The 288,358-nt window shown below is 28.6% G+C and overlaps 5 protein-coding genes and 1 long non-coding RNA gene across 9 annotated transcripts; 1 reads left to right on the forward strand and 5 right to left on the reverse strand.

The window, feature by feature from the left end:
* Window positions 1–8,366: 8,366 nt before the first annotated feature.
* VhaAC45RP (VhaAC45-related protein) lies at window positions 8,367–11,363 on the reverse strand. Its single transcript, XM_088199681.1, has 6 exons — window positions 10,890–11,363; window positions 9,746–9,983; window positions 9,504–9,676; window positions 9,238–9,444; window positions 9,099–9,175; window positions 8,367–9,040 (listed from the first exon to the last, which is right to left on the reverse strand). The coding sequence occupies exons 1-6, from the start codon at window positions 11,217–11,219 to the stop codon at window positions 8,908–8,910; spliced, it is 1,158 nt and encodes a 385-aa protein (XP_088055807.1). The 5' UTR covers window positions 11,220–11,363; the 3' UTR covers window positions 8,367–8,907.
* Window positions 11,364–16,151: 4,788 nt separating this feature from the next.
* On the reverse strand, window positions 16,152–206,163 carry Oamb (Octopamine receptor in mushroom bodies). 2 transcript variants are annotated; one of them, XM_088199107.1, is made up of 7 exons: window positions 205,834–206,163; window positions 129,238–129,431; window positions 122,726–123,169; window positions 80,992–81,228; window positions 65,361–65,586; window positions 24,795–24,966; window positions 16,152–17,441 (listed from the first exon to the last, which is right to left on the reverse strand). In XM_088199107.1, the coding sequence occupies exons 3-7, from the start codon at window positions 122,987–122,989 to the stop codon at window positions 16,673–16,675; spliced, it is 1,668 nt and encodes a 555-aa protein (XP_088055233.1). In that variant the 5' UTR covers window positions 122,990–123,169; window positions 129,238–129,431; window positions 205,834–206,163; the 3' UTR covers window positions 16,152–16,672. The 2 variants fall into 2 exon arrangements, with proteins under 2 accessions (XP_088055233.1, XP_088055234.1); XM_088199108.1 differs by lacking the exon at window positions 205,834–206,163 and adding an exon at window positions 172,713–172,850.
* On the forward strand, window positions 126,484–128,485 carry LOC148228117 (uncharacterized). The gene is made up of 2 exons (XR_015811689.1): window positions 126,484–126,607; window positions 126,688–128,485. It is a non-coding gene; the product is annotated as an uncharacterized LOC148228117 (long non-coding RNA).
* A 29,892-nt stretch (window positions 206,164–236,055) lies between the features above and the next one.
* LOC148228118 (facilitated trehalose transporter Tret1-like) lies at window positions 236,056–254,073 on the reverse strand. The gene is made up of 6 exons (XM_088200000.1): window positions 253,867–254,073; window positions 251,894–252,076; window positions 251,742–251,830; window positions 251,508–251,668; window positions 241,650–241,825; window positions 236,056–237,185 (listed from the first exon to the last, which is right to left on the reverse strand). The coding sequence occupies exons 2-6, from the start codon at window positions 252,033–252,035 to the stop codon at window positions 236,254–236,256; spliced, it is 1,500 nt and encodes a 499-aa protein (XP_088056126.1). The 5' UTR covers window positions 252,036–252,076; window positions 253,867–254,073; the 3' UTR covers window positions 236,056–236,253.
* Window positions 254,074–259,756: 5,683 nt separating this feature from the next.
* On the reverse strand, window positions 259,757–276,026 carry LOC148228119 (uncharacterized). 3 transcript variants are annotated; one of them, XM_088200634.1, is made up of 5 exons: window positions 275,907–276,026; window positions 275,711–275,832; window positions 271,659–271,800; window positions 263,448–263,934; window positions 259,757–260,032 (listed from the first exon to the last, which is right to left on the reverse strand). In XM_088200634.1, exons 2-5 carry the CDS (start codon window positions 275,830–275,832, stop codon window positions 259,929–259,931), a joined length of 855 nt encoding a protein of 284 aa, XP_088056760.1. In that variant the 5' UTR covers window positions 275,907–276,026; the 3' UTR covers window positions 259,757–259,928. The 3 variants fall into 3 exon arrangements, with proteins under 3 accessions (XP_088056760.1, XP_088056762.1, XP_088056761.1); XM_088200636.1 differs by lacking the exons at window positions 271,659–271,800; window positions 275,711–275,832; window positions 275,907–276,026 and adding exons at window positions 263,996–264,112; window positions 264,204–264,482; XM_088200635.1 differs by lacking the exons at window positions 271,659–271,800; window positions 275,711–275,832; window positions 275,907–276,026 and adding exons at window positions 263,996–264,070; window positions 264,169–264,482.
* A 2,704-nt stretch (window positions 276,027–278,730) lies between these two features.
* Window positions 278,731–280,830, reverse strand: LOC148228120 (uncharacterized). The gene is made up of 2 exons (XM_088200633.1): window positions 280,753–280,830; window positions 278,731–279,759 (listed from the first exon to the last, which is right to left on the reverse strand). Exons 1-2 carry the CDS (start codon window positions 280,762–280,764, stop codon window positions 278,836–278,838), a joined length of 936 nt encoding a protein of 311 aa, XP_088056759.1. The 5' UTR covers window positions 280,765–280,830; the 3' UTR covers window positions 278,731–278,835.
* Window positions 280,831–288,358: the final 7,528 nt, after the last annotated feature.

The following is a 288,358-nucleotide window of genomic DNA, read 5'->3' on the forward strand; positions in this document are numbered from 1 at the left end:
ACTGTTTGTACTGGCAAATAAAAATCTCTTCCTATACATTAAAACGAGCATACATGTATGTGTATATATTAAATTAAACATGTGTAAATTTTATTGGTCATTTACATTTAACACATTGTACATATGTATATGGTGTCTGTTACTGTTAGACCTGAGGGTCATAGGTTTCCGACCCCTGCTCTAGAGAGTCACATTTTTTTTAGAAACGTAAGACATAAGAGGATATTTAGTGAGACTTTGGCATATTTATATATATAAATTAAAGACAATTTAATATACTTTTAAATGTATAGTAATAATTTAGATATTCGATTCTGTATTTCTTTCACCTAGCTTTAATTTTAATTTTCTTTGATTTCTTTGATCAGAATGTTTACTTTGGTTTACTTAGTAGAGAATAATAATTGTAAATTACAATTGATATGATAAAAATTGGTAGCTTGCTAGTTGAATGATTATGTAGAGTCATGGATCTGAGTTCACCTTTATCTGACCTCATTCAAATTTCTTTATTTTTTATTGAAGCAAAAGATCGGCAAATATCACAAGCTATTTTTATAATGCACTGTTGAGATCATCCGAAAACTTGGTGAAAGAGTCTGATAAAAGTAACTGATATATTTATATTCGTCGAAATACGTTATAGTTATTCTACTTACAAAATCCAATTTAATCTAAGGTATGATGTAACTGTGAAATCAGTTTCTATCGTATTGCTAAATTATATTAAATTGCTGTAGATACTTGGCAAAATATAGTCAACATATATAAAAATAATAATAATATGTTATATGTAAACCTGTTCATTCCTTTAAATTTTGCATAAAAATATGGCCAACAATTTTAATCACAATATATACCTGCCGAGTATATATAAGCAATTTTCAATAAAAGTGGAAGCTTTGGAACTTATATTATAAAATCATGATTTTATTGCTTTTAATTTGAATTTTTTAAACGCTTTTGAACGTTCGGTAACGAGTGTTTTCACAGCGGAAGAAATAAAATAGCGAAATAAAATAAAATGCACTATTCTTTAATGACAAGTTTTTTTTTAAAAAACATACATTTTGCGCATTTTTTAAAATACGTTAAATTTGTGATTTTATATCTCTGAATGGAGATAAAAATGTAAAAATAGTAAAATACTTGTTTTTATTTTCATTTCGCCAGCCATCCTTATCATAAAAAAGGGTGCGGTAATTTCTCTGTTACGTAACATAATTACTGGGCACTGCACACGTCACTCATATACAAAAATATCAAACACGTTAAATAAAATTGTAAAAATGCGACCAAAAATTGACTGGTGGCATTTTTCGCATTTCTAAAGTGGGTCGATATTTCGACCCTCTTGGATTAGAAGAAAAAATGATATTCTACCCTAGTAAAACTACTTACTTTTATTCAACGCTTTTGCTTTCAAGCAATACGGGTATCGTAGTTTTGGCTTTGAAAAAATATTTTCAAATAAATAAGATGTACAGATTTAAAAAAAATATTTTCGATAATATCAGTATTTAATTTTGTAATACTTGTAGTACCGAAAATCAATAAAGATCGGATCCGTATCGGCGTTTACTTTGCGCGGATATGCATATAAATTAAATAACAATAAATCAATTAACCGCAATGGAATTATTTATTAAAATAAAATATTTTCATCTTAAAATAAAAAATAATAGAAATAACTTGTAATCAAAAACATTTGCGACGCACACCTGTTTTTGAGATAAGCGGTAAAAGATAGTAAATGCTGACCTTTTCAACATTTTTTTTAACGAATCAATTCTGCGAATTCGGTCATAGTTAACACCGCCACAAACATTCTATTCACAAATGTTTTTCAAAAACTTGCTTTTATTAAGAAAGAATGTCTCATTGTCCCGCATTTCAAAATATAATAAAGACGCATGAATGATCATGGATTTTAGAGCGGCACTAGTCACTCAGGTATATTGAGAGAAAAACGATTGCTCAAGTATACAAATTGTTTCATTCTAAAATTTTTTCAAATTTCATTTGGGATAGTATAAACGAATATTCAAATACTCGTATAGTATTTCAGTCCGGAAAATAATTTTAATAATCAAATATTCGATTGAGAACCCTAGTTGTTATGTTTGCCCATACAAATACATTTCCATCATAAATAAGTATAGTTGATGTATTTTTCTTCGGGTCAAATAAAAAGTGAACGCATCAGGAGCGTTCCAATTCTTTTCGTTTTTCGGCCGGAATGCGAATTTCACCTTCTCGATGATGGATGCGGACTATGTGGCCCATGAGCGATACTTGCACAAAAGCTCCGCGAATCAAGCCGCGGGGTCTGTGCCACCTAGATTTGAACCGCCCGACAAAAGCACATGGCACCACTGGCTATCACACATGTCACATGCCGACAAATCCTGCGTGCAACACTTCAAAACAGAACCAGATTACACGTGATTACGATTGGTATCTATTTGTATTGTAATTAGCTTAAACCGCGACTACTTAACAAAACAAATATTCATCAAATGAGATTGACTGATTGGAAAATGTGTATGTATTTTTTTGTTTTCAAAATAGGTATTTTATGTTGTTTAAAAACATTTTGTTGAACACAATTTTTTTCTTGAAAAAATATATAGCGTGAAAAACATGCATTGAGGATGTAATCGAAACATCCATCCGAATGTAAGCAAACTATTAGATATTATTAGACACTAAAATGTGAATCTAAATGGTTTATAATAAAACGGCTTCGTGTGATAAAATTAACATCCAAACAATGTGGCTAAATTTTTATGAAGCACAAATTATTTCATACCATTTAATAAAACATTCACTTCGTACGCTTTAGCGTTGAGATCGATAGTCGAGTTGTCGTTGAATTGTTGTTAAATCTATCGATACTTTCAAACCTGTTGCGTGATATTTTATTGCTTTCTATAGTAATAAATCTATCAGGTTCGTCATTTGAACCACTCTTCTATCCACAATTAAAGGGAGTAACTTATTACATTTAATCATAATAAAACGTCTAAAAAAAATGAGTTCTTTGTTAAATTGGGACTCCACAGTGAGAAAACTTTTAACTGCGTAAGTCACGAAGCACTCGGTATAAATCGGAAAAGATTAAATATTCGTCGTCTTGAGCGAGTTTACACCCAAAACAACCGTTCGTAATATTTTTATAGGTTAACTGCCACTTCCCACTGAAAAGGAGCAGACAACAAATCTCCTATGTAGGGGGAAAATACAGGAATATGGGCAACCAATTATTAGGTACTTTCCCTCATACTACCAGCATTTACACTTAAACATCCACTTTAGAGCTCTACTACCAGAATTTACACTTAAACATCCACTTTGGAGCTCAAGGCATCGAATCTTTAAGAACTTGACTTCAACCAATAAGTCGTTCACATCTCTCTTCGCATCCATTGGTCCAGCTCAACTACCGAAATACAAAGCAAACCCACTTAGGAGACGCTTGGAACCTATAGATGCGCCCATGGACAACACTTCAATTTAATATTTATAATATATATAAAAAATAAACCTTCAGACATGAAAACTTTAGTTACTAGTCTGAGACGTTACGGACTACGCTATTCCGTCCTTAAAAACTTCCAGAATATATATTCACATTCTCTGAAGTAAGCTCAGTTATATAATATTATCATTATTTTAGACTTAGTAATAAACTTATCTATAGGGAGCGGAGTTTTGATATTGCTAATCCGCGTTTGAGTGTCACTTGAAGTAAAGAGTACCGAAGAATCAGCTTTGCCAAATGGTGAACAATTTTATTTTGGCAAATTACGTTGAAAGGAAAATTTACGCCTGTTGACAGGAAAACGAAATTGAAAAAAATCTTTGGTATATTCTCAAATATTTCAATAGGCACAATAATATTATTTAGACGCGACAATAGCAAAAGAGTTTTAACCACGAAAATTAGGTTAAGTGTTAGATAGTCCTGCTTTTGCGCAATTGTTTAGGTTTTCGAAAATCTGTGGCGATTCATAATTCTGGGTACATTTCGCTTTTTTGTTAAGTACTACAATATTTTACTTAAGTATTAATGTTTGCATGTTCTATTAGAGCAATATTTATTATTCTATTCTAAACCTTGTAATTTCCCAATTAGAGAAATATTTATTGCTTTTTTTGTAATAGTCATCTCTTATACAGAATAATTAAGAATCAAAATAACTAAGGCAATTTAAATGGAAAGTTTCCTCAGCTTTACTGACATATTTAATTGAACCTCATTTTTTATCAAATAAAATAACAGCGTGAGAGTGAAATATTGTATATAAATAAAAAATATCAATATATTAAAAATATTGCACTGCGCAAAAATAATTAAAAAAATTATTTTGTAAATATTTGTTTGTTGTTTTTATTAAATTATTATTATTAAATATACTGATCTTTTTATGGTGACAGTGTTTATTATAAACAAAAGTTGACGTTGCGGCTCGCCTGCGGGCTGGAACGGAATGCTGAATAGGGTTCTTTGATCTATGTCGCTACATAATCTGTTTTAATTTTTGCTATTTAAATTGTGTGTAGGATGTGTATCCAATAATCGTTCGGGAATAGAGGCAAACTGTATCTGTATTACATTTAAATCCTCGAAATAAAACTGTTTTATTATAAAACAAAAGACAAATATTTAATTTGTCTTTTGTTTTATAATAAAACAGTTTCATTTCGAGGGAAATTGTTTAAATGGTGTCAGAACAATTTTTTCCGCAGTTTATTTACTTAGAATCATCCTGTAACTATAAAACTCATTTAGTCTTCTTAAAATATTATACGCGTGTTTAGATATAATTTTATATTAAACCAAAATAAAATAAAGATAAATAAGGTTAATTTTGTACATTTTTTTCGAAAAATCGCTTCAAGAATATTGAAGTTATGCTATAAAAATATTTTATTATAATATACAGAAGAAAAGTTGGACAAATAGATTTATTCAAATTTTAATCCAAGGTCTTGTCATTAGCATAATACTCTCGCTGGAAACGTTAAACTTTCCGAAAGAACTAAAGCTTTTCTTATCGCTAATAAATTACAATAGCAAGAGGTTAAGTTTTCTCGTCTGATTTATAACATTTTTATATACAGCAGGTGGAATAATATTTTATAAATTTATATTTTTATTACAGACATAAAATACGACTTGAATATTAATTTTATTTATTGAAAAGCTTCGATTTCCAATGCCAAACTCTCTTGGAAAGCGATGTTGTCAGTTATATTGTACATTTTATCACACACACAAACACACAAATTCATCTCGTTCATTACCGATTACGACGTGTCCGTCGATCATATTTTTATGGCAAATAAAACGAACATACCTGACGGTCAGATATATAGATATATAATATATGTAAATGGTGGCAAAGAAGAAATCGAATCAAAGCAAAACACATTTTTAATACCCGCGTCGAATTTTCGCCTTTGATCGTTTCCTTCCGCAGCTGTAGCCAAAATATCACTTTCGAGCGTAAATCGGTTTCTAATTGCCAGTATTATGTATGTATGTTTACGTTGAAAGCACACGAGGCGATTATAAACATATACATATGCATGATGTGTACGTTTATAAATGCATTATGATGGTTTTATGACTGCTCGTGTACATGAAACCGATTGCAAAAGCTTCCGACGTTACACTCGGATGTGTACGATATTCTTGTGTATTATACACATTAGGCGATTGAATGTATTATAATAAATAATAATTAATGGTTGTGAAATGCCTTAAATGGTTTTATGAATAAAAATATCGTTTTAGTAATTATTGTTTAGCGTAAGGCAAAACTAGCTGTCTGTATACATATAATTGGGAGGAAATATCGTTAAAATTTATTCCATAACATTTTAATGCATTCAATAATAAAATATATATTTTAACAAAAAAGTTTATTTAGTAGTGAAAGGGCGTGAAATTAGCAAGACAAACCACATGCTTAGAGACAACATTTCGTTTCAGCCCGCGGGCGAGTGACATCAGCTCTTATGATTATGTTGCTAATTAATTTGGAGCCATCTGTGCGATAGTACCCTTATTGGTACGATAGCTGGATAAAGTATAAATACTGTCACTATAGGAGAAACAAAGTCTCAGTGGATTCATCGTTGGAATTGTTTTAAAATATATCTTCATATTAAAGAAAAAAATAATTTATACACCTAATATATCATATATTATACCACGTGGTTTGAAACGTTGACTTTCATTTAAAATGCCGCTTCGTGCATGTTTAAAAATAATGTATGCACAAAACTCGACTTGAGATTTGAGAACGAGAAGATAGATGCCCCGGGGGGTTTGTAAACGATGCGCATTCGTTCGAAATTGAGAATGAGCGGAATTTAGATCAGTTTCACTGAATACCGATCGTCTCTTGATAGTCAGCTAAACAATGATATTAATATTGAAGAGGCAGTAGGAAAAAAATAGATGTTAATTGATTTTTTTACGCGTCCAGACCGCGGATTTGGTACAGAGCTGCGGGCATTAGAAAGCCATCATCTTTAAATGTGAGCAATTAATATCCACATACAATACAGTAGAACTCAGTTAAATCAAATATATACATTTTCAATTTTATGTTGATTAGGTACGTAAAGGATTGAGGTTATTTTTCTGTGACTCCGCAATCAAATTGGTCTTCATCTAGAAAATTTAGTTATTTGATTATTAAACTTAAACCTTTAGAAATATGCATATACACATTTTTAAATGAAGAATAAAAAAAATGGCGCACTTAGTGAGAGGGACGTACTCGAGCACTAACATCCTAGCCGCAGCAACAAGAATAAGGGATATAATCGTGACTTTCTTTCACTGAGCATTGACTCAACAACTTCATTAGGTGCATGATAGAATTCATCTAAGAATAAAATTAATCATTTTAAAACAAATATATGCTAGAATACAAATCTTACTCCGTCAATATCTGAGGAGTCTACTCTAACAATAAAGAGTTCCTTGCCTTAGTGGTATTTCATACTATGGAGTCATGTGAAGGAAAAGCCAAACACCCTGAAATCTCTATTACAGCGAATCCAAATTTGTGCAAATACTCTAAAACATTTGTTATCATATAACAAATATTCAAAATTAATGGTGGGTTTATTTGATAGAAGCAGACCAGTGTTTTACTTTTGTTAAATACTACAAATTTAAGGGGGGGGGGGTAAAAGCCTCCACCTAACCCCCCCCCAATGATTTCTCTGGGTCAGTCATCCAAATCTAGCAAGTTTTGGTTCTGAAAAACACTTTACTTCCACTAGATGTCATGTAGAGCGAGCTACGCCAAGGCAGTGATATGTGAGGAAAGATGCACCGTGCGCTACAGAGAAGGCTTTGGTGCTGGTGCTTTAACTCTTGGCCCCCTTCACAGAAAGCTTTAATCCCGCAGACTGCATGTATACTGTATAATTTTAAAGAATATTTTAAAACAAGAATTTATTTAATTTATTACTATAATATTTAAAATATGAGTATTTAATTACCAGAATACATATAAAATATTGTTAAAAATAGATTATAAATAATATATATGTATATGACAACCATTTAACTTTTTATTAGAAAGGAGCACTGACGATCTATATTTATATTAATTGTCCAAAATGCTTAAGATTAAATCCCATATAATTTATAGTTAAAACCCGTTATTATTAAGATTATTTTGATTAGAGCACTTTTTATAGCCACTTGAACATACGTCGATGAAAATAGTAAGCCACTTAAGTACTTTCTCTAATTATACATATGTTGGCAAAAACATCCTCACAGCGAAATATAACAGGTTTTTTGCATGCGAAAATGAATCATGATATTTTTATGAGAGCAGTTCGAGACTGGTCCAGACTGTTAATTAACTCTGTAGTGTATTGTGATGGGGAAGTACAAATAATAAAAATATGCATAATCATCACATGTATATATTTTTTGTTCACACTATACAAATTGCGATGATCAATATTCATATTACAATAGTAAAACACGCTAATTCAACAATATATTTTGATATCTGATAAATATTTATGTACATTTCTAATGTTGATATTTTTTTGGTTCAGTCGGAAGTTTTGTCACATAAATGGCCATATGATTTAACAACGATAAAATACAAGTGATGCTTTTGATGGAAGCATATATGAAAGTTACACTTTTTTACATAACAAACTCAAAGAGAATAAATATACCGAACAGATATTATTGTATATATTAAATAAAATATAGTTTGGTTTCTTAGGAGGAATATAAATATTAAAACTAATATAATTTACATCTTTGGTTGTGTTAATTATGATACAAATTAATATATTTAAATAATATTCTATTTTTATTTTTAATTTTACATATAAACAACATTTATAAGTAAATCATGTAGTTAAATTAAACATATTTAAAAGTAAGCGTTCATTTACATTATGATACATCAAAGATAGAATGCCAAGCATATTTACAAATTATTGTTGCTCATCCGTTCATATGCATAACATATGCAATTCGAGTCTTTGAGAAAGCTCGTACTTTATGGGCATACAACAATATTGTAACTATTTTTTGATGACATTTACAAACAACCTTAACAAGATCATGAAAACACCTTTTTATTTTTCTTAAAACGATTGATTTGAAACAACTTAGATACTATAAAACTAAATATGTATCGCCATTTCAAATAACATTGCACAATATTTTAACAATTTCCTAATCTTAAAAATCATAGTGGGATTATGTTTATTTTGCAAATATTCATAATCCATTTTTCGCTAAAAAATAATTACACGAATCTTTTTGTATGGATTCAAAAACGAAATGTTGATCATTGATTATTATTAAACAAATAATTTGATATATTTATAATGAACATTTTTTTAATCTATAACTGTGAAAGACAATGTTTTTCCTTTAATATTTTCAAATCGATCCATAGTTTTGATTTCGGACATCATATAAAGACCGATTGTAATTCCAGTTAAGAGTATAAAACTGACCAACAATCCAGACCTAAAATAAATTATTATTAGTATATTAATATTAAAATATCAATTTATTTGAGACTAACCATATTGGAATAGTTGTAAATCCAACGCAGTTATAAGCAGAGCCGAACTTGGTCTTTCCGTTAAGCAGCGGTTGAACCTAAAATTGAGTAAAAATTATTTATAAGATTATGTATATTGCATATTGTAAAAGGAACATACTTGAATTTCTTGGAAGGTGAGAGTGACTGAACCGTTTCTAAAAACCATCGGTTCGGCACACGCAAAAGAGAATCCCTTAGGCGCTCCTAAAAAGTCCTCCGTAGTCGGAGGATTTAATATCCACTCCCTTCCGTGATGGCTAACTTCAACCGGACCGATGCTCCAATATCCAGATTTATTTTCAGGGAATCTAAATCGCAGTATGATCTAAAATATAATGTAATTATAAATGTATTTCATAAAATCAACATAAATTAAATGCATACCTTTTCTTTCTCGCTTCCAGTAGTGAAAGATACTATCAATCGACTATATTGATCTCGTTGATCGACAGACACCGAGAGAAGATTCCTCAATTTATAATCTACATTAACAGAATTATTTTCGTTTGATGTGAATCGGAGAACCGGAAAGTCCGCCGAGTATAATAGAGCTTTGCCTATAAAAATATATAAATATTTATATTGTATTAAATAAATAAGCATAATAAGATGAATGATTCGAAAACCTTGGGCGTTATATACTACTTCTTCGGCAGCTTCTTTAGGTTCGGGCGTTGCTTCTCTACGTTCTCTCACATAATTCTTATCGGACGAGTCGAGATCTTCGTCTATTGGTTCCTCTTCAGGGCTCGAGCTCCCGAGTATTGCTAATACCTTACCGTCACCGTAAATGTCTTCTAGTCTATCAAATTTTTCAGTGATTTCGGCGTCTTGTTCCGAGCTTGGTCCTTGTACTGTAATAACCTAAAAAATAATTTAATATAAATTGTACATTTTCAAATTGTTTTAATGACCGGAATTTTAAAAGGCAAAATTGGTGATTAAACTAGATTGACATGGAAATGGAAGAGGTTTGACGACAGTTTCCAATTATTTTAATCTTACAATCAAGATACAACAATGAAAACCATTGAGAAATCACTTATGATTTAGATAGAAGATAACATCTATTGTTAATCAGAAAAGTTAATTTTTAAGAAGCATGAATTTTAAAATGAAATATTATTTATATGATATTAAAACAAAAGGAGAATTGGAGCAATCGACGCTGCTAAAGATTTTTAATCAAAAATTGGTGAAATAATCATTCACAGAAATATGAATAACTTAAAAAAAAACCACAAATCACTAATAAGCTGTCGATGTAAGGAGAGATTGAAAAGACTAATGTCATTCAAACTAAAAAAGTACTAATTTTAGTCAACAGGTGTTTCTTTAATCTGCATAGATACTTTAAAAGCAGCTGTAGTCCTGGCATATGGGACATTGAGCGAAAGATTTCGAGGAAGATTTTCAGTACTTGGCATTGTCGATACTACAAAGAATGAGTTGCAACATAATCAGGTATATTAAAGCACAATGTTTCAGGTGAACTGGAAAACCAATTAAAATTCAACGAAGTTGAAGGTAAGAGAAGCGTATGCAACTTAAATAAACAGTATTTTCGATCATCTCTTTCTTTCGTTTTAAACATTTTAGTCCAAACAATAGGAATTTGTTCTTGAAGTTGATTTTGAAATGACTTACCAATAGTATAAATTGTACAGACCGAGTGATTTTAAAATGTATAGGTGGAGTGAAATGTGTGATATATTTACAATAGAGATACATTGGTCATGGGAGGAATCCGGTTACGTTATTGTTACATACTTGCGTTTCATTATTAACATATTCTGGATGAACGTCTAGGAAATCTTGCGGTAGTAATAGTACGGTTTTGCTCTCTAACAGCTTCCTAAGTCTCGGATAGTTCTCCCTGTTCAAGAAGAATGCTGAATCTTGAATGTTGAACACAACTATTGCTGCTTGATTGTTGTATATGTCGATGAGGTCATCTTGTTCCAGGCTGTTGAGTGCTGGTTTTTTATAGCCTAAAAGTTCTTTGGGTCCCCAAAACACAAACGGTCCTTCTAAGTTGGCGTAAGCGAGAATTGCGAAACATTGAAGTATTATTATGTGTTTTATATTGACGAAACTCATTTTATAACGGTGTATTTATGAATAATTTGATTGTAAAACGGAACACCATATGAGAGTCGAAAGCGGAACTTGAACAAGAAATCAATATCTCGCGCGCGTGCGTCAAACAAAACTTCTTAAATCTGGCGTTGGCCATAACACTGCAGTTTTCGACTATCCCTAAGCTGTCAAATGCACCATTTATTTTGTATTTTTATTTACAAAATAAATAAAAATTCAAAGACATATATTTGTATTAAAAATAAATAAACATAAATACATTAACCGAATCTAAATTAATTGTTTCATAATAATTAATTTTAATTAGTGGGGTATTACCGAACAAAAAATAAAAATATAGTGAATTAATTTTTACATATATATCCATAATTATCTATCTTGTAAATAATTTATTATTGTTCAGTATTGCATTTATAAACAATTTAAAAAAAAACAGTGATTTTCAACGTTTTATTGCTTTGATTAATCTTACTACTTTTTTGTATTAGTATGTTTTTATGTATGTTTATTTTATATATTATTTGACTTTTTTAATTTTTTTATATCAATGCAGAGGCTGTCGATATTTCTTATAAAATTATTATATAATGCTCATTTATTTCGTACTCTTTAATTTATTGTTATTATTTTCTATATAAATTATTAACACTAAATCAAATTAAAAAATATTATTTAAATTTTATATTTCTTATTTATTATTTCTTTAGTTATATATGTAAATATATAACTATCTGAGATACTTAAGAGGACATTTTTTCTGTAACTGCCAACTATTGTGCTACATCATTACGTACTAACGGTTTCTTTGAATGAAAGTGTATCGCGAAAACTGGCAGAGACGTATTTAAGAGATGACAGGGAGCAGATGGAGGTATTTACCCCCCAAATTTAGGCAATAAAATGTCATTTAATGAAATCAAAATATTGAAAAAGGACCACTTATCGAAATATTATACATTTTCACCGGTATATATATTTTTACCAGTGAAAATATAATATTACAGGTGCTAAGTAAATTATATAATTTCAATTTCTTCATACGCAGTAATATGCATATACATTTACATACTTATTTATCTATTTACATGCATGTATAAATGTTACAGTGAATGTGTATTTTCCAGTAAATTTATATTTCCACTAGTAAAGACAAAATACATTTTCACCAGTAGATATATATTTTTACTGCTCTAAAATGTCTATGAATCTCAATTTAACAGTTGCAAAATGTCTATTTGCTGTTTAAATTCAAACCCAACCTACATTAATTAACCAAATCTAACTCAACCTAATGAAAGTTCTAAAACTAATTCAACTCCCAGAGGAAAATAAGCGGAAGAAGATGTACTGACAGACGTCGAATCTCGCATGTTGTTCCATAGTTTATCTGCACTTTAATATTACATTATTATAAAAATATAATAGCTATCTTAACTGATATTACTACAGACTTTTGATAAAAGAGTGTTAGTCAAAGTATATTCAAATCGAATTTTGGTCAATAAGAGGGCGCAAAAATAATTATCATTTCTTAAAAGTAAAATAGTTTTTTTTATACAAATAAAAATTGAACATTGGTTATTATTAGTTTTAAATAATTCTAGTTTTTACATTTATATAAATATAAACGTATATAAGCAAAATGTGTTTTTTTCACACAAGTTGATTAATTTTTTCACACAAGTATACATTGTAATTACAGAGCAAAACTCACATCTATATTGAAAATATTTTTAACAAATAAATTTATTTGTATAATTTTACGTTTCACGTATACACTTTGTTTTTTTTATTAATATATACGAATTCATTTTCATTAAATTGTCTAGATGTTTCATCTCAAATTTATTACGTGCTTTAGATTTGATAACATTCATCAAGCTAAATCCACGTTCACATTCAGCATTAAAAGCTTGAATTATTTCACAAATATCACATACAACTTATACTTCCTTATACTCTTCATCTTAAAGTGTAAGTATGGCAATAAATGTTTCTATACGAATAATAAATCTCTAAAAACTTAAAATCTGTATATCGATCCAATATTATGATTGAACAGTTTTCAGTTATTTTTAATTAGATACTCATATTTAACATACAGTTTTTTTACCTATATTTTAATTCTGACCATTTATTATTTTTATTCTAACAATTTGATATTTATTCTGACCCTGAATAATATAAATATGACTATTCATTATTTTAATTTTACTCGTCCTATATTTTGATTGTATGCTATCTTTTTGCTAACCATTTGATATTTATTCTAACCCTGAATGACCACGGTGTTAAAAAAATTCTGACCGAGGTTTGATTTTTTTATGATCTAAATGATTTAAATCTAACCATTTAATTTGTTGCTACATAAAAAAGTTTGATATTACCCCATAACCTATAATAAAATATACATTTTAAACATTGTATATGAATCGGAAATTTCGAAAAAAACTCATTTCGGCGTTTTATCAAAGTGGAGTTATTCGCTGCTTTTTCATGTACACATATATACTGATGTTCCATGAGCAAAAAGGTCTCCTATCTGGTTTTCATAGTGGAAAAAAACATATTGAAGTAAATTTCGAAAAGGTGTCATCTCACCGAGATGACCCCTTTTTGACTAGCACCTATGATCAGACCAACCACTCAGATTGATAACGGTCAATGAGTAAAGGTTTTTTGGATAATGCGCAGTCGCACTACGGGTGTATGAATTTTGTAAGTATAATATAGAAACTGGGAAAGCAATTTTAAACTCCTACCACGAGGGTCAAGCACTGAATGGGACCCTTCAGCGAAATGTTATCATTTTTAAATTACTATATTTTTGTAATTTTTTTCAAAGATGCTATGAGAAACAAGTTAAAAAAAAGATAAGATTCCCTTCAAGTGTCAACTTTTTTTAGTTCATTTTTAACTCTGAAAAGACGGGTGAAGTCGTATGCCATCCTCTTCATTGGCAACGAAATGAACAACGAAACTTTTGTCCTGTCGTAAACGAAAGGTTGTTGTGTAAATATTTCTACTCTTAAAGCGTTTCCATACTACTCCTCAAAATTTCCAAGCGAATCCTTTAAAACGAAGAACATACAAAAGCTGAAACAATACATTCCGGCGAATTTAGAATTTTTTTACGAAGGTATTTTGCAGTGGTCGACAGGTGCAGCATCACAGCATCACAGACGTCAAAGAACATTTTTAATTAAAATAAACATTTGGGATGTATTTTTTATTTGTAGCATAACAGTAATGTAAAATGTAAATGAAATGTTCTTTTTTATAATAAACATTCTTTAATATTGCCGTTTTATTACTAAAACCATCCAAGTCCTTCGATAAATTTTAAAAAGGACCCATCTCGGAAAACTGTAACAGCCATTTTCCAGGGACACCATTTAAGCTTTTTCCAAGGAAGACAACAGTTGGCCAGTCAGTCGGCATTTTATTATTATTTATATTTCAATTGAGGTTCATAGTATTTCATTTGCTCCCACCTGCCATTTATTTAGTAGAATTCACGGCAAAAGCAATAAAATAATGCCGTCGCAGTGAAAACGCTCGAAAGACTTTTTATAACAATATATAGTAATATCAGTTAGGATAGCTATCATATTTTTAAAACCGTGTAATATCAAACTGCAGTCAAATTATGGAATAATATAGGAGATGCAACGTCTGTCTGTACTTATTCTTCCGTAAATTTTTCCTGAGAAATAAGTTGCTTTAGACTTGAACTACTGATAGTTCTAAAACTATAATTAGTTTTAGAACTTTCACTAGGTTAGGTTTGGGTTTGAACAGAAAATAGACGTTTCGCAACTATCAAATTGAGTTTAATTTCAATAGCGCCTATCATTTGAATTATATTTTCGCATGTAGAAATATATATCTACTGGTGAAAATGTATTTGGACTCCAGCTAGTAAAAATATAACTTTACTGAAAAATACACATTAATTGTAATATTTCTGAATCACATGTAAACAAATATTAGTAAGTGTGCAAATGTATATATTACTAAATATGGAAAAGTGTAAATCATATAATTGTATCAGCACCTGCCAAATAAATTATATTTTCACTGGTAAAAACATGTTTCTAGGGGTGAAAATGTATTTCGATATAATTACACTGAAATGACATATTTTAAAAATTATTTTCAGGTTAAATGTTAGACTGTTTTTTAGATTATTTTCAAGAGGTTCTGGTTTATTTCGATTTCATTGAGATTCATAGTATTTTTCAGGTCAAATTTAAGTGGGGGCAAATGCCCCCCACCTGCTTCTCCCCAAATGACGTCCTTGCAATCGAGCAGTATTCCAACTTTATTTTTAGAATTTTGTTAAGAGTCACTAAAGAGCAATCTAGGCGACACTTCGACGCAAAAGTACGATACAAGTAGTATTGTTTTACATAATAAATTGTATAAGTAACATAAATGAAACTTATTTTTATTTTATTTGGTATTTGTCGTTTTCTGTTTATTAAGATTAATATGAATGAACTATAAAATATTGCAATTTTTATCCAACAACTTTTTAAATGTTTTTTTAATGGCTTTTTCAGTTATAAAAAAGGAGAAATATTAGAAAAAAGGGGGGTGGAAATATTATAAAATCAGTTTAGAACACGTATTTTCAGTTTTATTTTAGCCATTTGTATAATATATACACAATGTATTAAACACGAAAATATTTTTTTATTTACAACACGTCGATATATTTAGTTTACATACATTCTTATTTGTACACATAAATAATTATATACAATTTTCGCTATATTATTATATTATAATAAATTATTTTTTATCTCTGGGAATTGGACATTTTTATACGTGGTGTAATTACTGGTAAATAGTTATTCGAACATTGAAAAAATATACAGATTGGATGAAAGTAAAAAAATTGTACGTGCACGGAATTATGTTATTATATTTTTATTATTTCTGTTGAAATTAAAAACATTTTTAGGCACTCATAAAAATTAAGTTGTTGTTTCAGGGATGTATTCCAATTTGTTGTCGTTTACCGCAGAGTCTTTCAATTTTGACTTCTTGTACTGCAAGCGATTGATTCTCCTTCTGAGTAGATTCATTTTTTTATCGTTGCAGTCGTTCAGCTGGTCTTCGTCTTCCAATTGTAAATTTTCTAATTCTAGCGAGAGTCTTTTGAGAATCCTATTGCACAGCCGTTTGTGAGTTTTAAGTTCGTCGGGAGACAGGAATTGAGCTGTGAACAAGAGGTCCTCCTCTTCTTTATCGTCGTCCCCCTTGCGCAATTGCTCCAGCTCATTCAAGAGATTGTTGTATCTGTGAACGGCTTGGTTGTATTGCTGCTTCTTATCTTTCAAGCATTGACCCGCTCCTTTGTCGCTATCTAGACTGGTGTTCCACTTGAACGACCCGTTGGCAATTCTGCCATTCGACTTTTCACCACGAAGCGACGTCGCCCTGCGTCACCTGGAATCTGATCCTTCGACGGCTGGATCCGAGTCCTCTCCCAAAGAATTGGCATGCGCTTGACGGTTATACGAAGGACTTCGACAAGCTCGCATCTGAGATCCATCCGAACCTCTTCTGGAATGTCCGGCCGTGGCCATTCTATTGCACAAACATCTACAAATGATCTTCTTAAACGCGAATCTAAAGTCCTTCGAAAACAGGGCATAAATCAAAGGATTTATAGCCGAATTGCAGTAGCCTAACCAAAACAAGATTGAAAACACTATAGGGTGGATACAGTCTTCGCAAAACGCTCTTACTAAATACATGGTGAAGAATGGAAGCCAACAGAATATAAAACCTCCGACGATTATCCCTAAAGTCTTCGCCGCTTTGGTTTCCATTCTGAATCGTTTAACTTGTGCTTTTATGTTGCGTTTGCCCATTTTCCTTTGAGCTTTGGGCTTATTGTTCGGCTCTTCGTAAAGGGCCGAGGAGGGAGAAGGACTCAAGTCCCTCTCGGCCGTCACCGAGCTGGAATCGCAACTGGAAGACCTTCTGGAGTGACGCGAGCCTGAAAGTCGCTGTCCGGTTACTCTCAAGTGGTTGTCTCTACTCCTGTATATGGCCGAAGATGTCAACTCTTGCCCACTTGGTGAACAATAATGGACGGCATACAATGCCGGCGGACTTCCTGGACTGCCGCCTGAACAAATTTGCTCCGTTGAAGGATACGAGACGGAGATTTTGATCTTTTCGTGACTTCGGCGCTGATTCGAGTACCTGAAACAACACAAAAACATATTTTTTATAAAGTAAAACATACATTTGACATACATAATCGAATGATGATAATAATAAAAGTCTGCAAATTTTAATATAATATGATTTTTATTTACTTACTTCGGTATAAGATACCTTAAATCGTATCAGCGATAAGAGTTTGTGAGATATAAGCATTTTTTTAAATGTATTTTCAAGGTCTAGTAAGTCACAAGAAAGGGGCAATTCAATCATAATATACTCATACTATTTAATCATTCCAAATTTTAATCATACTTTTCAAATCGTCGTCAATATGTTTAATATGAATATAGGAAAGCTTGTCATCCGCAATTCACATCCAGCAATTAATCGCTAGCAGTTGAACACAGCGTGAATTGATCGTATAAACAATTTAGAGCCTAAATATGATCGATAGAATATTTTCCCGTCCAGATCAATGAAATTTATTGGTTGATTGACGGTGTGGCAAGTCTTAAAAATTGTTTTTAAAAGCAAGACGTATTTTAAGATAAAACTCAATTTGACAGTTGCAAAACGTCTATTTGCTATTCAAACCAAAACCTAACCTGAACGAATAAATTTAAAACTTAGTTATAAATATTTTAGGTTAGGTTTGGCTTTGGTCAGCCAATGAACGTTTTACAGTTGTTGCAGTGAAGGTATATTTTCAATAGTATAAATATAACTTTAGTAATTATGCCAGTAAAAATGTATCCAACGATTGATTTATAATTCCACTGGTCAGTATCAATAAAACTGTATTTATTTGCTGCGCAGATGGTAAAAGTAACAACTCTTTTTAATTTAGAATGACCAATAAATGTATATGAATTATATTTATTTCATGGCGATAAAATATGCGAGCGATTATTTGTAAACTATAAATTGTTTATGCGGTCAATTGACCCGGCAGGACTGCTAGCGATTAATTGCTGGCGGTGAATTGCGTGGGATAATTTTTTAGACCCAGTTCAATATGGGTAACGAAAATTGTCTAAATAAATTGCCACCTCAGGATTACCCAAAGGTTTATTATTCATTATTGATACAGTTATTTGTAATTTCAAATTATTTCTTCTTGACGATGATTTTAAAGCATTGCTTTAAAGAAATTCTATTGTGAACTATACAAATCTTTATTTTGACATTTAATACCTGTACATGTATTTAATTAAATAAATAAGCAAATGATTATTACAGTGAAATCTCTTTGTAACGAATGCCAAATACCGCTATGAATAGTTTGTCAACACTAATGTTTAAAATTTAGATAAATGAAATAAGCAAAACTATTTAAAATCAAATTCGAGTATCTTAAAAGTTTTTTGTCTAAGCAAAAGGGTTGGGAACTGTTAAAAATATAATACATATTTGCTTTCATCTTTAATTTTAATTTATATTTGTACGTATATAAAGTATAAATGTATTTTTTTTTGGATTTCAAGCTTTGAATTATTGAAAATGTAGAGATAAAATAGGATGATCTCACCGTTATATCAATGTTAAACTTATATATGATACCTTAATGGTTATATCTCGCGATATAAAAGATCTTTCTCGTTATTTTTCTTTGAAACCTTTTGAGTCGGAAATGCGCATTATATATTTTGCAATTTAGCTCCTGTTGTAATATAATGTACACACATATACTTGGTAATAAATATTATATTTTAGAAGTAAAATGCTACATTCAATCTCGTGGTGCAAATATTTATGTCCTGTAAATAAAGCTATTTCAAAATGCAAACACAAAAAAGTTTCAGGGAATGATTTGTATACTTAATAAACAAGATAAGAAAACTTGGTCTATTTCTCATCAGCGTTTGCGGAAGTCTTTCGTTGAACTTTTTTGCGATTTGTCGCCGTATTGTCAAATTAAAATATAGATCAATAAAGAGTTTTATCTACACATACCAATGCATGATACATGTAGCTGGAGTAATTAGCTACATGTACAAAGTGTGAAAATTATACAGGGACGCGGAAGGAAAGGGTTAAGCTAAAGCTTTATGAAACCACAAAACGCTGCCCAAAATTAATGGTATAGGCAACTCGTTTACTATAGTTTTGCGACTGTAAATATCATTGTACAGCATATTTAACTTTTTTGCCACAAATATATAACAGCTTGATAAGATATTAAGTAACCACTGAAAATAAATTAGTAATTGGCTTGCATTTTTTACTGATTTTGTTCTCGAAAAATATTTATAAAATACATTTACTCTGATGAAATATGATCTATATTTGCGATAACACAGTCAGTTCGAGAGCTATCAATTTCATCATTATTCATAATTGAGAAAGAGAAGGCAAGTTTAGGTTTACGCCCTAACTTTTAACTCAAAAGCACACGATAGGTATATAAGTTCGATATACTTATTGGTACACCGATTGATTGATAAATATAAAATAATATAGTAACGATTTTTTTTCTATAATTATTTTCAAAATATAAACAGGAGTAATGATTAATAAATTCAACGTATATTCGTATCGTATGGTTTAAAGCTAGTAGGGGCGTAGACCCAAGTTTGCCAACTCTTTCTCAATTACGAATAAAGATGAAATGAATAGCTCTCGAACTGAATTTGTTAACGCAAATAGGGTATAGGATATTAATTATAATGTTTTTAACATGTAGCTGCAATTTGGCATACTTTTGCCATTGGCCAGCTGACCTACTGCGGCTTTATTTAGCTCAGTTAGGAGTCTGCACATTTCGTACTCTCGAGAGTGACAAACACCAGAACAGCTCCTATATGGCGCGTCGCCGAAGGTCTGTGCCGCCATATAATATGCACCATAAGCCATGTCACCAGTAGCATGTTTTATTAGTGTTTCTTATATATAAATAAAGCGTCCAAATAATTTAAAATAGGTTAAATTGCGTCTGCTTCGACAAGCTCAAGATCCTCACAAGTGAACCACTTCTCTTTAGTTTCTAATATATGCAATTAAATCCGTTCTATTTTTTTTATACTTTTAGCCACTTACGGCGAATAGTGGAAAATAAATGCACGTTTCCTCCCACCACCCCACAATTGTGCCTTACACCGAATGCACTTCAAAATAATTTTATGCGCAGTGAATTGAAGCACTCAAGTGTCCAATTAGTTATAACAGGGTATGGAAATATATTCATTGACGCATTAAAAACCACTATTAGAAATATAAGATAAAATGCTAATATTTAATACTGATTTATATGCTATTTTAACACATTGAAATATTAAGCACACAGAATAAATCATTTGAATTCATAGATCAGAGAAAAACATGTTTTCTTAGAAGAGTTCAATAAGGTTATATACTATCAGGGTTGCTCTTAAAATATATAGATAAAAAATGATAAGGAAAACTCCAGAGCATTATACTGATAGTAGCCACAAAATATGTAACGCAAAATTTTTCGTGTCAAGGAAAGAGCTAGCAGAATTATTATAATATGAGGACTTTTGATAAAGCAGGTAGATGACCATTGACAAACTTACTTTGTGAATTTAGATTATCTAGGTTATTTAATATGCTTTCGGGATCGTATCTATCCGATTCCAAAAACCGATGTTATATCCTTTGGTGGACGTGAGATGTGAGTAGGATTTAAATAGCCTTCGTTGTAAGGATGCCATAATAGTTAGGTGTAAGAATATATGTATCTCATGAAAAATTAAAAAAGAAATCGTTCAAACTGGCGTTTGAACGATTTTCTTCATGGAGCAGTAATCTAAATTTTGAGAGCTAAAATGGAAAGTAGGCAGCAGAAAAGACAAATTGGTATATTCTGTAAATGGTTCATATTTAAGAGCTCTATTCTATACTATCTTTAAAACCCATAAAATAACAGCGTTAACTATTTGGAAAATCGCATAAAGCAAAAATACTATTATTTTTATATTTTATTTCGATGCAGATTTATCTTCTAAACATTTTTTGTAAAAAAACACTTTTTTGTAGGATTTCATCTGACAAAGTTATAATACTAAGTTTTTAAATTTGCCGCCATTTTGCAAAAAAATCATATTTTTTTTTCTTACCAAATTTTATGGGGGTGCTAAAGAATCCTATATAATAACAAAAATTCAGTTCTTAGTCATTTAAACAAATAAAATGAGAGAGTTGACTCATAATAGCTTGTATGGGGTCCGATAAAACTAACATATAGCTTGTTTTGAAGCAAAAAACTATTTTTTATATTTTATTTCGATGCAAGTTTAGCTTGTAAACGTTTTTTATTTAAAAAACTTTTATGTAGGATTTTATCCAACGGAGCTGTGAGTGCTTAAGTTTTTAAAATTGACACCATTTTGCAGAAAAGTGTCATATTTCATTTTGCTAGCAAACATAAAGGGGTGCTTAAGAATTCCACATTGTTACAAAAATTCAATTATAAGTCGTTTAAAAGAAGCTTATATTGGCCTTACTATATTGCAAGTCTTATATACGTTTGTATGGATGGCCGATCGACTTATTACTAAACTTGTTTCGAAGCAAAAAACTATCTTTATAAGATATATTATTTTTTTAGTAAATATGTCAAAAAAATGAAATGAAGTGACCAAGTCAATTTAATAGCTTTAATATATAGCAATTTTTTTAATAATCGTATTTATTCATCCTAAGCCAAAATATATGACTTGCTCTTAATTCTTCAACATTAAATTTTCGTTTCAAGTTCGTTTTATTATTTTTATAATGATTATTTTTTATTTATAAATAGAAATGAATGGATTTTATTTAAATAAAAAAAATCATAATTTAAATAAACAGATTAGTTCATTAACGTTTTATTACCCGAAATTGGCTGCTTGGACGACAGAGACAGAGGGTAAGCGGGAATTAATTCTTTTCACAACAGCCAAGAAAGTCTGAGGTTTAATAAACGTATATTTTATTAAAATATATTTTTGTTATATTGTTTAAAATATGCTCATTATATTTTTATTATCAATTTATTTCACTATAAGTAAGCTTAAACGACTAAAAGGTGTCGTATTGTGTAATATGTTAAGCTCTTCAAGCGATAAGAATCCCGAGTGCCATCTGATAGTGAAAAGTTCAAAGACGTTTGATATATGATAGTTTTTCGTAGCTAATCTAAAATTATCTCATTACGCTTTTATTGGTCTTGTGTATTTTTATTTTCAATGGCACAGTACTTTGCGATTTATCGCATTCTAGAGAGGAAATTGGAAACCCATAGATTTCCGGGGTCAAAAAAATATAAGTGAAATGTATGTATTAAATTAAAGTAAAATAAATAAATTCAATTAAAATTAAAATATTATCTTGATTGAAATTCTTCCCTTTATATGAGATCTGTGTATGGACTGAGAGGCATAATAAAAGTAAAGGATCGAGTTTTGGGTAACGAAGCAAATTGGTACATTTTGCGGTTTCCGGATGAATAATTATTGCGGGGTCGAAACTCCGTGGATTTAAATTCAAAAACAAACTCGAATACATTAGAATACTTGAAGGAGTATTGCGAGTTGTGATTGATATCAAGTTTAAAGTTTTAATTCTGCACTGGGCCTTGATCTTTAGATATAAAAAATGATTTTTAAAAATCTGGAGTTTATCATTTTTCTTTAATACCATTATTTCAATATCAAGTTCCGATTTTTTTTATATGTAGTGTCACTTTTGAGATATAATATTATATATAGTATTGGAAAAAATACTTAAAACGATGGATTTATAACATTCAAGTCATAATAGAGATTTATTTAAATTTAATGATATTATATTTTTTTATTGCTTTAACAAAAGTTAACAGAAATATTTGTTTTTGTAAAGCTATAAGATTGTTGTTAATCGTCAACAATTGCCAATGTAAATTTATGATACTTTTGATTTTACTTGAAACATATGTTTTTTTTGTATACATATATATATATAGTGTTTTTTTTGGTTAATATAAAAGAGAAAGCAAATAAACATCAATTATAAACTCAAGTGCTTTGAGCTTTTTTATAAACCTATATATTTAATATGAACCACGCGTGTGTATTCAATTAATGAGGTGTATTCAATAGACGTAATATATCAATAGAGTGATGCTAATATCATATACAATATAACTTTGAAAGCGTAAACATCTGGTTTATTTATTAGGTAATGATATACTAAGATATTTAAATATGAATAGAAATAATATGCGTGTGTACGTTTTATTATTATATTTCGTATATTGTATGTATTGTACATAGCTCTACAGAGATTATCTAGTTTTATAGAGAATCCTCGCCGATTTATATCTAGCGATTTTAAGCTGAGGGATTTATAATTACATTATTTCAGTCAAAAGCATATTTTATCAGTCAAGTGGAGTTTGAGAAACAAATTAATTTATAATTAAATACAAGTATTTATTAATTTTTATAGTTTAATTGATTTATTTTCAGATACAAAAATATTTATACATGCAAATTATTTATAATTTTAAACTTTATTTTTTAATTTTCATACACAGGCACAATCGTAAAAATATAAATTAAACCGATAGAGGTTGTTTAAAGTGTTTATTTTAAACTCATTTTTAATATTTAGTAGGCCCACCCTTTTTGTAATAATGTCAATTATTGATATTTTTTTCTATTTCATTTGCATTTTTTCTCGCAGTGCAATTTTGGATTTGCAATTGTGTTGAGATTAACGAGCAAGTCTCTTAACATTTAACAAATCCTGAAGTTAATAGTAAGCAGAAGAAATTTATGCTTTATGAAGGTGGATGGATTTGAATTAGACTGCAAGAAAAACAGTTCAGAATATTCCGTAAAAGCTCAGAAAATATAATATAAACTGAAAATATAATTTTTACTCATTGCTCGCCAAGGAAAAAAAATTGGTAGGAAATATGTCGAAAAGATTAGATAAAGTCGTAAAGTTACCAACAATAGGAATGAATTTTATTGCTCCAATATAATCGTATATTTATGTTATGTTAAGAATGTAAAACATACTTTTTAATTTTCATCAGATAAATACTTTATTGGTTTATAAGTTTTAAAACCACTTGAATAACACTACATCAGATACGCATATATAAAATATTTCTGGGATAATAATTTGTAAATATAATATAATTTAATTATTGCAATATCGATATCACAGCACTGAAAAATTTGCTGAAATTTAGCTATTAATTGTATGGATATTGAAAGCTTTAATTACGATCCTCAGTAATGAGGAAATCGACTAATAAGAAACCTTAATGATAAATTATGACCCTTAACCGCACTTCCCCAGTTGTCGCAATCCTCGACTAATTCAAACCCTCACCGCACTTCCTCGACTTCCAGAGTTTCTCCATCATCGCCCCCCGTTTAATATGCAGTGGATACAAACCTGTGAATTCTTTCCGGCGACGCGCTTCCCAAGGATGTGGTGGTGCTCTGCGCCGATCCAGTGCTGAGAGGGGATCCCTGTGGACCTCTGCGAGTTGTCCCACCGCCACCCCTGCCACGATGTATCCGCAAAGTTAACCGGTTATCGTCGAACCGATTACCGACACCTTTGCCTGGAATTATCACAAGAGAACGTGAATAACGCTGAGCGTGATTTACGGACGGTCGAGTCGAATAAATATACTACTTTTTTCACACCTTTAACTCAACTAAACTTAGGGTTGAAATGTTCATACAGGTATAGCATAAGTGATTTATAAAAAAAATATTTTAATACTAGTGTATTCATTTAGTATCGTATACAATAGAATTTCTGATTTTTAAATAAAATTTCACCACATAATATACACAGTAATATAAATAATTTATTAATAAAAAAACAGTTAAATTATTTAATTATTAAAAAATAGAAACATCACCGCAGGAAGCATTTAATTATATAACAAGTCAGAAGTCATAAATCAGAAGGGATTAAAAATCCGTCCGCCTTAAGAAAAGATAGCGCGTGCATTCGGGTTTGCCCTCAAAACGGCCATTTCTAATCTACTCTAGCAGCTAACCACAATTTATTTAAAAAAACTCACCATCCATTTGTAATTTGATGTTCCAGCGAAAAAGGACGTACAAAAATACGAGAAGACGCGCAACCAAAAATAACCTCCTTTTCGACATTTAGTCTGAGAACTCCTCTGAGACTTTCTCAGAGACTTATTCTACTGACATTTACACTTGAATATTCACTTGAATACGAACATAACTTGATTTTTTAACCGATGAAAAGCTGACTCAAAGCATCACAGAAGAAAAAATTAGTGTAACAATAAAATTTACTTGAATATTTGTAGCAAAATTTTTATATATATTTTTTTCGTGCTATAACGTACTTGCCCTCTACGATAACTATCTTCCTGTTATAAATAAGGGTAATTTTTTAATATCATATGTACATTAATCAAAAGTATTGCTAAAAAATAAATATACTCGATCATATATTAAAAAGGGTTAAAAACACAATAAAAGTTAAATAAAAATATATAATAAAGGCGAACGACTATTAACATCGCTTAATCGATACAATGGAAGACGTCGACGACAAATACAAACTTTTAACTAGGTTAAATGGATTCGTAGAACGAAATTCGAACTTGCTTTACATTCTAACTGCGTAGCATTTCAAAGGATTTTTAATTCATTGCTATCTTATTAGACTGTGTTGCTATTAGAAAACAAAATTACTTCGATAATTAAAATCAATTTAATTAATGTATTGTACTTGTTACTTTTATGAATGTATCGATTGAGAACATATAACCAAAATAGAATAGGTAACTTCAATCGCGTGCGTAAAAAATTCATCTCGTGTAACTAAACTTTTGATATTTAATTTCCTGTGTGAAGCTCAACATTCGATATTTAATTTCTTGTTAGTAGGTTATTATAAATAATATGTGCAATGAGATATATAAAAAGTTTTGTAAACCAAAAATGGAGTAAAATCTTTTTTTAAATTTAAATTACATATTAATATTATTTTTGCTTCGTTTTGATTTTTTAAAATATATTTTAAAATTTTATGGTTTGAATTACACATTATTATTTAGAATTTTCAATGATAGTCAAAATGGTTCAATATATAAAAAACTACTTAACATTTTCAATTCATTTAAAATAGGTTTACAAAATATTTCCAGAAGAAAACATTTTATATTATTTAACGTTAGATTTGAAACTTTGATATTTAATGATAAATATAAATATTGTATATCATTTATAAATAGGTTTAAAACTTAGCTAGATAATATCTAATAAATTAAACATTGTACAATAAAATTTAAATAAAGCGAAGCTTATATTGAATGTAACGAAGATGATATATTTTTATTTTATTTTTAATTACCATATTACTACAGCGTCAAAATAACCTCTTATAAGGTTGACAGATTGTTTTTTGTCCATTTTCAAGGATACTGTATGAAACACAATAAAATTTGTGAATAAATGTTTTATAAAAAACGTTTGAGGGTCAGCGAAACACACGTAATGTCTAGCTTTTGAACACATCTAGCACAAGCCAAGTCAAGGACGAACTAACTATGTTACGTCATAAATTCGGATCAAAATATTTCGTTATACTGAGATCAGTCTTCGATACAGTGAAAACATTTTGTATGAAAATTTTTCAGGGATAAATTGAAGATTCGTTATACTGGGAATTTCGTTATTTCGGTATTCGTTACAAAGTGATTTCACTGTATACATTTTTTAAATAGGTTTGTAACTTAACTAAATATTAATAAAACAAAAAAATATCAAAATGTTTTCAATATAAAAAATAATATTAAAACGTAACGTTAAAATGAATAATAAAGTAAATATATTTAAAATCTATAATAAATTAGGAATATAGTTTTAATTTATTTTGCTGTTCACGTTTAAAACGTACCTACATAGTTCAGTTAAATCTAACGTATATGTGCATTAAATCGGAAGCAATGATAATGTTTATGTATTATAAAACGAAAAACTCACTTTTCGGCCATGGAGCCCGTCGACGGGAATTCAAAATTTGAAGATTTATTTATGATTGTTTATCTAGTTTAATCAAAGTATTCTTCTAATCCTCAACACATTATGTATATATTTAATTTTCATAGTTATAACACACCTAGTTAATTTGCAATCCGATTATTTATATTCAGTCAAATGACGAATTAATGAAAATTATTGTCGCGTAGCAAAATTTTATTTATAAATAATAATTATTTAAAACTGTTGTCATGGTACTGTCGGCCATTTTGTTTTATATTTGAATGCTTATTTTTCATTGGTCGAAACAACAGAATGCATTACCAGCTTAGAATAATTATATATAAGATAATTATAAAGGTACATATTATGAGCTTTATGAGTTTTATTAATATTTACATAAAATTAAAATTCTGAAGTAAATAAACAATTGTGTTTTAAAAAACGAAGAATACTTTTTCGCTTAGATTTCAAAACGAATTCAGTATAAATAGAGCGACAGTTTTATTGATATCGTCCTTTCTCACACTGTATATTTCAACGTTAAAATCGTATTCTGAAACGGAAGTAAAAGAGAATGAATGAAAAAAAGTATTTTTCCGTTTCATCGAATCTCAGTTTTCAAAGTCGATGAAAACAACCATAAATTCACAAACGAAGTGAAAAACAGTATATAAAATAGGGCGCTAGCGGAAAATTTTAATAAATTAGCGTGTCACGCCTTTGAAATTTTGCCAGAATTTTTTTACAAACTAATATTTGAAAGCCCTTACATGTCTCAGCAATGAACGTTGCTACTACGTATATTATTTACATACCTATATGTATATGCACATAATACAAATCTACTCGGATTACTCATTATACATAATAAATACTCATATTGCTCTGTGGAGGTTTAAGTGCTCTTGTCGCTTCTAAAAGGTATGAATTAAATATGCTGTTTTATTGCCGAAATTTAGCGATCGGAATAGATGTGATGTTTTTCGTAGCTTACGTAGAAAATAAAACCTGAAATTATTAAACTAAAATATTTTTTTGAATGAAAACATAGTTTTTAACTCCATTAGATATTTTTCTAAAAAAAGCACTATGGTGATATTAGAGTAAACTATTAATATATAATATTAATTAAAATAAAGCAATGTAGAAGTTTGCCGATCACTGTCTTAAATTTTATTGTGTAAACAAAATTTGCAAAATATTCTCACAAACTAAATCACAAAGTATTTATTTTAATAAATGACAATTTATATTTTTAAATTTAAATAATCAATAAATATCAGTTAATAAAGAAAATCGAGTTCTTTCGACCAAAAATCTAAAGTAAATATATATATGTGGGGTATCCACCTAGTCATTTAAACGACAATCTCGTACTTAATAAAAGGATATAACAACTCGTTTCGACAAAAGGTCTTACTATACCAATAATACCCAATACGACAATTCCAACAATGGTGCTAAGGGATACCATAATTATCGGTACCAGATATCATAATTATAGATACCATAACGCCCTTAAACCGCTCGTAATGACTAGAAAAACTAACCTATATGGACGTAAATAATGTAACAGACGATACGTTTCAAAGTTTACAAAATTCTATGTGATTAAATATTGTTAAAATATTTAATTCGTGAAATTAAGTAAGAAAAACAGATCTTCAGAATACTATTTATTTTAAAATATCGTTTTTCTGCCGCATTATATACCTATATCCAAATATGCAAAACAAAATCACAAAGGATCAAATCTCATCTCCAACAATTGACTCTTATTATGCTCCAGCTCGTGTGTCCCAGGATAATTCCATGGCAACGATTAATGGCACTCGGAGCCATTAGGGCGAAAACAATACGCCAATTAGCGGGCGCCCAAGCTATACCTATCCAAGGGCAACAACAATGACGTTACGTCCATAAGGTTCGGTAAAGAAAAAGGAGCGGCTCATCGAGTTAGGCTCCTCGCGCACACAGCTATTAGATTTTAAATTGTCCCTTCGTGAAATGCGATTAAGGGTCCTAATGGATCACCGGTCAATCGGAAAATGGGGATCAGTCGCGGGACAGGGTCAGGTCTCGCGTCTCGCAAAGTCCTCAAATTGGATTTAACGTTTCCGAGACGTTTTTACAACTCGGCAAAACTGAATTGATTATCTTGTATATAGTATATGTATGACGTGATGCCGCATTTGTGCTGACTGCTGACAACCCTCTCGGTCGGGAGACAATAAGTCCTTTGCCGGGAAATGTGACGACAATACGATCTCAGCGATATTTTTTTACTTATTAATGTGACAATACAGTGTTATATAATAATAAGCTACCTAATCCTTTACTCGTATACCCAGGGAGGTGACTCAAATATCTAGGTAAATGAGTTATGTAGGTGTAGTGATTTCATTCTATTTTTGTTATTACTTTTTATTATTTACAGACTTCATGAAAAGATGACAAATATATTTATAAATATTTATTTATCATGATAGTGAAAGATAATAATTTTAGCTTAATTCATAAAATGCAAAATATCTATATGTATATTTCAATTTTTAATTTTCATCGTTTCGATTTGATTATTCTTTTAGGAGAATTCTAAAATAACTTTTTAATTTAAGTTTGCATTTCAAAAATGCATTTTTAAAATTCGATGAAGTTTATTCAGATAATAAAATGCAATTATGCACACGTGAATGCAACCCTTGCCGCTCTCTATGAGAAATCTACGGTGTGTTCAACCATTTTTTACATAGAAAACAATGCCGCGTGGGCGGTATAGTTTTCTCTATGAATATCTCTACATACATACATACACAAAAATATACAAATATTTACACTTTAATATACATGTTCTTAATAAGCATATCATATTTAACAACCTGCTGCGATAGCTCCATGTAATTATCTCTGAAAACATCGTTGAGAAACTGTATGGTTTGTGTGAATAACATCCTGGCTACTACAATTGTGATTGTATAAGACACTACAGCATCGTTGCTTTGTCAACACCATCCTTTAGAAACTTCAAATAGTGCTTAATTGAATCCATGCAAAAGACATTAGGATACAAATATCAACACGATTAGTGCTCACTATTTTAAAGATATGTAAGAAACTCTCCAACAACAAATAATGTTTTGTTTTACCGTGATTAAGCAATAAAGTCTGGATGCTTAAAATTAATAATTTTGAATCGAAAATAAATTGTAATAGTGATGTGCATACCAAATCTTCATTCCTGCTCGAAAGTATTTCTATTTTAAAACACTTATAAAGGAGTTATTCTTGGCAAAAATATCTGGAAAATGTGAGAATGTAAGCCTTGGTAATGCAAAAAAGTAACCGGTTGTCGATCGACCACCTCGAATTTAGGCAAATACTCTTGTTAAGTATTTTTAAGATGAATGTCGGGACCAATGGTGACCGTTACAAAAAGTGGTACTGCAAAAAGTTAATCAAAAAAATCGCTTTATTTATGTTTGTTTAGTTTAAGTTCACCTTCTAAGTTTTTAAGTTTTTCATACACGATTCCAAGATTTACGAGATTACGATTACAAGATTTTTTCTTCCCAGAAATGCAAGAATTTGAAGCATAGAACAACAGGTAATGGTTTCAACAAGATGGCGCTACATGTCACATGTCTAACGAATCTTTGGCTGTCGTGAATGAAATGTTTGTAGGAAAACTCATTTTGCGTCGAGAAAATATTCCATTGCCTCCCAAGAGACCTGATGTTTTTCTCTTGGGAAACTTAAAGAGTCACGTTTACAACAACAACACAGCTACGACAGTCCAATTGAAAGCGAATATTTGGGAATAAATGGCTGCTATTCCACGAGCAATGTGCCAGCGACTTTTTACAAATTTGAGTAATGTGGACCTCAAATTTATTCAATATATATATTTATTGCCATACTAAAAATATATGTATATAAATATTAATTTTATTCATAATAAATAAGAAACACGCTTATTTAAATCCATTATAGGTAACTGACCAGAATTAATGATGTTCAGCAATTACTAGAATAGCTTAGGTTATTATTGGGCACATTACGATATTATGAATGAATCCCTAGTTTATTTTTAAGTAGCCACACAAACTTTTATGTATCACTGTGCATGATAATATTTAATATAATAATCACCCTTGGAAAGTTTTAATATATATTTTTATGCTTAACGTTTGAAAATGTATTACTACTTTAATACTACCTTCAGATCTTCAAAGAATATTAAATACATTTTATGTGACACTTTCCTTAAATACAATATAAAAAGGGCTCGATTCAATTACTGGTGTCCCATAACGCTCTCCTCTCCCAGTCATAAAAATTGGTTGAACCATAAATACTCAAATGGATGGATTGTACGAGGAGCGGCAACTTAGTTGGCCATTTCTATTTGGTATAACTGCAAGATTTTTGGGGTTGCTTTAGAGAGCTCTATTGCATTTTACGTTTATTTTAGTGTATAATAAAAAAAAGTGGAAGCTAATGAATAATACTTAACTAAAGTGTTTATTTGAGTTTAGGTAACATTAACTAAAAATACGTGTAATTAAACGATACACACAAAAATGGATGATAATTAGTCTTATTATGTAACTAAGCCGAGAAGCTCGCAGTGACTTACTTCGCCTGGCGTGTAATTTGATTAATTTAAGAGATAATTACGTTTTCACAGGCTCTTTCATCTCAGTCAGCTACGGCATGAATACATCATCATAAAGTGTATGCAGTTCATTAAGGATGTTTGTTATCCGCGTAAACCTGTGGATTTGCACTCGCTAACAGACAACCATTAAGCAATACAAATATATTTTTGTACTTTAAGATACTCAATGGATCATGAGAAAGAGAATTTTTATTGTTTATTAAAGCTGTACTATTATAGATAATAGCAACTGCCATTAACTGTAATTAATTATTTTAAAAAGAGGTAAAACTAATACCATAAAATACATTATTTGTAAATAATATATTTTTACTCATTACATAATTTATTAATAATACATAATTTAATCAAAAGCGTATCTAATCTTAAATGATTATAACATGCTTAAAAATATTGCTGTATTTTATAAAAATACAAAGACATGATTACGCTGCAAGTACAAACCCAAAATCGACGCAGTTAATTCGTTCGAAGATGGCTGGTGTGATCCAGCCGAAATATCACGACAAAAAATCTCGTAAATCTCAAAAAACATATAATACTCGCGAGAACATATCAACACATATTCACATAAACGGCAATGAGACTCGCAATGTTTGTGACGAATTCATAGAAAGCATTGTGAATAAAAATACCCAATGAAAAGAAATGCTTCTCAGATTGGCTCACATTCCCTGTCTTTTAATATTTTTGTAATGAAGCAAGAAAATATATATAATATAAAAGTACTAGAGATTTTACTTTCAAAGAGCCAATGCTTTTCTTGTAAGATTTTTTCTAATTTATTTTTTAATTAAATCATGGAAAACACAAGTCGCAACTGTGTCGAATTTAATGATTATTAAAATATTTGCATACAAATGATTTATTATAAAATCCATCCTGCGATTGCGAAAGATACCGTAACGTATACTGTTACAGTGTTTATAATAACAAAAATATCTTATAAAGAGGATGAAAAAATTCTCCCTTTAATTTGTAATCTCACTTCCCTCAGCTACTGAGAATATTATGTTACTTTGTGAATATAATGTAGCCTTCTTTATCCAGCGAGTCATTTCTGCAATTAGTGTTGAAACTTTTTATCAGTTCGCTGAAAGATAATTTAAGTTATGCAAATGTAAAAAAGTACTCCTTAATGAAAATATAAAGTATATATATTTGTCTTTTATAAATTCATTGCTGTTTATAAATTAATTTCGAATGCTAGTAAACCAATAGATGTTTTTCCTTAATGTGTTTGTGAAGTCTGATTGCTCACTAGCTTTTATCGAATAATAGTTAAAGGTGTTTGTTTGTAAGTAATTAAGGATTGATTAAAGTGCACATGAGTTTGCGCTTTATGTATACTATATACATATGCTTTCGTCGCTTAATGGTTTCGTGGAAATTTATGGAAAAGATACGATAAATTATAGATCAAGAACAGAATTAAATATAAGGTTGAATGAGCTTGAGAAGCGTTTAAGCTTTACTAGGTGGTCATTGACGTTGATATCGATTTAATGATAGCAGCGAGTTGTATGTATGAATATAGAAATAACAAGGAAAAGTCTTAGTGTTTGATATATGTACTAATACAATTTTGATATAAAAGTTATTATATACAAGTATTATTTTTTTAGCGGTATTTCAGTGTTCTTAAATTTTTTTGATCTGATAAAAAATATATATTATATTAAAAGTACGTATAAAAATAGAAAAAAAATCACACAAAAGCAGATCATAAATGAAGCAAATAATATTTATTTGATATATAAATATAAATGCATAAATCGATGAGAATTAACAGAATAATAAAAATCAATGATAACCGTTTTTAACTAATAAACCATGTACCAAAATTTATTGTAAGAAATACGTATATATATCCTAGTTATATAAGCCCTAAATAGTAATTTATATCGCGAGGGTGAGGTAAAATATTTGAGGGAAGGGTGCGGTGTCTATAACTTCCATAGTGTCCTAAAGTGCAACTACGCGAATTTTGGAACACATTCAATATGATACACAGTTATATAAGGGAGAAGAGGTGAGGTAGCTAAGAGAATGTGGAAAGGTAGGAAAGGTCAAGAAGTTTTGAGCTGGGTCCTGCAGAATATATAACTATCCCAATTTCATTTAGATCAGTCAAACGGTGTAAGAGAGTTAGCATATAGATAACTGTTATATATGTATTTTACCTACATATGTATTTTATGTATAATCACAGATTTATTTCTATTTTGATATACAATGACAAAAAAATTTTGAAGGATTTGATTTAATGTATTTTTTTTATTTAATAAAATATATTTAGATTTCATTTTTGTCATAGATCATATTCTTAACAATTTCTTAGCATCTTAAAAACATGAAAAAGTATTTTTATAAATGTGTTAAAGGGTAGAGAAGACGATATAACTTCTGAAAATCAACTCTAAATTAGTAAAGCCAGCTAAACGCTGAAAGAGCTATTTGATAAACAATTTTTTTTCGCAAATATATGGTATTTTATTTCAGGTATTATGAGAATGAGAAAGAGTCCAGGATGACCCAAAAAGGGTTATCGCAGTAGTCGGGATTGCTTTAGAGTTCTCACAGGGGTGAGGTTGTAAGCGGTTAGTCTCTCTGGTCTCTGATTTTTGCTGTAGATTAGCTTATTTGGTTGATAAGAATAGGTTTATTTAGATTATTATTAACCTCACAGAATAATGTACAACTTCTTCAATTAAGCAACAGTATGTCTCCCGGGTGGCTCTTTGTAAGAAAAACCATTGTGGCCGCTTCACAATATTTTTATTTAGTACAGAAGAATTTTTTTCCATGCGTGTATCAATTATCATAGATAAATTAAGATACGGTGAAAACCGTTAATAATTTTAGAAATTCGCTCTTTAAATTTTTGAGTGTTGCCAAATACGACAATTTCTCTCGTGTTTATTAAATCAAAGCAGCTATGTTTAATTGATACTTTTATCTAAGCAATTATGTAAGATATATTGAAAAAAATCTGTCACATGTCTTTTGGGAAATATCTAACGACCCACTCTTAATTCTAGTCTATAGATCGAATATACATTTAATGTCTTTCCAAACAAACTAAATTAATTATTTTCTCCTCTATTACTTACAAATATATCGTCTTAGAAAAGACCCTTACATTATGCAATGTGAATGTCTAAACATATTATATTTGTATGATATTCATATTACTTTTGCTTTTTGGTGATTCTCAAGAGAGACAGAAACAGCTTTGAATTCCCACATTTCTTCGGTCCGATGATAGATGATAGTTTATTAGACGTGAATTGGAGCATGCCTCGTATAAGCTCATAAACTTACAAAGTGTATAGCCCAAGTTTTCCGGTTCAATTACTGTCAATGTTTGGGAATAAATTCACGGGATCAGACCAGGGCACGCGCAATACCCCCGGCTCGCCATTTAAATATGGCGGAACCCACCTGAAAGCTTTTTTCATACATATTCAAGAAGGCTTTCGCCGCGAGAGCTTTTCTGCAAACAGTGAACGGGAGCTCTCGCGTTATAAAGATATCACGGTCATAAATATTTCATCGAATATCACACGTTCAAAGTTTGCCCGATCTACGTAAATCGGCGCCGGTTGAATAAACACATTTCACTCTCTGTTGTTTCGAGAAAGACTCCTTTCGATTTCGCTAATGATTACCTTCGCCGAAAGCTTCAATAAATTCCGAGAGCTTTTATATTATATTTGAGGTGCCGTCACCTTTACAGTAGGCACTTAATGTGAGTGTCAAGATATCAGATTGGAGTAATTGGTATTGTTAAATTTATAATGGAATCTTTATTCTCTCGTGCTTTTCGCCCCCGTAATACCTAGAGAGTAACGATACCTGACTTATATTTAATAACACACGAATGAGAGATTTAACTAATTAAATAAAACATATTATCTTATTTCATTTTTTGAAATATAGCATATGCTAACAATATAAAACGTCTTGGGCTATACAGAATTATTTTTTATCTAAAGCAGTCCCGGCTTACTCGAGATTTTCTTAAAAATTGCATATAATACAATATTATTTATAAAAAAATACAACGTCGCTTACAAGATATAAAAAAACAAACAAAAGACTTTTGAATTTAAATTAATCATTTAATTAGAAACGCACGCCCCAGATATGTGCACCGACGCTGCATTAGCTACATTAGTTTCGCATACATATTATCATGAAATGTGATTTTAATTTATACAATAAATCTTGATCCTTTGTACAATGGTTATTATGTAATTGTTCTAAAAATATTGTTTACGAATATTTTTATTGAATTTTCAGCAATGCTTTAATCCAGAGGTGGCCAGCCTTTTGTATACCATGCGCCAATTTTTTCACAGACAAGTTCAGATGCGCCATACAACTCAAGCACTTTTTTAAAAGCACACGTTTATTAGAGCACAAATCTACAATAGTAAGAAATAATCACATGGGCGAAAGGGTGATCGCTGTTCAAATTCTAATTAGTTTTTTGCGACTCTGTTTTGCTTTTTACTAATTTCATTTATTAAAAGGCTTGTTCACACCTGTATGCGGTTCCAAAGCATATTTTTTTGCATATTTTCTTAGCTCTGGGAAATGTTCATTAAGTAAAAAATGCCAGAAATTAATAATGTCAGACGCATTTTGATCCGGGAAAAGCTTATCAAATTTCATTTAAAGAAGGTATTTGATTTTAAATCAATCAATTCTATTTGCTTGTTACAAAGCATCTGCATTTTATTTTGTTCACTTACTGAAAATGGCTTTATAAATGAGAGCATACAGTTTTCTTCTTTAGCAAAATCACGAAACCACTTTCAAATGACTTGCAAAATCTTGATTTTGTCAATATATTTGGTCAAATTGCTATTACTCGCAGCACGTTCACTCTGCTCTTTTAAGTGTGAAAATTTATTTTAATCCTCATTTTGTAACTGGGAGATAAACATTTTTAATTTGATTTTAAATAAACTAATGCTATTTACTCAGCTAGAAAATAATGTATTCTTATCTTGTAGTTTTATATTTAGATCAATAAGATGGCTAGTAATGTCAACTAAAAATGCCAAATCAAATAGCCAGTATTATAAAGTTCTTTCATCAAGTAGTTCATTTTCCTTTACCAAAAAATTAGAAACGGCATTTTTCAATTTCCAAAATCTACTCAGAATCGGACCTCTAGAAAGCCAGCACACTTCACATTGAAGGATAAGCTCACCATATTCCAAATCTAGCAATTCACAGTATTCTCTGAATTCTCGTCTGTTTAATCCTCTTGCTCTAATTTTATTCACACATTTCACAACCGGTAACATAACATGTTTTATATTTAAAGTTTTCCCACACAATGCCTCTTGGTGTATAATTCAGTGATATTTTAATACAGGACGTTATAAAAAGTTTTCAAGCAAAGTTGTAAATACAGAAATCAGTACAGACACTGATGAGTTTACTATAATCGAATTTTAGATTTTCTAGGCATAATTTTACTTTTTCAAATATGTCTGTTCCTCTTGTTTTACCATGCAATGACTTCAGACTAGCAAGTTCTTGAAATACATTAAAATTATCATTAATTCCTCTTATAAAAATGTTTAACTAGGCAACATCACATATGTCCATTGATTCATCCAAAGCTAGCGAAGAGAAAGTACAAGAATGAACAACATCTCCCAGTTGCTGATCTACGTCCTTTCTTTCTAAAACTTTGGATAAATATTTGGAGACAAGATTTAACAATTTCTTCTCCTTAAGAAAAAAAGTTTCTTTTTTTTGCCAATGTTAAAGCAATTTTATATGATGCTTCTGTCATCGCCAAGTCTTCACAACCTACTTTAAGAAATATATTTTGTCTTTTTCTGATTTCTTCCTTTTTCTTAGTTACATATTCTTTTCGTAACTCAGACTCAAGAACAAGCTTTATTTTTTCTTCTATATTAGTCTGATGCTGTGTTTGATAGTGTCTCTGAAGATCATGCCTTCTATTATGTGAAAGAGTACTTTCACAAACAATGCAAAACGGTTTTCCTGATGAATTTGCTATAAATAGCTATTCATTTTTCCACTTTTCATTGAAATCGCGCTTACTATCACTATCTTGGCTTCTTTTCTTCATTTTCTTTTGCATTATAACAGATAACAGAAATTTATAAAAAACATAGAAAAGTATATAACTCTAAAAAGTTGAAAAAGAACAAATAGATCCAATGTACGTACGTCATATTACACAGAATATTAACTATGTGGGATTTGAATTCTATATATTGCTCTGCTTCGACAATTGTAATACATATTTATTCTTGAATCTGTCTTTTAATCACTCAATACAAAAACCACGCTAGTACACCTAACACTCGCAAAAACTCCGCTTCAAACTCCACGCCACGGTGGCTCACTCAGAATTAACTGACAAGCACGTTGTGTGTTGCTAGTGCGCAGTGCTTGCGAACGTTTGAGTGGGAACGCGCAATGGCAACACCTATAGCAGCGGTTCTGAACTGGTGCACCACGAAAAAAATATGAAAAGCCGAAAAATCCGCATAAAGTTGGACATTACCGAAGGCTGAATAAATTGAATTAAGGGGACTTGAGTTAAATATGAAGGCTGAATAAATTGAATTAAATATGACGCCTATTTCAAAAGCATAAGTGGCGCAAGAATGCAATGCGCCACTTGTGATCATCCAATGCGCGACGTTTGGCGCATGCGCCACGGGTTGGCCACCACTGCTTTAATCTAAATAAATGTTTAAACAGTTTTTGCCCATTTAATTTTTATACATATTAGCCATGATCCAACAGTTAAATTAGCCTATATTTGGGTTTAATTTATTTAAGTACAAAAATGAGTTTTTTTACCTATTATTTATATATATAATTTATACCCGTTCCAAATGTTGGGAACACTATCTGAAAAAATAACCACCCAAGAATGTAATGATCAAAAAACGAATATTTCCCTCTATCCTTGTGTTTACTATTGTAATTCACACAACACAAATGGTTCTCAACATACTACGACAACGCCTACACGATTGTATTGCTTTTGACGTGGATTTTTGACTTCTGAGAAATGATTTTGCGCCCTCTTATTGACATGACATACATGCCTTTAGAGTTCAGAAGGTTAATAAAAAATGAAAGCTAACATTGAATCACCAATAATTAACGCTCTTAATTTAGATATTAATTATTGTCAAATAAACATAAGTCACATTTTTATGCATTTGCTTCGTCATCTATTATACAAAAAAAAAAATATTTAATGCATTTTAAATGGTGTATATAATTTGTAGTGATATCAAAAAAAATCCTGCTGATTAGATTTGTTTCAAAAAGGAAAAGGTAGTTAGCAAAAATCAATTGAAACGTTTTGCCTAATTAAAAAAAGTTTTATTCTTAAGGTAATTTGATGCCACTTTATGACTTATTTTGCATTTGAGTGATTAATATGTCAAACTTTTTTAATAATTTATTCGTTTTTTACAATACAAAAAGCTTATGCTTGTATTTAAGTACTAATATTATGCTTAAATATTAAAAGATTTTACAACATACTAAAAAAAACTAAATTATTGTGATTTGATTTACATTTCATTTTTGTTTAAGAGTTTTCGATTGATATGTTTACCGACGCTATGTTTTCATGCTTTATTATTTTCTCGAAAATGCTTTTTGAAACAGTTAAATTATGTACGAAAAACTTTTACTTTAACCAAAGAAGTAAAAAAACAACATTTCCAAGCCACACACCAGCACTTTGCGCACAACAAACGAAGAAATAAACTTTTTTTGGATCTATTTCTAGAACAGAACGTGTGTCGCATATTTTGTATATATTCTAATACGATATATCATATTATGTATATATACCAGCTGTAATATAAAAATCCTTGACTTAGGATTTCAGCTTTTTTATTTATACATACACTTAATAAATTGTATTTGTCTAGATGTAAAATTACTTGTATCATAAGTCGATTCTTATAAGAAATCGTTTTTTTAACCAAGAAAATTTATTAAATCTATATCTTGAAAGAAAATATATCAAAATTTAAATCTGAGTAGCAAACCATAGCTCTAGCTTTCAAATATAAGGTTTATTTGTAGTTAAAAAGCTTTTTATGCGGTCATGCTTGAATAATTTTTTTCATCATTATTATTGAGTAAGAATTTATATTTTTTAGATTTAGTACAATCGCATAATAATATTTTTGCAAAAAGATAAAATATAATCCTGTTGTGTTAGTAGCTTAATATTATTTCATTATTATTAGAGTAGGTAAAATATACAAAGCTTTGTAGAATTTTGTACACGGTGGTAATAAAAATATCATGAAATTGACAAAACAGCAATGGTAGTTATAATTTCTTTTGATATAAAAACCTATGCAAAACAGCGTTTGCATCATTACTGATAATAAAAAAAATAACGAGAGACTTTAAAGCAAAGTCTGTGTATGGAAATTTTAAAATTATACTAGAAATTGCCGTTACGCAAAAAAATATCGTCACATCTTCAAGCAACAGTTTATTTAATTTATTATAGTTAAATTCTGCTTTAAAAGCAAGTAAATGGTACATTAAATACACATACTTATAACATAATATAATAGTAAATAAAGTGCTATGTGTTTTTAAAACCTATTTTATTTAATAGTCTTTGATTTATACTGTTTAATATTTTAAGTATAATATTTCAAGGCGGTAATTAGTGTTCTCAATCGAGTATTCGATTATTAAGTTTATTTGCCCGTTTTCAAAATCCATGGTTCTTTATGTGCCACAATTTTGTTTCAAAATGAGATGCTTCTTTTCAACAAAAAAATGCTTTTACGCCATTAAAACACAATGTTTATCGGCTGTCTCTACTATGACCATAATTCGCAGAAATAGTTTGTTAAAGGAAACAAAATTTTTGAAAGACCTACTCTTTATTATCGTTTAGCGCGTATCTGAAAAAAAAGTAGGCGTTGCAGTTATTATAAAGGTCGTGCTACGTTTTTATGAAGCTGATAGATAATTTTTTCAAATCGATGGTTGTCTGACCTCAAAGAAAGGCAGTATCTTTACATTGGGTGGGTCAAAAATAGCATCAGTCTCAAATACAAGAAGCTCAAAGTGTTACTCTAAAATCGATGATTTGGTAGGAAATGGATCAGCTGACTGAAGTCGGTCGACAAGAATATTATTTTTTATCAACCGACTATTGGCGGATCTAGATACTATATATCAAATAATATACATGTAGATCTGAATCAGAAAGCTTAGGAACAAGCGATCCTTGAAGTTCGCAAGCCATAGAATAAGTGATATTGTACTCTTATAATATTGCAAAATATCGTATTATTTTTTACGATATTTTTTCCAAGAATCAAAATTGTTACTATTTTGACTGTTTCATTGGTAAGGACTATTCTAAATTTTATAGTCAAATATTCTGTGACAGGATTATCTGTGAAACCAAACGTAAATGCTATTTAACATATGCAATATTTTATTTTATGAGCATCATTTTGATTTTAATCGTCATATTCCAAGAAACTTCATGACATATTTTTCTGCATGATTAGCATATATAAAAATGTCGATTTGCTAATGTAGAATATCCTCAAGAATATCACAAATATTATAATTTTACTACAGTGATTTAGATGACCTTTTTAATTTATATTTAAAGAGTCATAATTTTGTATTTATATTATAGTTTTCTAGAATTTGCTTTAAATATAAATACTCGTACACACAGCACTAGAATAGAGTTCCCAATTAATATTTAATATAAAAAAAATAATAAAATTTATTTAATTAATTACTGAAAATATTATTATGTAACAAAAAAATAATTATTGCTTAATAATTATTATTTTAATTAATCTTCAAGTACTTTTATAATCGCTAAACTTTTCGAATCTTATAAAATATGCATAACACAATGCTGTGCGAATTACTGATCAGTGAGGGCGGCAAAAGGAAAATGCCTCATTTATTATTACGTACATTTTGATCAAGGAGTAATTTTAGCTTTTTTAAAACACCAGAATTAAGAGCAGCCACGGTTAAATTAATTCAGCAAATTTGAGAGAACATTTTATTTACATAATTTATCAAATTTATTGTATATACATTAGCTAATAATGTTTAAAACGAATTTGATATATATACATAAAGATCGGATTTGTATCGGCGTTTGTCCTGTGCGAATTCGCATTTAAATTAAATAACTAGAAATAAGTTAACCGCGATAAAATTATTAAACTGATAAAATGTTTGCGCCTTGAAACAACAAATTGTGAAGTCCTATTATTAAAACTCACGCTAATTTATTGTGACCAAAATGATCATTCATCAACAAGGAAACAAGATAAAAGCGTAAAAGATGGACCACACAAAAGCCCTCGTTACGACCAGAAAAAATCACATAAATAACACCTAAGTGTGCTTACTGTAAATATTCTCCGTTATTGAAAGAATATTTATTTGTTGGGAAGCGGTCACGGATATATTAAATCACCGGATCTACAAGATTCCTGTTGTAGTATACGACCTTGGACAATGCCCATCAAGCAAATGTCGCACTTATTTCGTTCTAAGAAGCGACTGCAGCGATTGCCTGGATAATCAACTCCAAACCAAATCATCAGTTTGCGTACGTAATAATTCTCCGTCGGAACTGCTGATGTTTAAACGTCAAACACATTGATAGCGAGTATAAAATGTGATAATAAAAAAATTGTATTGCTGATTCACTCGCTAGTTAATTCAAATCTACACTTTCTTAAATAAACCATAAGGTAGAATATCAAATATATAAATTACTTTATAATAATACATATATGTATATAGCATATAATATATTATAACTTCACATATAAAATACAACAGCAGTTTATGAACTTTTTTTACTATAAAATAAATACAACCATCAATCAACCTCCTAACTTTTATACTAGCGTTGCATCGCGAAAGAAGCTTACCTGTTCCAAACTTTTTCTCGCAAATTTTAGCATCAAGATTGATGTAGCTCCTGCGTGCATTGATCGGTCGGCAGTTCGAACCCCGCGAGATTATCGCTCTAACGCTCTGCTACCCGTAATTGAATACGGCGAAAACTCGGGGAAAGGGGCGACCTCAAAACTCGGGTTTTATTCATCAAAGATCGGTAGAAGCAAACGCACAGCATTAATATGTATTAGTTCCCGCATCTCAGCAAAATTACAAGACATTACGCATTCAAATTAACGCCGAAGCAAAACATTCACGATATGGACGTATGTTTGCGGAGGATTTTCGATAATTGGCCCACGGGAAACATCATCGTGCTAAATGCTAATCAAATACACCGGCAGCTGGGGTGCGCCGCGATAAATTAATTCCATACCCCGCGAATGCCTAGACCTCCTAGACGTAAACGGTAAACGTAAACAGTGGCGCAGGTGAGTGATAACTATATGCACCCGATGCCGGTGTTTGCTATGGCAAAGTTTCAAAACTGCTAATGCGGTGAAGTGGAGTGTTATTAATGCAAGGGGTGTATGGGCATGAAACACAAGCACTACTACTAGTTCGGATGTAGTTAAATTACTTTAATAAGATTTCGTGGATTAATAGTAATATATATATTATATATTGTGGCGACCACACATATAGATCCACATTTAAAAAGACCACTGTCTCATTGTTAATGACCGTGGCCAAAAACGTTCATTCATTAACAATGAGAAAAATATCATGGCACAAGAAGGCTTTCGTTTGACTACACAACACGAGTCGTTAAGACAGTTCCTTTGTGACAAAACGGCTAAGGACGCAATAAATCACCACATTGCAAGCCGTTTCCGAATAATTCTAAAGACTTTGGACGAGAAAACTCGTTTTCGAAGCAGACAGCAGATCCACCCAGCCAGAGAGTCGATCCACCAACAGCCGCACGCCCTAACTGACAGACCAGAAGATCACTCCTGGAACTCCTGAACCACCAGTCGCTCGAAGAGTCACACCTGACACTCGCCGCACGCAGCCACAAGAACCCTGAAAATCATCTACGGGCATCACCACCTGCGCCACCTTCACCACATTTACGCCGTTAATCTTCCATTGTCACATGTAAATATAACTTAATAAAAAGTTAACTAGGATTCACACAAGATTCCCATTGGCCGCGTTATATATAAATGCCCCACCGAAACGTGGGGCATATATAACAATATGACAAGATCTTGGCCCAGAGCGGCAGTTACGAATAATTCGTGATCATGGCTGGAGAATCGCAGTCGAAATATAGAGAGAAAGTAAGTGAAAATCATGATGAATCCTGAGATTTCAAAAATAATAATATTCCCGAAAAATTCCATATACATTATATATATACATTAGGTGTTACAATAATGTATTATTTGCAAAAATTGCGCAATAAAAATATACTATTAACCCTTTGATCGCGGATGACACATATAGAAGTCTTTAGCTTCAGCTTCACAAAAACTTGAACAGCGTTAAAACAACTTTTTGTACAAAACATTATTTTAAAATAAAATGTGGTTAATATTTAATAGAAAAAAATAAATAAAAAAACATTATAACAAAGGGAAAACATTGAGGTAAAATAAACACAAAAAAACAATTACCGACTTATTTACTAAAGCGTTATTTCGTTTGGTCGGGTTAAGGTGCCGGACCCGAATTTAAATTTGATTAAACATTTTTAGGGGCCACCTGTAGTCGGTTAAAATTTAATTAAGTAATCAACATTTTTATTTCGTTAGATATAATTCCGAAAAATTTTAACGCAAATTTTTTCTAATATTTTATATTATATTATATGCACGATAACTGAATTTAATTTAGTGTATTATGTACGAAGAAATGTTTCCTTATCCCTTTTTGTATATATAATATACTATTATATAATTTGCCAGACGTCTTCAACTCCCCGACATCATAATTACAGGTTGACCCACAGGAATTCCTTTTCTCGATGAACATTTCCGAGAAAATCATTTAAAATGGTTACTCTACATTTCTGAGTTAATTAAAATTTGAGTCGATTAAAGTGTAATCTGTTCGGAATAATATTATACAGCCTATTATGTACTGATTGCGACAATACATATTATTTAATTTGTTATAATAATTTTTACTTGTTGAATAAATTAACTAAACATTTTTAATGTATAAATTATTTTTCAGCACTGATTAAACAAATTTAACTAACATCAAAATTAAATATAATTTGTTATTCAACCGTTACAATAAATTATATATAGGATACTTTCTATGTGCTGAAGAAGCTAATTATTAAAGATTTGTTTAATACCTAATACTCCTATGTATTTACAACCAAAGTCAATTTGAATTGATTTTTACGATATTTATCTTTAAGATTAGGATAACTTTACCTGTGATTATCGATCCAATCCAAAACTATTTAATAATCACACAGTTAGACACATAGGATTCAACCCAGCTTTTTCTGGTTTTACAAAACGACTATACCACTTTCGTGCTGGTCATTTCTTATGTTTATGATATAATATATGATATAATTGTTTTTATATTATTTGCTAAAATATAATATATCTAAAATAATATAGTAAGAGTGTAAAAAATATATAAAACACAAATAATAACAAATAGTCCTTGTGTTTGTTTTAAGACACCGAACAATGCTTCGAAATTATTACGGAAATTGGTATTAAAAATATATAACAAGAGAGAGCTCACTGTAAATGGCAGCTAATACTTTACCACATTTTTAAAGCATTGCTTCTATTCTCTGCTAATGTCTGAGCAAAAGTTAATTATATATTTTACAAGGCTTTCAAAACAGTAGCAGTTGAAAAGTAAATATATGTATTTTTCTTTGAATAAGTATTTGCAATATTCAGGTTTTGATCTTTACTCTTTCAAGTACTCAGAGTTATTTTTTTGCTTACTTCTCAGAAGGACAAAGTTTATTCTTAGATAAACAATTGTGAAAAATACATTAGATTGGCCATTATTATTTTTTAAATAAATAATTTTTTTTCAAGACTTATGATAAATTATAAATTGGCAAATTCCTAGAGTCAATTACATTAATGTATATCGGAAGCATGTTAAAAATATGGTTTACAAAAAAAAAACGTGTCTAACAGCCGTATTTAACTATAGATTACAAAGGGAGGAATATTTATTGCTTGGAAAAACCCTAAGTTTGTAAGTAAAAGCAACTAATTTAACAGCTTTTGGTTCTTCGATGCGTGTTGCTCTAATTTATATTGAGAGCTAGCAATATGACCTTTATGACATATCCTAACCTTGTTAAAGGTTTTTTTAGTTTATTGTCTTTTAAATACGTAGCAATTACAAGTATATATGACTTATAAACTTAAAGACGATTTTTCAAATAAACAAACATATACTACAAATTAACACGACATGTAAAAACATACAATATGCTTAAGGTGTGATAAAAAATAATGAAAATCAAAATTTTTTTATTTAATCTTAATATTAATATTGCCCTTTTATATAATACTAGACTGGTGCGTTACTGTGGTGAAATGTTTATGAGATATTTGCTTACAATTCTTGTAATTTTTACCATCAAGAAAATTATGTATAACTGTAACATCATATATTGTGTAGAGTTCATTAATTAACCCACTCAATAAAGGTTTTAAAACGGTCAACAGCTTTTAGCCAATATACAAGTGTGAATCTGAATATAACTGTAATAAATAATAAACCTCCGTAATAAAGCCAGTCGGCATGTAATAAACAAAAACGGGTTTAAAAAACATTTAGGACAAATTTTTTTGCTTAAACAAAACACATCTATAAGAAAACCTTATTGCAGATTAAGTCAAAGAGTCCGCCAAGAATTAAAAAGAGTGAGATATTCTTCGAAAAAAAATCGAGAGATGATAACACGTGCATTCGCGATTGTCATATAAACGGCCGTACGTAATCTGTTTCAAAAAATTACCCAACAGCCACAGTTTTGTAAATAGCCGTCTTACCAAAAGGGCGAAAAACACAGATAAGCACAATTGCCCGAACGATATAATGGTAAGAAGTAAACTTTACTGCTATAATTTTAGAAAACTATATGGAAAATCATGATATTTGATCAAACTTGACGTACTTTTTTGTATTGACTTTTTAGAATGATCGGATGGAATGATAAAATTGACTTTTTTTTGAAAGCATAACCATACATACATAATTCATAACATGCGTTATCAACTTCTTTTAACAATTACTCAGCATTATTTTGACGATGCAGATTTTGTTAAAAGAGTTCAAAATGTCAAACAATTTTTTTCTCTAATAACCGAACGACGTAGCTTTACTCTAATGTTCGTTTTTTTCACATTATTATTGGTTTCTGTTTCAGACCGCTCTATCTCTTATTATTTTCATGGCTTTATTGACAACATTTGTATTATTCCTAAACCTTTTGTTTATAAAAAGTATTCTCAGAAAAAGTATATTTTAAAATTCACATTTTATTACATTCTTAATGCAAAATTAAATTTAACGTTTTGTTCAAAAAAAATCATTTTCATCTTCGAAATAAATTAGTCGCCGAGCGTGATAAAATGCGTCGTTAATAACTAGCTGTTATACACAAACTACGCAACTTATATTGATACAGATTAACATGCGCATTACCGCAGAGAAAAAAATATTAACTGGATTAAAAACATTACGGTTAATTAATTTTTAGTTTCGATTAAGACTATTTACATAATTTATTTAAAAATTTTAAGGATATATATATTAAAGTGTGTTTTTATATTTTTTATATAAAACTAATGGATTTTTAAATATGTTTTATATTTTTGGGCTACCTATATGCTAACATTGTTTCAGCCTGCGGGTTAACAACATTACCTTACATACCGTGTACGTTAATTTAAAAATATCATTTTATAATATTACAGACGCTGTTTTACCTCATCGTCAACCGCTAAATACATGGGTCTAAAATTAGCCTCACCTGAGGTTTTCTTGGGTCACCTTATATATTTAGAACGGTAATTATTTAAATTACTTATTTACAGCGTTAACAAGCAATTGGATTACGGTAAAAAAATACTTTTATATTTATTATGTAACGATGTTGATCCAACTAAGAGGTAAATTAAATTATCGCCACGATTTATAGAGCTAAAACATTTGCTTAGCGAAAAGACGCATAATCGATTATTTTAACTTAACCAAGATAGCATAGTGCACAGTTAGCGGTGTCTAAAATCAGCAAGTCGTGTCGTTCGGAAAGGCAATGAATTTAAAGTTGGGTCAATTTAGCATAATTTACGAGACTCGTGCTGTTTACGACATCTCCGGACATTTCCGGTTGCGAATGTATATGCAGGATGGCCAATAAACAGGAAACATTTTTCATATAAGCAATATTCTATAAGCATTGTTGAGAACACCTTAAAACCTAATTAAAGACTGACTTTATATTATATACTTACTGAATCTACAATATAAACATGCAAAATAAATGTCATCGTTTTATAATTTAAACATACGTTTCTAAGGTCATCTGATTTACATAAAATTTACTGTATTGAGTTTATTTAAACATAAAAGTTGTTGACACAAAGCAAAAAATATAGTATAGCATCTAGAGATTCCAATCCAAATATTCGAATACGAAATATAATTTTATTTATTTTTATATTTGTTAACTATTAACTAATATATTGTAATTCATAAATTAAAGATTATTAAAACACTAACTATAAAAACTCATTTTAATAACGCACGTAGTATCTCCCCCCCCCTCCAAAATAACGCCATATTTGTATATGCCATACAAAATTTGTATTTTCATTTTTATGATATTTTTAACGCTCTTGGTCATAAAATATAAAATGTAACAAGCAGCTTGCCGCATTCAAACTAAAGATCAAAAACACTTTGTAATTGCCGAAATTTTATAAATTACTCATATTTCTGAACAAATATTATGCAGCTGCAGTGTTTTTAATATATGGTAGTAAATATCTTAAGTCAATACGAACTCTTAAAATACACATTAATATATTTTTTAAATTGTAAATTAAAATTGTTTGATAACCTAATGTTTTGAATACTTCAGTAAATTAAATGGGATTATTTTACATATTGAGTTGCAAAATACAGTCTCAATAAATATGCATAAATATTAACAATAAATCATAAAGATTTTGAAAATAAGATGCACTAAAAAATGACAGAAAAATCATGTGTTTTATTAACAAATAGCTGACATTAAAACCGACTTCAACTGTAACTGAAAAAGAATTTTCCACTGTTTTGATAAAACTAATTTACAATTTGCTACATTAATTTGAATATTATTTTGAAGATATGAGCCGTTGTTTTTTAAAGTGGTATAAGTCCATTTATTCATATATTGAGATATTTACGGGGTTTGATTCAATCTAAAAATATTGGCAAACGTTATTTAATTCGAGTAATTTTTTTACTCAATTTATAATGCTATAATAATTAATAAAAATGTTAAACAAAATTAAGTTTTTTTTAGCTTTAAATATACTTATACTACTTTTAATATTAAATAATTATGAAAAATATAAAAATAATAATTTTAAATTTATATTAAAATTAAAGTTGTCTTTTCTAAAATGTGAAAATTAATAAATAAAATAAAAGCTATTATTCGATCGTTTTTAAAAATAATTGCGGTTATAATATAACGAATTTAAAAATAAACAGGTGTGATAGGTGACTGTGTCATTATAAATATAAAAGAAGGAAAAAAAAGCATTAACTTATTTTTTCCAAAAATGCACTTATACTGCATGAAATTATTTTTAAGTGTTATAAGATAATTTTCCTCATCATCATCAAGTATTTTATATAGTGTTTTATTTCTGCTGATTTTTTATAATATAACAATATAAAGCTAGCTTTAATATTAGTTGGTCCAAAAAAACTTTGTTATTAATTATTTTGTAATATTTTGCATTAATAATTTATCTATGGATAATTATTTTGAATAATTCAATGGGAGCTGACAACACTGCGACAGGTCTATAGTTCTTTATGCAGAATTTGTCACCTTTTTTATGAATAGGGTGACTTTTATGCATTTCATAAGATGAGGAAATGATAACGACTTGCGATTTAAATTAAAAATACATTTTAGAGGAGCAGTGTGACTGACTTCGTAACACATCAAAATTAAATCAGGTCCATAAGAACGCTCCTGTTTTAAATTTCTCCATATTTAAGATCTTTTCCTTAATGGTCTATACTGAAGACCTAAGAAAAGATGAAGAAAGCGACTGAGCGAAAGGCGAAAATGATTCATCAAACAACGAAAATGTTCGCGAAGCCGTCAGCAATATTTTATGAAACGTCCAAAGTTTTCCCATCGAAATTCGTTACTTTCAGCGTCGACAGAGCAGCGCGTTTAGTGTTAATGAATTTTCAGGATGCTTTAGGCTTATTATTAATTCGATTCTGCCAACTTTTGTAATAAATGCGGTGACAGGAAATCATCAAGTATTTAACGTAATAGTAGTAGAAAATTACGGATATTTGGAGTCTCTTAATATAACTGAGAAGCATCCGACCTAGACATAAAAATATTAAAAACTATATTAAATTCTGTAAATATAAATCATCATTATGTTTAAATATACAACTTTGCGAATTTATTTTTTCTGTTTAATAAAAATAATTAAATTTAGATAAATATCATTAACAGTGCATTATCAAATTAATGGCAGATTTTACACTTGAATTTAATCTAGACGAACCATGAAATACAATATTAAAAAGGGTGGATTTTAATGTTTTAATATATTATACTTTATATGTTCTTTATTTAAAATTATTTTTGGAAACATTAATAAAATACTTTTTATCAACTAAGAAAATTTGTCATGCTTTCTAAATCTGACAAATGGAAATAATAAATTTGGGTAGTATCTCTATCCATTGTGCATCAAATATTACAAATGAAGAACTTTTTTTATAATTAGGCTTTTCCAATTTTTTTGTTACTAATATTTTATTTATTTTTTTAATAATGAATTTTTTCTATAATTTTTTTTTTAGTTAAGATTTTATTATTTTTTTAATATATTATATATATCAATAACATAAACATTTAAATATATATTTGAACAAATTTTTTTAAACACTAAAAAACGGTTTTTGCAAAATCTTAAAAAACGCTTTTGAGTAAAAATGAATGTATATTTTTTCCACACTCTCTTTAATAAAAAATATTTTTTTATTGAAAATCGTTTTGGGCCACTATATATAGATTTATGCATATTTTAAAGGTAAGGTTTATGATAATTCCTTAATGTCATTACACCGAGATTAAGTCATTGATATGCGAAATAGATCCTCGACACTGTGTGTGTGCGGTAATTATACGCCCGCCGGCTTAATTGGATAACGCTGCACCTACTCATTATGAAGCGCTATCAAATCCACTACTACCCTAGTTAAAGATTAACGAATTAACCTTGGCCATACTGTTAACTAGGACAAAGTTACGGCATGATAACGCGGCTAGGTCACATTTCAGAATGTATCCGTAAACTGCGATTGTTCAGATTACGCCGTAATTCTTATGTGTTGCATAATTTATGGACGGTTTGGTTTGGATTTATTTATAATTACGGTAGTGATTTTGCCTTCCTAACCTCTCGTCTTATGTTGTTCAGTAAGTATAGTGTATATAATATTTTTGCATATTAGATAATAAGTAACGTATATTTTAGATTTATTAATAAAGCTTGCTCTTTTATAATTTTGTTAGAGCGAATGAATTAATGCAGAAAGCAAAAAAAAAGCAGAAAGTAACATTATCAAATGTTAAAAAACATTGAGCACCAGACATAATAAGAGACACGTGATATTCACGTAAATATTAGGCTACTAAAAAAATAATTGCCGTTTACGTTAATGCACAGTTTATTAATTTTAATGCACATATTATTCATTTAGGGTCACACTATAAATAAATGTTGCTTAATAATATTTTTAAAGAACATATTTATTTTAAGCTAATTTTTATTTAAACAGTTACACGTGCTAAAAACAATAAAAATATTATATTTTAAGGTATATTTTATTAAAAATTTTTTTTTTATTTACTTTAAATAATTTTGCAATTTTTTTTCTACTTAAGATTTTTCCAAAAAATAATCAACAAAATGATGCTTAAAATATTTTTTCTTTAAATCCACTTTTTATTTTTAAACATGTAATCAAAAAAATAATTATGATTTTTTAATGTGGCAATTATTGTACGTTAAGTGAACATTTTTAATACTTTGACGAACACCGAAATGTGAGTAATATCTTTTTTTGTGTGTACTGTTACTGAAGTAATTTGATAGTGCATACATTGACTAGTCATAAAATATAATATATTTCTATAAGTGCGATATGATTTTTAAAGGTAGAATTATTTTATTAATAGTGAAATATATAGTATTTACTATCAAATATATCTTTGTCTAAGATTAGCTTACTGAGGAGTTGGATAGCGTGAATTTCGAATAAGGGTTGTAATCGCGATTTACTCACAAATTGTAGTCACTATTTTTCAATGCTTCTACGAATAGATGCTTTGATGCGAAAACTACGAATTCTACAATGACATACATTCAAATATGGATACTATACGTATTCCCTTTTATTGAGATATCTAAGATATTTCCTCTGATAAATACGTAAATGTGAGTGATCTGACAGACCGCTGATAGTGGTTAGGGTTAAATCTATCTAACATCGTATGTGCTGCGTCAAACGCAAGACACACGCGATAGGTACACTTGATACGCTTTCTGTATCGATCAATCAAAATGGTGTCATCTTTTCTTTGCATGGCTGTCACGCCACGGCTCGAATCACAAAGATGTTTTGTGACAGACATGTTTTCCTTCGTCACAATTTAAGTGCGTCAGCCTAGGGTTGAGATGCCCTATCGCTGACAAACAATTTTAATCTAAAAAAAGGATTCGTCCCGCGGCACTCGTGAGACGCTCCCGCTTTGCCAATTTTTCATATATGTATATATACAAACATGCACATATGTACTACATTCTTTGTGTTTCTACATTTTTCTCAGTTGCGAGAACTAGACGTGATTCTTGACGAGGGAAAGCATTAAAACGAGAGCGCTTTGTGAATACGTGACTGGGAATAAATCATCGCTTCTGATCGTTCACTCAAGCTGGGTAGCATTGTTTAAATTTTCAAGGTGTATATTAATTGAAAATGTTACGTTTAATCAAAAATAAACAAGCTTGACGACTAAATCAGCTTGCCTGTCTGAAAATAAATCAATCAAAACTGCCCTGGTTATATCAACTTACTCATAATATTATATCAACATAATAAGTATATGTAAATCTTTTTTATAAAGTGTATTTTTTAATTGCACTGTTTTGATGTAAATAATAATAAAATTAACACTGCCAGAATTATTTTATAAGATAACAAAAAAAAATCGTAAAAGTTATATATGATATGAATTTAGTCTTAACTTAACAAATCAACATTATAGTTAAGCAATGTAGCTCTTGCAACGGTAAACTTGAGTTTATACAATGATGCTAAGCTGATACAATGTAGTTAGATTTAAAAATAATATTTATTTATTTTTTTGGAGTTTACGATAGTATTTTTAATTTAATTAATAATTGCATTTCAAGTGAAAAATTGTATGCTGAAATTATAAAGCATACATATATATTAATTGAAGTGAGGCAAATATTTGACTACGCTAAAATATTATCAAAATTTGATACATAGATCAATGAAGAACATGTGGGCAAAAGGATTGATATGAGAGAGTTTTGAATACATCTCAACTTCGACGTTGTGGAAAGGATTAATGTCTACATATTGAATACATTTAAAATTCATTTTCACAATTCCTTAATCGTAAACTGCGCCAGAAATAATAAATACAAACACGTGTAATTTAAAAATAATTAAAATTATAATAAAATGATATTAAAATTTACACAAATACGAGATTCAAACAAAATAACTTAAAACATAATATGATTTTATGAATCATAAAAGAGTAGAAATTATGTTTAAGATCTTAAATATTTATTTTAAAATTTTATTATCGTGAATCGATTAATTGTGAAATATTGAAAAATACATTTAAATTACTAATCAATTTTATCCATAGTTTTTCATCCCTATCTATTGACGACTTTTCCGCATGGTTGCGAGCTAGTAGCATATGCGGATGATTTTTTCTTTTAACACATCAGTGTCTAATATATTTTTCCAGTTCCTTGGCTTAAGGCCATTAACCTGGGCATCGAGCTATGCTATATTATATTACCTTTTTATGTTGTAAGGGTGAAAATAAAGAGAAGAAAATAATTATATTAGTGTAATTTTTATTGATTATTACTTTATATGAAGAATAATAGTTTAGCTTCAGCAAAAAATAACTCGAAAATTTAGCATACAAGCGCTAATTTTATTATGAAAAAAATACGGCTTTGCAATGTTAGATATAGAAAAAGCTTTTTGACGCTTTGATTCACAAACTGTATATATATATATATAAGACTGATGAGTATCTGCTTTCTGCGTAAAATATAAATTCTGCGTATTTATACGAACGATATCCTAAAATTAAAAAATCTCGTTTATCTATTTATGCTTTCAATATAGAAATTTTAACGTGTTTTTACAGTCCACAACTAATTGCGAATAATTTACAGATTTTTAAAAAAAATTTTGAGAGGTGGAAAATTCAAATCAACCAGAATAAAACAAACTTTGCCACAGCTTTCACACAGTGAACGAGGCAGCAACGTAAAATATAAATCTAGAGTTAAATCCTTAGCTTAAATTTTAAACAACATATTTTGGAACTTTGCTTATAAGTGCTTGCTGCCATCACGAACCTCATACCGATATTTAATAAATAGAAAGAGCGCGCTTACTACAAAAAATAAATACGATTTTTTATATGAAAATCTTTCTACTCTATCTAATTATATTATTTAAGTATTAATTTGTAGGTCTTAATGTATATTCGAGTTGTGAACAAACTAATAAGAATTAGTAGCAAAACATTTCGTTGAGTTTGTAGCGATTTAATTATAATTTGTTTCTCAAGATAAATCAATATGTATCATTCTCAATGTGAAGCTGGCTCAAAATAAGGTTTTTGGTTTGGTTAGAGGATACAGCTACCTGCCAATAATGCTTAGCCACAACCTTAACAAGTACATTCACGTTGCTACGGCCTGCGACAAGGGTAGAACTGCGATGATGAATGTTTTGCGGCTAGAGGCAAACACTAGTGTGTGAACTTTAGAGCTGAAGTACATGAATTGCCACATACGCATCAAACGGATAGGCGAGGCAGGTCATTAAAGGTCACATTTACCATGGGCTTATCGAACGACATACAGAACAGCGTTGCAAGTGATACGTCCAAAAAAATAAGTCGTCAGATAGACCAATAGACAAAACAGGCAGTAGATAAAACATTTTTTGAAAGATGGTAGTCAACAAAATATTTCCCTTTATCATTGATAGATTACAAAAAATGATAAAATATATGCATGGGTTTAAGTTTGTTAATTGTTAGGACCAAGTTGTAAGTACATATCTTGGTTAAGACGAATAAAGTAAATTAACGACCAACGAGCCCGCGGTCTGAATCGGCGCTACGATTTTTCGACAGCTTAATAAATATTTGAACGAAACTATTGACATTGATTTCGTTGCTATCGGAAGCCAATTTGGTGAATACTACATATTTTTAACTTTAAAATAATGATTAAATAGCGATAGTTTTTGTAGTACATAACTATAAAAATATAAACTAGCATTATGATAACACATGAATATAAAAAAATAGTAATACTAAAACAGTGTAGTATTAAGTAAGAAAATTTTTGTATATCCTTTCTATGCTAAGATTTACATATTTTCTTCATTTTTAATTTGATCTTTCAGTTAAATAGTTTAATCTTCTAATTATAGCGTTTTTAATATTTTTAATTATATTAACTGAGAAATATAAAGCAAGATGAAAAATATCGTGTGCATATTTAAATGATCAAAAGCATTTTTATGCAAAATTTTATCTAAATAATTTGTAGTTTTTTTATAGTTGTCTTAAACAGTGCGCTAGCTAGAATAGTTTGCACACGTTAGTAAAAATTATATTTGCCCCCCCCCCACTTCACAATTTACGAATACGTTCAATAAGTGAACATTTTTGTAATGTTTTTGACATAAATTTTCACGACAGCAAAAATCGAAAATATTATTTAAAACTTTGAACGGTAAATACAATATTTATAATAAGACAAATCATCAAAAACAAACGTATAGAATTACATATATCAAATATAGTTACTTAAACATTATTTCTAACCATATGAAAGTCTTTAAGCAGATGAAAGAAATATTGTACCCTTTAAAAAGTACAGAAAAATAAATAACATAAAATAGCAAAACACCAGTAAGCAAATATGCTGAGACTAACACTAACTAATTTAAAAATATGCAGTTTATTGAGAATTATTTTTTCCTAATTTTGATCAGGCAAACTGATTAATCACATAATGTTTAAAATAGTTGAATTACTAAGACCATTTTTTCATATTTATTTTCTATTTTTTTCTATCATCAAACCGATTGAAAATCTGGTCCTTCGATCCACAAAACAATATTCTGATTACTGTTACTTGTGTACCGAGAAATTACTAATTATTAACATAGCATAAAATCAGCTAAGTAAATAAATAGTATTTTTGTCATTGTATATTTGACAAAAAAATAAATAAATATATACTTAATTTAATTTTTGAAAAATTCAATTTTTGTTTAAAAATGAGCAAAAAAAATAATAATACATTTAGCTGTGAGCTCATGGGATAAAAAACGTTAATTTGGTCTTGTTTTTTTAATAAATATTCAATATAAGATGAATATAACAAAATATATAAAGTTTTATATTTTTATAGATAATTTTTTTATCGCTTGATATTTGTATAAATTATTTTTGTAATGACTTAGGTTATTTTGCTCCTCTGTGCGCAGGTTGCTGTCAATCCAAATCGTTGAAACGTGAAATGTCTTACTCGATTAGACTTAAAGAGTTACAAAGGTAAAGGTGAGAATAAAAAAATAACAATAAAAGTAAATAGCTTCATAATAAAATAGTTCGATATTTCAACGACATGTATTTCCCCCCTAAACTTTTAAAATGTTTTGCGTTAGCTTAATGAAAAAATATCCGTTTTCAACATATTATTATTTACATGTGCTAAGTGTTTAGTATACTTCTTAATTACGTATATATACAATTAGTTATAGTTATATTTTATTGGTGGAAAAGTTGGAAAATACTTCTAACTTTTACGTCAATTAAAATAACTTATTTAGTATATGTTGTATTTAAGTAAGAACTTATTTTTCGATAACGTGTATAGCTAGACTATATTCGGAAAATATGTTTATACATTTTCCAATATATTCTTTTATATCTACGTTGTTTTACTGACTCTAAAGCAACCCATCCGCAAATTCACAGTATTACATCGATGTAAAAGCGTGATTTATTCCCTTGTTTTTGTCCCTCAATCATAATTCATGTCTTATTTTATTATGGCGACATGCGAGCGATCCATTTTGTATTTGACAAAAATGGACCCTTTATTTAGATTCGACCGTCACGTTGCGTGTAAAAGGACTTTTATCGATAATCTTAGGGCTGGTTTATCCCTCCATTTCGGCGTCCTTCCAAACTCGTACATACACACATGTATAACCCTACACACATTGTAGTCGGGCATTAAATCTAGAACGAAGCGAAACAGAGGGCGCACAATAAGTTCTGATCAGAAAACAAAAAAAAAATAAGGTAAGGATTACCTTTACGTATAAAATGCTTACAAAAAAGGGCTGCGAAGAGAAAAACATTGATGCCTTTTTCGATTTTTTCATCTTATTGAAGCGAGAAACATTTGTGGTATGTTAAAATAATATCCAATCTTAAGAGTACTTTTTATACTTTATACGTATGTTTTATATTTATATAAAAGAATAATTTTACACTTTAGTGAATATTAAGAAAACGTAGATTAATGTAGAAGTTCTATAAATTAATGGATTTCCATATCTTTACCGGACAGGTTTGACCCATATAGGGTTTTCTTGGTGAATCCTTATCGCATTTATCCAGAACATATGTGGGGTTTCCGGTTTTAATATTTACCTTCGATACCGTTGAAGTGTAGCAAACCCTTTTTGAAAACACAATTTGAAAATTTCAATGTAAAAGGACGGCTAAAGGTGTTTTTGATATAATATTGGATTTAATAATAGTGCTTTCTGTTTTTTTTTTTAAATTGCTATAAATTACTATTTTTTTTGTAAAATATGTTATTTAAACATTAATATTAAAAAAATTCACTATCGAAACTATTGTATCTATCTGGAAAACTCAATGTAAATAGTACAGCAGATTTGTTTTATTATAAATCGACAAGAACAAGCAAAATAAGTGATACATATGAACCAGTTGATATAGGATTTGGGTTATTTAGTTTGCTATCGAAGACATATCACAGGGAAAATTTCTAAACATCCGTATGTAACAGCTGGTGATAGACCATTAATTGACATAACAAATTATCGCTTATCAACTTTCAACTTTTCTATCTAAGTCTGTGCTATAAACATGGCAAGTATCAGAGTAGTAACTTTTTAGTATTCTTCCATATAATCTCTCTTAAGTTCAATACATCTCATTCAAAGATGTTTAAGTGTCACTATCCTAGTGTTAAAGTGATCTCACTTTATATACGGGGTGAACACAACACTGTAAGACTAAAATAAGTATCCAAATTGTTTTTTTTAATTAAATTCATTAAATCCCACCTGCATGACCTTGATTATATTTTAATTATTCATCACAAAATTTATAAATAAAACTAAAAAAAAAAAAAAAAACAAATATGTGTTAATTGAGCATATTAATATAATAATCACTAATTCCCACCTTTCATATAACATAGAAAATAAAAAAAACACCAAGGTTCATACAAGATTTAAACTCGGGTATTTTAAATAGTATTTATTTATTATTTATTTTATTAATTTATTTAGCTTAATAGCTAATCTTTACATCTAACAAATTTAGTAAACATATATAAAAAATATATAAAAAATACATAACAGAAAGAAAAAATAAAAATATACAATAATAAAGACTTAATATTATAATTTATTTCTATATGTACGAAGGTGTTTTTTTATTCCATTAATGAAACCCGTTATATTTTTGCTGTTTTGGATTTCTCTTGGAAGACTATTATATAAATCAAAACCTCCGTACATAACTCCCCTAGCTGTACTCGTTTTCTTATACTTAATTATCTTTAAATTTTCTCTATTTCTAGTATTATATTTATGTACATCTTTATTTCTTATTAATTAATTATTAAAATATTCTGGTAACATATTATTTTCTAACTAATATATAAATACTAAAACATTCATACTCAATATTTCTTGAACATTCAACGATTCTAATCTATCAATCATACTTTTACAATTAGTTAATCTATTTTTATTTAAGATTACTCTCATTGCCCTATTTATTTTATTAACAAACTAAACTACTTTTCAATCGTACTGGAAAGTTTCACAATATAATTATTGTTTCTCCTATTATATCAAAAGTCAAAAAGGTGGTTTCTCTATAAAACAACAATGTTTGTTAAAACAAGATCGTTATATCTAGCAATAAAAATAAAATAAATGATTATCATAACTTCTTAAACGTTAAAGTTTGTTTATATCATAAAAGGCAACTACTTTTACAACAACCTTAATATCATGTACATATGTCATCAAATCTTTGCCAGATTTTTTTACGTTGCTACTTTCGCTATTTTCTCCATATTTAGTCACATAAGTACTTATATTAAAAAATACATATTTTTTTCATAAAAAAGCCCAATAAATATGGCTTATTTTTATACAATATATGGTAATGTACATCAAAATCTTGAATCAAGATTTAAATATAGCTTTTGTATCAAGGCTTTTTCATTATGAATATTAAATTTAAAAAAATGTTACTACCTACATGAAAATTATATTTAATAAAATGAGAGATAGAATATCGAAAATGACAATATTTTGATTGATCTAAAAGCGGAGGATAAAGGTATCGAATTTCTTTATGTTGCTATCAGGCGTTATGATGCGGTGTCCGGTTCTAAATTATTAAGTTTCGGCATCGCGTTTCTAATTTTTTCCGTGGACGCTAAAAAACGTTCGTCTGAAAGTTCATACTTGACAGCTGAAAAATGCCCCATTAAAACAAAACACGAGAGATTAATGGCGGTAACTACTTACAGATGAAAAAATTTTCATCGTTTGCTCTCGCGCGAAAATCCTCCTAATTCTTAAGTATTTTTTTTTTCTGTGTCTTGTGGACAGATATTAATAATAAAGGATGTTTGAATTACCTTTGATGTTTTTTTTTATTACGGGCAGATGTGATTTAGACATCTATGTGAGTTGCGATTTAAGAAAGAATTTATGCCATAAATCGTTAATATCTACCTAATTTCTCCAGATACAATTTTTAATGTAGGAACTAAATTCATATTTCAATAAAAAATATTAGACTTATAAAATTTTGTATTGATAATGTTTGTATATTTTAATAAAAAAAAAAACATAAAATAAAAACTTCATTGCGAGAAAGAATTTATAGAATTATTTTGAGATACATTTACAAGAGAGTACAGAACTTTACTATATTTATATCTTAATGCCATTTTTCCAGAAGCGTTAGAGCATTGTGCCCTTTTTAGAAAAAATACTATTGTATTCAGATCGGCATTTATAGAGAGTCACGATTCCGTCCCTGATTCTAGAGTGTCGTTGCTTGGATGTCACATCTCATTTAGATATTCGACTTTCATGACACATTAGGACAATCAGTCTAATCGTAATGCTCAAACTCAATAAATAAACAATTACAAAAACCGATATAAGCTACTGAAGGAATTATTAAAACCTATACATACAAATATAAAATTATATATTTATGTCCATAATTTTTCATTATTAATTTTCTTGATACTACAAGGCACGAATTAAGGCAACTAGAGTTCTTACCTATATCTCCTTATATAATATAATAATACTTTAATTTGGAAAATATTTTACATAAAATTCCATACATTGTTATACAATATATTACCTAAGAAGAATGCATTGTTTTCAGAACACAAAGCTTCACGTGTTTAATTAGTTAACATAGGGTCATCCTCAGAAATGCGAATTATTATCCAACCACGTGATAACGTACACGTATGCAAATACGGATTTCACAATCAGTGCATAAATTACAATACATATAAGGATGTATTTTCGCTTTCTTTTGTAAATTACACAAAAGTGTGTTTTTGTAGTAATATATATTTTTTCTTTCTGTGGCTAGATCCATGATTCATGCCTTTTGTGCGATGTGAATCTCATAAAATGAGCCGATAAAGCCATATTATATAAGCATATAAACTAGAAACTGTGTAATTATTTGATATATACCCTTTTGAGGGAAAAACAACACCCAGCACTCGCGTATTTGTGGGTTCAGTTGCTAATGTTTTTATATTTAATAGTATGACTTAAGTTTTTTTTAAAACGCACTAGAAAATATACTGACATAATAAACCCAAGTAGTTTAAGTGCTGTTAAAAAACTTCCTACTCCAGTTACTTTTCATATGTTAAAAATATCCAAGACTTTTACTCATCCAGTCTTCCAAGAAAATTTTGCTAATCATAAAATCTGTGTTTAATACGTGTATATCAAAACGCATTAGAATGTAAATCCCTAGTTTAATATCTCGCAGATATACGTCTCAAAATGGGCAAACTTTAGGTACTCGATTTATACCTACGCGTGTTCGTATTAATAATCTTCGAAGAGGCTGATAGTTTGTGGATTAAACTAATGGTACTATTATTTTATTTATATTCGAATTCGGTATCAAATAGAGTGATAAATTGAGTCGTGTGCGAGGGACGTATTAAGTGAATTCTAAATAGAATCATGCAACTGACATTTTATCAACAAACTACTAAATAATATATGTATATTCAAAAATATATTTTATTTACAAAAATTAGAAAATTGCAAAAACTATTTTTTTTTTATTTTGTAAGCTTATAAATTTTTTTTTTGAAGCTCATTATATTAATTAAAATATATAATAATAATTTTATTTGGCATTATACATTGTTCACACACTAATTCCACAAGTCATTATAATATTAAATTCATATATCAACATAACGCCATTGTTCTTCATAAAACAGTTTTTGATTAATTATGATAGTAGCTATACTGTTTATGATGTATGTATATATAATATAATATTAATTCCTTTATTTTTAATTTTATTTTATATAAACTATTTTTTACATTTAAATTTATTTAATACCATTGATCCATGTCAGATTTGTATAATATATTGTCAGCCTCATCACTTAAACTACTTTCCTATTTATAATTAGAGAGATTAACTCATACTGATAATCATAAAAAAACCCGGTTCGACTTTTGATTAATTGTTTTAAGCGTTAAAAAAAATGGATTTCTTTGTTATCATTGGACACAGTGGAAAACCTCTTAACGAATTAGGTCACAGGGTATGTGCCATAAATCAGAAAGGATTTAAATATCCGTCGTCTTGGGATGAGATAACCAATGGATTCGGATTTATCGTTTCTTACCTGCCTATTCGTATTAAAAAAAACTCTCGACTCTAGTCCCACCGAAAAAGGGCAAATTTCAAAATTAAACACGCAGAAAGCCTTTGGTATAGATAGTATTGGTATAGACATTTCATCTGAAAAATTCCACTCATCACTTTACCTCAGACAGTTTGTCTGAGGACCTCCTCTTAGAAATTTTCTCTGACACTTGAGCACATCAGAGTTTGAGGCATAAGATATTTAAAAGCCTTCCAACATTGACTTCAACCAAGAAAAAGCCAAATTAACTTCAGACCAAAGAAGATCGCAGAAGCTGCCGCTTCTCTCTTCGCATCTTATGGTACAGCTCAATGTCTGGAATCCAGAGCGAACCCGCTTTAAAGACGCCACAACGAATATCACGTTTTAATTGTTGCGCAACAAATTATGACTCCAAGAACAAGGAAACTGTGATAAAGTACTTTCGACTTAACAATACTCAAAGACAATTATTGTAACCTATATATTGCAAATATTGATACGAATAGAAAACGGTTTAGTGATTATTGCGCAAACAAAAATTGCGCACAGCGAAATTTTTTTGCGTGATACAACAAAACAAAAATTTTAAACATAAATGATCAATATACATATGTATATATTTTATATTTTTATTTAAGAAATCGTCAAAATATACATATATAAAAATTATGTCTGTAGATATAATAAATGTTAATATAAATGTAATTAAAAAAATCATGTTTTAAAAATATTTGTAATTTACATTGCTATGATATACTAAAGTTTTCTATAATCACCCAAATATTTACTTTAAAATATAAAAAATATAAAGTAGTTAGAATTAAAAGTAAAATATATTTGACAATCAAACAATCACCTATGTTCAAAATTTTTGCTTTGTGGAATTTTCATGTGCGCAATTTTTGTTTGCGCAATAATCCAGTCGTAAAGAAAACATTTTTTTGAGTACATCAAAATCATGCTAAATTGTTGCGATAAAATTAGACGAAGGGGCCAGATAAATAAAACAAATTGATTTTTTTGTGCCCCTTGAACAAGATAAAAACGAAGTTTTTCTAGTCGGAGCCATTTCAGTATACCAAACATTAATTAAAACCAGGACTACTTTAAAAAAGTAAAAATAATGCAATGTATTTCGTAGATTTTAAAATAATCATATATAAAAGGTAAACTAACTAATTATTTATTAAATAATATAAAAAAATCTGTCTCCGCCCCAAATCATCACATTGGCGTAAAATAAATTTTAGCGATGATTCTAATAAAATGTTTTTAAGGTTATTAATTTTTAATATAAATGTTCTAAGTATTCAAATCATAAAGAAAGAACACAGAAATACAACTTTTAATAATACTGAATTTTATCGTAGCTTATGCTATAAATAATTATTTTATTGCGTGAAAAACTAACACTACAAACATTTTTGTAAATAAAATTGAAGCAGTGCTTCTTAAATTTTTGATGTAAATTATAATAAAAAAGTGTAACAAAATGGAGCAATAAAACAAATGGTAACTAAGCGTATGTTAAATAATAAGAAATTGATTTCGCCAGCTTAACTAAATCTGTATCCGCATATTCAATATAATTTTTGAACAGGTAAACCCAAAATGCTATAAAAAACAAAAAAATAAATGGGTCAGTTCCAAATATCTCCACCAAGGAGGCACAACATCCCCGAATTGGACATTCCAGGGGATGACCACGCCATAAAACGTACAAAAGATCTACATTAGGCAATAACAAATAGTCTGGTTTCGCCCTGAATCATTGAAATTGGGCAAGGGATCATGAACTGATAGAGTAATTAGAAATCCCCTGTTCTTCAAGGATATATAAGCAAAGACACCTTTGTATTTAATCCATTTCGTTTGAGTGTTTTTTTTATAAATTGAATAAGAAATATAAATTTATATATTAAGCAGATGTTTTTACCCTTAAACATTGAGGAAATATTTTTTTTTATTTATATATATTTATAGCAAAATTCGATACTAGTAAAAATATATACAGTAGACCTCCCCAATAACACGGTAAATTATAGACATGCTATTTGGGTGCGTGCAGTTGGGTTACTACAAAATACTATTTTTGCAATACATACATACGAATCAGGCGTCCCCAATTTACCGTGTTATTGGAGGTTCTACTGTATATAATATTTTACAAGCAATTAATTATTTATTTACATTATATGAGTTAATATCGGTAAAAGCCGAGAAAATAATACATATTCGATAGTCGAAAATTACGAATAATTAAGAGCACTAGCAGTAACGTATAATGGAAATTTACTAATTTACCGTGTTATTGGGGGTTTTATAACTAGTACTCAAGTATTTTTTTTTGATCGATAGTATCGTTTATTTTTTATATAGGTTTATACCTGCACATATATTTATGAAATAAATTAATGTTACGTCACATATGCAGTATATAAAGTTTAGATACTCGGTAAGGTCGCGCGTTTTAACCACACTCTAATAAACTGACAAAAGTACTTACTTTTAGTTGTTCTAAATCCTTGGTTGATGGCCTTGGTGGTGCGCACTGCTGCTTTGTAAATCCTCCAGTAGAAGAATAGCATGACAAACATTGGGATGTAGAAAGAACCCAGGGCCGAGTAGACCACGTAGCCCGCGTCGTTGGTCAATTCACAGGTCCAAGGGCATGGCGGATTCGGTGCCGGCATGGTCTGGTTCTTTAGCTTGTACATCACGGATTCGGATGCCTGAAAAACAAACAAAATGTGACAAGTGAGATAACGAGCGCAAAAGCCATAAAGCCGAAACGAAGCACCTGCGACCGAGAAACAACTTTGGCTATAAAGCTGCGCACATTAGACGCGAACGTCAATTTGCTAGACACGTCAATATTATTTGTTTACTATGTAGACACATCCATGACAGCAAGTAATGCTTCTTATACTGATATAATTTTTATATTCAGAATATAATACACGAAGAAATTAATATGTATTTAAGGTAGGGATTTCTATACTGGTGCTCCGATTACTTCGACTAATATTCCGATAACGAAATATTGGAATATTACAATACCAAAAAGAGAGTAAGAATTAATTTTAAATTATAATATTTAATATTAGTGTTAAATAAATCTGCACTAAAATAATAATAATAATAATTTTAGTATTTAGCACCATGAATTTACAAATTAAATAATTTTGTGGTAAACATTGACAAAATATAAAATATTAATAATAAGCTGTCCAAACCATAATTATAATAAGGAAAACATTGAAAAAAGAATTGAAACATTCACCCAAATTTTCAATAAAAACTTTACCTTGCCACAAAATCTATACATTTAAAGACAAAATAAATATGTACACAAGAGCATAAATGGACCGTATGGCTTAATTAGCCATAATGTCCATGTACTATTTATCAAAGCCGCTTGTATCAAGCACATAGAAATGGTTTGTAAGGTCTTGGTTTTTATCAGCACTATTCTACTTCATGTACTCTCCTGCATTAGAGACTGCCGCCCGACACTGGCACCTATATACTAAACAAATTTAAAGATTGCTTCACTAGCTGACACACTAACCGGTATTAGCAATATCCTTAAATATACGTATAATAGTCTAAACACGCAGATGTCATATTATTAAAAAAAAAAACTAATACAGTGGTACACGTATAATTATGCAATTTTAGGTAATCCTTATTTATTATTCAATTGTAAATTTATTCATTCAATATATTCTTAGAAAATTACGGCACGTTGAATCGTATATTTTATTATATGTATATTCTATGTGAATGTATCGATGTTGGAAAGTCCTAATCCGGAGCTTTCTGCTCGCCAGCTTAGGATTAACGGCTTCGTTAGGATTGTCAAGTGGCCGTTAACAGAGATAAGATAGGTACATACGTATTTAACACCCCGTGAGATATCATCCTGTTAGCTCGTACGCTTCACAAGAATCAGTTAAAACAAGGGGTTAAATGTGACAGCATGCAATATGCACAGTTGGTTGAATTTAATATTTAATAAAAACACAGTACTATATTCAAATTTTAAAATTTTATTATCATAATCTTAATAATACGAGACAAATTTAGATACAGCTTCCATGTTGTTGTTTCATATAAAATATTAATTTATTAAGATAACAAAAGTTTTCAGTATAATAATAATTGGCGTTTCGAACGGATGCTCGGCGACAAATTATTATAAAGTCTTAATGAATTTTGTTTTCAAATGAAACTTCACTATTGTGCATAAAATTATCTATTCTCTTAAAGTTTCCGTTGCTCGGTAACGAACTTTTGGCGAAATGTCTCAGTGAATAAAATAATTCGTTTTTATTTTATATCTGGGATTTTCTTCGTCGCCGGTAATATAAACTTACACTGTTTGGTTTTAATCGAATTCGGCAAGGTTAAATGCTTTTTTGGACATTCGACATTTCGACAAGGGGGAAAACTTTCGATAGATAGGAGCGGTCTTAATTTTCCAATCTCTTCGCACTCGATTTTTTCGAATGGCAAATCTCAAGACTAATCAAAAGTTTATTTTTGATCTATAAGAATATTTTTTTTTATTATTATATCAACACAGTTAAATTAACATTATATGCAGTGTTAAATTAAACTATAAATCATTGTCTATAAGTATCAATCTATTATATTTGTGTATCTGACAATTTGACAGGATAATAAAATAATAATCTTTTTTTATATTTTTAATTAATAGTATTTTATAGTCTGATTTATTATTTCTTACATCAAAATATGATTCACTTCACAACATTTATTTTTATACCTCGAATTGTTGACCTCATGAGTTATATGAATAAGCCCTGAGACGTTGTATAAAAACATCATATATGTCAATAATTCAGCTAAATTCTAAATATAGTAGTTTTTTACAGTAAAAGGACCGGACTCCAGCCATCGTGTAACGATAATACGACTTGTATTCAATTTGAAGATTTAGATTTATTTGTGCAAAAATGAACGGGAGGTCGTACGTGATAAGAATCGTCAAATATATATTTTTCGATAAAACGAGTCGGGAATTTTTCACAGTTGTCACTGCGGTCAACCGGGAATAATGAATAGTCCCGTTGAAGAGTAATACAAAAAGGGTAGATAGAAAGGTATGTTGGTTCGTGGGATATAATCTAAAAGTACGCAATTTCGCATTGACGTGAGGTCACATTGAAAGGGCTCTCAAATATTTGGTTACAGATTTGCGGAGGTAAATCGAGAGCGGGGGCACGGATGAGGTGAGCTGATGAGTTAACTGAACCATGACTCGTCAGTAGTGACAATGCGGGCCTAGAAGATTTCGGTGATCAAATTATGACAAAGGACGTTGGGAAGCGTCTGGTTTAATTGTACAAAGCGCCGCTCCAGAAACGGGCTCAGAACGGATCGCGAACAATTCAATTTTGCAATAATTTTCGGGGGCATTGTAAGAATTACAATGTGCAAGGGTATCTCTTTGTACGAAATATTTAAAAATAGATATCGTTTAATAAAAGTGAACATATTTATAATGTTGGTAAAAAATGAGAACATACAAGAATGAAAGCTTTTTCATTCTCAGAAAAATGTTATAAAAATTCTCATTGCAAAAAAAGCGAGTTTCATAGATAATCACAAATTCTTTTTGCATTTAAAAATATCACAAATTATAGAAGTATTATTTTAGCTTTTTCAGAGTAATTTATTTATTTTTTGTACTATTAAAAATTAACCTAATCGTTGGGTATTTTTTTCAACGAAAATAAAAGTGGTTTTATAGATGAATATATTCATGTGAATTCAGTCCTCTGAAAATAATTTGTGCTTCCGATTATTTTTTGATATTATTTTAAACGAAAGCTTAAGTAATAATCAAGATTTTTAAATAAGTAAAAATAGCAAATAATTTAAGGACTAAGAATCTGTGATTAAAATTTGTTTCTAACATAAAAGCTGTTCAAAGGACTACGCTAATCTGACTTTTAAGTATTTCAAGCGTTGATATTGTACATTTTTTTATGCATTGTATGTATATACTGAACTATATATGTATTGCGAATAATAAATGATTCAATGTAATGAATTTATAATTTAAATTAAAGAGATTTTCAATTAAAATGTTTTCTCTAGTTAGTATTCGATTCGTGTTGTAAAACCAACGACAAATTTACGTCTTTATTACCCTCATCAATTAGGCGTTAAATTGGATTACAACAACATTAACAGTAGTTTAAAATATATGGCAATATAATTTTACGGTAGTTTGTAGATAATAAAATTACTTGTAATTTAATCCCGTGGGTGTTTATGGGGTGATTTAGTGACCCCACACTTTTTGTGTCGTTACACGCTGCTAGCTTGCGTGTCATAAGGTGATTACATTTCGAACCGTGGAAACAGAAAAGGATAGGATAGAAAGAAGAAAAAAACAGAATTTGGAGTTGAAGTTTCATTTTCAACGTGAATAACCGTTGCTCAGGGATTTTATTTATATTACATATCACATAGTACTATTTTGTGCGTAATGTAATAGTGGATAGATATAGTGCTTTTCGTGTGTTTCAACTTTGGTCGTGTTGCTTTCGAGGCGGTGCTAAATAAATTGGCTTAGAAAATAGGACCAATATTGTATGTGGTAACAAACTTTGTTATTTTATAAAAAAAATCCGTATAATATGAGGATTTCCAGATTTTTCTCTCTTGTCACCCTACGCAAAGGATAAATAATGTTAAATTATTAATAGCAAGTTTGTATATTTTAATGCTATGCTTTTCATAAAATAAACTGTTAAAGCAAATATTTGTTTTCAATAATGACTTAATTATTAAAATTAACAATCCAGAATGCACGTTTGCGAATAAAATAATATTTATTTCAATAAGAGGTTTAAAGGTGTTTGTATTTATTATCCAATTATTGTATTATTCAATAATTTATAATATTAAGTCTCTCATTAAAGCTATTCGATAAACTAGCACTTAAAAATAATCAGATATAATACTAAAAGCTGAAATTAAATGTTAATAGACATTTCGCAGAACAAATAAGTACTAATTAGTTAGTTATGTATATATTTTATCAATGATTTTATCTTTGGCTTAATGTATTTATTGAGATAATTTAATTTTATATTAATGAAATACCTCTATTACATCACATCAAAGCACCCTATCTGATATCATAGATAATATATTACATGTGTAATATTGTTTATTTATTTGATAAAGAATATTCAAATTAAAATATGATAAAAAAGATATAGTAGAATTTATTATATTTTACATTAAAATAATAAGATTAACAGCCAATGTAATATTTTTATTTATGTGCTATATATTTTAGAGATACACATATGAAACTCCTGATTTTTTTTGTCATTGAATTAAAACGATTTCTTTAAAAATTGAATCATTATTGAAAATGTAGTTTAAATTATAATTGCGCGATTGCCTAATTAATTCAATGTTGAATAATAATTTCACACACAAAGTTTATTCAGCAAACTAGTACATAATGATTCGTATCTGATGTGTAGATAGAGAAACATACAATATTATTATATATAATACAATAGTACCCTTTTATACGTATGTGTAATACACACGAAGCCACTAAAGGGTTGATTGCGTGTACGTCACATACCGAAAGCGACATTTATTAAAAAAGAGCACAATAAAAGTGAGTAGGATTTTCGCCGTGCACGAAGGGTTTTGCGATAAAAAATGTGTGTTTACGTGGTAACATTAAACGTTGGCATCGCATCACGAAATTATCACGCTCGGTTCCAGCAGCTGAATAAATTTTCAGCTGATAACAACCGCACATACAGTTTTCCCATTTATTGGCGAAAATAAATCGCAAGCTCTGCAAGAGCCACCCACTCTTTATTATAATATAGATAAAGTAAAATGAAATATCGACAAGATTAACGTATGAGTATACTGTAAAGTGAATGTATTATAAAATTTTAGTACAATGATTTAGGAGAATATATAAATACATAAAGAGTCTATACCAATAAATACGTATAAGCTTTATATATACTGATTTTTGACATATAGTTATATATTTGTGTTTTGGTTACACTGCATTGTCAACTAACAACGCCATTCTTTTCGGGCACAATAATATGAATAATACTGACACACTGTATCGTATTTTTAGCCATTAAAAAGGAAGTTTTTCATTTATTTAAATCGCAATATAGATGGTACGAGTGGCAGCCGGACAAAAGAGCGTGCGTCAAATGAGCGCCGTCATATAAGCGCTGCATTATAAGCGCTGCGTCATAAGAGCGTTGACCAAAGTAGCGCTGCAATAAAACAGCGTGCGTCAAATGCGCAGAGTCATATGAGCGCTTTAAAAAAGAGCGCACGTCATAAGAGCGCAAAAATACTTGGAGAATATCAAGTAATGAATATTTTAGGAATTAGGTATATAAAATATAAGTAAATTGTGAGAAATTTACAAAGAATTAAAATTCACAAGATATAGGCGGTAAAATTAGTATTTTATGTGCCAGAGCGTAATGACGATTAAAATGATTAGTCAATGTAAACATTATTATTTATTAATTATTACGTACATTCGAAAGTATGGCTTCCCATCCCCATACGAACGATATACATATATTTTGTACTAAAATGAAACGCTGATTTTAAATTTATCATTAGATTTGTTCGGTAGTGTTTCATTAAATTGACAAATATATATCTACTCTACCTGCAATGAATGCATAAAGTTTAGGGCAGGTATAGACCTTTTTTTTGCTATTTAACGCCATACCTTTTTTGCTATTTGACGATAAACAGTTGGTTGGTTTTTGGGTATATATTATATTTTATATGACTACACTCTATCTCGAATAACAACTAAGTACGAATATTATATAATATATTTCAGTTAATTAAACGATTATTGTTTTATATATTAAACTGTAAGAACATTAATCTATCATTAATCATACACATATGACATATGTTGTATATCGAAAATTTAGGTTAATTTAGTATTTTAATGAATTACTGTGTTTAGTATACATACATACTATAGAGGCAATTCAATCGGTCAAAATGGGCGATGGTCTTTTGGGCGATACAATAAAAATGCATTACAAATAAATGTGATGCAAATCATGATCTTATAATTAATTAAATAATTAACATAATTTAATACATATTAAAATATATATATATATATATATATATATATATATATATATATATATATATATATATATATATATATATATATATATACATATACGTACATACGAAAATATAAGTAATATTTTTTAGAAAAGAATTGAAAGATGAAAACATTATTCGGTCTAAACAAAATATAATATACATACATAAGATATATGTAAATATTTACTTATCATTTGTGCATTTTTGATCATAAAATATCACTTAAACAGTATGATTTTTTTATTCAAGAATTTAAGAGAGTTACCCGATATCATAAAACACTTAGGGTTAAGTCGGTAATTTTATTATAAATACCTACCTGATAAATGTTTATAGTGGGCCCTTACGCGAATTTTTTTTATGTTTTGAGCCTTGGAAACTGCTGTGAGAACAAACTTTTGGAATTTCCAAAAATCGGATATTTTACAGTTATCTATTTTAAATTAGATAGGATAGTTATATATAAATATAATAATACAGAACTAGCGCTGATAAGTGCTTATCGTGGAGTATGCCCTTTACGGGATTTTTTTATATTTTGCGACTTATAAATTACTGTGAGAACAATCTTTTGGAATTTCCAAAAATCGCACATTTTACCGTTATCTATTTTAAACTAGATAAGGTAGTTATGTATAAATATAATAACCAAGAAATAGCGCTGATAAATGTTTATCGTGGATTTGGCCCTTATCGCGAAATTGTTTTATGTTTTGAGCCTTGGAAATTAGTGTGAGAATAAGCTTTAGTAATTCACAAAAATTGCATTTTACAGTTATCTATTTAAAGCTAAATAGGCTAGTTATATAAAAATATAATATAATACAACTATCTATAAGGATTAATCTTCTTTATAGATAACAATTTAATCTATAATAGTTTCTAAATGTGCGTGCCGACAAGTAGGTTTTGAAGCTTAACAAATATGTAACATAAGGGAAAAAAATATGATATCGATAGCCAGGTAAAAAGGCAAGGACCCGGACAAAGTATTAGAATATTAGACAGATTACTATTTTTTTCTAACTGTTCTATTTGTATAAATACTACCCGTTTTGAAATGGACAAAGCACGAAATTCACAAAAAATACTTTTATCGTAATCGCGAAAAATTAAAGTCTCTAGGAATAACACATTAAAACTAAATATCAAACTAAAAAAGTATTTAAAAAAATCATACTGATTCACCAATTACTACTTTAGTTTTAATATCGTAAAAATAATTTTAAGCAATTGCGTATCGTCCGTGTCATTCACCAATGTCATGCATTGTTATGCACCTGGACAGCGGTGATTTTTTTTTGTAAAGTGTTACAATTAGGTATTTAAAAAAATTAGGTAACTTCCTTTTTGATAATTATATAATATGATTAAAATGAATTTAGCAAAATTAATGTTTTATCCCTTTGCAATCACATTTATTTTCAGATTATTTTTTTTATCTTACACTTAGCTCTTAAAATTTATATTGTGCTTGTTGTCGACTTTCACGATAAAATGTAGTTGTCTAAAATAAATGAAAAAAAAGGTCGGACGACCTTTGTATACCTGCCAAGTCGAGTTGATAATTATTTGTCAATTTAATGAAATATTACAGAACAAATGTAATGATAAATTCAAAATCAGCGTTTCATTTTAGTAAAAATATATGTATATCGTACGTATGGGGATGGGAAGCCATACTTTCGAATGTATGTAATAATTAATAAATAATAATGTTTTCATTGACTAATCATTTAAATCGTCATTACGCTCTGGCACATAAAACACTAATTTTACCACTTATATCTCGTGAATTTTTATTTTTTTAAATTTCTCACAATTTACATATATTTTGTATACCTAGTTCCTAAAATATTCATTACTTGATATTTTCCAAGTATTTTTGCGCTCTTATGACGTGCTCTCTTTTGTCAAACGCTCATATGGCTGTCTGCGCATTTGACACACGCTATTTTGTTACAGCGCTACTTTGGTAAACGCTCTTATGACGCAGCGCTTATAAGGCAGCGCTCTTTTGACGCACGCCTATTTGTCCGCGCTCATTAGTGACGTTGCCGGTACGAGTGTATGCAAGCAACGATAAAAGCAGATGGTAAGGGTACAAGTGGCTTAAATATTTATTTTAAAAGCTCATCTACTATTAATCTGCTAAAAAAAGAGGTTTTCTAGCTAATTTAATCACTTATGCAAAGTTATTAATTGCGAAGAGAGACATTCGATTAGAACAATCGTTGAAATGCGTTGAAAATTCAGACATTATAACCTAATTTTTTAATAATACTATATAGTTTTAATTAGTTTTAAAAATATCACTTTTTTATTATTAAAATACAGCATATAGACTATATATGAGTTGATTGTATTGAACTCGTTTTTCAATAGAAATGTATCTATTCCTGTGCGCAAATCCGGTTTGAAAAAGTATTGTTTCATATCTGAAATAAAGCTTTGTTATGTCATTTTCTGCAAATTTTCCCGTTTCAATTACTGTGCAGTATATAGATTTAAAACATGTTATAAATTAAATTATAAGCATTTGAGTCACATAAAGGCGGAACATAATTATTTGTCATAAAAAACTACGTAATAAGATAAGTGAAAATTAAATTATATCCTTTTATAAGTCTTTGGAAAAATAAAATAAATATTTTGAGATATGTAAAACTAAAATAAAACAGAATCAATTATATTTACGAAACATAGATAAACTTTGTCACCGCCTCTTCAAAGTAAAAAGGGCAATATTATATACCTGAGTTTATACTGGACGCCAAGATAAAATTTTATAAGTACGTTGCTTTCAATGATTTGTCGCCATTGCGGCCCTTAGACCGACATTTAATAAAAAAAAGCTTACAAAAAGCGTTAAAAAAATATATACTTAATAAAAATTTAATCAGGCATCTCTTAAAATATGTTAGGTTATTTATTTTTAAATTGCAAGTCACCCAAAATAAATCAATAAAAATAAAATGTTACACACTTTTTTATTTATGCTTTAATAAATCTTTCCTTGTAGCCAGACAGGCATTAGCTCAATGCCTTACTGTATCTACTAAGTATAAGTCAATCAGACATAATGAATATGGGAATAGATGATATATAAATTATAAATTAGGTGCTATACAAATTATAATTAATAGATGTCACTGCAGCTGGGACCATTTTTTTTTTTATTAATATCGCATTTTTATAAATAGAAATTCGAGTGCCACTGCCGGGGCACGAACCCGCAACTTCAGGGTTACTAGTCTGAGACGTTACGGACTACGCTATTCCGTATTATTTTTAAAATATACATAAAAAGCATTAAATACCAACAATCAAAGGACATCGTGTTATTTTATTGTTAATACGCGAAATATTCCGCATATTTACAATAACATACTAATCTCGAGTATCGGAGACTACGATAAAAACAACTTTAAATTGGAATTTAAGCACAAAATACCAAAGCATACATTGCTTTGAAATCTGAAGACCACATACCAATGGTTTGTGGCTTTAGGCAAATGTACTTCAATATTTTTTCCACTTCAATTGTAAAAGGTTTTACTTAGTTTTTTCACCTTAATTTTTTTAAGCACAAATGTTATTCTATATTTTTATTAAATTTTATTAAATAAAAAATTTTAAACATGAAAATGGTTATAAATTTAAAACGTGTGTTAGTAAAATTAATTATTTTATAAAAAAATAATGGTAAAATATTTTATAAAGCTTTCGACAAATTTTGTCTTGGGTTATTAGTGTGAATTGTCGGATCTTGCTTGTTAAGATGATCTTACGTAAATATTTATTTTAGCGATCGTAGATAATTATTTCACCCTTTCGAGTGCTCCTCAAGGATCTTTGCTCATCTCGTTATTTATTAATGACATAAATACGACAATTACATATTGTATGCTAATGATTTAAACTGTTTAGATACATGCAAACCCTCACCCTCTCTCTCTCTACAGAGTTATTTAGATTATTTGTGGAGATGGGATTCCGTGAAACGTTTACCTTTTAGTGTCGGAGATTTCCATATTGTAATATTTCCCAGAACAAATTCACCATTAGAATATTTATACGATCGCAACAGGAGCGTTTTTACTAAAGAAACTTCGACTAAAGAACTTTTGCGAGCAAGTGGATATTCTATATACAAGTAAACAACTTTCAAGATACTCGTCTTTGTTATATAAGGAACGAGCTTCACTTTGTCGATTTGTCTGTTATTCGTGTCCTCAATGCAACTTTACTTAGCATTATTCTTGAATCAAGATCTATAACTTGGAATCAAGTATTTTATTAAAGTCGAAAAAGTTCAGATAGTATCTTTACATGCGGATATTATGTTATAATCCGTTTTTTTATCTCAGCGCCTTTCTTTTAAAAGCGTCACAGAAAGTTGTATGAAGCTAAGCATTTTTGTAAGCTACTGAAGTATGTTGTTAAAAATTCAACTATTTTCGAAAAATTTCAGTTTTGGGGTTTAGAACATCTTCAATAATCTATGCTAACTGACTCGCCTATGTAACCAGTACTTTTCATTTTATTTTTAAAATTCTTTAAGCGACGTCAAATATTAGGAAATCTTAAGATTAAAAATAAATTTAGTGAATATGTCCAAATTAGATTTGGTGTACGACAATGGTGCATCTTAGCATCTTTGTAATATATCATGTACTTCGAATTATTATTTCAAGAAGCTCTAGATGAGAGATAAAGTAATAAATATTTAATAAATTTGTGGATGATACATTAATTTTTACAGATAATACCAGTGAACTTCAAATACCGGTAAAGAGGTAAACGAGGCAAGTAACAATCATGATCTGAAGATAAACTTTTATAAATTATTATACAACAAGCATATAAATCTATCACCATATAGGTTTAAGTATAGATTTTAATGTTTGCATGTATTGAAAATATAATATTACGACTTCGTCTTATATTTATCAATTTGTATAGCGTAGTTAAGTATGTGTGTATGTAATATATAATAGAGGAAAAAAAAGAGAGGTATAAAAATATTTGCCAAAAATACGCAATTCACCTTATTGCACACATCACGTTCTCTTATAAAAATAACAAGAAACGTGTAGGGCGTCTGTCGAATCTGTCAGAATGTTTCGCGGGAGATACACTCTCCCGCGGGAGTTAAGTTGTTACTCCTCTTTCTTCTGCGTGATATTTTCAATTATCCCCGCAAGCAGAAGGGTCGGTTGATATAATAAGAGCATGTATGAAAACTCGGATGAAAAAATCAAATATAATTTTTTTACGACTTTACACTAGGGGACACTACGACATTACACTCCATCCCTCGTTTCCGCGAAGATTGGAAACGAGAGCAAAAAGTTATTTGGTTAAATTTTGAGTAAAAAATATAAAATATTTTTTTTCACGCTTGCTGTTTTAAATAATAATTAAACTGGCGCTTAACTTAATTTCTTAAAAAATTATATATTTTTGTTATTGGTTAAATGCCAAGGACTTTCAATTACAAAATTAATTAAGCTATTATTAAACTTCTTTTACTTTCTTGAAAATATATATTTTAAATAATATAATATTTTTATATTCAATGCTAAGTTATTCTGCTTTGTTATTTTAATATTAATTAATCTAGAAAAGGGTAATTTAAAAATTGAAATATATTTAATAAATCCTTTTTATGCTAGAATAACAATTACTTACTATTTGTGTTTATTTAAATCTTTTGAAATATGCAGTACTACAATATTTAATTCTAAATGAAATAAAAATTCCATTAATAAATTATTATTTCATTACTGACAGAGATAATCCAACATGCTTTTATGAATAAAAATATATTTCAGTGATAATCAAACACAAAATTAAATAGTATTGCATACAAAACATTATTATAAAGTTTACTAATTTATAGGATAGTAAAAATAATAACCAGTATTTTGAATGACAAATTAAAATAGCAAAGAATCGTGTTTAAGAAGCTGTTAATATATAATATAACGTTTGCAAAAAAAAATATTTTGTTTAGACATATTACTCTCTCAAGATTTACTGTCACACGTAGATATGATGAATTGCCAAAAAAACGTCAAATTGAAATTGATTGAACGCGTCACAGTATATCAATACTATAATATGACACTCTAAATTAAATATGACATAACAATTTTTCAATTTAGTGAGCATGAAAAAAAACAGCAGCTAAAAATCTATTCATTGCACTTTAAAAAAATAATTTTAATTGTTACATCTGATATGATTTTATTTAAAAGATAAAATTATATTAAAAAAAATTCTAAACATAACAACATAAAAAAATGTAATATATATTATTAAGGTCCATTTAATTTTTTGTGTCGATATGTTTTAAACCTGTTTTTTTAAATAATTAAGCTTTCAAAAAAAGTTGATAATCAATCATTTGAGACCTTTCACTTGTAGTATTTTTAATTAATTTTATATTATATATCCCTGGTACTTAAGTATTATTAGCTAATAACGATGCTCTAAATATTATGCTGTGTTATATAAAATTATAAGGCAAACATTGTTTCTTTCAGAGTTCATTATCGATATGAAAATATTGGTAATTAAGCTTTTGTGATGAGCTACAAAAGTAAATAAAAATATCGCTTGTTATGTTAACATGCTTCGTTCATGCATGCAAAAAATACGCAAATGCTGTTTAAAAACTAAAATGGAAATTCGATACTACAATAAATAAGTCCTTTTAATTTTCATATTTTAATTTACTATAAACAAATTTTATAAATAAATCCTTGAATTGATTAAATGAAATTTATTTTTACAAACTTATGTAAAAAATAAAAATTATCACTAACTACGAAATGATTTATAAAAAATATTATCTATATCTTTATAAACTTTAATGCCTGCACTACACTCTCTGGAAGTTGGCCAAGGTCGGAGAATATAGTGGGTTACTTCGGTCGAGTTCGGTTCTACCCGCTCTAAAATCTCTCGGAAGTTGTCCGAGGATACCAAGAACGGGAGTTAAAGAAAGGTAATTCAGTCGACTTGGACAGCTTCGAGCGCTTCCGAACATTGTCGGCAAAAGAACCGAAGTCGGAGCTGCTCTTTCGAGCGCGAGCGGTGAGATACTTCCCCTTTCGCTCTCTCGCGTGTTAAGTGACGAGAGTGAGAGAAATAATGATATGGTGTTTCGCAAACTGAGATAGAACGAGTAACTCGGTTCAATTTCAGTATGCGCGTAGGCGTCCTATGGTTAACAAGCATGTCAAGCGCTGCATCGTAGTCACGTGGTGATTCAACAGACTCTTACTGATATCTTTGAATATTTTAGGGCACCAAAAAGAAATAATTATATTTTTGATAGTATATTCTTTTAACATATATCCTTATTATATATTTTTTTATTTGTAATTGCAATAAGATATAAATTAAATGAAATGGGCTATAAAATTGCTATTACTTAAAATTTGATGAAAAATATATAATATATATATATATATATATATATATATATATATATATATATATATATATATATATAATAAAAAAATAAATATAAATACACCCTCAATACACTATAGAGTCATTGAAAATAAAAATGTATATATTCATTCAAGTACACAGCGGACCCAAGTGGTCCGGCTGACTTATCTTGAAGTAAGTACCTAAATAAAAATACAAATAATATAAAAATGTTTCTAGTGTTTAATAACTGTTATATAGATTTTTATATATTTTTATTAATAAACTCTGTAGTGGCATTGTATCGTATGACACTAGGGAATCACTCTTTTTTTTAGTATATAAAATATCATACATAGTTGCAGACTAAACGAGTTTTATCTTAGTGTTCATCTTGACCGTTCCACAGTCAACAGTGACAAAATAATTAGATGGGGTATTACGAGTAGAAGCCGTATATATAATACTAATTTTAAAAACGCCTTCGACAAAGTTTGTCATGGGTCATTAGTAAAAAAGTGTCAGATTTTGGTTGCTCAGATAATCTAACATAATTTATTTGAGCGATCGTAGAAAGTTTTTATTATATAACGGCTGATGATCGAAAAAAAATTTCACCCTTACAGTAATTATTTACGGATCAAACTTGAGCCCTCTGCTTCTCTCGTAATTTATTAATGACATGAATACTACAGTATCAAAATCTAGTTTTATTCTATATGCCAATGATTTAAAATTGTTAAGATACATTTATTATTCAGAAAAGCGGTCATTTTATGACCACTGTTATTTTATCGAAAATCTTTGGCGATAAATCAATAGTTATAAATTGTGAAACACTTTCGATTGATGTTTTATAATTCAATTTATACGGCAGATTTTCAGCCAATTGACAGTTTCGCCATCAATATTTTTGGTGCTTTACAAAATTTCCTCATCCAGAGGTTTGGTTGAATAAAAGTCTTGTAATAATCGTTGGGAATGTACAAAAAATTAGTTTTTCGAAAAGCCATTTCTACAACATCAAAATTGCGATCATTTGGCAAAATTAATTGTCCAGATAATTATCAATAATATCTATATTGTTATCGCTAGTCCAAACAATTTTTATCCACATTAAGGCCAATTTTAAATTTCTTTTAATACTAGAAATAGAGAAAATATAGGATAGTTAGGTACAAGAAAACAAGTACGGCCAGGGGAATAATGTACCAATTTGTATAAGTTTCCTCAATGGAATAAAAAAAAAACACCCTCATGCATTAATAAATAAATTATAATATTAAAATATTTTTTATATTCTGTTTATGATTATTTTTATATTATATGTATGCTTAGTGTATAAGTAATTAGCTATACAAGCTAAATCAATTAATAAAATTAATTTTATAACAAGTAAGTGAAATGCTTCTTAATCTGATCTAAAATTACCAGCTATTTGAGCACTTCTGAGCACTAGAGTAAATGTGTTAAAAGTACGGTAAAAATAATATTAAGCTCACCTCTCTATCCTTCCATCCGACGAGTGGTGGAAAGCAAATGACGAACGATAACACCCAAAGTGCAGCAATCAAGGCCTTCGCACGTTTTCTACTCATCAAACTGGGATATCTCACTGGTCTAGCTACGGCCACATATCGGTCCAGCGAAATTGCACATAGATTCAGAATGGATGCTGTGCACATCCACACGTCCACTGCTAACCACACCGAACACCACACGTCGCCGAAGATCCACACCTATAACAATATATAGAATAATATTTAATGAACAGCAAATATTTATATTCTAAAATCAATAAAAAATGTTTTTTATATGAATCTAATACAATATAATTATATCATAAAAAACATGCATGCTTTAACTTTGCTAGTTATAAAATTTAACGAGAACTATATAATCCACATATATAACGGCACGGAACGTAATACGAAAAGTTTATTTTATTCCCGGTGCACTTAAAAAAGTTTTTACGTCTTTTGAATATATAATGTTATTAATGGCGCAACTGAAAAAGAGCAATCTTTCGATCTAAATTTATTTATACGTATAAAGATCGGAGAAGAATGGTAGCAATTTGTGCGGCAACAAACAACTATTCACGGTTCGAGTCTTTGTTTGTTTGCCCTATGCCTTAGCCCTTTCTCCGTAATTTAGACGGGCCTTACTTTAACACATCAATGCTATTTGCTAAATCGAATCAATATATTCAAGATAAGGGATTGCGTTTAGCTTTCGTAATTAACTGCGGTATTGCGTCGCTATAATTGCTATAGACACTTGTGGTATTTGCGTCACAATGATTTCTGCAGAATAAAATAAAAAATAAATACGATTTCCCAGATTTCCGTTCAAGACGGGTTTTCATAATAGAACCGATAGGAAAAACACTCTGGCATTGTTTGGCGAAAATTATTCGAGATTCTGCGCGAGAAGTTGTTCCGAACAATCAAACCCATGAGACGCGAATCAAGTCATTATTTTTTAAGCTTATTAAATATATGTTTGTTTGAACCAAAATATGTTTTAAAATCAAATATTACATTTAATACATAAACAAGGAACAAGCGCCATATTACATTTATGGTTTTATTATTGTGATACATAAAACATATAAAATATATAAGAAGCTTAATTTTATTAATATAAAACCGATTATTTTCTTAAAAATATTTTACATTATTTTAAAAATATTATTGGGCTCTAAGTTTTTTAATGGCTGTGTGGATGGTTTAATTGATAAATTTAGAGATTCCGAAAACGAGAAAATTACTATTAATTATAAAATAAAATAGTGTTTTCATCCATTATGAATTTAGAGATTTTTAACAAATAAATATTATCGGTAAGCATTTTTATTTGTGGATTTTTAATAAAAAAAATCTCATTGAATGTGTGATAAATTAATTAAAAGTGTCTCAAGGAGTTTTTAATGTAATATTGTTTCTTATGCTTTGTTAAAAAGTATTACAAACAATTTACAAATTAAATATTGATAAATTCCGAGCATCTCATTGATCAGTCTAATTTATGATTACATGTTTACTTTCAGCTTCGTCTTTCTTGCTTCATTTTTTATTTTATTTGATGAAATTGAAATTCCAAATTATACGTTAATTTCCACAAAATTGAATACACAGTCCCTTCTCTTTCTCTACAAATTTTCACTCAAAAATGAATTTACTTCATAATGCGCGCTCAGATATTGCACGCGCCCCTCAAAAAGGTTAATCTCTCGCTTAGTTTAATAATTTCGTAACAAAACCGCCCATACGTTATGTGTGATACGTGAATTGAATTTATTTTTGCGTTCCAATTACGCCTACGCGAAAATTTACATTTTTTTATATATAAACTAATATAATCCAATTTACCATATTAATAAAATCAACTCTGTACCCATTTTGAAACGGAGCAAATTTTTCAGCGAAAAATATAATGGTGTATTTAAGAGAAGTTGCGTTTCATTGTATTTCTTTGGGTATCATGATGAACATTTATTTTACAACAAACAAAAATATAAATAATACACGTTTTTCACATCCTTTAATGTTTATCCATTAATATAATACATTTGTGTATAAAAGTACCCAATTTTTTTATTTGATATAAGCATAAAAAAGTTTCAGATGTATAGTGTAAATATGAGCGAATTTATGAACTGCCTAATATTTATTTATTTTTATTATATATCATTTTATGTGAAAGCTTAAATTGTGTGTTATTATTGATCGATGTACGTATGACATAAAGTAGTCGTTAAGTTGATAAACTATATTAATTTGGAAAAGCATTTACTTTTTCTTTGATGTAATGTGGGGTCATAACATCATATTATATTTATCAATACAGAGATAAGATAACATTATTTATATAACATATATGATGTCTCATTTTTTATGGCATCCATAATTCTTACCGCCGAAATAGTTGATTAAATAAAAAGATAAAATTTGTTTTATAACGTTAGAAATGTTTTAAACTATTCTATATAATACAAAAATAATTATAAAATGCAAGAAAAAAGATTGTAAATAAAATAAAAAAAAATAAATATATATATAAAGCTAATTTGCTAATTTATATCTCTGCATTAAGAAAACATTAACATATTATTATAAAGATCTACGTTATTCATTAAACTGTATGCAGAAAAGCAGTTAAATCGGATAAAATTCATGTTCAATGTTCCAAAGCTACTCAAAAAAACTAATATGCGAATTTTAATCAAACTATTGGTTTACTATCTTAAATATGAATCAGTATAATTAAGAAAAATACTCTTCTAAGCTATCGATGCAATTATACACCTATATTGTATAAGTTTTTACGATGACTTTAGAAATCATCTTAACTAAAATAATTTGCTAATTTATACACATGCTTTGATAAGCACTTATGAAACACATTTGATGTCACATCATATAAGTCTTGCAAAATAATTACTTATTTATGCCAAAAGACTGAAGACCGATTAAAATCGCTGAAACTGAATATTATCCTCAAAATTGTTTTATATTTCGGTTTTTGTATTTATACATTTTTATAAATGTGTTGCGCTGTTTTGTTGGCGCTATTTTGCACTGCGCCGTTTTGTTACGGAGTTGTTTGATGGTTTAATTATTTTTACTACACATCTGCTGTAATTGATCTCTAAGATTTTATAAAGCTATAGTTTATTTATATATTTTAGTTTCTTGTGCTCACTTGATTTCGAATATTTGCTTATGTCAAACATCATCAATAATAAAGTTGTGACAGCAAATAAAGACAAATTACTAGACGTGTTCTCTTCTAGCGCTTGTTTAATTCATGCGGAACACTATACAGCTTATTTAACTTGTCGATTAATTTTAATTGGTTCAACATTCTTGGAAAAGTGACGTTAAGCCTAAGTGTTAATTCACGCGTAGTTTGAGATATATCCGCTTTCACCACAGCTTTAAGCTCATTATTACTGGTCTTAAGTCGCTCACGTGGTTTATTTTCAAGAGTTAAATGGAACTTCTTAAACCATGGATGTACATCAGGATTATCAGTTACACTCTAGCAAAGTATATTACTGACGTTACATTGAATCCACGATGGAAATCAGCAAAATTTGATCCGAAAAAAAATTAAATTATAATCACAAACCAAATCTAATATGCAATAAAACTTTTTGCTAATGTAATTAGCTGATACTTTTAATTACATTAGCAAATAAGATCATTTGAATAACAGAGCCATCCAAATTGTACATTAAAACATCAACTAAAATTATTTTAAGAAAGTGCATTTTACTAACGACAAAAGAGATTCGCTAAAAGTCAACGTCATATTCGCCAAGAAAACATTAACACAAATATTATGTGATAAAAAATGTGATTTTCATCTATAATTTTATTGCTTTTAATACTCAAAAGCTTTTGAAAACCAATTTACTTTTGTTTGATGTATTTTTTCGTTATTGGATATTTTCTTATTATAAAAAGGTTATTGGATATTTTGTTGTTACAAATATATAAAAATATAATTTATTTGTATGTAAAATTATGCACTTATTTCAGAACTGTAATTTAAAAAAAAATACGTTTAGTTATATTGTTATTGAATATTCGCATCACCTACACAAGGTTTATCGATTTTTGCATAACTAATTCAAGGACTCAGAAGAAACATGACATATTTGTAAATAGCGCATAAAAGTTGTTAGTGTCTTTCTAAAGATTGATAACGCCGAAATTATATGTATCGATAAAAAAATAGATCGATTATAATAAAAAATATATACGTACTAGCAAAAAATCTGATACATTGTTATGATGTAAAAAAAACGATTTGTATATAAAAATTAACTATAATTATGATTACAAATTAAAAACTCAATATACAATATTAATAGTTGATAATCGGAAAAATAAGATCTTTTCAAAAAATACCAATACTGTATTTTAATTCAGTGTCTAAATCGAGAGTTTGTGGTTCTGTTGTAACTATTATTTTTTGTGAAAATAGTCTTTAAATGTATATTATTTTATATATTTAGGTATGAATATTAAAGGAAATATTTCATTAACGCTCTGCTGAATGTTTTGACAGATTGAACACAGTACGTCAGATAACTTCTGATCAGATAATGAAAATGTTTGTCGGTAACGGAAATGCCAAACTCGATGATGGATAATGATAAACACGTTGATTAGAATTAATTCGATTTGTCATTCAATAATATTTATACTTTTAAGTTTGAAGAACATATTGTACAAAAATCATAAATATTGTCGCGTTTGTTTTTCCTCTACATTTTTTACCGTAAATTGTTTTTTTTTACCATAAAATGAACAAAGCGAAATAAACGCAAGTAATTCTCAAGAGACGTTTTCAACGGTTGCCGGTTTACCAAGGAGCAATCTTTCATAGTAACCGAGAGAAAAATAAAAATAAAACACCATACACATCCATGTACATTTGTACATATTACACATATACAAAATACAAAGCTGGCCATAAGTCGCCATTTAATAAATAGCATGTTTTTAGTTTTTCTGTAACAATATATATTTTTATTTTAACTGTATATAGAAAACGAGTTCATTTTCTTTTGCTCAACAAAAGCTCTATAACGCTTTGTCTAAATCCAGAGCTTTGATGTACACACAATTCTTCATTTAACATGAAACTAATATTTTTAATATTTATAGACATATACTTCATATACTTCTATAGACAAATATTGCTAAAAAATAAATAAAAAGTTATGTCTAGATTTCATTGAAAGGCAAAGTAATTTTAAATTAGTTCTGAGAAAAATTGTTTAGCAGCTCAAAATTTAGTAGCAAAAAACATTCTTATTTTGCTTGGAAAATTGTTACCATAGTTCAAATATTGAACCATTAATTAATTAATAATCGTATAAAATTAAAGCATAGTTTAAAAGAGAAACAATATATTTAAATATTTACCCCTAGCTTAAAAAAATATTTGATATTCTTGTTTCGTAACACTTTAGATCAAATCTCAAGCATACATTACTTTATAAAATGTACACAACTGACGTGTATTGAATTTTTACTCATTGAGAAAATGCGCTTATTTGTAGCATATATAGTAGTTGTACAAAATATTAATTCTAAAAGGGGAAGGGTTTCAAAAATTTCCGGCGACCTCAATTGTCGTAATTGGTCGTAAATTAGAAGAGGTTCTGCGAGTTTCGCTGAAAATTGCTGTAAAATTTCACTGAATTACTGCAAAAATTCTTTGAGTTTGCACATCAAGATTTTAATTATAAAGTGAGAGAATTAACGCCACACTTTGATATTACATCATACAGTGATGCCACAAAAGCTCGATTGCATGTGAATTTCAGAATTGAAAAGTAATTGCTTTCGGTCAGTAAAAACACAAATAAAATTAACTGAGACTTTGGGTTTATCACTTTGGGATGCATAAAAAAATTATAGCGGCGACATAAAACTGGAACATAAAGTTTTTTGCGTTACATAAAATTATATAATAAAATATGGAATGCCAAGGTGGGCCCGGATCATTTGCATTTGAATCCCAAATGCGACCATTGTGGCGCACTTTCCATTTTGAATTTTCGCTTCAAAGTTTACAGTTGCGCAGGTGAAAAATAAAATGATATTTTTATAGCGAGCAAACTGAAAATAAGAGTTTAATATGTGTTTACTCGGAAATAGAGAGAAGTATTCTAAGCATATTATTTTATGTTTCAATGCATTTTCAAAGTAAATATAGTGTTGAAAATAACAATGGTTGCAACAGAAGTTTATGGACAGGAGTTATCTTTCAATAGTATTTGTAATATTTAATAAAAATATGATATTGTATTTAAAAATGCTCTACTTAAAGTGATGAATACATTATTCATGTATTTAGTTACATTGATTAAGATTAAAACATACATTTTTACATGTACATACATTACATATAAATGTCTCATAGAAAGTATTAAAATATATGTCAGGCATTAGAAACATTAGCAGAATCAAATCAACTCATGAAATATAATTTAAATCTATTATTACATAAATCTAGAATAATAAAAGATTGAAAAAGTACTGTTGTTACGATTATGTATTATTAAAAATCATATGATAAAATTTTATTATTTATTTATTATTTATTTATTTTATTTTATTAATTTATTTAGCTAAATAGCTAATCTTTACATCTAACAAATTTAGTAAACATATATAAAAAATATATAAAAAATACATAACAGAAAGAAAAAATAAAAATATACAATAATAAAGACTTAATATTATAATTTATTTCTATATGTACGAAGGTGTTTTTTTATTCCATTTATGAAACCCGTTATATTTTTGCTGTTTCGGATTTCTCTTGGAAGAATATTATATAAATCAAAACCTCCGTACATAACTCCCCTAGCCGTACTCGTTTTCTTATATTTAATTATCTTTAAATTTTCTCTATTTCTAGTATTATATTTATGTACATCTTTATTTCTTATTAAATACTTATTAAAATATTCTAGTAACATATTATTTTCTAACTTATATATAAATACTAAAACATTCATACTCAATATTTCTTGAACATTCAACCATTCTAATCTATCAATCATACTTTTACAATTAGTTAATCTATTTTTATTTAGGATTACTCTCATTGCCCTATTTTGTAATTTTTGCAACATTTGTTTGTCTAATTTATTTAACATATTTAATAGTGTTGCACAATAATTAAAATATGGCAATATTATACTATTGTAAATTATTTTTTTTGTATTTATACTTAATATATTTCTTAATCTAGATAATAAACCTATTTTTCTACTAATTTTTTTTAATATGTAATTACAATGTTCTTTAAAATTTAATTTTGTATCAACAATTACTCCTAAATATTTTATATTATCCACTATTTCTATACTAGAGTTATTTATTACTATTTTGGTACTATTATCTAACACATTTTTATAATTAATAAACATACATTTAGTTTTATTCTCATTTAATTTAAGTACATTTTCCTTTAACCATATTTCTAATATACTTAATTCATTATTTAAATTATTTACAATTTCTTTAATGTTATCACCAATGCAATACATTAATGTGTCATCCACAAATAGATGAATTATACATTTTTTCACGTTATTAACTATATCATTAATATACAAAACAAATAACAATGGTCCCAATTTAGACCCTTGTGGTACTCCATAAGACACTAATTTCTCTTCAGAATATACATTATTTATTTTAACTTTTTGTTTTCTTTTATATAAGTAATTATTAAACCATCTTAAAACTATATCACTTATACCTATACTCTCCAATTTCTTTAACATTATTTTTCTGTCTATTGTTTCGAAGACTCTCTTGAAATTCAAGAAAACTGCTCCAATGATTTTGTTTGTATCCTTAGCCAACAGCCAATCATTTATCACTACTTGTAATGCAGTTTCAGTGGAATGCTTTTCTCTGAATCCCGATTGTTGTTCATTTGAACTACTCGCATTATATTTAGGATCTATAAGATCCTTTAAGAGTCAATAAAACGATTTTGCTCCCTTGCTTTTTTAAATAAAAGACTTTTAAAAATATTTCACTACTATCACGTACTTATTTAACAGCTTATGTTCCTTGCTTATTGATCAAGAAGTCGAGGGATAGTAGTATTTGTAGACTTAAAATACACATGAGTTTGGTCTAAACTCGAATCCAACGGAGCTTACTCCAAATCGACACATGTGATAGATATTTTAAGAAAAGCAACAACTTTCACTTCAATCGTCAGTAATGGCACAGTCAAGCAAATATTTTAAATCATGAGAAACGAGTTTAATTGATCTTTGAGACTAATTTAAGATTTTACTTGAATAATATACCAAAATATACATTTATTACATAAATGCTGTTTTAATTTCAAATTAAATATTAAAGATAAATACATATACAAAACACAGGTACCATTCAATATATCCATTTTAAACAAAATCATACGTACATTTATATTTTCATTGACTTTTATTATGAGATATGGGCAATAGAAATGCGAATATAATTTAAGCTAAAAATGAAAAACATTTACCGGCTGTACAAATTTGTACGATAAATTTTAATTCATATATAATAATTTACGCTGTGACTGGTGCGTGGTAAATTTTTTAAGTAATCTTAGCAACTTAACGTGATGGACTGTCTGGACCAAATATGACAAAAGAAATGGAAAAGCTTTCATATGTTAGTCTAGATATCTAGGTTCTTATGTGCATATTTTTGCTTTGCTATTTATCTTTACTGTATTTTAAATTGTAATGTAACGAATCAAAAATAATGCGCAATAAATGATTTAATTAATGCGTAGATAAGTAAGTTTTCTTTGGTGGTGTTCCTGCTCATACATTGTCAGAAAATTAAAATAAGAGCAAATATAATTTTTATTCTAGTTTCTTAAAACAAATCACAGAAAAAAAAAATTTAAAAGAAAAATTGCACAGGAAAAGAAATTTTAGTGTCATATCGCTAGCTTATTATCGTTTGTTTAAATCAGGGGTCAGAAAACTAGGGCCGGCAGGCTAAATCTGGCTCTCTTCTTATATTAATCTAACCGGCGAGCTAAGAATAGATTTACATTTTCAAACCCAATAAAATTTTAAAATATGCGTTATATAACGGAACGACCAACCGTCAAATTAAGGAGTTGTGAGGTATGACCAAATGTGTTGATCCTATTGCTTTGCATGTAACACTTTTTGTGGATATTCATAATGTTACTAGCAAAACAGAAAAAGAAGAGTGTGAATTATTTTTGAGTCAAATTAGGTTACGAATATACTTAAATAATGCAACATATATTGTCATTACCAGACCAAGCACTCGACACAATATTTAAGACTTGCATAAAAGCAACGATTAAAAGTAAAACAGAATTTTTCATCACAACTCGTTTTTTTGTAAAAATAAAATAGAAATGTGGGCGTGTTACTAAAGTCAGTCGCGACTAACATATTTATTAATTAATAAAAAAAAGGTTATTATTGCTAGGATATTTATATTTTTTTATATTTATTTTAAGCAAACAGTCGCTGGAAAGATTAAGCACATTGTGAGTAACATCAATAGCCAATTAAATAACAAGGCTAATGATTTCGAGTGATTTTTGATGGCTTTATCTAGTGGTTTTAAATTTTTTTTGCTGTTATCCAGTGACTATAGAATAGGATTTAATTAATAATCTGCATTGAACAACTACGGACAAAACTATCATTAACAAAGTTCAATCAAAAGTGAAATTGCCAAATTTGTCATATCATATGGTAGAAAAATATGTACAAAACGGGTTAAGGTTTTGTTGGAAAAATATGAGACACGTATAAATGCAAGGTTTTCAAAGTCTTTGATTATGCATTATTTTATTTACTAGTGGGTAATTTGTGGAAAATATTTTTTTCTATCGTGAACTTAACCGTCGTCAGTTTCGTGACTTTTTTTATTGAAAATGGAAACCGAATATCGTTTAAATGCCTATGTTTTATTGGGAAACCTAATTAAAATTATTTTTTTCTCAAGCCCTCAGCCAGTATCATTGAATACTTACGTGGCTTTGGAAATTGGCATTCGCTGCAGATGGTATGATATTTCTTAACTAATTAAACTCAAAACTCTAAGTAAAAACAGTGATCATATATCAAACTTACACTGCAGTAAAGTAATTTTGAAGACAATTGGTATTTATCATGGTGTCAAAAATTTAATATCAAGTAAAATCTCTACCCTTATATAAATTTGTAGAACATATCTAACAGCTTTATTTGCGTCCCAATGAAAGTGCAAAATACATTTCAATTTTACCTTCAATTGGAAGTGATTTATCTGCAAAGTGATGACACATTAGAAGGTAAATTCTATGAAAATAAATTAACATAATTCTCGGGGCGACGAATATGGTCAGATAAAATCATCGGCTCATGGTATAAGACAGCATCTATATGAAAAGACATTGTTAAAGATGAAGTACGAAAAAATCATAATTTCGGGTTAGCACTAACAGAAGATGATTTGCAATATATTTTGCCGATAGGAAAATATGAACTTCGAACCACAGTTTGATGAAATGTTATCTCAAAAAAGCAATTCCATTTTTTTACAAGTAAAGCTTTCTACTATAGACACGTTTTCCAGCAATTTGCGATAGATGCCATATTTTATAATATATTTGAATAGATAAAATATGCAGATAGAAAAAATTACGTTTTAATGAAGTACACAAATATCTTGATCTGCCGAGCTTAAATGTTATTGATCTGGCCCTTCATAAATAATTATCCTACCCCAGTTTTATAGTAAAGTCTTCAATTAATAATTTTTATTAGAAACATCGAATTGTTTGAAATCAAAATGTTTATTATATGTATATAATAAACTGTTTAACCATAAGAGTAACCCATAAGTACGTTATAGAGTAGTATTTGAAATTACTATTTGAATGTCATTGTTAAATCTGAATTACTGTGTAACGTATAAAATACACACATACGTGGTATTTGGTTCAGTTATTTACTGTCGATGAATATACACGAATTGCAAACATAATTGCATTAAGCTGCTTGGGAATCACTCCATATAATTAATTGTATTGCCAGAGTGATAGGGTCATCTGTTAAACTGTATACAGCATATTAATGAGCATTAGTTCTGCCGATGTAACCGATATACAAGGTATTGCGGAATCTATCCATCACACAACACACCAATTTTACAGCCTACGTTAACGTATTGACGTTTTCGCGTGCGTGACGCGAAAATACATTATATACTACAGTGTGTGAAAAAATAAAATTCAAAATAAATAAAGAATTTTTTTCTTTTATGGATGCCATGATCGTTTTCAGGCTTTAGTGTAAGTCTCCAATTTTGATTCAGAGCGGTGAAGAGAGAGATAAACCGCAATGCTGCGGATGTTGAAAATGTACGAATATTGCAAGGATTTACTCGATAGATTTTCTGAAAAATTTATCTGGCTATTTTTATTGGATGAAACATAAGAATTTAGAGCATTAAACTAAAAGTACTTTTAGTATTGATAATATTTTTTTTCTAATTTTTTTATATATAGTATGTATATTGCTTTTAACCAAAACTCAAAATTTTATCGAAAAATTATTAATACAGTATAATTTTACATATATATAAAATCATGTTTTATTTATTGCTATCAAGGTTCAGGATAAAATTTATACTAGTCACTTTTTTGCTTGGCGCACTGTACAAAAGAAAAAATACGCCTTTCATCGTGACGCTCAACTTATTAACGACATGATCATTACGATCAAGTTTTTCCCGTTGTGTGGTGAAAATAAATGACCTTGCCGACCTTCGCTATTGATAAAGGTCTATAATGGGTTCGTAAGCAACAATATTCGCTATTCATAATGATCGGACAATGTGAACGCACGAAAGCTTTGATTTGCGTAAGCTAATAATATAATAAATAAACTGTGATAAAATTTAATGCTCCAAAATTTTTTTTTTATTAAAAACTTAAAATAATTTAATCGAAAAGCTAAAATTTTTATATTATTTTTTAAGTATAACTTGCTTGATATTTTAAAATATTTATATTATGGATATTTTTATTACTAAACTCACTAATTGAGCAAAGATCTAATATGATAAATTGACACTTTTTCGATAAGCAGAATTGTGACAGGCGTGAAAAATTTATTTAAAGTGATCCAATTTATCAGCGAATTTTCATAAACGATTTTATAATAATTATACAAAAACTTCATTATTAATTACCGATTTTCTTTGGATATGTCATTGAAAATTAAATTGTTTTACAATATACGAGTAAATGTAAAAGCTTTTTAAGTGGATATATTGATTGAATAAATGTATACATAAACGTAACATTTTTTTTTACAAAGATATAATACCTTGATTTACATGTACATTTAAATATTAAAAAATCAGTTTTTTAATTCAGTTTACAGTCAATCGTGTTTTGGTACTAAAAAATAAAATACTAATTTTGTTATATTAGTATATTTAAAATAAAATTTCTCCATAAAATACATACATAATTTCATGTTATATGAATTTAAAAAATAAAAATTAGCACCTATGACAACTAGAAATATTTTTGAAGATATAGGAAACCAGCAAAGATAGACGACGATGTTTTGACTGCAGAAATGGAAGCAAATCCTACTCAAACTATCCATCAGCTGATCGAGAAACTAAACTTGTCCGATTAAACAGTATATAAACACAAAAAAAGATTGGGAAGGCTCGGAAGCACGGTGTATGGGTTTCACATGAATTGAGCAAAGAAAACGCATATCTCAAGAGCTTCTCAATCTTTCTCAAAGCTGGTCGCCTTTTCTCGATCATTTGATAACCGGAGATGAGAAATGGGTGTTTTACGACAACCATTCACGTTTAAAACAGAGGCTATCCGAAGAATTAGTAGCAAAACCTACCCCGGAGCCAAATAAAACAAAATATTTTGTGTGTATGATAAGCATTACAAAACTTTTAAGCCTGGCCTAAAAATAAATAAAAGCTTTTATTATGATCAACTGAATCGTTTGCACAAAAAATAGAAAAAGCGTGCACTTGTCAACAGAACTCAAAAATTTCTACATTTGATGTTTTAGTTAATGATAGATTATTGTAGTGATATGGTAAAAATATTTAGTAACGATAATTAATGATAATAAAGTCTAAGAAACGGTTCTGTTTTGGCCGAATTCTTTTGCTTTTGACAGATAATAATATTCTGCTTGCTTTACTAAAACTCATATATTTTAACTTTACTTTAAAAATAAATACACGCTTTTAACGATAATTTCAAATGCTTATAATCCTTTAAGTGCACAAGCAGCTTGTTAGAAATCCCATTGTAAAATTTAGTCGGCTTAAGTTTTCACGTTCATAATTTAATTATTTTCTATAGTGTAATTAATGACAAATGATATTTTTAATATTGTTGTGTAAAATTCATACTGTTATTTATATTATATTTATTATTGACAAAAAAATCAATAATATTTTTTTATGATTTATTAAATAGCAAGCTTGATTTAATTTTGAACATTACAGAAAATTAGTATTTTATATATAACAAGTTATTAATTATAATCGTTTGTATAATGTTTTTAATGCTGTATAACAGTGAGCTTAAATTGTACTTGTTTCGCTATTATAAACTTAATTTATATGTAAAATTAAGCACTTATTTAGCTGTTATTTATATATCATTAATACGATTGATATTCATAAACAACATGGTATTATAAATTATGCCATTCAATAATATTGTTATTAACAAAAAAAAAAGCTATGTAAAAGGCAATAAATAAATATTTTATATCAGCAATATTGTGGCTAGAAAAGTATAAACATAGCAAAATAATGTACACGAACAACCAATTTGTGAAAATATGTAACCACTAAAAATTAATTTAATAAAAATATTATTTATTTGCAAAAAGTAATTATAAAAAATAATTAACTGTATTATTACAATAATGAAAATGATAACTTACTGAGATTTTTAAATAGAAACTTTCCTTTTGAAAATTAATATATAACCAAATAATAAATTGTGCTCTAAATGAGCTAAGCCTAATCAATCTAAAGAATCGAATAAAAAAATCGAATTGCTTTTTGTATATTTATGCGAAATATTCACAATTTATTAGTTACAAAATATAATGGTATGTATTAAAATAATATATTATAGTGAAAATCTAATTATTCAGCTCATTTTACGTTGAAGTTTATATTAATTAATTTGGGTTATCGTTTTTAATTGACAAGCTTGCAAACTTAAAATTCAATAGGCCAAATATCATTTAAAGTTTAAAAAGAAGTTATTTTTTTTATTGTATTGAAATACAATTAAACTTTTACTTGGAAAAAAATATCCGAGACTTTATGCAATTATTATATAAAAATTATTTTACTATAAAAATCTCGTAAACCATTATTTTACAACCGTATTTTTAACTTTCAGAAACAGGTGTTCATTATGGAAGTTAATTTTATTTTAATTAACGCAGCGGTAAAACTATATATTTAATATTATGTTGGAGAAATAACACAACTCTAGTGTAAGACTTAACATTGTTATTTATTAGCCGCATTATTATTTCACTGTTCTTCTCTGTGTTAGTATTATGTGTACAAGCACCCTTATGTGAATAATTAATTTTCACTCGTGCAACCCTTCAAATGTGCAGCAGTACATTTCAGTGATATAATAGTTAACTACTTTCCCTACTTGGAAATGTTCGTGGGCTTACGAAGTATAAATTATTCTCAACTGTATAATAAAACGTATAATTGTACACATATCTAGCTCTGAACAATGGCTTATAGTTTTATGATAAAGCTTGCATAGATCAAATGTTTATAAACGGTGATCGTCTGCGTATAATTACAGTGTATTGACTGAATAAGAACCAGTATGCAAAACTACAATATTATGCACGATGTAAAAAAATGAAAATCATTTTCAATATAATAATATTAACATTTATACACACATATATTGGAAAAAGTTAGTAACTTTTAGGCTTTATAAGTTGGAAATTAATTTAAGCAAAGTTTGCTTTGCTTTGCTTTGAAAAAAAAACAATAATAAGCTTTTGTTATCAAAATGAAAAAAAAACTACCAAAAAAGTACGCGTTTCGCATGATATATTCATATAATAAAAATAATTTATTAAATATTAATTTAATGTAATTTAATTTTTTATTCTTAAATATAAACACCAGCATAAAAATCGGGAAAAAAAGTATGAAAACATTATTTTTAACATTATTGGATAGTCGATATTTTTTAAGAAAAACAGTAGTAGTTAAAGTTGTCTATTTTTTTTTAATTTGTCTTGACTATATTAAATTTTTTTTATCATAATTGCCATAAATTAGATCTCGTTTTAATTTGAAATATCAATTTTAATGAATAATTAAGTGTAATCACAGAATTTTTTACCTTAGTGTTTTATTAAGTTTAAAGGTATTTTTTTTTTGTTCCTCTCATTATGCTGGCGTGTACATATCATAATATTTATAAGTTATAATCTATAAACCAAGAAATCGTTAATTCAATATAATCGACACTGGAATTTTTATTGCAATATTTTTCAAGAACTAGAACCAAAAATATATGAAAAATGTGATTTTTATTTGATATTGTGTTTCAATAAATATTTTATAGCTGTAAATATTTTAATCTGAATAATAAAATATTCAGACACACTTTGTATTGAAATTAAAATGGTAGCTGAATAAACTTGACGATATCCAATCTTTATTCCACTCTTCACTCACACTTATGGATTATGAAATACATACTTCCATAGTTTCGTAAATTCGCACATCTGTTTGAGATTAAATTGTTCCTTTTGGGATAGACTTTCCCGGTCTCAGATCTTGGAAGTATACCCTAACCCATCATAAAAATAAGTATTAAATATAGAATCCGGCTATACGCATAAAATCGCACTGCATTTTAGATATTTTTAAGAATATTTTATTTGAAAAATCACACCTTGATCAATATTTTTCAATATTTTCTATTTGCATAAAATGTTTTCGATTTTTTAAAATTTAAATTTAATAATGAATTAATAAACTATTACAGTAAAATCAACACATAATAACGGACCGTATATTCTCAATATATAATATAATTGTTTAAAAATATTTAAGATAAATGAGAAGAAACAATAACAATTTTTGCTTTAAATAAAATTTACTGAATTTACGCGAATAAAATTGCATTTTAAAATTTAAACAAATAGCATTGATTAAAAGTATTTTATTCAGTTCTACTAGCGTCTGAAAATGAATAACGTGTTCAGAAATTAGTAAATAAAAATAAGGAATTATTCCCTTAGTTATTTTTCACTGAAAGTGCATTTTTCGCGAATTCGCTAAAAATTCTCGAGAAATACTTATCGAAAATAAACACTAAATCTAATGAAGTTTAATCCAAATAACTCTTAGATCGAAAAGAAATAATAAATATCTATGAGATCATTTATTAATATGGAAAACAATTAGATAGCGTAAATAAATCAGTATTCATAAGGCAGTTGTTAAAAAAACGATTTATTACTAACTCAACCTAATAATTCCTACTATTGCATTACCAACGGACATCGTAACAAGAATTACCCAACTTGATTTTAATATTCAACATAAAATATATCGCACAGTTTGACTGTACATCCTGCTTAAATTATTAATTAACATTTCAAGAGAGGCGAACAAACTAAACATGACTTCTGATGCTTTTACAAATATTTGTCTTAATTATGCGGTATGTTCACATTGCACGCGTTTTAGCGTTTCGTACGCGCTTTATTATAATCATACACCAATATTACTACTACTTAGTATTAGCTTGATGAATATATATATCTTGTGGATTTGTTCCGAACGTTTTGTAAATTTGACAGATAAAATCTACATAAATAATTCGCACATATATTTTCCTATATCTAAATCGGATTTAATTGTATGTACGTGTGTACATTAAAGAGTGCCTAGATTAGACCTATGTTCTCTATTTTATGTAAATTTATATGGCATAAAGTGTTATTTAAAATGAGCTTGTTTGCAGACAATATGATAATGTATTATGTGATTTATAGTATAATTTGTTAAGAAAGTTTATTAGGCTAAAACTTGAATAGCATTGAGAAGTGGTTAAAATTTATAACATATCAATGTAGTGTTCTAATTAAGTAAAATGTATGTTCTAGATTTAAATATTATACTTTACTTAGGTATGGTAAGTTGAAAAGATATGTTAAGCTTGGGGTGGGCAAACATTTTGGCTACCGGGCATTATTTTTCATTTTTGAAATGAAAAAAAAAAAAAAACATTTTAATCGGATATTTGTCAAAATGTACATTTCTCGTTTTGATAAAAATATAAATATGAATTTTATAAAAAGAAAATATCTTGTTGTTTTATTATGATAAAAATCCGATTATAATGTTAATTTTTTTTTATTCTTTTTGTAAAATAAATACAAATTTTATCATATCTGGCAGACAAATAAAATTTAAAAAAAAATGTTTTAAAATTTTGTAATGTGTATGCTAATGTAATTAATAAAAAATATCATATAAAATATAATATATACACGTGAATTAAATATATAATAAAAATATTTTTTCAATTAAAAAGGATCTTAAAGAATATGCAATTTTTTATCAATACACAATTCTTATATAAAACTAAATTTATAAAGGCGAGTTAAATATACAACAAAATATTTTCTCAAAACATACAGCTTTTATACATATAAAAATTTAATGGTGAAAGTGAAACTCTTTGATGGAACTCATAATTTTAAATTAGCAAAGCTAACTGAGTCTAATGATTTATGAAATAAGCATATTTCACTACTATATAATTTCAGGTTGAAATTCACTCGGTATGATTTCAACGTCTATGGAAAATGATTGATAAACAATTGACAACTGATTTTCTTTTTTGCGGAAATCAGAAAATCTTCTAAAACATACTTTACTTATTCTGGTAGCTGATATTTAATGTTTTAATTGTCGAAAAGTGATCAAATATTTTTTGATAATAGATTTTTAAATAAATTGCGTTTTAACAGAAATATCCTTACGTTAATTTATAAATTATATGCATATTTTCCCTGCGAAGACTTGTTAAGGACATTTAAATAAGTAATTATGTTCAAAGCAAAGGCTAAATCACAAAGCTAGTTATGGTTTTTAAGTTCTGGAAAATATGAATAAATATATATTCCCATATCTGCCGAAGAACTTTTCCGAAACTTAACCAACGAATTTGATTATCTGAATATTCAGAATCGAGCCTGTAAAGAAAACTAATAAATTGTCTATGATTCAAACCCATTGATCAAATAAAATGAACTAATTTATTAATATAAGTTGTGACGCGTACAACCTGTAGCATTTTTTTTTCACAATTCTTTATAATGTAAATTACAATGAATTGTAATTAGTTCATTATCCCTGCACTCCTCACTAATCAATTTTTTTATTGTCTTTAAAACTTGTCGAATTGTTGTCAGTTAAGCTTTTTGAAATCAAAATAATTTTTAAGATGCTTCGCGGGCCGGATCCGGCCCGCGGGCCACCGTTTACCCAAGTCTAGTTTAAATCATAAGATGTATATATGCCAGTTTTTATCACCCAATAATTGTATTTTTTGTCATATAATTGAAAAAAAATGTCAGTAGCATGCCCGCAGCGTTACCAATACACATATTAAATTCGAAACAAAAAAAAAACAGAGCTGTTTTTCTACTTTTTACCCTTCTCCCTTTCGAAGTTTATTTGATATCTTGAGTAAGCCAAAGCCCTCCTACAGCCTGTGGCATCGATTCGCCCTTTCGCTATAACGAAATAATAAAACGAACACCGTTTGCTTAACGCCCTGCGCTCAAACATTGCCCCTTTTACGGGAACACGTGTGTACACACATTTTTTGATCAGAGGGCGTACATCCACCCGTTTCAGATTTTGCCCCCTAGGCTACTGTATAACGCGAAATTCGCGTGCTAGGCTGAGGCGAAATTCTCCGAAAGCCTTCAGATCGAGCCGATAAGTCCAGCGCCGCGTGCAGCGCTCGCTAATTGACCAAATTGACCAATGATATGTACGTTTTTTTCCTCTGTCGGTTATTTCAGCCAAATCTACACGACGTTAACATCCATTCGTCGAGTTGTTATAAGGCGTAATTTTCTAGTATTAATTATTATCGTTCTATGATTTAGCGTTGCGCTTAGTGGCGGAAAAAGATAGCGCAAGACCCCAAAACGAAAAGGGTGGAGAAAGAGGTAAAATTTTGTATTATTGTTCTATTTTTGTTATATTGTATTATATATAACAGCACGATAGACAAGCAGTATACGTTGCTAGCTATTTACTTGAAAGACATGAGTTCGAATCCTATATGGACTAAAGTATATTTAAATATATATCGTATCTGGGAGATCGGAACAATCAATTATTATAAAATTTTAATAAATTTTCACAAATTAGATTTACCTGAATTTTTATAATAAATGTCATGAGGATTAAATTGAATCGAAACAAGTCGTAAATTAAAAATATTTAATATATATTCAACAAAAAAAAGTTTAGCAGCAAATACTATTAAAACAATCAAATACTGTATTATATCAGTACAATTTACAGTACATTACAAAAAGTATATATATACCATACTTGCTTCTATGTACTAATTATTAAAAATACACGCACAAAATTATTTAATGAAAAAGACTTAACAACAAAGTTATAAAAGCTGAGAGCATATATTTTTTATCTACTTGTATCATAAAGCAACGGATATTCCTAGTGTTATTCGTTAGCAATTACCGTTAAAAAAAGCATAATATTTTTTTGCTCACGAACCGTATTTAAAGACCGGACTGTTTCCGCGGAGTATGTAGTTAAACTCATATTTATCCATAAGCGTATATATTTACGGATCTCCTCTTCAAAAAAACATTTATTAATAATATTGTGAAGAGAGATTTTTTATTCACTTTTTTTTAATTAATTTTCCGCTTCTCACATAAAAATAACAATATAAATCGCCTCTGACTTGGCAATTATCTATAATAGTTGGGCAACTAGAGCTTGCATCACCAGGGCGCCCCCAAAAACAACATCCCCAAGTACTACGCTAATAGAAAAAAATAAAATCTAACACCAAAAAGAATCACATAAAACGGTCCACAATAAAAAAATCAAACGTAACTACTAAAAATAAATAAACCTATTTGATCTAATTAAATCTATTCCGTTTTAATATAAAAATTGTGGAGGCTTGGAAGCCTCTTTTCAGTTCAATATCAACTAAATAGAAATTAAATATTTCAGAAAAAATCCATTATATAAAAAATTGCTGTTTTTAATGTGTAAAATGAGATTAATAATTTACCATAAACCGATATCAATATATTGTATATATTTTTATATAACTCGTGTTTGAGAAAGGATATTGTTAAGCGTTGAAATATTGAAAGAAGCATTTCAGTATCCAGTTTAAATGAAGCCAAAGAAAATTATTGTAAAGATAATTTATTAAAGATAGACAATACAGAGCAAAGCTTTATACAGCAAAATTGTTAGATTAGATTTCACCCAATATTAAAATTATGATGCTTTAATATTATCAATGTGTTGCGTTTGAGTATGCAAATGAAAGCCAAAATATGTACAAAAAAAAATTAGGCTCGCAGTGTTGCTATGAAATTTGTTAGAAGTAAACACATTATATTCTTTAAAAGATAGCATACTGAAATTTTATGTATAATACAAATTTAATGATACCGTATATTGTACTATATACATAATTAAGAATTTAAGTAAGTATATAATTCAGAATTTTAGATGTTCATTTAAAATGGTTGCGATTATTAAAATATATATAAAATTTTTGTCAATATGCTTAGTGACTGCAAAAAAAAATATTATATATAAGCATTCAACAGGTATTTGCTTCATTTAACACAGATATTTTATGAATCTTTTTCTGATTATTTTGCATGAATACAATTCTACATCCATATAATAACAGATCGATGTTGTTTTTTTTAATTATTTTATAAAAAAAAGGTTGATGTAAGATAATCTAAATATTATTAAATTAGAAGAGTGCATTAATTTTATATTAGATTTTTAATAAATTTATATATAAATGTTATAGCCAAAATTTTTAATTAAAAATATAAACAACGTCGAGGCATTAATTTAGGTATTGAAAAATAGTTTCATATATGTTTTGATGCCTTACTCACTATAACTATTTCCAGTTATATACAATATAATGCTTTTTTAGAAGAAATTGTAAATATTGATAACAATAACTCTAGAGGGACAATTTTAATTACTTTTCCGAATTTAAATTTACGAATATATTTACATATTAGATTATGTTTGCAAGAGACACACAAATATATTTTTTAATATCGAATTAACTAAAATTATGTATTGAATGGTTATTATTTATTATTTTATTAATTTATTTAGCTTAATAGCTAATCTTTACATCTAACAAATTTAGTAAACATATATAAAAATATATAAAAAATACATAACAGAAAGAAAAAATAAGTCTTAATATTATAATTTATTTCTATATGTACGAAGGTGTTTTTTTATTCCATTTATGAAACCCGTTATATTTTTGCTGTTTCGGATTTCTCTTGGAAGACTATTATATAAATCAAAACCTCCGTACATAATTCCCCTAGCCGTACTCGTTTTCTTATACTTAATTATCTTTAAATTTTCTTTATTTCTAGTATTATATTTATGTACATCTTTATTTCTTATTAAATACTTATTAAAATATTTTGGTAGCATATTATTTTCTAACTTATATATAAATACTAAAACATTCATACTCAATATTTCTTGAACATTCAACCATTCTAATCTATCAATCATACTTTTACAATTAGTTAATCTATTTTTATTTAAGATTACTCTCATTGCCCTATTTTGTAATTTTTGCAACATTTGTTTATCTAATTTATTTAACATATTTAATAGTGTTGCACAATAATTAAAATGGGGCAATATTATACTATTGTAAATTATTTTTTTTGTATTTATACTTAATATATTTCTTAATCTAGATAATAAACCTATTTTTCTACTAATTTTTTTTTAATATGTAATTACAATGTTCTTTAAAATTTAATTTTGTATCAACAATTACTCCTAAATATTTTATATTATCCACTATTTCTATACTAGAGTTATTTATTACTATTTTGGTACTATTATCTAACACATTTTTATAATAACAATATTATTTTTAACAACCTTTCTAAACTAAATCAATAATTCCTTTTTTGTATTATTTTTTAGTTTGGAATGTAAATAATTTGAAAAAAATCAATTTTAATAGCTCTGCTAAATTATTTTATTTTTTACAATACAATTTCTAAGCCATGACCACTAAATTTTATTCGAGTCAATTAAGAGCGAGCTTTGTCGCGCTGGAAAATATATTTTTGTCTATTTACTAGAGGCGGTCTCGTTTTACTCAATGATTGTTTACTGTGCACTTCTACCGTCCCTAATTAACCTCTCTGCAGCACCTCAAATAAATAATCCTTTTATAGAACCCCATCATACTCTGATCAGAACTTTTTAGGATGAAATCAAGATTTAGGTGTTGGAACTGCCCTTTCTGGTTCAAATATAATATATTTTTCTCACCTTTTATTGATTAAATTTTTATTTATTACAAACCAATATTTTCCCGTTTGTTAATATGCAATATTTATTATTTGTAAGGTACATACATGATATTATTTAATTCCTATGATCTTTGCAAACCTCTTTTTGTCTTTGGCTATGTGAAACAACTCTTTGGCTTCAAGATTAATCTAATTAAGGTTCGTTAGCAATGAGAGCTTCTTTCTATTTAGCCATCCTTTGTCTCTTTTGCCCTTTATAATATTTTATAGAACATTTATTATGTATGCAAAATACTATATTTTCCGATGCTTCGTTATATTTAGAAGTTACTGGTCATTGTGAAACAGTTTCATTTTTTGTATCACACACAACTAAAAGTCTAAGTTTCACACTCATACGAAGTATGAAACAGACGTAAGAAACGCATCATTTCAATGCAAATTTAAACTGAATGCACTTCCAATTGTTTTTAAGTAGTTGTTAGATTCAATGGCTAGCAATAAATCTGATTTGATTTATTGTAACAATTTCAAATAACTGTATGTTGAAAACATTAACAATACAATATCAATTGATATCAAGCAATTATTTATGAAAAAAAATTAAGCAATTCATTTTGAATACTTCATAATGATAAAAAATATTTAAAGCGCTTAAATGAAAGTAGTATATCGATGACTTAAAGTGTAAAATTAACAACTCCAATTTTAGGTGAAAATTGCTATCTCCAAAATCTCCAATTAAACTACATGAGATATTGATTTATTTTCCTATTTCCAAGTTGTCTATACAGTTTTTTTTATCTTGTAAATTATCAAATATGGAGTTAGCAACTTCACACTTTGAGCAATCGATATGACATTTAACCTAATCATGTAATATTATTATTAAAAAATACTTTTGAACCCCACTTATAAATTACTACCCATCGGATTGCACTCTTTTTTGGAACGTAAATGCTTTTTAATACCTGCTGCTATTATTTTAATTATTAATGTAATGATTTTACTAATAAACAGTGCTTTTTTTATATAACGTATTAGATCGGCGTTTCGGTACCTTTTTTAATGGCTTTTAAGTTTTACAAGTAACTTTTGAAAATTTGATGATGGTCCATATGAATCGCCTTGTTAAAAAAATAAAACAAAAATGAGAATAAACTTTTCTAAGAATGGACCAACAATGAGATTCTATTCTGAACTTATTCTAGCTTAAATATGAAGTAAAAGTTGAGCTTATTTTGAAAAAAAAAATATCACAGAGAACCTGCTGCACACAGAGAACATTAAAAATAATTACTAAAAGCGAAACAAATATTTTTGCGAATGTTTTTTTAACAATATAATCTTACAAAAAATAATAACTGCATATAAAGTAGCCAAAAAAAATTAATCATTAATTAATTATAATTTCAATCTTCAAGAATTTTCATATTAAAAGCAATAAAAACGTGCCGTTTCCGCTATAGTGGGAACGATCGGTGGCCGGAGAACACCAAAAACACCACGTCGTTGCCGTCGTAGTGGGAACGCTCGGTTAGACATTAAAATCAGAACTTATTCAGACGTGAAGAGTAAACAAATTTATTTTTAATAAAACAATAAAAATAATCGTCATCACACCACTTCGAAAACTTCTTAATTAGTTACGCACTTTTCGTTCACTATAAGAATATTTATGTTTTTTACTCAAACTTTTAAATTGAAATAATTAGGTTTTTAATAAGCAAGTTTTAAGCAGTTTAATATTATGTAAAAAGAGTATTCGATTATTCGCTCACGATATATAAATTTGGTATACGATTACTAATACCACTGATAATATTTCTTAGTATAAATAAAAATACATGTATAAAGGCAGCTTTTAAATAATATGATAATGGATATAATACTCCAGGGGAAATATCAAAATAAATAGAAACAAAAATATTGGCAGGAGGAAAAATATAGGTAGTATATCTGTTTATATTTTAATATTATAAATATTAAATTTATATTTTCAATTTTAAATACATAATAAATAAAGTTATTTGTCGCAAGATAAAAGTTCACACCATTATAATCCATTCCTTTATTAATATTTATTTAGCACGCTTCTATTTATATTATGCAAAGCCCGTGTTACTTGAAACCATGTACATACTTATAAACTGAACTTTAAACTTTATATTCGTTATTAAAAATAATAGAGTTAAAAATACATACTTTCAGTTTATTCCTTAATAAACACAAAATACGTGGGTGTACTTTTAGAAGTTTATAGTAGTACAATAAAGTTACTTTATGCAACAAAATTATTATTTGAAGCGAGTGTGAAGATAAAAATAGATGATATATTTTGCAGTATAAACTTTTATTCATATTAACTTAAAATTGTATTTCAAATATAAATCGATATTTATTGTATGGCATCAAAAAAAAGTTACGACATTTTGACGTTAATTTCCGATAACGTTGAGCTTCACTTCACGACAATTGATCCAATTAGACAACTTGATCGGACATCAATGGCAAAATATGTCGTTTAATTGATTTTATCGATTAAATTCTAAATGCTTATGTACAAAAATAATATATTTATTAAAATATATTATTCTTTTATCATTTCAATAATGAGATTTTATATACTCTGTATTGTGTGTTTAGATGCTCACACACAAAATGTTTTGATAGCTTGCTTGTCATTTATATTATACTCTACATAAAGCTGTCAGGAGCAGCCATAAGCCTTTGCTAGTTTTTCCGTAAAAATCAAGCATAAACTTGGCGTGAGCATTGAAAACCTACACATGCCAATCATGTATATGACACATAAAATAAAATATAATTACATCGAGAAAATAGAGTGATTTTAAATCGAATAAAAATATATATAATATTATAATTTTAGCAACAAAAAATTTAGACCATAGACGAAATTATTGATTTTCAATTTATCTAATAACATACGGACGCCGAACGTGAAATGAAATTTATTATCCAATAAGAATTCTTTTCTTGAGGGCGAATTTTCGATATATTGAATTTGATTTGTACTAATTTAAACCAATAGCTAGTTTAATCAATATCTATATTATTAGACTTTGAAGAGCTTAAAAATATATATTAACTACTACTAATATTATTTTCTATCTATACATACAAGCGACTCTGTCATGAGATTTCTCAAACTAAATTTTGTTGAAAATATCAAATAAACGCTCTGAATCTTAGTTAAGCTTATCGTGCATTGTCATGCTGCTTTTATATTCATTTTATGCTGCTTTTATATTCATTCATCACAGATGCTGCAAGTGTAATGAAAGATTTTTGGCATAAGACTTGCACAAAAGCTGTTTTTAAAACATGAAATATACTAAGTCGTCATTATTGTAATTTATAATTACTAATATTGATAATGTTGATGCGAAAAATTATATCATTATTACAATTGAATTAAAATTTTGTGTATTTAAAAGTCACAATCAATAGCAGTTATCGACACGACAACACATTCTCAATCATTATTTATGACGTTATTTAAACACGCTAACTGATTCGTTGATCGAAACTGATTAAATATCGTTACCGCTAATTTTTACATTAAATTTCTAACTATTCACAAAGCAATAAAATATTTCATAATACAAAAAATGTAGGTGGGTATTTTTAATTATATTTAAAAAGATACAACTCATATATTTCCGCTGATTTACCATCGCAAAAATGTAAGGCAAATCCAATTTTGATGGCATTTGCACGTAAATTATCCACATTTTTAATCTACAAGGCCCAGTGTAAAATTATTTTTTACAAGATCGTATTATTTGATTATAAATTTATATAAAAATTATCGAGATGTATGATATTCGCAGACACATGGTATTTTTATTTATAAAAATATTTATTATTAACATTGTGAAACGGACTGTATCTTTCCAAGTGTAGGAACAATTTATTGCAGCCTTTTATTGTCTTTGTTTTCATTTTTTGAAAAAGTCAAGTTACAACAACTGTTCCGACATAATAATTGTGTTATTGTATTTACAAATTATGTCGAGTCACCAGCGTAAACTAAAATAAAAATATTTTTAATTTTTGTATAAAGGTTATTCAATTAATTAAAAATCAGCCTAAATGAAAACTTAAATAACAAATTGAAGTATAAAATATATAATTAGTTTATTACATTCATGGCAAATGGAGGGACATTTTAAAATGTAATGAAAAATCTTTTTGTGTGCAGAAATAAATCAGCAGTGATCTAGCATAAATAAAGGAACAAACTAAAATTTACAACGCGTTTACTACAATAAATAAAATACTGATATACAAAAAAATAATTTTACCAATCTAGACAGTAGTAATACTTTTATATTTTATCTGAAGCACAGGTATTCCATGCTGCATCTTATACATTATTTTTATTTAGTTAATAAATTTTATTTTATATATCCCTGAGTTTTCAGTGATAGCTTACAAATTATATTTTCGTTTAATGTTTTTATGAAGTCATCCTAGTTGGTTTTTGCTGTTTTTCATGACAATTATTAAATAATCATCGGATGGTTTTATTAATTGATACAACAAAAAGCTCCCAAAGATTTACAGAGCCTATTTTAATTAAAAAATATATGTAAAAATATAGATATTACAACAGCAATTTAATTTGCTTCTTAATGTTGTACAAAGGAATTTCTAATATGGTCTTGCTTTTAATAAGTAAAAATGAGTGCAATTAAGTTATATTTTTCCACATTACAAAAATTGTGAATAAATTAATTAATAAGCAATTTTAAACATCTTGCTTTGAAGACTGCTTATTGATCATAGTGTATGGGGTAAATTTATTTGAGCTTAAATCTGGAATTTATCCGAATCATATATTATATGCAGTATCACGTTATGATTATGTATAACTAACATATAATAAATAATAATTCATATATTATTAAAGATTATAAAAATATTTTTTTAACATATCAACTATAGTTCGCTATAAATTAAGATAGGATATTTTGCTGGTTTTGTCTTATTGAGCTTATTTTAAGTTACGCTTTGCTTTTGTGGCGACTGGTGACCACCATGAATAGTAACAGACAAAAAAGGGCAATTGTCTCATTGTTAATGCCCGTAACCAAGAATGTTCACCAATAATAATGAGACAAACATCATGGCACAAGAGGGATTTCTTTTGACTACACAACACGGGTCGTTAAGAGAATCCCTTTTGTGACTAAACGGTGCGGATGCAATTAATCATCACAACAGCAAGCCCTTTCCGTAGAATTCGAAAGTCGGGGCAAGCAAAAACTCGCTTCCAAATATGCAACATCCGATTTCTAGAATTCTACGAAGCGACTCCAGCGATTAGCTAGGAGATCGACGCACAAGCGGGATTGGCCAGCAAGTGTGCATCCCCCAAAATAATATAAGCCCGGACTCCGACGAGGAGACGGCAGTTGATCCGCAGTTGGTCCACAAGACCTTGGTAAATGGCCCAAGGCAGTTAATCCACGAGAGTCAAGCGAGAGACGAGACGTTGATCCACGAGACAAGACACCAGACGCCAGAGAGCGGAGTCAGCGGCAGTCGATCTACCAGCAGCCTTCCTGAGGAACCAGCTACGCGCCCCCACCTGACACTCCTGACACCTGTCGCATGCAGCTTGAGCCATCCTGAGCATCATCAACTGCACGAACTCCGACATCACGAGAAACGTCACGCCGTATTCGTCCATAACAAACTTGTAAATATAAAATAATAAACAGTCTAATAGGATTCACCGAGGAGTCTCATTGGCCGCGAGGTCAACCACCCCTAGGGTTACGTTCCCTAAACTTTTATTATTTGGTTTTTAATATTAAAAGTTTTGATTTTACTACTGTGTTTAATAAAGATATATTTATCGTGTAATCAGTTTAACAAACTAAAAATTGAAATAAAATAAGTATTAAAAATATGATTAGGAACTGCAAGTTCCTCAAAGCGTGAAGGTGAACTGTACATTTTTTCAGAAATATAATAAAAAAATCTAAATAATCTAAAAAGATTTTATGCAATGTTGATCACGTCCGATATTTTTCCACGAATCGACTTTATTTTACATCATTCGTATTCAGCGCAGAAGCTGTTATCGAAGAGCCGACGAATGAAAATAATGAGAATAGCCTTTGTTATTCATCGATTAACCATTCCGTCTGGCACTTTCTCTGATTTCGCAGCATTCGAATCCGCGAAAAGTATTAAGACAATCCTTTTGCGCAAAAATAAATTACGTTAAAAAGACATAAAATCATCTGCGGCGCGGATGTCTCCTTTATGGAGTACTAATAATATTTAATATTTTAGGATCTAAATATGTAAGGCGTCAATGCTCCACGGTTCAATTAATCCGAGTACCTTTGGTGCAAACATTTGAGCGTTTCTCTGTTTGCGGTCCTATCTCAAAGTCGGTCGAGCCCATCTGTAATAATTATGTACCGAAATCAAACAGTTATTCAGAAACTCAACTCGTGTTTGACGTTGTCAGGACGGAGCAAGTTTAACGTTCAGAATATGTCGAATTGCGAAAATAGACGATTGTCATTTACACGGTTAAATTTTGTGTCCATTTATAAATAATGCTTTATTACGATTTCGCCACAAATGTTAAAATACATGCTGTGGGGTTTATTTCCTGGTCGAAATTATGTTCAATCTTATTTTTGCTCTGGATAATATTGAGAAAGTTTATTGCAAAATATGAAATAATGGAAAATATATATTCCAAAATGTATTATGTTACTGGTAATAAAAAAATATATTCTTTGAGAGTTTATTATTAAGCAAAATAGCTTAGATTCAACCTTTTAGGTAGAAGCGTATTAAATATACAATACATTAAGGCGCTTTAAGGGACACGGTCAATTGGGCGACGGCGATTGGGCGATGGTCAAATGGGCGATTCAAAATGGGCGACGGACAAATGGGCGATGGTCTTTTGGGCGACGGTATTTTGGGCGATACAATAATAATGCATTACAAATAAATGTGTAGCAAATCATGATCTTATAATTAATTAAATAATTTACATAATTTAATACATATTAAAATATATATATACATATACGTACATACGAAAATATAAGTAATATTTTTTAGAATAGAATTAAAAGATGAAAACATTATTCGGTCTAAACAAAATATAATATACCTACATAAGATATAGTATGTATATATTTACTTATCGTTTGTGCTTATTTAATCATAAAATATCACTTAAACAGTTTGATTTTTTTCATTCAAGAATTTAAGAGAGTTACCCGATATCATAAAACACTTAAAGCACACGGCTTAAGTCGGTAATTTTATTATAAATACCTACCTGATAAATGTTCTTAGTGGGCCCTTACGCGAATTTTTTTTATGTTTTGAGCCTTGGAAACTACTGTGAGAACAAGCTTTTGGAATTTCCAAAAATCGCATATTTTACAGTTATCTATTTTAAATTAGATAGGATAGGTATATAAAAATGTAATAACACAGAACTAGCGCTGATAAGTGTTTATCGTGGATTTTACCCTTTACGAGATTTTTTTATGTTTTGAGACTTATAAATTACTGTGAGAACAATCTTTTGGAATTTCCAAAAATCGCATATTTTACCGTTATCTATTTTAAACTGGATAGAGTGGTTATATATAAATATAATAAGCTAGAACCAGCGCTGATAAGTGTTTATCGTGGATTTTGCCCTTTCCGCGATTTTTTTTATGTTTTGAGCCTTGGAAATTAGTGTGAGAATAAACTTTGGGAATTCACAAAAATCGCATATTTTACAGTTATCTATTTAAAATTAGATAGGGTAGTTATATATAAACATAAAACCCCATAACTAGCGCTCAGTATACTTTAATTTTGACTGAAAACATTCGCAAAAAGTTTCGTTGCGTCTTTGAAAATTATTTTTGTCGTGGTTTTAAAACACTTTGTCACAGTGTCATTGTGTTTTTGGTAAAAAATTCAGTACAGCAAGAAAATAAGAATGTGTCTTTATATTCACATGTGGGTTATATTTTATGTGTTATTTATAGATAATTATTTTTAATGGATTATTGTTGAGAGCGACTAATTTGAGTTACCACAGTTTATATTCTTCATAAATGGATAATTCAGACATATTAAGTCAAAAAGACAAGAAAAAATATTTTTGGAATTGATATCTTTATGAAAAGAATAGACCAAAGAATTTTTATAAAAGTTTTGAGGTACAATAGAAAAAATATCATAGAATATTTACGTGGTATTGCATATAATTATAATATGAGTTAATAATTTGAAAATAAAATTGTTTTTCATTTAATATACATTTTTGTTTTAATGTATATTTTATTAATATTCAAAATAAAGCAAAGCGTGCAAGTTTTTTTTAATTTCTGTCGCCCATATGACCGTCGCCCAAATAACCATCGCCCAATTGACCGTCGCCCAATTGACCGGAATCGCCCATTTGTCCGTCGCCCAATTGTCGCGTACCGCTTTATAATTAGTAGGTTAAGCTTTTTTATGTCTAGCATTAATATACATGTGTTTTTCATAATAATATTTCTGTTCAGTTAATATATAATTAAATGCATTTCGTGGAATTGCTTGTTTACAATTTTAATATTGAGAAATTATTTCAAAGGCAATAAGATTATTTTTTCATTATGTTACTAAGCAAAGAAATTTATCAGGACAATATTTTTTAAGGTTTTTTCACTAAATACATTTTGACTGCTGTAGAATTGTTAAGCACGCCTTAATTTAATTATATTTTAAATAGTCCAAGCTATTAAAATATATTTTTTAATGTTTAACAAGATGCTTTATCATATAACTAACTGAGAAAAAAATATTTTTCAATATTTTTACAAAAACTGAAATTTAACAAATCATGAGTAGATATATTTTTGAAAAAAAACTAACTGGTTTTAACTATATTGTATCGGGTAATTAACAGCTTTTTTACACTACTTTGTTATTTTACATAGGAAATTATTAGATGGACTTGATTTTTTTAAAGTTTATATTTTATTAATTTAGGCACTTTTATATTCTTTATTTTTTTACATAATAAAAAATGTTCAGTGATTAAAATATCTTTTATGTTATTGTCTATTTAATGAATAGTTAATACAATATGTTGCTAGCTTTGTGTGTTACATTAAAAATGAATTGAATATAATTTATTGCTAGCTACGGTTTTATAATTTTTATGGCTACTATATATTATTTCGTTGTGAAAACACATTTAAACTTCTTTACCACAAAGATATATGTACGTTTCTTGTCAACAACAATTTTAATAAATAATACTCATTAAAGCATACAGTTAAAGAAAAATCTACTTCACTAAAAAAAAAAATGTGGATAAATTTTTTATAAATTTAATTTGCAGTTCATCAAAAAAAATTTACAATTTAGTATATTAAGTATTTAAACTAATTCCATCAGTAGTGTATTCTTATGAACTGGCAAAAATCTGATATTTTTGTAGCTTAGAATAAAATAAACTTGTTTCGGTGTTTAACCCATTTTTGTTAAGGTTTTGGCGGATGGGTGATAATAAGTTGGCCATAAAAAATAGATGCATACTTTACTTTAAAAAAATCAAGAAAAGACACAGAGATTTTTGACTATACAGAGACAATAATGACAGTTTATAATACATCAAAAAAAATATTATGCATTTAATTTAGGTTGCAAAGCTTTTAATTTATCCTTGTAACCCTTAGCCGAAAATATAAAAAAATCAACTACATAATAAGACAACAGCACTGATTTGGAATCAATCAACTTATGTTAAAAAAATCGTGGGTATTCTAATTATATTATAAATCAATTCTAAAATAGCACAATTTAACTAATATTAATAAAATTTCTTGGGTTTTGTATCTTTACTTTCCGAATATCCTCCTTATAGAAAAAGGCAAATTCCCCAAACATTTATGTAGCACCTCATGTGAGTTTATCTTCAAATTTGTACAAAAAAAGTAGAAGGCACATTTTTTGTTATTCCCCGGGCGCAAAGTTTAGTTTTTTAAGTAAATCAAAAATATGCTAATGTAACCTTTTATTTTATGCCCTTGAAGCTAAGGAAGCTATCAACGTAAGTTTACGTGAAACGATGCCATTGAGAGAACGACCTATATTTATGTTATTGATCCATTCTGCGATATTTCACTATGTAAACTTAAGTTTCCATATAACCCACAACATATCAAACTCGTCAATTTATAACTTGTCTGTTTTATTTGTTTTGTATTCAACGTCAATTCTCCGCAAAACTTTGACAAAACTTCTTAAAGTGAATTTACATATTTCGGTAGCGATCTATCAAACGTCGCTTCTCATTTTCGATTCGACCATACAAAAAAATAAAGCAAGTTATATTACATTTTGGCCTCCTTTGAGATTGAACGCTTTGATTTCAACATAATATCATACAAAATGCCGCGAATGTCAACGTTTGATTTTAAATGTGTATTACATATATCTGTACACTACGTAAGTCGTTATTTATTATACACCGATTTCATCAATTATTCATGTAATTTATTTATCGCGCAGTATTCGTTAAAAACTAAAAATATCCAACGGCATTCGCGTTCAAGTAATTGGTTAAATTTGACTGATATTAATTAAAGTTTAAACGTTTCGTGTGATATTTTGAATTTCATAATGTTTTCCAACAAAATGATTAATTTCGATACAATGGCCATTGCTCGTTAAAATGAAACGTATTTTGATACCGCATTGAGGAGTTTATTTATGACGTCAGTGTGCGTGCAAATGACGATTGACGTCACCAGACATTCATAGAATACATGAACGATTTTTTGCGGCTTTCTAAGATTGTTTCTCAATGTTCTCATTAGGATTCAGACGAGAAGCTTTTCAATCGTTAGTATGAAGTAAAAAAATAATAATAACAAAGCAAATGCAATTATGATAGGGAAAAGGTTATCCTTATTTTATGCGACGAAAATAGAACTATGTGTAATTTATGCACATTTTTTTATTAATTTGCAGTATGGATGTAATGAAAATGCAAATTGTTTATTTAGATTAAAGTAATTGCATTGAAGATTTAACAAGACGCTGAAAAATATATACTATCACATAATCTGTGCGTAGATTCAAAGTTCCAACACATAAATATGACCGCAAAATCTGTTTAAATAGATTTTACGTATATACATATATGTCGTTAATTGCCGTATTACTTTTTTTACGAGTTTTAAAGTCGTTTCGAAGATCGAGCTAAGCTCTTGGGAGATTTAATGTGACTGATTCTACACCAGATAGGATGATCAAAGCAAAAGCGAAGGGTTTTCTCTGGTTTAAAGTCAGAAGCAAAATGAAAGTTCCGATTAAAACGAAAAATGAAATAAAATTATTTTGTATGGCAGTGTTCTGGATTATAAGCGATCGCGGAAATATGAACAGATCAACGTTCCTACTCCCTCTTTATCCATTGACAAATCTGGATAATTTGGGTGATTTTTTTTATATGTTTATTTTTTTACATATATATTCAGCAGGCGCGTACAATGAGAAAAAATGAGCGTGCGGAACGTGTAACGCACACACTTATCTCTCACTCACTCTCGACACTTAATATGAAAGCAAGCGAAAAGGAATGCATCTCATCGTACGCATCTAATACTATATTAATACTTCAAAAATGTTTTCTATTGATTTTGGCAAAAATATGTGTAAATTTTTTTTTAAAAATTGTAAACGTCCGAGATTCAACTTTTAATACCTAGTTTCAACCCCTAAAATCGATATAAAATGATTCGGTAAACTTAGGTTTGCATTTAAAAGTTTGAACTTTTCAAAATCGTGTAAGATGTAATTTGAAACACATTTTATTTTTTTTATAGCCATGGAATGGTTTATGTGTAACTTTACAACATTTCTCACTAGCTAGTTGACTAATTGGCAAAAATTGAATAATCAATCACGTGTATTTGAGAGATTGCATTATACAAACCGTATAAGAACAAAAAAACAGTTTTCACGAAAAAATATAGAAGAATTTTACAATAGAATATAAATTTAAATTTATAAAACAAAGTATGTCACCCATGTTTCAAATTAAGCACGTGCTGGTATTAGGTATTGATATGTAGGCCGATTTATGTACACCAAAGGGTATACCAAGCGCACTATTCATACCAGAAAGTTCACAATTTAACAATTTATAACATTGGAAATCAATATGTAAACTATTTTTTATAAAACGAGGCGAAAATACAGCATATGGGCATATAAAGTATACGTTGAAAAATATATATTGCTGTTATTCGCATACATACATATATAAGTGATATTCATGTAAAGGACAACAAAAAGATTACCACATGTTCTACCAATCGATCACCATATTTTTAAGTCTAATCCTATACATATAAAGTGTGAAAACAGAAGCAAATTATTTGCCTAGTCAAATATTTTCTTATATCTTGTTTGTTATAAATAGTGCATATGTTATATTCTGATTATTATAAAATATTTATGTTAATGTTTGATGTAAGAACACTTATATTTATGTTTAGGTCCTTTTGTATTATTACATAGTAAGCCAAATTACTAATGGGTATATTATATATTTTTTTATTTATAGATGTATTATATAACAAAGCAAAACATATGTACGTAACATTTTTAATGGAAACACTAAGACTGTTTTTCAATAACAATGCATCTATATTTGGTGTACTAAAAGTTGTAGAGCTGCAAAGTGCATTTTGTAATATACTATTTTTTTAAATCATGAAATCTATTTTTAAATAAAATGTTTACGTCTAGTTGTCAAAATTTCAAATTAGCGATGATCTTATTAATTTTTTCTAAAAAAAAATTTAATTAAAAAACAACAGACTCAGAAGTGACCATCAGTGAAACTATGATGTCTGGTTATACAGTAGTTCTAAATTCAATGTTACTACTTAATATTAATTAAAGTCGTACTTTTACTTAAGCATCAGTGTTTTTTCCCCAAAACATTCAATCGCTAGTCTTACAATAAACCTAATGATTTACTTTACAAATATAATTTTTTAGAACAAAATATGTATTTTGCTTCATCAAGACATTATTAAATATTTTATTAGCTAGCAATTATATTTTATTTTTTTTATTTTTCAAACTAGACGTGAGAATTTTTCAATCAGTAAAATTGTAATTCCACAATTAAAAACATTATATTAGCTCATGTTATTAAATTATGCCAGTTTGCGTTTTAACAGTCTAAGAAATATTAGGGTTTTTCGTAAAAATGGAACACCACTGTGAGAAAATTTTTAACAGCTTAACCATTTGAGTGCCACACATATTTTTCATATTATGTAAGAATTTCTAACAATTTCATAACTACAAAAAAATCAACAACTTTTTTAAATGAGAAGTAATTGTAATATTTTTTATACACTATAATAAAAACATAACAGTTGTTAAACGTATGTAAAGGGTGTTTTAAAATTAATGAAATTGTACAGTAAATGTTGGCAACCCTGAAAAAAATTGACAGCTGAGAGTTTAGGGTTAGTAAAAATGGAGCGTTACACGATACAACAACATGTTTTCATGATTGAACAATATCTCAAAATTAATGAAAGTTTGGCGGCCACATTTCGTAAACTGAATACAAAATATATACGGAATAGTGTTTTTAGATCGTCAACTGCGAAGAGATTAATTAAAAAATTAAGAGAGACTGGATCAGTTGGAGACGCTAAACACACTGGTTGTCCAAACACAAACCGATCAAATGTCAATATCGAAGCAGTGCGTGAGAGTGTTGGTGAAAATCCCGGAACATCAATTCGGTGTCGTGAACAAGAATTGCAAATTTCAAGAAGCTCTTTACAGCGTATACTCACAAAAGATCTGTGTCTCAATGCTTACAAAATTCAATTAACACAACAACTGAAGCCTAATGACTATGCACAGCGAAGAGAGTTCTTTGAATTAATTATTGAACATCAACAAGTGGATGCTGATTTTTCGAGCAAAATCATCTTAAGCGATGAAGCACATTTTCAACTTGAAGGCTTCATTAATCGCCAAAATTGCCGTGTTTGGGGTTTGGAGAACTCACATTTGCTTGTTAAAAAAGTAATGCATCCACAACGTGTCACTGTATGGTGCGGATTTTGGACTGAAGGCATCATTGGACCATATTTTTTTGAAAATGAAGCTGGTTAAGCAGTGGCTGTTACTGGTGCTCGATATCGCGACATGATAACACAGTTCTTTCTACCGAAATTGGTTGCTATACAGCCCGTGAAACAATTCAATTACTACATCAGATATTTCCTGGTCGCGTTAATTTTGGGACACTCTTTACATATATATTAACAATGGTGGATTTAATGAAGATATGTTGCTCTGTAAAACATTGAAAACCACAACTACTGCCATTGATATTATCAATATATTAAAATTATGTTTAGATAAAACTCAAATAAGAATAAAAAATATAAAATCATGTGTTGCAGATAGTCCTCGTGCTATGAAACGAGTAAGAAACGCGGTTGTTTAAAATTAATGAAAGATGACAACCCAGACATATTGCTTGTACATTGTATTATTCACAAAGATAATTAAGGTTTTAAGAAGCTTTTATCTGACCTTTAAAAAAATATTATATTTAATTATAAAATGTATTAACTCTATCAAAGTAAATGTCAAATGTAAACGTCTCTTCAAACAATATTGTGGGGATGAAAATGCTGAACACAACAGACATTGCTTCATGCTGAAATCAGATGGTTGTCGCAGGGGAATTGCCTGAAGAGATTCATGAAACTGTTTAATAATTTTAATGAGGTTTTGAATGACAAACCCAAAATGATGAATACTTTTAAATGTAGTTATTGATCAAGCATTTGTAAGTTATTTGACAGACACCTTCGAAAAATTAAATATGTTAAATAAAAAAACTGCATGGAGCAAATAAGACCCTTATAAATGCGAAATACAAGATATTTGGCTACATTAAACTTTTTCAATTTCATAAAAATATATTTATTGTCTAAATAAAGCGAAATGACTGATTATGTTATACTTGTTATTCTAGATCATATAGGTAGAATGACTTTTGAGGTAAATAACAATTTAAAATAAAATGCTTGCCTATATTTAATAACTCAACCGACGTGACCATGCAATAGATAACTCTTAGACGTGTAAAAAAATATTTTTAAAACACTATTTAACATTAAAATATAATGGCGTGGCTTTGCGATGTGACTATGACAAAATACCCAATTATGACAAATTTAGCGAGAGAATTACTGTACCATTACCATCGTAAAATTTAGTTGAATGCGGTTTTAGCGCTGCAAATGATTTGTTATTTATCACAAACCGTGAAATTTATGATTTATATTGACCAAGTTAGTACTTCAGATAAAAATGCTTACTTAAAGAACAAGGATGGCACTAATTTGCATGTAACTTTCTTTGAGTTGTACGTGTAACATAATTACATTTTAATTTATGTAAACCATCTCGGGGGAGCTCAACAATTTTTACTCTTTTGAATATGAATAATGTTAATTAGTTTTAAGTTGTTAAATATATAATAACATCTAAATTAATAATATAAATATAAAAATTAGTTATTCGCAAAATTGTTTTAACTAACTTTTTCTCTATGAATAAACATGTTTTTAATACGCTTCTTAAAATAATATAAATTATTTTTCAAGCATACTAATTATATATAATATACATGTTACCGGTTTAGAACTAGTTTAATGTAAATAATTACTTATTATCTAAACTCAATAAAAAATAAGAATATAAAACAAAACGTTTGTCGTGTTAGTTTAAGGAGAAAACATTAAAAACCTTTTACAATTTAAGCGAAAGAAAAATAAAAATACAGAAAAAAAAATACTGATAATTTGAGTGCATATGATTGAAAAACTGGAATTGTTGGTATGTTGTCTTTATCCTCTAAAACAAATTTAAATTTAATGTTGTTTTTATCGTAGTCACCGATTTCGCATTTTTTGGTATGAAAATTATAGTGTCCTTTAATTGCTATTTGAAATTTAATATGATTTTTTGAAGATTAGTTTATGAAGGTGTATTATATATTATTTTTATAGCTATATTTTTAATGACTCGTAATTTAGATAAATTAGTATTACTTGTGTTACACCACACAAGACAGACTTATATTAAAATGAGTCTAATTAATTGCTTATAAATTAAAATTTTATTTTTTAAAGTTAACGCGCTTTTTCTAATATTATATATCGTTTTAAGAGCAACAATGATAGCAAGTCCTTTAGAGCAAAGTTTCTAAATATTTTTATTAAATTTAGGCTTGGAGTCTAGGTGCAAGCCTAGACTCCAAGGCCTAACCAGACCTAAACCCTACAAAGAATTTATAAGCATAATTAAAAGGAAAGGTTGCCCAACACAATTGCAAAATTAAAGAAAAAATTGCAGATAAAATGACTCCGTTCACATGCAAGTCATCTAAAAGAGTTGCATCTGCAATTAAAGCTAAGGGTGGGCCTACTAAATATTAAAAATAAATAATATTAATTAACACTTAAAACAACCCCGATCAGTTTTTTATTGATATTTTCACGATTTTTTAAGATATAACACATTTATTGGGGTGCCCTGTATATAAAAAATATAATTTTAATTTAAAAATATCATGTTTTAAAAATATTTTACAATTATAAATATATTATACATTTTTATATGCATTTAAAATGTATAATATATGTATATAATATATTTATACATTTTTTTTCTTAAAAATAGAGAAATATATGAAGGAGTTGAAATTAAAAGTAAAATATATTTGACAATATATTTTACTTCTAACAACAACCATAAATAATCACCTATATTAAGAATTTTCACAATAAGCTGGTCACTGTAAATTATATTTCTATATTGGTATAATGTATGCAACTAACACAATACGAAAAATATCTACCAAGCGTCTCAATGATTTTTGGTGAATTTAAAACTTCCGCTTGACTATAGAATTAGTTAGTAAAAAACATAATTTTTAGAAAGCGGCGTGCATATTAACCTTTTAGAAAAATCGTTATATAAGAACACCATAAAACAACCTACATTATAAACGTTTGTTACCACTAAGCATTGTGACGGTTAAATATGCATTATTTCGCCAAAATATGTTGTCATTGGAAAACAACCAAAATGATTTCGTTTATTGAAATATATATTGATGGTTTATTAGAGTGTGTGAAGATCATAGGCGGAGTCGATACGCCAAAATTGGTATTAATAAACCTTTTCTTTATACGGCCTAAAATGTTTCGCTATAACGGCAAAAAAACTTTTTTCGATGTCGATTTTTTAAAAATTTAAAAAATAGATTTAATTTGCATAATTTTAAAATATAAGGTGAAGCAGCTAGCGCCGATGAGGCCGCATCTAAGAAATATCCCAACATTTTAAAGGGAATTATTGAAAGAGGTGGTCATAAACCTGAACAAGTGTTTAACGTAGACGAAAAAGGGCTTTATTGGAAGAGAATGCCTGATTGCACGTACATTTCAAAAACCGAAAAATCTGCGCCTGGTTATAAGGTGTCTAAAGAACGATTAACTTTGCTACTTGGTGCAAATGCCGCGGGTGATTTTAAGCTAAAACCACTTTTAATATATTTGTCCGAAAATCCAAGGCCTCTTAAAGGACTAAATAAAAATCAATTACTCGTCATATGGAGATCCAACAAGAAAGCTTGGATGACTAAAGCTACTTTAGAGGATTGGTTCAAAAATCACTTTTGCACAGAAGTGAAAAAATATTTGCGAGACAATAACTTAAGCAACAAGGCTTTGCTAATTTTGGATAATGCACCAGGGCATCCTACTAATTTATCCGAACTATCTGAAGATGTCATGATTGAGTACCTTCCGAAAAATACAACAGCTCTGATCCAACCAATGGATCAGGGTGCAATAGCCACTTTTAAGGCATATTACCTACGCCGAACTTTCCGACAACTTATAAGGGAAACCGATGGTAAATCTTCAATTAAAACATTTTGGAAAAACTATAACATCAAGGATGCTGTTGACAGCATCAGTGAATCATGGAAGGAATTAAAATTAAGAACAATGAACCATGTTTAGAAAAAAATATGGCCAGAATGGGTAAAAAGTACTGATGCAGAAGTTAATTGCCTTCCTGAAATTAGGCAAAACATTTTGGATCTAGCACATGATCTCGGCTTTGAAGGTTTGAACGAACGTGATGTGCTTGATCTACTTGAAGCTGATAGGGAACCCCTTTCATAAAGGAACTCATTCAGTTGCAAGCAGAACCGGCATCGAAAAAATTGTCAAAAGCTTTTTCCTATTTTGAACAAGGAATAAACATATTCCTTGAAAATTATCCTGACGTCGAATGTAGCGCTAAAGTTTCTCGAGGAATTAACTCAGCCATTAGCTGTTATTAATCACTGAAGAACGAAATAGACAAAAAGGCAAGACAAATAATGTTGGACAATTTTTTTAAGCCAGGCCCATCCTTACCAGCAAAAAATGAGGACGACAGTGATCTGCAGGTTACTATTTCTACATCGTCTTCAGATTAAAGCCATTTAAAAAAAATATGTATGTATACATACACATATTTTATGTAACATGAAGTTGTTTCATTTTTGTTTATGGATTATTGTTGGTTTTTGGAGTCTGTTATTATTTTATGTACAAATGTATGTACTTGCTATGTATGTATTTTTGATTTAAATGAAATAGAAAGATAAAATGCAATTTAAATGATAAACCATGTTACATATTTAACAAATTTGGAACCGATCCCATTGAATTTGTATGAATTTGTATTAGAATAATTGATTCGTTATACGGCTTTTCGCTTAGCGGCCAAGTTTCGTGGAACGTATCTAGGCCGTAAAGCGAGGTATGGGTGTACTTGAATTACATTTTGATATTGATAAAAATAAATAATAATAATATAAAAATATTTACCTTAAACACTTCCCAGGTGGCTGAAAAAGGCAGCACGGCCAATCCGACCAGCAGATCAGCCACAGCCAGCGACACAATGAACAGGTTGGTGACGCTGCGCAGCTTCGACGAACAGAAGACAGCCGCGATGACCAGGCAGTTGCCCACGATGACCAGCACGTTGATTATAGCCAGAATAGCCAGGCTGGCCAGCAAAGACGGGTCGCTCCACCTGACCGACTCGCGCAAGGCCGCGCAAGCGGTCTCGTTCAATGAATTGTGCATATTTTTTATTTTATACTCTATCAACACTGACAACACTGTTCGTTCATCGTGCAACACTTCGCTACCGGATGACCGGTCAGCGACACATCACAATACACTCATTGTACACTTAAGTCACTGAGTCGAATAAAAATATACTTCAAGGCATAGTTTGTTTATTGTGGTTTCATAATTGGCGAACTGTAATAATATTTAACGGGCGAGTTGGGTTTTGTTGGCCAATGGAAAATGTTAAATTATTTATTATTATTTTAGTACCTTGGTCGAAACGCGTTATTATATACGAAATTGCGGAGCTTTTATACAAAAATGTTTATTTGAAAATTTTACGAACATACCGTAAATCGTTTGTTTCGATATAACGTATTATTTAAATATAAACAAAACAAAGAATTGTTTTTATTAAAACAAAAAATAATATTTTAATTTGAATTTGAATTTCGTAAATATTAAAAAAAAAACATTTTTATATTTAATACAATACTTAATCGATAGTTATGATATAATTAATAGCTTCAGTAGTTACAAAATCTATGATCCCGTTTGCATCATAAGATTCCCTATCGAGCTCGACGGTTTACCGTTACATTCTAATTAGAATCCACTACTATTTGCCTCTCAGCCATACACCGTGGAGGTGTTACCCTGCGCTTCTAAAGAAATATTTACCATTTTAGTTTTATTATATAAACATGCTCTTTTCTTATAATAAATATAAATATTTTATTGCTTTTGGAAATAAAAATAGTAGGAATACATTTATTAATGACTATAATAAATATATTTATTTAAAATATCGGTAAATATTCTGCACAAAATTAAAAAAATCGGATACATTAGTAGTACAATTATGGAATGAAGGTAGTGGTATTGTAGGTTAATCAAATGTATTCATTTAACAATCCAGAACTGACGCTGATCCCCTAGAAATAAAAGTGGGAGTGGTGTCGCATGTAACGAAGAAAGAGATAAAGCATGCTCTTTCGTGTAACGGTACTTCGTCCAGATGACATGGGAATCTTATGAAGCATCCCGTTTCGCTTGAGCTGCTATGTATTATATATACATTTTTCTACATAATCTAAGACGTGCGTAGATAGCGATAAGAGTATTCTCAATAACGTTTTTTAAGTATTTTCGATTAATCGGGGATTTCAAATAAATTATATCGATTCTAGAATGCTTCGAAATAATGTCATAGAGGACATTTTATCCATGTGAAATGCGTTCCTCATAACAAAGCCGAGCATCTTGGAAGATTTATCGCAGACGTTGTCACGTATAACAAAAGTTTCTTTAATCAAAATGTTCCCACTGAGATCGTACGAATAATCTAATGGCAAACAGTATTAATAAAATGACACAGTATGGCCCTTTCCGGCACTAAATAGTTGCATAATTTTGTTGATTTGAATCTAACCTACTCGTCTAACAAATAATGTTCAAATAAATCAAGTCAAGATCTTAAAGAAACGATGCGCTGAAATTAATTAATACAAGATCTGCTAAAAAATTCATTCTTTGCAATTCATGGATTTTTTCACCCTGCGTTTGCAAATAAATGGCGTTTTAGCGGCCTGCTCAAAAGAACCAAAGGATATCAGCGATAGCTAAAGAAACTAAAATGAGATCTATGTAAAACACAAATACCAAAAATATTTGACTTTAGAAACCATTATTGAATTAAAATAAATTTACAAAATGTAATGATTCGGAACTTACGTATGTAAATATTTATACAATTAAAAAGTTGAATGAGATAAATAAAAGATGAAATCAGAAATATCAGTTCCGCCCATTGATAAATATGCTGAGAGAAAGAGAGATAGAATTAAGTTGAATCGTTGATCTTCTCCCTTTTCCCCTTCGAATCTCACTGTGTGACTTGGAGTAAGCAAGAGTACCAAGTCTAGAGAAATACAGCTGATTTTTGGTTTGTTTGTTCAGTCCGGTCCAACTAAGCAGTGACATTAAATTAAGTTGAACCCAATCTTTAAGACAACTTAAAATCTTTACTTTAAAATATGGTTTATATATCCATTTAATACACAATGAAAACAGCTATGTAGCTGTATATAATATATTGTAATTTTGACTAAAAATAAGCATTGGTACGCCACAAGATTTGTACAAAATCATAATTAGGTATATAACGTTTGTGACGATCTGTGTTTCCATTTTAGAAACGGTTAATGAAATATTATATTATAATATTAATAAATGTTTATATTATTAGTAATTAAAGCCTTACAAAAAATGTATTTTCTAATTATTAATTACTAATTTGCTATTTTTAGCATAAATGACAAATAAAAAGAGAAGGAAAGGAAATTGATTCTTTTGTGAGACATTATCTTATGAGTTTAATATTAAGGTTTTAAATTTTACAGTGATATATGTACGTGGAAAAACAAATTTATTTTGACTTTGTGAATGACATATAAACAATAGCCAGCAAATATATAATAATTAGCAATATGTAGAATGAGTCTGATAAAGCTCATTCAGTAATCGAATAATATGTCATTAAATTCAAGCAATATTCACCTATTCACGTCACTGAACAATATGCAAAACAAACAACTGGCAAACTGTGATTTATGCAAATAAATATGCTGCAAAATATTATTAAATTTCAATAGATGTATTCTAATCAATAGTGAAGTAGCTTAAAACATTAAAAAAATATTGTGAAGCGAAAACGCAACAATATATTTATTACAAACTGTTTTGTAGCGATATTTTTAGAGACTATCGCATGCAAAGCTAATGCTATGCAAATGCAATGCAACAGATTTGCAGGTAGTCAGGAGAGCGTTTCTTAGAACGCTCGGGAGAAACACTACTGATACTCTAACAAATTATGTAGTACTACGGGGGGTGGATCCCACTCATCCAGCCCTTAAAAGCTGGATGCCGCTCATTGGGTTAGACTCATAGGGAGCTAGTACTAGTAATGGCGGTGGTTCTTACAATGCATGCTGAAAAGTAGTCACTCTGCTCGCCCGGCCGTCACAAGCTGGGTGCCCACCCACAGGGTTGGACTCGTAGGACCTTATTACCGGTAACAGCAGTGGTGCACGCAATGAATAACACGTTGTTAAACTTCTGCCTAATTTGCCTTTGAAGTGTCTATGCAGACCAAAAAAATTATTTTCTCTTCTCTAATTTGGAACAGTTTTGTAACTGAATTATACATACGGTCTAATCGATTTTGCAGAACGTTTTTGTTTCTACATAGACGACATACAATTTAGAGCATCATAGCTAGAGATACGTGATTATCGCGTTTTGCGATAAATGCGAAATAAAAGCGATAAACGTGATATATGCGAAATTGTTGCGAAATTGTTGAAATATGTGAATAGACGTGAAAAAATTAAAATCGCAAAATAATTATTCCAAATATCGATTCTCAATGTCTATGGTCAGTCTGCCCGAACTCTAGTCATAGACCACAGACAATAAGTTAAGCTGCTTAACTTATTGTCTGCGGTCTATGACGCTACATTGACATTCGCATCTTTTGAGGTTATGTGTTGTTGACATATGCACGCGAGCATACGTTCAGAACTGTTTTCTTCCACAAATTAATGAATTATTCGTCACAATCTCTTGGTGAGTTTACATGTCAAAGATTATTTTATTTTACTTATTACAACGTTTATTAAATATTAATATTATATGTATTTTTTCAGTTTCAACAATATGGGTCGAGCAAATGTTGATATTAAAGAAAGAGCTGCAGCATACAAAAAAGATGGTTTTTATATAAATGATGACAATAATTTGATGTGCCGGCATTGTAATTGTCAGTTAGATTGGAAAAAGAAAGATAATTTAACCAAACATTTACAATCAAATAGCCATAAAAAAAGAGTTTCAAAACCTTCCACAAGTCATACTCGTCAATCAACAATTCCAAACATTGTAGTCAAAAGGCAAGAAAAATCTGCATTTATAAAAAATACCGTTAGCATGTGTCTTAAAGCTAACATACCGCTAGCAAAGTTAGACCATCCTGCAGTGCGACAATATTTTAGTCAATATGTCCAGGGATCTGGTGAATTACCGTGTGCAGATCATTTACGGAGAACATATGTTCCAATATGTGGAGCAGATATGAAGAAAGAAATATTAGAAGAAATAAAAAACAAACCTCTTGTAATAATAGTGGATGAAACTTCTGATAAAATGGGACGATGTGTGTTTGCAGTTTTATTTAAAACAGTGTTACCTGCAAGTGAACAAAATGTGTATTTAGCATCATGTAATTTTTTAGATACAGCTAATGCTACGACGTGCTCGCAAACAATAGTAGATACTCTTAAAGAGTATGAAATTTCGTATTCTGATATTGTAGGATTTGTATCAGATTCAGCGCCATATATGACAGCTTGTTATAAAAGCCTCAATGTTTTAATTGGCAATAAAATGCTTCATTTTCAATGCTGGGCTCACAAAATTAGTTTGGTGGGAAATACATTCATGAAAGAGTTGAAATTGCTGAATGAATACATTAGTAAACTAAAAATAGCATTTTTGCATTCCAGAAAAATGAAATCAAATTATATTGCATTTTTGCAAATATCATACCCAGATCTTCCAGCGGTGCTATTTCCAAGTCCAGTCATAACTCGCTGGAAATCATGGTTCAAATCAGTTAGATATTTGGACACTTATTTTGATGCCTTAATTAATTTTTTTAAAAGCTCGGAATTAAGAAATGTTACAAAAGAAAAAATCATTGAATTATATGAGTCCGATACAATTAGATTAAAAATTGAATGTAAATATGTTAGCGAAATATGCGATAAATTTACCAATTTAATGAACAAACTGGAAGGATCTTTGTACCCCTTTTCTCATTTATTGTGGGAAGAAATTATGGGGATAAAAGATTCCTTAAATTACAATATGGGTGGCATTTTTCCTATCGAAACACAAAACTTACTTCTTGAAAGTAATGAAAATACAAAAAAAGATTTAATAAATATGCTCAAGGAAGCTTCCGGTAAAGCTCTATTGAAACTCGAGTCTCATTTATCTATAAATGAGACTAATCTTTTTTATGAATCATTAAACCAACTGTTCAATCCATCTGTAGCTGGAAGTAAATGCAATTTCCAAAGCGACGAAGTACTATTATTATTTAGGAATTTACCTCTATTTTCGATATTAACAACGATCCAATGTTTAGAGGGTTATTCACATTTTTTTAATAATTTAGTATCTAGTATTAAAAGTGGAGTAAAAACAGACACACTCCAACTCTTACTTGCCACAAAAATAAAACATGTGGAATTTGGTAATGCGGCCATACAATCAATTTGGTGTCCTGCAAACAGTGTAGATGCAGAACGCTACTTTAGCACTTATAATTTAGTTGTCACTGATCGTCGTACTAGACTTAAGGAATCATCCATTGAGACATGTTCTATGCTATATTTTAATAAATTTTAATGTCTTTTATATTAATAAAGAAATTCTCATCTATTTACTTATTTTTTAATGTTTTCTACTACTGAATTGCATATTTTATATTAAATTATGTTTAAAATAAATTAATTAAAATAATAAACGCTAAATAGATGCTAAAATTGTTACTTTATTTGCTCCAAAACGCTAAATTGTAACATCAAAATGCTATTTTTTTCGAAAATAGATGCTAAAAACACGTATCTCTAATCATAGCATAAGTTGCTTTATAGCAATAATTTATTTATATACCATATGAATAGCATCTTTTACATTTTGGTTTTTCATTGTTTTTGCATAACTCGATTGTCTAGTGGTCCCTTTATGTTCAAAATACATAGTAATTTATTAAATTAATTAAATAGAAATACGATTCCTCACAATTGGTAATGCTTTTCATTATAGTTGTTCAAGTGGTGAAGCACTTTGGAAATGCAGGCAATTAAACTCAATGCGATGAAGTTTTATGCTGAAACGTAAATGCATTTCAGACGACGTTTATTAAGAAGGAAAACCTTTCGGGTAAATCATGCCGCATTTAGTTATTTTCTTGAAAACGTAGACACAAACGAGAAAGAGAGAAAGAGATGAAAAAAATTGAAATAAAAGTTTACTTTAGCGTTTGCATTTTATTAAATTAAAAACGCTAAGATAATTAGGGATTTTATCATTTGAGTAGAGGAGTACGTCATTGAATACTATTATATTTCAACTGAATCTGTTTAAAATGTGCTGATGTTATTATTTACAATATCTTATGATTTTACTACCTTACGGTGGGTTTTTAACGTAATCCAGATTATCGAACACGTATTCACTTTGGTATTCCATTATATAACAATAAATCAGAACTTTAATTTATACAGATAGTTTTTTCTTCTAAGCAACTTGTGAATAAACAGGTGGGTGTTTCTTTTTCTCGGTCGAACGTTTGAGTAGCTGCCATTGTCGTTGTTGGTATTTTCTGAAACAAAAATAAAATTATAAAATTAATATTAATATGTTTATGTACGTCGTGAGGGTGCATAATAATGTTGCTACAATTTACTGTATAAATTGTGTTTGTGATTAAGTGACATCTATATTATGCTTATAAGGTTCATACAACAACACAAAAATATCGATTGATTTTATAACCTTTAACGTACGTTTACTTAATGTATGGTATACTTTATTAAACAATAATATTTGGTCACTTGATTCAAAATATAAGGTCAATGTATTTCATGAGATAGTAAAAAAACGTAGTATATTATTTTAATAAATGATATCTGACTTTAATGTTAGATAAATATGTCTGTATTCGGTAAATCTTGTCAAGAAAATTTATAATTCAATTAATGTAAAGAGAGGGATTAGGAAAAAATGTTGATATTCTAAGAAATACTTAATTAGTTTTATGTCTGGTAAAAATTATTGCTATTGAAGCACTTATTTGTAAAGATGTTTTTATGATGAATTATGACTTTTTAATGGAAAAGTTGAAAGGTATAAAATCTTCACTAATAGTAAAAATAAAAATAAAAATCTAATAACTTTTATATTTTTTTTTACAAAATCCCACAAGGGCTTTTTTCCTAGCTGCTTCGAAAGAGAATTAATTTCATTGGCTCGATTACAAATGCTACGACTTTATAATAAATAAAAAATATCTTAAAAAAAGGATTTATTATTAAAGCTGATAAAAAATTAGATTATACGATTGCATACAAGTCACAAAATGAAATTGTAAAATAGCAATAATGTAATTTAATACATATAATCATTTGTACTACTTATGAGTATAGTCTACGTCAGATTATATATAAATGTATATTTTATATAGTATTTACAATATAATTATTCTACAAAATAATTACTATAATTTATTTTATTTTGGGTTTTGAAAAGACTTGTTTGATAATGGCCAGCGTAGCACCATTTGGTTTTAAGTTCGCATCAACTTTCGTGTGTCCAAACTGGGGAGCTGATGTGGAAATTATTGTTAAAGTATTGGCAGAAGAAGTTCCGGATACAAGTATTAATATAAGCACTATGCATCCATTTTTATACGTTTTATAGGCCTGGGGGAGGTTTTGGTCTAACTCACTTTTCTTTGCTACAGCCAAATACGAATATTTGGGGATGTAATTTTTCATAATGGATCTGTTTTATACCTAAAACATTTTTTGTGATACATAACCATAAAATTTTGAAAAGTTTAGCAATTTTGCAACCTAGCAACCTATCGTTTTGCATTCCAATGTGCTGTCATTTGTCAACATAATTCAATAGCTTTTACATTTTAACGGCCATTACTACACAACAGCACTATCAGACAAAAATGCCCAACAATTGATCGTAACGACGGTCAGTTGTTGCTATTAGTCTTGATTGCTATTAGGAAGATCATTTATTACGTTTTTAACGCGTAAGGCAAGTTTTTTTTACAGTTTCAATAAAAAAAATTGTTTCTATTTTAATTTATTTTTCTCAAATATAAAATTATTTATATTTTTGTGCCAGTTAAATAAATTACATTAAATAAATAAATGATTTTTTGAAAATTTTTGTAGTCTTTTTTGTTCAAAATTAAATTTGTATGAATATTCTTAAATGTTTTACAACCGCTGCATTTTTATACAGCTGCATATAAAAATATGGGTCCGTGCTAGATGTTTAAAGATATGTATATTTTTTTAAGCTTTACATAAGTAGCTTGGAAGTATTTAATTGCAAAAAAAATAAATCAAATAAATAAATTATTTTTTGAGACTTTCATTAGGCTTTATTTGTTTAAAATTAGATTTTTATGAATATTTTTAATTTTTTTACAATTGTAGGATTTTTTTTGCATAAAAAAAATAGGTCTGGCTAGATGTTTAAACATATCAATATATATATTAAAGATTTAAATAAGTAAATAAGAAGTATTTAATTGCAAATTTTTTTAAAGATTTTCTCAGCTACTCTAATTGCTCTAATTTTTGCTTTGATGATTTAAAAACTACGTTAATAATCAAATAAGAAGAAACCGCTCCACGTGAGAATCGGCAGGTTGCAAATATGTATGGAAGCTTTCCATATAGTTACGTCATAAAATTTGCTTGTCGATGCTTGTCGACTAAAATCTCATTTTTTTATATACCAAAGAATTTTTTTAATTTTTATATATTTCTATGTTTTTTTATTTCATTTAAGCTTGTTTTCTTAAACAATTATCCAGTTCCCTGTTCATCAAAAATATAAATATATCTATAAATTAATATGTACTGTATTTTTTTTTTTAAATTAAAAACATTAAGAAACCAGCATGTATATATAATACATATGTTATTTGGCAATATTTTTAATAATGATTTAAATGCAAAATCTAAGAAGTTAAATGATTTACAAAAATTTTAGTCTATTTTAGAAACTGGCTGAAAAATAGTAAACACAAAAAAATATCGGATTTTTTACAAATAAAAAGCCTATTTTAAAATTTACCTTGGTAATTTTTTTATAATAAATATAATATAATATATTTTTATATGAATTTGTGGATTTTTATTTTTTTCTTTTTTATATAAATTATCAAATCTAAATTCACAAGGTTTTAATTTAGCCTTTCACGTAAGTTTTGGGTCTTAAAACACATGTAAAAGGCTTATGTATTTGAATCTGACTTTAATGGTTATAAAATATTTCAGATAAAAAAATTAGATTTTACAAATTTATAACCTTTAATATGTACGAGTTTTTGGGCTTAAAATAAGCTGTTTTACACATATAAAGATTAAGAAACTTTTTTTCTTATATAAATATATTACATATAAATAAAAATGCAAATATTGTGAGGATTTATATATATATAAACTTTATGTATTGAAATAATTTATAGAGTGGTCAATCTTTTATTAACTTCAATGAAAACACGTGAAAAATTTTACTTTATGATAATGATATACTAAAGTTTACAGCAATACATATTTTAATGTGAATTTCAATAAATTTAATGTCCCATTGCAAACATACACGTATTTATTTATTGATTTGTTAAATTTACATTGAAACGTTTCTATATAACAAAAATTAAGCTCGCCAGCTCGCAATTTGCACTTTGTATTAAAAAAGTCTTGTCCGACTCATTTCGTGCTTTAGTATGTATTATTCGAAAAGTTTCTACTCTAATAAGAAACTTTTTAAATTTAGAAAAGAAAGCAATTGCGCGGTCTGAAAAATCATTTCAAAAAGGCGAAGGCGAGATTTTTTTAACTTGCTCTGGCCTTCCAAGTAAGCAATAAATAATAATAAAATAAAGGGAAGAATTACCGCAGGGTAGACGAGAATTACCTTTTAGCCGACGTTTAAAGTCACGGTTATACTGTAATAACTTTTTCAATGGCTAAGTACCCGAATAAATAATAGGTTTATATATACTTATGATATATCACTCAATTATTTAATCATATGTAATAATATATTTATATAAACATAAAAAATTTTTTAGATCGTATATATCATATATATGATACGTTTGATCTCGAATGTATACATATTTGTTTCAAATCTTGGGTAGAATATGGCTAGGTATAAATAAATTTTACGTTTTATTTAAATAACTCAATCAACTAAAGGGTTGTATATATATATAAAAAAAAATATAATAAAATGTCTATGACTGAAAAAATTGAATTTGTCGAGCTTTCTATAAATAAAAGAGTACTGTATAAATAAATAGAAGTAAATTGCTTTTAGCCTGTGTATATAAAAATATAAAATCGCCAACCCTTTTTGGAGACTGTCCTACGCTACACAACGTCTCGTCTGCAACTTCCGTGAAATTAATTAACGGTACAATTATTCGGTGAGAAATTGCGAGCTTCCCGCGTCAAGATCCCGTTCCGGCCCCCTGTCAAGGGACTTCCGGTGCTTTCGCTGTCCGCGACAGGGGCGACATGCACTTGACGAGTGTCCTCCGCTTATAAATTAATTATGGAATACGCAGAACCCATTTTCGGAGGGCACCTAAATGGGCTGATGGGCCCTTCGCAGTAGCGGCGCCGTCTAATTAGAAGAAGAAGGAAACGCACACTAGACCTGGTGGAAATTTAATTTCCTTTCCCACGTCGAATCCTCCTTCGTAAAGCGGTTACGCTTTGAAGCGAAATTTGATCACGGACGCGATTCAGCATCGATCCTATGTGCGAAAATTGTATGCGGATTAAAAATAGACATTTTCTTAAGCGCCAGAGAGAATCGTCTTTATACGAGACTGCTTTTGTGTAGATAAAATGTTTAAACATGTCAAATAACATCAATGAAATGAAACAAATGTATTTTGCTCACGTATAAATAATTTAACATAAATTGCTAACCTACCACCCATTTAATCAGATATATCGATGGCCTTAAGTGTAAATTTTGTAAAAGACGTAAAATAATATTGATCGTTTTTTAAAGAATAATATAGTATAGGTATTTAATGTGATAGAAAATTAATATCTTTTATTTTAAAATATTTTAAGCCAAGTATTTAACTGCAAATTATTTATAAATAATTGTTCTGTACAAAATAATTTTACGTAAAAATGCAGATATATATTGTATTTTCAGTATATAATATTCAATAAAAATTATAAGATTATTTTTCATTAAACTCTCTAAAACTTATTCCACACAAAGCAACAAAAACGGCAAGAGCAAAAATATTCAGAGAGCAGCAATAATATTCAGACATGGCTCAATTAATAAAAAGTCACGAAGAGCCTATAAAATATCAAGTGGAGTTGCAGTTTTAATATTTTGCATTACTGCCAATGTTTCATACTAAAAGCTTTGAATTTAAAATTTAATCTCGCTTTTAAATATTTTTTATATTCAATAGCGAGATCTGCACCATATTTTTTAATTTAACTTTATTTTGAAGACATGTTTTTCAGTTGCTAATAATACCAATCTATATTATTTAAAGCAAAACTTGTCAAAAACTATGTATCTTAAATAATTATTTTGGCGATTAAATTAGATATATTTTTTTTATTTTACATTGTAAATGGCTGTCGTCTTCTATACACAATTAAAGGATCAACTCATGCTTTAAAATTATAATTAGCAAGTTTGATTTGTGATAAAGTAATTCAACTGTCTAAGAAAAAATGAGTTTGTTCGTTAAAATGAGACACCACTTGGAGAAACTTTTTAACAGCTTAAGTTGCAAAGTACGTGCCATAGATCAGAAAGATTAAAGATATGCGCTGCTTAAAAATATATAACGTGTGCATTCAGGTTTTCCATTGAAACATCAAATCGTCACATCAAAAAGAAGCGGACAACTAAATTTTTCAAAAAGGTAGCCATGGATCGCAGACAACCGAGAATCACTAAGCTTCCGCTTCCGAGTTGGATGTATCTGATATTTTAAAGCTCTCCAACCTGAAATTTATTCAAAAAAAGGCCAACTAAACTTTAGACTTTCGAAAATCGCAGAAACCGACGCTTCTCTTTTTGCATTCACTGGTCCAGCTTAACATTTGAAATCCAGAGTAAACCTACTTCGAAAACGCCTGAAGACTACAAATGAACCCACTATCGCACAATAAATTAAATAACTTTGGCAATAAATAAATCCACTAACCCAAAGTCCCAGAAATAAATAGTAAATATAAATAAGTATTTTAGCAAACTGGAATAATATTTATTATCCACTTTTTTACGCATTGTATATATAAATAAAGTTTAATGTTTTTATTGATCGTTCATGAAGCTGCATACAGTGCATCTTTTTAAATTTTGACCTCTGGTATATATGTATATATAGGTGAAAATCTTAATATTTAATTGTTTATATGTATCTTCTACTTAAAATATAAAAAATTTTGTTTGAGGTACAGATACAGAATTCGACGAATCAAACAAAAATAAATTCTGCTATACTAAAAATAGAAAGCATAGTATAAATAACATAATTATATACAAACATGAGCAAACTATACTGAATTCGAACAAATAATCTAAATTATAGTTTTGATTGAAAAACTACATATTGGTCATTTACAATACATATATTGCACACCTATCACTCATTAAAGCAAAATAAATGTGTACGTTGATTTAATGTTTTGCCTATGAAAAACAGTATATCTGGAAAAAGATCATTACTTTATTTAAATTGATCAACATAAGTAACATAGTTGTTAGTCTATATAGCTCATAATTATCGAAGAAAACTATAAATAGTTATAATCCAATCAACATATACTTATTTTCGTACATTTCTAACAATAGATTGGACCTATTTTTAGACAAATCGTAGTGATGCTTTCAATGATAATAAACTTGAGATGGTTTTTATGATTTCTCACTAATTAGAAAATGTTGCAGAATAGTGGAATTATAAAGTAATTTTAATATTAAATACGCTGCTAATTTACACTTATGACTCACACCTGTTTTTAAAACAATTTTTTTATAAAAAAATATTTAATCTATTGTTACATTTAATACTATCTTCCAATAGTAAGCTATGCGATGCTAAAATATTCTTAGCTTGTTTTCTGAGGAAAATTAAAATATATAAAATATAATTAAAATTACTATATTATTAAAAATATCAGATAGAAAATAACTACTTATGTAATTTGCGATCTAAGTATAATGTTATTATCACGAATATTAAACAATCAGATTTATTAATTAATCTAAAGATTTCTCATTTAAAGAAATTATCATCAAATCAGAAATATATTTCAAGGTCAGAGAAGGTCTTTTTGATGTAACGATATTGTTCATCAAGCTAAAAGCTCGCTCACTTTCAGCGCTGCTAATTAAAAATGTTTCTTTAATGGACCAGGCTTTATCTACAGCATTTAGAATTTTACATTGTAACTTTTTAGTTTCATTTAAAACCATATATGTACATCGAAATCATATAAAATAAAATTTATGTCAGTATTATAAATTTCATTTCTTTCTAAGGAACTGTAACATATGTACATACATACATATATCAAACATGTAATTTAGTTTAATATATTCACAGTGCCCATTATTATAAATTTTAAGTTGAATATTACTTTGCTGCATTTATTATCATTTTAAGACTTATTTTTTTTAAAAAAACATAATTTTAACTAAGGGTTGTATAACTATTTTTATTAATAATAAAATTAGTATTATTTTACTCCAAAGTTTTATTGCTTCTGAGAAAATTGGCGATTATTATATAATTATCATTCCGATTGATCATCATGGATTATGTTTTTCTATCTTTTCCTAATTTCGTGATGAATAATTTAAATATGGTCTTGCATAGTGATATTTATATATTTTAAACTGTACTAGTAGTTATAATTAATCATTAAAATACATGTCATTAATTTTCAGTCTAGTATCTCACTACTTACTTAATAATAGTTGATTGTGTTAACTTTATTGTAACGGAATGGTTTACTTCATTGTAACTAACGACTATCATAGTGCAACCACCGAATATTAACAATAAATAAAACCGTTTTTTACAAAATACAAAATTTAAATTTAGGCAAAATAAATATTTGCTAACTAGTTTTTTCTTGCGTCAAGTGCTTCATTAAATATAAGTGTAGCGCACATAATAATTTATAGTTTATACAAGGAATAAATGGTTTTAATAAGGCGGACTACTTAAAATATTCAATAGTTATTAATGGGTATGAATAATTCAAAGATTCAAAATAGATGTGAAAGGGTGAACGAATGAATGAGTGAGTGAGACGAAAAACATAACATTTGAAGGTGGACAGAGTTGAAACAAAGCTTTCGCGAATAAATCCAAGTGGCTTTTAAACTGATTAAGGCTTAGCCGGAACTCGTCTTTATGGGCAGATAAATGCGGAGCTTTTATCCTTTTAAAGCGCTATTTCGGTTTGATGGACACGCTCCAATCAGGTGGATTGATTAAATGTTAAATATGGTGTGAAATTAATTCGCACGTAGAAAAATATATACAAGTACAAGGTATAATATTGACCGTTAAGGGTAAACAATGAATGTGTGTATATAAATACTTTTTTAGTAAATATTTTCATATCATTCAGAATTTATAATAATTTTGCACATTTTTATATAATTGTTTTAATTTAATAAATGTTTTATACGGCCTTAATTTTTTTATTAAAATGAGATATATTTTACAAAATTAGTTTTTTATAGTTTTTGATCAACTCATTTAGTAATTTGGTAGCCAAGTGCTTCATTGGTTAGTTTTTTAATTTTGTTAATGTTATCTCTTAACATTTCTTGAAAAAGCGTATTTATTGGGTATAAGTACGTGATTTATTTAAGCTATTTTTAAATGTTTTACAGCATTAAAAATAAATGTAATAAAGCTTTTGATTTTTTTATGAAGTTGTTAAAAAAATGTTATTTTTTTTAATATTCAGATGCTTTGTTATTTACCATAATGTTATTATTCACCATTCTTAAAAATAAATAAATTAAAATGTTTTTCTAGGTTAAATATAAAAAATATTTCAACTATCTTTTACAAAAATAAAAACTATTTTACAGAATTAAAAAATAAAGTTATACACCTGAAGTTGTTATAAAACATATTTGTATTTTTTAACCGAGTTATTATTTCAAACAAAGAATAGAAAATAGAAATAAATATTTATTGCTGATATTTTTGGATAATAAGAAGCATGATTTATATGAAAATTTACAGTTTTAGTTGATTTTTTTGAAAAGCTATTATTTTAACTGTAAACAATTTTAGTAAAAATCTTAGCACCTTAAAACTCTACCATTAATATATTTTAGCTAAATATATTAACTTATTATCAAAGTAAAATATTATACAAATCACTGCAAAATACTTATTCACATATTGTAGACATTATATATTAATATGTATGTCTATATCTAAATAATTTTAATATAATTTAAAACAATGTTTTTTATACAAAAAAAGAACGATACAGGAGGAAAAATTTACAGTGTTTTTTATTAAATATATAAATTAATCATAGCAAAACGAGACTATGATTTAATAATATATTGATTCAGTTAAAAGCAATGTTTAATGTTAAATTTAAACCAACTTATTTTAAATTTCTGGCAAAATTTGTGTAATGAATCAATTTTAATCTTTAATCATGTTAATCAATTGTCGAAAATATAGCAATTATATGTAAGTTCTGTGTAATTAAATTTACGTTCACCCTCTGTAATGCAGTTTTCTTAATACTTTTAATTTTATGTCATCAAAAAAATGATAAAAAAATAATCAACTTTTCTTAATTTTAATTTGCAAAATTTTCATTAATGTTCGTCATACTAAAAATTATTTTTTTAACTAGTATTTTTCTGCAAACTTTTAACACATAATTCGAAAATATTATTTTATAAAGAACATAATATAAATAATATTAATAAGTATATTTCCAAACACACATAATTTTAATTATTATGCAGTTATTATTTTTAATTCATAAAAAAATATTTAAATGTCACAAGTAGAATAAGTTATTGAAATATTGAACACATATGTGATTGGTGCATCGATTGTGACTGTCACATAATAAAGCAAAAATATTTTTATATCCAGAATCCCATTGATTTCTAGCAATTTTGCGTCACAGTTCGAGCGGCTTCAATTCCCTATTCGACTAAACAGTAATTAAATCACAAGGACAGTCGTTCAATATGAGGAATTGTATGTATTTAACAAAAAACATTGTATAGAGTCAATGTTAAAAGCAAAATACGAACAAAGCTGAATAAATATAAAGTAATTCAATTAAACACCTAAATACATACATCCACAAACTAAATACAATTTTTTTTTTAAATTTGATCGAAAAATTCAACAAACCAAAACCGATTGTTATAAACTTACTTTATTATACTAAGATAATCTGATCCATTCATTATGTTGACAGAGAGTCATAATACCGGTAGCTTAAGCGATTTAATTAAACATAAATATTGTTATTGTTTAAGGGTGTGCGATAATAGATTCTCAGATGTGCTTTTCCCACGTTGGGTTGTAAAGGTATACCTTTGGTAAATAAAAGGCAATTCGGACAAAAGATTCCTACGATAGCCGTTTGTTTGACACGCCTTACCCAAAGGTAAGCGCATCTACTTTGATGATGAAAGCAGATATTTCAGTTTGTGTCACTTAAAAGGCTTATTAATAATCTGCGAAATTGTATAAGCTTATTAATAATCTAGGACCTTTCTGTATGTGCTTTATACGAAATATATGGGTAAATATAAATAATTTCGCACGTTCATTTATGCTAAACCGAAATCGCAATGCCTTAGGTTGTGTACTTAAATGTTTCTGACGGATTATTAACGTTTTAGTTAATTCTAAAATTAACTTGTAACGTGTTAAATTAATGTTTAATTACATAGTCATAACGCTTGTATTAATATAAAATATAAAGTTGCATATTTTTCAACATTTTTTACTAGAAAAAATAAAGATCTTCGTCACAGATGTACATGAAAATATCACAGATGTACATGATCAACCCAAAGAATCGTAATATTTAAATAGTAGATACTCAAAAATAATAATAGTAGAACTTAAAAATTATCGCAAAAATATTTTTGGCGCCAGGGGCGTGCCAAATACAGTGCGTGATAAATTAGGCTTTATATATATTATTTTTATAATAATATCTTATTTATTCCATTAATAAAACATAGTTCAGCGAGAGTAAGGCAACATTTTTTTAATTTAAATCAAATAAATTGTGTCAATAATAATTTTGGTGACAAATTGGATCTAATTTATACAAATGTAAATAATTGCATAGTAATTAAGAGCGAATTCGTATTGGTGTCGGAAGATAATTATCACCCGGCGCTAATGATAAAATTAAATATAAATAAAAATGGCATAACTACGAATGAGTTGGAATGCGTGAGCAATCGGAATGATTTCGGATGGTCGTTTGGAAATTGTGTAGATTTTGGTTTATTAAATAATTTACTTTTAGGTATGGACTGGAGCCGAGTTGGCGGGTGCGTTGTTGTTGAATCTTCCCTGGCGGCCTTCTATGAGGTTCTTTATTGTGCATTCGACCAGCTCTTTATTCGAAAGCGCCCTCGAGTGCTTAACGTGTCATATCCTAGATGGTTTTCTCATGAGATCATCTCATTGCTAAAAAGAAAGCACGCCTTTCATAAGTTATGGAAGAGATCGGGACATCCATCTGCTCTCGAAGAATTTCGTTCATTAAAAGCACGCGTTAAGTGTTTGATAATTTCCTGTCATCGCAATCATTACAAAAATTGCCAAAAACAAATAATTAATGATCCCAAAGCGTTCTGGAAATTCATTAGCACTAAACGCGCTACTCAGTCTACGTTGAAAGTGATGAACCTCGACGATAAAACATTGGACGGTTCACAAAATATTGCTGACGGTTTTGCGCAATATTTTCGTTCTGTTTTCGAGGAATATTTTTCGCCTTCTGCTCAGTCGCTTCCTTCTTCATGTTCTTGGTCTTCAGTACTGACCATCAGAGAAACTGAGCACTCAGATCTTAAATACGGATTTAATAAATTAAAGACAGGCCGTTCTTCTGGACCTGATTTAATTCCCGATTTTATTTTGAAGGGTTGCGAAGTAAGTCTCGCTGCTCCTCTAAAATGTATTTATGATCTGATTCTCAAAACATCATCATTTCCTGATCTATGGAAATGCACAAAAGTCACCCCTATTCATAAAAAGGGTGACAAATTATATATAAAGAATTATAGACCAGTAGCAGTGTTGTCAGCTCCTGCTAAATTATTTGAAATAATTATTCATAAATATCTTTACAATCACTTTCAGCAAGTTTTATTAGACCAACAGCACGGGTTTCGTCCTGCCCGTTCCACTGTTACTAATCTTCTGTCGTTCACCAAAACGGTGACAACTTCTCTCGATGCCGGAATTCAAGTAGACGTCGTGTATACAGATTTTGAGAAAGCCTTTGACAAAGTTTGTCATACGTTATTATTAAAAAAATTGTCGAACCTCGGTTGCTCAGATAATTTAACTCGGTTATTTTCGAGTTATTTAAGCAATCGTAGACAGTTTGTAACCTATGGTGGCCGATTGTCAAAGGAATATTTTACCCCTTCGGGGGTTCCTCAAGGATCCAATCTGGGACCTCTGCTTTTTGTGTTATTTATTAATGACATAAATACAGCAATTAAAAATTCAAGTTTTCTTCTGTACGCAGATGACTTAAAATTATATAAATGCATTCGATCTGTTGCGGACTCCTTCTCTCTACAAAGTGATTTAGACTCTCTGTGGAGATGGGCTTCCGTTAACCGTCTGCCCTTTAGTGTCGGAAAGTGCCATACTGTGTCATTTTCTCGATCCCGTTCGCCATCAGCTTATTTCTACCATCTCGGTGGTAACATTTTGACTAGAGAAACTTCCATTAAAGATCTCGGAATCACTTTCGAGAGCAAATGGAGGTTCTCTCTACACATACACGACGTCTGTGATAAATCTTCCAAGATGCTCGGCTTTGTTATGAGGAATGCCTTTCACTTTGACGATCCGTCAGTTATTCGCATCCTCTATGACACCTTAGTTCGTAGCATTCTTGAATCGGGATCTATAATTTGGAATCCCTGAATAGCCAAATATTCCCTTTTAGTGGAAAAAATTCAAAAAAGGTATTTAAGATACCTTTACAAAAGGACATTTGGTTATTATCCGTACTTATATCCCAGCGCCTTTCTTTTAGGGGCGTTGGGATATGATTCGCTGAATTCTCGCAGAAAGTTGTATGTCGCTAAGCATTTTTTCAAACTACTAAAAGGTGCTGTCGACAATCCAGCTATTCTCGAGGAATTCCAGTTTTGGGTTCCGGAACATTTTCGAGAATCACGATCGAGACCTCTTTTGATGGCAGTTAGGGCTAGGACATCCGCACTTGCCGACTCGCCTATAGCTGTGGCCATACGGCTCCTTAATACGCTTGCATTACATATTGACCTGTTTAATGTTAGCTACAAGGAGCTGATCCAGTTTGTTTCATTTAATTTTGATATTTTATAATTTTTTGTTATGTTTATTATTTTTAATTATTGTTCTATTTATGTATATATACGTTTTTTTTTTGTTTTATAAATTTAAAATTTGTTTTCGACCATCGTGGCGCATTGGGGTAACCTGTTAGGCCACGATGGTCTTAATTTAATCTAAAATAAAATAAAAAAATTTACGTACTAAAATAACTTTTTCACCCTTTATCTTTAAATTTCATCTACTATAGTATTTCTCTACTTTAGATGAGAATCCTTATCACTCTCTACAACTCATTGGGTTTATTTACATATTGTTAATAATCATTTAATTAACTTATTTTAAAATAAAAATATTGACGATATATTCGTGAAGTTTCTCATTTTACTGACAATTTAAATTAAGTTTGATTATTGAGTATTAATTATAAAACCATTACGTTTTATTATTTAAAACAAATTTTACTCTAAATATCAATCTGAAAAATACCTACATTTGACACTATAAGGATAAATAAATACTGTATCTCAATCCTATTTTAAAATTGTATTGATGTGCATTTTATTTTTATGAGTTCGATTGAAGCTTTTAAACCGCAAGGCCATAAACATAATCTATATATTTCATATTGGCAATATTATGAATAATATAATACCATCGTTTACAATATATATATTCAGTATACTATATATAATCGATTTTCCGTACACATTTCAAGGACATTATAAATTAGAAACTTAACGTTCCATCGATAGCCGGATTACGGTTCCTCCTAATCCTTGTTAATCATAGGGATGATTTAGCAGGATCAGATTCAAGTCTAACTATGTGCCAGCTTGTCATTGTCGGTGGAAACATATGTTCAATTTTAGCCAACCATTGTAAATAAGTAATGCATGAATGAGTTTTAATTCAAGCCCTCTGCTAAAACGTAAATTTTGTTGTGTATAAAGCTCAATAACGTTTATAAATAAATCGCGTATTTAAAATAGAGCAACAAAATTAGATATCCAATTTAAATATCGCTAATTTGTGAAAATTATATTTGGCGATCAATGCTGCTTCGTTTATTTGCGGAGCTTATAGCATCGATACTATAAAAGTGAAGAAGTGGCAAAAGTTCCGGAATATCCGAAATCGGAAAATGAGCTCCCTTATAAATATTAATTACAGCCAATCTAAAAATACCACACGAGAATTCGCAATAACTAAATATTGTGTACAAAGAATAATGTAACATCTATATTTAAACAAAACTTTTAATGCTGCGATCAATTATAACATTAAATAACATTTTTTTGGTTATGAAGTGTATTCGGTATATCGGGTGACGTAACAGATACCCACAAACGGTTTCATGTCCCTGAACTAAGCATTAATTTCTGATTTAGATACTATTACGGTCCATCCCAATTTATCAATTCTATTCTTAGATAAAGCATGAACATTCTCTATTAATATATATATATATACATTAAAGGGCTAATATAACCCATAGATATTTAAATATAATATAAAAAATACGTATGTACATATATGACAATCTTATCACGTGAAATTTTTACACGTGAACCTTGAGAAACGCTTCATTAAACGCCAAGAAGATACCCAATCAGAATACTTTAATTCCGGATGCGGATCCACCTTAAAGCCCCCGCATATGCGCAAAGACACAAAAGTTTTAAGACTGGCCACATAACCAAATTATTATTTCTACGATCTTAGTGGGAACATTCTAGCATAAGTGGAGTGTTAGCAAGGAATATGTTTTAATTTGCCGATCCATCAGTTATTCGTGTCCTCTATGACTCCTTAGTTTGCAGCATTATTGAATCAAAATCGTCATTTTTTATTTTTATGGCGATATATTACGACTCTATTTACAGAGTAATTTTGTTTAATGGTAAAAATTTATTTATGTAAATTTGTGTCTGCTTTTTAGTGTCAAAAAATGCCATATTATGTATTTTTTCGATCTCATTCACCATTAAAATATACATATAAAATCAGGAACATTCTAGCTTCATAAACTTGCACTAAAAATTTTGAAATATTTTTTAAGAGCAAGTAAGATGCTCAGCTTTGTTAATGAGGAACATGTTTCACTTGTATTAAACACTCAGAAATGAAATAAAATATGTGTATTAAATATACAGATTTAATTTCCCACAACAAATATTATCTGTGATGCTACCCCATGTGTAATAAAATATTCATAATTTTATTTTAATTAAATAAAATTGAGAATCATTGGTTGTATTCCAACTTGATTTTATCGTGAGACGTGTGTATTAGTGTATTAATCAGAACAACCGGTGTGTCCAACGCCCGAACGAAATCCAGTGTCACGTGCACAGTCCATCAACTTTTATGTCAAACCGTATAGTGATGCAAAACGGGTCGCGGCGAGAGTGGTGTGCTACCCGAAATTTTCATTAACGCCCGCATCGAAGCCGGTAAAGCGTGCGCTTCCGTTTTTGAAAGGGACCGTACTTTAGGGGAAAGTGGGTCCGTGGTCCGAGTCCTGAATACACCCTGACCCTAAATTCAATTGATTTCCTAATGTGACATGCTCGGCTTCCCAATCTTGTAAAGATGCTTTCGTATGAAATAAAAAATTAAAAAGAGAAATTTTCGAAATTGTTTCATACATATTCAGTGGTTTTCACTAAAAAATGATTTTCAGACCCGTCGCGGGCCGCAATGCGACTCGATGGATACAATTTCAGTTGACTATGAGAGCTATGAATAAAACGGCATCTGAACGCCGACTTCTTTGAATGGATAAGCCTGGGAAATTTTGTAAATATCGATTAAATAAAAAAACAGGTGCCAGTAACATATTTTAGGCGAATAACTTGTTTCGATATTGGTGGCCGATTGGTTTGACTTGATTAGTAGCCAGATGAGCTATTTGATAGCACTGTATTGCTTAAATATGTACAGCAAAATACAGGTGTGAGTTTTGGAAACGTAATTGCAAAGATCTATTGGTTAAAACTGATTAATTTATGAGTCTTAAAATTCTTATGAACTCTTAATAGGACAAGCGGGAAATTATTAGTATACATCTCAATATACTCCAAACTAAATTTTAAGTCTATAAATTAAATATTTAATTAACGATTATTTTATTTTATTGATTAAAAGTCTTATTTGTACTTGTAATAATTTTGCAATAAACGTTTATATTCACTGAGTAATTGATAATGCGACAAAGTATCACAATCTTTATCAGGAAAATTGGACAAATAGTCGAGAAGGAAATTCAGATCCAATCGCTTTATTATTTAACATTACATCCTACTAATCTATTTCGTAAAATCTTGATTTTTCAAAGTGGCTACAACATTGAGGTACCATCTGAATTATTATACAAAGCATAGTTATAATACTACTTATATTATTTAGATGTCTTGAAGCTTACAAAGAAAATATGTTTAACGATTTCATGTGGTAATTAAATAAATATTAGTTTGAGAAAGTCTGTGTGGCTATTGTGCAATTCTTGGGTATTATAAAATGGCAATTTTTGCCGAATAAAATAATAAAATTGCTGTATATCAAAAAAACTACTATTTTTAATAAAAAAAAAATATTTAAATATATTTTTTGTTCTTTAAGTTATTTTATAAATTCAGTTTTAAATACTATGTATGGCTGTCTATTTTTATTATAATTTATATATAAACTAAATATTTCTGTAATGTGAATAAATGTTTTTACATCGCTCAATTTTTTTACTAAGGGCTGTTTAATAAATATTATTAGTTAAATCCACTTTATACATCACTAGCTCACAAGAAATTTTCGTACAGACTTTAGAAAAAAATGTTTAATTTACCTAAAAAGCTTTATATACATAGAGTACGCTCGGGATAATGATTCCGGTTTGTTATTGTGTGTGTGAGCTGTGTGGCTCAAAACAATTTCGCTCAGAATATTTAATTTTTTTATTGTAAAAGAAAATGTATGTTTATTTAACATACATCTGAGCTAAGTTGAAAATTTTTACGGACAATTAAAAATATATTATATAATCGAAGAAACCAGACATTGATGTCATTAATTAAATATTTCCAAAATTCAAAATCTTTCACTAGTCAAAAAAATAATGAAGTCTTTAGCTATTCTTCAAAAGCAAAAAGATATAAAATGGGGAAAGAAATTATTCGCAGATTGTTTAATGGCTCGACGATTCTGTTAAATCATTAGAATCCGTTGAATAAATTAAAAAATGATCATTGGCGCAACGATAAGAATAATAACCTTTTTAAGCCTTACAGAGAATAGTGTAAAAAACCAACAACGTACGGATTAATGAAAAAATAATTACAAAATTTTAATCCACGGGTAAGAGAACGAATAACTTATAGTGTATATTTGAAGCCTTGATATCAACTAACCTAGATATGCCCAAGAAATTTTGTTCTCTTCAAATTTCATTTATAAATAAAAAAACAGTGGCACGAGTTTAGTGACCTACCCATGGGACAGTGGGCATATCTGGGTTAAACCAATATCAACACAAAATTATTTAAAATAAATCACTAGAGAAGATCGAACTTCTGTGCCACGCTGCACTTTAATGACGAATACCAGCGTTGACGAATCAGCGACTGTCCTTAAAAAAGAAAGCGAGACAGCGAAGTACACGCATACAATAACAAACTGGCATTCTTATCCCGAGCGTACTCTACATATTTATAATTTTGCTTCTAATTATTGTATTCTAACAAGAGTTAGTATTTGAATACTATTGTAAATATATTATATATATAATATTTACACCTAATTTCTAGAAATTATATTAAAAATATGATTGTTTTTAATGTAAATAGAACTAGACTTAAAAGAAAAATAGATAATTGATTAATATTTGTTGACTATACATACAAATAAATTAATAGCTCAATTTTAATTTTATTGCATATTCCTCTATAAGTTAAATCAATTTTTTTATACTAAAAATATTAAATCTAACATTAATATTATATAACTGTTATGATTATTACACATGCACATACATATGTTAAATTTATAAAATAACAGTAATCTTATAAGTTTATTTACAGAAACGAATGAAAAGAACACAAAAATTTGCATAATAATATTTAGTTTACATACGAAATGTGTAAGCTTAATAAACTTTATATATAATATGTTTTTGCATAGATATGTATGTACACATTGTAAGATTGCTAATTGTGTTATATGTATAATACATAGTATATCCGTATTATTAAAATATTCGTAATACATAAGATTTTGTATTTACTTAGAAAAATATAAATATAAAAATTTCACTTAAGCGAACGATTACTTAAAATGTAATTTTAAGTAATAGTAATAGGTGTCTGATTAGATTATAAAATATAAGAGAATTCGTCACTTAAGTATGCAAACAATGTAATAGAGTTTTGCTTATTTGCTGTAAAACACGTTGTCATGTTTTTAAATTGTATTTAAACATAAACATGAATTTATCATGCCAATGATTCAGCAGTTTACAAAAAGTGTATTTATATGTATGTATATATATAGGCAATTTTACAATAAATATTTTAAAAATAAATATATGTGGATATATAAATATATATTATATCTCATGCATAAATTTCACGGATGTAGTTAAAATCTCAGACAGTTAACTTATTCATGAGATTCGCTTATCATGACATGCCGTCTCAAAGTACTGAGCTAGGTTTGAATCATAAAATATGCGATGATTCTTTAATAAGATTTTCAAAGCTTGATTGCTGAACCCATTTTATGAAATATAAAAATCGTAGTCTAAAGCTAATAAATAAATTAAATTAATTTTTTAGCTCTATACATCAAGAATAGATAACGATATAAAAATATGATATATTACAGGTACGTGTACGCATGTGTGCAAATATTATGCGAATATGTTCAAATATTATTTTAAGCCAACCCTTTTTCACCCTTCGTGAGATCTTTTCGGCTTTACACATTAATCATCCTTGAATTTCCCTTTAGAACTATCGATTTTTCAACTACGGCATTATACGGTTACTGTTATTATTTCTATGTGTGTATTTTATACAAAAATATTTCTTTTTTTGTATACGTATCAATGTAATACTCACACACAATCAAATTCGACACCTGAAAACTCAATTATATTCGTTTAACTGACAATAGATAGGATTTGAATTGCAAAACCAATCTAAAATGCAATTCAATCCAATGTTCAAATGGATTAATTTTTAAGCAGCGAAGATTTTGTAAGTCATAATTAATTGCTATTTTCTATTGATAAAGCTTTCCTGTTAAACTTGTTTGAATATGCATAAAGGTTTATCGCTGATTCAATCTCACGATAAGTTTTTTTAATAGTTTTGGTGATAAATAATATAAAAATAAAAGCGTGGATTAGTTGACTGAAATGCAATAATAAGCATACTAGATCATCTATGGTTAACGGTAGAAAATTACTAACAACCGTTTTTACGAGGATCGCGTGTTAAACTTTTAATTAGTTAGATTACCTTTACCGCCGAGATAATGAATTTAATTATGCAACGATTTATTTGTAATTCCTATGATTTATGTTAAAAAACATGTAAGCAATTAGTAATTAAACGCTTTTAAAGTTATTATTTTGAATTAAAATGTAAATCAATGTTTTATAATATCTATGAAATATTGTTTTGTATTTGCATGAAATTTAGATATTTTTTTTTATTTTTTTAACCTAAAAAAATCTTAAAATATTAAAGAAAAAATATAAAATACAATAATACTAGTTGCATTAATTTATAATATAAATATGATAATATAAAACTTTCCTGTACAACTGTAATAACGCGGATTATACTTATTTAAAAAAACAGAAAAACGTACCTGCCAAATCTATTACAATATCAGGTCTTGAAAAATAATTTTAATGTACAATTATATGTCTACAAAAGCAAAAAATAATCAAGAACAAACGATTTTATCTTTCACAAGAGCATGGAACAGTCTAACAAATAAATCGAGTAGAAAAATATACTAATCATATCATACATGAGTGAAAATTAAGTAGATATAAAACATCGATTACACTTTAAAATTGAACTCTACTAAATATTTCAACTTTACCTTCATGACATATCCTCAAAAGTTAAATGTCAGTATAACTGAAAACAAATTAAAGTATTGCTTGACCTTTGATAAAAAATATTGGATTTTTATGGCTGTTAATGAGAACTTAACATTCAGATATCTTAAAGAATTAAAAAAAATAAGCAGAAGTATGTGATATTTATACTATTGTTAAAAATAAAAAATATGTGTCTGTCTATTTGTCATGAGAATATTACGTACTACTGCAATACGTGTCAATGAAACCGCTGATAAAACTGAGCAGCGACGTGCTGACCATTGATTACGTGCTACTGCATTACGTAAATAAAAATATTGTAAATAGCTAAATATTACAACACATTTGTAAAAAACAGGTTTAATAAAATTATTATAATGAATAAACATGAGTTTTAATCTATCCCGAGCAAAGCCGAATAATGCAAAATATTTGGGTATGCATATGGACTAACAAGTATAGAAATAAAGTTAATTTAGATTAAACGAAAAAGTAATATCGATTAATTGACGAAAAAAAACTTCTAAGTACTCCCAACAATAGACAATATACATTGACAGACAGGTGGCAATTATAAAAAGATTAAGCCACTGCAAAAAAGTATATCGAAATCATATATAATAACATGTTGAATCAAATGTTGATACGAGAGTTCGGCGGACGAGGCGCCGCCGGTCGCCGTCTTCCAGTCAAGGTCCATCAAAGAACGTGCTGGGCTCCGCCGACAGTACGTTAATGTTACTAAAGTGCCACCTAGTTTTTAAACATAAAATATTATTTGCCCATTCTTCATCTAAAAATTCAAGAGATGTACACTAACATTAGCTGCATGGAATCACATCAGAACGAATTATTGGACCCTACTTTTTTAAAGATCGAAAGATATTTCATTGAGGGTAACGGTGAAGAAATACCAAGTGATGATTAAAAATATTCTTTGTCCAGAGATAGGGCGCAGAAATTATAAAAATAACAGTTGCAGATTTTTTTCCCTTTAAAGTTATCTTAGTGAAAGAGTTTACATGAACAAACCTCACACATTTCAAAAGCTAAATTAATTATAACTTTAAGGACAGAAAATTTACTACCTGTCATGAAACTCAGCTTTAAATAGATAAAAACTAAGAGCTTTTACAGAACATTATATTTTAAAAGTAGATTATAGTAATATTTAAGATAAATAAATATAAATAAAAGAAAAATCTATTAGTTATTATTTTTTTAATAGAGAATGACTTTTGCGCTACTATGTATTTATGTGTGTGTAATTAACGGAAATTTTAATTTTAATATGTCTAGTGTAGCTTCGAAAATATATATTATAAAATTATTTAGAAAATTCTATCTATTAAATTCGCTATAAGAAAATTCAGTAAAAATTCAAGCTAATAAATCTGATATTTAAATTTGACTTTAAAAAATATTCTAAAATACATAAATATTAACAGCGTTTTTTTATTTTCTTACTATTTAAAAAATGCTACGGTCCCAAAAAAAACATAATTCTATTAATTAACTATCGTAATTTCATAGAACATTGTCATTGCTTTCATAGGAATTTCTGGGAAGTAAATTTGTTAATGAACAGTTCGCCTTCCGCGAAAACCACTCTACGATACTTTTGAGTTCGACGGAGAATAGCTGGATGTGGAAAGTTTAATTTAATAAAAATCTTACAGTCAAGTATATATTTAGTGAGGTAGACTATTTTTTTATTATCCCTCCAAAGTAAACAGGGTACTCGTAAAAGGAAACTAAGCGGTAAAATGTGGGTGTAAAACTAGACATTAAATAAAGAAACTTTGTAATCTCGTTTCAAAAGACTTGCCACTCTAGATAGAAACAACGCAATAACTACAAAAATAAAAAAAAAGATGTACAAATAAATTTTAACATATACCGGTGTAAAGTAAAAGTCATCAGAAATAAAGCCACGAAGATTATTTACAAGAAGTTTGTTTATAATTTATTTATCTTAAAAACAATTAATTATATAACAATGTTACTTTCACACAATACAAAATTATAATTGTATTTAAGTACACTTATTTAATAAGTTTACAAATTCGAGGCATATATTTTTACTCTCAATTAGAAACATTAATGTTCTATTTTTACATTAAATTGCAATATTACAATTGAAAACCTTACATGTTTAAATTTGTTTTATTGGCAAAATGAATATTGCTGAGCAATATCAACAAGCTCCGTTAAGGAAAAAATCGTATAACCAAAATTGTCACAAAAACACGAAGGCAAAAATATCACCGCTATTGGGAAAAGAATCAATTTTGTATGAAGAATTTTCATTCCTTGAATATTGGTGATTCTTCACCTTAAACTGACTAAGCAATGCATCTATAAATTTGAAACCTTAAATGATAACATATGTATGTATTCTTGCTTAAAATTAACAATATTAAAATAATCTATTAAATATTTTTTATTAATTTTGTATACAAAGTTTTATATTAATCGCTTTTCTTAAATGCGAGTTAGACACAAACACAAGAGTGGATTTAATAAGTAAATAAAATGTGATGATATATATTTAATTTTATGAACTGTCGACCCTTAACGATACATTTTTACACAGAAGGATGAAACAGCTAATAGTACAAAAGCGCCGCAAAAACACAAGAGCTAATGCATCACGCGCATATCAAATTTATGTTATATAAACATTTTGTTTTCTTGAATGTAAAGGGCATACTACTTTATTATGTTACTAAAAAATGGAAGAAAAAATCTGCAACGTGCACAAATACTATCTGACTAGATGCATTTTCATTTTAAAATATACATCAGTTGCAGATCGTCATATGAGTGATTCGGTTGTAATTTTTTATGGATTAATTTAACTAATAAACTATAAAAAAACTCGTTTTGAATCAAATTAAACGAAAATCAATTAGAATGTCAAGGGTGTAGGAAAGTTTCCATATTAATTATGTAAGTAAAAATATTCCCGAAAAAATATTGAAAGTGATTGTATTTGAGTAATATTTATATATAAACAGCGAAAATTGTTTAATTTTAAATATGAAACCATAAAGTTGAAAATGTTTTTTTATGTTAAATTATTGTTAATGTTTTAGTTTTATCTGAAAAATTATGTTATAAAATGTTTAAGAAATTTTAGCATATGATGGATCTATTGCCAGTGCGCGTCACAGCTTCCATTTTTTATCCAAAACACACGAACGCTGGATTTGACAATCAGCTACTGTGATATTACATATATAATATTGTTTTATTTATTTTGTGTAAAATATTTATTTTTATAGCCAGATGTGACACTGACGAAAAACCTTAAAATGAGCATTGCCGCTTCAACAAGAACAAGCAAGACAATGAATTCTTGATTTTAAATTTTTAATATTTAATGTCACTATAGAAAATTGTGAGAGTACCAAATCCAAAGACAGTTTGTTGGTAACTGATACATTAAAATTTCATACTGCAATAAGTGCATCGGCATTCGCGTAAAAATTGGAAGTGTGACGTTCACAGATTTTTTAACTTTGAATAGAATAGATTCTATTCAATTGAAAGTTTAAAAATCTGATTTAATAAGCTTAATAAAATACTTTCAAGATATTGCATTTTTTTTATGAAAATTTACCATCGGATAATAATACAGTAAAATACATTGAAATAGAGTGGTGTTTTGAGTGATGAAGGTAAATTCTATACGGTTGTTATTGTATTATTTTCCAAAAATTTTAAGCTAATTTTAATATTTTTTTATTATAGTAGTAATAATGAATACATCTATGTATATATTCTTTAATGTTGAGCTTTAGCAAAAAATATAAGCAAAATTGAAATAAATATATTGAAACAATTCTAAAAAAAATCCCGAAAAACAACAAATGACCAAGTCCATTTTTATTTTTTATCTTTTCTTGCGTGTATTATTTTAATTTTACGTTTCAATATATAATGTTTATATTTAACCCTATTAAAAAAACATTTTCTTGTAATCAAAGAGGAAAATTAGTTTTTACTTCCTCTTATAAGAAATGATTTTTGTGTTTCAAATATGTAAGCTTATACATAATTAAAAAGAGTACCATTATTTTAGTACGATGTATGTATTTTTTATTAAAATATATTTAAGAAAACAAATGTATATAATACATATATACGCAAAACTGTATCTCCATGTACTCTCACACTAACAGATTCGTCTTCTTAATTACATTGTTGTAATTCCTCTCTTTGTTTTATATTATTTATACATATAGTGTTGTGTTTCTCGTCCATATAAATAGTAATGGCTTTTAACATATTGTTGTACATGTATATTTAATCAGAATTTCGGTTGGCTCTTCAACATCAAGCATTGTATTATTCCAGGAGCGAGTGTCACACCCGTGAAGAGGTATCACACGGATTTGGATTTTGACATTCGGTCCAGCAGTGGCTTAATGAACAGTGCGATCGGTCAAATCCCCAAGCTGACAGAATGGTACATACACACATACGTATATTGGTCTTTGTCCATTATTGGTATTGTAAAGCACACTTGTTGGCCCTCGTGAGCGCGCCTGTCAGATGACCCTTGGATGTTGTGTGTCACGTATATACGGGGTAGCAGCTTCTCCTCAGCCCACTGTCAGCCACCTCTTCCGCTGTTACGTGGTGGTGTGCTTCATTGATTTGTTCGCGAATGCACTCTCTCGGCTGGCTTAAAATAAACCTACGGCAAATGTGTAGCAAAGCCGTATATGTCACAGACAGCGATGACTGCAAACTACCAGGGAAAGTCAACAGTCGAGTAACGTTTTGCTCTAATTAATATTATATAGGATGTTTTATTACATTTTATTTAAGTTTCACTGTTTTTAGTAACGTAACTACTAAAATGTTTCATTTTGAAAGTTGTCACCGTAAATCTGAATGTAAGTTTATGAGCCTACGAGTTTCTTGATTCTAAAATCAAAGATATTCTGTGCTCACTTCGATAGCCTTATCATAGCTTTTTATTATTACGTTTTTTTATTGCCACTGATCTGACTCTTTCCACTCCTTTTTTTATTATGACCGTCACTTTTCAAGCGTTTAATTAACGACATCATATAATCACATTTTCATTTTTCATAACGTTATTGCTATACACATAAACAAGTCGCCACTAAAAGTCACAAAATAATTTTTCACTGCCATTTTAAACACACACTCAACCACCACGTATAAGCCTAATAAACTCAAGCAAACACAAGCAGAAAATGCTGTGTTAACAAGAAAAAAAAATCTATGTAATAGACTCAGGTTTTTCACGTGGATTTCAATTACTACAATATATCCTTATATTTAAACTTTACACAATCAATAATATATGAGCTAAGAACTATGGTATTTATGCTTGGCACATGGGCTTATTTTTAGTTAAATTAATAAAACTTTATAGGTTATGTTTGAGTTAAAAGTGTTGAAAAATCATACGTAGTAGCTTCGATAGTTTACTATTTATCATTGATTGCTTCAGCAGCTTCTTCTTGAACTCGTTGTTAATCATTCTCTTGGGGGTAATATTCAAAGGCGAGGTGATGTCCGTGGAAGATCCTCAGGGGTCTTGTAGATAGCAGTGACAGTCTCTGGAGACCAATTCTTCTTGCTGCGATGATCGTGCTCGGGAGTCTCAGACCATCTTCGCGCCTGTCGATGGGCCGAATCTGCGAATGTTTACGGGTATCTGGTCTCTCTTTATTGGAGACCAGCCTTAAATATTCAGGGCTGCAAAGCTTGCTGACAAATCAAAATCATGCAGCGATCATCCAGCTAATCATTGCACGCACTTATTAGAAAAACGACATATGTATACGCCTTTAGAAAGAGACATTTGCTTGATGGACACCTGCAAGGTAATATTGTAGCCTTACGGTATTTTTGTCTTCCGGTGATATATTGTTTCCCGTGACTGTTTCGCAACAAATGAATATTCTGTCACGCCCAGGATAATCATTGCGTGTTATTTATGTGAAACCCTTTATTCTAGTCGTAACGAGGGCATTTATGTGGTCTCATCATTTTTGGTCACACTCATTAACGCGAGTTTCAAAAATAAGATCCCCATACAACTACGTATATTTCACTCTTCGATGCTTCTTTGCCGAATCTGGATGATTTAGGGGAAAACTAAGATTTCTGTTTTTTTTTTTAAATAACTTATTAAAAGTTCTAGCTGTTACAAGTAACTATACTGCAACTATATCAGTTTAAAATCAATAATTAAAAATATTAGTGAACAATAGTTGAACAGATTAAAATTTCACCCCAACATACTCGCAAGAAATCTTTTAAAAGACAACATTTCAACTAAATGTAGATTTAAGCGTGTAAATATGTTGAAACTAACAAATACGATAAAGACTATAATTTAATGTAATTAAACATACTATAATTTATCTGCAGTGGGAGACTTATTTTATTTTCCTTTCCCAAGTACCAAGTTGCTGGGAGAAAGGAGAAAAAATATATACTATAAGAATTACATATTCTCCAAATTGGCAATTGCATTTAAATTGTTAAAAAAGTTAATAAATTATTATTATATTTAAACGTGAAAAAATAATAATAGAGAACATTAATGCTGTTTATATCTCTACCTTTAAAAAAATTATATATAATAGAAGTTTTGTATTTTGTCAATAGGAGAACATAGTAAATATGTACACAACTGTTCAGACAAACTTGTTACTTTCAAGGTATTCATTCTTAACCCTGGATTTAGGTATTTCGAGTTACCTACCAGTTTATTGATCTTTCAATGCTACTATATTTATACAAAACTACTGTATATTTAAAAACATACAGAGAAAAAAACATATCGCGAATCTTGCATAATTGTTATGCTAATTTACAGATAACTTAAAATATTTTGGAGTGGACTAATTTCAAGTTAACTATTTGTAGTTGTAATATGAATAAGACTTATAGTTGAATTATTTAACTGATTCTGATAAAATTTTATATGAAATAATGTTTTTTTAATATTTTTTGCTTACAGTATAAAAAAATTGTAGCGATTCATACACAACATCAGTCAAAAGACATGCGTTAAAAGTCCCGCAAACTGTACATATGGACCTAACAGCTGTCTAGAAGAAAGCCACATTCATACTATCCCCTCCATTATGTATAGTGGATATACGACGGTGTATATTACGCGGTACAAAACCGGACTATACACTTCGGACTACTACATAGCTCCAATAAACACGTACCTCTTCCATGACTTGTAAGTGGTCAATCTATTGTTGCTTAGAATACAATATTTTTGCTCTTTACGATACATTTTACACATTTAAAATAGCATATTTTTTATGTCAAATCAATGTTCCTCAAACACATTTTGTGTTTATTGTATTGTAATATAATTTAAAGTAATATTTTTTTAATATGTAATAAAATCATTATAAATCAAGTATATGTTACTAATAATGAACTGAAAATTGTAAATTTAATACCATTATTATATTTTTTATTTTAAACTTTTATATTTTTTTACGTAAAGCAGTTAGTTTTTTATTGTTGTTACTATTATTTAGCACCCACACTACCTAATTCAAGAGTTAGAGCAAAATTAAAAAAAAATCTAGCGCTTGACTTAAAGTAATATTTATCAATTAAGTATATAATTTAGATTAAAAAAAAAACAGATTAAAATCAGGCAGCATACATTTTAAAATATTTGTATTCCTAATTTTAATTAAAAAAATCAGTTCTGACATAGAATATTAAGTCAATGAGGAGAAATGGAAACAAAAGATAAAAGATTTTTAAATACGATAGACGAGTGGTGTAAGTCAGTGACTATTAACCGAAAGACATGGGTTCGAATCTCATATGGATTTTGATGTTTTTAAAATTATGTTGTATCTGCGAGATCGTAATTATTTTTTCATTGTTACCTGATAGATGAAAGCCAAATGGACAATGGGATAAATGTATACCAAATCAGATATAATGAATACCTACAAGAAAGTATTTGAACTACAGTACTTTTTAGTCTCGGAATGAGTAAATTTATAATAATAATTATAAATGCATGTGTATAATTATAAATTAGTTTATAAATAATAAATGACACTTCACATCTAAGATCAGTTTTTAAGTTTTTAAAAAATTAGAGTCAGCTGCCGTGGCTTGAACTCAGGGCCTCTGGTTTATCAGTCAAGACTATACGTATTACGCTATTTCAACCTTAATTTAATTATAATTCCAATCGATCTTTAAAAAATCTGTTTTCCTAGATTTTTCTCACCTCTGGGATAAATAATTTAAATCAAATTAGCTCATATATATTAAATATTAAAAATTATATTTAAAAAAATATTAGGCACTTGATTTTATAAATATTAGCGTAAAAGACACTTAATTTGAGGTCTATTCGCATTTAAAAAAAATTTAGTCTTTCACAATAATTTTAGTTTATTTTTTACAGTTTAACGTATTTCACAATTCATAATTATAAGCATGAAAATTACTTAGAAAAAACTTTTTCAAAGACAAGGCAAATTTTTGTTAGTACATGCTACAAATCGATAAAATAATACTATTTATATAATTTGGTTTTATACATTTCTTGCAGTTATAGAATTTGGTTATTTACTATTAAAACACCACATAGTTTGTAACTTGTTGTTTTAATTAATAAACTACATTCATACATATTGTAGGCTTTGTAGACTTTATCAGGAAAACAAGATATTAAATTAATTCCCTTCCTTATAAGTTACCATTTTAACATAATGAAATACACATTTGTATTAGATGCAAAGTAATCATTTCTTCGCAATGTGAAGCTTATGTTTTTGTCATTAATTGAAAACAAAAATATACTTGGAATAAAAAAGCTGTGCAAAATAAAAAAACGTACAAGAAGATTTAACGTAGCGTGAATTGTTCACGCAATAAAATAGCAAGTTTGAGTATACGAGCAATTTCTCGCTAACATCCATTCAAGAACTTTCCCAACGGCCAAGCTAAATAACTACCGAAATTAAGCCGTTAATTGAATTATTTCAATAGATTACTTTTCATCCGTACAAATAAGTCCTTATCAATTATATAAATTACATTGCTCCGTTAAAATCCACAAGCCTTCGAAGGGTCTCGAATATTGCGGTCTTAGCACAATACCTAGGCCTATCGTGCCTCGAACACTTGGACTCCTTTTGTGATTCAATTACCATTTTATACGCAATATTAAACTCGATAAGTGTTTAATTGCCGGTCGTTTAATTTTGAAACATTGCAAACTTTCGACGGACAGTCGGGCTTTTATTAGCTACTCTTCGGCAAAATATTGGCAATATGCGCAGTTGGAAATGCAATTATGGACGTATACTATATCCGTATGGAAGTTGTAAAGTGACGTTCTAACAGGTTTTCATCGCACAATTCCAATTTCCACATGAGTGATTCCATAACTGATGTTGTATAGGTTTCAGACGCCAGTCATCGGTTGTTGTGTAAATTTAATTTTAAACTCAAACAGAGATTATTGAAAAAAGATAAACATGCAAAGACCATAAAATATTTTTGATTGACTAAAAGCATCTTACAACAAGTAGTTGCAAAGAACTTCTACTCAAACTATCCAAAAGCCTGCCGAAAAGGGAGGGGGGAAGACGAGACAAATTCCTGGGGCCTGTACTCCTTGAGGGGCACGAATAAAATCATAGCAAGAATATATTTATAAAAAAAAAACTAAAAACTGACACGAAATAATAAATCCGAGTTGAACATTGCTTTCAAAAGCACCAAATTTCTAGGAACTACTTCTACAATAAATTATTATTAAATGTTGATAACTTGGAAACAAATAATAAGACTGCATAATATATCAAATGTAAAATTTATGCATGTCAAATTAGTAGCTAATTTGTTACAATAAATAAATTAAATATTACATTGGATACAGTGGTTCAGAACTCAACTACTCTAATTTTAAATTTTAAACGATCGCAAATTGTAAAATGGTATTATTTCAGACAAATTAAAAAAAGAAGAATCAACATCCCTTTCATTAGGGGACGGTGTTATTTAAAACTCCAACCTTAACATGAAACAAATTACATAGGCTTTGTGGAGCTTAATTAAAAAACGAAAACCACCCAAGTAAAAAGTGCTTTCTGACGATGCTTTTAGACTAAAATTCAGCAATACATCCGCAGGGAGAATCTTTGAGAATAAATTAAAACCGAGAAGAGCGGATATGAGAGCGAACGATAGGAAACACTTTCGGTCGTATTAGAAACTCAACGGGCAATAAACAACCGTTAAAACGCTTTATTGTACCTACGTCGTTAAATTTGAACCTAACTTCACAAATAGTTATGATTGTAATTTAATATTAAGCTTTAATTATCAGTGTAAAAAAATGAATTAAACATCGGTTTTTAGTAGTTGGAAATATTTGTCGAAACTCGATATCGATAGCTTCAATATCACATTTTTTATGCTGATTTTTTGTAAGATGCAAATTTACCCGTATTACCATATATCTCATGGATGGATGAATTTCATTCGAGTGAAAAAAGTGAACCGTGGCAAATCCATAAATCGAAGTTTTGCGAGAGAATGCGAAAACATTAAAAACTAAAGGGTCATATAAATAGCTTATTATTTATTTATTTAAGACTCATAAACGTTATACTTATTATGTTTTATTTAATAGAAGTATAACATAAAAATTTACTATACCAATATCATAATCTAGCTATATCTACACTCTACGAAAAATAATGTTCCTCTTGTAGGAAATTTGTGAAGGAAAATTTATAGGTGATGAAAAAGCGGCAGTTTATAAAAAGTTAATTTTCTTTCACGTTAAAAGGATATAAATCAGTGGCTTCGTAAACATACGAGCACAAAAAATGTAGCGCGAATAAAAGATACTATGCGAAAATATATATTGTGATAATTTCAATGTTCCAGTACATAAAATGTAGGATGTATTTTTTAATATAAATAAATACAAGCACCTACTTAATTTATTTTTTAATAAAGCATACCTTAATCTTGTATTCCGACGTATTTATTCTACCTTCGTTTTTGTCTCATTTTAAAAACGTTTATTGTCAAGCTTAAAATAACAAAAATTATGCGTACTGTATAAATAAATCTACTTTTTAATTTACTTAATTTATTTGTTCGATTAAAGAATAATAAAATTATAAGTTATATAAATAAAAATTAGCAATTAATTACTTTTAGCAAATGATAATTTATTTTTACTACTATAAAATCTATTTTTTTTTAAAATAAGGTAACACCGAAATAAATGTTTTTTTAATGACACAAAAAAAACAATTAAGCAATGATTCAGAATAGATTTTACTTTAATGATTTAACCTTTACCTATTTTTCGGTCAATATTTTAATTCGATTAGCTGCATTTGCATTCATCTGCATTTTAATTTTTTCCATCTAGAAAGTGTTGCATTGCAAAATAAATGATAGTAGTCCAGTCAAATAAGGCGAAATAAAGGCTAAACCTCGGAATGAAAGATACCAAGCTGAAATTATGAACAGACCTTCGTTTTGATGTTCTAAGGACAGGGTGAAAAGTCTCATAAAATATCGTGTCTGATAATCAAGATATCAAAGGTCAAAGGTCACAAAATTTGTTTTTTTGCAAATATCTCGCGTTTTATGCGTTGCACGTCATTAAATGCTTCACAAAACTTGTAAAGCATAAAATTATCTACAAGTTTAGTTAAAATATTTGTTTTATATCATTAACCGTTTTTGAGATATAGCGCGAAGAGTGGGAGGCGTACATCCGTTTATAGAATCCAGCGAGTATTTCTACCTGCTTAACTTGGTATAAGCTTTGAAAAAGTAAACAATCGTGAAAAAAGTGGTCTCGGCAAGTCGTTTGAACCATAATTTTATTACTTTCTTCATTGTATTATTAGGAATTAAAAATGAAATATTGCTCGACAAGAAATTTGTGCGAAAAAATTGAAAGAGTTGAGAGATGTCCTTACGGAGTATGTACCAGATGATAAGAAGATCATTTCCAAATTAAGAGAAAAATATTTAACTGATATTATAGTTATAACGAAGATTGGATCATTCCCTATTTTTTCTTTTCGCGATGCTCAAGCTTAAGTTTTATCCATAGCTTGGTATGAAAATAAAAAAGGCACTTCGGAAGAAGAACACTTGCGCGTAGTGGAAGCTGCTGCGGCGATTATTAGAGAAGATATTCGATCTTCTGTTGTTGAGACCACATCTTATCCGCCCCCGAGTAAAATATTAATGAAGAAATTCCGAAAACTTTATTACATTTTCTGCAAGAAGTTATTATAAAGAACAGAAAAGGAAAAACGGGGCATTTTAAAACGAAATACACAGCTATAAGTCATGCTATAATGACTTCCATACGAAAACGGTCCTTTTCTTCGCAGTTATTAATAGGCATATCTGTATTTCTTCATAGAAAAAATACAGATATGCCAAACATCCAAAAAGACTTTTGGATGTTTTGTCAAGTTTAGGTTTTTTCGCTTCTTATAGTGATACTGTAAAATGTTAAATTTCAGCTGTTTATCACCCACAGCCTCGTAATCAACCATCATAGTCAAGTGCCTTAGTACAGTATGCAGCAGATAATGCAGAAAAATATTTATACTCTTGATGGCTATAATACTGTTCATATAATGGGAATGATAAAAATAATAACTCCAAAATCTGAAGTTATATCTGATGACCGCATAAAGAAATTTACAACAAAACCAAGTGCAAAGGAGTTAGCAGCACTATCACATATACCCCTTCTAGTGTATGAAAATCATGTCGTACCCGGATTGAGCAAGAGATTCAAGCTCAAAATTTTAATGATGTAGAAGAACTAACCGAACAAATATTTAATGTAGTTGATTTGTTGTGGAAGTACGGAAAGTGGAAAAATATCTCACCGTTGCCAGGGTGGAATGGATTTATTGAACAACTTACAAAAAACAATGAGAACTTTGTAACTTCTCGGATTCTGTTTCTTACTTTTATTCATCATCCTGTGAGTAATATGGACACAATTTACACTACATTACAGTGTGCTATAAACACTGCCAAGAAACATGAACGAAGAACATGCTTAATAACTTTTGATCAGCCGTTGTACATAAAATCACGTGAAATCGTAGCAGCTTCAGATGCTAGCTCAGACTTGTCCAGAGTAGTTGTGAAACTAGGAGGCTTTCATATGCTTATGTCTTTTATTCGATGCATAGGGTATATAATGAATGAAAGCGGAATCAAGGAAGCTCTCAGTACAATTTATGCATCGAATTCTGTCGACAAAATGCTGGATGGTCCCGCTTTTGCAAGAAGTATCAGAGGCCATACGTATTACTTTTTCATTATCGATGATGATTTTTGAAGATATGGAGATTGAAAGTTATAATGCTTTAGATGGGTTCATTCAGCAGATAACAATTTGCGATGTTTTCTACGAAACTGTGGAAGAATGTACAGGTAACTCTGGCTCCGTAGTTTACATAGCGTTATCCTATAAACGGATGCGCGCTTCCCACTCCCCGCGCTATATCTCGAAAACCATTAACCATACGGAGAAATAAATTACAACAAACTTGTAGAAAATTTTATTTTCTATATGTTTTGTTAAACATTTAATGACATGCGACGCAAAAGAGGCGAGATATTTGCAAAAAAACGATTTTTATGACCTATGACCTTTAATATCTTGATTAGCAGACACGATATCTGTTGAGACTTTTCACCATATATTTAGAACGCCAAAACAAAGGTCTGTGCAAAATTTCAGCTTGTTATCTTTCATTCCGAGGTTAAGCCCTTATTTGACTGGACTATGATGTTATCAAGAGTCAATTGCCATAGTGTTATAGTACTATTTTTTTTCAATTCCATATGCAAATTATTCGGCTCATTACGATATAAGTTTTCTGTTATTAATTGGCCAGGTTTAAGAGTTTTATAATGCACAATACCATTGCAATCTCACCACTGTTGAATCAGCTGGTCTAGTTTCTCTTTTTTCCAGCTGATGGATAATCAGGGCCGTTGAAAGCGAACCCGGGCCCTGGGAAAATAGTGATTCTGGGTCCCATTAAATAAAAAACGTTTTATGAATTTTTTCGAATCAATATTATTAAGTATGAGTTAACAAGGACTTTTTGTTATTTTTTTTAAATATTCTCATAGTTTCATTTTTTTCTGGCCAAATTCAAGGGGGTTTAAAATCCACGTGAAGAGTAATAAAATGCAGTGAAAACGTTCGTTTATAGTAAAACTTATTACGACAAAATTACGGCTTACAATAAGTGAGAATCGAATATAGCATAAGTAAATCGAATATTGACCAATAGGAGGGCGAAAAACTCAATTATCTCTCCTTAGAAGTCAAAAATTCACGTCAAAAGCAATAAAATCGTGCCGTCGCCGTCACGATTTTATTGCTTTTAACGTAATTTTTTCACTTCTGAGAAGTGATAATTTTTTTTTGCGCACTCCTTTTAACCAAAATTCGGTTTTAATATACTTTGATCAGCACTCTTATATTAAAACTATGGATCAATATGTGAGATACCATGTCTGTCTGTACTTATTCTTTCGCTCCTGAGTTATGAGTTGGCTTAGTTTGTATTTTGGACTTGCCTAGTAAAAGTTCTAAAACTATAAATATTTTTAAAGCTCTCATTAGGTTAGGTTTGGGTTTGAACAGAAAATGGACAGTTCGCAACTGTCAGATTGAGTATCATAGACATTAAAGAGCCGCATATAATTTCATCAGGTAAAATATATTTTCGCTAGTAGAAATATATATCTACTGATGATGAAAATATAACTTTATACATTGCATGTAAATAAATAATGATTAATATGTACATGTATATATTACTATAAATGAAAAAGTTAAAATCATATAATTTTACTAGCAACTGCCAAATAAATTATATTCTATTTATTTATATGTATTTAAAACTACCGTAATAACAATAAGAGCTACAAATAACTAAACATTGTAAATAAAATCATAACTGATTATTGAAAAAACGCTCTCGTCCTACAATTACAATTTCACATAAAGTAATCCTTAAAGTACCCATTAAATATTTTAATATTCATGCTTCTTATACTTGTATTTTTATTTAGAAATGCTCTCGTTATTTATTTCAGCAGCTTTCGATTTTTTCATTATATATACTACAAGGCCAATAATCGGATTCAATATAAACTTTTTTTATAACAAACATACAAACTACATATTATATTATTCAACAACATACACATTTTTTTTTACTTTATTATTAAAACAATAAATTTATGTAGGTGTTTGAATCTATATGTTGCCAATAATCACACATAAATAGGTAACTAGGTATGTCTAAGTTATCATCCTTACAGATGTATAGTAATTAAAATATTTTAAATATAAATACACTCAAAAATAATTATGGTGAAAGCAATCCGAAGCGAATGGTTCTAGGTGAAATTGAAAAAGGGTACGTTAAACCATTGAAGTGAAAATTTGTTCTGTCGGTGACAGTGTCGTCGCTGCGGATGCGACGCCTGCCATGCTTAAGATGCAATATATCATCACATATGCGCATAAAATTGCAGCTAAACAATTTTCAGGCGCTTCTACAGAAATATATAAGATTTTATATTGAAAATTTTCAATCCACCACAGGAAACAAAGTTAACGGTATAACATAAACGTGTCATATAAAAATTACGTTTCATTTCAATAAATTAGTCACACAAATACTTTCTCTACTTTTTTATTTTAAATTAGCTTATTTAAAAGCTCTTATTAACAAACGTTCGTTAGCATAAAATTGGATTATACACAATGCCGTAACTAGCGTTGCAAACGTGCCCTGTACAAGGGTTTCAGTTTTCAACTCTTTATTTTTCTGTTAAATAAGAAAACAAATGTGATATAACAATAATTGTTCTATTGTATAGACTCGGTAAGTTAAAAATGTATAATTCTTTGCACATATGATTAATAAGAGACTTTAGTATAAAATAAATATGATGATATTATACATGCATTAATTTATATTTGTAAGCTTTTCAAGTATATAAAAATAAACTTCAGTAACTGTTAAATTTAAAATATTCTCTTTTAGTATGTTTAACTTTGTAATTTTGTTATAGCACCCATTTCTGTTGATTGATTTATTAAATCAGTATAGTGACTAAGGCTTTTACTACCCAATAAGATCAAAATGACCTTCAAGCGAATATTTCGCGTATGCATGTGACCTAAAAAACTAGGCCCTTCTAAATTTTGTTTAATTTTATCATGAAAAATTTAATTTGGGACCTATTCAAAATCGCATTTACGAAAACCAGTTTTTAAATTCCAGTATTTTTAATTGCATTTTAATTAGAAAAACTGTGCCCTTCAACTACCTGCAAAGTTGCAAAACGTTCATTTGTTATTTAAACCCAAACTAAACCTAAGCAAATTAAGCAAACCCAACTTGACCTTATGAACGTTCCGAAACGAAATATAGTTTATAAACTGTTAGATTTGGGTTTGACTTAATTTGGTTTTAAAATCAAAGTATTTTGTCGATTTATGAATTATATTTGAAAATTAAAGTAGCATACACCCATACCTTGCTATACGGCCTTTCACTATAACGGCCCTCTTCAATTAAGGCACGTTTTCGATTTACGGCCTAAAATGTTTCGCTATAACGGCAAAAAAATTTTTTTCGATGTCGATTTTAAAAAAAATTTAAAAATAGATTTAATTTGTATAATTTTAAAATGAAAGGTGAAGCAGCTAGCGCCGATGAGGCCGCATCTAAGGAATATCCCAACATTTTAAAGGGAATTATTGAAAGAGGTGGTCATAAACCTGAACAAGTGTTTAACGTAGACGAAACAGGGCTTTATTGGAAGCGAATGCCTGATTGCACGTACATTTCAAAAACCGAAAAATCTGCGCCTGGTAATAAGGTGTCTAAAGAACGATTAACTTTGCTACTTGGTGCAAATGCCGCGGGTGATTTTAAGCTAAAACCACTTTTAATATATTTGTCCGAAAATCCAAGGCCTTTTAAAGGACTAAATAAAAATCAATTACCCATCATATGGAGATCCAACAAGAAAGCTTGGATGACTAAAGCTACTTTAGAGGATTGGTTCAAAAATCTCTTTTGCACAGAAGTGAAAAAATATTTGCGATACAATAACTTAAGCAACAAGGCTTTGCTAATTTTGGATAATGCACCAGGGCATCCTACTAATTTATCCGAACTTTCTGAAGATGTCATGATTGAGTACCTTCCGAAAAATACAACAGCTTTGATCCAACCAATGGATTAGGGTGCAATAGCCACTTTTAAGGCATATTACCTACGCCGAACTTTCCGACAACTTATAAGGGAAACCGATGGTAAATCTTCAATTAAAACATTTTGGAAAAACTATAACATCAAGGATGCTGTTGACAGCATCAGTGAATCATGGAAGGAATTAAAATTAACAACAATAAACCATGTTTGGAAAAAAAAATGGCCAGAATGTGTAAAAAGTACTGATGCAGAAGTTAATTGCCTTTTTGAAATTAGGCAAAACATTTTGGATCTAGCACATGATCTCGGCTTTGAAGGTTTGAACGAACGTGATGTGCTTGATCTACTTGAAGCTGATAGGGAACCCCTTTCATATAAGGAACTCATTCAGTTGCAAGCAGAACCGGCATTTGATGAAGAGACAGAGCCTGTTGTATTCAAACAGCTAACATCGAAAAAATTGTCAAAAGCTTTTTCCTATTTCGAACAAGGAATAAACATCTTCCTTGAAAATTATCCTGACGTCGAACGTAGCGCTAAAGTTTCTCGAGGAATTAACTCAGCCATTAGCTGTTATTAAACACTGAAGAACGAAAGAGACAAAAAGGTAAGACAAACAACGTTGAACAATTTTTTTAAGCCAGGCCCATCCTTACCAGCGAAAAATGAGAACGACACTGATCTGCAGGTTACCATTTCTTCATCGTCTTCAGATTAAAGCCATTTAAAAAAAAATTATGTATGTATTCATACACATATTTTATGTAACATGAAGTTGTTTCATTTTTGTTTATGGATTATTGTTGGTTTTTGGAGTCTGTTATTATTTTATGTACAAATGTATGTACTTGTTATGTATGTATTTTTGATTTAAATGAAATAAAAAGATAAAATGGATTTTAAATGATAAACCATGTTACATATTTAACAAATTTGGAACCGATCCCATTGAATTTGTATGAATTTGTATTAGAATAATTGATTCGTTATACGGCTTTTCGCTTTGCGGCCAAGTTTCGTGGAACGTATCTAGGCCGTTAAGCGAGGTATGGGCGTATTATCAAAATTTATGCTTCCGGTTTTAGTCATTTCGAAAAAAATCACATAAAAATGTCACCGACCTAATTGCCACACAATTAACCAAACACATTAACACAGACACAGATGACTCATCCAGTGCAAATGGACAATTAATTAATATAATTAACAATGCCCCACCGAAACGAGTATATATGACAAGATCTAGGACCAGAGCGGCAGTTATTATAATACTATTAGGGTATAGAGTTTGAAATTTTAAAATTTATACCACTTAAATGTCTATTAATAATATGCTTTTTTTCCATTACGTATCACGAAAATTTACTTTGGCACATAAACGATTAAGTCACAACAAACACGTTATGCTAAGGATTTTTTTTGGCATTGCCTAATTTATATCTTTACAGCTAAATATATCCTTAAACACTAATATGGACCAGATTTTGTTGCTACAAATCCGTGAAAAAGTTTTTGTTTATTTTTATATATAACATTGCATCACTTTTGTTAATAGAATTTAATATAGATTATAAAAAAATATGTTTGTTATAACATGAGCCTTTAAAGGGTTAAGAAATCCGGAAAAATCAGTGATGATTTACACATACATAAATATGACAAATGCTACCTAAATGTAGGGCGTTGATTGAAGGGGAGTTGGTATGGCAAATTCTTCTCTGTTCCTTTTGATAGAATATCCTCATTGTTGGCTAAATTGGGGGTGCCTAATAGCTGAATGCCCAGGGCGCCAAAAAACCTCTATATAATATTTTATATACAGATAAAAAATAGCTTTACATCAACAACCGCACACTTGCGATAGCGCGGACATATTATGGATTACGTACATAATGGTTTCATTTTTGGCCGTTTCTGTGGATAATCTAGTAAACGTGGCCACAGTTGATATCAGACGAGTGTGTCAAAGGATCGCTCCACTTTGAGTATGATTTATAGACGGACCGCTGTCAGGATAATATACCAGAGGGTAGCTCTGGTGGGATGATGGTGATTGTGGAGGTAATGGCGCGGAAATAACCTGAAAATATCACCAAGGTTATATTCATATTTCCTATATTGTAACAACTCTTTACAATGGTTATTGAGATATTGCTTCTTGGCAATAGATTTGCAAATTAGCTGATTGATTATTCTATAATTGACTAGTTTTTGTAAAAACTTATCACTTTAAAGTTTCAAAAGATACTGAAAAGCTTTACATATAACATGTAAAGCTTTACAAATGCATGGTCCTACAAGATACAAAAATGAAAAATGCACTTAAGATATCAAATTTTTATTGGACCTAGGATTGATATGTGACGCTCTCCAATAATAAAAATTTAGTTTGGACCTATAGAACGGAAACTTGGACTTGTATAAGGCAAATGAGAGAATAAAATTACTAGCACTAGTTTTTGAAGAAAGATAATATAATTCTGCGCCTTATTATAAATGCACTGTTCTTGCTTTACATGATATTCGCTTTTATGATCAAGTAAAAATCTACAATATAAGATTTAAGAAAGGATCATATTATTGACTTAAGTACATTTTATACAAAATTGATATAGTCAATCGAAATAGGATTGCTTGATAGCAATGACGATGCTTGGTAACAAAGAGTAAGCTTCCAAATGTCAGTTAAATAAAACAGAAAACTATAAAAAAAACATGATTCCGTGAATATATTCTCGAAAAGCCATATTCAGAAAAACTGTTACATAAAAATATTGATACGGACACTTTGATGAAATTAACATTGATTACCATAAAATAAATCAAAATCATTCTAATCCATTAATTAAAAAAACTTTATACAATCTATAAATAAATAAACATTAAATAGCATTTTTATTTATAAACTTGTCAACCCACCTCTAAATTTTTCGATCCTTCTAAATAAGTTAATCTGTCACTACTGAAACGATGATATTTGGCCATAGATGAAAAGATACAAGAAGATTTTTAAGACAAAAATTGGGAAAAACTTTGATTAGAACTTAGTATATTTTTTTAATAAAATATTAAAAATATGCGAGTTCTGTTACCTTTTTCCGTATAAAAAATCACTGGCTATTGTTTAAAAACCTATGATTCAGTAGTAGTTAAAAAATCGTACTAGGGAATAAAAATTATATTTCTTTAGTTTATAAAAGCATCGCCAATCACAACGATGCATACAGTTTACATTAAATAAAAGCATCAGTGAATCAATGGTTTTAGATCACAAAAAAATCAGTTACATAGTTTCTTTTGTACTTTTTTATGCAACCATAAAAATCCAAGTCTCGGCCATTTTTAACGTCGACAGTCAAAATATGTATGCATAAAGTTTAAACAAAAATAAAGCTTTAAAGCATTTTTCTCAATAAAAAAACACTGGTTTAGGCTCGAATATACTATATTATCATACATAATATTTCATCAAATCCTAGCAAAATCATTGTCGAAAATTTCACAAAATTTAACTAAAAAGGTTCAATTCTCTTACACGACAGCGCACGACTTCACAACACATGAATTCGAATAAAATGGGCTATTAAATATTTCCATTTTTAAAAGTCTCACAAGACATATTATCAAGTAATTGACAGATGAGGAACATGTGTTTAAATTTTTCTATATGTTTTCAGTATATGTTTTTTACAAAATAAAAGGTATTGAATTTTTCTACACTCTATTTATTTCAAGAGTTAGTATATAATAACAAATACATGCTAAATATTAGTGATTGCTGAGAAAAGTGGGATAAATATGATCAAATAAAAAAAATAGTATCAATTTAAAAAATAAATATAATTTAAAGAAAGGATTAAAATTAAAAAACATAAATAGTAAGTAGGGGCGATAAAATAATAATTCTTAAAACCGTATCTCGAAAACAACAGACCGCCCTGTGAATTACTCATACGGGTACATCCCTCAGAGTCACCGACCGACCACAGAGCAGAAACTTGAACGCATATTATTACTACGCGTTAAACAACGTTTTTATTTACTGACTTGATAATCCACGTTATAACAATCTTGGACTTTATCGGTAAAATACTGAAGATAAATGAGTGTACCATTGAGTATGTAAGTGCCCCTTTATTATTAAATTAAATATTTATCATTTCATAGGAATTTCTTTAAATAATTTTACATAATCTACAATATATAAGGTACAACCTAATTTTGAACAAAAAGTCACTAATTTATAGGCTTTATATTTAAAAAAACCTCTAGTTGTCTATTCGATATTACTAAGCAGATGTAACTGCTGCATCCTTTATGCAGTGGCAAAACTAAGTCAGATTTATGTATATATGTAGTACGTGTATATAAACTATCAAATTATATTATCTACTTAATCATCCGATCTGCATTTATTTAATATATTCGTTTGAAAGAGGAAACTGGATTAAAATATATATTTAAATGTGAATATGTATATATAGATGTAATTAATATAATAAAATTAAATGGTTAAGACATCATATATATATATATATATATATATATATATATATATATATATATATATATATATATATATATATATATATATATATATATATATATATATATATATATATATATATATATATATATATATATATATATATATATATATATGTATATAGTGTATTGTTAAGCATTTATCAATTTTCTATTGGTAATCTATTAAGTGCGTTTTCAGAATCATGTCACAAATGATTATGTTTGTCAGTTGAAATAGTAAATTTAATTTTCAAAACAAGGAATCAATATGACTCAAATATTACTGGTAAGCAAAAATAAATTTAATAATATTATATAAAAAAATCTTTACAGTAAAAGTTAACGATAAAGCTTTCAAATAATACGCAAATGCTATGAGATATCTTATTAAAAAAATTCATATTACAGTAGCTCTAAAAAAATATGTTAATTTAAATGATTTTTTTAAATGATCTTACGATAAAATGTAAACGCGTAATAAAAAAATAAAAGCAATTGTGTATACAATTTATTAATTTAGTTAAAAAATATATTTTCAGTAAAAAATACAATATGCGCATTATTCAATTTAGTCTGAGAGTTAAATAAAAGCGTCGTATGGAAATAGAATTGCATTTTAACCGAAAAAAAGTACTTAATCTAAGCTCTTTTTAAAAGCATTTTAATTTTATTCCAGTACCCTTTTTATACCGGATTTTGACTTAAATCCTTTAAAAGTTTTATGTAAATTGAATTACAATATATCCCATCATTAAATAATTAAATTAAAAACAATTTTAGGCATTATATTAAGAGCTTTCTTCACTTCACGACTTTTTTTTATTTTTTTAAGCAGATAAGAATTTCAAAGCCCTAATTTACTACACATAAGAATTTTATTTTAATTGCATATAAATTTAAATAAATATATTACGACGAAATCTAATTATATTTATTTATTAGCCATTGCATCGTGCGCAATTTAGTTATATAATATATATAATAATATTGTTATTTTATCATAATAAATAACTATTATAATATATTATAAATTTAACTAAATAAAAATAATAATGTATACCAATACTTATGAAAAAACATAGGAATTTAAGTAGAGGTTTCGATGAAAGCTCTCTACGTATGCGACGAAAATTTGGCCAAAAGCCAAAGACCAAAAATTTAAATGGAACATTATTAAAAACCATAATTTTTATAATCACCATTACTACCTTTATTGCTATTGAATTATATGTATTTAAAGGTCAGTATATATTTTTTTTAAATTATAAATAAAACCAATATTAATATAAGTAATTATCTTACCTTAATATTTAAATATAACCACAGTATATATTAGAAAACAACACATTCACATTTATAGTTATTTTAACAATTACTTTTACTTATAAATTATTATAATACATAATAATAAAACATTATAAACGTCATGCACAAGTTTATATTATTTAAAGTATTACTCGTAGTATTTCATTCACATAAGTCAACATTTGATTTGATTAAGTAGCATATGTTTTTCGCGCGATTTTCCGTACGAAAACGCGCTAAGTTCGACATGCGAACCGGCGAAAGCTCGATTTGTTACTGAATGCAACGGAAAAGCTTAAGTATTGTAACGAGGTTATACGGCGGCCAATCTGTGAAGCGAAAGCTCTGCGCATGCGCCGTGGAAAAGCGAAAAATATGTTTACTCTCAATGACTATGTCGTTTATATCTTTACTTGCTGAAAAGTAAATAATACATTTTGAAATAAAATCAAAACACATTTTTGTCACAAAGATAAGATTCACGTATACATTACAAGCTTATTTTGAAAGTATCAGTATTTTTTTCATACAACATATACTTAAAATCAAGAATAGAATAAAGTAATATGATACATTATTTAATAAAGAAAAAAAAAAGTTTTTTAATAGATACTATCATTATTATTTAGACATATTACTGACACAAGTAAGACCGTAGCATGATATTAAAATTGGCTCCAACTACTACTCAATAAGCTAGAAAAATAATTAAATGAGCCAAGAAATTGTATGCTCCAACTACTACTCATCTGAATAAACACTTATCATCTTAGTACTTATGTATATTTCTAACAGAAAAGCTCATAATGTATAATATATCATATATGCTGTTCTAGTTCAAGATATTATTAAACAAAATAAAGATACAACACACGAAACAGTGTGAATCTAAATTAGAAAACCAAATATAAATTTTCAATACCTATGTTTTTTTAAGCTCTTGTAAGAAAAATTATAGCTGGTAGAGATTAAAATGTTAAACACAAATATAATTATTTGATGCTGGTAAAAACATGTGTGAAATGAGATTAAAAGGCGAGTACATATAGTAGAATCCAAACGGCACTAAAATATGGAAGATCTAATCGATTTTTGCATTGTCAAATATGTATGATTTAATTATACATATTGAGGATTAAGTCTAGAAATTAAATTAAAACAAATTATTGACAGAATGCTGCTTGTAGTGTAAATGTCACTAAAAATAAAATTAAACTATTACTTCAAATATAAATCAAACAGAGACAGAACAAATCAAGAAGAGCTTTATGCAAGCCATCAAAACAACACCTTTCAACTACTTTTAAAACAGATAGCTGGTGAATAAATAATTCCAATAAATAACGGACTTACATGTGTTACATAAAAACATGTAAAACAAAATCTGAATAAATACAATATCAGTGCAATAAAAGCAACTGTAAAAATAATCTAGTTTGTAGCATTCTTGAATCTTGCTTAATTATCTGTAGTGCTAGTAAAGCTAAGTACTTTTTGTTGTGAAAAAGGATTCAGAGGAAATTCACATAGCTCCTTTTTGATAAGCGTCGGGGTACAAATATTTGTATTCTCAAAGAAGTTGCTTAAACGTGGTTTCAACAGTTCGTTGCTGCTCAATGATTTCCAGCACTGCTCCACAAGTTTTTCTCACTAACTGCATACTAAAGGGACACCATAATTAAAACACAGTTTATTAATTGGAGATATGTAATAATTAGATATGTAATACGTAATTTGATGTAAGACTACATCAAACATTATACTGGGATTGCATGCCACGCAAAGAGTGATTTAGGAAACTCTTAAGGACCACGTTTTTTCTGACAACGCCATTTTCTTAACATTTTTTTCAGAATTTTGTAATAGCTACAAAAAAATAATATAATTAAAGGAACAGTAATAGAATAATTATATATTTATCGAAAAAAAACAAAGTTTTTAATTTTGCTTCTAATCATTAGATTGGTCAAGCGATCTTATATATAATATGTCGGGACCTTCCATGGGCGTTGCGTTGCAATTAATTGTGCAAGACTTATTAAAAGGATCATAAAAACTAATGAACCTAATTTAAAAATAAATAAGGCGATCCTATGCATTTAACGTAGGACAATAGAACACTAGATCTGCATTTCCTTAATAAATTAAATAAATGCTTAAATGCCATATATTGTGTCAACCCAAGTAACAAAAAAATGTACAATCTCCAAGGCAACCGTTATATGAAAGTCCGGATAAGCGTACCCCAAAATACCGTATCCGAGCGAGCAGGCATAAATTCTACTGTTGCCGAACAATCAAATGGTAGTCTTATTATAAAAATATTTTTAGTAGATAAAAACAAAGCTTCCAATTTCTGCCTAAATTATCGCGGGATCGCGGAAAAGTAGGGATGTTAGACTTCTTTCGTTTCTATTATATTAGCCGTAACGCTAAAAAGATCATTAAATTTCGACCTTCACATCAAAGTTCCATAAGAACTTTCGTTCGGAACTTCAATATGGACTTATTATATAATATATTAGAATAATTGAAAGCTTACGTTAAGCTCAGCTAATTTTTAATCGACACAGGTGACAACTAAGAAGTCCAGAGAAGCAGCTGCTTGTACTTTATTTTATTTGTATCTTGAAAGAGTTGAACTCGATTCAGTTTGAGACAACTTGAAGGCTGTTATGATAACGAGAAAATTTTTGTTGTCACTTAAAATTTATTCATAAAACTAAAGGGTATGTTTAGTATATGTTTGGGTATATATTACGAGAAAATTTTATGTAAATTGCTTTATACAACCCATCGAGAAAATATGTGAAATCATAGTGATCAGATTTAAAATAAATAATCTAATATTTATATACCTAAACTGTTTATTTAATGCGAAATTATACATAAAATAATGTCTACTTTGACTTTAATTTGTTTAATTAATAAAGTTATGATTTATAAATTAAGCTATTCAATTGAATATTTACAGAAAGACTTTTCCTGAATTTAATACTTCAGAAATATATTTTTAGATTCATTCTTATTTATATAACACAAAATCTAATATTGTCGCTTACCCTGTATCTGGAGGTTTAATTATCTTTTTTCATGAGCTTTCCTTTTACCTTTCGCTTGACATGTTACGCACAGTACGCGTAAACAAAATTTAAATATCGCTCGAGGCAAAAAAAGTAATAATGGCATTACACCTATGCATAGTCTCGTAACGTGAAAGAGTTGAATACGTGAAAAGCGACGTGACTTACAAGAGACCCGCAATATCTTTATGAATATAAAATGGCAACACTTATTCAAATTTTACGTGAAATATTGCAACGGCGCAGAAAACGCGCCACTTTCTCTAATGCCTTTGCAAAATCATATTTTTTCTCACACAGGAAAAATTATATGTATGCATTAAAATGTAATCCTGATAATATAATATATATGTATATATTATATTATAATATATGTATGATATATACATATGTATGCATAAGCATGCTTGAGAAGAAAGGTATCACAAGTATATCCTTTTGAATTTAATCCAAGTGAATATGTGAAACCTAAGAGCCCTCGACTTAAGAATCTTAACCCTGTATGAATGATCGATATTCTTGATACGTCTCAGAAAAATATATTTCACATTATGTGAGTTTAATTTCCAGGCCTAACGTCATATGTTACAAATTTCGGATAAGCAAAATGGCGTTCCAATGAAGGAGGGTGATTTATGTATGCGATGTAGAACACTTGCGTGGTTAATACATTGTTTTATCCTGGGATATAAAAAAGGTTTTCCGTTAAATATAAAATATGGTAGATGGTAACTTAAGACAAATTTATAGACTAGAAAAAATATAGTATTATTAAATACTATATTATCTCTTATTATAAGATTTCATATTTACGATTATCTATATTATATCGTCTATAGAGCGTATTCTTTAATAAAAATATCTATGAACATATTTTTGCTACCTGAATCTTGTTTATGTATTTTAAAACATTTTTATGATTATATATTACACGAAAACATCATATCAGATAATGATGTATAATTGACTAATTACGCGCCTAGCACATACAGAGTTAACTCTTTATGTGCTAGGTGCGTATAAATCCGAATCACCGTGTATGGCTCATCCCATGCTTGATAAAAAATAATAGATTTTTGAGTGCTAAATTAATTTTTATAAAAAGTCACGTAATTAGTCAATTAAAAAAAAAGTAAAAAAATAAAATTAAAGTTTATTATTAAAATTAAAGAAACATAAAAAATCATCAATAAATCTTTATATTTATTTTTTACTGTATAATTGACTCATTGCGTGACTTTTTATAAAAATAAATTCAGCACTTATAGTGTTAACCAAATCTTTGGATTTTAAGAATAATTTTAAAAAAGTGGTAAAAACCTAGTGAATATAATAAGTGACACAGTAAGTTTATTGTAAGAAATCAAAATAATTAAAAAGTATACTGCAATGATTTTTAATTAGGACTAATATTGCCTTAAATTTATATAAACAACGTCAAGAAAAGTAGATGCATTTGAAGGTTAAAAATACTTTAAATTAAATTATCAGTGTAATGTAAATATACAAGTAATATATTGCCTTGATTTAATTAGTGTGCAAAATATTACACTTTTTTTATTAAATCAGATCAGATAAAAAATCGATGATTGTATGTGAAATGTTTTTTAAAACTATAATTAAAATAATTGCTTAGTTATTTGTGACTTGCAGAACAAGCGTTTTTCATGACATCACAATACAGGCGCACGTGCCGATCGCCTATTTAGGCATATTAGGACCATATACACCTAAAAATAAAAATGCAATGCCAATGACAATATAAACTGTGGAAGTTTCAACCACATGCACAATTTTCTATAATTTAAAAATATTTTTTACAAACTTTTCGAAAAACGAAAAACACAGTATTTTCCATAACAATGAAAAAAGGTATCATAAATAAAAAAATGCGCAAATAATTAGAAATATTGCAGAGATAACCTAACACATCTATTTGAAGACCGAAAGTGCTATTCTTTTTTATTTGCGCATAATACTATTGTTCTTCAAAATTGGTTACCAATCGCTGAGAAGCGATTCAATTGGCTTGAAATCATTTCAGCTGTTTCAAACCAGGATTATAAAATATGTGACAGACGAGGAGTATTGCCACGGAGTCACAACAGCAGAGAAGAGCCTGGGGATCGTATCAATACAATATACATTAGCAGATCGTCCGGAGAGCATCTCGTTAGCACATTACAATAATCCCAGCCGCTGTACTGAAATCACAGCCGATAATAATACAACTCGACACACCATCAAAAACTCTGACTTTCAAAATCTAGATTTTTTATGGCATTTTATTTTTCTAAATATTAGTCGTAATTTATATATGTTCATAAAATAAACTGTTACTAGCTTGTAGGAGTCACACTCCTTTGCCCACAAAACATGCAAAACTTATAAATTGTCCATACAAGTGTGGTCAAAGTCGATGTGAATAGCAATATGCCAAATCTCTATCTGATTAAATAATTATTGTTACGTGAAAGAGAAGTAACAGACAACAACATAGTTTGTTTCCACCCCGAATCATTCCATTGGCTATTTGATCCAAAGTAAAAAAAAAAAAAATACTTCCTATAAATCCACAAGAGTATATAAGCGCAAGTAAAGCGATATTAAGACGATACATTCACCGGGAACTTTTACTTCAGAATATTTTTTACTACTTTAAACACACGAGAGTTTAGCTGAACTACACCGAGTACTAATCAAAAATACCTTACGAAGACCAAGAAGTGGCCGTTTTTCAATTCACAAACTTAGTCTAGTCGAGTCCGAAATTCAAAAGTTCAACCCGACCTTTCAATACGACTTGGAGATTACGCGGCGCAGATAAGACTACCAAGAAATAAAAACAACATGCTTACTGATATCACAACTGGCATATAGAAAATACATAATAATTTTGTATTCTTTAAAAACTAAAATGCGCCCTTATTTTCGTGCAACTGTTAAACTAAACTGTTATATACTAAATAGAAAATAACAATGCTTTGTATTTTTATTTGTATTTATCATTTAAAAATATAAAAATATAAATAAAGATACTTCAAAAATAGATGTATATAAGGAAATAATTTGGACTTAAGGAATAATATACGAAGGTGTGGGTTTATATATTTCTACATAATTAGAATTACGCAGAAATAAATATTTAGTGGGTTTTATGAAGAGAATAAAGAAACACCTACGCTCAAAAGACACAGATTTTAATTAAATATTTTTTTGTATTACACTTTATATGTATCATAAACATGTATAATAAAATACATAGAAACCCCTAATTTACTGCGAATTGTTTTTCAATAATAACAATCTTTATGTAATGCATATTCTATTTAAGTGTTTAAGCTGATTATAATTGCAATAATTCAGAATATACTAATTTATATAAAATCAAAACCTAAATGAACATGTTCTCAACATAAATTATTACATTATATATTCATCAAGGCAATATCCTGTAATCAACAACACACGAAGATTTTCATAATGATATTACAATTAAAATATAATAAATATAAAAGACATGCGATATAAATAATAGTGCATTTCATTTGACTATGGTAATCAAATATATAATACATATTAAGTGATATATAATTATGTTAAACAAGTTTGAAAAAGTTTATGATAATATGGTGTTACGTAACAACAATTAATGCCATTTTTGTAACAACAATTAATTTGCACAATCATATAAAAGTTGCTAAAGATCATTCTCACAAATATGACTCGCTTGTCTTATTACTCTTTAATCTGAAAGCTGGGTGTCATTATTCACAGAAATGAATTGTCAAATAATGTATCTGAAAAAATATAAAACGAAAGCCTAATAAGCTATTGTTTGACTAAAAACATGCTAGTAATTATGAGACGAGACAAATTTACGATGAAGCATTAAAATGTCAGTATTTATTCACAAATTTATTGTAGAAGAAGAAAATAATGTATAAAAGTTATAAATGATAATAAACAAACCGATATTTTCTGAATGTCTCTTTTCACTTAAGCTTTTTCTTAAATTAGAATTAATCAATCACACTATTTTTAAGCCTAGTCTCACATAAACGAAGTGTGACTTTGTACAATCAAAGTTTCAATACAATACAAATCACATGAAAAGCGAGAAATAATTATAACGTAACGGATAGCAAATTTTATAACACTGTACAAAATAAACAAAGCCAGATTGATAAATTCCAATTAAATATATGGACAAGTACTTGGCGGAAAATGTTTCTACTGAATTATAATAACTATAATCTTTATCAATTACACCACTCTTTTATTCAACCATAAAAGGTCAGTACTTGTGATAAATGGTTTAAGAAAAAATGGAACAACGTGAGAGACAATAAAAAGGCACGATTATATACGCACTAAAAATCAGAAATGATTAACTTATCTACTGTCTTGAGAAGAGATAACTCGTGCATTCGAGTTCATCCTAAAAGCGATCGTTTCTCACCAGTCTTAGCAGCATGAAAAATTGTATTAAAAAACTACTATTCTTTTGTAATTGGTTGTTTCACCGAAAAGGGGCGGATAACCATATCTAGCATAGAAGGGGCCATTATTATAAATACTATATCTGAGATTTACTCTGATACTACTGGCATCCACTCTTGAGCATCTACATCAGAGTTCAAGGCATCACATCATCAAAAGCCCTCCAACTTGGACTACGACTATAAAGAGTCATACTCAACTTCAGACACCACCGTTTCTCTTATCGCATTCACTGGTCCAGCTCGACCAAATCTACCTTGCAGACTACGGATGCACCCACGGACAATACATCTCAACTTGCACAAAAAGATAAATAAAAACTATTTTCGTAGTAAGGAAATAAGTAATAAAAAACATTAGAAACTAAGACCCTTTCATTTTATAAACTATTTTTTTACTATAAATCAGTATGTGTAACTTTGAAATGTGACCTCCATAAAAAGTCGACCATTAATAGCAAAAAACGCTCTAAAAATTAGCTCACTAATGAATAAAATTAAACTCCAAGATTTTAAAACCGAATTTTAACTCTTTAATTGCCGAAATCCAATATTGATTTTTAAATATTTTATTTAAGAAAAAAATCATTTACATTTTTATTATGCTATATTTAAAATAACATTTTTGCAATATATGTTTTTTATTATGATTAACAATATTTAAATATTTATTCCAAAATGCTCAGCAAACAAAGGGTTAAAACACAGTTACTAATTGTATAATAATACACGGTTTTATAACGATCCACCGGCAAAACAATTAACGTAATCATTAAATGTATTATAACCTTGCTAGCAGAGCAATAGGATGCATTAAGTAACGGGACTGAAATATTATAGCAAATTCCTGAAAAAAATCAACAAGTTTTAAAACATTAATTTGTCAGATATAAATTCTGAACTCTTGTAAATATTAGTAGAAAATAATATGCTACATATAAAAATGGTTTTTTAGTAATTAAAAAAATTGTAGTGACATTTAATTGCCTTCTTAGACGATGGAACGAAATGGTATATGGGATTTTGTTTTTCTTTCATCAACAAAACAGTATAAAATACAGGACTTTGCGACAGAACGTCAGTCCACAGCAATAATTTACTTGACTTAGACATTGACTGCTTGATTTATTATAGTAAAAATTTGACATAGCCACTTCTAGGACTTTGACATTCGATCGCGACTGGCATACCCAGAAAATCCTTGCCATAGACCAGTCAACAGATCAGAGGCTTTACCTCTTCAAATAAGACTTCCTTAACAAACGGTTCGAAAAATTGTAATCAATAATTATTATTTGTTTTATTTGCTTCTAATTAAAACTTAGCAGTCAGTAATAGAACCATCAGTTAAATTAAATAGTAACACATTGATCTAAAAAAATAAAATTTTAGAGCTAGTCGTTTTCCAATACAACAGTATATTATGTTTTTAATTTAAAAAAAAATTTTAGCTACTACAATTTGCTTAAAAAACAATACTTGCAGAAAACTATAATAAAAAATAAATGTAATGAACTATATAACTCATAAATACGCCCTAAATAAACATTACTTTATCTGTAAAATAATGACGAAGAGTCTAGTGAGATTGCAGATTCGCATAAATAATATTTACCTAGTTTCAAAGCATGAAGTAGCAAATTTTCCTTACAGTAAACTAACGAATCTGCTCCTATTACCTGTAATAAATGCTTATTACATGAGGACTAATGGCATTTCGAACATATTCAAAACATAATTTATTCGTAATGGGTCCATCAAAAATAAGTAAAAATATGCTTTTGACGCCTTTACTAGTAATATCAAATTGAAGTATTAAGGTATTATTTAAAAACAAATTTGAGATACATCATACATTCTATAATATATACATAATTGCAAATCTGTCACTTGATAACTGATTAAGATATACTGTAAACAGTTTTTTTATGGAGTATAGTTTGTTATTTAAACAAAATTATTTCATAATTCTATATTTTATACATACATATAGTTTTTTTAAGGATAAAAATCAAATTCATATATTTTTATTGGACACTCAGTATGTAATTATTATTTTTTATCAATCCATTTCAAACAATCCATCCGGCAAGCGGTTAATTAAAGCGTTTCAGTTAATTATACTTCAATGCATAGTAATGATCCGGAATAATCAATTCCTATCCTCACAAGGGTGTCCGTTTGTCAAAGGTTTTACCCTGGTGATATTTTACGTTTATTTGATTTCACGCCCTAAATGCGTTTATGGCTGCGGTCACGGGGATTCGCCCAATCCACGGATTTATCACCATTCGTGATGCATAATATAATAAGCCGAGTGTTCGTGATATGAATTTCGAGATGTTTTGTGTGGGTGTTCGTAAAAGTACAAAGGACATCCATCGTAGGGGCCGGAGGGACAGACGTGTACAAACAAAGCCACACACTCGCATGATTGATTTCCACGAGAGAGATTTTCACACCATCATTGGCTTCTGTCGATAGGTTCATTTTATTGACTCCCTTAGATCTTTTTATACAGTCACTCGGATAATAATACGCAGTAATGTCTATATAAACACAAATCTATACAGGTTAGCTATAAATAATACTGAATAATCAGCATTGGTTATACAACCCTAAATATCATTCAGATAGAAACTATTTTTATAATTATTTAGGTTATCTATATTTATCATCCAACCATTGATCTTACCATTTAGACAACAACAAATAATAATTAATAATAATATATTACTACAATAGGGTGACAAAAAACATACAGCAATGCCATAAAATATAGTGCATAATTTTTATCTATTTGCAAAAATCTAGTGTTTTAATAGAGTCACCAGGAAGATACGCTTAAGAATCATAAGATAATATACAAATGAAATTAATGTTTGCCCAGGCGCTGTATGCAATGATCCAAATAACGTAGAAATATGTGAGAAAAAATGACTTCTAACAAAGCCATCCGACGCAAGACCGGTTTTCGAAAGCCAATTAAGAAAAACTTTGATTATTTGTCAATAAAGAACTAGGTCCTTACATTTCCACTTGATTTCATAACTATAGTTGTTCTTCAGTTACTACAGACTAATAGTCTGGCACCCAGAGAGGAAAAGAAGCTCCCCCAGAAACTACAGCCCAGATACTACTATATGAATAATTAGTCACGAATGAAGAAGCTACAAGAAATACACCCATACCTCGCTATACGGCCGCTCTTTATACGGCTTTTCGCTAAAACGGCCCTCTGCAATTAAGGCAAGTTTTCAATTTACGGCCTAAAATGTTTCGCTATAACGGCAACAAAAAATTTTTTTCGATGTCGATTTTAAAAAAAAATTAAAAATAGATTTAATTTGCATAATTTTAAAATGAAAGGTGAAGCAGCTAGCGCCGATGAGGCCGCATCTAAGGAATATCCCAACATTTTAAAGGGAATTATTGAAAGAGGTGGTCATAAACCTGAACAAGTGTTTAACGTAGACGAAACAGGGCTTTATTGGAAGCGAATGCCTGATTGCACGTACATTTCAAAAGCCGAAAAATCTGCGCCTGGTTATAAGGTGTCTAAAGAACGATTAACTTTGGTACTTGTTGCAAATGCCGCGGGTGATTTTAAGCTAAAACCACTTTTAATATATTAGTCCGAAAATCCAAGGCCTCTTAAAGGACTAAATAAAAATAAATTACCCGTCATATGGAGATCCAACAAGAAAGCTTGGATGACTAAAGCTACTTTAGAGGATTGGTTCAAAAATCATTTTTGCACAGAAGTGAAAAAATATTTGCGAGACAATAACTTGAGCAATAAGGTTTTGCTAATTTTGGATAATGCACCAGGGCATCCTACTAATTTAGCCGAGCTATTTGAAGATGTCATGATTGAGTACCTTCCGAAAAATACAACAGCTCTGATCCAACCAATGGATCAGGGTGCAATAGCCACTTTTAAGGCATATTACCTACGCCGAACTTTCCGACAACTTATAAGGGAAACCGATGGTAAATCTTCAATTAAAACATTTTGGAAAAACTATAACATCAAGGATGCTGTTGACAGCATCAGTGAATCATGGAAGGAATTAAAATTAACAACAATGAACCATGTTTGGAAAAAAATATGGCCAGAATGTGTAAAAAGTACTGATGCAGAAGTTAATTGCCTTCCTGAAATTAGGCAAAATATTTTGGATCTAGCACATGATCTCGGCTTTGAAGGTTTGAACGAACGTGATGTGCTTGATCAACTTGAAGCTGATAGGTAACCCCTATCATATAAGGAACTCATTCAGTTGCAAGCAGAACCGGCATTTGATGAAGAGACAGAGCCTGTTGTATTCAAACAGCTAACATCAAAAAAATTGTCAAAAGCTTTTTCCTATTTCGAACAAAGAATAAACATCTTCCTTGAAAACGATCCTGACGTCGAACGTAGTGCTAAACCTTCTCGAGAATTAACTCAGCCATTAGCTGTTATTAATCACTGAAGAACGAAAGAGACAAAAAGGCAAGACAAACAACGTTGAACAATTTTTTTAAGCCAGGCCCATCCTTACCAGCAAAAAATGAGAACGACAGTGATCTGCAGGTTACCATTTCTTCATCGTCTTCAGATTAAAGCCATTTAAAAAAAATATGTATGTATTCATACACATATTTTATGTAACATGAAGTTGTTTCATTTTTGTTTATGGATTATTGTTGGTTTTTGGAGTCTGTTATTATTTTATGTACAAATGTATGTACTTGTTATGTATGTATTTTTGATTTAAATGAAATAAAAAGATAAAATGCATTTTAAATGATAAACCATGTTACATATTTAACATATTTGGAACCGATCCCATTGAATTTGTATGAATTTGTATTAGAATAATTGATTCGATATACGGCTTTTTGTTTTGCGGCCAAGTTTCGTTGAACGTATCTAGGCCGTAAAGTGAGGTATGGGTGTACTGAGTATTTTTTTTAAATATTTGAATAATATGTATTTATTGTAAAAAAAACTTTTTCAGATTGGTCTGTCTTTTTTATGTTTACGTAACTAGCTTTATTTTTCTGAATAAAATTTAGGCTTCTGCATTTTTTCACAGCGCCAAACATGCGCTACTGAATTTTTTTCTATAATCGCAGCTTTAAAATAAGAATTTTGCTTGGCTACGTTTACGAAAACATTTCTGAAAATTTTGCATAGGAATATTGTTCATTTCAATCACGTTCCAGATGCTTTGTGAAAGACGCAGCCTTGGGGATATGTATGGTACGTGATGGTGTGAAACAGCGTATTTTCTTCGTAGGAATCTATATACCTGTATCCTCTAGGATACAACGCCCAATTGGCCCCGACAATTTTTCATCCTTCGTGTTGAAAACGAGGAGCTCGTGGTATGACTTAACTATAGTTATACCCAAGCGAGTGGTTTTGAAATGCGATACTAGAGTGCATCGCGTGATTTATATTGAAAGATATTATACAATTTATCATCAGGAGTGGCGATTAAGATATTGTCTTGCGTCTAATAAAGCTGGTCATGGTTCAGAATAAAACACAAAAATATAATATAATCTCGGACATGATAACTAAAGTTTCTATAATATATATATATATAATATTTATTATTTTATCCTATTTGAATACTTAATAGTAAACTTAATAAAAATATATATAAATGGTTATAAAGATTAAAAGATATATGTATCAAACTTATATTTTATTTTATTTATTCTTAATGTATAAAAGACTATTTTAGTTGCTAATAATGAGGACTTAAGCTTTAGCAATGTATTATGCAGCTTTACAGTATTAAATTTGACATAGATTTATAAATTTAAAATAATTGTACATCTTCCGTATTAAAGTTTTCGCTTATGAATAAAGGGTTTCTCAAAAATTAATAATATAATATCATAATAAACAGACACTGGTTCATAATTTATATTATAAACCAGATTCTATTTATAAATGTCTCTCTTGTACGTCTAAATTCTGGGAACAATTTTAATTTATAATTTAAGAACATACATAAATATGTTTTACTGTTTTTTTTTTATTAAATTTAGTCCTAAAAATATAGCTATGTTTTTGTGGAATATTTCAAATAAGATACAGGAAAATTCTGAGTTTATAAGTACATAGGCTGATTAAAATATAATATTTTTGCATTTGGCTATCCTGTTTTTTAGTGTAAATTATTAAGTAGCAGATTTAATATTTACGATAAAAAAATTTAACGGCTAGTTTATCATTATATGATATTATAGTTAGTAACGCTATAATTTATTACTAAATAATTAACCAATAAAGTATAGAAACACTAGATTTATGAAAATACGATACATAAATAGCTGTACAATTAAACCAATGATTAGTTTTACAATTGTAAAAATGTATATTATTGTTTGGCGTAAGTGGTTATATGATGGAATCAGGTAAAATATTATACAAAAAAATTACCTTACGCAAGAAATAAAAATTACTATTACATTAAAAAATATTGAAAAAAAATTGTCAAAGTATTATTGATGAAAAATCAATCGTTTTAATTGCTGTGTGTACTTATATTAAAACTCGTATAATTATTAATTGAGATACATTAAATTTTTCTTAAAAAATATTCAAACCTAATCATTTCTTGAAATATTTGGAAATATTAAATTACGTGTAAATTATATTCGAGAAATACAATAGACTTCTATCAGATCGCGTTTCTTAAATAAGTCTGAATATATAATTACAACAAACATTTATTTGTAATCACTTGTCGGTGGTTCAGCCTGTTTTATTTAGTATATAAAGATAGGACTAATTAAATAAAAATAGGTAATAAATTATATAACATTTTTTTTTTATTAAAATAAATTAAATGAAAATGTCAAAATTTAGACATTTCTTAAAAATACGCCACAATATTTTTTTATCAAAATAAAACCCGAATGAACTTTCTTTGCCCTTTGTCCTTTTATGCTGAATGAACCTCTTTTATCCTGGGGCATCAGAAAATTATTCATTAAACCGAGCTTTATGTGCGAAGGTGAAAAACTTTTTTCAAATAAAGAATCACAAAAAATCCAGCGCTCCCTCCAAGTCAATTAACTTTTATGAGAAAGTTGTTTGTGATGCATCGTTAAATTACGTAAATTAACTGCTCGTAATGAGTTATCTTTATCTCTATGATTGACATTTTTTTAATTTATTATTTATTCACATAGTTAATCGTGTTTGTTTATGCTATGAAGTTTGTTGTTGTGGCTTTTTCCCATACAAAACATAATATTTTTAAAAAAAGCTGTTTGAATTTGGTAAATAGTTAGTTAATACAATATCAATGTAAAATATTAAAAAATGTCTTTTAATAAACAAAGGTTTATTATTATATTTTAATTAAATGTCAGAGTGAGTATAGAATAAATAGTGTTTTATAAAGAACTTGGAACTTGAATATCTACTTAAAATTGGGACTATTTCGATCTCAATGCAGTCTATAATTTTAAGAACGTAAAATAAGAGTAAAGCCCATATTAAAATATGCCTTATATACTAAACTTCATCATATTTAAAAAAAAAATTTGTAAGTTTTACATAACTTAAAAAATTAAATCTTAGATTTTTTTGTAATTTACTATATTTTTTACAGTATTTTTGTAAAAAAAACGATTAAACTATTATATAATATTATCACAAAGTATTATGAATAAAATTCATTTAAAAGTTATAAGATGTAAAATATTATCTAGAGATATAATATATTAAAAAAGTTTGCTATTAAGCAAAAAATAAAAATATTGAGTTTCAAGTATTATTTTAACGTATTAGTTTTTAAGCATTTTAAATATCAGCACAGCTTATACATTATATTATTTTGTATAAGCTAAGCAAATTTTATGTAAATCGCAAACCCTTTAAAAACATGGCAAATGGCGCTACTAATATAAATGAAGGTGATTATGTCCTACATATTTATGATTTTACACAAACACTGTACAAAAATAATTGTGTCTTAACGATAACATAGCAATTTATTTTACAATGAATTGATTCTGAATGTACTGCTAAATTTTACATTAAAAAGCAATTTATTATTCAGTCAAAATATATTTTAACTTTTTCAATATTTTTGTCCGACAAAACATTTAAAAATAGTTTTATTTACTTTTTAATGACAAATTATAATATTTTAGGTAAACCATTAAAAGTTTATGCATATCAAATACTCACAATATTCAGCTACTTATATTTGATAATATAAGTAGCTGAATATAATAAAAAATCAACAGTTTATAATCTGCAAACGTTCATCAAAAGTACATTTTATTGAGTACAAAAAAGTCTGTAGTGAAAAATAAGAGCTTAATTATTTTGGCCATACAATATTGTAAGAATTCGTAGAAAAAATATTTTTTTTCATGCGCTATTTTCAAATGAATTGTAAACAAAAACATTGTTTCTTTTTCACGTACATCATGAATGGACTTTAAGACAGCCGCTACAAGTAGGGAACTAATTCCGGTATTCCGTACGATTTACGATACATATGAATCCTGGAATTAGAAAAAATAAACCCAAAAAAATTTTGGTCTCTAAATAAGTTTGAAATGTTCGATACACCTGCACTTATCACATGCGAGATAACCAATTGCTAACAGATAATAAATAGCTCTCTAATGGTGCAAAACGAAATTTTAACAATTAAAGAGACGTGAGTAATTTCATTATCAAGATTAATTCAAAGAATAAAAAATATTAAAAAAACAAACAAGGACTCATAATGTTATTAAAAAATAAACTTTTTTACAATTCAAATTTTATAACTTTTACAATATGGTTAGCCAATCTAAAACAATATGTTCTCTATAGTGTTTCAAGGATTCTTCATTTATATACTTATTTCAAAATAAATGTCCTACATATAAATAATTTACCTATTTTATAAATGTTTATAAATAAAAAGTTTACAATTGATCAACGATAGAAAAGGATTGAAATTGCAAAATTAGCTTACGGGAAATTTTATATGTTTTTAAAAAAACAAAAAAAAATTTAAAAATCTGAAATATATTAAATAATACGTTGATCAGACACCTTCTTAAAATATGCATTCATTACTTAACAAATATCTTTAACACCTGCCTATCTTTTATGTATTTTCCAACCCTTTGGAAAACCGCTAAAATTCATCCATTAAAAAACCCGATCAGGATCCTACTAATCCGATTACTTATATTATAACCGTCATTAGCTTATTACCGTCATTTAGTAAAATAAGTGAAAAAATAACTCTTTTACGTTTAAAAGAATCTTTGGGGAATAAAATCATTATCAAACAGTTTAATTTCTGCTAGAATCACTCGACTAGACATTAACTTAGTTTTATGGAGATCATATGCGCTAATTTTAATATGAAAAAAAGTACGGGACTTAATGTTAGATATAGAAAAAGCTTTCGACACAGTATGGCATTACGGTTTGATTCATATTTTATACAGAAACAAAATGATGCTCATACAAGAAAAGAAGAAGCTATGTTCTTTCATTAAATAATGAACACTCGATCCCATATAAAATTCCAGCTGGAGCTCCTCAGAGAAGTTTGCTTGGGCCGTTCTTTATTAACTTGTATACGAACAATATTCCAAAAATAAAAACTATGCATTTATTCATGTACGCTGGTGATACATATATTTAACTAGTCCTTGCGGTCCTAAACCAATCGCAAATAAATTACAAAAATCTTTTGAAATTTTAAGTAAATATTTTGAAAGGTTAAAGATAACATACCATATAATCAAACGAATTAAAACAGAAGCAATTATTTTCATAAAACATAGACAAACTTTACCACCACTTCTCTTAAATGAAGGGGGCAATTAGGTAAAATGGAAAACAAGCATTAATACCTGAGCTTACGCGTAGACTCGAAGCTTAAATTTAATGAACATATTTTGGAACTTCGCTCTAAATGGCTTGCCGCCATTGTGGCACAGATATTTAATAGAAAAAGCGCGCTAACTAATAAAAAAATATTCTATAAACAATTAATTAGGCTCATTTTATCATATACAGTCTGGTGTAAAGTAACGCCAATAAATTTTTGTTTTTTAATTACAAGTCATTTAAAACAATGCTATAAAATACACATTTTTATACTAATCCTAAAAAAATGCATATTAACTTTAAAATTCCAACAATTAAATTTTTATTATTCTTAATTTTTATTTCGCTTTAATTGTAAAAACTTTTTCTCTTAATCACGAGCGTTTTGTTTTATATTCAATTTTTTATTGAATTGAGCGAATAATGAATTGTGAATATGAAAAAGGTTAAAACCAATAGTATATATATATTATATAGTTTGTATGTAAAAAAATATATTCTTGAAATAAACGTATTTTAATAAAAGTAGAAAGCTTTGACTAGAAACACAATAAAAAATTAGTTTATTTTGTTATTTGCAAATCTTGAGAATTTCTGGGAATATATAACACACGGGTATGTGAATACCTAATACAAGATCAATGGAGCAGCTACCCAGCGTCGAGAGAAGCCAGGACGAGTTTTCATTCATCGTGGGTTTTCTTTGGCGACACGCTTTATCTGGGCGACTGTGGTATATAAAAAAAGTTCCATCCATTAAAAAGCTCTTTAAGACTGAAAGCCTCTGTTTTCAGAAAGCGTCCCCCATTGCTAAGTGTTGATTCGGAAAATCTCTCTGAATAGAACCCCGCCGTTCACCTTGGAGAAATTAAAAAAAAAATCTACGTGTTATCGCGTGCATGCATGCATGGGAAACACGAAGAGTTTTCGATTATATATAATAACTTTCAAATCCAAGGTTTTTCCTCGAGCAAAATGAGCATGTTTATAATGCAAGCAAACCGTCGAACGTATTTTTATGATAATTCGCAATAAAATGGCATAAAAATTTAATACGCCCGATGCGAAATGAACGTTGAACAATATCAATAAAGTTTGTTTCTTTTGAACGTTTTGATAGCACCTGCTACTTAAATTAAAACAAATAAGATAATTTTCCTGCATATACATTGAACATTTTATAAAATGTAGTTATTTTTATAGACTAAGAAATTTACGACAGGCTTATTCCACTGGATTAATTGATTTAATATTATTTTTAATAATAGTTTAATTTGTGTAAACTATACTTTAATAAATTAAAATAGACAATGTCAAGTTTGTTTACTAAAATAACTTATTTTGGTCGATAAACAATTTTATGGTTTAAGACGCAAAGTGCCATAATGCACGTTCCTCGTTTTTATCTTATCAGTTTTTAAGCTGATGTCATCGCGCTTTTTCCATCGATAAAAATAAATTAAAAAAAAACTTTTATCGCAAGCATGAACAGTTTGGCCCACGTGCCGCAATTCCATGTATGCGGCCAGAATGAGAGTAAGGGGATTGCACAACGTTTGCCAAATGGGTCCTGGCGGGAAATGTGGTACTTTTTTGATCGAAATAGCCCCATTCAATTTATTACATTGTCGGTATAGGTTGCGATTGAGAACTCTCGATCTATTTGAAACCGATCCTTAGAAATATATTTGTGAAATTCAGATTTATTGTATTGCATATGTATCAGTAGCGTAAGAGATTCTGTCACGATTTTACCGCTCGAAATTTCCCAGAAAATATTTTAAAATATATCCGACAAGGTTCAAGATTTCAGGAAAAATTTAAAATAAGTTAATTTTTATTTTTAATGATTTTTAATTAAATATATTTTAAAACTAGTCGTTTTTGCTATTTTTGCGGAATTTTCAATAAATATATGTTTTGTAAAAAGGTGATTTTTTTACGCTACCAAAATAATTTTAAATACATATATTGCTATTTTTAAATAAAAGTTTTAATCCCCATTAGGTTTCCATGAACTTTTACAAGCTTAAGTTACCTTTGAAAATGCCTGAAAGGACTTACCACAATGTCCCATTATTACGCGAAAAAGCGTCAACAGACCGTAATGTGTTGATATACTAAAAAAATGTCATACATTTTTATTAACTTTTCAATAAAAAGCCTTAAATATTTGAATTTTTGATAGCATCTAAAATGGCAACGAAGCTTAAAATATAATTTTAAAACGCAAAATATAAGTCTCATTTTATTTTTAAAATTTTAATTTTATCAAGATTTATAACTGCAAAAAAATAATGCCATGTATTTTTCAACAAAAAATTATAGACGGTGATTTACAACGTCATAGTGATAATTCTAATAGGCAAGAATAAGGATTTAAGAATCACTTCATGCAAATTCAAGATGAATTGTAACAACGCCGTAAACAAAAAATTTTTGAGTGAAAGAAAAATTTTGTATACATATTTTAAAAGCCACCAATGCTATTTACAAAAAATAGTTCTAGATTTAATGAATTTATCAATTGTAAAAAAATGATTTACTAATAGCTGTCGGTACCTCACTGTTGTGAGGTTCCGACAGCTATTAGTTAATAAATTTCTCTTAATAAAGGTCTTATTGTTTTTAATTATTTTTCAGAAGCAATGATAGAACAATTTAATGACCTATATGACGACAACGTAGAATTGGTATATATAAATAAAAAGTTGAAGTATTTTCTTTTTATAAAAAACATACGACATAAGTTTGATGTAACTGAATATCCTGAAGAGAAATGATTGCACAGAAGAAAAATTGATTAAAAACCATGACGTAGATATATATTTTGCTACATCGGAATTAAAAATAAGTCACTCTTAGATACTTTGGCTATAGATTATTTCAGGTATGCAATCATATATTAAAAATCATTATAAAATGTCGTTTATTTGATAACATCTAAGAAACTATCTGTTGGCTTATATATATATATATATATATATATATATATATATATATATATATATATATATATATATATATATATATATATATATATATAATATATATAAGCGATCCCACGATTTGATCGACAAATACTAAGGATTTATTACATGTTCACGTTTAAAACGTACCTGATTTATTTGCAATTCGTCAAATCTAACGAATATGCGCATTAAATCAGAAGCAATGATAATTTTTATGTATTGTAAAAGGAAAAACTCACTTTTCGGCCTCGGAGCCCGTCGACGGGAATTCAAAATTTGAAGATTCCATTACGAAGATTGTTTATCTAGTTTAATCAATGTTTTCTTATAATCCTTACACACAATATGTATATATTTCATTTTCATTGTTATAACATACCTTGTTAATTTGCAATCCGATTATTTATATTCAGTCAAATCAAACAACACACATAACGAATAAATGAAAATTATTGTCGCATAGCAAAATTTTGTCAATAAATAACAATTATTTAAAACTGTTGTCACGTTATTGTCGGCCATCTTGTTTTATATTTGAATACTTATTTTTCATTGCTCGGCAACAAAAGAATTTATTAGCGGAGGTTCGAAATCATCGTGCAAACTCTATTTTTATTAATTTTAATTAAATATATTTTTATTTTTATTACATATGATTAAATATATTTCCATTTATATTTTTAATAATTATAATTAAATATTTTTGTTAAAAAAATTAAACCAATAATGTAAGTTTGAATTTTTTAACAATCATGAGTAGATAATACATTGAATTGATTCTATACACATTACAAATATAATAATAAACGATGCAGTTTCATATAGTTTAGCCATATTTATTTAGCTACATATGGTTGAAGCTTTTGCTATAAGATCACTTGTCTTCAAAACAAATTGGGCATATGAGTATATAAATGTGTGTTGAGGATTTTAATATTGTCCCGAGACACGAGATGGCACAAAGCTTAAATTTCACAGATAAAAATTTCAGGGCTGTCTAGACATATAGGAAATAAGACAACCCTAATTATATGATGCTTTAAAAATGAGCTGCAAAAAAGATGCACTTAGAGGGTCATAAACTTATGCGGTTATTTAATGGCCTGTTCATATGTTGACGATTCATTTAAATAAATGATAATTGAAAAAATTTAAAACTATAACAATTTGTGTAAATTCATTGAGGATCTGCTTTCATAATTCACAAACATGATCAATAATGTATTATAATTGTTTTTATAATCACCAAAAACTATCACGAGCAGCAATCATTTACAACTTTAATTTCAACATTATTACAGCTATTAAAAAATATAACCTTTAGAAAAGCGTAAAAAATTCTTTGATACAAATGCATTTATGTACGCAACTTAATAGAAATATAATTCTGAAATCACATCTTGTCATAATCCTTGGTGATGTAGCTAGAAGTACATATGTTTATTGCTCCCTAACGTATTAACGTACCTTTACCCAAAATTGAAAACCTAATCTAAGATTATCTGTAAAAATATAAATTAAATTATATAGTATTTATTTTCATACATTCGAATCTTACGTGAAATATGAACGCTCAAATTTATTAATAATAAATTGCGCTGTTAAAAAATACTCTCTCAGACGCGATGAAATGTAAAAAATATGAAACTCAATTGGACTTAAACTCTTGACCCATTTAATGGTAGGATTACCTCAGTCGCAAATAAAGATTTTATTATTATGATTTTATATTTTATAACCTTAAAATGGTCGTATTAAAACAATAATTCTTCTGTGACGTGTCGAAGGCCCACAGATAAAAATACTCGTGTAAGCTAAAACGGAAAGTTATCTAAGTTTAGAAGTTGCATGTAAGGCAATTTGTAGGTCAAAAGCTCTCATACTCGTTTGGCATGTTCAGTTTTAAGCACATGAAGAAACTGTACCGTACTAGTTAAATGTTTTCAAGCTGCGAAACAGTATTTTAAATTGAACGTGAGTTGGTACAGATAGAAAGCTTCTCATTCTTCCGATATAGCAAACAGAATCTATACTCTACAAATAAAAAATCGACAACTCAAACATTATATTAAGCTTACAAAATATGTTTAAGGATCGCATTGCCTTATAGAGTTTGAGTATGCGAATTTCGTTATATGCTGATTTGAAGTTTCCTGATAAATTATAGGTATAGATGTTATATATTTGCGTCTTCTTAGATCGGTTTGAGTGAGAAGATTTTCTGAGTCGTTGATTTTCAAGGGCGAAATCTATATTTTTTTATATGAATTGTATATATAAAATTTATGCTTAGTGTTTTAAATATCGTCATATACTTATATATGATAACTATGTATTTATAAGAGTTAAACAATGCATCAAAATATTTTAGTAACTCGTTTTCATAGATATTGTATGTATCTTGCTTTATATCAGTCCTTATTTTTTTATTGAAATATCCTAGAATTGTTTGTTCACTTAGCTTTTCAATTTATTTTAAGTTGTTTGCGTGGTCGAGACGTTTTAACCTGTGATCTTTTATTCCTTTCGTTCGCTTTTGTATTATTCTAGCCGCCCTATGTGTTTGCTATGTAACCACTCATTTAGTGTCTGGTTTGTGTATCACCCTAACACATATTCAGCAGCAAATTGGCAAATTTCTAGTAATATAACATATCTAATGTTATAGTAATATTATCCGTCATTTATTAGACCACTTTCACATCTGCATTTTTTAAATATTCTGAAGCACTTTATGTCAATAATTAGTAAAACGAGGATCTTAATTAAATTCGAGCTAATGAATCAAACTCTGCAGGACTAAAACACCCCTCTGGTGCAATAATAAGTTTTAAAAGCACTCTTTTAAAGCATTGTATGGCATAATATTGTCGATTAAATGTTTATGATTTTTATTACCAATTTAAAATTTACTTCTATTTCTACTATATATATTATATTTTAGCCAGCTGTTACAAATATTTAAATTAGATTACTTATAAATATTTTAATATATGCTTGATAAACTAATATATAATATATGTATATATAATTGAATAGATCAATTTCAAAATAGCATCATAAATTAATATAGTAATATTATACGGTTGAAAGAGTGCAATAAAATCAAATGTAGAGCAGGTTCGTAAAATTTATCTTTTAGAAAAATAAATGGACTTTTGCCACACAATAATAAAAGTTACGTAATCCATCGTCTAATTGCTCTGTCGTGTTACGAACTCGTTGAGATATTTGCTAGACTACACTAATAAGATAATATATCTCCAATTGACAGTATAAATTCGTTTCATCATTGAAGCAGTTAAATTATTATAGATGTAATAAAATGTCTCAACACACGCCAAAGAATTTATTATATCGCCTTATATATTTATATAAAATTTTATATCAAATTTCGGGGTCGTTAAAATATTTTTGCTTTCTTTTGATTAATCTTTTATACCGCACCAACCGACAAAGAAATATTTAATTTGATTTTTTTACCCATCCTGAATAACGTTAACAAAGTAGCGTGTCATCTGAGGGTTATCCTTGTTATATGAATATGCTTGTAATAATTCATTATTTTATAAAAAAAAATGTGCAAAAAGACAGACTATTCGTCACAATAAAAAGTAATATTATCCAGACAATGAAAACCTAATTTGCATAAACGGTTCTCCTAAGCGTAGAATTATGAATAATAAGATAAAAATGTTCAAAATTTACATACGTTACTTTGTGAATACTAATGCGTCGAAATAAGCGTATACTTGTTGCTGAGTGAAGTGAGAAAAGTTGAGATCAGTGTATAAAATATTTAGCCTGTAAAGATAAATATTTAGGATAAGCCATATTGAAGGAATCTGTAAAATTTATGAAAGGTATGCGTTTTTACATATAATTTAAATACTTCAAATTTTATTTATGTATAAAATTGAATAGTAATGCTATATTTTATGGCTCGACTGAGAAACTGTAGATTGTAAGAATTATCTAAGTAACTACAATAAGAGTAAATCAGTGACTAATTTACAAATATGATATGAAAGAATTACTAATTCGAATATAATACTTGCAATAATAAACTTAGTTTAATAAGACGATCTACAATACATACATATATATGTATATATAATAGTTAGTAAAATATTGTTAAAAATAATTTGAACAATAACCGAGGTTAACTATTTTTTTAATAAAGATTAATAATAATAAATAGATTACCGTTAATTATTTTATTTTATCTATAATATTAAACTTAATGTAGACATCATATGATAAATTGCCATAAGCGCTGGCTTTGGCGCAATCTGTTTCAATGCATACCGGTCTTAAAATGATACAGAAAAGTAGCTACATAATATACATACATATATGAACGTCTAAATAAATATAATTTTTGGTAATTTAAATTATTAAATCGTCTGTTTATAGTACCGCCAAAATATTTGAAAAACTATAGGAAAAAATATATGAAACTGAAAATATTAAAAGTAAAAAATCATAAAATTGCATTCAAGTCTTAGATTTTTTAACGACTCTCACTCGTGCATTTATGACAATCGCTTTTATCTGAATACGAACGTTAACTGTGGTTTATGCGTTGCATTTAGAACCCTTTATGTCAGCAAACGGCATAGAGGAAAAATACATTTATATTTTCCTCTCGCAGAATAAACTTGTGAAAAAATGCAAACTGATTACACTCGAGCAATATAGAAAACGATAAAAACTTTTTTATGCTAGATATTTTTCCGGTAAAGTTGACTGAAAAATAAAACGGCATCGATCGAATTTACCGATGCGATTTTTTTATATACAGGTGTTCGATTTTTTAAATATACAACGTATATAAAACGTTTTTAAAAGCAGAATCATACGTTCACAATTTATTTTCGAACACAAAATGTAGTTTGATTCACTAAACATTCAAAGTAGTTTTGTTCGACATGGAAAAGCAATTATTCTCACTACAGACATGCATTGAAATTATTATTAATTAGTAGTGGCTGAGGTAAATAATTGTTTAGCTGCAAAATATTATTTGTATTACAATAATGAAATGTAAAATATTTGTTTTTTCATTGAGAGATCAATATACATGGTTATGTAATATTTGTTTATCAATAATCACAAACATTAAATTCGGGTTTAATATTTTGTATATATCATATAATCAACAAGAAATTTAGAATTAATTTTAGATAAAACCCACAAAAGTAATTAAAAATAAATATTGTATTATAAAATATTAATTATCGACATACTTTTTAATATTTACTTATGATATAAATTTTATGTTATATATTATGATCCCTCACTTTTTGTTCTTTACTCTTAAAAATCCACCGCTATAGTATGACAAATGTGAGTGTGAAATAATTCCCAAATATTGTCTGTTCATTATTTCATCAGAATTCTCATTTCGTAGAAAAGAAACAGATGATTAAACAAACCGCAAAATTATTGAGATTAATAAGTTCAGTTTTTTATATCGATTGGTAATAAATGCTAAAGATTATCATGAGTTTCGCGCTGGTTTACCCAACCGTGACTGTCATACGCGACAGCCCAGGTAGGAGATTGGGATTTGAACATGAAAGACCCTAGATTATAGCATTGATAATTTAGAGTTTTTCTTTTGTGGTTTGCCTTTTTGTTCGTAGATGTTTCAAATTTACACGGAGCTTAACTGACAGCTACCTTCTCCCCCTCTTCTTAAATTGATTAGTTGATGACCATCAATATTTTTGCTCCGGCTTTTCTGACTGCTGTCAGCGACAACCCAGGTCTAACCTAACCTATTAAGGTAAAACTTACTGTTGTTAGTATGTAACACTATCAATTCAATTCTGCTGCGATTGCGACATATACTCAAGATAATTGTTACTAACCAAATAAAAAATCACTTCCGTTATTATAATATAATACTATCCTTGAATATTTTCATTATGAATACCCATCTCATTTATATAATAAAGACTAAGTAATTTAGATTTTTAATCTATATTTACTTATTTTCTATACAAATTAACAAGAGCGTGAACATAACGCCGACATTAAAATATTGAAGTTTTACCGTTGACAGCAAAACACAGTGTTTCTTTCCATCTTTTATTTTGACAGGGCCTTTGTGAATGTCGAATAATTAACGACTAACTATGCAGCGAACGGCATTGAATTACTACAATGCTAAAACACTCAAACTCGAAACATGAGATTTTTTAGTCACAAGCCGTATCTTTAAAGTTTTCTTGTTTCAATGTAAGGGAAAAATCATATCTCAAAATTGATCTTATTTATTATTTTATTTATTGATTCAAATCTAGTCTAAAGATAAATCTTTCAGTGATTATAAATTATTCATATATGGACATATGTATGTATTAAATAATACATAAATAATAAAAGTATTGTTTATGAAACAAAAATCGATAATAACGCAAAACCACATCTATTCACATGTATTGTGCTGCATGTTTATACAATTGTACAAAATTGCAATATTTAAGCAAATGTAAGACTTTACTATAATGGAAGAAGACAAATTGCTTCTATTATATGTACTTGCATTTTCATGATAGAAAATGCAACGGTTAATAAAAGAAACAGAAATAAATAAAATTATAATGTAGAGTAAATAAATAAATATGTACTGATTGACTATTCACATTGCAATTTGTGCTAAATATTTTATTTCGGTAACTTTTATTCTATTAAAAAATCTAGTATTATTAAAAAGGATTAATTTAACAATAATAGACTTTTGGATATAATAAAAATAAATTGTCTTCAAATGCATTGTGCAGTTAAATTAATCTCGATGATTGAATTTTACCCCGAAAGATCTCGCTGTTTATTTGACAGCTGTTATTTCAGAATCTTACATATGTATAAAATACGCCATATACCGTATAAACTCGTGGAACTTATGAACATATATCGCTGCAACGCTGTAGGGCGTCGTTGATTACGGGGTAGCAATATATAATTTCTAAGAAATTGCGCGAAAAATATAACGTATGTAAACACATTGTGCCCGACGCTGTTTGCTTACATGAGAGATTTGTATTATTCTAATGTAAATATTTACAACTGAATAATAAAATATGCTAAGAATCATTTAGATTTTTTTTATATGTGTAATTAGTGAGTGAATTTTATTATATTTTTACATATAAATATGTACTAATGTATATTTAATATCAAAATCATTTTCTGGTTCGCTTTTCTTGTGTTTATCGCTCTTTATTTATTGATTTAATACATATTTGTTAGATAATATGGATTTTTTTATTACAAAGTATGGCTTTTGACATATTATGAAAGTTATTTTAGAAAAAAAATCTGTTTTTTTATCTGATAAGTGCTACTGCTTACTATCAGGGATTTGTAATGCAAGTTACCTTCTCTTATATGGATTGCCTTCCTAAGCACATAACTATCTAGGAGAAGGCAACCTTCTAGATAGAAATTTTGAATTTAACTAATTATAAATTAATATGTGTATTTATAATTATTAAATGTTACTTTGCATATGCGACTGGTATTAAATTAAGAACATTAAAAATTCAAGTTTACTGCTGTGGCTCGAACCCGTTGCCTCTAGTTTACCAGTCTATGCCTTACGGAGTACCCTAACCCAACCTTACAAAAATATAAAAACCATTTTACATTAATACTGATCGTACTGATTATAACAACTGTCCTATTGACGATTTATTTAAGTAACAATACCAAGCATTTATTTAAACTACTGACTAAATTAAGTATTGTCATTTATAAATATTTTTATGTAAATATTATTATAATCAATAATAAAAATTGGTTTTAAATGTACATATCACTTAAAATAAAAAAAATAATTTGTATAAAAAATAAAAAAAATAGTTTAGAAAAAAAAAAATTAAAAAATCTACATACACTTTTTGCAAAAAGTATACAAATACTGTCCTTTTTAGGATAAGTGCTCTGTAAAAAAATTAAAAAGCCATATTATAAATTTTATACAAAAAAATTATCGATTAAAAAAAATACAATAAAATAATTAAAATCTACATACAGTTTTACCAAACACTTTTCTCTTTTATATCACTTTTTTAAATAAATTATTTATATTTAACCTATAGTTAAGATATTCTAAATCAACTTATTAACAAAGTTTAAAAAAAATGTTACTTTTTTCACCATTAAGATGCTTATAATTTTTATGTTTCTATAGCGTAATAAAAAACATTAATAAATAAAAGATGAAGAATCAAGCGCGGGCGGTGAGATAATTTTCCTCTCGGTCACTCGCATGTTAAGTGACGAGAATGAGTGAGAGATAAGAGCATGCAGTCAGCATGCCTTTATTCTCATTCACATACAAAATGCCAAAGTACAAATTGATTTAGAGTCAGTAGCACAAACTTTAATGTTTCTTAATGTGTTTAAATATGTTTCCAAAGAAATTGTGTTTGAGAATCTTATGCTTGTTTTAGAGTATTATTAAATAAAATATATATTTGAAAATAAATACTAAATTATATTACTTGATTTGAAATAATATTTATTTTCACGTTATTAATAATAAAAATATATTCTTTAAATTATTTTGTATTGAATATTTATAATGTATACATAACTCTTATCAAAGATAAAATAAAAAATCAAACATGTCTTTGATCTTCATAAATAAAAATGCTTTTCATTAACTTTGTGTTATATAAAAATTATATCAAAGCGATCTGAGTAAATAGTTAACCCAAACCATTAAATGCTTGTATTTTTATAAAATTATATTATTTTTTATGTGTACATTGATACATTAAATGAAAATAAACCATTAATAAAAACACCGAGACCTTCTCCGCACACAAATAACAAAAGGGATATATAAATTACTTTTGTCCTACGTCGCCACCAGAACATTATCTTTGAATGAGCTTTCCTCTTTTGGAGCCTCCATAATTAATACACCTATTTGGGGTCCCTTAAAGACAAATACGCCAGATGTGTTGACTCAAATACATACGTATAGATATGTTGTACATCTAAGCAATTAATATAATTAAGATTGCCGATTACTGGCACGACTTAGAAAGACAAAGCGTTCAAATTTTCCATGGACACATGCGGTCGCCAATCTCTTTAAGTGTTTTCAGCTAATTAATGTAGCGCCACAATGTCACCCAGGGTTTAATAACGCTACTTAAGGACGAGGCGCAAAAGTGCTTAAAATTATTAAAAATATTTTATTTTAATACGTAGCGTGTGCGGGGTCGACGTAGCAATTTATGTAAATTGTATACGCGAGTTAGTGATAAGCGTTAAGTTTCAGTGATTTGTGACCATTATGGATAACTAAAAAATGATAAAAATATAATGTAATAACGATGGATATATAATTATGCTACTAGTTTTCAAATTCCGGTTATTAGAATTGTAATTGCCGTTTTAAAATAAAGTAACCGTGAACATTAAATACATATACAAAAAAAAACTATTTTAAAAACAAATATTATGATAGTAAATATCACCGTTGACCTTTAGTTAATTTTTTCATACGTAAATGATTATGTATTGAAAATAAGTAGAGATGCAATATTTATTTGAATATACTAATTAATGTGATTAAAGCATGGTAATAAAATAAATGAAAAATAAAAATATATTATTAATTCAACCCGAATTCTTAATACTTTATAAAATAATAACAGTATAATATTGTATTTTTTTCAATTTCTGCAAAAAAAAGATCCGAAAATATTTCTTTATACATTTTATTTGTATGATATATAATATTCTGTATTTTTTCAATATTTTTCTTTGTAGTTTAACAGTCTTTAATTTACTAAATATTTATTACACGCAGCACGCGAGCAGTTGGGTAATTAATATTAAATGCTGTCCGTAAGAGAAGTTTTTTATATAACTTTGAGGTCTGTGTGAATTTGGACGGCTCGCAAGATAATTTGCGACCTGTGCGTGCGGCCCCCAATTATGAGTAAGTTTAATGTAAAACTTCTCCTTATACTCTAGTTAAACCACAAACATACAATAAATGTAACTATAAATATTTTTCTCTTAAAATATCAAACAAACGAAATAAAGTCAATATGAAATATATGTTTGGTTTAATATAAGAACATTCTATGTGACTTTTTGTTAATAAAACTATTTTATAATGGTATCCTTTGAATTCCAATCTACTTGTACTCATGTCATAAAAGTCGTCGTAAAATTAATACAATGCAATGTTATGTTAGTATGAAATTAATGGCTCTTTCTCAGAAACATTATAAATAAAGATGTGTTTAAATCGAAAAATATTCAATACATTTTATTGTAAATATTATTTATACGGTAAAAAATCCCCACGGTAAAAATTCCACACCATTAAAAGGTCGCGCGGTAATATGGACAGACACAAAGTCAAGTATTATTTCTATAAAAAAAATGTTTTTCTATGATTATACATTATTTTATTTTTATTTTAAAATCTAAAATCGGAAGCTTATAAAAATGTATATGTTTGTATTTATATTTGAAAAAAGCAATGACGTTAAGATACGTACACTTTAATAAGTTTTATTTTATTTCTACTCAAATGGCATATACATATGTACCACTTTCATCCAAAAAGTTCATCTTCAAATTCATTGATATTGTACCTAAATCAACGTTTTTATAAACGTGGAAAACCTTGCTTAAGTCGTATCTAAGAAAATATTGCAATACACAAAAAACTATATATTGAAATCTCACTATAGCGAAGCTAACAGGACCGAAGAAAAAATTCGTTATATTGAATGTATGGAACATTTATTTTTAATTACCATAATACTACAGCATTCAAATAACCGCTTATAAAAATGACAGATCATTTTTTGTCCATTTTTAAGGGTACTGTAATGAACACAATAAATTTGTTAAAAATAGTTTGAGGATCGGCGAAACACTTTGAATGTCGCTCGTGAATTGAACGAAGTGAATTTAGAAAAATATTGTGGTAAGTTAAATTCGGATCAAAATATTTCGTTATACTGAGATCAGTCTTCAATACAATGAAAACATTTTGTATGAAAGTTTTTCGGGGACAAATTGAATATTCGTTTTACTGGGAATTTCGTTATTTCAGTATTTGTTACAAAGAGATTTCATTGTATTATTTTCTTATTATGAAGAGAATCTGTTTCGCGTCAGTTTTTACGACTACGGCTATCACTCGTGAAGGCCCAAGTAGGAGGTGCCGAAACTCCTAAGCCTTTGCAATTGACTGCTAAGGGTCTTAAATCCACGCCACACGTTTTTAATAAGCGTTTTGAACATAAACTGTTATTAATGTAACGTTTAATTGATACCGGAACTTTATAAACAAAATTTTCAATAAAAAAAGGAATAATTTTCTAAAAAAATATATTAACAAGCGCATTCATCTTAATATTTGTAGGTTAATAAAGATCATTATTTGTGAAGTAAAAAGGTAGGCCATGATTAGATAATATATTTTATTGTCGTTTGTGTATAAATGAAAATTATTATTATATGAATGTTTTTTTTTAATCTTCTGTTGTAACTTGATACGCGTTATTCAGTTACAATGAATTTTTGCAAGTAAGCATTAACCGCCAAATTAAAAGTCGGGAATCAGTGTCATTTATATAATTAATTTTAAATTATTATGTGTATTATAATTTATAATCAATATATACTTTTCAACTGGGGCCAGTTTATAATAAATAGTCTGCTGTCGTGGCTCGAACCCGTGGCCTCTGAGTTACCAGTCTAGTTCTTATTATCTACGGTATTCCAACCTTATAATTTAAACATTGTAAATCTCCCGTTGTAACATGACATGCATAAGCCTAATGCGTTACAACAAAGTAAACTCAATTAACAACTGGTAAGTAGTGAGACAACACACTCTCATCAATGTCTGTAATTATAAACTTTTATTACAAATTACGATCGATTCATTGTGTAGTGATGCACGATTTATTTTTTTTAACATCACACCTAAAAAAACTTATCGGGTATTTTTACAGCTTTTGTTTTACGCCGCATACGGATAAGGGTTATCGGTATTTTTCCTGTAGTAGGCGCGTTTATTACGTTCGTCCGTAGGCATAGGGCGGTTAATAATTAATCGATAAGATAAAGAATTACCTTTTCTGTGACGATTGATCGGAAATATAAAAATATAATATAACTTATAACGATATAAATTGAATTTATTTTCCATATGTACATCGTGCTTTCAAAAGATAGATACAGTTATGTCAATATTATGATTTAGTGGCTTTTGCTTATTGTTTATTATAAAAGGTAATACACAAAAACACTAGGAGTAATTAAGTGACTTGATATGGTAAAATGAATTAAATTTTAACTTTAAGTAATGCATGTACCAAACCATCAAAACTTAACATACCAATCTTTTGGATTAATAAAACTAGTACTCTCACAATCAAAATATGTCTTATTATATTGGACAATTATATACGTATATTGGCTAAAGGAATACATGTGCTACTGCTAAAACAATGAATGTAAAAAAATGTATACCGGTAAAAAATATAGTGTTAATTTGAGTCAACCAAACAGCGCGTAAAAAACAGACTTTTAACCTTTTTTTTCAAATAGATTTTGCTTTATGATAATTGATGTTTTTTGATATTGGTTGCACTTTTTAAGCCACATATTTATTGCGAATAAAATAAAATATGTATTTACCTATACGGATCATTGGGGTTTTTTTATCACTTCACGATTAAAAAGTTGCACTCGATGTTCGATACAATTTCACAGAGCCGCATTGGCACAAATAAAAAATTGAAACACAAAACACTGACCAAAGAGTGGTTTCACCTTTTATTGATAGTTGCATTTTTATGTATGTCGGTGATACTAACGCCGCCGGGCACAAAGTGTATTATTAACTCGGATGTATATACTTGTGCGAAGTGTATCGAACGTGTATGAGGAGTTGTGTAACTATTGGCAAATAACCGATTTTCGGGCACGTGGCTGCCGTCCGTTTTCAAAGACACTCTAACTCAGACTGATTCGAAACATAATTTACAGCCGATTTGATGCTAATGCCTATTGTGATGTTCGCATATACACCTGCTATGAAAAATATGTATTATTCAACTACAATCGTATACATGTAAGGTTTTGATTTTATCCCTTTATCCTTTTACTTTGGAATTAAACGTATTTTTTGTGACAAAGTTTCTTGGAATAAAAGTTCAAAGTTGTAATCAGTAATTTGCCTTTATCTCAAAAAATGTAAATAAAACAATGAGTATTTATATTTGTAAATGTGTTTATTTACACGCCCACATGTATTAGATAAAAGTGAACTTGGTATAGTATACATAGATAAATGTGTGTAAGTTCTAACGGCACAGTGAGATCAGTAAGAATTTAAAATAATCGAACAATTAAAAACTATTTTTCTATATAAAATAAAAACTATTTTATTTATGCATTCTTAGAGATTAAAATAAATATACATAATTATTTAATAATTTCACTAATTTTTCCTTAACTCGCAGTGTCGATAGAACGTATATTATCATTTATATACCGAGTTTACACAGCTCATATATGCTTATTAAAAACAAGTATTTTTAAATCTCTTTTAAATAAAAAAAAAATAACTTAGTGCAAAAAGTTGAGTGTCACTAAGCATTTCTTTAAACTACTGTTACTGTTACACGATCGCGTCTTCTTCTGTGCCCGTTAGAGCAAAACCTACTATTATATCAGACCAGACAGCTGGCGCGTGACGTCATCAGAGAAAGGAATAAACATATCTATGAAAAAATACTATAAAAATACATTTTTGTAAATACACTATTTTATCTATGATTTATAAAAAAATCAGTGAAATAATAACAAATAAAGAACTAACAAAAAACACTAATTCCAGAGTCTTGAAAAGGAAATAACAACTCGTTTTGACAAAAAACTAAACTAGCTATACTTAATATCACGACTGCACAACTTACAATTGCAACAATAGTGCTAACAGATTTCGTAATTATCAGAGATTTTACCTCTCTATCTGCATAAAGTATGCAGCAGACAGTAAAAACTGTTATTATAAACTACTTTATATTATTACATTCTTTATTAAGCTCATCAAAAATTGCAATGTAAATCTGCTATATGTAAATAAAAAAATTCTCAATTTTCTATGTTCTTAAATTTTTATATTTTTGTTTTAAGACCCCAATTCAACTCTTACATTATTATATTTGTTTCAATTTCTATTTATTATTCATATACACCATTAAAATTGTAACATCATTTCTAGTAAAAATATCAATTTATTTGATTAGTCAGAAATATTTTTATATTAGCTCAGTACTGCTTAGTCCATTTATAAAAATACTATAATTGCTATTACGTTTCTCAAATTTTTCTATTTGTGACTATCCTTAGTATCGAAATAATAAATTACCTAGTACTGGCATTTATATTATATTTACATCTCCAAAGTATAAGTGTATAATTTTATTGTGATGATTTTTTTCTTATTTAATTAATTATAATAGACTGTTTATTTAATTAATACACATTGGCGATAAAACCAGTTTCATCAGCAGTGTCCTTTGCTCCTATACCATTATATTTTATTTATGTAATATACTAAGTATTTTAACATTTTTGGGTCGACTGTGTGCTCCCCGAGCTAGAATTTAAAATATACGATACGATAACGGATTAAAGCAATATCAGCACGACACTTGACTATAAATCTTGTGTTCGGTGGCAAAATTTTGACACTGCGGGTGCTAAAGTTGCCAAACTCTGCAGGTAGTAACAGTACTAGTACATGGCGTATTTGAGTGGAAAACTCAAATATTTAGGTAGCAGTAGCAGGTGCTAGTGCTGCGACAAAGTTCTTTAATTAAGTAGGATTTTTTAACGTGCAACTGTGCAAATTTTCCAATTTGGGAAACGAATTAAAATCGTTAATAATAATAATGATAATAATAATACGACAGGGATTAAACCTTCGCAAGCGTAGCGTTTGCGAAACTGATAATTTGTATAAAGAAACAATTTATATTATAAAGGGATTTTACCGATTTTCCATTATGATTTAATCCGATGTAACATATCCGCAATTTTATATATTAAACAAGTTATATAGGTACATATAAATATATTAGAAAAGCAGATGTTTCAGCTAGTATTAGATTCCTGATTCAATAACATCGCCAATTCCTTTAGGTAAACTAGGCACGTAATGCAAGTGCGCGAAATTGCAATATTGCATCCAACTACATCCATTAGACGCGGCTTAAACATTATTGATCCTAAATTATTTATTCATCGCCTATATTGAATATGGTTCAACATAGGTCGAGTTAAAACTAACAATTATTATGCATAAGCAAAAGTTCAATGTCGTAACAGTTTGTACGCTTGAAGAATTACGTTTTGTAACAATAACATGTTTTTACATTGGATCTAAAATAGTTCGCTGATGTTTAATATTTCAATGATTCTAATCAAAATAATTATATGTTTATTAAACTGTAATTTAATTGTACTTATATTAACATAACAAAAGTTTTAATTTCGCCTGAAAAAATTAAATGGCAGAAAGTTTTAAATAGTCGTTATTTTACACTTTCAAGTTTTTTCATATTGTTCTCTGTATTTGTCGTTGATAGTTTAATTTAAGAATTTTCTTATCATAATTTCTTCAAATGTGTCTAAAAGTATTTTGTATTAATTTTCATCGATATTACCACATATAATAAAACAAATAAAGTAACAGGTATCATTTAAAAATAAATGAAAGGTTGATATGATGTATCTTGATACTCGGATTACATTACATGATAGCCCGAACTAATATTTAGATATTAACTCCCTATCCGATATCACAGTTTCTTGGAACTCGTTCTAATAATTAAACTTTGCTATGGGTTAACGAAAAATGAAAAAACACACTTTAAGAATATAATTTAAACGCGTAAAGCTTCTTCTTATGTAAAATCTAAGCTTAATCTATTTTTTCGGATCTTTATCTTTTCGATATGCCACAAGATGATCGTATCCATGGTTCGCGTGCCCTGACGAGGGTTTGACTCGACAAGCCATCTTGAGATTGCGTTATTAACGGTCACGAGACCATTGAGAATTCTTAAGAGCATCGAAATAGATTTTTTTTTAAGTCCTATCCAGCTTGCGATATGTCGTGAAAATCAGTACAATGCCATGGTAAAATTAAATAACCCCTTTCATCGTCTTTAATATAATATTATTTTATAATAATAATACACGAGTGGAAAAAAAACATTAGTAGTTGATGAGTTATCATAAGAGTTCAAATATACTTACATTTCAGCGTTAATAAGAAAAAAAAATATATTAAGAGCTTGATAAATCATAACAAATAAGTGGTCCAAATAATGGTCTAAAGTAGGCCAGTCAAAGGCCAAAAAAACCTTTTTGGTGTCGATGTGTTATATAATGTCATTCACAGTAGTCTCAAAAAATAGTGCCATGACTCTATATAAATTTATGATCAGTAGCTTACGCCAAATGAGACATTTTTCCCCTATTGGCACGCCCCTGGCGTAAAAACTGTAAAGCAATAATATTTTTAACTTTAAATAATTAATTATGTACTATCATTATCTATCTTATTTATTAGTTTTTATGCAATACAAAAATAAAATCGTTAACATTTAAAAAAAACTAATGTCACAAGTCAGTGTATAGTTTTCTATAGAAATAACTTATTGCATTTAATCATAAAAAACTATAATTTGCCCCGTAATAAAATGTTTTACCTATTCAAGAAAAAAAATCATACCTTTATCAAAATGTGACACCACCATATGAAATCTTTTAACAGCTTAAATCATAAAGTACACGGTATAAATCAAAAAATATTGCTAATTTGGCCCGTAATAAAATATTTTAAGCATTTAAGAAAAAAAATCATTCCTTTATCAAAATGTGACACCACCGTATGAAATCTTTTAACAGATCAATTTACAAAGTACGCAGTATAAATAAAAAAATAATAATAATTTGGTCCGTAATAAAATGTTTTAACCGTTTAAGAAAAAATTATACCTTTGTCAAAATGTGACACCACCATGGAAAATCTTTTAACTGCACAAGTCACAAAGTACGCGGTATAAATCAGAAAATATTGATACTTTAGATCGTAATAAAATGTTTAAACCATTTAAGAAAAAAAATCATTCCTTTGTCAAAATGTGACCCCACCGTAGGAAATCTTTTACCAGCTCAATTCAAAAAGTACGCGGTATAAATCAGAAAATATTGATACTTCAGCCAGTAATAAAATGTTTTAATTGCTTAAGAAAAAATTATACCTTTGTCAAAATGTGACACCATCGTGAGAAATCTTTTAACGGCTCAAGTCACAAAGTACGCGGTATAAATCGGAAAATATTGCTAATTTAGCCCGTAATAAAATATTTTAAGCATTTAAGAAAAAAAATCATTTCTTTGTCAAAATGTGACACCACCGTATGAAATCTTTTAACAGCTCAATTCACAAAGTACGCGGTATAAATAAAAAAATAATAATAATTTGGCCCGTTTTAAAATGTTTTAACCATTTAAGAAAAACATATTTCTTTGTCAAAATGTGACACCACCGTAGAAAATCTTTTAACGGCTCAAGTCACAAAGTACGCGGTATAAATCAGATAATATTGATACTTTAGCTCGTAATAAAATGTTTTAACCATTTAAGAAAAAAATCATTTCTTTGTCAAAATGTGACACCACCGTAAGAAATCTTTTAACAGCTTAATTCACAAAGTACGCGGTATAAATAAAAAAATAATAATAATTTGGCCCGTAATAAAATGTTTTAACCGTCTAAGAAAAAATTATACCTTTGTCAAAATGTGACACCACCATGGGAAATCTTTTAACGACACAAGTCACAAAGTACGCGGTATAAATCAGAAAATATTGATACTTTAGTCCGTAATAAAACGTTTTAACCATTAAAAAAAATACTTATGTCAAAATATGACACCACAGTGGAAAAACTTTTAACAGCTTAAATCAAAAAGTATGCGGTGTAAATTAAAAAATATTAATACATCCACAAGGTGCGCAGTAATTTGCAATCAGCTCATGTATCCAGCGGCAATTTGTTAAAAACGCAATCTTTACTAATTGTTCGTTTCACTGAAAAATGATATAAGCAAAGATCAAAGAAGCCACCGATTCTTTCCTTACATTCACTGGTCCAATTTTAACCCGCACCGGAATATTTCTTAATTGTTGCGCAAAATATTAAATAAATAACTAAAAACTTTGTCTAAAAAAAAATAATTCCTTGGACTCGAAGATCAGGACAGAAATAAACATACATACGTATTGAAAACATTATATTTTGTACCGTTGTATCCGACTTTATAAATACATTGAAACTGTTCATGCAGAAATAATCTGCATCCATAAATTCAATAGCTTATTATAAAATGTTAAAAAACACACAAAATAAAACTTTGCGTTACCCTACAATAAATAACTAATATACTGGATTATATTATTTACAAAATTTACAGATGTTAAATAGATCTAGAGATATAAATACAATCCTATTCTACAGTTTGATTCTAATGATAGCTATAAACTAGTTATTTATGTTGTTTTGTTAAATTATTTTATCTATAAGTCCTAAATTGGGTTCATATTCTGTTTTAAATCCTGTTGACCCACACTGCGGTGCGCTCGATTGGTAAACTACCACTATAAATATATTTTTTTTAATGCGATCAATTAATTGGTTTTGACTCGCGCTAAAGAGGATTTATTTTGCCATTTTGGCATTATTCTGCTAAAAACGAGCCTCCGTAGCGTTTTCCAATCATTGCGTTACATTCGTCCAAGGATCGTCGTTAAACGAAATCCACCCCCCATAACGCAGGGGTTAATTCATTTACGTACGAATTTCGCACAATTTCACCAAGTGGAAAAGAGGACAAAAGCACTGCTCGCTTCGCAGAACGGTTCGACCGTTATAACAAGATCAAATAAGTTTAAAGACGAACAACGAACGCTAAGGTCAATCGGAGACTTTAAACCGTATGGATTGCATTTTGCTCAAAAATACTATAGGAAAACTTATATTCTTTTCGTTCATTGTTTTATATTTTCGAAACTCAAATAAAAACACACTCACGAACAGAACGTTACTCTCTTTTATGTGCGCTGTGCAAGGATTTATTTTAAGGTATTATTTCTGACATCATAATTAATATTTTTCACGATATTATATTTGATAAAAATTATAGAATATTGAATTATCATTCTTGTTCAATAGTCGATTTAAAGCAATTAATAATTATTTTTAATTATTTAAAATTTTCATGCAAAGAAGTAACATTTATAGTCATATATATCATTCATATATGTATTAGTATTAGAGCTTCAAATTTTAAGCCTAAAATTTGATCATATCGATAAATACTTATTCGCTCGACAGTATGATTTTCGTGTATCGAGATCATTAGCAATTAATTTTCTATTTCTAATACACCATGACAAAAAAACTATATATAGGCAAACAGGTAGTTCTATATAAATTTTGAAAATGCTTCTAATAAAGTTGTTTACCCCTTAACTTAAAAAAGATTAATACGTTTGGGTTTTTTAATTAAAATATTATTTTTATTGTCGTCAATATGTTTAATGTGGGCTATTCAAGTGTGGCAATATGCATTGCCACATTGCTAATCTCGACCCAAATTATTTTTTTTGTTTATTAATGATATTAAAAAAACTTTCCGCGAAGAATAAAAATATACATTGCATTTAAGGAGAAAATAAAGTATAACAACGAAAATACATAGACCACGTGGTGCTTTACAAGGATCAGATAGCAAATAAAAATTCTTGAAAACAGAAATTCCTTGCTTAAACATAGATATTGGATTTCTTAATAAACTTCCAGAAAGAATTGATTGAATAGAAATAGATAAAGCACCAGGAAAAAATGTTTTATACTATCCGAAGAATTTTTACAGTAATTTATATAAAATACAAATTTAAATTAAATATTAAATAATGACATAAAATAGTTTAAATATCGTTGCTAGTAGGGATTCCAATCCCGGGCCAAAATTTTAATCCCGGGATTTCGGTATTGCAATTAGTCGATCCCGGGATCCCGGGACCAGTCCCGGGATAATTTTCATGTTATTTTATCGATAAAAATAATTTAAAATGAATAATACAATATATTTTTACATCTGTTTTTTATAACGTACAATGTATAAAGTACGTATAATTTTAGTCTTGGACTTAAAATAGAAAATAATATAATAAAAATAAAAAAGGGAAGGTCTTATATATTTATTTGAGAAGAAAAAAATGAACTTTTGACAATGTATGTACATACTATGTACATTCATAGACACAATTAATTGAAAACATTATTTTGAATAAAACTCACGAAGTAACATCAAAGCATCAAGTGTTTTATCATTTAGCCTTGATCTGATTTTGGTTTCTAAGCAGCCTGCTGCTGAAAAAGCACGTTCAGACTCACAGCCTCAAAGATTCACAGATGACACGTGCAACTCGCGCAAGTTTGTACACGAAATATAACGATGTTGTCAATAATAATTCGATTGTGCTTGATAAATCAATCAATCCGAAAAATTCGGGATTATGTTTTATAATCCCGGGACTCATCGGGTATTGAAAATCGTTCGGGATCCCGGGATTGGAAACCCTACTACTAAACTATCATGCTGATCAATATGCAAACATATTATTAAAGTATTATTATGAAAGGCGATTTAAATAAAAAAAAAAAAATAACAGTAAATTATATACAATTATAGATAAAAAAGACGACTTAAAAAAATACATTAATTAAACTATAATCATAATAATAATTATTTAAGAACCAGGTTTATATAAATAAATTAAAAATGTTTTATTTTTATTATTTAACCCGTCGTTGTTTATTTAGCTTAAAATCATTTTCTGTTAGAATAGTGTAATATTAAAATACATGTTCTTAACTGTTATTATTTAAAGGATGTTAGCTAAATACTATTCTACTTATTTAAAATAATAATGAAATACTTAACAAATGTAATTTACATATACATAAATAAATCTACGTGTTTATTAAGGGAATCTAAAATTAATCTCTGATTTCGTACGACGGTACGTATTTTATCTACATTGGTACAACATCGTGAGGTAAATAATATTTTTTTTTAATCTTGCCGGCTTTTAAATTTTTACAATAATTAAAGTGCTCTCCTTTCCAGGTATCCGTGTGATTTTATTTTTATTTTACTTTTAAAAAACAATTATTTACTGAAATATTTTTTTCAAAACGATTGAATGTATTTAAGAGAAAACTTATAAATTTCAATAAATGTATTAGGTGATAAATAAATTTTGGTAAGCCGCATTTTAAAACTGATATTTCATTATTTACTATAATATCAAATATAATATAAATTATGGTTAAAGACCAATGACTAAAATGCTTATTAAAATTAAGCATTACTAAGCATCACCCATGTCGTGCTTGGATCCTTTTAATTTAAATTTTAAATTGAAACCTGAAAACGGCGGTGACAATTTTTACATCATTACAGCAGAAATGTTTCGTGCCCTTCAGGCGTCAATTCTCGTTTTCTCTCCATTATGCTGATTACGTAAAACGGCAATTATAATCTTGGAGTAAAAAATAATTATATGCACTATAATTATACATAATTATTTTCACACAATATATTCTAATGAATAAGTATGTGAAAACAATTATATTTTGTGACACAATACAAATTAGATTCATATTTTTTTTACATATCTGATTATTAAGTTGTCAAAACCACCTTTAACTACTTTAAAAAGTGCGTCATTGAGTAAATGCTACGACAAGAATGCAGTGAATAGAATACAAATACAGATATGACGCATAATCCCTCTTGTAAAAATATTTTAGAAATTTTCTCTAAATTCTCTCCAACAAGCAAAGTTGTAATATTGAAAACATTTTCATTTAAGTTCACAATTTCTATTAAGCAATACATGATTTTTTAATAAATCAAAATAGAGGTTAACATATTTTGCTTACAAAATTACATGAGAATGGATATAGTGAGATGAGTGGTAATTAATTTAATTGCGATAATGCAAGGTAGGCATTTGTTGTACAATATTAGATAACAGAAAGCAATTATCGAAACAATTTTATTTCGGTAATGCTTTCCGGGGAGCGTTATCGGGTTCCGGTGGCAATTCGGTCTATTTTCCGACCACAGTCAGCAGCTACGCCCTTAATTGTCGTAGTCCCCCGTGGAAAGTTGAAACGGAAAATCGATGTGTTTTCAGAGTAGGCTTTCTTGTTTTCAGCGCTGGCAATGTCCCCAAAAATATATATTTCTGAGTCTAAAGACGCTTCAAGCAAGGTAGGGGAATTGTTACAAATTCCCGACAACGTGTCGCCGGCTTTCAAACAAGGTATTCCTTCTCTTGGAAAGATAACCATACATTATAATGTGTGGATATTTCTAAAAAATATTTTTTAATAAACATATGTTTTTTCTAAGCAATATTTTAACAATATGTAATAATTAATTTTATAGTAAATGAAAAACTTTTATATTCGTATGCAGAGAAAATACATCAACTAAATAGAACGTCTGACTCATGTTCAATTTCTAGTTTAACTGGTTTATCTAGATGTTACACAACTAACTTGCACCTCAAATCTAGACTATATAAACGCAACTGACCTAACCGTGACTTTTGGTTTCATAATTTATGGTTTTGCTTTATTGAGTATCATAATCTTAAGAATATATAATTATATATTGTAAGAATATATAATAATATCATATTATATTCGCAATTTTAAATATATTTTTTTAATCCTGATTCATTTTATTAACGTCACGATGGATTTTATTATCTTAGCGAATGGCGTAAAATATAATAATTTCTGAAATTAGATTAATGGATCAACTTTGTCAGTATCTGATTATAAACTTCATTAAAAACCCCACAAGCAATTTCACTAAGAAGTATTTGGGTAAATTTAAAAAACTTAACTAAATGTTAATTAAAACTTTTATTGAAAAGATTATTTGAGTATGAGTAACGAATCCATCTTCGATTACAATTATTATTATAATTAAAAAAACCAAAGCATTTATGCAATAATTCGAAACATAAATTGAGGTTTACTAAAATAGATTAAATATCAAAATATAATACTCAACAGAAAGAACACAACAGTTTTAAATATAAACTGATACAAATAAATATATTAATACTTTATTTTCTTTTTAATCAGAAAACAAAGATCAAAATCAAAATTATAATAATCTTAAAACCTAAAGAAATTATTTAGAAAAATTAATAACTTATTTTATAATTTGTGTAAATACTTTTTTCGGTAAATATCATTTTAGAGAAATAAAAGAGCAAAATTTAAAGACTAAAAGTAAAAAAATATAACATGTGAGTTTGATGCGATAATTGGATACACATTCGATATTAAATATGCACGTTTCTTGAAGTAACCTCTTAATGCAATTTACTACAAAATTAGAAAATTTTCAAATCCTTTTGTGGTTTGCATTAATTTTTTCAACAGTGTTTTAAGTAATTACTTTATACCATATATATATTCAAAATTATGATTATGAACATATTCGTAAAATAAAAAATAAATATATTTAAAAAAAAAACATATTTATTTAAAAAATCTAGAATTTTTCGCTGCACAGCTTGACATAGTTTTTTAAAAAAATGTCATATGTTGTTGTAAAATTGTAAAATACGTATACATATATTTATCATATACAAAAGAAATGTATATATTTTATGTAAGACTACATCATATTCATTTTTTTTCCTAGTTTCTAATTCGCTATTTTTCCCTTTACCAAAACATATGTATGTATATTAAAAATGGTACCACTTAATTGATATAAATTCTTAACAAAACATATTAGATTCTTTCATTTTATTTTAAAAATATAATAATAGTTTTTTTGATTTAAGTAAATATTTTTGTTTAAAATTTTTGTTGTTAATTTGTGAACGAGACATAAAAAAATATTTTGCACTATAATAAAAATCATTTTTTGAGACATAAAATTAATACCTACATATTTTTATGTTATGATACATATAAAAACACACATTTAAAAAATAATTAAAGCGGATAATTTACGTTAAAAAAGACAGTCACAATTTAGATGTCATCATAACGATCACTTAAACAACGAAAATAAATTTTTGACCATCCAACGATATGAAGAAAACATAAATATTAAAAAACCAAGGGAGAAATATGAAATTTATAGACTAATTCAGAAAAAAATTGAGGGTTGTTTAAAGACTTTCTACCTACATTTCGCTAGCATATACTGTATGAACTGTTATCATGCAACAGTTGTGATTTTTGAGAGGAGTTCTGTTCACATCCGTTACGGTGGATTTACGAAGTTAGAATTAGTAAGCAGGACTCCTGCATTTTTTCATACGTATAAATTCAAAATTTGTTTATTCTTTAATGATTTTTTTACCACATTATTGTGTATGTTTAACATGACAAACAATATTCACAATATAGAGGCAGCATATTTTTCCATTTGTTTTACTACTGAATATTTCGCCTTGAAAAATTGCACAACGGAACGCTGCTCGATAATGAAACACTCATTGAGAAGCGCTGCCATCTTGTTGTCAACAGATAAGAGCTGCTTCTCCGTTTTATTTCATTTGAAGCTTCATTTTAAAACGTTCGTCGCTATTTTAATTTGTATTTTGAGTTAGAGCAGACCACTTTGGGTAATAGAGCCTTACACGAAAATCAGCAGGTAGATGTATGAAAATATAACTGCTTAAACACAAATAAAATAAAACGACAGGATAATAACATCATTTAGAACAATATTACTACGCTCAATTTGGCAATTATATCATGAAAGTTTTCGACTGTCGAGTATGCTTGTCGTCTTTTGATAAATCAACGTAACAGCGCTTTATAGCGTTACGTTTACCTACGCTATCCGCTTTTCTCGACGTAAACGAGTTTTCTACGGCTATAAAGAATAAGAAGAAGGAGATTCGGGTGTGTGAAATCCACATCGTCATGCCGTAGCCATTGTGTCTAGCCAGCGTCTCTGAGCTTTGAGGCTCGATTCTTTTATGGGACACGTAAAGCAAAGCGATCTCATAGCCAGAACGTAGAACGTAAATCACCCTCGCTAGAAATGCACGGAACAACATGTCGCCAAAGGCACTTGAGCGTCGTTATTGTGAAACAAGTCACATCTACGCCCCTTGAATGAACTTTCGTATGTGTGTATTCGCGCGAGTGCGTGTACGTATAAGTGAACGTCAATGAAAATTTCATTACTGAACCGTAACTACGTTTTCCACAGCGCGTGAAAATAGAATATGTGAGCCAATTTCGTGAGATGTTGCGATGAGAATTTAAAAAAACTGTTTATGTACACATACATACGTTTCAAGTAAGTATATTATTATATTTAGTATAAATTTATTTATTAGTAGAAAAAAATATTTGGAATATATTCTCAATAATCTCAAATGTATTATATGTCGTTTTTAGAATTTTTTTTTTAAAAAATTATTTTTTTATTTTTCAAAAAATGTCTTGCAAATGGAACGTTCGTTTCAAGTAAGTACATACTAATTTTTTTACATTACCAATTGTGATTGATTACTACATTTAATATAATGTCATTGAAATTATAATTTAAAACTAGAAGCTATCCTCGTGAGTTATTTAATTCCCTGAATCCTAAGAATACACCGAATCTGTGCTGTAACATTTGTTGTAAATTAACGATTGCTTGTATTTATTGTGTTTATTCCGCTTTATTTCTATCTTGTCATGACAATAAATAAGTCACAACGATAATTGCGCATTGAATATTTGATTTGAATGATAAATGCTTCTCTGATATTCAACTGTAAATTTTAAATTGCAGTGTCGCAAACGGATCGTTTAAAGCAGATACATACTGGCAGATGAAAATAAATCTACATATTACATTGTATACAAATGAAGTGTTTAAGAATACAATAACTAAAAACAAAGTGCAGGTGAAACCGTGTATGAAAATTAGTAGGCTATACTTTGTTTTAAAACTTAGTTCATAGCATCTAATCTAATTTTAATATTGTAACCACGATAACAGTGCTACTAAAGATGAATTATATTATCAGTGGTTTAGTGGGTAATATCCAAAAGACCTTGGATCAAATTTTATATGATTCTATGTATTTTCATTTTTATCGTGTTAGTAATTATTCAATACATATAATTCCGATTGATCATTACAAATTTTATTTTTCTAATCTCAATGATGAATATCGTGTTAATTAATTAAAATATAGATAATATATAATAGTTATTTAATAATGAGCTACTTTACCTCATAAAGAATAGTTCGATATTAATAAATTAGACTATAGCCTAAAACTATTTGTCTAAAACAAAGTTCACTTACTTTACTTTAATATAAATTATAATAAGCTTGCCTTAAGTATATTTAAGGCAACTAGAAAAACTATTATTATTACAACTAAAAAATTACCACAACACATATATATAATAGTTTAAGCCATCATGTATATACAAAATTAATTGTATTTGAAATCACTACAGTTTGCACTTACATGACATTTTCTATCCGTTTAGAACTGACTAACCCTTTTTTTATAGTTTAATATAAAAGAAAAAAGTCTTGAAACAACATTTGTGTATATTTAGATTATTTAGAAGGCCTTGTTTTAACAAAAAAACGCGCACCACTAATTAATACTATCATATATTACTGATATATACAATAAAACGGGTTTTAATTGAACATAAGTATATAGTATAACTAACAAACAAGTTAGTTAAAATGTCCAAAGATATTATTATTCTTTTGCCCTTTCGGCATATAAATACCTTTCAAAGTTATTCAATTTTTATGAATAAAGTTATTATTTAACCACAAAAAGCAAAACATATTTACTCGAACTGCTCGTTCGAAATATTGTGACCTTTATTTTATTTGAGCTTCAATAATCGAACAATTTCGTTTATTTTTCTGCAGATTTTCACGAGCTTTTTTCCTTGCTCGTTAATCATTCACCTTCACTTCCGACATCGCCTGAGTTCTCCATCTTTGAGGTGTAAATGTATAAAATATATCGTCAATTAGTATATAATATCCGTTTCATTGGCCGAAAGGGCCTTTTTCGCTTTTGTGAGAACAAGATATATAAGTAATTAAAATATTACACTATATAACTAATATTATTTTTTTCATATATTAAAATATGTTAAAGCTTATTTTTATAATATGACTTTTATTTAAATTACTTATGATATACATAGCTTGAAAGTTATGCACAGTCGTTTTAATTATAAATAACAATATTACACTGTAAAATCAATAACGATAAAGTATTAGCAATTTTAATACTACGGTAAAAGCGTTCACCTCAATTACGGGTTATCAAATATTTACAAAGGAAATTTTTGACAATTCACAACTCATTTTCGGTTCTCTCCTAAGTAAATATTTATTAAAAAATCTTTATAATAATTTAAAAATTAATTTTTCATTAGCAATGCGAATTTACATATTGTATATATAATATATAAGTCACGTATAATTACTGAGCAGGACAAAGTTAATTATATGATTCGTAAGCCCTTTTTCACTGTGAAATTTCGATTCGGAACACGTATCTCACCTGCCACGTGAATTATAATTATGAAATTATTTTAAACTCTTTTGGAGTTCAATTGAATTTTCAAGTTAAAACTTCTATCTTTCTATCTCTGAATCACGTATTTATTTGTTTGCCTTCGGAACTTACTTTTGTTCGCTTCTTCACTCCGCTGCGTTGAATTTCATTGTTTTTGAACGGGGAACAACTGTTTGCCCATCTAATTTTCGGAAGGTTGTGGATAATTTTGGTAAAGACGAGATCCATCTCCAGGGATGGCGCAAACAAAATTGGCACCGTGACTAAAATTCGTAATTTTTACCCCACGTGAAAAACGAATATTTTTTTAAATAATATATTGAAAGTTAGTTAAAACTAAAAGTGTTTTAACTAACCATCTAATCGCAGTATAGTGATTATTAAATTTATTAAATATATATAGTTTACTAAAGAAAAAAAATATATTTATTATTTGTGGACATCAATTAAGAGAAATAATATTCAAGTGCTTTAGAAATAAATGTAAGAATTTCATAAGTCAACACAAATTTTTGTTAAAAATCAAACTAAGATCCCTACAGTTAATTATGTAAACTGGCCCAAATCACCCAATTTGATTTTAATATTTACGATGCATACACGTGAAACAAATTTTTAAAAAATGGTTTAGAACCAAAGAATCAGTGAAAATAATATACTTATCGTTTTTATGCGCTAACATATATTATATTATTTATTTTGTCAATTTTTTAATATACATTTTACAAAGTAAGCATATCGTAAAAACTAATTTTAATTGCTGCTAATTTCTATCAAGAAGTCAATGGTTCTTGATAAACTTAGGGAATAATTTCATTTCTCAAAATATATTCGAGTGAATTTTTTAATCCTGACTACTTTGTATTATATTTGGATCTTTTTTATAACCATATTACAAAAGATGTTTCCATTTTAATATTGAAAATACCCCTTGCATATAATAACGTCTGATTATTTCTAATAGTTACATGTTTTTTTCTCGATCGCAAAAAATTAAATAAAATCATGCAATAATATAATTAGAATATAAAATATATTTATTTTATTTTATATTTATTTTTTAGAATATAAAAAATATTTATTTTCATAAATTAAGTGAGATATCGGAACCGGTTTTAATTTTAATTGCTGCTAATTTCTATCAAGAAGTCAATGGTTCTTGATAAACTTAGGGAATAATTACATTTCTCAAAATATATTTGAGTGAATTTTTTAATCCTGACCACTTAGTATTATATTTTGCATCTTTTTTATAACCATATTGCAAAAGCTTTTTCCATTTTAATATTAGAAATACCCCTTGCATGTGATAACGTCTGATTATTTCTAATAGCTACATGTTTTTTTCTCGATCGCAAAAAATTAAATAAAATCATGCAATAATATAATTAGAATATAAAATATATTTATTTTATTTTATATTTATTTTTTAGAATATAAAATATATTTATTTTCAAAAATTAAGTGAGATATCGGAACCGGTTTTAAAATTTATGAGAAACAATTTAAGATACTAAAATATTTTAATGTTCAATTCATCAACTCCTCACTCCTCTGTTTATAATTGGAGGGATTAACGTATAATATTAGTCATACAAAATCCCAAAATCAAAGTTTAGGAAAAAAAATTTTCGTTGAAATGAAACACCGTGGGAAACCCAGAAACGGATTAAGGTACGCGCTATAAATCAAAAATGATTAAATATCAGCCGCCTTGAAAATAGGCCTATGAATTTGGATTTTTCTTCTAAACTAAAGTTTCTAACCTGCCTTAGAGTATTAAAAAACTTGATTCCCTTCTGTAATTAGTCATGCTACCGAGAAAATGTGAACAACAAATTATATCATAGATTACCACGTTTCAGTAATTATATCACGAATATAAAAACTGGATCGAGGACAACCAGGAATCACTTCAACTCAGACACTTCGTCTGAAGATCACCTCTTAGAGATTTTGTACTGGTATCCACTCTTGATAAATCTAAAATTAATATGGTAACTAAATAAAATATTCAGACTATATATATCATAAGATTTAAACCAATTTATTTTTACAAAGATCAACATGAAATATTCTTAAAGGTTTTTATATTTAGACAAATACATTATTTTGCTATATTTGCAGAATCAAAATTTTTACTTATAAAGCTAAATAATAAATTCAAAACCCTAGAATATTTCTTAAAATTTGTTCAAATTCTTAACGGCATTATATATGTACATCAGAATTTTTAGAAATTAACTTTTTTTAAATTAGTTAATATGCTATTGGCGAAACCTATTGAAAATAATAATGATAATTTTTAATATTCAGAGCAATAAATAAAAAATAAATATTATTATATGGTGCCACGAAAACAATAAAATCTTCTTAACCCTGGCCAAGCTAGTAAGAAAGGATTTTATGCTTGATGTAATATTCTAGATTAAGTAATTGTTCAGTGCTCTTTTTTTAATTATATATTCTAAAGATAAATATTAAATGAATTAAAAAAATGTAAAATATTGAAAATTAAAAGCGTAATAAAAAATAATAAATGGTGAAAATATTTGCGGCTGGCAAAACTAGTTTATTTGTTGTACTGATGCACGTGACGATCGGGGATTGAATCGGGAAAATAAGTGAGTTAAAAAAATAAGTGGTGATAAAGTCGATAGAATACGTAGAGTAGGTCCCTAAATTAAAAGAGCCTTACTGACAGTATTGCCAAATACCCAGCTGTTTGAAAAATAGTCGTTATGCAAAGACACTCTTATAGGAAACTTAATATAATAGTTTCATCCCAATTTATTCCTAAATTATATTTCCTGAAGATTATTTTTTTTTAAATCAAAAAATATATGTCGGGCTAACCCGCTAATGCGTGAAACAACTTAAAATTACTTGTTTTAAGCTTAACATAAACTAATTGGTATAAATATTTGCGACCAGAAAATTAAGGTAAATCGTTTTGCTAACGCACGTGACGATCGGAAACCTGATTTGAATAAAAGCTATTTTCAAATATATTCTACTACTTTCACTACTGTTTCTGAAAGAGGCAATTTAATAAGACCGATAAAAACAATTTTTACTTTACGTCATACCTGATCTAACTACAATTACCGAAATCCAAGAATTCAACCTGATCTTTGAAGACGACTAGATTCTATGAGATGTATACAAGACTTTTAGAACAACGCGTATTCATAATATTACAGTATTTAAATAAAGCTTTTGCCAAAATAATAATCATTTATAAAACAATAACTTGGCATTTTATAAAATGTAATTTAAATCTGCAAATGTACAATAGCTTAAGTTTATTTTATTCAGCAATGTATAAGCTTTGTTTATTTTGTTATTATTTATACTTAAAAATATGTTTTGTATTGTTGTATAAATTCGAAAAACATTTTTTGTAAACCTTGCTTTTAGTTTAAACTTATAACTTAGCTGAAACAATAAATTGAAACTATGTGGTTTAATCAGTTGTAACATACACAATCAATATAAGATATATATTAAAGCATATAGGTATGATATTCATTATTTATATTTAATAAATAAAAGTTGATTAAGCTTCTCCAAATATTCGTTGTTTTTAAGTCATCTTATTTGTGTACCAATTGTACATGTAATACATATGTAAATGTCATTAGAATATAAATAATGGGATAGATAAGCTGAATTATTCAGTGACTTTGTTGACGTGCTAATGCGGATAAAGACGAGTTTATCTAAGAGAAGAAAAGTTTTGGAATTCCTACGGTTCTAGAATTTCTCTCGCAAGCGATCGGGTTTAGTCCCATTGGCTTTAATTACAAACTTAAAAAAGCAGCCCTCCTTCTCGGTTAGTTAGCGAAAGTTTGAATTGTCGGAGGAAAGCAGATTAAAGGTTTAGGAAAAAAGAGCAACCTTACTAGAATACCAATTGCTTTTTATTAATTAAATAATTTACTATAGTTTCTCAACTACATGATTAATAAAAAAAAATTTAATTATTTTATTTACAGATCTTTATAAATTACTTGCCTATCTTAATTTAAACATCAGACGCAAGTAAATTGCATTGAATTTATAACTTGAAATTATGAACATAAAATTCACAGAAAGAGTAAGGGTAATATTTAAATCCAACATTTTACCGACGCAAGTCTGACATTTAACCTTTGTCTGTGATGTTGTGCATTCGCCTTGCTTTTAGTTAAAAACTGGATTATCCAATCCGACTCGTTCGTATACTGCATACGTAACATTTCGTTTAGATAACGAAAAATACACATCAATAGATGTGCTAAATGCGTTTCTTGTTCCCACGTTCTTTGTTATCAAACTATGCTATTCGAGCGGCAATTCTAGTTTTTATTTTACGTTTTACCAATCGTACAAGTAGCTTTGATTGTTAGTTTTATTCAAAAAAGTATTTTTATAATATCAATTAAATAACAACACAACATACATGTAAACAAACTTGTGTAGTTAATTACTATGCGTATATTGTCTGGTTGACGAATAACGTTACTGACTCCCTCATAATGAAACAAGTTCAAAAGTGAGTTCACATATACCTGTGAATGAGAGTATCTACACAACTTTTACCCATTCCTATTACCCACAAAATTTCTGTAAGGTATGTTGGGAGACGAATCCTTTGCGTTGACGTGTATACCTGGAAAAGCACTTATTCAAGCTTTACACAATACCTACATTCTAGGAGAACTTGTTTTATAAGCTTCAACTAATTAGCAGGGTATGCATTCAGTATTGTTTATTAAGTATTAGGCAAGCATAACTATCCATTTTTTTGTAAAACTGTACTTATTATATCGTCAATCGTAATTATATGGATAATTTCTAAAAGTAAATCAATATACGTATTTATAAATAATTAAATAGAGACTAATATTATTATTTGAGTTGCGGCTAAAAATGTCTTTAGTTGTCAACCGCTGATTTGAATAGTGCGAGCGAGATAGCGAGCTCTGCTTGCATCTCGCTCTTTTTTTCCGTCATACTAAATTTACAGACACACAATATTAACACTTTACCGACCGGCAGTTTCACTACCAGACTTACGCTAAATACCGGCAGTTTTTCGCAAAACTTCGCGAATTTTACCTTTTTTATTTAAATTTATGTATCTTTTGATACGGTCCGAATATTTCGTTGAATTTTCCTAGAAATGTTATAAATGTATCAATGCATCAATTCAAGTTATTATTAGATGGTTCTCAACATGTGGTTCGTCGGAAATAAAAAATAATTATTACTTTTCCTTATTATTAGATTTTTAAAATGATTATCTTGATTTTAAAATTATAAAAACGAATAACCTAGAAATTTTAATAAAAATAATTTAAATTGAGTTAACCAGCGGTTCTCAAACTTTTTTAAATTTGTAAAAACTTTTTTCAAGCAAACTTTTCTTTTGTATTGTGACATTTTTACTAATACGAGTTTACTAATATATAATTCATTTGCAATAAAATATTTACTAACCGTTGTAATTCACTCCATCGTAATGTGAAATTTTCCAGGTACATACACAGATAATTTACATTGTCTTTCACGTGTAAATCCCTTTTCACAATAACTAGTTATATAATGAAAGTTTAAAGTGTCTCGATTTTTTACTGTTTTTCGCAATTGCAACAATATTACCCCATATCGTTTATATTTGGTTTCAAATATTCGTAGTTATGCATTTTTCAGATATTCTGGTAAAACCCGATTATTCCTTATGGTACCACAGATTCTATTTTTTTTTCATATATATTTTTTTTGCTATTTCAACACTGTTATAAAAATCGTCCATATAAAGATGATGCCATTTGTATTTATTGTCTGATGTTAGATGTGATATTGAATCTTGTAACGAAATTCCAGGTCCTGAATATATTTTAAATTTCGATATGTATCCTGACACTAATTCACATACCATTCTTATCACTATACCGTACTTTGTGAGCTTACTGGGGTTGTATACGTGAAAATTTAATCTTCCACACCATGGGATCATACCCTCATCCAGAGATATGTTTTGGCTTGGTTTGTACATATTTTTTAATCTTTCGGAGAAATAATCAATTATATTTTGTACTTTGAACAGTAATCCTACATTATCAGGAACATTTTCATTATTGGAAAAACGCAGGTAACGTAATATTTGATAAAACCTATTTCTACTCATGGTTTTTGTAAATTTCAAGGTTCCTATTAGTGGATTTATTGTCTAATACAGGTGTAATGAGCCTTTTTTTAACAGGCCTATTAGCAATATCAACTCAAACCAATTTTTTAATTCTGGTACCGTTACATCCACCCATTTTTTAGATTTTATTTGCAGTTTGTATCTGTTAATGTGTTGATTATGGTGTCTATTCGTTTCTTCTGCAATAACGGGAAACAAGTCATCTTCAATAAAGTTTTGTGTCTTGTAAAGTGTCTTCTAAATATTTTTCTTGTTCATCTTCCTCGTTGCTCATGAGCATCATAGCATGTGGACGATTTCTTTCATGAACAGAGGAGTCTGAATCACTATCACTATAATTTTCATTGTCACTTGGAATATCTATATATATTTAACACTATATTAAATAACATAAACTGTAATTATTTTCACGTAGATTCTACACTCGTATCTAACTAAAAAACTTGTTTTATAAACAGTTCGTAATATTTTTCGAATATTCACTCGAGCACACGAAAACCAGATGCACTTCACACGATAGTATAACTTAAACTTAATTCTTATCCATAAGTTTTTATGTGTATCGTGCTAATAATTCAAAAATAATAACTCGAAAAAATTCCCACTTTCTAAAATAATGTGTCACTGAGATTCGGTATTTTCAGTAAGCCAGTATTATCTGACGGAAGATAATATTTACTCACAAAAAATATGTTGGAATTTCCTTATAACAGGATAGAAAAAAATACAATAGAATCTTACTAATCTGACAATCTTGAGATTCTCAGTAATCCAATACTATCTAATGGTTAATGATATGATAAATTTTTAGTGTCTTGTACTTTTTATATATGTACATCGTATTTTTTAATTTTATGTAATTTGACTTTATTTCTAAATAAACCCATTTACCCAATAAATTATTTTTAAATATACATATTTTTATGTTTGTGTATAAAATATCATATTTTTTCTTTTTTTACACCGTCCGAAAAAAAAGTGTGCTGGATAAAAGTTTTTAGAAATTTGAAAAATTTTGAGAACCACTGGTTAACTCAATTTAAATTATTTTTATTTAAATTCCTAGATTACTTGCTTTTATAATTTTAAAATCATCAATCAATTTTAAAATCTAATATTAAGGAAATGTAATAATTAATTTCTATTTCCGACGAACCACATGTTGAGAACCACTGAATAATGGCTTGAATTGATGCATTGTTACATTTATAACATGTCTAGAAAATTTTTTAAAAATATTCGGACCACATCAAAAGATAAATAAGTTTGTCTGGTAGTGAAACTGCCTGATGAAAGAAATATAAAATATATTTATAAAACTTTCGCATTTGTCTAAATATAATTAAAAAAAAAATGAAAATTCATACATTTATTTAGTCATCTCTTAAAAAAAAAGCAAATAAAACACTAAACATATATTTTTAATTTGACATGGAAACGAAAACATACACAGGACGCCTATTGGCGTCTGCGGTGTTTAACTTTCGGCACACTCAGGACGCCAATTGGCGTGAGCGGTAGGTAAAGTGTTAAGTAAGGATTATTCACAATTAGAGCATATAATCGCGTTTCATCCCATATCATAAAAATATAGATACCCTTTGAAGGAAAAAATCATTTAAAAGCAATAATATACACCCTATAACTGTCAACGCGTTTTGCGGTCTTAACGCCACTCGATCCGGCCATGTTCCGATGTAAAATTTTACAATACACTCGTAAATTGAAGATTATTGAGTTATTTGCATGAATTGGAAAGTGAATATTACTAAAATGTGTTTACCGGAACTTTTTTTACCATTAATAAATTTAAATTGGCAAAATCAGCTCCAACACAAAGCCAATAAATGCATTTCAAGTTTTGAGTGCAACGCTTGGAATATGATGTCGAGTTACTAGCACAAAGGGTTACACATAAAATTAGAAAGACATTACCTTGTCAACCGAGCCTAGAATTGTAAATATCCTCGCGGACCTCGCAGTTTCGGTGTCAATCGGCATCCCTTCCCCCGCGAGGCCCGCGGGGGAAGGGACGCGTCGCGCGGTTGCACGCCACATTTGCATAGTAACAATATATTGTGTGTATAAACACATTTATAAACACTAATTTGAATTATACACTGCTTAATTCTAACACATACACTTAAATACACTATCACTTTATAATTAAAAACATCGAAAGGGATATTATTATAAAAACACTTATTCGAGAAAAATGTAACGAAACAGTTTACGCGGCCGATGTCGCGTAGCTACTGATTTTTTTTTAAATATTTCGAGATGCATAAACAAGTGCAAACGAGTTCAAGGTTATGCAACCATAAGAATTAAAATGTCGTGCATCTCAGATTACAAAAAAAATATTTTTTATCAAACGTTGATAATTTGTCTATTTTTAAAATATTTATCTCTAATTCGAATTATTTTAATGCAAGTTGTTTGTTTATTTTTAAAATATCTATCTCTCATTCGATTTAATTTAATGCGAGAGTGACACGAAGGTCACATTTGTTGTTGTTGTTGTTGACCTTCAATTGACCTTCGAAAGTATAATTTCGATGATTTGAAGTTTATTTATATGAAAAATATTATTTAAATCTAATTTATAGGTGCCAAATTTACGACATTTTTAAATGACGTTCTTCCGTTGATAATAGTGAAAAAAAAAATTATAACATATTAATAATATGTGAATCAGTGGCGACACAAATACATTAATTTTGACATGTTTATCAACTAAACCACTCTTCTTTTAACAATTAAAGGGATTAGCTTATGCTATTCAAGCACAAAAACCTCTAATTCGACTTGTATGAAAGCGTTTTAACCATTTAAAAAAACATCTGGTGTAAAGTGGGACATCACCATGAAAAACCTTTTAACGGCTTAAGTCACAAAGTATGCGCTATAAAGCAAAAAGGATTAAAATATACGTCGCCTTAAGAAAAGCTTTAATTTGTTTTTATGTGCTTTAGCGGCTAATAAAAACTAATTTTAAAAAACTCGCTATATTTCTGTAACTGGTCGTCTCCCACAAAAAAATCTCCCGAGGAGAGAACTTTAGATATAAATTACTTTCTCTTATTAATTCACCTCAGAAATTTTGTTTAAGGCTTTCCTTTGGACATTTTGTATTAAAACATATTCTCAACAATTTTTTTGATACTACTAGGATCTACAACTGCTTCGAAGTTCAAAAATCTGAGTCCTCTAACATGGTAGAATAAGCTGATTTACATTCAAACCAGAGAAGATCGCATAATCCGCCGCTTCTCTCTTTGCACTCACAGATCCATCTTGATTCCGGAATCCATAATTCAAACCGCTTCAGAGACGTCTGCAGCCTATGGACGCACCTACGAGCAACAATTTTTATTTTTTTACGCAATATATTAATTATTTAATACCATACTTTTTTAACAAAAATAAACACTTTGATATGAAGACCAGAAAAGTTAATTATTTTATGGATGATGCTAATATTATAATAATTCTTTAATACTTGATCAAAAATTCTGCCTTAATAAAAAAATTGTAATAACTTAAACTATTAATTTAAGAAGAGGACGTTGAACCAAAACGTCTGATTCACATGTAATTATTAAAATTATTATTTTTTTGTTAAAATTTACAACACGCCGGTAAAAATTAGTACGGATAATTATATTATTTACAAGTCAGTTTAATAATTTGCATAACGAAAATTTAATTTTCAGATTAGTAATAATAAATACTACATAAAATAATAGACCTTCTAAAATTAGTACTTTTAATTTATATTTTCGAAGCTCAGCTGCAACATAAAAAAGCACATACTAAAAAAATTATAAGCAAAACACCAATCGAAAATACATAAAAAATGCTGCTACGATAACAAAAGATACCTGCTGTCTATAATATTTTAAAACTTAAGATATATTTGTCAGACAAGTAATAAAACGACTCTTTTATGTTAATAGTCATCTTTTATACCGTAAGAGGTAAAAAAATATATATCTATTTAACGCGGTCCTTTAGACCTGTTTACATAATTTTGTGCAAATTCCAGTTACATAATATTTCGCTCCAATTAGTTTTGGGGGTTTGAACTAGCTGCACTATAACTTGGAGGTCGTTTAATTGACCATTTCAAATATTATGAAAGAAAAATATTTTTGATACATCTATGCGATTCTATGACGCAAGATCCATAGAACAATACTGCTATGCTAATGATTGTAAACCTTAAACTAAATTAAGTGTAAAGTATATATTTTAAATTAATTTATAAGATCTTTGAAACATCCCTTAATTTATTTTTAAACGAATTTATTACATGCGCTTAAAAATAAACATTAAAAAATATCACACGTGCTCTTTTTTCTGATTTAACAGTTTTTGCCATTGTTCATGAAGATCTCCAATCGTTAAACGTTTAGCAAATGGATTTTTTCTTGAAATTTTTAATATGTTTATTAGTGACAACGAATACTTTTTGATTTTCTTTTTAATCAGTCTGTATTTCTACCTTTTTTGAATTATGGACACTATTCATCTTGTTTATAGCGTTAATATTATTATAATTATTAATAGGCAATTATTTTCTGCACAAAAGAAACGAAATAAGCGTATCTTATATAATTGTATCAATAAGTTGAACAATGGCTACAAATATCCTTTCACTTTATTTTAAATTATGAACATTCATTACACATTTTACCTGTTTTACAATGTTATTGCCATAAACAGAATAATGTTTCTGATACTAAAACTTAGTAGACACTACACGTAAAATGTTACTATATGCACCTAATTTTTCAAAATAAAAATTAATTTTAAAGAAAACTATTACTACTACTCATATAACACAGGGCTTATGGCATGTATCACGTCAAAGCTTGCTGTCAATAAGAATGTGGCAAATTACACTAATGGCGAGAGCTTTACAGTATGTTGCGGAGTGAAACCCAATGGTGGCCTGTCATTAACAGGAAGGACTATTATTTGCTCCAGTGACCAGGATATAAATAACTTTATTGCGCTATATATATTACATAAAAATACAAAATCTAATATTAATCTATAGTAGATAAATTTTACTACAGTTTGTTTTAATAGGACACAAAAGAATAGCTGTGAGAAAATGGTATTGTTTGTAAAACGTTTGGCGAATGCATTTTTCATTAAAATTCTCTCGTATACTCACATCCGTCGTATTGAAGATTTCCTTTTCTTTTTAATAAGATTTTTTTGCTTCCTCGTGGTACAAAGTGCGAACGGCAACCGGGAGAAGTATACAAAAGAAACAAAGATGAGGGTCGCATTGAGAGATCTTTGAGAATCAAGATTAAATAACCACTTAAATATTGTTACAAAAAATATTCTTAGTAATTTTATAAGAATTATAAATTAAATTCATGTGTGATGATTTATATAGATTCGTTCATATTATAATAAGTTTAATTATGTATAAATTAATAACGCAACCCTACATTCAGTAAAACAAAACTAAAAATATTATTGAATAAATGCAATAAAGTATTGAAAAATAGAGCTAGCACTACATCATTTATTTTAATGAGAGTTTTTGCAATGGCACCTTTGTTATAAAGATGTTAGTTTATTATCTATATACATACATACGTTACAGTGTAGTGAATAAATGTTTTGGTTTTGTTTCGAGAGTTCTAGTTTCAATTTTCAATTTTAATTAGCGAGATCGAATTCTAAATTTAATTTGGGCTATTAGTAATATGCTACCAAAAAGGTATTGTATAATTGCTTAATATATATAGTACTTGTAATAAAATATAATATAAATAAATTCAGATCTATAAAAGAAGCTTTTAAATAATTATTGTTGAATTCTGTACGATTGTAATTGCATTTACTTAATTAAATAAATCCAAATAGCCAAATGTTATTAGTATCTCAATCTTTTTAACGACCCCATTTTAAAATACTCTAAAAACTCTATGGTACATATGGTATTCATGTCCTTTGGGTAATAATCACCGACTTAAATCACTTTTTATTAAACGAAAATAAATTAAAGTATTGCCAACAAAATATTATGTACCACACAACCTGTAGCAATGACACGTTCCTACCAGAAAACAGAGTTATTCTATATAAATTCGGATATGTTAAACATGGTTAAAATGGCAAAAGTCTCAACATCTGAGACTTTTGCCAAAAAAAATCTGATCACATCTTTTGCTAGAGAGCTAGTCATAAACCGATGGATAACGAGCGATCCACTGACAATAAATAATAACAATAAACTTAAATGCCGTTTTTTATGTACTACCTTCCCCCGAGTATGCCGTGTGTATTTTTTGCAAATACTTGCATTTAATTTTTTTTTGTTAAACGGCAATTGTTTGAGGATACCAAAACGAAATGTGTCATAAAACCTATATTATGAAATACTTTCGGACTATTAAATATGGATTTCCTGTATCTTTTCGTTATACCGCTCTCACTACACTCTTCTCTAAATTGGTTTAACGAAATAGAAGAATTTTGCATCTTAAAATTGTGAGATATTTATTTCATATGGAGAAATAAAATATTATATTTAAATTAAAATAATTAGGTAATTAAAATAATAAATAATAGGGTATTCGGTTCTTTTTAAAACTTGCTTATAGCTCTATTTATATCGGATCACACTGGACTTCTGCATTCGACTCTGCCGCCCGATACTGATACCTAAATTGTATTATTTTATAAATGATAACTTATGAAAGAAAAATATATATCTAACACATTTCGTCTCACGAACTGATAGTCACACAACCAAAAAAAAATATTTATAATAATACGTATATGTATTATACATCGATTAAATCTAAACAAAAAAAAACGTAAAGAAAAAATCTTCGCCCAATAAAAATCCTTTTCACGATACGATTCAGCGATAAGTCACGACCGGGAAAACACGAAAGGTTTTCCCGATTTTTATTATATAACCCGGAGAAAAGCGTGTCTTTAAAGATTTGCGCCGTTGATTAGTAAGAAAGCAGGGAAAATTGTAATTAGCAGACGTCTAAAAAAGAGCGAACGGACGTAACATAATCAATCTTTGGTTTCTACGCATATTTAAATACAGATATATAATATAATAAAATATATAACACCCAAAAGCGAAGCAAACATCATTCAGAATGACGATCAATCATAATAATGTCGGTTTGGTGATGTATAATAAATTACGGCATGGTTTCGCGTTATGAATTTCAACACTAATTTATATTTAGTTTCATACTGGATTTTAAAAAGGGTGCTATGGTCCATAGCTGATTAGAACGGTGCTTTAAAAGTATTAATATAAGGCTATCTAAAAATAAAATACTTGAATACAACTTATTATTTAATTTAATATTAAATTTTCATTAAAATATTTTTTTTTAAAATAACTCACAAGATCTTTTTTGTTGGTAAATATATTAGAGGATATTATCTATGACCTGAAGTAGTTCTTTACTAACGAATTTTCAGTACATGTACGGCACTGCTCGATTTTATTAAATCATTACGATATTCATCAGTAAGATTAGAAAATATTTGATAAAACTAATCTGTGACAATCGATCATAATTAGAGTTATATAATAGTCACTAATTTCGATTTCCCAGATACGATAGAAATTGAAAAACATTAAGGTCCATATGGAACATCTGGAAAGTCATTGCAACTACAACAACATATAATTAGTGGCGATATCATAAAATGTAACGGTGAAAAAGCATCATATTAAATTAACTACATATTAGGTAAACATATGAAACCATTAACTCTTTGATTCTACCTGCGTTAGGCGCATTTAAGATATTGAAAAATACATTTTTGAACGCATCATAAAAGAAATCGTCTTACTGGTTCTCACCTTGATGATGTAATAAAAATAGCCAATACCAATCAAGAGCCTGATTTGACTAAAATACAATAGTTAAAATTTTGTTTCAACATAAGAACATTTATTTTTAAATAAATAATTTAATTAATAATTTTGAATACATTTGAATATTTGTGTATTTATATTTATTTATTTTTTTGTTTGTTGTGAGGTTTGCGTAACACAACAAACATCTGTATTTGGCCCAGAGAAAAAAAAGGTTGAGTATGACTGGTGAAAATTTAATGTAAGGAAGATTATATATTTTTATTTTATTTTTAATTACCATATTACTACACCGTCAAAATAGTCTCCTACAAGACTGACAGATTGTTTTTTGTCCATTTTTAAAGATACTGTATGAACACAATAAATTTGTTAAAAAAATTATTTCTAAAAAAAAATTGTGAGTCGATAGAATATCTTGAATGTCGCTTGTTAACACATCCAGCACACACACGCCAAGTCAAGGACGAACTCAAATGTTAAGTTGTAATTTGTTGATCATAATATTTCGTTATAAAGAGATCAGTCATCGTTACAATGAAAACATTTTGTATGAAAGTTTTTCGGGGACAAATCGAAGATTCGTTATACTGAGAATTTCATTATTTCGGTATTCGTTACAAAAAGTTTTAATAAAGCTAATAAAATACGGTGTTGCTATATTATTACACAATAATACGAACATAATTATTTTAAAACATCCCTTATTTAAAGTCGCGTCAGTTGTCATCGAAAAAATATTTCCTTTCTGATCCAACTTGGGATCTAAAGATTCTAAAGATGAAATTTTAACATGAATTGTAAGTATAAATAAAATTCAGACAAATATCCAAATTATGAATTTATGCAAATATGTCAGTACTTGAGAAACAAATAAATTTGAAGGAAAAAACCATAATTCTTTGATTCACAATTCGCAACTTAACCCTATTGAATTTATAATCAATTTTATTATTATCAGTATAAGAATATTATATACATATGTTCTTTTAATATTCACATACATATATATATTGGATAAAATTAAATTGACATTTATTTTAGATAAAATGCAATTAAATAAAACACATTATGTATTTAAATATTTATTAAAAATAATTAAAGCATATTTAAAACTATAACCTAAATTATTTTAAAACTAATTAATGAACAACCGTTTAATAATCACAGTTAATGGAATGTTATGTTTTTATTTATCACAAAATTCACATAATTTTTATATAAATAATGATTATTTACAAATGATTTTTATGGTTATATTTATATGTATTTATGACGATGATGAAATGTTATCTATTTCTATCACGTATTTAATTCTCAAAGCAGTGTCGCCGTCTAGCTCCTTGTGTATTTCCTCCATGGTCTTCCCTTTGGTTTCAGGAAGCAGGAAATATCCTATCATAGTGGCAATGGCACAGGAGCATCCAAAATTACACAACACCCACCCGACTCCCACACTCATAATCATACTTTGATAATATTTAGCGACAAAGAAAGCTACTGACCAATTCAACCCTAAACATATAGCCATAGCTTGCCTTCTAACGTTTGTAGGAAATATTTCATTCAAAACAACCCACGAAACAGATCCAAATCCGATAAAATACATGCTAAGGTAAATAGAAAGACACAGGATAGGAACCCAATCGTATTTGACTTTACTAGCATATCCGAGGTGATAGAAAATGCCCATAGACGTTATACTAAGTGCCATTATAGCCGACGTGAATATTAGCATGGGTCTTCTTTTAGTATTATAGAGTATTGGGCAAGATGTGGCAACTATTACAACGACTATAGCGCCAACAATAATTGAGGATAGTGACGAAGATATTTCGACTTCGAAAGCCAGCAATATATTTTGCATATAAAATATTATCGGCGTGATTCCACTCATCTGCTGGAATATCATGAGATAAATGGCTATTATCATCGCTTTAAAGTTAGACTTGCTCGTTATCAAGTCCTTGAGTTGTCCCTCGTCCGAGATGCAATCTTCGATGTAACCTCGGATTCTGGAGAGCTCATCCTCGACGTCGCATTCTTTGCCTCTAATGTAGCGTAAAGAGTTCCTCGCCTCTGTTATCTTCCCTTGGGTCATCAAATAAACAGGCGAGTCCGGCATCAAAAGAAAACAAACGAAATAGAGCACTGGCACTATCGCACACACCAACGATAATATAATTACATTTTCCACTAAACCTGAAAAGATAAGAAAACAGAATTATTATTTAATGTTAGTTCATAGATTAGGTTACAAGACTTTATTCCTAAAATTAATTTAAAAATACAATTTACAAAGAAATGTGTCATCTTTATATCTACAATAAAATAAACAGCAAATTTTTGACCAAAAATAAGTACAAAACAACCTTAACAACAAGATTACTCAGCTGATGGATTAAGAATAAATTACTAACTTTATCATTTATACCGAAATATTTTATCATATTTTGGATGAACGTCAAATGATTGCACACAGTCTAAATACGTATTATTGATAAATTGGTACAGTGCTTGTATCTATGTAGAATAACTATGAACAATTTCTGCTAACAATAAAGCTTAAGGTATTTATTAAATTTATTTAGAACATATGGAATTACAAAATTCGACAAAAAAATTAACTGTAATTACTCTTTGACTGCACTTTATAACAAATTTAAAATTTAAAGTATGCACTAGATTTTGTACTTTTAATTTATATACTTTATATCAAAGAGCTAGACTTTTTTCATCGATAAAGTTAAAAACCAAAGCTAAGACAGTATCGCAGCGATTTAATTATATAAAATGCCAAATATAAATTTTTAATTTTATTAATATCAATTATTTTTTGATAATAAACCACAATGGTTTCGTTTAAAGAGAGTGGCCCGGTTAGCATCATAAGATTCCCTATCGAGCTCGACGGTGTACCGTTACATTCTAATTAGAATCCACTACTATTTGCCTCTCAGCCATACACCGTGGGGGAGTTACCCTGCGCTTCTAAATAAATATTCACCATTTTATTTTTATTATATAATAATGCCCTTTTCTTATAATAGTAGAAACAATAGTAGGAACACATTTAATAATGACTATACTAATTATATTTATACAAAAGATCGTTGAAATTCTGTGCGAAATTAAAAAAAACAGATACATAAGTAGTAAAATTATGGAATGAAGTTAGCAGTATTATAGGTTAATTAAATTTATTTATTTAACAATCCAGAACTGACGCCGATCCCCTAGAAATAAAAGTGGGAGGGGTGTCGCACGCAACGAAGAAAGAGATAAAGCATGCTATTTCGTGTAACGGTACTTCGTCCAGACGACATGGGAATCTTATGAAGCGCACGGTTAATATTGTGCTTCATAAGGTGGGAGGTATGTGTGAACCAGGGTTTGACAATAAGCCCCAATTGGTTCGAAAAGCCTTTTTCCCATTCATCCAAGTGAGAAAACATATAAAAAGGGGTATATTTTCCTATTTAATTATCTCTGACCTCCACATTATAAATACACATCACAAAATGTTTTGCTCAACAAATAAATATTCTTCTTCGGGATTTTTTGTGATTGTTGTTTGTTGTTGTTTTAATTACCATAATGGTTTCAATTACAGAGAGCCACTTGGGTAACACTTAAGAGAGGAAAAAGGCTTACTTTGTCCCACTCTCATATATTTTAAGAGTTACCAACATCAGCTTTTTAACTACTACTCTATATCGGGCTTAACCGCTTGCTACAAACTTTTTAATCAAGCATGCATTAGACACCGCCGCCCGACACTGACACCTGAATTACTAAAATAATTGCAAAAGTGAAAAAAAACTTAACTGATGCTAAATAAAATTATACTATTCGGCATGAAAACTAAAAAAATTATACAAATTTAAAAATATTTTTTTCCCTTTTTACACTTAAAGACACATTTTACATTTTATGTTATTTGGAATATTTTTAGATAATATAGAGAAATCAATAATTGATATAAGCAAAAACCTCTATTTAATTATATAATATTAGTACAGCTTTCCATCAAAAAGACAATACAAACTATCATAGATAAATAAATTCGCTTTATTGCAATAATAATAAAAATCACATGTTTTATTTATATTTTTTTATCAAAAGTACTGCAATAAGTGCCGTATATTAGTAGGTATAACCTGTGCAAAAGCACAATATTAAAAAAAATGTGGAGTAAGAACACATATTTTTTATTTAAATTATAATATAAATTCAGAATATATAAAAGTAAGGGCCCATACGCACTGTCGGCTAGCCGCCGGCGACTAGCGGCCGCCGGCTCAAAAACGTAGGTAACTAGACTAGGCGGCTAAGCCGAGCGACTCGAGGTCGGGTAGTACATTCGCGTAGAAATTGCAATATTAATTTTAAAGAGAAAAAAATATTATTTTAATTTCAATATAATATTCAATTTCCCCGTATGAAATATAAATGTATATATCTCACACAATTTTTTAGATGCTAAATTCATTAAATAAATCGAGAAGCAAGAAATAATATAATATAATTATACAGATTATTTCACAATATTTTTTTTTCGTTATCAATATTCATATAAAATTATTGTAAATGATTTGGGATTCAATTTCTACGATGAGCTTTTCTGTGTCGAAGCCATTTTGTGTGAATGACGTATAAGTCGCCTCGAAAGTCGTTCCTCGTGCGAATGCACTCATCTAAACCCATGCTTTTATAGGTTGCCGCGACAGGCAAGTCGCCTGTGCATCACCCCTGCACAGGATCGCGCCTGACGCTCCGGCGACTCGGCACCTGCGTGCGTATGCACTCATTTAAAACCATATAAAGTACAGTCGCCGGCAGCTAGCCGACAGTGCGTATGGGAGGAGCGACTTTCGAGACGACTTATACATCATTCACAAAAAATGGCTTCGACACAGAAACGCTCATCGTAAAAATTGAATCCCGAATCGTTTACAATAATTTTATATGAATATTGATAACGAAAAAAAAATATTGTGAAATAATATGTATAATTATTTTATATTATTTCTTGCTTCTCAATTTAAATTAATTTTATTAACATAATACAGATACATTTATAATTGCATTTGGGAAACAAAAAGCGTTTCATACAGGGAAATTCAATATTATATTGAAAATAAAATAATATTTTTTTCTCTTTAAAATTAATATTGCAATTTCTTCGCGAATGTACTACCCGACCTCGAGTCGCTCGGCTTAGCCGCCTAGCCTAGCTACCTGCGTTTTTGGGCCGGCGGCCGCTAGTCGCTGGCGGCTAGCCGACAGTGCGTATAGGCCCTAAAGTTAGTCTTTAAAATTACCATTTAAAGGCTTATTAATACAATATGATCATCAAAGACCGAAGTAATTAATTACTTAACGATTTTTTAAATACACAAATAAAATACTTCAATTCAACAATTAACGAACTAAATATATAGATAGCATAATATTATACCTAAAGAAAACAACGAGACATTTAATAGAGCATCAGATGAAGGAAATGGCTTATCACCAAAATTACTATTTTAGTTGTGAGTTCACAACGTATTTGCCACTAAAATAATTGGCATTATGAGGAACAGATAACTATCTGTGGTACTGTGAGCAACTGAAAACTATGTAGGAACTCAAATATGTAGTTCAAAGCTTTAATGAAGCCTCAACACTAATACGAAACATTGTAACTGCAACTCCGCTTTATAATTCATCATTTGCCATCATTTTATGACTCTTAAAAAAATATTTAATAATAATTAACAATATGAAATCATTTTAATTAAATATAATTTTTATAAGAACGGTGTAAATAATTATTTTATTTGAAATCAAGAAAACATTGAATATTATGTTTCACAAAATATAGGGCCTTATAGTAAAACCGTTCACAAGACCTATTATGGTAATTTAGTTACTGCAGTGACTGCAATGGTAAACGACATAAATTATTTTTAAAAAAAACTTTAAATCAAGTTCATTTATAAATAAATTAGACTATAAAGAGAAACGTCACCGTTGCGGCACAGTTTATAGATATCGCCTTATCGGCCTAAGTCGGCGGTGTCTTTGTTAAATTTTTCAACTTTTGACTTTGGACACGTATCGCAAGTTTCTAAAAACAAACTTTCACAATTCCGGCCGGGATAAGTGGAAGTTTTACAGCACGCTAGACCTTTTTATTCACGCTCGTATGTGCCATCTTAGTGCCGTGATAGAAAGTTTTACCGTATTTCACGGATTACGGGCATGAATAGTAACATCGAACGGGAGCAAGGCTTAATAGAAAAAGCCACTGGGCGAAGACCATCTGAACTTTAATTAAATGATCCGATAGAATTAGTTATGAGAATCGTTTTAATGATAGCATTGTAAAGCAGAGTTTCAGATTTGTGAGAATGAGTGTAATTCAGTCTAAAATAAAAAATGTATTGATGGCAAAACTAATTTTTTTTTAACCATACAAAAATACACAGATGCTGCATGAAAATTGTAAAAATAGAATATGTGTTCATAGTCTATGAATGACGATAGCTGAAAGCAGTGTCCGTTCGCTCGTTAATTTAACGTAAATGGACTAGATTTACTTTACTTAAATATATGTTGTCTCTGATTTCTAATATAGTATGTGCATAAAATATCCGTAAGTCGTAAATAGTATCTTACCAGCTATCAAACCGTAGAAAATCCCCGAAACGAGCTGCAACTGATAAAAGCTTCCCAGTGAATTTCTCACTTCAGGCATAGTCGTTTCCGCAACGTAAGTAGGAACTGCAACACAAATGGCGCCCACGGCAACACCACCCACAAAACGCCCCACATAGAAGCAGTACACCGACGTGCTGAAAATGTAATAGAAATGTTATTGAATATCTTTGGCGAAGTTAATTGGCAAGTTTTCCAGAAATACCACAAGGTAACAAGTTAAATTGTATCAAGGTACAGTGAAGTGCGATTAACCTAATTATAAAATAAACATACATATAGAATTCAGAGAATACAATACTGCACATCTGCAATAAAAAAGTTAACAAGACATGTGTTACTACTATATATTATATTAAAAAAATTGACTATATGCCTGTGTTTTTTAGGTTAATTGATCACATGTTTTGACGAATTTTTCGCTCTATATTCATACACGTTATTGGAAAAATAAATCTAAAATACTGTTAACCGCAAATCCAGTTTGTCTATAAAACCGCACTCGAATCGAAATCGAAATAAACCATCACAGTTTCGAGGGTTTAAAATTAAAACGTAAATCAAATATTGCAAGTTATGAGATAGGTTGTTGTAAAATAAATATTTCTTTCACAAATAAAATTTATATTGAGGGAAAGAATAATAAAACATCTGAAATTGGAACACCAAAACATAAAGCAATTTGATCGTTCCCATTTTCCGTTTTTCCCTTTTCCATTTCCTAATACTTTAATTAGCACCTGCTTCTCGGGACTTTACAAGAGTTTACCTTTGAGAAATGTCTCTGATAATTGCGAACCAAAAAATGCTACTTTAATTATTTCACAGCTTCGTTAGCGCGAGAATAAATTAATTATTTATTATTTACCAGTTTTTATTTATTCCAGCGGCTTAAATATACTTTATTAATTTTACATCTAGACTAATTAAAAAAATAATCTACTACTTTATTATTAATATAAAAAAATATAGATACACTATATACATATTATATCTCTTAGGTTATCATCATATAATGAATTAAAAAATATCAACAACGTTTGTTAATAAAGGTGTTTACTCAATGAATTTAAGATTATTATAAGGTCACGTAAAGTCAATCCATTACTATAAAAAATATCGTTACCATACAAACGATTCAATTAAATACTAAAATCTTCAATAAATCAGAGAAATTAAAAATGCCACAAAAAATTTCGGGGAGTGTTCAAAATAAAATTATGAGTTAGTTATCACTTAAAACAGAAAATCAAAAAAACTTGGGAAATGGGTGCTGCAAAATCTGAATTTAAAAATTTCATCTGAAATTTTTTTATGCAACAGAAACATTTTAATTTGCGACTAAAAATGAAAACTTCACTACTACAAAAATTAGTTTTAAATTATTTCCTAAATAAAAGTAGTCGCAGAGGACTTCCTGTTCTTTGGAAGTTTAAATTTATTTTTCTCGTCAGCGTAAACAATTAATATAGTATATTTGCGTAAAAATGCATTTAATGGTATACATTAACAGTTTCAAAGCACTTATGATTGAATCCGATTTTTTTTCAAACATGTACTAAATTCAATATCCTTGGATTCATATATCATAGAATGGCAAAATTTAATATTTTTCTAGATTTGAATAAGATATGTATTAGACAGTAAAAGTCCAACTTCGAACTATAAAGATTGTCAAAACTTGTCTGTAAAACGAGGACTGTCAAAGACATAAAATTTCCTTTTATATCTCAAGGGTAAGCTAAACTAAGACACTAGATTTGTGAATTATATTAAGATGGTATTGGGGTTGCACAAAAGTGAAACAATATATTTTACAATTTACGCGGTATAAAACGAAATTTGTAGTACAGCGATTTTTAACGTTTTTTAATTTTAATATTTTATAATTAAAAACTGGAGTGTGCTGTTGTGTCTCGAACTCAAGGCATCTGTGCTACCAGGACACCATTCCAACTTTTTTTTATTAATTGATATAAAAAAAATCGATTTTCATAGTGTTTATTTCTATATATATATTGAAACATTAACAAATAAAAATGTATCAGAATGTTATGTTTAAGAACTATAATTATTATTTTAGCAATATAATAATACATTTTTTGCGTGTATTTATGGCAACATTAAGCTTGGTGTTTATATAAATTAATTTTAATAAATAATAATATGTACATATGTGCATTCAAGATTATAAATACATTACCGCAAAATTTGTTTGTAATAGTCGCATTTAAAAAAACATGGCACTAGTGAAGAACTAATATACATTTTTATCAGCGACAGCGTAATTTTGCAACTGTGCACAATTACTGAGAATTGTTTCGCTTATTCAACCCCCGGTTGAAACACAATCACCGTCGAAATAAATACGGTATTAAACCGGGAAAGTTTACACAATCGAGGCAATTAATTTAGTAAATCGCATCACGAACGCTAGGCCGTTACGCGCTCGTTGTTATTGTATGAGAAAATGCAAACAGCGATAATTGTTTGCATTTTAGCGTATACATACATACGTACAGAATAATCCGGAGCTTGAAATTATCCGTCACGTGTTTGCCGAACTTAGTCGATGTTGGAAGCATAGGGTCTTCATGACTAGTAATTATTATGTATTGTGTCCCAAATGCGGTTTGGATAATCTAATATTTACTTAAGCAAAAGCTTAACAGACAGGATGAACAAAATAAACAAAGTATTTTTTAATGCTGGGTGAAAAACTAGTGCATGTTTTCTTTTCAATGAAGCTCTTGAAAAGGTCATCCGAGACTCTAAAATAACTAGTGTAACAACGGGAATTATATACACGAAGTCGATGCAATTTCTAGCATATGCAAACCATATTGACATCATCGGACGTTCCACATGAGCACATGTAGATGCTTTCCAGGCCTAGCAACGTTTGCAAATCAATACAAACAAACAATCTCACAGTAATAAAATCAAGATAATGATTTATATATTAAAAGTCTTTAATCTATTTTAAAACAAATTAAAATGGTGATCAAATTTTTTGATTTGGGTTAACAATGGAACATACATTAAGGCCGGCCGGGCACGATGCCGGCCGGGTGCCGGGCAAATCCATCCGGCACGTGTGAAACCGGCCTAACGTGATCAATGGTGCGCCGATTTTAGCGCGCCGACATTAGCGCGCCCGACAGGGACACGGTCAATTGGGCGATTCAAAATGGGCGACGGTCTTTTGGGCGATACAATAATAATGCATTACAAATAAATGTGATGCAAATCATGATCTTATAATTAATTAAATATTTACCATAATTTAATATATATTAAAATATATATAAACATATATAATACGTAGATACGAAAATATAAGTAACATTTTTTAGAATAGAATTAAAATATGAAAACATTATTCGGTCTAAACAAAATATAATATACCTACATAAGATATAGTATGTATATATTTACTTATCATTTGTGCATATTTAATCATAAAATATCACTTAAACAGTTTAATTTTTTTTATTCAAGAATTTAGGAGAGTTACCCGATATCATAAAACGCTTAAAACACACGACTTAAGTCGGTAATTTTATTATAAATACCTACCTGATAAATTTTTATAGTGGGCCCTTACGCAATTTTTTTTTATGTTTTGAGCCTTGGAAACTACTGTGAGAACAAACTTTTGGAATTTCCAAAAATCGTATATTTTACAGTTATCTATTTTAAATTAGATAGAATAGCTATATATTAATATAATAACACAGAACTGGCGCTGATAAGTGTGTATCGTGGATTTTGCCCTTTACGCGATTTTTTTATGTTTTGAGACTTATAAATTACTGCAAGAACAATCTTTTGGAATTTCCAAAAATCGCATATTTTACCGTTATCTATTTTAAACTGGATAGGGTAGTTATATATAAATATAATATCCTAGAACTAGCGCTGATAAATGTTTATCGTGGATTTTGCCATTAACGCGAATTTTTTTTATGTTTTGCGCCTTGGAAATTAGTGTGAGAATAAACTTTGGGAATTCACAAAAATCGCATATTTTACAGTTCTCTATTTAAAACTAGATAGGGTAGTTATATAAAAATATAATAACCCATAACTAGCGCTCAGTATACTTTTGAATTTTTACTGAAAACGTTCGCAAAAAGTTTCGTTGCGTCCTTGAAAATTATTTTTGTCGTGGTTTTAAAACACTTTGTCACAGTGTCGTTGTGTTTTTGGTAAAAAAATTCAGTACAGCAAGAAAATAAGTATGTGTCTTTTTATTCACATGTGGGTTATATTTTATGTGCTATTTATAGATAATTGTTTCATGTAGATCATTGTTGAGAGCGACTAATTTGAGTTACCACAGTTTATATTCTTCATAAATAGATAATTCAGGCATATTAAGTCAAATAGACAAGGAAAAATATGTTTTGAATGGATATCTTTATAAAAAGAATACACCAAAGAATTTTTATAAAAGTTTTGAGGTACAATAGAAAAAATATCATAGAATATTTACGTGGTATTGCATATAATTATATTATGAGTAAATATTTTGAATAAAATCGTTTTTCATTTAATATACTTTTTCGTTTTAATGTATATTTTAATAATATTTACAATAAAGCAAAGTTTTTTTTAATTTCAAAATAACCATCGCCCAATTGACCAGAATCGCCCATTTGTCCGTCGCCCAATTGCTTGGTTTTACAGTGAAAGTCGGCGCGAGCGGTAGCGAGATGCCTCCCTTTTCCTATATAAATTTGTAATTAATAATAAATAAAAACCATGTTTTAAAATGATTTTTTTTCTATTTTAGAATGCTGAACTTTGATTATCATTCACCGTAGTGGTGGTCGTAACGAAGGTATAATAGTTGGTGTTGGCAAGAGCTGTTGATTCAGCGTTGGCACGTCAGAATTGTCAAGATGTAAACGACAGACGCCGTTGAACAGTTATACCAAACTTTAACGATAACACTATTGCCAACTGAGAAAATTGAATCTGACCATGTGTCAACATAAATCTTACTGATTTCAATTCTGACCAATTATGACAATCTAATATTTATTCTGACCATTTAAAATTTATTCTGACCGATGTATTCAGACCGTTTATTATAAATTCTGATATATGCAATATAAATTCTGACCAAAACCATGTTAAAATTCTGACCTGAAAAATACGAGCCCAGAAAAATTATCTTAGGTATGTAAATTTCTTTAATTAAGTAGTCAAAAATATAAAGTAAACTTATTTTGCGCGCTAATGTCGGCGCGCTAATGTCGGGGTGCCGTGATCAATAGGACCAAATCATAGATAAACAAAAAAAAAACGGTTTGACCCAGTAATCCTAGCTGAGCAGGTACTAAGCACAATTTTTCTGTATTGCAGATATATTTGTTGTCAGATTTACACAATTATGAATTGCCTTATATTATTATATTATAATATACAGTTGTATTTGCATTATAATTTTTGAAGCAATTTATTTTTTCTATAGCAGTAACGATTCATTCAAGCAGTATTTAATAAATACATTTTAACTTTTTGAGCCACCGTGTATGTATATATATATATATATATATAGCTTACCATTACTTTATTTTAATTCGAGCTTTACCGACAGTGAAAGATGCGTATATTTGTCCTATGCTAAACAAGTTCATTTGCATATTACATTGATTTAACAGAGAAACATTTAACGAAAATTAGACCGTTCACAGGTGAAGTCAACTAATATAATTAACATGGGTTGAAATTTAGAGTTCCGTAGTAATTGAATACTAAATGTCGAAAGGACTTACATACATACAGTTTTAGATTGCAATTAGAACAGCAAAATGGGTATTATTTTATTTCATAAACGAATTTAAGGTTTGAGTAAAATTCAATACTGGTAGAATATTAATAAAAAAAATAATAAAAACCCTAAATTTAATATATTAAAACATACTTTTGCTTAAGAAAACAATTTATTTATTTATTCGTTAATTCTGCTCAACAGTAACTTCACTAATTCTACGCGTACTCAAACAGCTTCAGTCAAACCACAATGAATTTAATATTAAACTTTCAAGATGCGTTAAATAACTCGGGATTTGCGGCTTATTATAAAATTTATTATCACTAATTATTATAATGCTTTAGAATTATTAAAATACAATTTAATTTTATTTATATTATGTATAATATATAATCGCATTTGTGTATTGTGACTAAATTTTAAAATTTTATTGTAAACATACAACAGAAGCTATACATATATTTGTCTTATCTCAACGGAAATACACAAGTCACATTCTCAGAATTCGCAATATTAAGCAAACCGAAGAATAAAATTTTCAGTCGTGCTTTTTACAATTTCAGGTATTATTTTTCGAACAAATGTGGCGCGACTGAGAGGCGACGCAATAAATATCCTCTGTTTATCCGACGATGTTTACCCTTCCTTACGTGTATTTCAATAAATTCACAAAAGAAATATCAAAACGAAAGCAAAACGTTTACCATTTTTTACTACCCATTTAGAGTATTGCGACGCGACAATTTCCCGTGGAAATTCCTCGACTCGTGCCAAAAATTTCTTTCGCTCAATGAATAGTTGTCAGAAAAACACGCGTGGGCGGTAAATTTATCTTGGGCGATACGAGTAGTGCTTGTGAAAGATAACGGCAGGGGGAATTTCCTATATTCAGTGGTTTAATCTGGAAGTTACTCTAGGAGCTTTTGAGGGAAATCTTACCGACAAGAAGAAATATATCGGTAGGTCCAAAAACATCTGGTCCGACGTCTTTCATTTTTTTCTAAAGCCTTTTTGAATCAATATTTTTTTATTTCCAAATTATTATTAATATTTCAATGAGCACCAATAATTTTATTTTTATTTAAAATATTTCAAAGAAACTAACAGAGCGATGTTTATTTTATATTTATCTATGTAGAATAAACCAAATGCGTAGAATGTGAAAATCATCTCTTGTGTATATATATACTAAATAAATAACAGCAATATATGATAATATAATTTATCTGAAAATATATTTCGTTATATCTTAACCTTTAATATAAAATAAATATAGACCTTCTATACAAAACAGCAATTCATGAAATCGATTTTTGAAGCTCTATCTCGAGAAGGAAAACTAAATTATCACTAACGTTACATAATAAATAAATTACAGTTTGATCTTCAATCAAAAAGTGTTATGAAAGAAAAACCATAGTAAATTTTAAAAGCATTACATAGCAATAACAACGAATATGATTTATGACTTTTATACTATAACACACTTGTCCATACAGTAATCACTGCGAAGTTCGCTATTAAAGAATGTTTATTCTAAGAAATTCGTTATCTTAAAATACTTTATTTCTGTTTTACTCAATTTAATTATTAATTTAAAAGGAAAAAAGTTTGATAATTACATTGATTTGTAATGACTATATAGCTCGTCGGAAATTATCATTTAATTATAAAAGCACTCATTTAATTATAAAATTTAATGCATATTTTTATCTATATTTAACAACCGTTTAATTAAAAATAAAGATGTTCATTGATTAAATACAATAAATAGAGACAATTTAAGGAAAGATATGTTAAAGAAAACGGGTACTGCCAGGGGAATATTATAATAATATTCCAAGAACAATCCGCAAAAATAAAAATGTATCAAGTTTGCTCAATTCGTGCATTAAAAGATAAATTTTACTTTTATAGTTTTTTATATTATTTTTAATACGTATGTTTCAAATACATTTGCTGTCTTTATGAATTAAATAAATAAATTAATAAAATAAATAATAGATCTACAACGGCTTTTATAATGAGCCGCGGATAGGATGCACTTAAGATTTATTTATCGCTAAAAGTGCATATATATATTATTTGTCATGTTACAATGGAGTTCGTGAAAAAGAAATTTAAAAAATATTTAAAAAATATATATAATAAGTGTACTAATGACGACGACAAAGATTTTTCATTCACGCCTAAAACATTATATGTGTTAGCGTAATGCTTTATAACGAAATAAACACAACTAACATCTTTTAGTAATTAGTAAAACACTAGACTGCATTTAAAGAAGCATATATTTTATTTTTATATAAAATAGATGCTACTGCTTGTTTTTTTAAATATTTTTTGTGAGATTAGGAAAATCTAAGAAAACCGTGTTTAATCCCCTATATACGATAAAAATGCATTAGGGTTCATATTGGATTCGAATGCAAATCTTCAATGCATATATTACTGATCTGTCGTTTTGATCTTATCTCTTTACACAACCATGTAAAAAATATATAAAAAATCATAGCTTTTAAAGAGACACTTGATTTATTTTTACCTTATGCTATACTACAGTTTAAACTTTCAACAAGGGGCAATATTAAAACTAGACTTTAACAAACAATTAACGTTTCAACTTCAATCGTCAGATTTTGGTCCAACTCATCCGTCACCTTAGAGGCGCCAGGAGTAGGAGGCACAGCATAAACGATCCAAAACTATTGCACATAATTTATACAGCGCTAAATTTAGCTATACAAGATATTTTAAAAATTTCATAATACTAATGAGTTTGTAGAAGAATCAAAGTTCTATTTGGCTTTGATTAAAAAAATAAGCAGGATCAATAGATCCGATGAAAATATCAAAATATATGTACCATTGGACCCCAACAGTCAACCTCAAATTTCGCACCGAGCACAATTCGCCAATTGTAATCATTGCTCTCAGATTTACTCAAACAAAATCGTTTCATTTCAGTGGATCAAACGACTAATGAGATATGTATTTGATACAAACAAAGATTCTAGTTCCACCCTGAATCATCTGCATTGGTCAAAAAAGCAAAAAATAAATTGTCGTGGCATTCTTTTGAATATCACATTTAATAAGATTGCCACGTTGCTAAGCGCACTGATTTATAAGCTGTCATTGCGTCGTTTCATACGCCAAAGAGTCTGATAAAATATGTATGAACCAAAAACAAAGAGTCTGATTCCACCCTAAATCATCAACATTATCAAATGATAATTACAATTAATACCAAATAAACTACTATTATAATTCCATCTAATATAACTGATCTTGCATCAAGTTACGCTAAATTAACCAAAATGAAAAAGAGCAGCTTTTATTCAGACTATTTAATAATGATATACGTACATATATAATATGTATATATATCATTATTTATAATTCATAATTTTAAATATTATAAACGTGTATATGAAGCATTAGTATTGCATAAATGTATATTGAGCTGGATTAATCTATTTTCAGGAAAAATAATTCAACCTCTTCTAAAAATAAATATATATTCAATCTAATAAAAATATTTTTTATCTTATATCTATCATATTAAATGGATACTTTTTGACTATCGATTCATACTATAAACGAATATATAACGCAAGGTCCACTCTGGAATCTGTACCACAATTTAGGCACAATATTATTATTTTTCTATATTTGTTGACCACAACACATTTTGTAGAAAAATGTATAGTATACATATTTAACAATTAGGAGTATTAAATAACTATTTAAATATAAAGAGCTTTAAATGTCATAGTAGAAAAAGTTTAAACACAAAAAACCAATCAATATTGTAAATTATGTATTTAGGGCTATAGAGGAAAAAATCCTGGAAATCCAATCTATGGAGCTTTTTTTTATAAATTAAACTCGAATGTTCTACATATAAAATTAAAACCTTATATTGTTGCGTATAAAAATAGATTAGTTATTAACAAATAATGTCAATTTGGTAATAAACATATTCTTGCTTCGTTCGTCATTATTAAAAATAAATAAAATACAATATTCACCTAAAAGCCATAAGAAGCCACGAAACAATCATTGGTAGTGCTAAGCTCAAAAGAATGTCCTTTCTACCGAATTTTTCCGCCATCAAAACTGCAGGAACTGCTCCAAAAAATGCTCCTAAATTCAACAACGATGTTAGCCATGATCCTTCGTATTGATCTATCTAAATATAAATAAATATTTCATCAGCACTTGTACAATTACAATACCTGAAAAATATAAAAACAAATACTTACTTGAATTTTAGAATTTTCTGATATTAATAATGGTAATGCTGACGATGTCCAAGATAAAAATGTTCCAGAACAGCATGCTGCTAGAGTTACTATAATACATAATAAATTATAAATATTATTGTACTAAAAATATAATAATAATTAATAAATACCAATAAAAGTAGATATGTTCTGCCTCGTCCTGCTAGATTTCTTCCTGTTTGATTCTTCAGAAGATGCCGTAGAATCACTATTCCTCCTGTTTACGTCTATCTTAATGGGCAGATCGCTTAAGCTTGTTTCGCAAGGTGCCATTTTGTGTTATTGCGAACAATCAAACACACGTCCGTTTGTGTCTGAAATGAACGATATAACTAATAAAAGCTAGTACTTTTTATTGTAAAAATTATCACGCCTAAACATACTCGTATGTCTGACCTTACGCGAGATAAAATAGTTTGCGTTCATTCAATTTTTATCTATTCTAAATGAGAAATGCGGATATTTGCAACTAAAGTTACTGTTATTAAAGCATCGACAAGCTAAATTAACTGATCGATTTGTAAACAAATATATTTTTGTTCGAAGGTATGTTTTTTATTTATGTTATATGAATCAAGGTAAATAGGTCATTAATTGTATATTGACAATTTAATTTGTAGAATTGACAATATATACAGTATTATTTTACATTTTAGAGAATTGCTACTAAATCAACATTTAACATGTTTTCCTACGTTATTTAATAAATAAGGATTTTTATCACTTGAATTTATACATGTTTTATATTTTTTTTATAATAAATAAATTTAAATTCAGACGCTAAACTCTGGACTAATATATAAATACATAAACAAATCATAATAATATAAACAACCTAAAGGTTGTGTAGTTAATTAATAACGGTTAACATCAAAAGAAGAAATGTCTAAAATTAAAGTTAAATACTTAACAATAACCATTTTCTTATAAATTAAGAAATAACATTTTTAATTTATTAAATAAATGGTAGTTTTTTAACATTTAGTAATAAATAACTAAATGTTACATGTGTACATAAAATCAGATAATTAATATTAATATTATAATTTCCAATAATATCGTAAATAGCAATTTAATAGTGTAATATAATACTTATAAACATTTTAATAAAATTTTAATAATATTTTATTTTAACATAAAATTATTTAATTCATTTAATGCATTTTATATGTATTTCAGTTTTATATTTTTTTTATGTTTTTATTATATTAACTTAAAAAAAAATTATAAACTATTTCACTAAATAAGAAAGATGTGTCTATTTATTAACATTAATAATTTAATTGTTTATTATGTTCTTTTTTACAATAAATATATAAATACTATACGATATATTAATAGTATATGAAAAACCAAATGTAAGTAAGAACCTTTAAAACTTACTTTTAAATTGTACTTTCATAATATTTAGGACGTTATAATGTGGTATTTGCAAATTTTAAACAATTATTATTGTATATTATATTTTATTATAAATACGTTTTATTTATTTATTATAAAATACAAAAATCTTATTTTAAAATACGTAAAAATACGTAATTAAAAAATACATTTTTATAGCGTGAATAATATTTTTTAACTTTTTCAAAACCAATTTATGAGCTTCCATTTTACGTTAATTTTTTTTTTTTATATGATCGCTAGATATTTCAAAAGTACATTATTTTTAAAACTTAAAATTGGAAAAATACGACTCCATGATTTAAATAACTATATTTAAATTACGTTTGTTAAAAATATTTTTAATCTAATATAAATAAAAACTTTGTTTAATCAAACTTTTATTGCATTCAGTTAAATATAGCTGTTAATAATATTTTCTGCATTTGAACATAAATAAATATAATTACTAATGTGTGTTAATTGAGTTGTAGCAAAGACGATCTGCCTACAGAGCATAGTAATCCATTTTAATTTGTTGCGAGCTTAAATTAAGATGAATTAAACACGCTAATTGTAAGCTTGATCGTTTAATCTTTGTGAAGTTATAATATGGACTGTCTCATGATAAATTTATATATGACTTACTAATTCTAAACAAATACATCACTTATTCTGAAACGTTCTTTATTTAGTTATATAATAAACGAGATGTTCAATTTACTTTTTTAACGTAACACTCTTTCCCCGTCGCTCGTGGCGTTAATAAAAAAACTTTTTGCTTAACGTTCTAAATCCGAAAAGCGTAACAACACTTAACACTTCTTTGAAAAATAAAACTGATATTTAGTTTTGTTGGCGCACACTAACTGACTGACTTTCCTCAGCAGTCTCGATAATACGACTCGGCCAACATCAAAGAAACTGTGTCGAGACGAAAAAGTTTTGCCGTTATTTATTTCCTTGGTGTTCGGTTGATAAGCCTGAAAAACTATATCGCTACCAAAGAGAAATGTACAAGTTGGTCCAAAAAAAACTTGACATATTATTTCAATGCTCATAATCTAATCAAACATATTTTTTAATAATGAATAGTTTTGGATCGCTGCTATAATATTAGATTAGATTTTATCTTTGATATAATAAATTGTGAAGTCCGTTATATATTAAACACTAAATTTTAATGAGTCAAACATTAAGGAAAAACCCAGTAAACGCATTCCAAAAAATGGTTATATCAATCAACATATGGTTTTATTTAATATAATTTTTAATAAAAAATGTATCGTATAAAAATATTTTTTATGATAAAAATTATATTTTTATTTTTACATCCCATTAGAAATAGTTAATTAAAGTTTGTGTTTTACAAACAAAACTTATTGAATGCCCATATACCTTTGAAAAACATATACATTAATCTCTTTAACTAGCTATAATCGAAACGAATTTTTTTCTCAATAGTGTATCCACAATGCTTTCGCTTATAGAGGGCCACACGGAAACATTTTTATGCTTTATACTAATAACAGAATAGTATTCTTATACTTTAATAGAGAAACAAAGTTTGACAATAATTTGTCTTAATAAGCTTTTGCTTCATTCGTCACAGCTTTCGTGATAAAACATGTGTTCATCAATTGAACCACTCATATATTCACAATTGTAGGGATTAACTTATGCTGTTTAAACTTGCAAAAAAATGAGTTCAACTTAAGATAAAGCGTTTTAATCATTCAAGAATAAATGAGTTTCTTCGTTTAAATGGAACACCATAGAAAATGGATTAAGTCACAAATTAGAAAGTATTTTAATACCCATCGGGTTATCGGCCATCCTTCTTAAATTGATTGTCTCACAATTGACAATAAAATCTACCATGGATATAAATACGGAAAAGTGGGTAACCAAGAATCACATTCCCTCAAATATTTCATCTGAGAACTTCCACTCATCACTTCACCTCGAAAAGTTCGTCTAAGAACCTGTTAAAAATTTTCTCTGCCACATTTAAACATCCATATTGAAGTTCAAGGCATCAGATATTAAATAACCTTCCAGCTTGTTCTGAAATCGAAAAGAGGCCGACTCAACTTTAAACCGGTGAAGATTTCAGAAGCTACCGCTTCTCTCTTCGCTTCCACTGGGCCAGCTCGACGTGTGAAATCCAGAGCGAACCCAATTTGGAGACTCTTGTAATCTATGACTCACTTACAATGTCTCAAATTGCGAAAATAAATTAAATATTAACTATATTTGTCTTAACAAAAATAAACCTCTCGACTATAAAGTCCGTAAAAATATGTAGTAAGTTTCATATTGCTTTCTTACCGGTTAAAATGTAATATACTCTATCCCCTTCGACAGACACTTATATTTCTAGAAACACCAATATCAGCTCTTCAATGACTCGAGTACTTTTACTTCTCCTCTGCCACCTTAACGACACATTTTCATCAACTCGGCTCTTTATAATTAACGTGGACTCCCCGAAACTGACACCTGAAAAACTGTATTTTGATATCAACAAAAAATTGCAATAATATGTACAGATATATTTACCCAACGTCTCACTTGCTTGTATTTCGGTAATACATAATTCGGTTTTGTTATTATTTTTTCTTAAAAAAAAACAATTGAATATGAAAGAAAATAAAACAAAATCATTTTACATCTCGTAAACAAACATGTTTTAGAAAATTATACAAATTATAAATTAAACCTCGTTTTTTATCCTATTTATTAACATATAGCTAAAAAGTAATACTACTAATATATTATTTGTATGTCAAATTCTCTTCATTGACTTATTATCAATGCCTTTTATCAATAACAGTTTTGCAGTTTCTTAAAATCTAGATTTATAGCATTTATTAATTTAGATATATAGTGGGTTTTGATTTAATGTGTGATATAAAAATAGCACATAATGTAAAAATATACTTATACTATAATCTTATCAATAATTAGTTACAAGATTAAGTTAATAGCAATAATTTTATTTTATTTCACAATTTAATAATAATTACTTTTATTATACGTGGTTCGTATTTTAGTTTACAATTGTCAATACCTTTTATTCCTTGTACACTTATGGTTTTAGGGTTAAATTAAATGAGCAATTGTTTAAACAAAGAACTTCCAAAAGGTTAAAGCTCTCAAAGGACTCAACAAACTCGGATTAGGAAGTTTATTATTAGCTTGAATAAATTTCGTGTGAAGATCAGATACAATAACGAACATATAAACATATGTATATATTTATCTCTTAAAAGATTTTATGAAAAACTTTTCGATATATAGTATTTTTGCAGAATTAATAATTATAAAATTCAGACGTCAGTGGTTTTAAATTATACATATTAATCTAAAATAGATGTAACAGGTTTGATCCTCTGATCAATCTCTTTTTTGCGTCATGGTTTGAGCCTTTTTTGTGTCAAGATACGTTTCTTTAATGAAGCCTAGGCAAAAGAGATGACACTTACTCAGATCAATTCAGCCTATAGTATATATCCATTCCTATAAAACACCGGGTGGCCCTTTTTAAGCAAAACCATTGTGGTCCTTTCTAGATTATTAAGAAGGATTACATCATGCGAAACAGTCTGTTAAGATACGATTATCTGAGTTTTTAAATTCTTAGGTGTCTCAAAAATATCGATTTATTGTGTATTTATTGTGATTTGTAGATTTTTATGTTGGACTCTATATTATGAAATGCTTTTTTTGTAAAGGTTCAAAAATTTAATTTTTCACATTAAAGCAGTACTATGTATTTTTTTATTTATATATTATTTCATAAATGTTTTTTGGTTAGCCTGTATAGCAAGCCAGTGTAAGATCAAGTGTGTTTTGAATACATTCAATATTGACATAGATTTCCGTTGCAAGAAAACTGATCCTCAGAATTTTATGTATGAAAGTCTGCGTCTTACTGCTTCTGTAGGACGTTAGATAAAAAATATATTAATATCTCGCGATATGAATTTCCAAACTGGAATTCGAGACGTGAATCTGGAACAAAAAATAAATTACGTTTTATACGAGTTTTAATACTGCGCACGTTTTCGTTAATTTTACGTACCACGTAAACTTCGAAGCAGTCGCTAATTTTATATGAAAAACTTTTCCATGCAACAGTTTCAATAATATTTTAAACACCAAAAAATAGTTTTGACTATTTCTATTTAATTTAATAAAAACCTAATTATTCAAGTGAATATACATACATGTTTATGTATTGAATATAAATTAAGATATGATCTATCATATTTTCCAATAAAAATATTTTTTTACAAAACATATATTAGTTTTGCATGTTTAACCTACTTTTTTTAAATAAATATAAAAATTAAGAATTACTTAAAAACGACTTGATTTATATACATTTAATACATTTTACATGAAAATCAAAATAAAAATCATTTTTTCGTGAAAATGATCATAATTATTAATAATTTATAAAATATTGTACATAGTATTTAATAAATATATGTACAGTAGTTTATTGTTTTATGTATATAAAATTATATTATTCGCATTTCAAAGTTAAAAAGTCTCCTTTTAAGAGTTGTTATTCCAACAAAAATTGAGAGTAAACTTATACGGCCTTTAACAATGTAAACAACGCTTTCAGATTTTAGGCATTTCAAGAAGAAAGACATTCAATCAAGAAATTATCCAAATTCAAAAAAGAAATCAAGAAAGCGTGAAACGCGATTAAAATCTTGAAAAGATTCGCGAAAGAATAAATATTTAAGTGGATAAAAAAGTTTTTTTCGCGAATGACTAAAAGGTTTTTCAATATCGTATTTTCTTTAACTGAATTACTCATTAAATTAATAACACTAAATATATTTAATGATTTAGAAATAATAATCATATACTGTAAAGGTATACTATTTGCTATAACAAACGATTTTCATAAACATTTATATTTAAACATAATATGATATAAAGGTCAGACAAGGTTGTTTTGTCTAGATTATACATATATCTACGATTTGGTTTAATTGGCACATGTTGTTAACTACGAAATAAGGGGCTCATGTCGAAATAAATAATTACCGAATATTTTAACAAACATTGGGATTACCACGCGATCCTTTGCGACCAATCACAATCCACCAAAAAAATACGTATCTACAACTTAAAATAACGCTGATAGTTTATCATTGTATTTATGAAAACAAATGTGGTATTATTTTGACAGCTTGACCCCTATATTTTACGCTTTTGTCGTCATGTGTGTAAAAAATCTAGATTCACTTTTTTATTTCTTATCAAGTAGTCGAAACAACGATTAATTTATTGACGTAGCCAACATGTGTTCATACATAGAAAAATTATAATTAGATAGTGAAGTGTTCATAAAAAACATAAATAAAATGAACTATTATGAAATATGTTTATATTATGTTTCAATATATTAGGAAATTTTATTAAATTATTTAAATATATAAAGCACCACAAAAGTTCAAACATATAGGTATTTTAGAAAACATAAAATGCTCAAAATAATATATTCTTTAACGTTTTATTTTACTGATTGAGTGTGGATTCAGGTTGGTGACGGAATACTAATTATGTAATAATAGATATTAGATTCTTTCATAATAGAAATAAACGATATTTTTTGACCCCCGGTTAAAATGTTATTAGCGAAGTGGTGTGATGTTTAATAATGTCTGATTATGTACATACATATGTTTGTGATAATAATATTGTAATTTATTTACAGTTATTATCGCTGTAACAATATCAGATGTTTGCTATAACAATTTGTTTTTAGTTGCTTGACATAGGGTCTTAACGAAGCAAAGTGACGGTGTCGACAACCCGATAATGCTTTCCAACTTTCGACAACTAGCTTTAGAGTGCCCTAAAAGGTTGTCATCACGTCCCTTATTCTTACCCGTTGCGGCCAGGACGTCAGCGCTTGAGAACATTTTTTATTTTTAAAATGTTTATGCTTAATTATTGTTTGTTTAATGGGCATCAAGACTCATTGATGATTAGATTTTATATAAAAAAAATAAAAATAATATGCCTTTTTAAATTATTTTTACAAAACTTTAATTTTTATATTATTTTTTTTAATGCGAACAGAATCAAAGGAAAACACTGTCCTGGTTTAGGAACATCTAAAAATGCCGCCATAGAAGTCACCGTTGCTAAAACCCAGACATGAACATTAATATTTATCAGTGTAATATTATTAAATATTTTCCTCTTTTAATCAATTTATTTTTATATAATTACAATATGTATTTCAAAAATTTACCTTATATTTTTAATATTTATGGAATCATGTAAATCAAATATATTTGTATCTGTATTGTATATTTGTTTAATTTATTGCTCATATTTCTCTTTCGAGAAAATTGCTCTCAACTTTTAATGAACTCTGCCTTTACTTTTCAATTATTGTAAGCCGTTCTAGTATGAGAGATCGATCAATTTAAGCTAATGTTAGTTGATTTCTTAGAGAATTTGCCATTTTCTTATTTTTCATATCGGTTAATATCGTGCAAACATTTTTGTCTCAGACGTCTGACCTTAGTGACTTAATAAATGATAAATGAAATATAATTAAAAACACGTTTATTAAATTAAAATATATTTTATTCTAAATCGATTATATTAATATTACTCAATAATATAATAATATAGAGTTGATATTACTATAACCAAGATATTGCCATAAATCATACCAAATATATTGTATCGCAGCACTTACACCATCACCATATATTTAAAAAAATCATTTTATAAATAACTTTATTACTTTATCACTGGCCTAACAACATGAGCCAATGGCAGATTTGTAGCCATAACTTTGAATCCATTTTTAGCATCCGCCGAATAGCTAACTGATTGCAATTGACCTGTAATTATAAAAATGTTAAAGATACAAAGGTAAAATAATTTTAGAATAATATTTGCGAACGAAGGTCATGTTTTGTCTCTGGAAATAAAGTGCTAATTAATATTTTTTATCTCTGGTAATTTCGTCAACTATTTGCTTCAAGATTGTTTTATTGTTATTTAAACTGTGTTGACCGCATTTTGATAAACACATAAGGATGCGACGTTTAAAAACGTAGACAAAATAATAATTTGTACAAATATCATTAAACCGAACAATGTTATATCGTTGTTCAAAGAACAGTTGAAAACAAGAAATCTTTATCGTCATAAGTGAGTCTAGTGGTTGTTTACTTTATCCACTTGCGATGACAACTAGGTACAACATAGTTATTTGCTACAATTTAACCAACATCGTTTGATAATGAAAGAGAATCACATTCAAAAGCGCGCTGTATGTAACAATAGAGTGTAGCTTTAAAGCTTCATATATATATATATATATATATATATATATATATATGAAGCTACCATTTAAAATTAATTGTTAATTTCTATTTAATTATTTTAATTTTAACAGATTAAAATAAAATATTCTTTAAATAAAAATAATCAGATTTTATATTATATAAAATAATTCGAAACATATAATATAGATATGACATCACTACGTGTCTTGACTTAAATGTGACCTCATTATAGGTAGAAATGCCAGATATTTTAGCTGGACTCAGCATTAATAGCCATATTCTTGGCTATTGCAACTACATATTTACTTTGAATTTTCTCTGGCAAATCTTACGCTAATTATGAACATATAATAAACAGTAAATTTATTGATTCCATATGCATAGTTTATTTTTAATAACCATATATTATATTATTCCGTTGCTATGTGATAGATAATATAAATTTATTTAATAAAAGCTTATTTTAAAAACATTATATTAAAGTAACACATATTAAACTAAAATCTGGTGATGTTAAAAATCATTCAAGCATCAGTTAATTATAGATTACATAAAAGATTTTTTAATACACTAAACATCGATCATACAAAAATCTTTAAATGCTAATATATTATTATAAAAATACAACGCACTATATTTAGTATAGTGCGATGTACAATATAATATATTATCGCACTATTTTTAATTATTGGTTAGCTCTATATAAAAATATTCCTATGTGTCATCAGTGATTTTAAAAAAATAGATTTTCTGAGGATGTATCATAAAAAATAAATACTAATTGATTAAATTACATCCTCTATTTTTAAATTTAAAAAAACAGATTTGTCGTTTAAAAAAATATATTGTGGCGACCACACAGATGCTCACGTTTGAAACGGTTTTTGTCTCATAACTTGCGTTAATTTACTGTGACTAAAATGATCATCCATCAACAAGGAAACAAGACAATAGCGAAAAAGATTGGGACCACACAGCCCTCGTTACGACCAGAAAAAAATCGCATAAATAACACGAGTTTTGTTCTTAGAGTAAATATTCTCCGTGATTGCGAGAATATTTTTTTGTTCAGAAAAGGTCACGAATATAATAAATCACCGGATTTACAAGATTCCCATTGCAATGCGAATGTCGCTTTCCAAAGGCGTATTTCGCATTATTATTACTAGATTCACTTCGCCTGGCATACGCGCCCCCACTGACAGACGAGAATATACACAATTATCACAGCAAGAGAAATTGTTTTCAAACACTTTTACTGCAGGCACTTACAAGATCTTGGAGGATCTCCTACGGACATCATCCCTGCGCCAGCTTCTCCATCATCGCTCGGAGAAATTATCTCGCCATTTATCGACTGGCGCAAGTGCAATATAATCTAATAAAAACTCTAACTAGGTCACAAAATCATCACCTCCTAGGGTTCTCAAACCTTAAAATATAATAAATAAGAATTACAATATAGTATTCTATATAAGATTTGATTTCTAGGAATTTCAATCTGCACAAATTTTATAATTTAGATAGTATTTTAACAACCTTTTTTACTAACGAGAAGATAGATTAAAAGTGTCTAAAATCGGACCACACACAGTATATTTACACTACTCTCGTGACAAAACAATTGCATTAAAATTTAAAATATGGCATGGAACACCTAATCTGTCTTGAGAAGTTAATCACCTATAACTACTGCTGAAACACTACTCTTTGTTTGGAAAAGATGCCCGGCGTATAATACTATTGTTATTCTACTCTTTAATTACCGACCGCCTGAGTAATCATCTGGACGATTTCTCTTTTAAGCCATAAACAGATTTTATGGGTGTGTCCGAAAATCAATGCAATTGCCCCGCAAACATCTTCATCTATGATTTGACAGAGCGGTCTCGAACCAGCATTGCAAAAAACTAAATATACAAGAAACACATTAGCAGATCGACCAGCATCATCACGAGAACACATTATAAAATCATAGCTGACAATAATACGACTCGACACTCCATCAAAGACTCTCCGACTTACCAAACATGTCATTTCAAGTCTTTAAACTGGCAAATAAACTGTTACCAGCTTTTAGACCGTCTAGTCTCTTTCAGCCTCATAACCCAAAATGTTACAAAACATTACGAACAATGCCTTAAAAGTTTTGTTGAATGCAATCTGAAGAACTGTTTCGTCCTAAATATTCTGAGTTGGTCAAATAATCGTGTAGAAATAATGACGGTGATGATCTTCTATTTTCATGATCGTTTATGCGCCAGAAAAAAAGTCTGCAATAAAATTTTTCATCAAATTTCGCTTCAACTACGCTATAATTTTTTGACTTCGAATACAATAAATACAACTTCGAAGCAGAGCTTTTGCAAATGGATTTATAAAAAACAGCTCTTTTAATTAAAGTCTCAGTTTACAACACATATTTGTTGTAAATTAAAATTAATGATACACACTGATCAGGTCGCAAAGCAGGTACTGCACCATATACTTAAATTAAATTGTTATCTACAAGGGTCTATAAGAATATTTCCCTAAAAATGTAAAAAATGTAAATTCCATTTTATGGTCCTGTAAATTGGCAGCAACAGCGCAACAGTAAGCCTAAAAAATAACAGCTGCTGTTGCAACATGCACCAAAATAGAGTGGCGCTCTGATAATAAAAAAAATCTGTACAGTTTATGCGTATCCACGAAATAGACCAAATAAACCATAAAAAATTAAAGGTTTACAAGTTGAAATAAACAACCTCACTAAAAGATCATAGCAACACGCCACATCATATAGATCACTAATGTGCTTAGACTCACTATCTAATAGCAGCTCTCAATCTACATACAAAGAGAAATCTTAAAGGGTAATTATATTCGTTTACTATGCACCTGTATTTACTTCAAGTTTTAGTAAAAGTAATCGAATTAACAGATTCACAATTTAATTAAAAATAAATATTATTCTAGATCTCACCATTTGAATCGATATACGAGTAAGCACCTCTTGTGACGCCATCCGTTCCTCTTTCCTCCCTCTTTGCACTCTGTCCATTCGTGTACCCATACATGTATTGTCCCCGATCGTTTTGCAAATGGTATTGATCGTTGACTTCCAAATCGACTCTATTCACAAAGCCTTCGCCGTAAGTGTCCAACCGAGCGACCGGATATATTATCGGTATAAAGTTCACTATCGGATGTCGGTACCGGTACACCATTGGAATGGGTATCAGGCTGGGATGCGAGATCAAAGGATTGTTGCGACTTTCGTCAATCTTGTGCGCAAACATGGTGGAAGTTGAACGTGTCTCGTCGACGACCGACGACGTTGATTTAGAAGAACTTTTTTCGATTCCATTTCCACTCGCTTGAGAATGTTCGACTGTGGCAACTTTGGTCCCGTTTGACTTGCGCAAACTTTCAGCCCTGGGGTGTGATGTTTGAAACGTGTTCGAAGTCAGCTGAAATCATAGAAATAACGTAAACAAGTCGTTAAAAGTAGTATGAGATCGAGCTACATACATACATACAGCCTTGGTTATAATAATGGAGCACCCCTTAAAATGCTGTGTAATTCTTTACAAGTGCATAGTCTGACTGAAATATTTTATCAAGTAATTTTAACCGTAGTTTTGAGAACTATACAAAAAAAATTGTTTTTTTTTGTTTAGTTTTGAGAACTATAAAAAAAAAACTTGAGTTTTAAAAAAATATTGCAGGTCAAATTTACATTTATATTCAGTTGCGTGATTTCGGTCTTTATTTGTTGATATATTTTTTTTTATTAAATAATTTATTTTTAATATTATATAAACATTTATGAAATACATAAAAAACGAAAATTAAATTAAACTAAAGAAGCGAATATAATTCTATTGCATATTATTGAATGAATATATCAGAAATTAGTAAACAAATTCCTTTTCACGATAATGTGGTTCTTACAAATCAAAGCCAAGAACTATAAGAAAACAAAAGTCAACTATCCAGGAAGATCTACAAAACATAAAGTCTAAATATTTAATTTGGCTGCAGTTGAAATATAAAAATAAGTCAATAATAAACCATAATTGTTGATAACACAATAAAATAGTTAATTATATTAATTATTTTTATTTAACCTTTAAAACCTGTAAAATAAAAGTTAACGTTAAGAAGAGACCTTATTCATATTTTTAAAATTCAAAGCATTGCTCCTAAAATACTTAAATCGTTAAATACGTATTTTATGATTTTAATTTAAATATATTAATCATTTTTAATTAATGTAATATTGGTAGAACTACAAAAAATATTATGATTCATAAATTAATAAAAATAATGTGGAACAATTTTTTTGGGGTTTTTTTGTATAATTTATATATAATACAGTAAAATAAAAATATATGTATAATAAATATAAACACTTCATTTTTTACTTTATGGTATATTTGTTTATAATCAAATGTACTGACAGGTTACATAAGCAAAGATTTCCTATAAACAATATTATTGCTTATTTTGATAGTCAGGGTCGATCAAATAATAATATTTTTAGAATTATGTTTATTTAAATAGCTCAATAAGATGCTCATGCTTAGTGGCATGAATGGTTAATCGAGAGACACTAAACGATTGATAGTTTATAATTTAATTTACATCTATATGGATTGGGATTGAATTGTAACTGCTGAATTGCTTGTCTCAAATATTGAGAATTCTCAGCAGCTCTCTGATTACTATTTGATTTTTAATTTAATTCGAAGTATGAACCAGAGAACGTTAAAATTATAATAAATTATTGGCTGGTAAAATCTGAATCTGAAACAATTAATATATTTTATGTGTGTAAAATCACAACCGTAGATAGGATAAATGGTTTTTTGTGGCTTTTAAATCAAATTGAAATAATTTTTTTACAATATGTAAGGTGGTAGTTTTATTGTCGAATATGACGTTTACTCTTAGCGAATTACTTTTGTCATCGCCGCTTTGAAATATTATCTGTAAAATTCTTTCTGCCTTATATATTATAATTCGTTCCTATCTGTTTTGAAAAATATTTTTTTTATTACGTGATTTGTTTAAATGGACTATTATAATTGCGAATATGTAATTATCGTGTTTGTTACTTGATAATTATGAGGTTTGTTTTTGTCGTCGGTGTAATTAATTTGCAATTAAGTTATTAATATTTTTATCTTATTGCTGTACTATCGACAAAATAGCAATATTGAAATATATATGATCTCCAACATTAATTTTGAAGCATATGGGTTAAAAAATAAGGAATAACTATGAAGCAATAAGATTTAACCAATATAACATATTATAAGTATTTGTTGCACTATTTTTTTGTATTATAAAAATAAAACTTTTGCATACGTAATAAAAATAGCTACACTGCTCACATATTAAAATATATTTTAATGTGATAAATTTAAGTAAAAGTATTTAATTAAATTGACAGACATCGCGTTGAATATCCGAATGGATATTAAACTTTCTGATGCACAATACGACAATGGATTTGTCGTGAGTGAAAAAGATGGGTAGAACAATGTTCAAAGCTATGTAATGTCAGCGTCAGCAGAAATCTCTTTGTAGCAAAAATGCCAATCAGAAAATAGCATTTGTATAAATAAAATATTTACTACATTTTTAAAATAGCAATCAATGCATTATAAAAATAAGTTTTTCCTCTTCCTTCAATCCTTCAAAATTCAATTTTCCACGCCTCAGAATAATAAAATTTCCTTCATGCCGAGAGCGGCAGTCAATGGCGATTTGCCTTTTTATCATCCCCGTTCGTTTCATTTTTAAAAGGGTAAGCTCCGGTCAGGTATTCGCATCAATCGAACGGGGGTGAAAAAAATAATCGAGACACCCTTTGAATTCTAAATCAGCCCTATCCGAGTGCGCAAACCCATCAGTTCTCTTGTCAAATGTCGAATAAGAAATATATCGGAGCTATATTTCTAGGCATCTTTCGATACTAGCGTCTGCGATTATTTGATAATAATATTTCAAAACATTCGTAGTAAAGTCACATAGTGTAAAATCCTAATACGGTTTTGATACATAATATTTATTTAGATGGTATAGAAACCTTATAAATATCATATATTATTAAGATCTTAAGATACATTGAGCCTTTGTGACAACCAACTTCGGGTTTCTTTATCAACTGCAATATTAAGTAATTTTATTTAATTTGTAAAACGAATTTATTTTTCGTTTAAATATTTTTGTATTAAATTATGACTTTACCGAATTAAAAAAACTCAAATTTTGCCAATTGAATGCCAATGAAAAATTAGATGCGTATACTCGCATACGAAAATAAAATTTTACGATGACTAATGAAGATTGATAATAAAATCAATACTGTCAAAACAAATGGATTCATATGAAATTAAAGAGCACAGCATAATAAACGTTGCTTACAATTCTGATTCCTATTATAAACGATTTTGGAAACAATAGATGATTACATCAAATACATGTTTACGAAGAATACGTTCAGAGGAAATTACAACGAAGAACATATAAAGGAAAACATAACTCAGCTAAGTGTTTACAATAAAATATATGAAAAATGATGTTATTTAACCTTGAATATATACTTGAAAGAAATATGAATTGCTAATAAATAATATAACTCATATTTAATAAAAGTAAAATACTTTTATTCTTAAAATAGCAATAAATTATTTTTATGATTGTTTACCTACATTTCATAAAAAAATTCATTCCTCAAACACTTTTAAGCATAAGACATAAAGCCAAGGCTCACAATATAAATCAAATAACTACTGTAATTTTCCTTCCATCTGGGAAAATATTTGTTTTCAACGTTAGGTTGAAAGTGAATAAAAGTGGATGTGCCATAAGGTGCTTCATTTCTTTAAGAATACCAAATGGATTGCCATCATAACCTATCGATTTTTTCGCCTTCAATTTTCCAAAATCATATTGAAGGTCAGTAATTGTGTAACTATTGATTGATAAACATTACCAGTCGTCTGGTCTGGACTAATAGGAGCTGCATTGAAGCTCGCAAATACATTCGCTGTATTCGAGTCACATTCACTGAGATTAATTTTATCAAATCCGTGCTTTATTGTTCGCACTGAGTTGACAAAGCTACAGAACCTTTATGTTTAGTTCAATGGTATTTAAATAGTTAAAGTTAGTCTCTTTTGTCGTTTATTTGCTTTCTGAAAGCTAAACATAGTGTAGTAACGATTGAAATTAGTTTGTAAAATAAAAAGATATTTTAATTATTTATTTTAATCTGTCTATTTAGGACAAGACACGTTTTTAGCAACTCTATGCTCGGCTTATGTTTATTTTTTAACTAAATCGTTAAAAAATAAACACAAACACAAAGCAGGCCAATGCAGAGATTCTAACTGATGCTATTTCTATATCATACGATCCCACTAAATATATTATCTGCGGTAGATAACGACTAAAATTGCAATGAAAGCTCAGGGAAAATTTTAAATTCAATTACTAACTCCTGAAATTGACAGATTAAAAAACAGATTGATTAAAACCCTTTATGTAATTCGCATTTATTACTTAACCAGCGGTTCCCAACCTGTGGTATGCGAGTGGATAGTTGGTGGTACGCGAAAAATAATCAGTAATGGCGGACATAAAAAGTAAAAAAAAATCAGTCATATTTTCATATTAATCATTTAAACTATTGTATTTTTCCTAAATGTAATTTTTCAGAAAAGCTCGATGACGATCTTTAATGTTAATGATAAAATTGAAAGTATGATTAAGAAATTAGATTTTTGGAAACAGTGTATCGAAAACAATCAACCGGAAGTATTCGAAACTCTACATACTTTTTTGGTTGAAAATAAGGTTAGCTTGTCTCAAGATTTATGAGAACATATAATAGTTCATTTAACAGGATTAAAATCGTCTTTCATGGAGTATTTTCCAAAACCCGAAAACAAAGATAATAATTGGATTTCAAGCACCTTCTATGCAGAAAATTTAGAAAAAGCTTCATCGTTATCAATAAAAGTGACAAAATTATACAAGTAAAATTCGAACGAAACAATCTAATTTTTGGTTAAACATCGATAAAGAATATGAAGAACTTTCTGAAAAAGCTCTCATATTCTTATGACCGTTCACTTGTACGAAATTAGTAGAAAGAGCTTTTTCTTCACATGTTTTTTTTAAGAATAAGTATCGAAACAAATTATACGCAGATGTAGATTTAAGGGTATATCTCACATCTTTTGAAACAAATTTCAAAAAATTGTGTTCTTCGAAACAAGCTCAAGTATCTCATTAAATTTATTTTGCTTATATTATTGTGCTAATATTTTCGTAAAATTTGCTTAAAAATGTATCTTCTAACTTGATAACAATGTATTATAATCTTAAGCAAGACTTTTATAACTATTATTTTCGATAATAAATAGAAAATTTTGGTAATAAAGATATTTTTAAATACAATTTCGTTAATATTATTATATTTAAAACCAAAATTTCACCTGCAGCGCTGCTGTAAATTTGTAAAAATGAAAGTGTAAATTGTCTCATTTTCATCAAAAGAATTTTTACATTTACCATGTTAAATTAATTTTAGAGTACGCTCGGGATAAGTATTCCGGTTTTTTATTGTGTACGTGAACTGTGTGGCTCAAAACAATTTCGCTCAGAATACTTAATTTTTTTATTTTAAAAGAAAATATATGTTTATTTAACATACATACATCTAAGCTAAGTTGGAAATTTCAACTGACAATTAAAAATATATTATATAATTGAAGAAACCAGACATTGATGTCATTAATTAAATATTTGTAAAATTCAAAATCTTTCACTAGTCAAAAAAATAATGAAGTCTTTAGCTATTCTTCAAAAGCAAAAAGATATAAAATGGGGAAATAAATTATTCGCAGATTGTTTAATGATTCAACGACTCTATTGAATCATTAGAATCCATTGAATAAATTAAAAAAATATCATTGGCGCAACGATAAGAATAATAGCTTTTTTAAGCCTTACAAAGAATAGTGTAAAAAAACCAACAACGTACGGATTAATGGAAAAATAATTAAAATATTTTAATCCACGGGTAAGAGAACGAATAACTTACAGTGTATATTTGAAGCCTTGATATCAATTAAAGAAATTTTGTTCTCTTCAAATTTCATTTATAAATAAAAAACAGTGGCACGAGTTTAGTGACCTACCCATGGGACAGTGGGCATATCTGGGTTAAACCAATATTAACACAAAATTATTTAAAATAAATCACTAGAGAAGATCGAACTTCTGTGCCACACTGCACATTAATGACGAATACCAGCGTTGACGAATCAGCGACTGTCCTTATAAGAGAAAGTGAGACAACGAAGTACACGCTACATCGCTTCTCCCTCTCATATACATGTACACGCACACAATAACAAACCTGCATCCTTATCCCGAGCGTACTCTATATACATATATTTTCTATTAATATCGGTAATTTTTGGAAAAAAATTGCCTGCGGCGCATTTCATTTCTTTTATACAAATCATTTAATTTAATTCTATGTAATTTTTTTTAATAAAAATCAGTTGTTAAAAAAAATACTTTTTTAAATGTCCTGGTTTTGAATTTCGACAAGAAATGAGCTTCAGCACCTTTTATTTAAAAAAAAACATTGTAATATGTAAAGTTTAAATGTTTCATTGTTATCAAAAAAATAAAACTTTTGGTATTTTTTTAAACTTAAATAAATTAAGTTCTGGGAAATATAGTCACTCTATAAAATTTATAATGCAAATAGAATAACAAATTTCTCGAAGCACAATCATTTTTAGTGATGTACTACCAAGTAGTACGCGAGCCAAAAAAGGTTGGGTAACGCTGACCTAACACATATATTTTAAGTTTTTTTTACCATTCAAAAAACCGCTAAAATTCATCCGATAAAAAAGCCCAATATGGATCTTACAATTAATATTAGTTAGTAATTTAATAAAACGTTTTATAAAAAAAAATACTTCTCAAAAATAATAAATATCTGTTTTCACAGATAAATATAATTACAGATTTAATACATCATGTAAAATGCATATAAAAGCTAATTTTTTTTTAAGTATCATAAATTACTTATGGTGTTTTAATATGAAAAAATATATATTGGGAGTTACTAAAATATTATTTAATTAATAAAAATGAAGGTTTATTTCTAGTGATTTTTCGAACAACTCATGTGAAAGTATCAAGATTTATCGTTGTTTATATAAACATATAAATAAATTAATTTTAGCAAAGCTTATTTCGTTCGAGACTTACTTTAAATGGACAATTTCAAAGCACATAAAATACTCGTATATATAAACTTTTAATCGCTTTTAAGCGCGACCGGCGCTCGTTGATAAAAGCAAAAATGGAAACAGAAATATGGTAAGCGAAGAAACCTAGAAGTTCTCTTATAAATCACATTTGAAACAGGAGCATACTTTGTAAGCGGACTTGCGCGAGATGGTACTTGTGGTGTGTGTGGTTACCCTGTGGTGTTAGTGGTGAACACCTAGAAACGGCGCACGGTGGAAACCGTTGCAGAATAATGAGGGTAGTTTCACTATAAGAGTATATTTTATTATAATAATAAAAAAGTTAAAACTTCACATTTATGTGAACGGGGGAGGGTTTACGGCATTGTAAAAATCCGCCCCTGCTGTGATTGTTTTTGATTTGACATTTTAGTACTTATGAGTAATAAGAACCAGCTCCTCGTAGCACACATTTAACAGATCAATGTGCAATGCTAGTATACTGAGAAGCCAGATAGCGACAGCCATATGCGAGTCGGCTAGTCCTGGCTCTAACGTCCTGTGATTCTCGAAGAGGTTCTGAAACCAAAAACTGGAATTCCTCGAGAATAGCTTGATTGTCGATAGCTCTGTCCATTTTCTCTCAAATGTGATTACGAAATCATATTTAGCCAAAACTATTATATACAAAAAATACAAAATTTTGACCTTTGTTTAAAATAAATATGCTATTTGGTAAATTTGTAAATTCAAATGTGAAAATTAAATTTGCAAATTTGATGGAAAATGAAATTATTATTAAATATAAATTGAGGATTTTCACCCACGACCTTTCAAATGACAAGAAATAACTTACACCACTGAAATCGTTTTGGTAATACGTGCTTATGATATTATCTTACCTTGAATCCGTTTTCGGCATCAGCCACGTACGAAACACTCTGTAGCTGGCCATTTGCGTCCACATACGAGTATGATCCTCGAGTTTTTCCATCGGGTGACCGAGTTTCCTCCTTAGAAGACTGAGCATTGCTGTAGCCGTAGCTAAACATAAATAACACCTTTTATAAGCGCCTAATACTCTTTACTTATGTGTAGCGATAATAATATATAAAAGGGAAAGACTCAGGTTAAACCCCTTTTTATTCCGGACGGGCGCTATTGTTTCGTCCAGGGAAACTTTCAAGCACATTTGCAGCAGAGTATTTCGCTGCGGATATCATTGTTCGATAAATAATAGAACTTTATCACGCCATTCAACATACGCATATATACAATATACGTTCATATGAAGCAAAAAAAAACATTTTATAATGCAATTTATATTTATTATACATCGCAAATACGAGATAAAATAGAGTTTTCAATACAGGAGCATATTTTCATTACTGATATTTTTTTAAGTTATTTTTTAAATACTCTACAAGTAAAAAATATAAAGAACGTGATAATTAAATATATAAATTTACACAAAATTATATAAAACCATTCATAGTAAGAATACATGAAAATTCAAAGCTTTTTACTAAATTAACAACACTGACGTGACAGAGTTTACAAGACGCAGAATTGTTGTATGTTTATAATGTCTATGCCATTTTTCAATCCAATTAAAATGCAGGATGTGCCTAAGGAGATACTACTACTGAAATGCATTGCTAACTTGGTTATTAGCACGCAAATCAGTTGTAAATTCAAAACAGAAATAATTGACGTTCGATATAAAGGAAGAATACCATCCTTTGTCACTGATAAACTAAGTCTAAAAAATAAAAAGGTGTTCCTAGGACACATTCATAAGATAATTCGCAAAAATAAAAATTTAGCGGGTTTCATTCATAGAATAAAAAAATGTTTTTTCATGTGCTTAACGAACTTGATATCTACATCTAAAACTATTTTTCATGAAACCAATAAAAAATAATAGTAATAGGTAATATTATTATTTATTTATTTTCAATGAATTATTTAATCCGACACATTGAGAACCAAGAAGATATTCAATTGTATTAATAAATCACTTTTTCAAGTAACCGTGAACTTTCTAAAGATACTAAAAAATTTAATCATCAGCGATTAATTATAGAATCGGTGAACTTTCCGTTCGATGAATTACGCGGTCGGAGAATTTTACATTTGCTAAATTTAGCAATCGGTAAACTTTCTGGTCGTTAAAATAAAGCATCACAAAATGCAACACAATCTATACAATAAAAAATACCTTAAATATTTTATTCTAAGATACCGTTATTTTTAATATAATAATGTTGATATAGTAGACCCCCAATAACACAATTAATTGGGGAAATGCTATTTGGGCTTGCCAAAGAGAGGATATCTCATCACACACGTACGTACGTATTGCAAAAAAATGTATGAGTATTTTCTAGTCCCCCAACTACACGCACCCAAATAGCACGTTCACAATTTACCGTGTTATTAGAGGGTCTATTGTATTTTGATATATTTGAATACTGACATAATTATTATCTAGCCAAGATTTAAACCTTATCTTAAAGTATAAACATTATTTAATATTTAATTCAAATCTAACTTTAAATAATATAAAATGTTTTCGTCTGGAAATATTTAGCTAAGTTATAAACCTATTTTCAAATAAATTGATAATGGTAAGTAGTTTTTTATATATTGAACCATTAAAAATCTTAAATATCAATGTCTAATTTCAATAATTAAATTTTAAAATATATTAAAAAAATCAGAACGAAGCAAAAATAATATTTAAAGCCCAAAAAGTTAAGGGTCCGGTATTCGCACACTCCATTATTTGAATAATATAAAAGGCAAAAACCATTGAAAATATATGCTTCATAATCTTGTGATTATCAATGATAAACGTTTTTGTGAGCTTTGATACAAATCAATTATGAAATTTAGTTAAAATCAGGTTAGAGAAATTAAAAAGTATCCTAAATGACTTTTATTTTAATTTTGGTAATGGTCTTGTAAGTATTCTTCCTAAAAAATATTTTAATGTTTTCGAGATTTTTTAAAATCCTCCCAACATATTTGGATTAGCTTTTAAAAATATACACGTCTAAAACTGTCGTTTTGTAACCAGTTTTGTAACCAACAAAGACAACCTTGTTTTTTATTTTTATTATTTATTTCTTATTTGAAAACATTTTTATAAAAAAATAATTCTGTTTTTTTATATATGGGAAGAGGGCAACTTGAGAATAAAAAAATAATTGCAAAGCGCAAATGACGCAAATTTTGAGTAATGTAGAGTGAGCCTGCATATACAAATAAGGATGCTGATTAAGAAGAACCGTTCACGTGTACTTAAAATGCAATAATATAATAATCTTGCTTAATAAATAATTTCTTGTTTTCTGATTTTTTAACGTTAACATTCTGATTTTTTTAACGTTACTTAAGCAATGCAGTTTTTATTGAATTTAAAACTGTAATTATTTTGGCTGTAAAGCTGCAAATTCTTTTAATAAGCGATAAAAATACAACTACCGTTTTAAAATCCTATCTCGGCGAATATTGATTATACATTCTCACTAACTTTAAAACGAAGTACAAAAGTCTATTAAGAACATCATAAAACCTTAACGTATTGCTATTTTATAAAAAAAATAAAAATCTGTTTTCAGTGAATTTTTATAGTATTTTTCTCGACTTTTGTCTGATACTATTTTACTACTTAGTTTGTGCGTAAATTTGTTAATTTTATATTTCATTTTTACAGTTTAGAACATCAACATTTTATTTAAATAAAATGACAATTTTCGAGTAAGATGTTTCCAAAATTTCATGAAAAAATACTTTAGTGCGTAGTATTGAATATTTTTATACACCTTTGTATAAAAATATATTTATTATATTAGTTAAAAAAATATACTTTGATTCTGATATTTTTTACTGAACATTGAGTTTTGCTACTAGTCAAATGGATATCATCGTTGTACATACATATTTTAAGACAAAAACTAAAAAGTTCCCAACCTCTGTACTACACTCATTAGCGATTCAATTAACACCTGAAAAGCTTTACCTTACCCAACTCTGACAAAAAACGGGAAAACTTAAAAGCTCTATTATACGACGTTCATGTGCGAAAGGGAACTTGGCCTCTATAATATCATACTATGTACATACTGTACAAAGGTACACGTGTAAAGGTACAAACGCACCATTAAAAGCTTTTCTTAATAGAAAATTAATGTAGCATAAACGCCTACCCACTTTATACACATACACATATGTTTGATAACGAATCTCTATTACAAATTATAATCATAATCGAATGGTAAAAATCATACAGTCTAAGTGGCATTTAATATATTTTTAGAGATGGTTATTTAAACTTTATCCATGAAGCAAGCCTAGACAGATTTTTTATACAGACGTAATCCCAATTTGATCCAACGAGACAAGCACAATAAAAAAATACGATGCGTGTTTGTTGTAGTAACTAAAATCACTCAGTCATTAAATATAAAAAGTATTCAGGCGAAAAAAGTTGGCTAAATCCAACATGTTTATTTATTCTGTATGGCGGATATGTTTCTATTTACATATCAAAATAAGCTTCTCCAGTTTTATTTGATGAAGATGAAAAGTCTAAAATTAAATTTATGCTAAAGCTCAGATGAACCTCAAAATAAACCGATATATTTAGAGCAACAGGTAAAAAACATATTTTTATTGATATATGCACGGTTATATATTGTACATCAGTTTAATTGAAAATAGCATTTTTAGCAACAGCATCGACTTTTTTTATTTTCTTAAATCTTATAATAAAAATAAAATACATATCATACTATTTATAAAAAAATAGTATGACTAATAACTAGAACTTGCATTTAATAAAAAGTAAAATATTTATAAATAAATATAAAATTTACTAATTCAAGTGCTTCCTTCGTTTTAATTTTATAGCGCTTCGACCCTTACTTTAACCCTTAAATTAAATTACCTGTATTGCCCGTTTCTGCCTTGACTGTGAAATTGCACATCAGCTATCGTTTCCTCCCTGTGATCTATCGGTTCAGCTATTACGATGGTAAAGACCAGTGCTACTATCGGAAATGTCTTCATCTATAATAGAAAAAATAATAGCAAGATTTTTATAATCATACATAATAGCTATCTGTATAGTTATACGTGATTACCTTTTGGTCGCTGAATAGAATCGAACACGAGAATTGTTTCTGGATAAATGAGTTTCATGTGTTTTGCTGCAGGCTTTTATAGCTTCGTAGCGAGATGCATCTATACAGGATGCTCGGAACTAAAAACACCCTCCCACATTGGGACACCTCAGGAGTCGCTCTCGGGTGAATATCTGGTCGTAATCCCACGTGAGAAGAATCCAGTGTTTAACACGTGGGTCGATACACTACTTAGAAACTTTCATCGCGTTTGTCAACATTTTAGATATAATAAATTTTTAATATCATATTTTTTTGCGCATCAGTAAAGAACCTTGATCTAGTATACTACCTTAAATCATATAAAGTAATTAAATTCAAAAATATAAAAATATATATATGGATATTTATTATATATAGTATCTTTTAGTTTACTTTCAGACGCACATCAGTACCAATAAATATGCAAGAAAAGATAATTGTAGGCATATGCAAAATAAAATAAAACAAGTCAAGAAAAGTTTGAGAAAAGGTACATAAATCATATTAACGAAGCCATTATTGAAACGAGTTGTGTGTCTCATGAAATAGATTTACAGACAAAATAAAATCAACGAGACTTAATGTAAGCTAATTTCTAGACGCGGTTATGTTTCATTATATATAAAATATATTTAATCAAAAATGTGTATCAGATGAGTGGGTATTGAGTCAGTCGGGTTGTCGTCAGTTTGAGAGTATTCCTTGTAGTCGTCGATGATTCGGTTGGTGATTGCTGTTCGTCAAGTGATTCGTGTGTTAGCCGTCCATTTATCACATGGCGGGTGTTTCGCGTATATTATGGAACATATGTACTGTCACATATTTTCATAATGGTTCTTCAATTTTTCTTAGACGAATAATTGATGAATCAAATAGTAAGCTAGTCGCCTTAGATTTTAGCTCTACATCCAAATCATTTTTTTGCTGAAATCTGATTAGCGACAATCTGATAATAAAAAAATATAATTTAAGCAATGCTTATTCGATGCAAGACAATTAGTGTTGTATTCTAGACGAGCTTAATGAAGTATTTGCTAGATTTCTGCATGTCAATTGTAAAACTCTATTTGTCTTGTCGATCTTTTAAATAATATTAAAATATAATTACTGATTTTAATAAAATAAGAGTTTCAATAAACCTTAATTGAAGAATTCTCAACATAATCCAAAAGAACAATGAACCAAAAATATATATCCATTTCATATTTTGTAAACAGCACAAATAGCGTTCAAGATAATAAACCAATTGTGCATAAACCGCTACTCCAAGCTGATAGCAGGTGTCTACAAATTCCATTGTTGCCGGATTCATGCAACACCAGACGCATGTACCTGTTTAACAGCTGAAGAAGTCCAATAATATTTTATTCAGATAAAAAAAATATTCCAGTTCCGACTAAGATTATCCAGATTGATCTCCTCTCAATGAATTTTCACTTTGAAATACACACTTATACCTGAACTTAAATATAGCGGAGCTTAAGCCAAATTGACACCGTTGAAAAGCAGCCGCTTCCACTTTGACCGTTAGATCTGGTACAGTTAATTCCATTTTAAGACGACTTGAATATTTTACAGTGCAGTTTTATATCACGTATCTAGGTATGTCATAATATCTATTTCGGACATAAAATAAAATATGTGTTCCAAGAATTGGTACCACTTATTTTAATACACAATAATAAATAATTTTTTTAAATATACTAATTAGAAATAAATTAGATAAGACATCATTAAAACTATAATGAATCAACCAAAATACCACAGTACCCTAAAAGATTTCTCGTGACGATTTTTCCTTAATTCTATGATAAATTTTTTCACTTTATCAGCATAAATAAATTGTAAAAAAAAAGTAAATTAGTAGAGTAAGTGATAATAATTATAAAAAATAACAACTTATCTAAATATATGCTTTAATATACAGATGTCTCTAATTTTAATATTTTGCTAAGCATTTTATTAAAAAAATAGATTTTTATAGCCAGCTACTATAATTTAAATTTTTTTTTTAGATAAAAATATTTATTATTATACCTAAATACATGATTTTATTTAAATAAACCATATTTTTATTATGTGTATATTAAGTCGTTCTCAAAAACCTTTTATTTTTATTCTGGTGTGCGTTGTTTAAATACGCCTATTGATGTTTGAATAACCTTTAAAAATGTAATAATTATTTTAAAGAATTAAAAATTATATTATTATACAATATTTTGCATACCTTTTCATGTGGATATATATATATCCACAGTTTATGAATCCTTGGAATTATTTCAGAGTATCCATATAATCTATATAAATATACATAAATACAAAGAAACATACGCCTACATATTTCAACAGAAAGGGTTGCTACTAATCCGGTTACTATTCAAGTTAAATACAATAATTATTTATATATAGTAATACAATACACGATACTCTTTTCATTTATTTTTACACTTGGTTTGACAATTCAATATCACGTGAAAAATTAATAAGCTTATTACATAAGCAATATTTCTAATACAGATTTTATTCATTCACGTTTTTAATCTAAATTTATATTCGTAATTTTGTTTGTATTCACTGCCTCTCATGCGGTTGATCCTTTCCGAAACAGGTTTCTATCGTTGTCTATCTAAAGCTTTGCAAAGGATAGTGACTCCAGGATGGCTTTATAAAAAAAACTTCAAAGCAAAAAATATACTGAGACTTATAAATAATATTAGACAGTGGCATCAAATTAATTTTAATATACCTATGCATAGCTTAAATATACTTCTCATTTACATTTAAGTTGAAATAAAAATTGCTATGATGTTTTAAAATTGTATTTTCGGTTTTTGTGGTAACATTTATCTAACGAAATTATGTTTCATATTAGCGGTATTCTGAATTAGTTTTATTTCTTTTTAAGCAGTTATTCTTCATCAGTTTTAGTTTCTTCTACCTTTTCCTCTTTGTCTTCTTCCTTAACTTCAGCTTTAGCTTTTTCAACAGCTGCCAAATGCTCAGCGGTCGCGGCGGCTACTTCTGGTGTTTCAGTAACTGGAAGAGGAGCTTCTAATGGAGCCGATTCGATGGGTTTTGGAGCGACTGGGAGATTGCTGGCAGCAACTCTGAATCCGAGAGCATCGGCAGTGTATTGTACGTTCTGTACTACACCATTAGGGTCCAAGTACGAATAGCCTCCGACTGTTGTTCCATCAAAAGCGCGAGTCTCAGCTTTGGATGAAAGTCCATCGTGATAGCCATAGTTGTATTGTCCGAGAGTATCTTGGGTAACGTGTTGTGTGCTGATCACTGGAGCGTAGTGGAGTTGGGTGTATGGAACTGGAGCATAGTGGAATGGAGCAGTATAAGCACTGTAAGTCAATGGAATTGGAGCAGAGTAAAATAATGAACGACGTTTGCGGCTATGTTCTCCAGAAGCAGCGGCGGCGTGAGCTGCTAAATGTTCCGCTCTAGCAGCAGCTACTTCCGGTGTTTCTTGAGGACCGACTGGAATTTCAAGAGCCACTGGTTCGGGGGCTTTTGGAGCTTCTAGTACTTCTGGAGCTTTTACAGGTTCTGGGATATTGGTAGCTGCAACTCGAAATCCGTTGATGGGGTCAGCTACGTAGCTAGCGGACTGAAGGACATTGTTAGCGTCGATGTAAGAGTATCCGCCGAAAGTTACACCATCGATGGTCTTGAGTTCGTGTTTGGCAGATGGACCGCCCGAATATCCATAAGAATATTGTCCCAGAGTATCTTGGGAATGATAATGCGACACAGATGGCAATGTGTAGAATAAAGGAATAATGCTAGCGTGCGCTACCGAAAAAACACAGCAAAGAGCCACCTGTAACAAAAAATGCGTACTATAAATAGAACATCGAAAAAACCGGTACTTCAAAGGCGGAAAAAAGTTAAATTGATGGCCGCTTGTCAAGTAAACGAGAGCAAGTATTCAACGAAGAAGTCCAACAACTTTTGCAAGGTCGCCAAGGTCTGAGCGAAAAAAATAAAGTTCATCAAGGCGTGTTCCAGATACTATCTGACATAATAAATAAGCTGTTGGAGTATATATTGCTAGGAAAACAATTCGAAATTCATATCCATAAATTAAACTTTTTAAATAGTTAAAGTTTGCATTGCTCCCATGGATATCCCTAACTTTGAAAGTTTCGCTGCATTTGCATATTTTTGCATGTTATAAATATATATATTTATGCGGATGAATTTGGAGATTCTCAAGTACGCAATAGTGTGTTATTATATTTTTTTTGCACTTGCATTAATTTCTAGACAAGGTCTTCATCTCCGCTTTTGTCTCTATCAGATAATTTATCAAACAAAAGCTCGAGTTAAATATAATTTGAGATTACAATTGCAAATCAGCTATTAAAATACCTGTAGAATGCGGCGTGGACCATATTAGGCACGACTCATTAGAATAATCTACATATCATTACAGTGTAATCAAGGATTAGCATTGAACGAAGAGATGTTTATTTATATATTCGTATTTGTAGCGTCGCTAAAAACAAAATAAATAAACAAATGAAAATTACGCGAAAGGGTGGATTTTCATTTGGAAACATTTTTTATTGCCGACATAAATTCGCTCGTAATGAAGAGCTCGTAAAAACATATAAAACATCGTTCTAAACAGCGCCGTTTCAACCATCAAAAGTTTTACAACTCAACGGATGCTTCCGAGGGTAGATATCAGTAAATAAATTCATTTAAACCTTTAGATGATCATATTATTTCCGTTTGATGTCAAGACGTAATTAGATTTAATTAAATTTAGATAAATTGGTAATAATTAAAAATGTTTTTGTATACTTACAAAAGCCTTCATTTTTCAGCAGTATTCAGCCTTACGTAGACCTCCTGATATCCTGACAGGACTGTCACAGCAAACTGTGAATGCTATGATCCTCAACACACACTTATATACTCATGTGACCAACTTGTTTCGAAGACAAGTGAACTTATAGCAAACGCTTCAATCATAGCTACAAAAGTATGGCTAAAGTATATGAAACAGCATCGCTTACCATAATATTTTTCATTTATCTAGAATCAATTCAATGGCATATTTACATTTAATTGATTTAAAAAATCAAACTTTTTTGATAAACCTTACCACTGAAAAATTGTATTTTTGGCTATAACATTTTCTAACGGCTAGCAATTCTTTGTCTAGACAACCCTGGAATTAATTCCAAAAATTTATGATTTTTGTGTCGTCTTGTGTACTAGCAATGACTCGAGACTTTCTGATTTTTTTAATAAAAAATCAGAAATAAAATCTACTGTTAAAGTTTCATCATCTGAAATAATCATAGTTTTATCACTATAAATGTATACAGCATTGAAATAAAAATTTAAGAAAAAATAAATAAGCAGCTCATTGGCCTAATACTTTTTTTAAATGCTTGACTATATTGCCAAAAAAAATTTGAAGTTGCGCAAGATATATTAAAACGATTGTTTTTTTAATTTAGAAAACAAACAAACTAATAAACTTCCAGAATATTAACCCGATAAAAAAAATTTAGCCGACGAAATAAATGTAAAATTTTGCAATCAACCGGAGAACAAGCTTAAGTCTATTTTTTCAAGGCTCATATTTTTCGGGTCAGTATTTTAATACGGTTTTGGCCAGATTTTATATTAAAAGATCAGAATATAAGCGGCCAGAATAAATATAAGAGTATTAGAATTTATATTAAATGGTGAGAATCATTTTTATCATTTAGTATATTTAAATAATACCCAGTATATATATTATATGATCTGTATTTTAACCTCAAAGTAAGTTTTATGTTGACATATGGTCAGCATAATAATGCTTTATCATAATCAAACTGTTTTATAGCTAACTTATTGGGCTAACGGTTGGGCTCGCAACATTGCCACATCAAGCCAATCGTGCTCACCACCGCCGCTCTGTCGTTATTCCCACTTCGTTCGTGGCTCTAAATATATTTATGTACTACATACAATTAAATTGATTCGTTGTAGATGTGTATAAAGTTATTCATGGGGTGTTCCATGTTCTGAAAAACGCTAACCTAATCTGTCACACAGTTTTTATGCGAGCGATATATTTTATAAGATATTTTTAAAATACATAGTTTATTGCCCTTGCTTATTTAAAAATATTATAATATTTTTTTATTTCACACTAACGCTTTAATAATTATTCTGACCCTGAATAATATATTTATAAACAGGCTGTAAGTAAAATTCTGACCGGGATTCAATTTTTATTCTGACTCAAAGTTGATTTAAATTTTGACAATTTAATTTGTTGATATTATTTAATATAAATCTTTGTTCACAATTAAGCCAACATCAACGGAAAGCGAGCAAAAATTTGTAATACCTAAATAGAAAAAATAAAATATTTACTCATATTTTTAAAATATGATTTCATAATTTCTGTTTTTTATATATAATAAAATAAAAATTGTTTTTATGGATTTGCCATAAATAATAAATATTTTTTTTTTAATAAATTAATATTTATGATTTTTATACATACATGTACATACCAGGCGCGGGTGGTGAGATAATTCGATCTCTCGATCGCTCGCGTGCTAAGTGACGAGAGTGAGTGAGAGATAAGAGCATGCTGACCGCATGCCCTTATCTCTCATTAATTCTCGATCGAGAGGGCAAGTATTTCACCACCCGCTCCTGGTACATACATATATAAAAATATTTTGTATTATGATTTTACCGATAAACATACATAGGTCACGATTCCTGAGAATTCCCAGAACTTGATTTTTTTCTGTGTCACTTCCCGGAAATCTTCAGAATCGCTAGTAACGGCGTAAAAGTAGATTCTAAATTTTGTTCATTTACCAACATGGTTATTCACTGAAATGTTAAATTTTTATATGCCAAACCTGCTCGGAGGAGATTTATTTGTATTAATTAATACCAAGGTGACCTATCAAAAATAAAGCATTAAAAAATTATAACCAGCTCCTCATAGCTGACATTAAACAGATATATGCCATGCTAGCGTATTGAGTAGCTGGATGGCGACAGCCATGGACGAGTCGACGAGCACGGATGTTTTGCCGTTAGGCATCAGAAGAGGACGCGATCGTGTTTTTCGAAGTCATTCCAAAACCCAAAAACTAAAATTCTTCGAGAATAATTGGATTGCCGACCACGCTTATTAATAGCTTGAAAAAATGTTTAGCTACAAATTTCTGCGAATTGTATCTAGCGTTCCTAGAAAAGCGGCTCCTAGAAAATTGGCATATAAAGGTATCTCAAGAACTTTTTTGTTCAAGAGTGAGTATTTCATTACCTGGATATTTCAAATTATTAATCCAGATTCAATTATGCTGTAAACTAAAGTATCATAGACGACACTAGGCGAGCATTCTGGAAGATTTAAGTTCCCAACAAGATCGTATGCATGTTGAGAAAATAACATTGTATGTAATTTTGCGACATTAGAAGATATTTGATACATTTTTTGTTAAAGTAATGTCTAACGATTTTTGCGCGAGTTGCTTTAGCACTAATACCGTTAATGGTAATCCTCGTGAATATACATAACTCCTATTTTGTTTGTTAGGCCAACATAAATAAATTTTAGTAAATTCGAGGGACGCAACTCGATTAACTCTTACGCAACTAATTTTGTAGCAAATGACTGTGAGTGGTTTAAACAATTTTAATTTATAAGTAGAAAATAGCATAACATACTTTTATTATATTTATAAACTATATTTTTTCATAGTGTGGTACCGAGTGTAATATCCGGTTCGGGTAGAATCTAAATTTACGCTTCAACGATTTTCCCCATACACGAAAATATAAATAAATAAACATGGTACAGACTAGTTGGTCAACAAGCAATCTCCTAAACAGGATGTTTGATATTGCCTTCCTGTCATTTAACTTAAAACTCTTCATTTGTAAAAAAAAGCACATTATATCGCTCCTTTGCAATTTAAAAAGTTGGATGTTTTAATTAATACGGCAGTACCTATAATATGTTTCGTATATTTAATAATTAAAATAAGAATTCATATAATATGTAATTGAAACTAAAAGCAATGTCTGAATATAAATTATTAGTATAGTTAATAATCAATATAAATCACTTAGCTGGGACAGATTTGCAATTATAGCGCATTTTTATAAATAACAAATTGAGTCTGCTGCAGGACTCGAACACGCATGCTCTGGGTTATTTACCCTGAACCTTACGCTATTCCGGCCTTACAATTTAAAGCACTGCAAGAAAAGGCTAATTGAATATGTACATAAATAAAAACCAAATATTTCAGTTTCACTCTAAATTATCTGGATTGGTTAAAGAGCCATGGAAGAATTGGTACGTTGAGCTCCTCCCTTTTCTTCGATCGTATATAAATTAGAGCACATATATAGATTACAACACGTATCTGTAATTATATATCAGATTATAATATTTAAACTGATGTGGCTTAAACATAATTTATACAACTTTAACCGCTACACAATTGACTTTTATATTATTATTGCAATCTTTTTTACATTTTTATGAATAATAGTAAATATTTTAAATAATAATAATATTTTGTAGAATAAAATATATACATATATACAATGCTTGTAACTACTTTCTGACCACGTCAATTCCGTAGATTATTTAACGGATACAATACTAGTAATTATAGATTTTTATATACAATACATATACTGTTTTGCCTAGATCATTAAAAACTTATTTAATTTGGCAATCGAGTAAAAAATGAAATACAACACTAGTGAACTTAATGAAGTTTACAAATATTATAGATTGAAATAATGTGTGACATTAAATTTATATTTTTAATAGGCACATTTATAACTATTATGCATAAATCTGCAGAAGGATCAAGAACTGCAGGCCTTTAATAGAAAGGGGCTGTGAAAGTGCACCTACGACCTTCGGATAATCAACGCCTCTAATGCTAGATACCACATCACCAGAGAGCCTATACCCAATAAATACTGCGCCCTCTTAGTTGTTAAAATATTGAAATTAAATGCCTAAATCCCATAAATACGATATTAATTTGGTAATATTTAGAGCAAATTAAACATATGAAGCTTTTCCCTTCGACTTTAAGCATCGTAGAATAATAATGGAAGCTAAACTCATGGGTCTAATTATCATCCATCAAGCTCAAAAAAATTACACATTTTATGTATGGCAATTTGCAATTTGTGTACCACGCTAAAAGATTATTATTATTTTATTACCCTTTAAATTTGCTTTCTACTGTGTAACTTCTTGAGGTTTAAGAAAGAATATTAATAATAATAAAATAGTGACACTTTGTTAATATCGCCCTTGATATTCTGAACATGTAAAAAACTACAAAAATAAGAAATACGATTCCCTTATTTCAATCTTAACTAATAATATATACACAAATATTTATAAAAAAATATGTATACACAAACATTTTTGATGTCTTAAAATACATATATAATAAACTTAAAAAAAAACTGAAATATATTCTAATATAGCATATTTTCTATACGCTTTGACTGTAAGTAATATTTTTAAACACGCGACTCCTTGGGCGTGGTTACACATAAAATTCAATCTTTTTCGATGACTTGTGTTACATTTAAAAAATATATATTTTTATTGCATACAACTCACACATCCTTGCATTGTTAAGCAACATATCTTTAATCGCAACCTCGACTTTTAGCAACTAAATTAAAAATAAATCAACCTTATAAATTAGTAAACCGAATTGCATACTTTCACGTACTGCAGATACGCCCATGTTGATCTTATTTATTTTATGTGAATGAAAAAAACAGGCTAACCTTTCTTCGCTAACATAAATTACATGGTTAATTATCTTTTCGCACATTTTACAGCAAATGTGTAATGTGAAGGCAAAAAATGAAAGGGCGAAATTTGCAAACCAGAAGAGCCTTCGATTGACAGTTATTGTATTATATACGAAGAACAAATTAAGGCAACTATTTATTATCATAGAAATAAATATAAGTCTAAAATGATAATTTCGCATTTATGAATAAATCCAATAAAATTTGCATTTGCAAATGAAAATTTATAATCGTATAATAAATAGATCGATTATACATTAAATTTGTATCGGCAACTAATATTATGCTACGACCACTGAGATTATCAATTTAAATACCGAGATTAGCAAAAGGAGATCAAAGAGTGACAATTAAATAACAACTGCTCTTTCAACAACGTTGCACGATTGTTTTCGCAAAACTTAATTTCTAGTTTTGTCTAAGATAATTTTTATCTAATTAAGCAATCATTTTTAATTTAATTTAGACATACATTAAAAATAAATTAGATAAATAAATTTGTGAATTCGTAATATAACATTATTTTAAGAGAGAAATAATGTATTAAAATACATTAATGAATAAAAACAATGAGGTCTTCACATAATAAATACATACATATAATTATAATTCATTCGAGTGAGTGTGTAAAGAAATATATAATGAATCTCAAATTTCCATATCTTAATTATGAGACCGGCGCTCAACAATCTCGAAAGAAAATATAATTTAATATAAGCTTTTGAAGTTTTGCGTGAAGGATGATTTTTCCAGATGCTTTTTGAATAATTCAATGGGGGCCCGCAAGACAAGCGGCGAAAACTTCTTCCCAATAAAGGAGGGAGTGGTTGGCATTGTGACCTTCCATTGAAATTCAATATGGTTGTGCCCTTTGCCGATTCGCCATTTAATTCAAGTCGTTACTTATTATCTGTGATGATTAAAGTGCGTGTACCGCCATTATGTTTTCAAAGAAAAATCAAGGCCTAACTGAAATGCAATAATTCATAAAATTACCATAATACACTTCTCGTTTCTTACTCGGATTCAATATATTTTATTTGTTGCAGAAGAGTTGGGTTTTAGTCAGACCTTGCTTTTACTTTCAATGTTATCCCCAATTAACAATTCCAATAATAGATGCAGACAGGAGTTAAATGTCAGTCAGTTGCAAAAAATGTCGTCAATCTTCATATCGGATGATGATAAAATAAAATAAAAAAATTTGTTCACGTACGCCATGGTTAATTAAAATATTGCTCTTTGGATATCAATAAACCCGTTAATAAAATAACTGTTTATGCATTCAAAAGTATTATTACTAATATGCTAAAATTGAGTTGTTTCTTAATTGCACTAAGCCAGGGGTCGGCAAAGCGCGGCTCACGATATTAAAGTATGTGTGTGTACTTTAAAATAATAAATAATAAGTGAAAGCTATTAAGAATATGAATTTCCATCAGGATTACTATATTAATTGCCTGGTTCCTTTTTTGCGTTTGCGATTGGGTTATAATCTTATGATATTATTTGGGAAGTCAAAAAAGCGCTGGCTAGCAAATTGGTATTGGCTATATTATTTACGGTTTTTAGCGGTAGTATATCAGATTTTTTTATTTTTTTAAATATTCTGGTATTTTACATAAGAAGCCCGTATTTAGTGTTTTACGCTTACGCTACCTCCTGTCTTTTTTTATTCATTTTTATTTTGACAATTTATCTCTACAATTTTTAAACAATTACTTTCTTTATTAAATTTTTAATTTAATAGTTAAAAGTTAGTTCAATTTTATGAGGAGTTTATTTTACACTTAAGAACGGAATATATTTTGCTTGTTCAATTGTGGATGTAAACTAATGTGGTGTTTATTTGCTGTTTAGCCCTTTGAGCAATATCGCCGTACATGTACGGCGGTCAAACTTTTACTGTTTTGAAATACCCTAGATAGTTATATATTTACATATATAACTGAAGAAGTAATAAATAAAAAAAACATGTAATAATCTTTTGATTTAACGTGAATGATTTTTGTAAACAAAAATACCAATAAAATATAGAGTACGAAATAAATCAACATAACAAAAAATATTTTATAATAATTTTATAAAAAAATATTGAGAGTCACTGAATTGATTAAAAAATACACAAAAGCTGAATAATATATAAAAAATGAGTAAAAAATAAACGAAGTTTAATAATAGAAAAGTATTTAAATAAATTATTAAAACACAATAATACAAAAAAAAAGTAAAAGAAATCAAAGCAATTAATCGTCGGGAATCACTACTTTTTTATAATTTACTATAAATGCAATATAAAATAATAATAAATAAATAACAACAGAAATAATTTTGGAATAATACGTAAAGGTAACTCACTCCCAGGTGTATACTAAAAAATTAAAAATGTGTATGAATTAAAGCGCTATTCAAAGGGTTAAAATGTAAACGAGTTTTTACATTAATTCTAAACCTTTTAGAAAGTCATCTAATGAATGACATCGATGTCATCTTCTAATGTAAAAACACTGAACTAATCCGAGGTCAGAGCGTAGATACATACATGATCAAGTTCCGAGAGTTATCCTTAACTAATGATT

Source organism: Plectrocnemia conspersa, unplaced genomic scaffold, assembly GCF_051122295.1.
Source record: "Plectrocnemia conspersa isolate PC_06_02 unplaced genomic scaffold, ASM5112229v1 ptg000012l, whole genome shotgun sequence".
NCBI lineage: Eukaryota > Metazoa > Arthropoda > Insecta > Trichoptera > Polycentropodidae > Plectrocnemia > Plectrocnemia conspersa.

Excerpts from the sequence above, each read along its gene's own strand:
- Oamb (XM_088199107.1), bottom strand. The coding sequence starts at position 122,989 with ATGCACAATTCATTGAACGAGACCGCTTGCGCGGCCTTGCGCGAGTCG. Across the intron at positions 24,967-65,360 it reads AGGATTTAGAACAACTAAAA|GCAAAGGTGTCGGTAATCGG; the intron begins GTAAGTACTTTT and ends TGATAATTCCAG. Across the intron at positions 17,442-24,794 it reads TCGCCGGAAAGAATTCACAG|GTACTCGAATCAGCGCCGAA; the intron begins GTTTGTATCCAC and ends GTGTTGTTTCAG.
- LOC148228119 (XM_088200634.1), bottom strand. The coding sequence starts at position 275,832 with ATGAAGACATTTCCGATAGTAGCACTGGTCTTTACCATCGTAATAGCT. Across the intron at positions 263,935-271,658 it reads ATGCCGAAAACGGATTCAAG|CTGACTTCGAACACGTTTCA; the intron begins GTAAGATAATAT and ends CTATGATTTCAG. Across the intron at positions 260,033-263,447 it reads CTCGTATATCGATTCAAATG|GTCAATTGCAATCAGTTAGC; the intron begins GTGAGATCTAGA and ends TTATAATTACAG.
- VhaAC45RP (XM_088199681.1), bottom strand. The coding sequence starts at position 11,219 with ATGAGTTTCGTCAATATAAAACACATAATAATACTTCAATGTTTCGCA. Across the intron at positions 9,176-9,237 it reads TCACCTTCCAAGAAATTCAA|GTTCAACCGCTGCTTAACGG; the intron begins GTATGTTCCTTT and ends ACTCAATTTTAG. Across the intron at positions 9,041-9,098 it reads TTTACAACTATTCCAATATG|GTCTGGATTGTTGGTCAGTT; the intron begins GTTAGTCTCAAA and ends AATTTATTTTAG.
- LOC148228118 (XM_088200000.1), bottom strand. The coding sequence starts at position 252,035 with ATGGCACCTTGCGAAACAAGCTTAAGCGATCTGCCCATTAAGATAGAC. Across the intron at positions 251,669-251,741 it reads CAGAAAATTCTAAAATTCAA|ATAGATCAATACGAAGGATC; the intron begins GTAAGTATTTGT and ends ATTTATATTTAG. Across the intron at positions 237,186-241,649 it reads TTTCTACGGTTTGATAGCTG|GTTTAGTGGAAAATGTAATT; the intron begins GTAAGATACTAT and ends TTATCTTTTCAG.